Raw genomic sequence first — 288358 nt, forward strand, 5'->3', positions numbered from 1 at the left:
ATCCGCAATAGGGAAGCAGCTTGGTGTGAAAAACCAACAGAGGGAGCAATTATTAGGAAATGGAAGACAAACAGGACTACTGATAATCTCCCCCCATCTGGGACTCCATGCAAGATCTCACCCCGTGGGATCAAAATGATCCCAAACAAAAGCAAACAAGACAGTGATTTTCTGGATATTGTTTTTTTTCTCACTTTGTGTCTCATACTTCAGGAGAGACAATACTCATGATAAAAATTACACACCTCCCTCATATTATTAAGTGGGAGAACTTGCGCATTTGGTGACTGACTGCCGGTAAATACTTTTTTGCCCGGATCTATTTTCCTGGTTGCTCCTTTTTTTGTAAGATGTGATAATGTATTCTGATGATAATGACTTATTACTGACCTGTTACATGAAGTGTGATCCATAATTATATTTAATGAATTGATGTAAGGGTGTTTTTTGGGAACGATCAATAAGCAATTAATTTTGTTAATTTATAAATAATCTGATCTTGATCTGATAAGACCCAGATTATGGCAACTAAAATTATAAAAAGAAATCACTCAGTAGGGGTGGGATTATATAAACGAGCATTTTAATCTCTTTCAAGCAACAAAACAAACTACTTGACTGTGATTGATATTAACTACACTTAACGAATGAAATGCGATTCATTCATTGTTTGTGGACTGAATGCAATATTGCAAAGGTTTATGATTAATTACAGTCAAGAAGATCATCATCTTCTAACATCTTTGTTCATTTTTATTTATTTTTAAACAACATAGTACTTTATATTTGAAATGGTTGGGGTTTTTGTCCATTTTTATTTCAGTATTCTATTATGTTTAATGCTTGAAATAAATCTAATATATCAGGTCAAAATGGCACAAAGAATAGTTTCGGCAGAATGATATTGCTTAATATAAGACGCTTAAACTTCATATTTTATTTGATGTAAAAAACTTTGACAATGTACTGATATGTTGATGTCAGTAAATTGTTGACTGAACGCTGCTGATCAGTACCGACAACCAAAGCAGAAATTTGTACCTTTATTTTGTTTCACTGAAGTTTTAATATCAAGTCTTTCCTGTATTTAGGGTCACTAATGAACTTTTGATTAATAAAAACTGATGAACTGATGCTTTCCAAGTGAACATTGAGTTTGTTGTCATTTTCTGATACTTTAAAACAGAGAGAGCCCGTTAAAGAATGTATTAGGGTTGCAAAGTCAAAGTTGACTTTATGGCAAAAATATTTATACTGACAATTCTTTTTGTTTTTGCATCTCCAGAAAAAAAGAAAAAAAGCAACTCAGCAAATGCAGCTTATTGTAGTGGAGTGTTGAGCATTTTTTTTAATATACATCTATTTAGGTAAATGTAAATGTAAAAAGGGATCCCTGCCGGCCTCTGCTTATGATTCACCATTATTTTTACCCTAAAAACCTCAAATAAATGTTTGTAATGACCCTAACTGAACTAATTATTTTGATTCTGAATTAAAAGTGGATTTAGAAAGAAAAAAGAGAATGCTTAGGCTCTGTCTCTGGGATAAAGGGAGGTAGTGGTGTAAGGAAGGAAAGGAGGAGCGTTGTGAGGACAGGAGAAGTGAAAGTGAAATAAATCTCTGGAGTATTTAAAAGAGGAAGTTTGGCGGACAGGACTGCCGAGGACAACGGGCAGCTGTGAAAAGCTGGTAAGCTGAAAAACATTTCCAATTTTGTATTTTTTAGAGAGTGTAAACTTCCAAAGGTTTAGGAATTGTGTTAAGATGTCCCTCACCTGTACTGCTATAAAGTCCTTTTGACAGCTGCTTTATTTGCTTTCGCTTTGTCTCCATTCAGCTGATTCTGCACCAGTTATCAGCACTCTTTGGTGTCTTCACTCAGACCAACTTTTTAAACTTCCTCCTTTCGATTCTTCACGTTGTTCCCTTGAACAGTTTTTGTCTGAAAAAAAGGATTTGAAGTCTCTCCTTTCAGGGTCTTCGCTGCTGCCTTTCTTCTTCTTTTTATCTGTCTATCAGCTCTTCCTTGTGGAGAGCTTGCTTTCTTTTTCTCAAGTAAGATAACAACAACTGGTTTTTCAAGATTGAGCACAAGTAGACTTTGCTGTGCTACTGTTGATAAACTGCATCATAAACCGGCATTGTTTTTTCAAGAAGTAATGGGCAAAATATGACAAACTTTTTTTTTCAAACCAGCAACCAAGAAATTGGTCTGAGACGGGTTCTGCACGTCCAGGTTTGTTCTGCAGACGGTGTTGAGCCTTAAACAGATGCGTGTCACCGCATTTCGTCATACTGACTGTAAAGAATTTTTGTTCATTTAATTTCACTCCAGCATCTACAACCTTTTTGTTTCTCTGCTCAAATATCATTTTAAATTGCCAGGTCTTCATTTTAAACGAGAAAGTGTTCTCAATTGATCCTCCTGGTGAAATAAAAGTTAAATGAAAGAAATAATAAATTCAGAAGGTTTCCTGTGACAGTCCGTAAAAGTTTGCTGTACTTTTCATTTCAAATAAAAGTTTAAATCATGTTCAAAGGTTAAAGTGATGGTAACACACCTTTTCTTTTTTTTTACCATTTGATAAAAACTATGGTAAATCTGCTTTCGTTTATTGGAGATTTTCTTCTTTTAGCAACTTGAAATGAATTTTTTTTCTTTTTTTGTTGTCTTCTAAAAGAAAAAAGTTGTATCTCACCAAGTTACAGCTGAGACATGTAACCACCAGCCTACTTATCTGCCAACATCTACATGAAACCTCACAGATTGTAACCCTTGTACTGTCACTTTAACGTTGGGAGTTGGGTCATCTAGACCCACTAGACAGTGCTCTGAACCTTTTATCTTCAACGATTTGTGATCTTCACTGGTGTCCATGGATTACATGAAATCTTCTCCACCTTTATCCACCTTTGTCAAGGTAGGGAGAACACGTCAATGTAAGTGCTATCATCTAAGATAGCACAAGGGTTCCACATACCAAGCCTGGCTTGGAACTCACACTCGCTGAAGTAAACAGGGAAATAAAATTGTATTTGCATTGAAAAGTATTCAAATAAGCAACAATGGTGAAAAGCAGTTTTGATCCCAGCCACAACATCATTTTAATGCATCACCAAACTGACAGTTCTCTGTGGAAACACCAGTTACTTCTCTCTGTTAGAACAGTTTTTTTTTCATTTTTTTTCCCATTAAATCCAAAATTATTCAACCTGGAAAGAAACAAGCGAAGAGTTTTCCTTAATACAAATGTTTTTTATCGTTCTGCTAAATAAATTCTTAGTTTTTGAACAGATTCTTCACAAAAAAAAACCAGGTTAGTTGACTGAAGCTTTTTAATGTTAGGACAGAAAAAAAAGGAAATTCCCTTTATTTTGCTTCTAATTTCTACTCAATGTGTTCATTTTTAAATTACCAATATGGGTTGGAAGGTAAAATAAATAAATAAAATAATTTGTGACGTTGTCTCTTCTGCAGGTCGGACCAAATCCCTCGCCAAACCTGTTTTTTTTTGTGGGTGGGATTGTAACGGAACCCATAATGCAGCTGTAATAATATGTCCCAGCTGGTTATGGGGTCCGTTTCCATCCCACAATGCACAGCACATCATACCCTCGCAAGGTCCCTGATAAGGACTTGAACCTTCATCCACGACAATCAACAAAGGCAGCCCGTCCTCCTTCATTCCACAGAGCAAGAACTGCAAGTTTTCCTCCAAGACAACATTCAGCCAAGGAGTTGCTTCTGTTGAAGAGGTTGAATTCATCACAGCAAAACACTTGTAACAGTATAAAGGAATGTAAAACCATTTACAGTACAATTACACATCCTCTCTGACGGAGCTGTGCAGTGAAACCATGTTTAGCTTCAGCACTGATTCATGAAAGCTGCATCTGCTCACCGCTGGTCCCTCCACTGCAGCTTGGCCTTCATTCATTTGAGAAGGAAGAGGAAAACCAACAGCCCTGAGGTGAAATCAATCAATTCTTGGTGTTTTTCCTCAATGACACGTTTTCTCCCGGATTGCTGGCAAATGAAAGCGCAACCGGGAATTCCGTGTCAGCCAAGAATAACGCCAGCAACAACGCTCGGAGAGCCCAGAGCCTTTCAGAGGCGCACAAATAATTGGACGTTTTGGTTCAATTCCTTACCTTACCTGTAACCGGACATTTACCGTGGACTTTACAGACTTCCACAAAATACTCTTCTTTGACTACAGGTTTGCATTTAACATGACAGTTTGGGAACTTGAATGTTTTTTAAGACCGAGATCACACTTAAACTTAAACCAAATTTAAATTAAAGTCATCAAAAAAATAGCAAATGACAGTGACAAAGATCTGTTTGTAACAAAATCTGTCTTCATTCACATTGCAAATGTTTAAACAGAACCCCAAAGCACTGAAAAGCAATTTTCAAATGTAGTTGTTTGTGTTTAAGAGAAGCTACTTCTCGATAAAGTTGAATTCAATAAAGTTTAAGAGAAGAAATATTGGTTCCCATCTGATGCTTCATATGTTCTTGTAGCTTTCGGTGTTCGCCTGGTTTTACAAACACGTTTTTATGCTGATAAAAAAATGTAAAATAAAAAACAAAAAGGAAGTTATTGTGGTTGTTTGGTGAATTCATCTTCAAGCACTTTCATACTTTAATGCTAAAAACATTACATGTCATTTGCTTTTATCTATAAAAAACACAGACTGGAAGGATGTGGGTGGGCACTGTGGCGATGTTCCGTTGGCCGGGCTGGCTCCTGGTATGAAAGGATTCCCAGATACTGTTTCCTCACAGCAGAGCCAAGCCATACTTGTTTGTTTGTTTGTTTATTTATTTATTTATTTATTTTACAGTTACATAGTCATAATTCATTGTACGTGGGAGCCATTGGTCATGTGGTTTAATGGAGGGGAGTGGGAAGGGTGAAGGGTGGGTTGGGGTTTTTATTGTAATGTTGTGTGTTTACTGTTTTTAGTGTTAAAGCGCTTCGAGCTGCACAAAGTGCATGAGAAGCGCTATTTTATAAATAAAGTTTGATTTGATTTGATTTGATGTAAACCTGTAGTTCTGCACCAAAAAGATCAATTTCCTCCTGACTACCACCAATAACATTTTTTATCCATAGAGGACATTTTTAAAGCTCCCAACAGCTCATTAGTAATCCTTTTGGTATGTACAGAGAAAATTTGTGGCCTTTCAATGATATCAAATGTTGAAGGGTTTGGCTCTAAGAATTGTAGATTTTGGTGAATTTCAACAAATTTGGACTGGACACTTTTTTTTCTTTGGTAGTTGGAAGGATCTGGAAGGAAGCTTGACAAACTTGGAATATGTCCATAAAAATATGTTAAAAATTGTTGACATCACCAAAAACCTTTAATTAGGGCTGCACGATATGAGGAAAACTCGCGATATGCGATATTAAAGATTAATATTGCGATAACGGTATAATTTGCGGTATATAAACAAATAACAAAATAAACAAAAACATCATTCCCATTTAATTGCAACAGTTTAAAAATTATACTCCAAATGACCCTTGTTGACATAGGAGACAAACATCTAACATAATAGGCCTCCATCCGATTGGTCAACAAGGTGAAGGCGTCCATCTGATTGGTCAAATGCATAAAGGGATTTATTTGATTCGTTAAATGCTTCAAGCTGCCACAAGGTTGTATTAACACATTTAAGGTTTACGATTTATTGCGATTTTCACTGTCTTTTGCGATATGCATATTGCAGAGCTGGATATTGCGATAATGATAAATTTGCGGTATATTGTGCAGGCCTACCTTTAATGTACAAACTTTGCTTTAGAACTGTTTTTGACTGTTTTCTGGTAAATGTTCTCTTTGTTGGGGGTTACATGTTGTTCCTAATAGATCCCTGGCAATGGGAAGCTTATGGTTTACAGTTGTTTTCAATAAATGGTCTGTATGCTGACCGATTTCTTTATATGAAAGTTTTAAAGTGATCCTTGTTCCTATGAGATCCTTTGCTGCATAAACTGCTGAAAAACAAAACAAAAGAGATGTGCTAACTGAGAAACACATTTATTTTAATAATTAATAAATAACGTTTTCAAAGAATATATACAGAGTTTTTGAGACTTTTTAAAAACACCTGATCTGAATGGGTTTATTAGTGCAGTGATTTTTAATAAAACTTAGCACCAACTACCAAAGCAACAAAAAAGTACAAACAGCAATTGACTTCCAATCAGCAAGTGATAAATACAAAATGCTTAGAATTTTTGCTATGGTAAGAAGTATTTCCAGATGTATCCACTGGTAGGGGACTAAATATTCCTTTTCCTCATCCGAACTGGCTGGATAGCTCCAATATTGCATTTTTGTTGCCCTGCTAATGTCAAGTTGGGGGTGTGAGGGGCTGTAAGGTAGCAGTAGAGTAGGTAGAAAACAACACAGGTTTCTTTTTTTGGGTTTTGGCTAAAAACTGTGTAATTAAAGACCACTGGGAACAGTTTTAAAAAGGATCAAGAGATGATCGGAGTGGGACTTTAGGATTGATTTAACACTTAGTTGATTGTCCAAAATGAACACCAGCAAAGACTTTGTCTCAGAGTTGGCTCATGAGAATAAAAAGATCACTATTCCAGATATTTTCTAGAAACCCTTTTAGTTTTTTCGTCTGCACTCGTGCTTGTCAGCTACACTATCAGTTTACAGCTGCTATGCCATGAACTAAAGATGAAACCAACACTGTGAGCAGAAAATCTGAACATGGCCGGTTTTTTCAACCTGAATCTGGACTATAGCTACAACTCAGCAGACTTGATTGAGGTTAAAGGCAAGTTTCAGTCATATGTTTTTAAAAAAATTTCAGTAAAACCAATGTGGGCTTAGGCACCGGCCAACGGCGTGCTGACTCAAACGTGTTCCCACATGCCCAAATGACTGACTGCTGCAGCCACAGACACAACACACGCATGAGATCCAGTCAGTGGCTTGAGGAGGGCGAGGGGAACCTGGAGAGTATTCTGTCCACAAGTTCAAGATTTCGCTCGTGGTTTTCTCGACTGATCCTCTCATTCATGACGACCAGCTGACTCATTAGAGTGTTCTGCATTTCTCTCTCGTGGCTCATTAACCTCTGCAGACGGGCGTCTTCCTGCGCCTGCATGGCGGCATCCATCTCTCGCAGCTGAGCGACGGTGGCCGTCACCAGGGAGGAGACTTGATCCATCACGGTTGCTCGTCTTTTCCGGGATGGAACGGTGTACGCTGCAAACAAGACGCAGAGAAGGATAGGACTGGGGTCAGCAGCCAAAGCACAGCTTTTATTTACCTTCACAACTTCATACTTCAATTTCATTTACTATATGACACGATGATGGTTCACATTTCCATTCCAGAACCAGTTCTGTTTAGTTTCATCTTTCTTATGATTGAAACAGAAGAAAAAGGAATTTTAAGAAGTACAAAATAATAAAAACAATCAACAAGAAACCAATTGTTATGCCTGGAAAGGTATAGACGGAATTTCTCTAAACTTATATTCATTCAAAGTTTCACAGTCTCATTTATTGACTTTCTGATACGCTGATTAAATGACAATTACAGTTTCAAATTTCCTTTCCAGAACCACTTCTGTTTAGTTTCATCTTATAAATGCCAAAATATGAAAAAAGGACTTTCAACAATAAAAAGACTTGTTTTTACAACAAAGACAAATAAGAAACCCAATGGTTATGCCTGCAAGTATGAACTGAGTTTCTATAAATCTATTCTTTTATTCAACTTTTATTTATCCAGGAAAGACAGATAAAGAACAACATTCCTTTTTTCAACTGTTTTAGCAAAAGGCAAGACTTTTTGAGAAAGGGAAAGAAAACAGACAGGAAACAGAAAAAAAAATCACAAGAAAGTCTACAATCATAAAAATCCTTAAACTGTTTTACAGCAGCATTTTTCTGAAAGAAAATGATTAAAATGTATTTTAAAAACTGCTTTTGAAAGAAGTGTCCAAACTTCCACCAGTGTGACTCAGAGATAAATACCTGATACTGAACAGCAGGTGAAGTTTTCCAGATTCCTTCCAAGATAATCGAGTGTAAATTAAATATGTGTAATAGAATAAAATGCAGATCCATTCAAGTTTAAGCTTCCTAAAGTTCAGCCCACTGTTGTTTTTCCACATCAAAATAATCCAAAGGGAACGTCATTACAGCATTCTGTATGGTCACAGGTCTTTGCTAATGTTTCCACACATTGGACTGGAATGATGGTTGATCGTTGTTTGCTGCACACATGTGTGTTGTTTGCGGTGATACACTTTGTCGATTTATACTCAAATAATGGATTTTTTTTGGTAGTTTCCACTATGGATTTATTTCATTTTGAAACGATTTTATAATGAAATGGGTCAATTTTGGTTAAAAATTGGCCTCAAAATAGATCGATCTGGTTGGATTGTAGGAATATAAATATAAATATAAATACACAGCACCTTATTTATTTTGCAAAATTATATTTTATGAGTTATTAAACGGATAAGAATTGTTTATTATTTTTCTTTGGTACAAGTGAAGGACTTTTTCCTTTCTTTCTACTCATTCTTTCCTTTCTGGGGTTCAGTTAGACACATTTTTGTGCCACAGTGCAGCAGGAAAAGTGTCCTGCAGAGCTCACAGACCTGTGTTGATGCTCTGCAGCTGCTCCGCCGGGCTGAACTCCTCCTCTTCATCATATGCCTCCACCGCCTCCAGGTGCCTTTCGGTCTCCTGCTCGTCCACGTCGTCCCACAGGCTGATCTGGACCTCTCCGCTCTCGTCTTTGGATGTTGCAGAGGGCGGTGCAGGTGCAGGTGGAGCTGCGGGCGGCGACGGGGACGGGGTCGCGTCCGCCGTGGCGGGCGGGGGCGACGGGCTCACCATGGGGGAGTTGTCGAAGGCCCGGTGGCACAGGTCGTAGAAGAGCCAGTGCACTCGGTGGCTGCCGGTGCGGCTCCTTTGGTCGTGGTATTTCAGGTACTGCTTCCGCAGAGCCTTTAGCTTGCTGATGACTTGCATGTGGGACCGGTGCACCCCCCGATCCGCCAGCAGTTTGGTCATCCTGCTGTAGACCACCGAGTCCTTCACGGTCCCCGTGATCTGGCTGCGGATCGCATCCGAACCCCGAAGGATCAGAAGTTCCTTGATCTCGTTCTCCTGCCAGTTGTGCATCTTATTTTGGGACAGCATGTGTGGCGAAGGTTGGTAACTTATAACAAACAGCTCCCTTGTATAGTTGCGCGGCTCTTTTTTACGTCATATTTTTGCGCCCGAAAAAATAATTCCCAACAACTGAGAAAAAGATAATAATAATAGTGGAACATGTGGTTGGTGTACTTTGTTTATTGTCACAAATAATGCAATTTTCCTTTAATGTTCACATTTTAAATGCAGATCATTAGAATTCCGAATTGAAAAATAAAAGAAACAAATACATTGTTTACAGAAAACAAAACCAGTCATGCATTCATCTGAATATCCTCTTATATTTTCGACAAATTGAGAAAAAATGTTGTAGTCAATCTGCTTTTAAACTATTATCTTCTCTAAAACCTTTTACGGATATTTCTTTAGACCATTACCTGCTCCAAGAATGTAATTTAATACAGCTATTATTTGTTGGTGAACTAGCTGTCATATCTTCACTAGATAATTTTTGTATTTTTGGCACAAAAAACGTGTTGCATAATACCCAAAAAGTTCAGCATCATTAAAACAAATTTTTAATATCATTACAGAAAAGTTTAATTAGTCTATGTCAATCTGTGATTCTATTTACTTTGTTTTATTTGTATAATGCGTGTTTTCCTTTTATGATTGTTCCAGATTTGTGGTGTAAATTTCGCAAGATGCTTTAAACTGAACTCCGTTTCCATGCTCCATGGTCCTTACAGCATTCCTTTTTGAGTTTTGACAGCAACATTGATGATTATCTTGTTTTAGAACATTATTTTGTAAAAACCAAGTTGCACAATTCAAGTAGCCTATGTGTGATTTAAAACTGTTTTATATTTTATTGACCGCTCAAATGTGTTAAAGTAATGCAATAACTGTAGATGGACTATACACACCAACCAAGTTTGGGAGAGGATATTACTGTTTCTATTATTATTATTATTATTATTAATATGTTAATTGCTGCTTCCCAGTGTAAAAAAAAAGTAAACAAATAAATGTAAATTAACTTTAGAAGGCAGGAAGAAAATCCCTCTTGGGTTCTCCTGGGTTAATATAAAGCTTTTTTGTGTATTTGTATGATTTAAATCTATCAATAGTTAAATATTCTGCCAAATGAGTTCTATTGCTAGAGGAGACATCACGTGGTTCTTCATGGGAGGAGAGCCGCACCATCATCAGTCACTGCTGCAGTGCATGCATGTTAACACATTTTTTGCTAAATGCCAGTTCATTGTGCGGGTTTCAACTGCCAAAATTGAAGAAATTAGTCCACGAAGGAGAAAGTCATAACATTTGACAGGTAAATACAATATTTTTTTTCTTTTAAAGCTGCAGGGGCTTCATTAATAGTACACATGTTTTTTTTAATAGTACACATGTTGACATGCATGATGCTGCAGGGCTATTATCAACATGCTGCATGATGTACATATAATTTACTGTCAACATAAATGTAAACTTTATTGTGTTAAACCTATATACGGTATACTAGGACTAGGCTATTATAGTAATATAGATTTATACATTTCTGACTCAGTGACTGAACTTTTCTTGCAGGTTTCCAATGGATTCAGACTTAAGGAAAAAGTGGGTCTTAGCAATAAAAAGAGCTAACCCAGATGGAACACTGTGGTACCATTTTGTGGAAACAGATTTTGATAAGACTGGCCAGACTGTTCGCTTAAAACCTGACACCATACCATCTATGTTACACCAAATTTATCACTCACATCAATCAGTAGGGTAAATCTATATTTTTTTTTAAAGGGTAAATCTGTTGTTAACTTTTGGACTTATTGTTGACCTATTATTGATTTATTATTATTATTATTAGTTATTATTATTATTATTGATTTATTATTATGTATTATTATTGATTTATTGTTAGGCTTTTCTAAATAATTTAAATTACATGTCAAAGAGGTCTAAAATTTCTACATTTTTAAAAATGATTTTTAAAAATTCTTTGTTATAATTTTTTTTATTTGTAAGAAGTCCAGCAACTAGCATTTTTCATTAAAGTTTGAGCTTTTAAGGCTGCCTGTTTCTCTTATTTAACAACAACAAATGATGTACGTATGTAAGTTATATACATATATATTTAGATATATTTTTTATATTTATATATGTATAAATATATAGAAATATAAATATATATATATAAAGTATATAAAAGCTACTTACTTACCAAAGGCTATAGAAAGCATTTTTTTTCAAACTTTATTGAATGTAAAAAATCAATACAAAACAATGTTGAACAGTGAACAACAACGAAGGAACAAGCCAGGGGGTTTATACATTTTATGCATATATATTGAAACTAATACACAGATCTAATGTTTTGATGGCGTTCTTATTATCAGAGTTTCTTATTGTCTTAATGTATTGTTTGAACTCATTAATAAAGATTGAAAAATGAGGGGTATGCTATAGAATTTTTTTTTTATTTATTTATAGAACACAATACAAAACAATACCAGAACATTTACATAAAAATTACAAAATATGGCGAATACAAAAGAGAATACTATAATTGGAAAGGGTATGCTATAGAAAGCATTGTCATGTGGGCACCGATGACCTCACCAAGATGGCGTCGCGCTCCGCCACCATTGGCCAGGCATCTCAAGCGGGCGTGTCTCCTCTAGCGGTGTGACTCATTCCGCCAGCCACTAAACGGCGCTGCCCAGGTCCACCACCAAAATGTCTCTCGGAAGAAACACTGGTTACCTTTTATTGGTTCCTCTTACGACAAATAGCTACCGCCGCCTCATTTAACAACCAATGTTGGACATCGACCGCCGGACAACCGCTCAGCTGCCAAAACCTCACGACAAATTTCAGTCTGCTGTCCGTGGTGGGTTCCGTCTGTCTGCGTTACATAAAGAAAAATGAGGAGAGTGTGGTTGTGCTGACAGCCTGCTCACAAGTGTGATGGAGGAAATCGAGGAGCTCTCGCCTCTTCGTGTCGCTTCCACCGTGCAGGCGCTCAGCTCCGCGCTGCGGGGGAACCGAGAAAATGCTCCCGCTGCAAACCGGAGCAAGGGAGACAGAGTGTTCCCGGATCCGGAGAAGCTCTGGTTCAAGGAGAGCAGCGCCAAAAACCTGCGGAACCGGGACTTCTTGTCGCCCGCCACTGTGCTCAACACGCTGTACGCGGACGGACAGGTCGGTACTTGGACGTCTTTAGTTTCACGACACACCTTTTACGCATAAATGATGTAAACGCACATACACATACAGATTCACCATAGCGTTATTGAAGCTGTACCTAGAATAGATTCGAAATCAACATAATCAAACCATACCAGGCCATAGAGTGGCTTCACTGACACTGGTTTTGTTTTTGACAAATTAAGGTAATTTTGTTTTTTCGTTGAGTGAAGCTCAAAGCGGCTCAGAGCATCCTTGCGTTTCATTCAGCTGCAGTAGTTCCCGTGTTTAAAATGAAGTCCTCCGAGCTGGAAGCTGGTTCTGACGCATCCATGAGTCCTCCTGCCGTGACCGGACGCTGCTCCATCATGACCCCGCAGACACTGACAGCCCCTGGCTGTTCTTATTGACCCGTGTGGCACAGAATATGTGGGTCAGTTGGTTCCGCATGAGGGCTCTGATTTAAAACCAGCCTTCATGGAGAGGGGACTTTGATGTTTTTTGGTCTTCAAATACCCCTGACCCGAAGGATTTACTTTCCTGCTTCAAGACCCGGTTCTGCAGAGATTTGAAAATGAGTTTAGTGGTTTGCAATAATAATAATTATTTTTTTGATCATACATGTTGTTTGTTGAGACATTTTTTGTCCGCTCCTGATTCATATCAATTAGAATAATTAAATATATATCTCAGAAATGCAATATTTTTTCTTAATTTTCTTTATTTATATACTTTATTATCAGAAAATGTCACAAAAACATGTTAAAAACTGTTTTCATCTGAGTGGGTCTTCAACGAAGATGTAAGAAGATGGTGACATTTTCTTGATCATGTATTTAGTCATATTCATAAGTAGATGTTTTTGCCATTATGCATACAGTACAGATTATCAAAGTCCAGTGGAGTTTGATTTGCTGCTTAAAAGAGAGTAGGAAGAAGCAAACTTATAATATCCCACCCCTGTTGTGTTAGTTCTTTTTATGTGTAATTATAGATATTGATACATGTCTATCAGAAGTATTGATTTATCTATTTGTTTATTTGGTTATTTGTTTGTTTAGCTTATTTGGTGGTCAGTGATTTGTATAGTTACTCGTTTTGTATTGTGACTTTTTTTTTGTCTTTGACATTTCTCCTGTGAGATGACTAAAGTTCAGTTCAATATTTTTTAACATATTTTATAGATATGTATATGTTTTTCTCTCCATATATATTATATTCACAAATGGGACTGACTAAAAGTTAAAAATCCAACTTATATTTGAATTAAAAAATACATTTTGATTTAGGCTACAAAAATATTTACAGAGGATTTTTTTTCTTCTTTTTGTTAGTAACACTGTCATGGTTGAATCCATTCAGGTTCCTCCTGCAGTGATGTCCAGAGTCCTGTCTCTCCGTGGAAGTGGGGTGCTCCCTGTTGCTGGTGCTGAGGTGATGGGCGAAGGCTTGAGGCTGCGGGTGGACCGGGCTGCTGCCTTTAAGGCCGTCCTTGCAGGTCAAACGGCGGATTATCTGAAGCCTTCAAGTCAAAAGGAAGGCTGCGTTTTGATCAACTGTCCTGCACTTCACCCCAAAATCTACACACCCACTCCTGAAACGCTGACTCTGGGCCAGTTGAGAACTGTTCTACTGGCTGACCATATGGGGGCGCTGTTGAGAAGCCAGGGGTAAGTCTGCTGGGTTGTTTCTGTCTTAGCAAATGGTGGAGAAGAAGAAAGAAATGCCCAGAATTGACATGTAAGCAGATGTATTGTTAAATGTCTGATAGAGGTTGCACTTTCTGCCTTAGATTTTCAGTGTTTTATTGCCCCAAGCTTCCCAAAGACGGCAACATCGTCGCCTTCCTTCGAGCGCTCGGAATTGATTGGCCAACAGCTGCGGCAGATTTGACCTATGAGGAGCAGGAGGAGCAGATCCTCAAAGCTCTGGAGAGCTCAATATATCGAGAAGAGGGAGCAGATCGAGGCAGAAAGACCTGCAGAGGAGGAGGAGGAGACGGAGGGAAGAAAGTAGAGGAGGAAGAGGAAAATGAGGGAGCGCTTCGAATCAACTTGAAACGTGTTTTCCAAGAGGAGGGGCTGCTGGGATATGACCCCAGCCTTGGTACCTGTACAGGTGAGGGCATGCACAACTCCGTTTATTCTGTTTTCCTGTCATGAGGTGAAAACAAATATCATGTTTATTAATATAAATCTGCTTCACTATGGGAGTTTAGATCCACCTTTATGCATAAACAGTCAAATTGCAGACTTTCGAATGATTGTAGTTTAATACAGTGTGTAAATATTAAGGATGGGCGATATATCGGTGCCCGTATTGCACATTTTTGAGTTTATTGGTCTGATTTAAAAAAATCTGCAGATATTCTTCTGAATGTTTTCAGCAACACTTAATTTTTGAATAGGAAGCTTGTGTTTACAGTCATAGACAGTAAATGACTGCTGTCAGGTAAATGTTATTTTTGATGGGGTTACATGTTTTTCCTATTAGATCCCTGGCAATGGGGAAGTTATGGTTTACAGTTATGTCCAATATTCAACAAATGTTCTAAAAGCTTTCAGATATATTTACATGAAGGTTTTAAAGTGATTCTTGTTCCTCTGAGATCCTTTGCTGTATGTCATAAAGATCAAGTACAGTGTCATTTTCCACTAAAAGAAAGGTCATGCATTTGTAATAAAGAAACAAAAAGGAAATCTAAACTTTCTATTACTGTAGACACTTTAGTGTCGGTAAGTGCAAATATCGGCTATCGGCCACAGCTGCAGGGGAAATGTCGGTTATCAATATCGGCCGGAAAAAATGATATCAAACCATCCCTGCTCTCCATATGCTACTTTCCTCAGCTACTGCTATAGAAACAAGCAGACTTTCTATTCCTCCTCCTCCTCACAGCCTGTTGTTTCCATTTGCCTCTGCAGATTATCGGTTCTCTGCTTGGATTTTCTTTGTTTCTCACCCCCCATTCTTACTCAGAGTGTGTTCTCATTTGTGTTGGTGATTGATTACTTAAAGACAGCTTAACATAAAGATCTTTGGCACAGTTTTCCAAATAAAGTTCTCCTGGACTCTGTTTTGATCACTAACAAAACAAACTTTCCAACAAGAGGAAAAAACTAAAATGGGGCATCATAATTCTGAACTGTTAAGCACATCCAACATCATTTACCTGAGATGTCTGTGGGCTGGGCTGAGAATTTCTCTGTTTTAAGTGAGTCACATCTTTGCCTAATGTTAGTAGCAGCAACACTGTTGCGCTTTTGAGGTCTTGTTTTTAGTTGTTTTTGCAGATACATTTTTAGAAAATGGTCTGGCTGCTAAAATGCTTTCAAGAAAACCTCTTATATTAAAGTTATGCTAACTTTGATAAACTGAATTCTAATGTCCTAAATGAGTCGGTAAATAATGATTTTTCCATTGTGTTCAGTTCAGAGAGACAGCATTTCCCAACTGGCACAACTGGATTTATGCACAGCTGACTGCACTGTAAGAAACACACCATCAATGACACACAACAGCGAATTCCATCACAGTAAATGCTGACCACAGTCCTCTGCATCCTTCATAGGACGTCACTGTCACCGTGTTGCATGTGACTTCCTGCCAGGACGAGTTCCGCCAGCAGCAGATGGCGATGTTGTGGAGAGCGAGTGGAGCGCCGCATGCACAGGTGAGCCCCTCACTCGCTCAGGTGCACAATGATTGGTCGGAGCGCGTTCCTGTTTTTAGCTGTTGTGCTCTCTGTGGCTGCAGAAACATGTTGTGTGTGGGCCTGTGAAGACTCCTGGTTCTCACCTCACTGCTGCACAGTACCTGCAGTAAGACACGTGGCTTTCTTTATTCATGTCTGTCTTTGTTCTTCTGTTTGGCTTTTTCATCTTGTTGTTTTTTTTACTTGAGCCTCATTTTCTGCAGCTCTTCAAACATTCATAAGATTCACAAGTTCTTTCTTACGTCTCTCAGCCCTAAAAGCAACAACACTCACTACAATCTGATGTGTATTGGTGGACCCATGTGGCTTTGCTTTGCCTGTGTGTGTTACTGCTGCACATTTTTCCCATCTATGATGAAGATTCATGGTGTCCTGTGTGTAGAAGTTGCCATTTACTTTTTGTTTTTGTGCAGTGGGACTGGTTGATGTGCTTCTTTTTAAAAAACAAAACAAAAAACAACACATTTTCTGATCTTTTTTTTTTAATTTGATTCAAAAACATGTTTGTTTGATCACATGTGACCACAATGAAGACAAAAATCGTTACTTTCTGGCATTAAACTGTCTCATTTTATAATCAATAAAAAAACAACTTTATGACGGATTATCGAGCCACCGCGATGGGAAAAAAAATGAATATATGTGAAGAAAGTTGTAAAAGTGTGAGGGAAATAAGTCAACATTTCGCAAGAATAAGGTTGTAGAATCATGAGTAAAAAAGTCAATATTTTATGATGATAAAGTTATAATTTATAAGTTGAGAATTTATAAGATTAAAGTCTTAAATCTATGAGGCAAAATTACAACTTTTTTTTCTTATATTGTTATGACTGTTTTCTTTTAAAATGTTGACTGTTTTCTCCTAATTTTCTGATGTTAGCTAATAAATTTTCAACTTTTTCTTTACACTTTATGACTTTATTCTCATATTTAAATGCATTGTTTTGCTTTCATGGTGGCCCTAACACTCCGTCGTATTCCTTAGTGAGGGGAAAAACTTTTTTTTTTTAAATAAAAATCTTTATTTTAAATTGATTTTTCTGTGGCTTTATCACATTTTGAAACCTTAAAGCAACACCTAACATTACACAGAAGCCACACAAATGTTTTAAACAAACATAGACTTGTTATCTCCTCTAATCATTTAGTTTATTTTGGTCTTGTCTTACTTTAATATGGCTGCTTTCTCCCACAATGCACTAGTGTTCTCTGTAGCATTCCCAAGCCCCGCTTGAGGCTTGGTGTTTTTCTGTCCTCCAGGCTGAGAAGCGGTCAGATGAAGGAGGCGTCAGAGATGAAGTACGGAGATCAAGTCGAGGGTGTGTCTGCATGCAGACGGGATTGGAGTCCTGTTTATGTTCCGTTCTGTTTTGTTACTTATGAGATCCACCTGAACAATACCAACATGCAGCCGATGGCAGTGAAATGATTCTTGTTTGTAGGTCAGACGTGGGATGACATCATCAAAGTGATGACTTCTGCCACGGTCAGGTTTGAGCTGCTGTCGACAGTCCACACCAGTCCAGTGAGTGCTGCGCAGCTAGACGGCTGCAGGCTTTCCTGCCACATCCATACTGAACGGCTTCATGGAGGAGGTCCTGAGCTGACGCGATCTAACCTGAGATGTGTTTGTTTAGGTGACGCTGGACGTCCAGAAGGAAGGGGGAGTGTCCACAAAGGGACCCCGAGGAGGAGTGTTTGTTATGTATAACTGTGCCAGACTGCACACTCTGTTTGACAGCTATGAGAGAGGAGTTGAGAAAGGTCAGACTTTAGCTTTAACATCTCAAATCTACTCATTTATGAACCATCAAAGGGGATTCAGGTGATAAATGCAAAAATGATACTTGCTCTGTGCGTGTTTGCACATCTCCCTGTGTATTAGAGCTTGTTTTGTCAAGTTCTTTACATTGCAGATGCATTTATGGCCTTATAATTTATAATTATTTATGTATTTATACTTCCAAGACAGAGTGTGGATTTGAATCTGCTCTGATTAAAATGTTCTTCCAGCAGATCAGTGGTGATGGTTGTTTTTAACCAGCAGTCTGCATATCATTTTCATTATTAATGTGGATTTTTGAATGGTGGTCTTCAGGTTTGTACCCAGAAATCCCTGAAGGTTCCCAGCTGGACTTTTCTGCTCTCAAAGAAGAGGTGCCACTTCCTTTTTTTTCCTAACCCCCCCCCCCAAATACTTTTATTTAGTTCTGAAAGTTCTTGTTTATCACTATATAGATGTAACAGATACAAAATTGAATCTATATTGAACTGAAATGTGACTTTAATCATGTTGTCATTTATGTTGTGACGTTCAGGGGGAGTGGCTCCTCCTCTTCAATTACCTCATTCCCTTCTCTGAGCTGTTGGACCAATCAGGACAAGCCATTGGTTATGAGGGGGGAGGAGCTAGAGCTAACATCAAGACTGAACAGGTATGCTTGAGAAAAGGTGATAACAGTGTCCTTAAAGTCAAAGTCAGCTGTAGAAGATTTAAAGTCTGGAAAATGATGAATGTTTTTGTTTTTCAGATCTGTAAGTTTCTTGTGTCTCTCAGTAAAGACTTCAGCTCGTATTACAACAGAGTCCATGTATTGGGGGTGAGGTTATATTCATATATTTACGTGTTCACCTATACGAAAGAAATTTTCCTGGGAAATAGAGTTTTTAGGGGATTTGGAAGTCCATTTTTAAACATGCCAATTCACGCAAACTAAAATAATTCTTTGGTTTTCTCCTGTTCGATCAGGGGTCTGTATGTAACCTGAGGCACATGTGACTCTTTGTCCCCTCAACAGTGGCTTAGTTTACAGGCTGTATCACGCCATGAGGTTCCTGACTTTGCTAGTCGTAATTCTCCAACAATCCATCAATCCCTCGTAGTTTACATAAATCATACCGAAGCACTTTGACAGGTTTTTGAGCATCGTGTACCACAGAAAATCAATTTGAGGTCAGTAAGCACAAGCAGAATTCATAGTGATTATAAAGCAGATTTTCAATTTCTGAACCAATTCAAGGATTTAAAATTAGGCTAATAGTTTGAAAAATATGGCAAGAATCAATTTCTTTTGTTGCTTTAATCTAATGTGTCTTATGATTTTTTTATTGGTTAAATGATTAAATATATGTTTAAACCCCTTGTGAGTTTGACAGCATGTTGATAAAAATACTATATAAACGAAGTGATTGATTCATTGACTTAATTAACTATGAATTCACTTTAGCTCATTAGATTTATGGATTTCTGGCAGGGATGCACCACAAATTCATAAACAATTTTTGTATCACTGCTGACATTAGAAGAAGAATCAGAAGAGAGTTTAAATTAATTCCAAAACAGGGAAATTGTTTTGTTCCAGTAGCTTAAAAAACAGCAGACACTTTTGCTGCATTGAGATGATCCTATGTGACACAGGATGCATTTTATTTTGAAAGGAAATCATGTGAACTTCTGTCAAAAGTTATAAACTGTTTCATATTTTGACTAATGACTATTTCCTCATCATGAGTGAAATAAGACTTTGTGGCTCTTGTTGGGCTTGTCGGTGAGAAATCAAAATGGCTTTTTAAGTATTGAAGGCTGCACACTCCAGTGTTACAGGCTAGAAATGTATATGTTTTTTTTGTTTTTATATTTTTATTTTCATAGATAATCATTCCTAAGATTTAAACTAGAATTGTCCTCTTGGCTGAAGCTCCCCTGATGTATTTTTCTCCTCCTCAGGAGCCGCTGCCTCACCTCTTCAACCAGATGTTCTGTCGCCTCTATCTGCTTCGAGCTTTGAGGGAGCTCTACCACAGCGCTCTGGAGACTCTTAACCTGCCCCCCATCAGGCAGCTATAGTCTCCTGTGAATCCTCTTGTATTTAAATTGAACCTAATGTCTCCTCTGATGCACACTGCTTCTGTCTAGCGTGTCTTCTTCAAAAAAAGCTAGTTCTCAGCTCAGTTATTTCAAAGATGTCAGTGTTGCAATTAAGTATTAATCTTGTGTCTCTTTAATTCACAGACCAACTGAGAAGCAAACGAGGCTTCAAAAAGCAGACTTTTCAAATGTTTCCCAGTGTTCTTGGAGCAGCAAGATCTGGATGTAGCATGAGTTCAGCAGTTTCATTTTAAGAAAGCTGACTGGTTTTAGTGTTTTATTTTTTTTATTTAATCTGACTCCCCTTATCAGATGATTTTGATGATGGGGAGTCAGGCTGCTGCAGTCTTATTCCATCACATTCGACTAAGCCCCAGTGATGCGAAGGTCAGGGTTCGCGCTTCCTGAACTACAGAAATAAAGTGGTTTTGGTTTGAGTTTAGTGCCAAAAAACAGCATAAATATTTGCTTGTAGGACTCGTGTAACTTTTCATAGGCTTACATTTTAAATGTTGATAATTGGATAATCTGGAAAATGAGTTTGGCTTTTATTTTTTTATTTTTTTTTACCTTTTATGATCGTAAACTTATAGCTGAGATCTACAAGTCAGTTCCTAAATAAAGTTTGAACCTTTGGAACTTTCTCTAATTCTAGTGATCTGTTTTTGTGGGAGTTGCCTGTTAGAAAGAGGACAAGTTATCATGATGGTTGTATTAAAACTACAGTTACAACAAAATGAATTTAATGAAAGTAAACAACACATCGCCAAATATAAATCTTTGTGTAAAACCAAGAATTTATTGTAATCGCTGCAGAATGTGCTGTTCACGCCATCAAAAGCAGTTAGAATGTCCTCTTTTGTGTTTTTGTATAATTAAATCTAATTTAATGTGCACAGAATTTTATTATTAAATGCATACAATTAAGAAATAAAACTGTGAAGGACATATTTATGTTAATTGTACAAAAAAACTGGCGTTTTTTTTTTGCTATTTTGTTTAAGGGTAATATTTGAAGGGGTGTATTTGCATGAAGCTGGGATGTGTACAGATTTTTCTTGATAATAAATATGTAAAAAAAAAAAAAAAAAAAAGATGATCTGACCCTCTTCAGCACTCTTCCTAAAAATAAAGTGTGTCATTTAAATGGTAATGAAAGATGGAAATATTTCTTGTCAGTTAAAAGCTTAAAGCTGTGAAGAATAAATGTATCCTTCATCACAAGATTATACAGAGACTTTTATTATCCTAGGTAACAAATTGCACTTGTTGTACTAAAGCAATTATTTAACAGAGCAGAGGGTTTTTGGATAAATATTCTGTTGTACCACATGATAAATATATGAATATATGCCAAAATGGGAAAAATAGCAGCCTTATTTGATTTTTTTTTCAGTATTTTTTTTTATATATTCCATTTTAAAATGTGCCATCGCTTAACCTCTACTGTTTTGTCAGTTGTGATGATTGCTACAGTTTTCGTCGCATGCAGAATGCAGATGTGTTTAAGCGTCTTTAGGTTTTTCTACTTTCCTTTCAAATGAGTTCAGAGGGAATTCAGTTTTTACAAAAGGTTATTTTTTTTTCACAGAAAAATGTACATTAAATCAAAGGATGTGCACCAAAAGAGATATTAAGACCTTCCTTCTTTTATTGAATGCAAACAGTGTGTGTGTGTGTTTGTGTGTAGCATGCATATTAAACTGTACTATGTCCACATAGTTGTCTTATGTGCAGACATCAAAATCTGACCCTTCAGCCATCATAGTTATCCCTAAAAATGTTTGTGAAAACCCTTTTTTTGAACAACTTCAGAAGAATCTACAGTTTTATTTAACATTTTTTATAATGAAAATGGCTCCTGTTGATTAATTTAAATGACACATGTAATATATTTCTGTCTATTTTTGTTTCGGGTGTTAAAAATTGTTCAATTAAGCATGATGTCACATTCTATCCACGTTTAGCTTCAGTGACACACCCACTCAGGGTTCCTCCTAATGAAAGCTGACATTTCGGTGTTTTTGTCCGTCTGTACTCGCGCTCATCTGTCTGACAGTCTTTCTGCGTTGTTTACTGTAACATTAAAGGGAACAAGCAAAGGCGGAGGCTCTGAATGTTTTCTTTTTTTTCCTCCGTGAGACTGTTGAAGTCAAGCATTATGCTTTTCAGTTTGGATACTTTCCACGTAAACTTTCTTTCCTTTTCTTGATTGTCTCCGTTTCATTCATCTTCCATTCCTGCTTTGTCCTCTGCAAGGTCACAGAAAGATGCTGGAGCCCGTTTAGCCTAATTTCAGAGGAAAAGGCCCGTTACACCCTGGAGAGGTCGCTGGTCCACCGTGAGGCCACACAAAGACAAACTCACCCCTAAGAGACTATTTAGATTCACCAAACAATGTAAAACAAACTGCTTCCTCAAAATCGTTTTGTGCCATTTTACAGTTCATGGCTCCCGGAATGTCCAAAAATTGTACAATCAATCAAATAGAAATAAAAACCTTTTCTGGCCTTTTTGACATTTGGCTTTGTTGTATAAAAGAGGGATGCAAAGTATTAGGTTTTTGTCAGCATCACATATCAGAAGTCTTGGGCTTCAAAAACCCATTCCCATGAAAACAGTGTTTCTTGGGGTTTTCTCTTTTTCTGATGAGGATAAATAGGATATATACAGTACAGACCAAAACTTTAGACACACCTTCCCATTCATTTGATTGAGAAAGTGTGTCCAAACATTTGGTCTGTACTGTATATAAAAAAAATTAGCAAAAAATAGCTTTTCGGACTATTTCTTTATTCAAATCTTTGTGAATCAGGAGCAGATGAAAAAATGCTCCCCTCCATTCTGATGCATCTATTTTGTATCATTATCTCGATACAGCAGTTTTGTCTGACATATTTTGATTTGTATCCCATAAAAAAGACAACACCTGCACTTGAATTTGAAGTGGATGCAGAACAACCACACGATGGCAATGTTGAGACAGTTTTGTTTTCGACATGCAGGTACGATAGCGTTTGAGCCAAACCGCACATCACTTCTTTAAGTTGTAATTTACACTTTGGGGTCTATTAAGTAAGGAATATGAAGCAAATTTAAAGTAAAAAAAATTATAGTAATACAGTTTTTGTTTTTTTAAACTCATACGTATTTATATATAGCTCATCTTTTTGAAAGAGAAGATATTTTAAAGAAAAAAATGTCATCTTATTTTGAAAGTATTTATTTGGGTGTGAGTGCTAGACCCAGCTCTATCAAATAAAAGCAACTCTGATGTTGCTTTTGAGTCCAGGCTGCTTCATTAACATGTTACTCTGTCAGCAAATCAAACTATGACACACCTTGGAGTTTGGTTTTCCAGTCTTTTCAGCTGAATCTCTGCTTGATTTCATTTTTATTCATCCTCTGTTTTACTTTTAAAATGGTTACTATCATATTGAAAAAACTTTTTTGTTTTAAAAATGTTAAAAAGGATATGAGGGACAATTAGGCTGAAATTATTATCTTAACAACGCATAGAGTAATGTATGCCGTTAAGTCATTGTTAATGATGCATCTAGTTGCATTTACCCAACAGTAACAGCAGAATGTGAATTTATTTATTTGTTTTTCTTTATTGTTCACTTAGTGAAACCCAGAAGATCTAAAATGAACCATTTTAATGTAAAAAACTGAAGTAAATTTCAAAATTCTGATCTTCTCAAGCAAAGACAACAGCTGCAGAAAGGCACACAAAAGATGTATGTTCTTGTGTATCTCTACCTACAATCGAAACTTTTTTACATAGTTTGTCAATATTTAAAACAAGACACTTTGTTTTAGGGCTGCACGGTGGCGCAGTGGTTAGCGCTCTTGCCTCACAGCAAGAAGGCCCCTGGTTCAAGTCCCGGCTGGGGGACGTGAAAAATACATCAATTGGGGACCTTTCTGTGTGGAGTTTGCATGTTCTCCCCGTGCATGTGTGGGTTCTCTCCGGGGTCTCCGGCTTCCTCCCACTGTCCAAAAACATGCTTCATAGGTGAATTGGCAACTCTAAATTGTCCATAGTTGTGAGTGTGAAAGTGCATGGGTGTGTGATTGTGGACGTTCTACCCTGCGACAGACTGGCGACCTGTCCAGGGCATCCCCTGCCTACACCCAAGTAGCCGAGATAGGCTCCGGCAACCCCGTGACCCCGAAAGGGACAAAGCGGTACAGAAAATGGATGAATGGACACTTTGTTTGTGTGATTGTTTATTTTTATCTGGGCTTTTTCTCTTGATTTGAGCATGCTTTAAAAAAAAAAAGAAACTCAACCTAAATCATAATCAGTTTTTTGGAGTGTTTTCTGGACAGGTCTTTGTCCTTTTCATCTCCTTCAGGACCAATCAGAAAGTCCCTCCTTGTCTATCAATCACCCTCCTTTGGTAATCGCGAGAAGAAAGACCAAAAAGGATGGGAGGCACAGAATAAAAAAGGCTTGGGGGTGGACATGGAAACTGAGTGTAAACACAGATACATGATGCTTGATAGAGCAGAGCATGTAGAGTAGTTGCTGGATCCAGTGGCTTGAAAAGAGATGAATGAATGAGGTCATGGACGCCCCTGAGAATAAAGAGGCAGAGGAAATAAAGGAGTGGGGGGCTGGAGGAGAGAAAGAGAGAGAAAGAAGATAACCGAAGGTAGGATGAAGGAAATGAATGAGGTGGAAACGGACTGAGGAGAGTTGCCGGGGATTAAATAGTGTTGAGAAATTGGAAATGCGGAGAGATCAAGCTGAAAAGAGGAAGATAAAACAAAAGGTTGAGAAATTATTTTAAAAAAAACTGGTAGAAAAGAAAAAGGAAAACATTTGAAGCTTTTCCAGAAAGAAACAAAGTTACGTGTCACAATAAGAGAAGAAAATAATGTTTTCATTGATAAAATGACATTTGGGTTTTAGTTTACAAAGGGTACCAAGGGTCTTAAGGTTAACTGGCTAGAACATTTCTGAATTGTTCCTCTTTGAGTCTTTCTGCAGAGGTGAGTTGGTTTTGAAACATTAATATCTTTCTACCATAAATTTCTGCCAAAAAAGAGCAATCTGTCTTCTCCATGTGTGGAGAGACTCAGTCAGGCGTGACATTCATTTTTAACATGCGTCTTAAAGACGAAGAGCAGCTCAAACCTTTTCTGCTTGGAAGCCCAGGCTCTATGTAAAGTTCCTTTTAATCTCTGACAAAACACGGAGTTCCTTCTTGACTCAGCAGGAACGCTCAAGGAACAACGATAACTAGGGAAAGCTGGTAGATGCTGAACTTTTTCTGGCCTGCAGTCTCAACACATAAATACTGAAATTTAATATCGTTTACAATATCAAGTTTTGGTTCTCTGTAGTTTCCAGTTCTCCTCTTTAGTCTTTTTTTGTGTGTATTTTATATCTTAAAGATTAACGTTTAAGGCAAGTGTAAGGAGAGTCAAACATATTTCGGCTTTATTGAGATAAGGTCACACAATTTCCTTTAATTGAACACCAGCTCCAATATCACTGTTTTATAGATTAATTGCAATCCCAACACAAAAAGGATTTAGGCTTTTTGTCCAGAGGCTGTTTTATGAAGTAAATAAAAACTATTACATCAGTGAGATTAAAATAGCTGACGGGTGGATATGTTAGACCACAAAAAGTCCTTTCTTTTCAGTCAATTACTTTGATTATTGCATTTTATCTTCTTAAGCAGTTGACATGAGTTTTTAGATTTACATCTACACTTCAACCAATTCTTTTTGATAAATAAAACTTAACCCCCTGATGTCTGAATTTATTTCCAGCTAAAACAAAAATCCTTTGTTTTTTTTGCTTTAAAGTAGATGCTAAATTAAGGTAGGTTTGGAGCAGAAGCAGTTTGATGCAGATTCACATCAATGGGCATCAAGGGGTTAAAAAAGAATCACTAGTTTTTGATCAAAATGATTTAACCTAACAGTACAGTATTTTCTTTTATATACCATGTAGAATAAACATGGACCCTAACATTTTTATGAAAGACGTGTCATCAGAGAACACAGAGCAGCACTCAAACTAATTCAGGATGAGTGAAAGTGGAGGGATTTCAGGGTGGAATATTTCCAACACCTGGCGCCCTCTAGCTCGCTGGAAACAATTGTAAATGTGCTTATCAAGCGCCGGAGTAAGTGACGGGTGGGAGGTTGGTGCTCATGCGGTCATGACCATAATAGTGAGAGGGGGTTTGGGAGCAGTCATGTGATCTGTGTTGATGGTTAATAGATTAAAGTGAATGAATGGAAGCTGAAGATTGTGTTTTTCTGATGGAAAGCCACGGCTCACGGTGGTCACTCGGTCTCAGCAGCGTCAATCATATCAGTGTGCCTTCTTTGAAAATATTCTACTGTTGTATGAGGTTAATATTTCTGCATAATTATGACCGATCTCTGTGTGTACCATTGAATGTATGTAAGAACTGGACCGAGTGACGTTCCAAATAGGAAATATCTGCTGGCTCCAAGAAGCTAAAATCCTACAAAGATTATTTCTCTATAGGGAAGTATTACTCATTCATTCTATTTGTCAGAATAACCATTCTTTCTCTGCTACCTTTTTGATAATCTTAAGATTTTGTTCATGATATTCTTTCTTTATTGCACGTTAATCCTGTTAAAAATTTACCAATCAGATGAAAGTCTCAACCTTCGACAGATATCATGTTGCCCGCTTTCAAGTGGTGAAGGTGTGGCCTTCCAACAAGCTCACTCCTGATTGTATATAGTGGTTGCCATAGACACAATGACTTAGAACCGACTGAAACCAATCCCTACTAACTGACATCATCTGACGGCGTCCGTGCTGCGAACATTTAGATTGAATCATTTGGTTGGAGTCAGAAGTGAGCATTTCCTATGGTCACTCAGTCCAGTTTTCATATTTATATTCCAAAGTTCTTATTGCACTTAATGGTTAGGTTGTCATGAATTAATGCACATTTAAAAGTTTCATGTTTCGGTCACGTCACAGTTACTGACCTATTTTCTAAACTTGTTTAATCCTTTTTGGGGTCACAGGGTTGTTGGAGCCTATCCCAGACGCACTCATGTACATGGATGTGATGTTCTTTGATCACATGAACTCCAGAGCTGCTGGTTCAAACCCAGCCTCTAGGACCCAATCTCACTGCTCACTTCCTCCCACCCTCTCTCCCCCCGGCACTCCCTCTTCCCTTAAAGCCTCAGTGGCTTTGCTGTCTTTTATTTTTTTAGGCTGTGTCCCTGTTTGAGTGTGCGAATGTACTGAAAACAGACGGCCACACACGCTCTTACACACCCCATGGGTATCTGCTAAGAGTGAATGCCGACGCAGAGCCAAACAGATGCAAACACACTGATGCCACAAGGTCAGTGCCGAGGTTTATAAATCCATTTCAATCCGTAATCCATCATCCGAGGTTAAATTAAGATTTTCTTTGTTACAAATAAAGCTTAATTTAACCTTTTTATGGTATCAAAGAAAAGCAAAACAATTATCTTCTTTTAGAGATATGGAAATAAAGATGGAGCGGAGAAGCTTTAGCAGATGTTGTGATAAGGCATTAGACTAATCTACTGAACACTGTGGTCAGGACCCTGCATGTTTGGAACAGAAACGGTATTTTAGTGCTACCTGTTTTTATAAACGAGTGTGGTCATGTTCACAACTTTAATTAAATACTTCCATTACTCGTGACTAAACTAAAAATGAGTTTGGTCTGTTATGTTCATCACATTAAACTGTGAGAGACAGATGTAAAAAAGACACCAAAATGACATATGATTTTGAAAGATTTATTTTGCATAATAATTCAGAAATGAGGTATTTATCTTCTACAAACAAACAAAAAATTCCATCTCTCACTGACCTGTAGAGCGTTAGGCGGGCGGGGGTGTTTCATGGCGGCTACGATAAAAATATATGAAGGTTCTGGAGATATCTAGACCACAATTCAATAGAGAACCGTTTGGGGGGGAGTTGAAAATGCCCCAAAACATCACAGCTTTTGAGAAGATCTGCATGGAAGAATGGACCAAAATAACAGCTACAGTGTCAGGAAGTCTTTGATCTCTGTCACTGACAACCAGAATTACATTACAAAGTATTGAAGTGAACTACTGTTATTGACCAAATACTTGTTGTATTGTACAATTACATAAAGAAAATTTTCTAAAAAATCAAACAATGTTATTTCCCTCCAAATTAGTTGTTTCTGTCTCTCAGAGTTGAAATGCACAATGAACATTTCAGACATTGTTTTACATGAAAAAACTTGCAGAATATGTGAATGAAAATGGCTTTTTTGTCAAAGGTGAAGCAGATTGAAAGTTTTTGTTTTGTTTATTTTATTACTTCAGTGAAATTTTTAATATTTTTATAATTAATTTGTAGTTTGTTCTTTCTTCTTTTTCCCCAAAGTTAAAACTTATAGTTTAATAATCTGTTTGATGGAGCCAAAAAAATATGACAGCTTTTCCACTGTTTTTATTGTTTGTGTCACTTGCTGTCCTCTCATTTTTGCAGTTACCAACTGTAATTTTGTTTGTTGTTTTCTAGTATTTTAGTCCTTGTGTTTGTCTGTTTATTCTCTGCCTCCAACCTCAGCAGATGATGCTCTTGACTCAGAGTGGTCCTGCTTATGGTGTCCTCCTGTTCTTCCTCATGGGGGCATTTTCCTTTCCACTGTTGTCTAATTTCTTGCTCAATACAGGGGATTGCACCAAAAGGGCTTTGATCTAATCTTTTGGTCAATTAAAAAGGTCTTAATTGGGAACAGTATTTGTGTTGTGTACATTTTGACATGTGGACATTTTGGAGCTAACAGGTGTGTTTATAACATTTGAGTGTGTATGGACAGGCCCCGCCCCTTCGACATTTGTATTACATCTGAACCTTACCGTAAGGATAAACATCCAGAAACTTGTTGCTTTATGCTGCTTCACGCCCCCCCCCCCCCCCCTTTCTATAATCACCCTTCTATCCCCCTCTCTCTAACATCCCTCTCTCTTCTTCCCTCCTTTCCTTTTCCGTCCGGTCCAACACAAAAGGTTTTGAGTAAAATTAATAAAGTTTGGCCTCGATTACAAAAGGGGTTTATTCAGACATACCTCTGGTTTGTCAGAATATTTATAACCCCTGTTGTTAACATTATACAGAAATCTAACTCAATGTCAGACCCGTCCTTGGTCTGACATTGATTGGATGGACATACTCCTAATTGTTTCCTAAAACTGTCTATTTATCCCCTACTTTGTGTCAGTCTCTTTTTGCAGTTTGATATCTTCAGTAAAACTGCGTGCGTAAGCCTGCTTTAAGCACGTACACCATTGAACACGAAGGCAAACACGAATCTGGAATACTAATGTGCAAATGCATTTTCCCATTACTTCTTTAACATCACATACACAACAGCTTACATTCTAATGTCCCAAAGTGCATATCCAGCAGTGGGCAGAACCAGCAGGGAGTCAAAGGATGTCTGTAAGTGAGTATGAACCCCTGCTGAGCTGACAGCTCTCCACAGTTTCAGTTTATGTGTGTGAGTGCGACAGAATGAGTCGTCTTGGGGACATATTTCTTGTCAGGGTAACACGTCTTCACTGACTTCACACATCCAAACTTCTGTTTCTATAACTTTCTGTTTGAGACATCGTTTCAGATATTTTTCAGTCAACAAGATTCAATCCATCATTTTATTCCTGTTTTGTCCCATTGCAGGGTCACGAAGTTGCTGGAGACTATGCCAGGTGTTTTAAGACAAAGGCAGGACACACCTTGGTTAGTTTGCCAGTCCAACACAAGACACCACATAAACAGACACTCAACCCTAAGAGCAGTGTGGAGTCACCAAACAACCCATAATCCTGCTTCAACCAACAGTAGCTGGGTTGGCTCAAGCAAGCTGTGACCCCCCGAGGGGATTCAGCAGGTTTAGAAGATAGATGGATGCAAAAACAAATATAATCAATATAAATAAAGTTTAGCCTAAATTACAAAAGGGGTTTATTCAAATATACATTTCGCGTATCAGAAGATTCATAACCCCATGTTGGAACAGATTCAGATAGATTCAGAGTTGATCCGCCTTCCCAAATGACCCATGAAGCATGTCTTTAGAGTTAAGAAAAAGAGTCAGACTGCCCCAAAAAGAGAGAACATGCAGTCTTCATGCAGAAAGAGCCCAGCTGGAACTCAAACCAGGGCTTTCTTACTGTGAGGTGGCAGTGATGAACACCCAGTATAGCACTGAAAACAAGTTAGGCTGCTTATCTGCTCTTTATTACTTTCACTCACAAGGTTTACTAAAGCCAGAAAAACTGTCATCTTGCTGTCAACCTGAAAATCACCAACAACAAAAAAAAAAGAAAGAAAAATAGAAACACAAAAACTAGCCCTTGTAAGACTTTATTAATGCTAATCTCAAGAAATTCCTCCTTCAATAAACGTCAAACGCAGAAAGAACAAACACTTCCACAGAAAAGATGTAGATAAAATATTACTTAATGAATCAAAGTTAGATTAAATGAAAAAATTGCAGCTTAATTTAACCTAATAAAGAGTGAAAATAAACGAAAATAAATGATGATAAATTCTGGATCAAAGAGCTCAATTTATGCCCAAATTTAGAAAAGCCTCAATTATCCCTTTGAAAGGGTTTGTTGTGATAATCTCTGTATTTCTTTCCAAACTCCAGTTGAAGCCTTTATGGTAAGTGGCTGTCATGGGGCTGAAATGTAAATGCACTGCAGTTCCTCACAGTATGCTTGAAGAAAAATGTCTTTTGTTTTGTTCAAAACTCTGCTTTGCTCTCCTAATGATTGTCTCAAGGCCTTTTTTTTTGTACTGTTTTAGCGATTATGCAAAAAGCTCACATTTAGCGGCTCTTCTGTTTCTAAGGACACTGCTATTAAAATAAATTATGCTGTCAACAGAATTAAAAGAAAAAAAACTAATAAAAAAATTTCCTTTAGACGCTGCATTTCAGAGCATAACATGTTGTCCACTGTACAAATAATTTTACTATTTGCCGTTTCTTGGGTTTCTGAGCAGGCTGGCTGTGACTCCGCCTACTCACCTGTGGATCCTGCTGCAATTTGCTAATTAGCCACACTGCATATTAGGACTGCTCAGAGTTTATACACCTTTTTTCATGCCTTGTTCTCTGCAGCTATTTAGCATATGTGTCTTAATATGTGTTTTGCCTATACAGTTGTAGGACTTTGTCACATCTTTGATTGTGGTTTTACTTTGCACCTGGGTTCTCACCTGCTTGCCAGCCTGTACTTTTACACCGGCCATGTGCCGTCCGTTCTTAAAAGCGCTTTTAGCCCATGGTGTTCACACTGAACATCAAGGAGGGGCGTCTTCTTCTCATTCCTTTGCTACAGTTTACAGGACGATGACTGCGGTCCCTACAGTTAGAAGAGACTTGGTGCGAAATGTCAAAGCGACGTCAACCTCGTAAATGTTTCTCCAGGCTTTTTCTTTCAGTGTTCTATTCAGATACATGAAAGACTTGGTGTCTTTCAAATACAAATGCCCGTCTTTTTCTTATAATTCTGTAGCAAGTTGTTTGCTGTTTTCCTATTTTCCTGGTACTGAATACTTAAAGAACAGGTAATGTTAACTAGCTTGTTTAGTTTAGGAGCTACACATCATTGCATGAATCGTCACAGGTGGGCCCAATTAGAATCGTCACAGGTGTGCTCATTTAAGGAGGTTAGAGAAAAGAGAAAGTACTGTAAGAAATGTTTGAATGTGCTTTTGTTTTGCACAAAATATTAAACCAGGACCTGTCTCCAGTTACCAAGAAAGCTGCTGGCCCATCTACAGGCCCAGCCACCTCAGCTCCATCTTTAATAAGCTTCTCCAAATGTGTGCAGCCCCTCACCAATTTCCCTCAGTCTGAAAAACAAGCTCTAACAAGGTAGGAGCTGTAGCCCTGAGACACAGAAAATGTTGCATCACTGGTTGCAGTAGATATTTGGTGATTGGAATTTCCACCAATTTGCTAATTCAATAGTTTGATTCCATTGAACTAAACTTGAAAAACAACACTTAACTTTTTGTTGCTTTTGAAGGTTTCAGTCACAATTGTTGGTTGTTCTTTTATCAAACAAAGGCTACCAGCAATTTGTTCACAGGTGAACAGAACACAAAGCTTAAATTTATTTATTTATTTTTTGCAGCATCTCTTTCTATATAAAAGCAATAATTAATTGTAAATCATCATCAGACTTCTAGGTTTGAAACACGTCCAGCTAGATGTGTGATTTTACTGTTGGTCTCCAACCTGATTTGGTTGATGAAATGAATAAGACACCCTTCAAAGTAAAAAAAACAACAAATTAGACGACTATAAAACCAAAACAAAATAAAATGCATAAAGACAGAGTCTGGACAGGGTGTTTTAAGTTTAGTTTTAAGACTGTGTCACACAGCCACTATGTATTTTTGGCATGTTGCATGGATAATAATTAGTCATATGAATATATGTGGAAAAAGTGAGAAAGGTTGTTGACTTTACGTGAAATTCTCACACATGTATCACGAATTAACCGCAATAAAACCATGAGAGAAATAGAAATAAAACACACAAAGAACATGTGAATCAACGTAGAACATGAACGGTGCGTGATTATCGTACTGCTTACATGCAATTCGTAAGTTATTCAGGCGTCAATTACGTAATTTTAGCGTGATATATGTGCTGTATACACAATATTAAAATTATACATAGCTGAAACATGCGTGAAAAGTCTGGTAGACATCTGTGGAATGGCTGCGGAAAGCCACAAATTTGGCAATCTGGCAAAAAATCACACACGATTGCGTAGGATTTACGCAATAATTGCATATAAACTATGTAAAATATGCATAAACTGTGTAATTCTCCACCGACTAATAGTTTTGAACAACTTAAAACACGGCATTCACAGAGTCGATAAGAAGATGTAGGGGTCATACTCGTTTCTCAAAACAGATTCTGTATTTTTTTCTTTATCTTTTCTTTTTATCTGTTGGTTTTGGTGCCTGTGAGTAACCAAAGACTAAATTGTACAGTTTAACCTTGTTCTGAGATGATCAGAGTTCAGCAAATAGGCCTGCACTCTCTCTGGGACATGAAGGTAACTACGAAAGCTAAAGGATTTATTGAACACCTTGTCCTTTAGTGAAGTCAATTCCTGTTAATTCTCTCAGAAAGGAAGATTAACCTCATTTGCTTAGTCTATCCGCTGTAATTCTGATTTAAAACAATCATTGTTTTATAATTACTTTTTCAATTAAAATCTTAACAGTTTTAAATGTACTTATCTAACAAACATGAAGTATAAATATTTTCAAATTCCTTAACCCTGCAAGCTTGTTTGTTTTTGTGCATGCTTAGCTGTCTTTTTGTTTTTGTATTAAGTTAATTGGTAGACAAACTGTTTTCAAATATTTCTCAGAAAGGTGATGTCACTTTCCACTCTTCCTGTAATTGCACTGTACAAGTAACACCACATATAATATATATAATATTTTTTATCAGTATTATCTTTAAAGCTTTAATATATTTATTTTTCTTCGATCACCACCTAATCCTCTTTGTTTAACAAAGCAAATCAGAATAAATTGTAAGCAGTGACCTCCTTTCACTTAACGTTACGGTTATCTGCTGCAAGAACTCTGGAGCCACTGATCTAGTAAGACACAGCTCTCCCTGATGGATTCAGTATTGATTCAGTTTGGTGTGATCTCCATCTGGCTAAAGACTCACTTTCATGGTGTCAAATAACCACATTAGGTTTAAGGAATCAGAGTCAGAGCTACTGGATAGCGTTTGACACACAAAGCCAATCTGGAAGTTCCAAACATTAAATAGGAAGTAGCGAGGAGGAGTCAACTAAGATCATGGATTTAGTATGGATTTTGACAAGTAATTTAGAAGTGGAGGGAGGTTTCAGAAGTCTTTGATAAGTCTGAGACTTGCTGAGTCTTATGCTGAGGAGAAATGTGAAGCCCTGTGAATAGGAGCAACAACCTAATGCTCTGCTGTCAAGTTTGTAATGCTACGTTCACACTGGATATGTGACAATGTCTTCAACGCATAAAGCATGTATAGCATATGTATGGCATATGACGTTCACATTGGACTATCGCTACCCAACATTAGCTCATGTCCCCCCACCACAGTTAGAAGAGGCTTGGTCCAATACGTTAAAGCGGTGCAAATCTAGTCATTCTTGTTCCAGGCTTTATCTTTCAAAGCTCCATTCCAATATATGAAAAACTTGGTGTCACAAAATTGCAGCTGGACTTAATTATTATTTTCTCCTCCATGATTAATTTCCCAACAGTTGGCACTTCCGTGAAAGAAAAGGGACGCCACACCTACGCCAGTACCAAATCCAAATCCCTGACTGGTCAAAGTTCAACCGGGTTTAACTTTTAACGCGCCTTCAGGCAAGTTTTGTAAGTAGATCACAAAAATGTTCATAAAATTGTGCCCAGCAACCGTTGACCCTCAATCAAATGATAAAATGACCAATCAATGCGTCAATAAAAGCATGTGGTGCTCAATGGCCACAACCTCGAACGTTTTTCAGATTTAATTGTCAGGTGGCTGGGTAGCTCGGTTGGTAAGGTAGAAAGCTGCCACGCAGGGATCCAGGGTTTGATTCCAGAGAGGAACAAACAATGGTACTAGGGCTATTACCCTATCAAATGGTGAGCAATTCACATCACCCAGTGGGGGTCCAATCTACTGCCTCCCGAGCACTGTTCAGCTGCAGCTCACCGCTCCCCAAATGGGAGTCAGATTTCCCATTGTGGGATGAATAAAGTGAAATAAAAAATAAAAATAAAAGATTCTCTCTTACAGTGGAAAACTTTCAATAGAAAGTTTGACTCAGACCGACTCGGACCAATCCCTCCTACATGGCTCCTACAGGGCTACGTAGGAAAATTGCGCCGGAGTTGGCTTCCTTTCGCTGGAGCCAGATATAAGGGGTTTTCTATGGGTGACTTCACACGCGCTCAGTCCAGTTCTCTCATATACTGTGAATGCTAGTGATGGATGAGTGTGAGAGTTTTTAACAAGGAAGCTCAAAAAGGGCATATTTGCGGGTTTACATAGACTTTTCAGGATAAGTAGTTGCTTGAATGCACGTTGCTGAGGATAGTGTGAAAGTAGCTTCACATGAAGAAAGGCAACATTTTGGAAAAACGCTCTTTTTAATGCACATATTCAAATGTAGCAGCTTTCTTATTCAATGTTATGCAAATCTTGGTTATATTAAGAGTTTTCTCCCTTTAAAGGTATTTGTTGTGTTTTCTGTGCAGACTAATTAACTGGATTGCTGTCATGAGCAACATATTCCAGTATAAAGTTGCTCCTACTTTGAACAGCATTTATGTAACAGGCGAACTCGGACCAACGCAGTTTGCTGGATGTCACACCGGTTCACCCCGAGAACTGATGTCTCAGTGACTCACAGAAAAACCAAAGCCAGTTTGATGGAAAATGACACGGATTCCAACATTTCACCTTCTGTCCACGATTATTATTAGCCTTTCTATTGTGAATTTGGCAACATAAATACTGTCTGAATGCAGATAACGGTCAGCTTTCACTCCTTCACAGCAGTGTGTAAGAGCCACAGCAAGTCAGTGGCCTGTGGAGAAACATAAATCTCAGTCTCCACATGAGATATATACACCACTAGCACAATTCCCACCTTCCTCTAAAGAGAAGAAAAAATTATTGCAACATTTATAAAAACAAATCCGTTCAGTTTTATTAAATTTAAGTCACAGTTGCAGAAAAGCATGTTGGAAAATACGGCAAGCTGGATGTGACAGAAAGACTCCCCTGGAAACAGTTGTTGCTTTTACAAAACTTCAAATAAGGAAAACGTTTATGTGTTTTATCTCACAAACAGGACAGGAAAATTCAAATATGGAAAACCAATTTAAAATTTAATAAAAAAATATTACATGATGGGCAAGTGAGTTTCTCCGGAAAATATCAGTAATTTGATTCAGACTAAACACAGAAACCAGGATTTTTGAGTGAAATTACTCATAGTGTCGTTTCTTTTATATCATTGTCATGCATGTCAGTGTTAATCTGGTGATTCCACGAATCCTTGGATTTAAATTGAGTTCCTATAAATTTACCACTACTGTGGTTTATGGTGTGTGTAATTCACCATAACTGAATGTTTTTTACACAATCTTCTTTTTTCCCTGCCCAACCCTAAAGTCAAAATATTATTAAACTAACTGATGAATGAATCTTGATTGTCATTTTAACTGGAGCAACAAAGAAAAAGTAAAATCATAATTGGTTATATTTGAACAGATATATGACAAAATTATTTTGAATAATTTGTTAAGAGCTTTATGGGACCATTTTAGAATGGAAACGCTCAAAATACTGGACCGGACCGGACTGGAGCAAACCGTATCGCTCAGTGGAAACAGGGCTTAGTGAGAGCTCTCTGGTCTCTGTGTGACTGGAGCAGGAGCTTGGTATGCATATTGGCAGTAAGTTGGATGTATTTCTGGTGCATGTTGGACTATCATCAATTCTGTTCATAATCTTTACGGCAGGGCTGCTCAATCATGGTCCTCAAGATCTACAGTCCTGTGTTTTTTTAGCTTTCCCTGCACTGCCTGCTGCTGATTATCTGGACCCGGTGTGTTTATACAATCTGAATGTGGAGACATCTGATTAAACTAATCATCACCTAACAGGGCTTGGAGATCTGGAAAACAGTTAGGGTGGTAGATCTTGAGGACCAGGAATGGCAGCCCTGCTTGACACGCAGAAATTTCTGGGCACAGCCAAGGGCCAGAGAAGGTCTGGTTTAGGGACCATAAGATTTCCTCTGTATTGTAAAGTAGTTGGGTTCAGGACCAGCACCACCAAGACGGAGGCCGTGGTTCTTGACTGGAAAAAGGTCGTTTTTCTCCTCTGGGTGGATGGAAAACTCCTGCTCCAGGTGGAGGACTTTCAGTATCTTGGGGTCTTATTCACAACTTAGGAAAGATCTTCTGTTCTGGGGTCATTCAGTCTGTTTTGGGGAAAAGGGAGCTAGGGTTAGGGTTAGGGGTTAAAAAGTGAAACTCTCAATTTGCCATTTGATCTTAGTTCTAATACTTACCTATGGTCATAAGCTCTGGATTGTGGTTGAAAAACAGGATATAAGCAGCCGAAATGAGTTTTTCTCTGCAGGTGGCTGGGCGCTCCCTGAGAGATAGGGAGAGGAGCTTGGTCACCTGGAGAGAGCTTGGAGTAGAGTCCCTGCTTTTCTACATCAAGAAGAGCCAGCTGAAGTGCCCCAGGCATGGTCCAGATGCCTCCTGGACTCTTCACTGGGGAGGTGATCCAGGCATGTCCCACTGGGCGGAAACTCCAAGGAGGGACTACATCTCTCAGTTGGTTTGGGAACGCCTCGGGATTCCCCCTAGAGGAGCTGGAGGAAGTGGCAGGGAGAGGAAAGTTTGGGGATCTTTTCTTATATGTGTTAGAAAACGTTTTAGCTTTTCTCCAAGAGGCTTTCTCAAATGGTGTTTAGAGCTGCTTTACATGTTCGTATAAAAGGCATTTAAGTAACTACCCTTCATTCTCTAGGCTTGGCAGTATACTTTTGGGTCTTTTAAATTAGTTTTGTCCTCAGCTCTGGAACAAAAACTGCTTCTTGTAAACCTTGTTTAAACCCTCTTTTTTTCTGGCTGACAGACAAACTTCAATATTCAGGAGTTACCACTTTATTTCAGAATGGAGAAAATCTATATAAAGAAAAGGTGAAATACCTTCTATCATAAGAAACAAACTAAGTCCAGTTGACTGTTTTTTTTCATCTACTACTGTTAACAATGCTCACCATAAGTTCTAACTTTTATTTATTTTGAATCAGCTATTAGTGTTTCACCAATGTGGTCAAATATTTAGATAATCCTGTGTGTGTAATCTAAATATTTTCTAGAAACACATTATGTTATCTTTGATTTTTGCTAATCTCTAGCCTGTTACCCAGTTTCAGATTTCCTGTTGAATAAAATTGAACTGAACTGAACTGAACTGAACTGAACTGAGCTGAACTTAAAACTGAACTGGACTGGCCACTCAAAGGAAAAACGATTCCCAACACAACGAGTAACAACACAAATGACTGATCACTAAGTAAGTCAAACAAGCATAAATAGATAAATAAATGGTTTTTTTTTAAAAACTTTTGATGGCCATTTTACCTCTGCTCCTCAGTCTGCCCTGGACTCTGGAACTCAGCTACCTGCTCTGACCTTCGGCCCTGAGAAACCCACAACCTGCTCTGGACCGACAAGGTTTGTCTTACATTAAATTGTATGGTTGTTCTCATCATCACGTCATCTCCTTCCCTCTGAACATGACAGCAGATTTCAGAACTCTTCTAAATCTCTCACTTTAGAACACATCTCAATATTTTACATTCCTCTTGAACATGTTCTTCCCTTTACAACTTTAGGTTTCTCTTGATTTAAAGATTTATCTGGGACTGGTGTTTTTAGGCAGATCAGGGGTTGTTTGTTTGATCCACAATAAAGCTATGATGTGCTGCTTTGACCTGTGCTAAAGACGCTGACTCATAGTAATGAAATAAATGTTGGTGTGAACCAAACAGGTTGGTGTAAATAAGCACAGCAGCTCGCGCCATGCATGTCAAACACCATCAAAACAATAGATACAACTATTACTCTTGAGGACAGACAGCTATAAGTAAAATGGAAGTAAATAAATAAATCATTATGAATTTTCAAAGTTCCACATTTTTTCTGTTGAGGTGTTGTTTTTCTCTGGATATTTCTCTTTTTATGAGTGGATTATTTTTCTTGTTGGGAACCATTAATTAAAAGCATCTTCTGACAAAAACTTTGTACTCAATATTGACTTAATGATATCTATTTTTTTATTGTAGGATTTGGCACAAAATTGTATTTGGACATCTTCAATCCCCAAGGTATCCTAACTATTCAATTGTATATTAATATTAAAATAAATATATTATTTAGTTTCCAATTGTTATTTCTTCCTAATATGGCATTCTGTGTGAGGGGCATTTTATTATAGTTAATTACCCCTCTGTATGTTTCCAAATTGCAGCTTGGCATGCTCCAGATATAATCTCTTCTCTTATGTATGTTGTGGTGCTTTGCTGCTTCTACAGGGAGCGATTCAGCGTGTTTGTGAAGACAGGCGTTGCGCTGTTTGGGAAGTTTTTCCTCTGAAAATGTAAAACAGGCAGAGAATGAATAACAAGCCCAGATATTTATATCAGCGCTGCATAATTTGAGTTCCGTAAATGTCATTTCTCTCGCCCTTCTCATTTTTCACATGGATGTCTAACTATTGTCTCCCTCTTTTCTTTCTTGAAACTTTCTCTTTTTTGCCACTCTTTCCTTCATGTATTTTTTTTCTTTGTTTTTATGTCTGTGTTGTTTCCTGTCCGCACGGCTGCATGAGAATGCCACTTTTACCCCCTGCATACTCTTCTGTTATTTTCTCCCTTTTTATTCTGTAATTTAGGTCATGCACGGAGTATAAAACTGCACACAGCTGGCCTAAAAACCCCTGTCTCCTGTCCCCTCCCCTCAGTTTCTCTTTCCCTCTCACAAACACACACGTGCATGATGAATAGCATTATTTCTCTGGCGCTCACTGGTGCACGCGCTTATCTAGTTTGTCTTATGAATCTGCGCTGGATTTCACACTATGAAAATATAAAATGTTATTTCTGTTTTTCCATCATTCAGCTTTAAAAAAATCTGCTTATTTAACATATTCTAATAAAAAAAAAAAAAAAATTTTAATGCTTTTTTTTTTCTGATTCCATCTGGAAATATTCGATTTTGGACATCAGCACATCAAGACTTTTGTTGATATTCTTACAAAAAACCTCATATGAGGGAAAATTTGCTTGCCTCTGACTGTGTTTATCCTTTTTTTATGGGGCCAGAATGGCAAAAGTCAGCAACAGAAAAACCAAATTGCCCATTCGAGTTCTATAATCAGTCATTTTAATCTAATAATGTGGCCGGTGCAGAGAACACACCGTCACACACAGATGCATGCACACTCTGCAGGCCTTTGGGTTAAGACAGAGACACAAAAGCTTAATCACATAATCCTCCATCAAATAATAAAATACACCATTTTGGGTTGGAGCAAGAGCAGCACTGATACCAAAGAGAAAAACAGAGAAAGAAAAGTTTAAGAGAAAGTTTGCCAGGAAACCAGAAAGGATGACGGGGAGAGGGGAAGGAGCTGAAAAAGACATAGCAAAAACTGAAGGGATGGAGGTGTGGTATGGAGTAATACAGACTTCTCCAGGCTGGAGAAGCTGATCAGGCGGGCTGGTTCTGTGGTTGGCACAAGGCTGGACCCTCTGGCCACTGTGGCAGAGAGAAGCACACTCAAAAAACTAACGTGTATCCTGGACAATGCCACCCACCCTCTGCACACGATCATCAGTAGCCAGAGAAGCACCTTCAGCAAGAGGCTGCTCCTCCCAAGGTGCAGGTGACTAACAGACTGAGGAACTCCTTTGTCCCCCGTGCCATCAAACTCTTTAACCACCACTTAGGAGGGGTGAGGGGGACAGAAAAGGAAAGGGAAAGGGCCTGAATGACTTTTTTTTTTCTGTATATGCTGCTTTGCAGATATTTAAACTGTTTCAAACTATATGTATGTCAAGCAGTGCTGTATGCGATGGAGATGTCAATTTCCATGCGGGAACCTCCCAAATGGATAAATAAAGTTGTCTATCTACCTTAGTCAACAGCATCTGCTAAAATACACCATGCAATATTAATAAATTACACTTTTCATACAATAAGACCTCATTTAAAAGGAAAATGGTCAAACAAAACCCAAAAATCTAAATATCAAAAATATCAAAGAGCAAACTTCGAATCTTTCAATCTGAGAACAAAAAGACAGACCTTAAAACCATGTGATGATTGATGTATGAATGCAGCCTGTGGAAATAACTATTTCAGACATTTTTTTCACCTGTTTTTAAAAATAACTAAAACAAATGCAAAGATGTTTTTTCTTACCAAAACAAGCAGTTTTGAGTTTTGTTTATCAGAGTAATAACTCAACTCAAGTCAGGCATTTTACATGTTAATTAAATTGTCAACCTCTGAAGAATCTGAAGTACAAGCCACATTTCCATTTCTATTTACCGGTATACAAGAGCTTGAATGCAGGTATCAGCTGCAGCCTTTTGGGCTTTTAAATAGCAAAATCAAAACTGAGATAAAAACTTGATGTACATGCTTGAGTTTTTTATTATCTCATATATTGCCATACATAATTTTATATTGACATTTGCAATGTATAGTAGCTAAAGCTGTTGAAATATTCCCAAAGCACCGCTGCTCCACATGCTTATTTTCAGTTTGGCACAGTTTGGATATTGGATTAAAAAACATTTTAACTGAACGATTAAGCTGTGATATAACTTTATATATAAAAGGATTGTGGACTAATAGAAAGTGCTTTTTTTGTTCCAGTCTCAAGTGGAGTCATCCAGACAGTTCTGGACTGAACATTACTACCAAACAGATTTAATTTTGATACACAAGTTCACAATTTTGTTCAACACAATTCCCTTTCACAACAAATTATTTTTGTCATCTACGCATCTAAAAACAAAAACACATTATTTTCACATATTCAGTTCTTCAGATCAAACAAATGTGGGTTATTGATGACACAAATAATGAATTATTGTCATTAAAAACTAAAAAAAAGCTTTTGAAACATAAAAAACAGGAAATTGCCTTCAAAGAGAAAATCAATCACAGAGTTAAGAATTTAAATTGTATTTTCTTTTTGAAGATTGATTGGATTTTGAGTAAATGATGTTGTATACTCTACATTTTTGTCTTGTCAGTTCCATTTCCACTTTCACTCATTAAACTGTCTGCAGAAGTATGTGCGTATGATGAATAGTTTTTCTTTACTTAATGGATGCAATCCTTCACCCTTCCTCTCACCGATGACAGCTGGCTCCTTAAATAAAGCAGATATAAAACATATGGATTTAAAAATAATGAGTAATAACTAACTGATAAATAACTGCTTTAGAAGGTTATAAAATAGTCAACAAATGGAGTCTTTTGAGCAGAACCCTGTGTATGATGACAAAATCTTTTTGTGTTTCGTAGGTTAGAGAAAAGTCTAACTCTTATGCCTAAGAAATAAAAATGTGACTCTCACAATAACGTTGTTTTTTGTGTCTTATTAAATGTTTACTGTTTGGCCAGTTTTGACCATCCAAGAAATTAAATAAAAACAGTTGTGTTGAATTTTGCATATTTTCGTTTTTACAAGCTTCGTGGGAAGATTAGGATTTGAAACCTTTAAAATAACAGTAAAAATTAAAAAAAGAACTGGGCAAACACCAAGTAGAAAGAAATAGACGTTTGTAAATTATTTTTCAGCCAAAGTATCTTTTGTGATTTACTCGGGACTAATTCCTGCAAATGTTATCTTTAGGTCAAGAACACTTGGGACTGAAATGACAGAGCATTAAAGTCCCACTCCGATCATCTTTTTAAAAAGTGGTCCCAGTGGTCTTTCATTTGTGACTCATTCAGTTTTTAGCCAAAATCGAATATTTCATATTTTCTGCAGGGCGGCAATAGTTCATTAGAAATTCACCTCTGAGTTCTGGGTAGTTCCATTGGCGCAGAGCAACCCCACCCCTATATTCTCCCTATTGCTGAGAGCTCTCTGTTCACACACTCTCCAACTAACATTATCTAAAATTAGCAGTGCAACAAGAATAGCATGCAACATTGGAGTTATCAAGTTCTGGCCGTAAACCAGTTTGAGCTGAAATCAGCCGTAAACCAGATACCAGCTCAGACATGGAAAACAAAGACATACATGGATCTATTTGTCTGCAAGTGGATGCATCAGAATGGAGCAGAGCAGGGAGCTTGTGGTCCGCCCAGGGTGTTTTCTACATCACAAATATGACCTTTTTCAAGCTGCATTTTGTCTTCTGCTCAAATGCAATTTTAAGCTCACATTTCTTCATATGTGGTCATCATCACCAAAGCCTGATTTTCATGGAGTGGGTGTTTAAGAATAATTCTAACTCTTGCGTTAGAAAACCAATCTAAAGCATTGGAAACATTTCTTTCTGCAGGAATTGCACTGACACATTGTGATCGTTATCTCCAAGAAGATAAATGGTCAGAACTGTGTTTAAGGGCTGATTTTAAATTAGTTTTTAAGCGATCAAATTTAAACTGAAAGTGAACTCCACTCAGGACAGAGAGTTTAATAATGAAGAGGCTCTCAGTGGTTAAATCTGCAGTTATGGATCACAGGAATGGAAGCGGCTCTGCAGGAGGTTCTTTTAAGTCCTCACTGTGTTTTCTTTTTATTCCTTTTTATCAATCGAGGCGCGTCCCCGCAGAAAGGCGAGGCTCATTATGCGTGCGCGCGCAATCACGGCATGCGCCGGGCAGCTGCCGCCATATGCCGCCCTTGGTGTGTTTGAACGTGGGGGCTTTTCCAGCAAGTGGGTTTCTGTCATTGAACTGCCGGCCTGTTTGAATGCACACACACACACACACACACCTCCATCACCCCCACCCTCTATTAAATATGCATCCCTGCTAAATCACTTCCATCGTGGACAGATGAGCAGAATGCTAGTGACCACCTGCTGGGCTGTTAAGGATCTCTCTGGTTTGGGGGGGTTTGCTGGAAGAGGGGGGTGTCAGCCTGTTGCCTGCCCCATCACAAATACAACCCCCCTCCATTTCCCCCTGTGGGATAGATCAACAAAAAAGACTGAGGGCAGGAGGCAATTAGAGAGGAGTATTTTGCGAAAGCAGAAACCCAATGAGGAGGCAAACGCCCTTGTTTGTACAGAATTTACAGGCCACTGCTGTTTCTTTTTGATTTTACATCTCTGTGTGTCAGACCAAAAACGAAATCTCAAAAAAAAAAAAGAGAGAGGGATTGGGTGAGTGCATGTGAAGCTGTAGTCCACCCGGACCTGGTGAACCCCTGTGAAACCTCCTCCATAATACACATGCACGGTGCACACCCAGCCTCTCTGGCTGTTCCCATGGAAACCCACACCGACAGAAAGCACGCCGGCCTCTGCCGGCAGGCTCGCAGTGGTGTGGAGACTTCCTGCAAGGAGTCAGCACGTTATTGATCCATTAGCACATGGGTGCCAAACACACACACAAACACACACACAAACACACACCATGAGCACAAAAACAGATCCAATGAACTCACTCTCAGCCCTTCCTCTACAGAACTGACCCAACAGCAGACACTTTGTGGCTTGGAATATATTGTATTAGTTGTCTTTTCTGAGAAATGGTGCATTTTCTGCCTACAGATGTATCACTTTGTCTTCAAGCTTTAAAATAGGATTAAGAGGTCTGCTAAACAAATCTGGGATTTCGGAGGTTTCATCAAGTCCAGCTGGTGCAGATCTATAAAAATGACCTTTAAAACTTTTTTTGGTTTCTGAAATACCTTACAATACCTTACAATAGTTCCACAATAAACCTGAAACTCTACACAAATTAAATTTTTAATTGTAAATTTGTTCTTTTTATTGCAAAAGTAAATACCAATTGAGAATAAACTGTTTTTATATTCTATAAAATAGATTAAAAGTACACTGACAAAATGAAATTATATCAATCCAAAAACAAAGCAAAGACAAGTTAAGACAATGTGAAAAATTTGTCAAAAAAGAAATAAACATTAACCTTAAAATGTTCCGAGGATTTGCTCATAGGAGTATTATAATTTTGTGTCATAATTCTTGTTATGTTTTTTTAAACCAAAAATTTTCAAGCTATTAACTTTAGCATCAATTCTTCAGTGATTGGCAAATTCACCAGCAGAGACCACTAAGGGTTAAAGGAAAAGGATTGTTTTTTTGTTTTCTTACTTGTGATTACAAACTTGGATAGATATTTATTACTAGTTTCTAAATGTGGTAACTGGTTATAACATTTGTTTCAATGCAGACTAATCTACATATTTATTAAAAGTAAATTCTCATGTTAGTGCTACCCTTATGAAATACTATGAAACACCACAGCTAATGTAGTGAGTACAAAGAACCCCCAGGACATGTAAAAATCCAATATAATGAATTCCATGTAACCAGCATGACCTCCAGGTCGTTGTGTAAATGTTAAAATACAACCCAAGCAAAAACATTTGGGGAAAACTCTGTGTCAGCTGAAAAAAAATTTGAGCTGCATCTGTCGTTTGTAATCATTTCTGGTAGCAGAATGTTTCACATCTGGTTATTTTAAGCTTGTCCTATTAGCCAGATCAAGCTGCATTATTTTCCTGTTCAGAGACAAACATTTATAAGGTTTTGTCTGCTCTAAATTAGCTTTAAATGGGCTACAGAACAAAGACCAGCAGAATAGATGAGCAGTTAGATCCAGCAGTTTCTGACCCACATCTACAGGAGGAATAGCACTTTCTCACCTAAATTACACTTTTTTTTTTTTTTTTTACTTCTGCTGCATCCTATCATAGCATCACCTGACTAAAGTAAGAAATGACACTTCTTTCTTGAGAGAAAAATGACTAAAAAAGGCATCTTTTTACATACATTTAGTCTGTTTTCTCTTTTTTTCCAATAGATGCAGATTTTCCTGATGTTTTATATGGGTGGGTGTAAATTAGTTTTCCCGATAACTGAAGCACTGTTGTATGTTTACTTGATAGTATAGCTATTTACAATGAAACTAATCTGAATTACCTTCATAAGGACTGATAAATAATATATATGTTTTTGCATAGATATCGGATCTTCTAGAAGAAATGGAAGTCAATAAAATTCAATTTTAAGTTTAACTTCCCTTTCTTATGAAAAATAGATTTTAACATTCAATCTTCAACTAAGTGGCATTACTTAAGCACAAGGATAGACATTACCACTAAGAAAATCGACATCCATGTGCATTAAAAAGGCTACTTTTTCCATTAATATGTAAACAGGAAGCTTTCCTCTCATAAAAAAACCCACACACCAGTACTTTACTGCTTTCTTACAGGCAGGCGGCATTTTTTGGGATAGTATTTTGAAAAAGGCAAGTCAAAATGCTTTACAGAGGGGTCACCGCATAAATTTATGGGAAAAGAGATATTCTGAACTGTGTAGTGGAATTCCCACAATTCTCTTCAGTTTTCTCTTGGAGGGAAGTGACAGAAACCAGCAGGCGTCCAATTCAATATAATGAATAACTATTTCCTAAAGCTTATTCATATTTAATGTAGCTAATTGGATTTAAATTTCTGGAAAATTAAACAGCTTAAGAGCTGCAAAACATGCTTTTTGTCTAAAATGGTCAAATCAATGATTTGTTAAATCTGTGTTTTACCTTCCATAAGTTTTCATGCAGCTTTGGTTTAGGGTGATATTCAAAAGACGAACATTTCATGGAAAGCTGTCGCACATGTTTTCATCCAACCCCATAAAATAAAATGCATTGATTTCATTCTTTTTATCTGCCACAGCAGTTTAACTTGCTACCCTTCTCTGCCTCTTTCCATGATTCTGCATGTCTCCCCCCCCCCCCCCCCTCTGATGTCAGAGCTCCACAGGGTCCTGTTGTAACTGTCCATCACTCGTATTCGTTCAGTGTTTATAGTCCATCCAGCCTCTCTGATCTATTATAAATAGCACTAAGTGGCACAGCACTCCCTCCTCGCTGCCTCTTAACACATCCATCTATTAGACTCCCTGCTCAGCCCAATTAATCTGACTCGTTGCTCTGAAGTATTATAAAAGCAAAATAACCAATGTGTAGGTGTCCTGCCTCTTCAGTCTGCATTTACAAATGCAATAAATAAATGTAAATAATTCCAAGGTTTGGAGGATGTCCTGATTTCGGAAAGGGGGATTGCTAAATTTTATCTTAAATGCTAATTGTTTTGACTTTTTCATTTATTATTTAGGGTTTTGCAAGGACACGGTGCTAATTCAAGGTCTTCCGTTCTTTGATGCCATCTTCAGTTAGTCTGTGTCAATCAACGCACAGAGGTGTAAAGGAATTTTAAGTTATTATTTTATTTTGAAGATATATATAGAGAAAAATTACGAATATTTCTTGTGAATTTATTAATATGTACTTATTTAAAAACTTGAAATAACATTTACTTTATCTTAGATGACAGTCTAGATCAGTTCCTATTAAAAAGGGTCTTTATCCTCTTTACATTCATATGTTCTGACAAAGTTCCTGCTCATTTGTAATTAAGTGAGCTTGTGCTAGGAGCTGATAATTTTCCTCACCATGCCTAATTTTCTGCCTGCTGGATTGCTGTCTGGATTTCCTGCACTGGGATAGAACGGAGGCTTTTAATACCCCAAGGGCCTTGAAGGACAAACAAGGATTATAATTTTTTTCTTTCATATTCTGTAATTTGTAGTGAACATTTTAGTACAATTTGTAATATTTAGACCCCTTTTTTTTTAACCTTTGATTTTTTTTTAATTTAACTTAAAGTACTGACTGTTTTAGTCATTATTCATGAGTTCACATTCCTCCATTTTTCAGATTTCACCATGAAAAAAAGTAGAACTAAATCTAAAGTAAAAAAACACTAAATTTTCTAAAACTATTGCACAAACAGGAAGAACACCATCATTTTACCAATGAAAACCATTATTGTTCATTTCTGACTGTGTCTAAAATAGCAGGAATTAAATGTGGTAAATTTGATTCGACGATACATTTTTTAAAATTCAGTTTGCATAGGAGGGCTACAATGGGGTCAGAAAACCTCTTTTGATCTGCAGACTCAAGCTTTTGTATCAACAATTATCTACCTGATAGAAGGCGTTAAAGGCAGGTTGGACATTTCTGACGGCAAAAACAGAGGAACCTTCTGCGATTCACCTGGAAAAACCCTCCTCCCACTCAAACATGTGACTCTGAGGGGGTAAACTGAGCGACAACCATCTCCCTATTTTCTCACGCTGCCTAGTCTCAGCTTGTCTAGACATCCTCTTCCTCCCCTCGCACGATCCAAATCCTGTTAGCTGTCCCAGCCTGTGCCACAATAACCTACATAGCATCGTAATCGCACTCACTGACTGAAGCATGGGAAGATGTGGGGGGGCAAAAGAGAGGGAAAAATGACAGCAAATCCTTGTGACAGAAAGGATGGAGGGGAAGTTCAGACACTCAGAGTGGGGAGGGAGAGCATTTTCCTTTTTGTGCTTCCAATCCATTCTTGGAAAAGAAGGATGTGCGTTTTGGAGTGCCATTTGCTGTGGCAGAGCTCCAAGCTGCTATCAGCCAAAAAGTTGAGAAAAATGGCAGAGCTCCAAACTGACTGGAATCCGCACATAAAAATTCTGCAGCATTTTTCACCGGAGATGTTTGTTTAACTTACACAGCAGTGGTTACAGCTCCATTAAGCTGGCAGAGAGAGGGGATTGTTTTTATGTTTATCTTTGATGTTTAGGCACCTACAAGAGGCAGCAATTATAATTCGGTTGCAATGCTATCGTCACTTCGACATTAACTTTCACAGTTGAAACAGTTTATTTTCATTTGATTTACTTAGACTCTCACTCCGATCATCTTTTGATCTGTTTTCAAAGCATTCACAATGTTTTTTAGTCATGAAAATGCCGAGTTTAGCCAAAACAAAAAATATATATATTAGTAATATTCTGGGATACAGTTTTTGGCGGTAGTTCATTAAAAGGATGCCTCCGAGTTTTGTGGGTGGGACCACTGGCGTGAGCAACCCCGCCCCCCTTCCCCTCTCTGTTGCTAAGAACTCTGAACAGGGAGTTTGTGGCCCGCCCAGCGTATCTTCTACGTCACAAATACCATATTTTTCAAACAACCTTTTTTTGTCAACACTTTGAATAAAGAAATACTCAGAAATGCTATTTTTATCTTAATTTTCTTCCGTGTTCTCCATCATCTGAAAAATGCCTTAAGAACCTGTTAAAAACACCAAAGACACCATTTTCACCATGAGTGGGTCTATAATAGAAGCATGCTTAAACATAATTTTGCAAATATGGGGATTTTTGACACTGTCCTGCAAAAATTTCTCCTTTTTATGGAATACACAATGTTGTAAAAGATTGCTTTCAAATGTTACATAAATTGTTTACTTGGTTCTAGTTTTCTGTACTCAGTTAGTTGCTTTTTTCTGCTTTTTTTCTGCTTTTTTCTATGAATCATCATACCTGTGTCCCCTTTAGTTATTTACCCACTTAGCATGTCTATGCTTTTTCTAGCTCCTGAAGACTTTGTGGACATTATCTGCTGTCAATGGTAAGTTCAATCAGTTTCACATTTTGTCTACATTAAAATAGAGGTATTTTTTTTCACTTCAGTAGTTATTGAACCTTTTTACTGCATGCATTTGAGTCCTGACTTTAAAAAGTTGCAGTGAAGGAAAAGAGAAATAAATTAAATGTAGCCCCCAAAGTCCATTATTTTGCATTTTAACACTTTAAAACAACTCCACAAATGTTCCCGCCTATCACTAAAAAAGGTTATCATGCAGACATCAGTCAGCTGAAAATACAAAGCAAGACTCTTAACGGACAGATGGACAGCCAACCGCGGGATGGGCCTCCCTGAAAGCCCACATGTGCAGATGCTGAGCCACACAGTGCACATAGGCGTGGGCGTGCACTTGGCTGCTTGTCTGGGCGCTGAAGCAAGGCACCCCCGACTGACGCGCCTAGTGCATCTCCTCCCATCAGCCGCAGGGAGAAATTAGATTTAATTTGAGCCGTGTCTGGAAAAAAAAGAGAAGAAAAAAAACTACACCACCCAGACAGTTGTATTGCCTAAATCAGCAGTGAATGGCAAGAAAAGGAAATGATTTTTGGAGGAAATTCGAATTCTACAAATTTGCATAATGTAATTTCTTTTCCAGTCAACATCATGATATGGATCTGTCTATTTAGCCATCCCCAAATTAGAGTTAAATTGAGATGATTGTCAGATTGTGCAAAAGTGCCTGCTACTGGAATTAATCACAGTAATCCTTTAATACGGTTTTGAGAGACAAGAGATAAACAAACGTGAATCTCTGGGCTGGACTTTGAGTGTGAGTACGTGACTCAGGGAAACATCAATGATGAAAGATTACGTCACTTTTTCTTGAACTAACCTCAGACATGTCATTAGAGTGGACCAAAGGCAGCCCCACATGGAAATGAGAAAGCCTGTCAAACGAAACATTTGCAACAGAAATACTTTGTTCATGTAAATGGTGTTTTTGGTGTTTTTAACATGTTGTCATGGCATTTTTCTGGGACACATATTAAAATGTTAATCTTAAAATTGAATTTTTGAGGATTTCTTGATTCAAATTGTTGTGAATGAGGAGCAGATAAAGAAAGTGCCGTTTGAAAAATCTTGTAGGAGTGACATAGAAGCCCCAGCTCTGTGCTCCGCTCCATTCTGATGCATAAAAACTCAAGTGTTAATGCAACACTTAAAGAGTTGATTTTAACTCTGAGCAGGATTACATATTGTCCTTATCTACGCAGTGTTAAAGTGACACTAAACATAGTGTTGAAATTTCAGAGTTAACAAAACTCTTTTGGTAGTTAATAATTGACACTATCTGTACAAATTTAACACTAAAAAGTGTTGAATAATCCCCACAAAGTCGTTTTTACTCTGCACATTTTAACTCCAAGCATTAACATCAATACTTGGAAAATGGGAGTGGGGCCTCACACTTGCTGTTGTTATAATAAGTCTGGAAGAGTCTGATCAGTATGACTACCAAGATATGACACTACATGGGGACTGTCTGCTGTGTGCAGACAAATAGATAAATTGACGTCTTTGTTGTCCTTGTCCAAGCAGGCATACAGCTCAAAACTGTATAAGGCGAACGCTCCAGGGTTGCCTACAATTTTTTTTGTTGGTAATGTTAGGTTGAGGGTGTGAGGGGCTGTAAACTATAGCAGGAAACTGCATCAACTCCTCGGCAACAGTCCAACGCACAATTCAGAGACAAATTTCTAATGAACTTCTGCCGCTCTGCAGAAATGATGTCCTGAAAACAACACATTTTTATTTTGCCTAAACATGGCATAATCAGAATTAAAAGACCACTGGGAACGCTTCGAAAATAGATCAGAAGATGTATGCACTTTTCAAAGCTTGGACAGTCGTTTTATTTCATCATGCTTTTGATTGAAGATTTTCATGAATGTTACTTAAGAGATTTGGATGAGATCTTGGGCTATTTCTCTCCCAGTTGTAGGTTTGCCTGCAGTCCATCTCTACGGATCCCACCATTATGACATACAAGGGAAAGGGGGAGGGGTATAGAGAGCAGAAAGCGTGATGGTGCGTGTGTGCGCATGGATGCGTGGATGGAAGGATGGAGAGTAGCCGACCACAGGGCTGCGCTGTTGCTGATAGAACGGTGCAGGCATCGCACACACTGAGGGACAGCGTGTGTGAGCCAGCCAGGCAGGCAGTCAGTGTTGAGTGTGTGAGCCATGTTGGATGTAAGTGAACGGGAGGAGAGATGCTGCCGCCACGCCGCTCCTAGCGCTCACGCCTCGAGCTCCACGGAACACAGAGGGTAGATGCCAACTCTCCGGACCGAGAGAGACAAGGGGGAGCCTGGGGGAAGGTGTCAGGCGGCGCTGGCGCTCCTGGAACTGGCCACCGAGCTGGAACGAGGGACGGAGAGAAGTACCGGAGAGAAGGAAACTCAAGGGTGAAAGCCACTCTGACAGGGAAGAGGAGAAAGTAGGGAAAACCCAGAGAAAGGAAAAGACTAAATGGCTGCACCGCCAACGGGCTTCACCCCGCTCCTGCTCTCCTTTCTGGCTCTCCACCTGCTTCTCCTCGGTCCTTTGTTAGCCTTCACCTCGAGGAGGGTGAGTTTAGGAGGGGCTTCCAACAGATGGACCCGGGGCCTCTGTCATCGAGAAGCCTGCAAAGTGGACCAGCAGCGACAGCCGCATCGGTGCGAGGATGCAGGGGAGTTGCCGAGGGGAGGCGGGAATCTCAGCGCATGCAGGTGGACCGTGGAGTGGATACAGCCCGAGGGATGCTCTGGACTGAAGCGCAGGTGGGGGCTAAGAGGTGGATATCAGTGGGACGGGTCGAGATGGGCGCGGAGAAAAAGGCTGAAACGAGTCGGGACGTTTTGTGGGCGCGCAGACGGTGCTCCGTCACCGGCTCCTTCCCTTCCCCATGCTGGTCTCAGGAGCGGCAGGGCGAACTCGGATGGCGTCAGCGCAGAGGAGGGAGTTCGCAGAGGGGAGGTGGAGAGGAAGGGCGTTGTTTCGCCCCCTTCTTCACCTGCTTTCACCTTTGTGCTGATGAAAAACGGAAAAAAAAGGGCAGTACAAAGGACTAAGACGTGCGCGCAATGCTGCCCGGCGCTGAGGCCACACCTCGCCAAACGTGGAGCTGCCGGAGCCTTTGTGCACATTTCGGACATCTGCACCGGACCCGGAAGTAGACGCTTGAAGAGGGAAAGGGTTCGAAAGAGGGCTTCTGGGGTCAGGGGGCTGTCGGTCAGCTCTTTAGCATCTTGGCATGTCCGTCGTGTAAACCGCAAGACCCAAACCCTCGTGCTGACCAAGAAGCTCACACCTGGCTGCTTCCCATCCTCTACATCTTGGCGCAACCCCCCTCTGTCTGGATATCATTTACCTCACATTGATACTTCAAGCAACATCTTTAAATGTGACCACGTCTTAACTAATATTTCAGACTGTATTTGGGAAACAAAGCAGAGAAACGTTTGCATTTGTCCAACTCTTGAATCCTCTCAGACCGCTCTCACTGATCTTTTGGAGCAACAAGCTGCTGCAGCTGTTCGGGGCTGTGTTGGCGTGGAAAGGAAGCCTGGTAATTGTTCTCATTTTGGAAGGCACAGTCTTATCGATCCCAACAGCAACAGAGAGGGGGTTGATGACAGCTGGATGACTGGGTGCATTATGAGCAGGAAGAAGAAGGGGAGAAAGGGAGGTGGGGCAGATGTTTGGGCCAAAACTACACATAAATGTAGCTCACACGTGTTAATTAGGAACGGTTTTGAGGCGTCACTAGGTTGTTGGTTATCCTCATTCCCTTATGCAAATGCAAAGTCTAACCATGCCAGGAAAATGGGTGAGGGGAGGGATACCGGGAGAGAGGTAAAGGGTGGCGGGGGAGGAGGAGGGGCGGCGTTCCTCGGCAACAAACACATTCATTTATCTAATTGGGCAGATAATGGGTTGGCTTTTTCAATTCTAGGGCTCTCACACATCCCTTTTAACGAGCTTCTTTCTGGGGAATCTGCACCAGCAACCGCAAGGCAGAGAGGTACGACCAGGGGGCTTTCTGGTGGCTGCTTTAGCAAAAAGGAATTAAGAGACGGATGCTGTGCGGTTTCCATGACCCCACAGAGGGGCGTGGTTAAGATGAATCCTCTCATCCAATTTAATCTCAGCAGCATCACACAGACGCCCGCCAGACATTCATTATTTAACAAAAGCGTCAGTCCCAAATCAGAATCTGTCCTCGGTACGCGCGCTCAATCCGATTATCGCGCAGGGAGGGGAAAACCAGCGCTGACTTCATCTGCTGAAAAAGTAAAAGCAACTCCAGAGGCAGAGTCTGACTCAGACTTTTTCTTGCCAGCGAAGTTTCCTGTTACATCTCCCAGTGCTGCGTCAGGCTCCTTTGACTCTGCAGCAGCAATCACGCCACAGTCCTGCAGCATCACGTCCCGCCACCCCTCGTTTTTCGCAGAAAAGAATCAGAGCACATGGCAGCGTGTGTTTGTGAGACCATTGATTTCAGGACCACGGACAGTTCCGCTAGTGTTTCTGTGGAGCAGATTTAACAGCAATAACAACAACAATAAGGAGGGGGGCAGTGAAAGCAAAGGATGTGGCCCCAGATCTCATAAGGGAACGTCATCCTGGCATGGTCAGACTCAACAGGAAGAGGAGAGTGCTGTCCCAGCAGGGTGCACTGACAGCATCTCCAACATTTCAGCCACCGGGGCAGGAGAAGGCGCACTTGTGCATTTAAAATTCATTAATCAAGTGCCATTAGAGCCTGAAGGTGTCAGACATTTAGACAGGCAGCAGATGGGGGTCGGAGAAGAAAGGGAGAGGAGTGTGGAGAGGGAGGGAGAGGGCTTGGAGATGTCCACTGCTGTTTGGGGAGGAAAATTGCAGGTGGGGGAAGGCGAAAGAGAGGCGCTGCTGCTAGAAGGGAGGGAACCACGAGCAGAGGAGGAGGAGGAAGTGCAGAATGAGAGGGTAGAGGGAGTAACAAAAGCAGGAGAGGGGAGAGATGTCCAGGGACAGAAAGGTCAGGGTAAGGATAGCGGCCCCATCCCACAGTTAGATGATATGCAAAGAAGTGGAGAGAGTCAACTAAATGAAAGCTATCAGGGAGATGAGCAGGGTGAAAGTGGGGTGCAGGGGGAGGAAAATCACACTTCAAGAGGAGAGAGGAGTCTGGAACGACTTATAGTAGTAGAAGGTGATACCTCACGGGGGGAAAAAGAGAGGAGGATTTTAATGCCATGGTCTCGATCCAGGCGTGCAGCCAACAGGCACCCCCATTTCTCACTGTACAACTACCAAGTACAGGTGGCTGAGAACCAGCCATCGAGCACCTCTGTCATCATCATGTCGGCAACAGACCCAGATCCAGGAGATCCAGGCAGGATGAGCTACTCGATGGCCCCATTAATGAACAGTCGGTCATCTGACTACTTCCAAATCCATCCCAACACAGGCCTTATCACCACCACTCAAATGCTTGACAGAGAGCACATGGACCTGCACCACTTTCGGGTCACGGCAACCGATCACGGCTCCCCTCGTCTCTCTGGCACTACAATGGTGACCATTACAGTTTCTGACCGGAATGATCACTCTCCCATTTTTGAACAGTCAGAGTACAGAGAGACAATTAGGGAGAACGTAGAAGAAGGCTATCCCATCCTGCAGCTCAGAGCAAAAGATTCAGATTCTCCATCTAATGCTAATATTCGCTACCGGTTTGTTGGTGACACAGCAGTGATGGCACGGGTTGCTTTTGAGATTGACCCACGCTCTGGTCTCATTACAACCCGTGGATCTGTGGACCGTGAGTCAAATGAGCACTATACGCTTCACGTGGAAGCCAGTGATCAGGGGAAGGATCCAGGGCCACGCTCTGCCACCGTCAAAGTCTTTATTACGGTGCTAGATGAGAATGACAATGTACCACAGTTCAGTGAAAAGCGCTACGTGGTGGCAGTCAAAGAGGATGTGCGACCACATTCTGAGATCCTCCGTGTGAGTGCGACAGACCGAGACAAGGACAGTAATGCTGCTGTTCATTATAACATCATTAGTGGAAACAGTCGTGGACAGTTTTCTATTGATAGCGTCACTGGTGAGATCCAGGTGGTAGCACCACTGGACTATGAGTCTGAACGGGAGTACACACTCCGTGTTCGTGCACAAGACAACGGAAGACCACCATTGTCCAACAATACTGGCATTGTGAGTGTACAAGTGACAGATGTCAATGATAACCCGCCTATCTTTGTCTCCACACCATTTCAGGCATCAGTGCTTGAGAGTGCCCCAGTTGGCAGTTCCATCCTCCACATTCAGGCCATTGACACAGACTCAGGTGATAATGCCAGACTAGAGTACAGGTTAACTGGAACTGGCTCTGACACACCGTTTATCATCAATTCTGCAACAGGCTGGGTCACTGTCAGCTCCATTCTTGACAGAGAATCTGTGGAGCACTATTTCTTTGGTGTGGAAGCAAGGGATTATGGGATGCCTCCTCTCTCTGCCACAGCCAGTGTTACTATTACCGTGATGGATGTTAATGACAACCGCCCAGAGTTTCTCCAGAAAGAGTACTATGGTCGCTTGAATGAGGATGCAGCGGTTGGCACAAGTGTAGTGACGGTCACAGCTGTGGATCGAGATGTTAACAGTGCGGTGACCTATCAAATAACTGGAGGGAACACCAGAAACCGCTTTGCTATTAGTACAGCAGGAGGAGCAGGACTTCTCTCATTGGCTCTCCCACTGGACTACAAACAGGAGCGACGCTACGTTCTCACAGTCACTGCCTCGGACAGGACGCTCCATGACACCTGTCAGGTGCATATCAATATCACAGATGCCAATACACATCGACCTGTGTTCCAGAGCGCCCACTACTCTGTTAGTGTGAATGAGGACCAGCCTCCTGGAAGCACTGTCGTTGTGATCAGTGCCACAGATGATGATGTTGGTGAAAATGCTCGAATCACTTACTTTCTTGAGGACAACATCCCTCAGTTCCGTATTGATCCAGCGACAGGTGCAATAACGCTTCAGGCAGAGCTCGACTATGAGGATCAGATGACCTACACTCTGGCAATAACAGCTAAAGACAATGGGATACCACAGAAGTCAGACACAACATATGTTGAGGTAAACGTCAATGACGTAAATGACAATTCTCCTCAGTTCCTTAGCCCCAGATATCAGGGAACCGTAAGCGAAGACGCCCCTCCCTTTACCAGCGTTCTGCAGATCTCAGCCACCGACCGTGATGCTCACGCTAACGGGCGTGTTCAGTACACGTTCCAAAACGGCGAGGACGGGGATGGTGATTTTACCATTGAACCAACGTCTGGCATTGTCAGAACAGTTCGCCGCTTGGATCGGGAAAGTGTGCCGTTTTATGAGCTTACAGCTTATGCTGTGGATCGTGGCGTTCCCCCTCAACGAACCCCTGTACACATCCAAGTGACAGTCCTTGATGTCAATGACAACGCCCCTGTCTTTCCTGCTGATGACTTTGAAGTATTAGTGAAGGAAAACAGTGCTGTGGGCTCTGTGGTTTCTCAGATCACAGCCACAGACCCTGACGAGGGTGCCAACGCCCAAATAATGTACCAGATTGTGGAGGGCAACATACCCGAGATCTTTCAGATGGACATCTTTTCAGGAGAACTCACTTCACTCATTGATCTCGACTATGAGGCCCGAAATGAGTATGTCATTGTCGTTCAGGCTACATCAGCACCCCTGGTGAGCAGGGCTACCGTAAGAATCCGTTTGGTGGACCAGAACGACAATCGACCAACCCTACAAGACTTTCACATCATTTTTAACAACTTTGTATCCAATCGGTCAAATAGTTTCCCCAGTGGGGTGATTGGCAGGGTACCTGCCCACGACCCTGATGTCTCAGACAGGCTGTACTACACCATCGACAGAGGAAATGAGCTTCACCTGCTGCTCTTGAATCACACCAGTGGAGAGATCCGACTGAGCCGAAAACTGGATAACAACAGGCCACTGGTTGCTCCCATGCTGATCACTGTCACGGGTAAGATGTCATAGGAAGGAAAAATGGAAAGCATGCAAGGGAGGATGTGTGCATGTGTGAAGTCAGTTTAGGTTCCCCTGCAGCTTCATTCAGTGTAAAAGCACTGTGAAGATAAGGGCTCCAGCAGAACAGGGTTATGTGCGAGGGAGAAAGAGGAGGATGGATGGCGGTTGACTGAACCCTGTGCTTTGCATGCTTCTTTTCACTGCCTCCTTTTCCCAGCTTTGATATTTTTGGTGAAGATTTTTTGATTTCTCATTTTTTCCTCAAGCTTTCTAAAGTGCAAAAGAACTGTGATGGTTTAAGGACCAAGTCTGACGAAAAGTTGTGTGTTTTTGTGGCCTTTTTCTGATTATGGAGAGAATATATTAAGAAATTTAGGCTAAAATGTGCATTTTTGAGTATTTCTTTATTCAAAACTTGTGAACAGATGGGTTATGGGAATGAGAGGGGTGTCCTAGTGAACGACAGACATTTTTTTATTTTGGCTACAAATGGTATCATCACAAATAAAAGACCACTAGGAACACTTTGAAAATAGTTAAAGATGATCAGAATGGGTCTTTAACAAGTTGAAACGAGAAAAAAAGGGTCTGAGAAAAAGGGGAGAAGTTATTCATGTAATTTAAGGTTAATAAATAACAAAGCATGTCAGAAGAATTAAACAAAATGATGAAAATGTGATTTAAAATAAACATTTAAAAGAAAAGAATGATTATTAATGCTCTTTGGTGAAACTTTGAAATTGATTAGCCATCTTGTTCTGGAAATGAGAAAATATTTACTTAAGTGAAGCAGTTAAAGTGAACAACCATATTTATTTTGAGAAACACAAACACAGTTTTCAGTGTGAAGCTTTGTGGTTTAATGGTGATCAATATAAAAAGCCCGCAAATACAGTTTGATTGACTGGAGCTTGAATAGGTGCAGTTTCCATGGCGATTTCAGACAGCTGAGGAAAATCAATTCAAGTGAAAACACCAATAAGGAGGCATTCTACCTGACAGAACCTTTTGTCATTATTTGTCAAGTACACTGTAATTACTATATACTGCATGTTATTTAAGATGCGTTTAGTGATGAAGAACGAGCAAGTTTGAGCTAAAGACTGGGATCAGCGTGAGCTGCTTATTAATAAGTCAATATTGACACGGAATTAACCTGCTCTAACTCTTTGTTCACATAGCACAAGTACAGTCTTTTTTTTTTCTCTCTTAACTGGGAATTTGAGTAAAAGAATAGCTTCTTATCGTCATCTTTGCTATCAAAAATCAAAGCTTTCATACTCAATCAGAACCAGACAGAGATGAGAGCAGAGTTGTTGTTTTGAAGACTTCAGTCTGTGTTTGGATTCTGTCAGAAAGCTTCATTGGAAGAGGCAGCCTGGGGATTTCTGTGGCCTACTACTCTAAATGTTTAAAACAAAGCCCTTTTTTGTTAAGGAGGGGGGGGGGGGGGGGGGGTTACATTGTATTGATTTGAATGAGCACTTTTTAAAAAGCACAACGTGATTGAGTGACATGCTGAAAAAAGAAGAACGTGAGTGATCAATTACGTGTGACCCAGTAAATTTAAAAAGAGATAGACGTTTGAATAATGAAACAATGAAAAAGATATGGTTGAGTCAGAACGTGAAGATGTGAGTGAGAATAATGTACAGATAAGAAGGCATTTGGTTATCAAGCTCCTGAATGAGTAACAGATAAATGCATTTCCCCAGAGCTCATGTCCACCAGTGTAAAAATGTAGCCACTAAGGCAAAGTGAATGAGTGGATTTATGAGCCCTTCACCACCGCCATGTGTGCTTCTGTGTGAATGGTGTGTAAGCACAATAAAGGACCTTCACTTACGCTTACATGTGGGGAGCATTGTTCTCCTTTTGCCTCTCCCTGTGTGCGCTCAGCTCATCTGAACCAGACGCGTGGGTTTGTTTCTAATTTTCTCTCAAATTTTCTCCCACTAAGACACTATTTCAGCCTCTCTCCTTGTTTTCTTTCCGCTTTGCTTCGGGGTTCCAGAATTATGAGGTTGTAATGAAACAACTGTCAGGCAGTCAGACCCAGAGCAAAGCTGTCATTTGCATTGTGTGATGTTTGTTATCTGCCAATTTCTGTCCCTCCTCTGTTCAACGCTTTAAAATCTCCTTTTACTCTAGTCTTCACACCATCTATGAATTATTCATTTCTCATTTAAAGATTTATTTTTACAGTTTGCTTTTCCCCTCCCATCTTTTTTGCTTGTATTTGCTTTTGGCCCTTCTGTCGTGTCTTTTTTTTTTAGTTCCGACAGTTAATTGGTATAAAAACAGTAAAAAGCAAGATTGATCTCCTCATTGTATTGAAGGTGAATTTTAATGTGTGCATCATCTTTTTCCTGTTATGTTAGCCTTTATAATTTCATTTGTACACATTTGCTGCTATTTAACTAAATACTCTCTGTCCTCCTCTAAAAGTTTTTCCTTTTGCTTTTAGGAGCTAAACAAGCCCAAACCATGATTATTTCGCCCCTGCGGTAAAGAGAATGAATCTTTATAAAATTCAACTTTAGTTGTGTTTAAGTGTTTTTATTTTTTAAATATTTACAGTTTGGTTTTAAATAAATTCTTTATTTAATTGTTCATTACATTCAAAATGTTATGAATCAAACAAAAATAACAACTAGAAACTTTTGTATTTTTAAAATTAGCTTTTATTTTAAAACTCTTTAGTAATGTAAAAAAACCCAGACAATTTAAAAATAAATACTTAATGGATAAAAATTGTTACCCAAATGGTAAAAAATGAATATAAAGATTATTTATGCACATGGCTTCCTTTATACATCAAGTTAAAAGGTTTTTAAACATTTGCCTGCTACATTTTCATTCTAATTTTAATCAACTTGTTTTTTGTTTTTTGTCCAGAATGTTTCCTTTCATGTCACAATTTCTCTTTATTCAGTAATCAGTTAAATTTTCTCCCAACTCCTTAGTTTCATCTCAGCCTCTCCTTATAATCCTCACAGGCAGTCATGCTCACAGACGGTATCCTCACTGCTCCTTCTCCTCTTCCTTTTTTTTAAATCACTCTTTGCTTTATTTTTCTCTCTCCTTTGTATCAGAATGAACTGAAATATAATGTATTTTTGTGTCTATAGGAGTAAGTTTTTCTCATTTGCATGAATGTCTGAGCAATCAAGCTAGCCTCCTTTTTGGGGAACATCTTCAACTGTTTGAGGGCTTTAGACTTGACTGCTGTGTACACGTGTGTGTGTGTGTGTGTGAGTGAATACATTGTGTGTATTCTCAGGTGGTCTAAAGTATAGTACTTGCGAGTGTATTTATATTTTCTGGATGAATTATATCTGTGTATACCAGAGAGTGCTGGGAATGCACTCTGGTTTCTGTCTTTGTTTCTTCCGCCCTATCACATGCGTCTTCTCTTGCTGTCCTCTCTTAATCTCTTGTGTGTCTTGTTCTCTCCGTGACAGTTTGTGTCCAACTATTGATCCAGAGGAGGATTTAACACAGCATTCGTATGTGACTCTAAAGCAGTTTGAAGACACACACACACATGCAGGAATGAAGTTGGCTTTTGGGTCAGCTGGTTGGGAGCATTAATGACACTGTTTGGCACCACCAGCAGCTTTAGCTCAAGGTGCCCTTAAGAAAAGTAACCCCCAAATGCTCCAGTAGTCAGCAGCAGGCTCAGTGGTTGAACTGGCACATTCCCAGTTGTGAATGTGTCCTGCAAAATCAAAGTAGAGCAGAAATGTGCAGCAACAGGAAATGTGACCAAATTAAAAATGGCACAATTGAAGTTTAAATCCCAGCAGCGTTAATGTTAGGAGGGAGATTTGTAACCCCCTTATTAGACAGTAAACAGCTGGAAATAACAAATATGCATTAAGTTGCTGTTACTTTTGCAGGGTTGTTATTTGTCTTTGTCTGTACCCGCTTGTTCTTGTCTGGTGCACTCAGTCTATTTCGAGACTGAAAAACTGTAGAAATGGCTGTATTTTAAAGAAGGAAAGTGGCTGATGAAAGTACTGAGACTAAACTCTCTACAAAACTTCAGTCATGTAAATTTCTTGGAGACAAACTCACTGAAGTCACTGCCCATGTGTCACATGGCCTGAACGGCATGTAACTGCTGGTGCTCGGCCAGCACCTTACATGGCAGTCTTGGTGTCAACAGTGTGCGGATTTGAGCTTTAATGGGTGAATGGGACTTGATTATTGTGCTATGTAGCCTACTCGATTTGCCATTTATGGCATAAAATACAGAAGCACAACATGGAATATTTGCAAAAATACAAAAAATGAAAACAATATGCAACTTTTAAACTTTTTTTTAAGTATAAGATATACTGTCACACAATATAGAGGGCACTGGAGGCACGCTGTAAATGAATGGTCTATTTTTAAAATGAAGTCATATACACTATAAGGCGCACCGAAGTGTAAGCCACACTGAGCAAGACGAAACAGTCAGAGTTAAAATTTTATTAACTGCGTTAATAATAACACCCAAAGTTGTTTGTAAAACGCTCCACATTTGAAGTGTTAGCCCAGTTAGTCGCTTTAGCGCATTCACAATAACTGTAACTTCCAATATGTTAAACAAACTGTGTACCACTTCAGCAAGCATAAAAAAAAAATAGTCCAACTCTGCTACACATTAGTCACATTAGCATCATCACAATTACACCCAAGCAAACAGGTTGATAGCGGGGCATGTAAAGTGCTCTGGATTATAGGCTGGACTGTCATTAAAAAAGAAAAAAATCAAGTCTTTCAAATGCACTTTCCAGTGGGAAAAATAAGTTCCCCCTGTCTTATCATTATTTTTTGTTGTCAACTAAATGGAACAAACAAGACATTTGTTGCATTCTGTGATTTCAATATCCCTTCATATCCCAACGTGGTTTGGTTTAGTGCTGACAGGCTGGCATTGATCATAGTTGTAAAGACAAAGTAAATTATTAAGACTTCAGTCAAAAAGTAGTACTGAACGCTACCAAAAATGACCTTAACATGTAATTATGAGCCAATATCATTTCTGACAATATCGTGCATCTCTAGAATACATGATGTTACAGATAAAAATGATACACATACAGCCCACTGCTGCATCCAGAGAACTTGAGTAAAACAAAAAAGTGTACAGTTAAACTGGTCTCCAAGTCAATATTCACAAAATTTTATGAAACCTGGTTAATACAGCTTTGTACGATTCCCCTCTAGTGGATAATAATTTAAAAAGGCTGTTTTAGTCACATTAATTACCTTAAAAAGACATACCATGACCATGTTTGCAGTAGTGTTTCAGTGTCATTCTTGATTAGGTCAGTATACCCTACTCAAATATGTTTTGTTTCTTTATAATTTCTTTTTTATGGCTACAGTCATAACCCCACAAAGTTTTCCCCATAACGACATAAGCTAAGATAGTCTTTTTGAGTTGTGTACAGAGTATTTATTCACAGAGCTCAGACTGTGTTGCACATGTAAGGTAAAGAGCCTTGCCACAGGTCACTGCACCAAGACTTCACTCGTGTGCATATAGGTCATTGCACAGACGTTAACCACTTTTTTCTGGGTGGGCAGGCTGATTTTTCATGTGCAATATGGGTCAGATTAGAGAGGTCAGATCCCAAGTGAATGTACTTTATTTTTCAGATTATGTTCATCTGAGATAATAGTATGATGTTAACCAATAATACAAGGAAGAAAGTATGTTGGGGCCAAGGGTAAAACCTTCGGATGTGGCTTTTTCAGCTAAGTGGTGTGTGTTTTCCAATAAAACATATGTTAATAACTCTGATCCCACTGTATTTCTCCATCAACAATGCAATGTATTTTCTTTTCTTTTTATGGGCACGAGGAAATGCTCTGCATGGGTGATGTGTCTGGTCTTGTAAAGAGCTTTCAGTGGTTGTTTGGAGCAAAGCAGGACTTTTATGAATGCTTACCATTTGCATTAAGTGATTTTATCCCTCTTGTTGATGCCATTATTATTTTTTTTGTATGTCCAATGCTTTTCAGTCAGATTGTAACATTCTGCAGTAAAAGCATCAGATAAGTTGGAAAAATAGAATTTACCAAAACAAAAAAACTGAAGAGGAAGGCAATAGGATCAGAGAGTATCTTTTGTCCATTTCATATTTTTTCTTAACTTAAAATTAAATGCAACATTCTCATTTACTCTTTCAGGGAAAAAATGTTTTTTCCTTTCTCAAATATGTCTACAGTGATGCACTTTTAGCCTCAACAGCGTCATGGAGACTTGACTTTGTTTGCACTGGGTGGGCACGTACACATGTCTACATTGGTATGTATAGACATGTTAGGATATTGAATTTTTTCAACCTCCCCAAATCCTGCAAACTGTGCAGGGATACCCACTAGTGTAGTTTGTGTGATATATGTGTTGTTCTTGTGTGCAGCCTGAATGTTAGAAATGAGGAAACTAGACAATCAGAGCGTAGATTGTGAGGTCATCCTACGGACATCCTACGGACGCTTGCTTATCACTTGCCCAGCCGTTGCCTACAGTCAGTAAGAAGTCCATACAGCTTAGTGTGACTAGTGTGTGGCATCAACTGTACACCATAAGTGCAACTAAAATCAGCCATACCAATACTCTTCAAAACGCTTAGCATTATGCATTGACAATGGTTCGTTCCATTTTCATGACATCCCTTGAACCTCAACCTTGAACCTGTGCTCCTCTTAAGATTTAGGCTCTCTATGACCCTCCTTAGGCCCAGAAAACCCCAAAATCGGCAGCAACCGTACGAGTCAACCCCCGTAGTGCTGCATGCAGGCTTTAGAAAACTTAAAAATATTTTTTAAAGTATATTGTAAAATGATATAATGGCCCATAATGCTACAGCAGGTGTGTTTTCTTGCACTTTTATAAGATGGCACACCCTGCAAAGATATATTTAAACCATTACACATATTGACTTGTAATTTCCAAAACTTCCTGTACCAAAGAGAAAATCCTCTGATTGTTCATAAAATGGGCTCTCAACAAATCCATTGTATGCAAGTTGTACTTTAAGCTGACTCCGCAACAACGATGACCATCATTTACAATGGTTCAAGGATATAGCATAGTATATAAAACCTTTTAAAAGCCCATTAAAACCCATTAGATGAGCTCCTAAAAGTTCATTCTTATGGGTCAAAGTGGTTCCGGCCAAGTTTTGGTTTTAAGAGTTTGACACAGTTTCCTCTCCAAAGCACAGAAAGCCAGATGGCAGCATTAATGCTCTGCTTGCTAATTAGTATTATGTAATTCACCATAACTCCGCGAACAAACCTTGACCTCAAACAGGTTTCTACATTGACCAGCATTTGTCCTATTTTTCATTTTAGAGTATTTCTGCAGAGAACTGGCTGTTAGCTGTAAATTTCTGCTGGTATTTTTGGTTTTTAATAATCAATAAAAAAACTAATTTGATGTACACATTAAATATGAGAAATAAAACCTTATAATATAATTTGATGGTGCAGTATTATGTGGAATGACTGGAGGTCGTATCTCCAACAGCTCTCCACTCTTACATGGATGTTTGCAGAGCATCCTTGGCCAAGAATGAACCAGATGACAGGCTTTTCGGCATCTATCGTCTAACATTTCATATAAATGCATGTGTTTTTGCCCTTGAAGGAAACACCAAAATCACAGCAGACTGTAACTCAGACAAACAAGCTGATCAGGTGTCTTATTTCTGCAGCTCGCAGCCTTTGGCTGCTCTGCATCGAGGAAGTCTTTCTCTCCGGGGAGCTGCCCCGCACAAACAAAGTCTACTTGATGTTGTTCATTCCAATAACTTTGTCTACCAACTAGTAGAGTAACTGCTGGAAAGTTGTTATAAATATAGCCACGATATTTATGAGGGGGCAGCTCTGGAGGAATTAGTATTCTGGCAGCAACAGTTTGGAGTTGAGGACATTACAGATTCACAGGAATCCAAGAGCTTTGCGGCTAAGCTTTGGCACAGAACTCGGATCTTCACTGATTTTTGTCCCATACATGCTCTAAATGCAAAGCAGCATGAAAATGATGTCCATCTACAACCCTGGAAAATATACCTTCTCCTAAGGTTCCCCTCGACATCGAGGGGAACCTTAGGATGTTAGCTCAGAGTAAGTCCAGGTTCCGTCGAGTCGTGATTCACGCAGGCGGTAATGATGCCCGACGGAGACAGTCAGAGGTGGTTAAGTTAAACGTAGCTTCGGTGTGTCAACTGGCTAAGACGATGTCCGACACTGTAATTTTCTCTGGTCCCCTGCCGAACTTAGTCAATGATGAAATGTACAGCCGCTTTTCATCATTTAACCGCTGGCTTTCTAGATGGTGCCCAGAAAACGGCGTTGTTTTTGTGGATAACTGGAGCGCGTTTTGGGGGAAGCCCGGTCTCATGCGGAGAGACGGCGTCCATCCCACTCGGGACGGTGCCGCTCTTCTTTCTAGAAACATTTCTGCTAGCCTTAGTCTGTTAACCTGACAATCCAGAGACGAGACCCGGGCGCAGAGCAGCAGTGGAAAACGCTCCTCTGAGCCTCCCTTAGGGTTAGTGCTGGTGCAAAACCCATGCAGGGAAAGTCAAGCAGGTCCTAGCTATAGCTTATGTGCTGAAAGACAAATGAAAGGAGCGCGTCTTAGAAACCTTAAAGTGACAGACAGCAGTACTCACAAGCAGAATTATGATGTCATTAAATATGGTTTATTAAACATTCGATCCATTTCCTCCAAGTCCCTCTTAGTCAATTAGTTAATTACTGATAACAACCTTCGTCTTTTAGCCTTAACAGAAACTTGGCTCCATCAGGATGACTATGTTAGATTGAATGAAGCAACCCCCCCCCACTTATGCTAACTATCAGAAATCCAGGATTTCAGGGAAAGGAGGTGGTTTGGCAGTAATATCACAGTCTAGCTTACTTCTCAGCCCTAAAGTTAAAAATGCTTATAATTCATTTGAAAACATCATATTGTCTATAAATGACCCGAACAGGAAAACTCCAAAACCTGTTTTACTCATAATTATTTATCGCCCCCCCGGCCCATATTCAGAATTTTTAACTGAGTTTTCCGACATCCTATCGACTATTGTCTTAGATTCTGATCAAATTATAATATTAGGGGATTTTAATATTCATGTTGATGACCCCAGTGACTGCCTAGGAAAGGCTTTTGCAGCTTTATTAGATGATGTTGGTTTCACCCAAAGTGTGAAAGAACCCACTCACTGTCATAAGCACACCCTGGATCTTGTTCTAACCCATGGTATAGAGATCAGCCAGCTGAGTGTCCTTCCTCTTAACCCCATCATTTCTGATCACTTTATGATTACCTTCCAGCTTACACTGGAACATCCTTCTGCCCCAATGAATAAGAAACAGCCTAGAAGAACCTTAACTGACCGTTCTGTGTCTGAGTTTAAACACACAGTTCAGCCAGTACTTAGTGATATTCTGAGAAAATACTCTGAGACCAGCTCCCATAGTATCAGTCCTAGTATAAATGACCACTTTGTTAATGATGCCTTACAAGCCCTCAGGAGTACACTCGATGTTGTTGCCCCCTTGAAACCTAAGTTCGTCAGACAAAACCGAGTAGCACCGTGGTTTAACGCTGAAACTCGTTCTCTTAAACAAGAAACCCGTAAGTTGGAAAGAGAATGGCGCCGCTCCGGTTCAGAGCAGTCTCTGGATACCTGGAAACATAGCCTATTAAATTATAAAAAAGCTCTGCGTAGAGCTAGAAGCAGTACTATTCAACCTTAATATCAGAGAATGGAAACAATCCAAGATTTCTTTTTAGCACTATAGCTAAATTAACTCGCAGTCAGAGCTCAGTAGAACCACATGTTCCTGTTTCTCTCAGCTCTGATGATTTTCTTACATTTTTCGATAGTAAAATCTCAAATATTAGACATAAGTTAAATCAAGTTATTCCTACTATCAGCCCAGAACAGGCTGAAGCGGTAGAAATGGATGCATCCATAGAAACCTCTATAACATTGGACTGCTTCACTGCTGTGGATCAAGCGGAAATAACATCAATTATTACGTCCTCCAAATCCTCAACGTGTCTGTTAGACCCAATTCCCACTAGACTTTTTAAAGAAACTTTTCCCCTAATTAATGATCCCATATTAACAATGATAAATGCCTCTCTGGAAACGGGTTACGTGCCACAGTCTTTTAAATATGCAGTTGTTAAACTTCTTCTGAAAAAGCCCAGTTTGGATCCTAGCATCTTGGCCAACTATAGACCGATATCAAACCTGCCCTTTATTTCTAAAATCCTAGAAAGAGTTGTAGTTAAGCAGCTTTACTGCCACCTACAGGACAACAGCCACTTTGAAGACTTTCAGTCGGGGTTTAGACCTCACCACAGTACGGAAACTGCACTAGTTAGAGTCTATAATGACTTGTTATTGGCCTCAGAAAAGGGACTACTTTCTATTCTGGTCCTGTTGGACCTCAGTGCAGCCTTTGACACTATCGACCACAGTATTTTACTCCATAGATTAGAGCAGGACATAGGGATCAGAGGATCTGCTCTCCAGTGGTTTAAATCCTATCTGTCCGATAGGTATCAGTTCGTTAATGTAAATGGCCATTCCTCTCAGTGCACTCGAGTCAACTATGGAGTCCCACAGGGCTCAGTCTTGGGACCGATCCTGTTTACGCTTTATATGCTACCCCTAGGAAACATAATCAGGAAACACAGCATTAATTTTCATTGTTATGCCGATGATACGCAGTTGTATTTATCCATGAAGCCTGACCAGAATGACCAGATAGAAAAACTGAACGCCTGCATCAGAGACATCAAGACCTGGATGACAATTAATTACCTCCTCTTGAACCCAGAAAAAACTGAGGTCATTATACTTGGTCCTAAAAACCTCAGAGATGCTCTGTCTGCTCAGATAGTCTCCCTGGATGGCATAAGTATAGCCCCCAATTCCACAGTTAGAAACCTTGGGGTTTTATTTGACCAGGATTTATCATTTAAGGCTCACATATCTCAGGCGTGTAGAACTGCCTTTTTTCACCTGCGGAATATTGCTAAGATCAGAAATATACTTTCTAAGAGTGATGCTGAAAAACTCATCCATGCATTTGTTACATCTAGACTGGATTACTGTAACTCTTTGTTAGCAGCGTGTCCTAAGAGTTCCTTAAGAAGTCTCCAGCTTGTTCAGAACGCAGCAGCTAGATTGTTAGCTGGAACCAGCAGAAGAGATCACATCACTCCTGTGTTAGTTTCGCTCCATTGGCTCCCAGTTGATTCTAGAATCAAGTTCAAGATCCTCCTGTTAACCTATAAAGCCTTACATGGAATGGCCCCGTCCTATATTAAGGACCTCATAGTCCCTTACCATCCAATGAGAACACTTCGCTCGCAAAATGCAGGACTGCTTGTGGTTCCTAGAATCAGTAAAAGTACGGTTGGAGGTAGAGCGTTTAGCCACCACGCCCCTGTTTTATGGAATAAACTCCCAGTTCATGTAAGAGAGGCCGACTCAGTTTCTACATTCAAAGTTAGACTGAAAACATTCCTATTTGGACAGGCTTATTGTCAGACTAGTTAGTATTCAGAGATTATTTAACTTAATGTTAATTTGTTTAAATTAAACTTAATAATAACTATTTCTTTTAAAAGGCTGCTAGAAGTTGAAGCTGGGGTAACTATGGTGCACTGGGGTTCTGTCCTCTTTTCTCTTCTACTTCTACCCTTCCTCTCCTCTATTCTTGACCATAATTTATCATTTAGTTCTCCATGCCTCTGTTTGGTACAGTGCGATTCATGTATTGTCCCTCTTTTCCTCTCCCCTCCTGGGGAGTGGGAGTGCTTCCAGACTCCAGTTGTTTCATCCGTGCTCCTGTTCCTGACCGTTTACCTCGCCTTTGCTCCTGCTCCTACACCTGGCTGTGGATCCTGCCTCTGGCTCATCTCTGGCTCGTCTCTGCTCTGTACCTGACCGAGTACCTCGTCTCTGCTCCTGCTCCTACACCTGGCTGTGGTTCCTGCCTCTGGCTCGTCTCTGCTCTGTACCTGACCGAGTACCTCGTCTCTGCTCCTGCTCCTACACCTGGCTGTGGTTCCTGTCTCCGGCTCGACTCGCGCCTTTGACTGTCCCCACAACCACGGCTGGATGAAGCTCGTCTGCTGGACTTTTATATATGTAGTTGTAGATTTAGATAAGTTAATTCTTCTCTAAGAGTTCTGGTAAATCGCCTGTCCGTCCTGGGGGAGGATCCCTCCTTCATGTGGGCACCCCTGAGGTTTCTTCGTTTTTTCCGGAATCCGGGTTTTTTTGGGAGTTTTTCCTTACCGCGAAGGGGGGTCTAAGGGCAGGGATGCCAGTATAGCTTAGTCAGTTTGTTAGTTCATTTTAGTATTTTTCTATTGAACTCTTTGTATTCGTGATCCTTTTGATTTCATGTTTTACTTCGAAGCCCATCGAGACGACTGTTGTTGTGATTTTGGGCTATACAAATAAAATTGAATTGAATTGAATTGAATACCTTGTAATTCCAGTGACAGAATGTTTAAAGACTCACTCTAAACATCTTTTGAGCTCAGATTCCTGCTCGGATGAGGAAAATGAAAACGTACATGGATCTAGGCGTCCACAAGTGGGATGCATCTGAATGAAGCAGAGCAGGGGGCTTGTGACACGTCCAGCGTATTTTCTACATCACAGATAAGCTCTTTTTCCAATGGGATTTTTTCGTCTGCTCCTGATTCACACTGACTTAAATAAAGAAATGCAGTTTTGAGCAAAATCTTTTTATATACTGTATGTCCTTCGTCAAAAAAATGCTAAAGAACATGTTAAAAACTCGAAAAACATGATTTTTATGTTGTATCTTTAAAGACTCACTCCAACATACTATTTTCTTTCTTGAAAATTGTTTTTTTTGTGTTTTTAACATGTTCTTTTAGGATTTTTCTCATAATGAAAAAAGAAAAGAATTTAAGATTAAAACAGCATTTCTGAGTATTTCTTTATTCAAATCATGATGAATCATGAATAGATAAAATCCTGCCTATACAAAATCTCTGTTGTGATGCAGCCACAGAAATGGGCAAACCAACGTCTCGTTTCTCTGCGCCATTCTGATGCATCCACTTGCAGACAAATAGATTCACGTTTGTTTTCCTCGTCTTAGCTGGCATCTGGCTCAAAACTGTACGGCTGGATAGCTCCAATATTGCGAACCTTTTTTGTAGCACTGGTAATTTCAGTTTGGGGTTGTGAGCGGCTGTTTGCCAGCGGGAGAGTGTAAAAAAAAAAAACAATCATGGGATATCAGTGAGAGTTACTTCCTTGCCAACAGTCCTGCCCACAACTCAAAGGCAAACTTCTAATTAACTTCTGCTTCTCTACAGAAAATGGATTTAAAAGTGACACAGGTTTTTTTTTTTTTTTTAAATTTGGTTAAAAATGACAAAATTAGAATTAAAAGACCACTGGGAACAATTTTCTAATAGATAAAAATATTGTTAGAATAGGTCTTTTTTTCCCCTAGAGCTGCACTTTTAGGGGTTAGAAAATACTCTACGTAAATTGCTTTTAGGTAGTAGGAAAAGTTATGTCCTTTGTTACAACATGTTGATATCCAATTGGTGTCTGTGTCTTGGCTTACTTGTGTTGACATGAACTCATTATCGTCGAGTTTCCCTCAGCATTCTGAAACCCACCCATCGCTGTGCATCATTACCCCAGGACACATTAGGAACACAATTGAAGTTCTTACATCTTCTAATCAGTCACACAGCAAAGATCAGTGCTTTTAATTACAAATTTAAATCCTAGTTATCATTAGGAACACACGACTTTTGTCTAAGGTTAGCTGAGGACCGCTAAGACTGCTCTTCAGAGAAAAATGTGTGCAGGAAAAAATCAGGAGAACTCCTCATAAGATTGGAAAGCCAGCTCTATGTTTAGCAGCATTTCATCAATAAATCATTATTGCATTAGCCTCAGAACATTAACATGATTACTGTAAACAAACAAGATCACAGTAGGAAGATGAGCCGGCCAGTATTCCAGACGTTGCTGCTTTCAGCTGCAATGTGTTTCTCCTTTTTTAATTCTCTCAAAGACTTAAAATTCAAGCAGTTGTGTCTGTGTCTCATAGGAAATATTTAACGCCTTTTTTTGTAATTGTAAACTAAAAACATGTTTTACTGTCGGGACATACTTTAGAGAATCTTCAACACATCTGTTTAGGTTTTTTGTCTTTCTAACAAAATAGGGTAAAACAGATTTAATGAGGATACATTTAAGCTGTCGATGAAGGTTCTCATTCATCCAGGTGACGTCTTGTAGGTGAATCATGGCATCTGGGTTTAACCCCTTCATGCTGTATGTCACTAATTTCCGCCGTTTAAACCAGAACTCCACTATTTTTTTAGCACGACTTGGAACAGATAAAACCCTGAGGATTATTGTTTCATAAATTTGGAAATAAAGTTAAGAAAGAAGACACTAAGTCCAGATGCCATGACTCACCTTCAAGACATTAAGAGACATCGAGTCTCTTATGTCTGTTAAAACGTAAATTTGTATTTAATGAAGTCACTAAAAATGCTAAAAGTAAAATAAAATATAAAATCACAAATTATCAGGATTCAGGTTTTCCTTAAAATCTACAAAAAAATGAAAACAAGCATTATTTAGCATAAAAAAAGAGTTTGTTACATATTCTATACCGAAAACTAAATAACTGACTTTAACTTGAACAGGATAGAGAACAGCGTTGAAAGCAAAGACGAAAGCTGCAGCCGTGGACAGCTGTGGACCAATTTCACATCTGCTACTCGGAGAGGTCACGGCGGGTTGATTTAAAAGTACAATAAACACGTGTGTGTTGGTGAGTGTGTAATTGTAATGTGGACTGAAAGTGTGTCTGAGCTTTCTGTGTTCAGTGAATTTAAGTGAAGCTGCTTTAATGCAAAAGATTAGTCCCTCTGTTATAAAAGGGTGGGTTAAACCATAATGTATTTGGAGCAATTGTGTGCGCGTGTGTGTTTGTGTTGATTTTTTTTTCCAGTGTTCTACTTAACAGAGTATAATCAGTGGCCGAACCTCAGGGGGCTGCAAGGCTTTAACAGACAAACAGAGCGCAAAACTCAGCTGTCAAGCCAGCGCCTGGGTCTGTGTGATCTGTTCTGTTGCATACATGTCATAATTAACCCTTTAGTGGCCAGTCTCCATCTTCCCCTACCCCCTTTAGTCACTTGTTTAATTGAAAACCACTTTTACTGGTCAACCTCCTCACGCCATCTGCTTGGTCGTTCTGTTGAAAATCAAGTTTTTGGGTGTTTTTAACATGTTCTTGTGGCATTTTTTCATGATGGAGGACACATACGAAGAGCATTAAGCTTAAATTGCATTTCTGAGCATTTCCTTATTTTAAATTGTTGTGAATCAGGAGCAGATGACAAAAGGCCTTTTGAAAATGCTTGTTTTTGGATTGTTTAGTGAAAAACCAATATTGTAACATCATTATATTTGCTAAGCGGTTTATAGGCTTTGTTTTGTTTTAGACTTTTTTTTTTACAATTAAACTTAAAATTAATAAGACAATAAAATAAAGCAAAAAAAGGAGAAAGCTTGTAGGTTTGATGCAGATCCTAACTACGGCAAGCCACAAGTTCCCTGCTCTGCTCCATTCTGATGCATCCTCTTGTAGACAAACAGATTCCTGTACGTCTACGCACCGGTAATGTTAGATTGGGATTGTGAGGGGCTATAGGCTTACGGGAGAGAGTGTAAACATTGGAAAGATGGGAAATAGGGGCAGAATTATTCTGTGCCAACGTTCTCACCCACAACTCAGAGGTGAATTTCTAATTAACTCCTGCCGCTCTGCAGACCCTATAAAAACGGTTCAGGATTTTGGCTAAAAACGACACAATCACAATGAAAAGATCATTGAGAACGCTTTTAAAATAGATCAAAAGGTGATCGGAGTGGGACTATAAGAATGAAGAGTTTAAACACCTGCTTCTCTGCCCTTTTAACAAATTATGCCCATGTATTAAGAAATATCTGCATTCATCTGGCACTTTTTTAACATTTTGGAGGGCAGTTGGGAACTACGAATAGAATTTTCCAAAGTTTGATCTGCTCTCATGTTTTTAACCGGACGTCTTGAGGACACAGAGGAGAGACAGGAAAAGGCCAAACAAAGAGACGTGACAAGCTGGTGTGAAATGGGATTTAAAACCATGCAATAGTGAGTGCATAGGCTGTGAAGTAATAGCGTGAGAGCCCCGAGAGAGTGTTTGGTATGTTTCAGAGCAGTGCCGCAGTGCCTTTGTAGGCAGCAAATCCGATTTAACTCTTCTTGGTTTTGCATGCTGGTTGTAATATATATCGCCCCTTTTGGTTTATTTCTTTTTAATCCTGACTCTTGAAAGATTCGGGGTTGCAAACGGCTTTAGTCATAGCCTAAAGGTCGGCAGTGTTAATGTCATGTGTGAATCACTGATACATGTAGGGATTTGAACTTCCAACCTTGTTTTGTTTTCCAGTATTGACTGAAAGAAAGACTGACAGCCGTACATGCTGAACATTTCATGTTTTTCTTGTAGACATTTTAGCATGAAAGGGAGCTTTTCCTCTGGCTGTGTAAAAACAGGAAAACTGTTTTTGTTGATTACAGATCAGTAAATTTAATTTACACATTTATTCAGATGGATGCAAACTTAATGAACAAGCAGTGATCTGCATTAGCATCACAGAAAATGATTTTTTTCCCCCCTATTTTATATGCAGTGCAGTGTTTAGCTAAGGGCTCTTCAACCTTTAACGCTATGTATGGATGGATGGAGGGAGGGAAGGATGGATGGATGGATGGATGAATGAATGGATGGATGGATAGATATTTTAAAAAGCATTAAAAAGGCCACTTTTTATACTAAAATTAATGAATAAGGTTCTTCCGCAGGATGTGTCATAAACTTCATTTAGCTTTCTTTAATTTTTTCTGATGTTAAAAATAATAATAATGAAATTTCTTAAATAACAAGTAGTCAGAGAAGCATCGACCCAGCAGTTCACCTTTGCTGCAAAGAGGAAAATGCCAGGGTTCCTGTCCCTGACTCATCGCTCTGCCTTGTATTGCAGGTTTTAGAAATGTTTCTGAGGCTTTTTTCACCCCCCGCTGTGAGTTTCAATTGTATGCTACTTTGCAGACTATTTCCATCCGGATTTCCAGGCAGCAAGCTCAGGATGCTCTGACATTCAAGAAGCTTTGAGTGTGCTATTAGTCAGGGAACCTGGCACAGGGAGATAGTAGCGAACTCCCTCAACCCTTTGAAGCGCTGGGACTGCATACCCACAAAGCGTCTTAGAGTTGGTGATCGGAGGCCAGCCTCTCTGTCACGGTGCGTTGATGCTCACGCACGCGGTACCTCGCTGATGACTCTAGACCAATGTTGGATATTCTTAGAAGCGCAATATACACCACCCCCAAGCTCTGCTCCTTTTTGCACGTACAGATGTTGGCAAGCATCCCATGGGAGTTGTTAATAGCTGCTAAAGTGTCTACAAGTTTTTTGGAAAATGCTTTGTTTTCTTCTGGTGGAACAAATGCATTTCTTTTAGTGGAGTTTTGAGTGTGGAGGTCATTAATGTTTTATTGTCTCCATACAGATGAAGCAGAGTGGTATAGAGATGTGCTGATGCATAAGTTATGACTTGTGGACTCCCTCTGAAGATTACTTTTGCTTACCTTTTATTGCAAAAATAATTCCCAATCCCATGTTGTCCTTGTAATAACTCTGAAATTCATGACAATATAAATATGACACACTCATACAGAGAGGGTGCTGTGGGATTCTTTCAGTGCTTTATTACCCGCCACATTACGACTTTGAATTTTCTGCATAACTTTCAATAAATATGGAGCATACATGCCTTTAAAGAAAAATGTTAGGAATGAACAAACATTTCCAAAGTGTGAGCTAGTTTGGTTTGCCTTAGTCACATTCAGCCTAAGGGGTTTTTGGGTTATAGAGAGAAGTGGCTGAAACTCATCCGTACAGGTTTAACCATTTTTCACCTGCAGACAACCTGTATCTACCCGTGAGGGCAGTTGTGACTAAGGCATTAAATTGAGGGGGACCTGGCCACAGATAAGATGGCAGCCATATTAGCTGGAAGCAGAAGCAGCTGGTCTCCAGTACAAAATAAAGGTTTAGTGTGCAAGATGAGCTTAAAATGGGGCAAAATGCGGCAATCGTTTACTCTTCTCAAAACTGATATTAACAAAAGTGTTCAGGTTTGTAAAACTGTTTACCCTTTTACAACAGAGCTTTAGCTCCAGTGTTTACATTCCTTCAACTATTGTAACTTTTTCAACCCTTAACACGATCAACGAGAATCAGCTCATTCTGCCATGGAGAAAAGTGGCTTACCGCAGGTGTGTAACGCTTTATATTAGTAATGTGTTGCATATCGGTGAAAAGCCGCAAAAGGAGTTCCAGTGTGTGTCAAAAAGCATAGCAGGTTTTGACTGAGACATCTATAGTGCTTAAGGTTTGAAGCTTAGAACAAGATAGAAACCTAAGTTAGATTAGTCTTTTTTTCGACAAAAAACAGAGTAATTTGACCGAACTGGGGGAGAAGGCGATCTTTGGGTTCCAGTTAAGGACTCCGGTATGGGCGCCATTATGTTGTCTGTATAATTTATATACCGGTTTGTTTGTGTATATATAAATTATACAGACAACATGATGGCGCCCTTTATATATATATATATATATATATATATATATATATATATATATATATATATATATATATATATATCATGTATCAAAAAATCAAAAAATTTGGGCTAAATAAAAAATTTATGTAGAAACAAAATATCATTTTCCTTGCATGAAACATTTTGAGTTGACATAATCTGTATGATTTAAAATCTAACCCCGAACAATCCAAACCTTTAAAAAAGTTACAGTATATTCACTGCAGTCTATTTTAAAACAATGCTATAGTTTTTTTTTCCCAGTACTAGTGTTCAGTTTAACATGTTTGCACTGTTGATGGAGGCCTATGTTTGTGACCTAAACCTCAGTGTGGTTTTGGAAAATCATTTCTCTGTTTTCTTAGCAGATTCTTTCCGCGTTCCAATATGAATGGAAAAAAAAACCACTGTGTATTTCCATTCCATCTGACCTATATACCAGAAAATGTGTTTTTTTGTTGAAAATATTTGCCTGCTCATATAATTTGGCTATGAATTGAACAGACAACCGTCTGTGGCAAAATGTTACATGTGTGTTCAAAAAGAAATAAAAAATCCTGGATTAAACTCCACTAATTGTCATCAAAAATAAGAAGTATCCAAAAAATTTTTTTGTCCAAAGTGTAATGCCTGGATTGATGATGTTACTCCAGACCCATTCCCAGCTTGTGAGTGGAACATGCTGAAGTTGCATCTCACACTTGTTTTAGATGCCCACTGGACTGCGGCTGCTTCTAAATTGGTTGTAGAATCCCAGGTAAATGCCTGGAGGCCACATTTAGCTGAGCCAGATCCATTTGTGTATCTGGTGTCGTTCTCTGCTTTGTGCCTTTGTGCGTCTGTGTGCTTTCACATATCCTTCTCTCATTTCAATGACAGTTGGAGATTGGTGTCAATTAGCGCTGCGCCTTTTTGAACGGTGATCCAGTTTACCGATAATAAATCTTTTTAGTCTGAGAGATTTAGAAGATTTCTGAGGCCTGTCCTTCATTTCCCCCTCATAACCTCTCTTCACCCTCTGGCTGTTCACTTATCCCAAAGGCCCTTCTACATCTCTGTGTGTTTTTCTGTGTGTTTGTGTTCATGTTTGGGGTGTGTGTTGGAAGTCAGCGGGGAGTGAGGCTCCTCATAATCCGGTAATCAAACCAGCTGCCACCAGACCCAACCCCCAACTTCCTTTCTCTTCCTCTTTATTTTCTCCTTCATTCTCCTTGTTTCCTCATACATTAATTAATTTGTGTTGTTCACTGATTATTGTGCACTTCTCATTTTCTTGTACTCTAATGGCATCATCCTTTTCCTGTGTTTTGTTGTTGTCTTTTTTGCTTTCTCTCAACAGCAAAGGACCAAAAAAAATGTAATTCTTTTTTTTTTCTTTTTTTAGATTTTCTCCATTTTAGTTCACAAACATCATTGTTCTCCTCATTGGATGACAATTAAAGAAAGCTAACATCAGCGATCTTTGCTTGTTTAGACTAAAACAGTGACATTTTTTCTTTCTTTCACCCCAGGTTGCAGAAACTGATTCCGTTTCCCCTCCGTTCCTCATCATAGTCTCCCTTTTCTTTTTCCCGATTTTTAAAAAATTCCCTTTTCGCTCTCCTTTGCTCTCCATCACCTCTGTGCCCCCCCACTTCGATCTTTTCTGTTTCACTGTCTGCGTTTCCTTCACCCCTCACCCCACATCTACTGCTGTCATGTTGCTTTCCTCCTTTTCTCCTTTTCCTGTCATTTCTTTTTTCTGCAAGACTGTCAATTTATTCCATTTTGCTTCTTCATTCACTTTGAATTACTTAAAATCTTCCACTGACACGATTTTGTCCAACCTTTCACATCAGATTTAACTGTCTCTTAACCAAACAAAACCGGTTTAGGATGATGTTGTGAAAAATATATCAATATTTGACTAAAACTTTTTCATTTCTTTATCACATGGTTATATTCAGGGTATTATGAGAAGTTGTGAGGATAAAAGAGCAGTTTTTGGACTTAACTTGATTGTATGTGTGCAGTTTAAATATTTACATCTATTGGATGTAAATGGGATGATTAAAAAAAAAAGGACAAGAAGGTGTCTCACCTTCTATTCAACCACTTTTATCATTTGGCCTGGGGTAATACGGCATTGATCGGAAATAAACTGAAGTGCTTAAAGTAATACAATTGAAAGTGGTGAGTATGGATTTTAATATTTAGATCAATAAAAAACTGACAGAAAAATTGACATGGTGAGTTCTGGTACGGTGTTGGTTGATGTGCTCCCAGAACAGCCGTAGTGTTCTCTAAATGGATTGATCAGCTTTTTACAGTATTGATAGCAAGAGCTTTGATTGAGTAATTAATAAACCTAAAGCAGTAAACAACAAAATAAAATACTTAAATAAACACGAGAAGTTTAATTCAATTTAGTTTTATTTAAATAGCTCAAGATTACAACACAGTTGTCTCACGAGCTTCACTAATAGTACAAAAAATTAAATCATTTATAAAATACAATAGCTGATTGCTAAACTAAACTAAAGTAAACTAAACTAAACTAAACTAAACTAAACTAAAGTAAACTAAACTAAACTGGGCATCCCTGCCTTTAGATCCTCCTTCTCGGTAAGGAAACAAATGATAAAATGCTCGGAAAATAAGTGGTTAGAAAAGAAATGGTATTAATTCTGACCCCCCCCCATCTTACTATGCTTTATGAATACACTTTTACATATTAAAAGTATAATAATTATTCACCTAAGCACGCAATAATGAAAGAAAAAAAGGCATCAAGGTATCAAAACAAAGTCACAAAGTCAGGACTGTCTGCACTTTTTCCCATCAGGCTTCTCATTTTCTAATTTTCCAACATTTTTTTATTTTATTTTTTAATTGTATAACATTTTTACTCATTTTATGGTTTCCTCCATGTTTTCCCATAATCACGCACCACAGACAAAAATGCACACAAATTTTTGTGTTGTTCTTACACAAGGTTGTTTATCATTTTTCTATTTTGGTAAATAATCCCTTTCTTTTTTTCTTCAAACTGTTTTGTTGTATGTTCTGTGGAACTATACCAACAGTATACTTTTAATTTCTGAATTGTCTATTGCTGCATTGAATTTTTAAAATTTTCATTAATAGGTTGTGAGATAAATTCATATTAGGATAACGGAACCTGCTAAATGTTCTCTGAGACAAAATGCAGCTTTGAAGATGTTGTTTGGGACATAAAGCTAGTTTAGGTGTCCTGGTATAGAAATCACTCTGGCTTGGCTTAAATCTCTAATTTTCTCCTTTTTGGCTGTCTTTCTTTTTTTTTTTTTTTTACCCTTCTTTCTGTTTTATTATCTTTTCATCCATTATTTTCTGCCCCACTAACTATTAAATTCACCTATTGGACGACTCAATAAAGGTGTTTAATCATTTAACACATTTTTCTTTGTTCTCCTTCCTAACTTTGCAGACGGTGTCCACAGCATCTCAGCTCAGTGTGTTCTCCGTGTCCTCATCATCACCGAGGACATGCTTGGAAACAGTGTCACAGTCCGTTTGCAGAACATGACCCAGGAGCACTTCCTGTCACCACTGCTGGGTAACTTCCTGGAGGGCGTGTCTGCTGTGCTCTCTGTGCCAGTGGAGAACGTTTTCATCTTCAACATCCAGCCAGATCTGGACGCAGCACCTGGAAGGATCCTGAACGTCAGCTTCTCTGCTGCTTTGCCGGGTGGATTTTTCTACGCCTCTGAGGATTTGGAGGAGAAGCTGTACCTAAACAGGCCCAGGCTGACTTCATTGACACAGATGGAGGTTCGTTCGTGTGCACAAACTATCACGCAGCCACACATACAGACAGGAACCATCATTTGGAGTCTTGTCTGGTAGCAAATTCTTTCAAAAAATGAAGAAAAGCAACTGCTGACAAGCTTTTGGATCAATCTTAATCTAATCTTTTAGAAAATATTATTGATTGTTTTGCCTCACTGCAGATATTGATAAAGGAAGGGTAAAAGAGAGAGGCGTTTAATGTAAATATTTGATGATTCAATCCTGCACATATGATGAGAAGAATTTAAGACTGTTAAATAAGGCTCTTAAGGCTTTGACTTTCCATTTTTGTTTAATTAAAACATTGTAACTGTGGTAGCACCATGAGCTCTGAGGATACCAGGGAGTGGTGTGGTACAGATGCTGATAGCCCGGCAGCCTCATGGCCTCATGCAACGCTGCACAAATATGACCACCTTATGTCAACATGCATGAAGTGATGCGTACCTGCATGCAGCATGCACATTAGTTACATGCACATTCATACAGTTCAGAGCATTTGAACACACACAGATGTGTCAAAGCGTGAACTGCACCATGAGGGAGGAAAGCTGAATGCACGGCCATCACTTTAGAATAAATATCAAACGTGTGCTGTGTAAAAAAACAAATGGAGAAAACTTAACTTGGAAAAGTTTAATCGTCAAGAAAAATAAAACAAACAAACAAACCAAAATGAACGAGTACTAATGTAAGTTACACACACCACAAACAATCAATTCACCATAGCCTGTATTATTTCCTAATATGCATCCTTTTTCTCTGAAGTGCATTTATCCAAAATCGGTTAGAGGACGCCTATCATATTTTTTTCTCTGAACAAAATGTAACAATATTTTCAGAATTTAAATATGATTTTGCCACAACTTAATTTTTTTACTCATTTATGCTGGAAAAGTGAAAATCACTGGTCCTAAAGCTTTAGTCACATTCACCTGTACGGGTGGGGGGGGGGTTGACCCTTATGGGTGCTACAGATTTTTGAGTTGTCTGGACCAGTGGAGGATTGTAGAGAGGAGCGGCCGCATCTCAAGATGAGTGCAAATTCCCTTTAAGTTCATGTACCTCATACCTGAAGGGACATCATCAAAATGGAACCTTCTATTGTTAAGCGTGTGGAAAGTTTATGTTAAAGTATTTGAAAGGATAATAGAAGTTATTTACACTTATGAGGTACAAGTGATGCAGTCGTGAGGTGCCCTTTTGCCTAGTGTAGTCATTTGTTTGGTGTGAGTACTAACCCCTTACTGCTGCACACAGGTCAGTGTACATCTGTAGGATGCCCACTACTCTCTGACTGTCCAATTTCCTCTCTTCTGATAGCCAGACTGCACGCAGTAAGCATGTACTTTTAACGTTAACAGCAGTAATGTGACCCTTGCACAGTCTGCAGGATTTGGGGGGATTAAGAAATGAAACATGTGCACGATGTACCTGCTTTTCACCTACTTCGCCTGTACTTACCCCTACTTGTTGTTCAAGAGTTTGCTACGACCTGTTGCCTGCAACATGACGGTACCAAAAAAAGTATGCCATGCCCCGTACAGGCTTGACCATTTCTCACCTTATTTAGCTGTAAGGCCAGTTGAGACTAAGGCTTAAAGACTGCTTTTTGAGAATGTGCAGCTTGGAGTTTATAGCAATTTTTCATGAAAAAAAAACAACCCCCTTGTTTTGAAACTCCATTCCTGCTCTTTAAATAACCTGTTTGTTTCTTCAAATAGGCTACAGATCTGAAAAAAGATGCGTTTCCCCTTAAAAAATATGAAAACAAAAAGTTTTAAAGACAAAACAAAAGGGACAAAAACTGTAAAAATAATTGCTTTTCTTCATTTGTAATATCATAATTTATCCAAAGGCTTTTTTGTGATTAGGACTTACAAATGAGCTCTTAAAGAGTTACTAGGTTAAAATGAGGTAAACTTTTGACATGAGGTTAAGCCAGAGAAAATAATAGAACAGTTAAAAAAATACCTAACCAGCTGCAACAAACACTATTTGTCGATGTCCAAAAAGTCATTACGATTATTAGAAATGTTATGATTAATGCAAATGCTACCAGAATCTTTCAAGAAAAATAAACCATCCTGTCATAATGGAACTGATAGGCCTCTTTTTAAAGGTTTAAGGGGAAACAAATCAGCATACAGTACATGTATATTATTATGCATGCTAAACAGTTATGGGTTGTGTGACAGGATCCATTTTCCATCTGGAAAGTCCTCTACAAAGACTCTCTTCATCTCATCCCTCCAGGTTCTTCCATTCGATGACAACGTGTGTCTGCGGGAGCCCTGCCAGAACTACATGAAGTGCATTTCCGTGCTGCGCTTTAACAGCTCTGCACCCTTCATCTCCTCGCCTTCCATCTTATTCCGGCCCATCCACCCCATCGCAGGCCTGCGTTGCCGGTGCCCTGTGGGCTTCACGGGCGATTACTGCGAGACAGAAATCAACCTGTGCTACTCCAACCCCTGCCTGAATGGAGGGGTGTGCGCCCGCCGGGAGGGGGGCTACACCTGCATCTGCCGTGAAGACTACTCTGGTGAGTCACTGGATGATCATTGATCATTTTAATTTAGATTATAAACTTTGTATTCATTAAATGTTTGAGAAGTAACAGGCTTAAGAGCTTCAGTAGGATTTTGCTATATTTCTCTTATTTCCATGCTAAAACGTTTGGCTACTATGTGTTCATTTGCAAGACTAAAACCATAGTCATATATTATCATACAAGAAATCCCTAGATATTTATGTTTTACACACAAATCCTATTTTAAATATTGGTGTGAGGCATCCAGTGATGATGTTTTTTGAGAGTCATTTGAAGGAAAATATGCTGTCAAGTTTGCACGTTTGTGCTTAAATATAGCAATTATGGTACATCCACACCGGCTGTCGGGACTTCTTTGTTCCACTGACTCCTACTTTGATCACTCCTTGTTCTTTTGTCATATGGAGCAGAGCAGCATGAGAACACACACTGTGCCTCTGGGGAGGACTTCCTCCTCTTCACTCTCTTCCAAACACAAGTCATCATTTTCCACCTTTTATTCCTGCCTTTCCCGACTCACTATCCTTTTGTCCAACTGTCCCTTCCCAGGCTCGTTTTAGACACATGGACCCTTTTCTTCTGTCACTCTACGCCTGTGTTGCCTGAGCTATTGACGAGAGAAAACCTTGTAGAGAATATGAACGTCTGCGTGTACGAAAAAGGCGAGGGAGGTTTAACGTTGCCTTTATTTTTGAATCAAAAGAGACATGTCAGGGTGAAGCAACACTTTCCATTCATTAGAGAGACAGAGTGTTTTCCAAACTTTCACTGAGGCAGATGCAAAGAGAAACGGAGGGAAGTGTGAGGCTGAGAAGTGGAGGTAGTCAAGAACACTGTGAAACTGAAAGTAGAGTGAGGAGAGAATAAGGGGTGAATATGAATAAAATCGATTCATTTAAAATCTAAAAAGAAGAAAAAAGTAGGTGCAATTGATAATTTTTCCATTTTAATGTCAGAGAAATAAATTCAGACAACATGACATTCTGGCTGTGATTTAGAGGTAAAGCGGTCAACCTCGGATTGGAGGATCGCAGGTTTGGTTCCCGCCTCGCCCACCCATGTGTCGAGGTATCCTTGGGTAAGACACTGAACATCGCTCCGAGTGGTTATAGGTTAGCGTCATAAGACAGTGGAACTGCCATCAGTGTGTCAAAGTGTGTGTGTGCATGGGTAAAAAGCATTGGGCCTTGAAGCATTTTTAGAAAAGTGACATATAAATGTATTGTCTTTTCTAATTTTCCCATTTTATCAAAGTCCACACAAGTAAACCAGGGTTTCTTTCCCAGGGGGGGTGATCCAGTGTGAGTCCTTGGGCAAGACCCTCTGCACTACTGCCTAACTATGTAGTCACAAGGGGTTTTTGTCCACCTGTACCGGTCCCCAGCCCAGATAAAAATACAGAGTCGTGTCGGGAATCTCAAGTGGCTTTTATAAGTGTATTATGTATTTACATAAGGAAGCTTCTGCTATAAATTTGCAAATCAAATTTCAATCAATTATTTTTCTGATATCAAAACCCAGTAAACACTTAATCTTATTTATTTCAGGAAAGACGAGACCGGTTTTAGCATCTTGAATATACATTAGAAAAATAAATACCCTAAATAGCATAAATCCTGAAGGATGCTGTTGTATATGTACATGAATGTATATGCATGTTTTTAAACGGAGAGAAACGAACACAAGCCGGGGAGTGGAGACAAAGCAGAGACGACTGTGGACGTGGCAGCCAGACCAGCATAAGAGCCTCTCCTGAAGCACCGCTAAGGCGGATCTTTTTTCATGTCCTTCGATTAGCAAAACCCTGCATCTGTGCAGAAGGAGGAGCAAAGGGGCAGGGAGCCAGAAAACACACCAACACAGCAACATGTGTTGCTTTTAGTATAATACCATTGCAATACAGCAATTCTGTGATCAAATAGGATGACAGTCTTTGACAGACATGATTGGTGTGGAGGCCAGAAATCCCGATTTTGGATGTGACTGGAGGCATTATGGGATTTTTATTGAGTTGACCTTGGTTACTCATTTTTCTGACAACTTTTTCTTCTTCTGGTCAAACTTTCGTCAATCGCTTTTAATGTTAAAGGTGGAAAATATGTTGAGATTATATTTCTGTGATTCGAAGTCAGTGTATTTAAACGTTAAAAAAGCTGGAAAAATCATTAATTCCACCACTTTCAACCATGTAGTGTAGGCCAGCCTCTTCGGTTCATGTATAATTTTGAAATTAAAAACTCAGAAATAAAGCAGGACAAAAGAAAATCAAGGAAATAACTATATTGTGAATGCAAGAGGGGGAAACTATTTAAAAAAATCAGGGGAAAGATCAAAGGATGAAAGTTATATAGAATAAAAGGAAAGACAGAATAAATGAAAATGGAAAGAAGAAAGTCCTTTTAGTGAGGATGGCAGGGAAGAAAGCAGCCGGGGGAAATGGAGCGAGGGAATGAGGGATGAGAGGCAAAGGAGAGTGAGGAAAATCTGATGTGCTGGGAGTAGCTGTGCTTTTCCTGCGTAGGCGTCAGGTGTTGTAGTGTCTCGTCGATGGCTCCAGGCGAAAAGGAGGGGAAAAACAGGATGGCGATAAATAGATTCCACATCACAAATCTCCAGACTACTCTTGACCAGGTTTGGTTTAACCCTCACTCTTTGTTTGTGCTTTGCTCTCAAACTTCATGGATCGCTCCCACCGGTTGGGCCTAAGCCTGAGGGTTTTGTTAAGACTGGCATCTTTGTTGTCTCACTGTCTTTGGGTCAAAAGCAGAGTGTCTGACAAATCCAGTCAGCTGTGATCTGTGAACAACTCAGAGACACGCACTGACACAAAGCAAAAAATGAAAACGAAGCTTAAACTTTTTTTATTTAAAATTAATATGCTTCCATAGAATTGTTTTGGGTTGTGTTGTAATCTGCCTCTTGGCCAGGACTCCCTTAAAAAGGACATCTGTGGATCTCAATGGGACTTTCCAGGTAAAGTACTGGTTAAAAACAGAATTAAGATCCCTTACTTTCGTTGCAAGTTTACAGTTGTACTTTTTTGCTGCAAAAAAGCCAGAACATGAAAATAATATTTTTGATCCGCATACATCAGAAAACACCAAGAGGAGAAAGAACAGCAGTTATTGAGGTTGAAAGAACATGTTAAAAAGTAGCAGAGCAAAAATGGTTATTCACACAAATATAATAACTGAGTAATGTTTATTTGGCTTCTTGGAACCAGTGGGTACTTCTTGTTTGGAACACCAAGGGGGAGGAGTCATACAGTCCAGTTCTCACATACAGTCAATGGTCAGAACACACAACAGCTAAAACCCATGCTGTAACAAAAAGGGACTTCCAGAGCTCACAGAGATTTTAAACTACTAGTTACACCCCACCAATCGACAAGTCAAGAATGTGTGTCATCAAAATGATTTTAAAAAACAACAGAACATGGAAGATTTATGATAGAGTGCAAAGCAAAAATTACCTCATGTAAACAGTTTTTTTCAGAAAAATGTTTGCATGAGCAACCATGCATGCTTACAGGTAGACAAAGTATCATCAAAAATATGCACTTGCCACACTCTATTGTAAAAAAAAAAAAAAAAAAAAAAAATCTATAAAGAGAGGAAATCACCTCAGGACCAAAAGTTAAGATTGGCATAATGTGTGTGGAAATTTTCCAATAAAGATTTTCTGAATGCATTAAAGTAACAAAGAAAGACTGAGGTTTAAGAAGTGGAATGAAGATTGCCTCTCATGAGGTTGAAAAAAGGCAATCTACGAGAAGACTGTTGCAGAGATGGAACCCAGACTGACATCCTGAGAGTCTGTAAAGCGAACTAACAGTTTGAGTAAAGGGTCGAATCGTGGGAGGATGAGAGCTGCCATTTGTGCTGAAGATAAAACCGGGGGTGGGGGGTGGAGATAATGGTATAGGACGGATTCAGAGAGTGACATTAATTTTAGAGGTCATTAACTGAGTGAATGATTGTGTATGTCTTGCCTTGGATATAGGGTCATAGAAAATTAAGCTGTTTGCCAGAGCCATGAGAATGCTCAGTTCTTGGAACGAGTTGTGGAAGTAAGCACAGATTGTGCAGGAGGAAACAGAGACATCTAAATGCATAATGGACATCATTTGAAAATGTGCATTTTCAATGGGAAAAAATGCTCGGCAGGGGACACAATTTGCTGAGCTAAGTGGGTAAATAAATTACAATTTGAAGGGAAGGAAAAGCAGACACTAAATTAGTTTTGGGAAGATAAATTTTGTTGCTTGGGGGAAGGAAAGAGCAGGAAGGAGGAAATAAAATGAGCAGATTTGGAAACCTTAGGGACTTTTCTAGTGACATAAATGTCAATATTCAAAATATGATCATTTTGAATGAATAAAAACTCCTTGGGAAAAAAATGGAAACCCTTAAAGTTGAAAATAGTCCTGATTCATTTGGTTGTTTTTTAATTGCTAAAGGAAAGAAAATAATTCAATAATCTATAGAATAGCAGCCTGGATCCATGTATAACAATTATATGACAATTTTAATCCATATTCATTATTAAAACCATAAAAAGCAGCACTGATTAAGATGAACACTTTTTTTTACAATACAAACAGCTTCCAAGGCATATTGTCCTGAGTCCAACTACAACGCGCCACAAGCATTTGGTTGAAAGTTGAATAAATTCAAAATTGAGTTTTAAAGACCCACTACAATCATCTTTTGATCTCTGGTAACCTTTGTGCTATCCTAGGCACTTTAACGTTGGGAGTTGGGTCATCTAGACCCACTAGAAAGTGTGCTGAACCTTTTTTCTTCAATGATTTGTGATCTTCACTGGTGTCCATGGATTAGATGAAATCTTTCCACCTTTATCCACCTTTGTCATGGTAGGGAGAACACGTCAAAGTAAGGGTGGGGTCATGTAAGATAGCACAAGGGTTAAAGGTCCTATACTGTGCAAAAACTATTTTTGATAAATAATTTTTTCAGGAAACAATGATGTCATTTTTTCCAACATTTTCTGACACTGGCCTTTTTTTCACCAATACCAGAACGCTGAGTTGTCTTTGTGTGAAAATATTCACTTCACAGAACACGATGTCTCTTCGCCACAGCAATGACTTTCTCTGCATATGTAATGACGCAACCTGAAATACAGAGTGACATCAGTTTATGTCACCTCAGTCAATCAAATGACCCACAGGCTGCCAGACAGCTGATCAAATCACCCACAAAACAGCAGTTTTCAAATGAGCGCATGTTTTATTTTAAACAGGGAAATTTTAAGTATCTTATTTTCTTTTATTTTTTTAATAGTCTTTACTAAGTGATGTCAGTTTGCTATGTCAGTGGATTTTTCCTGACAGCATTAGACAATTTAAGGACAGTTTAAATTGAATAAATGTACATTTGATGAAAAATATGTCTATAAAAACATCAGACTTTACCAAATGAGAAGCTGTCTGAGTCATTGCACATCATTCATCTGAGCCCTTAAAGGCACCAACTCTTGTGTTGGGTAAAAAACATGAGCAAGAGCGAGACTCACAAAGCATTACAGGAGGAAGGAGAACGGGGTTGCCTCCAGGGATGGACCATGTGTTTGGTGGAGGGGGAGGCGGGGGTGACAGGGTGGGGCTAACCAAGAAGCCGCGGGTGGATGAGGAATGCTGGCTTTGATGAATAAAACATCCACGTGAATGAAGCGTTGGTGTGAATGCATTTAGACAGGCATGGAGGAAGGAAAGAAAAGAAAAGGAAGGAAGGATGAGAATAGAATAGAAAGGAAGATAAGAAATAGAAACTTTACTTAAGATAAAGAGGAAAATGCAAAAAGGAAGTTTGGATAGAAAAGGAGGATGAAGATGCAGGATGGGAAGAAGAGAAGCCATGCAAAAGTAGAAATCTAAGTTCAAACAACAGACAAGCAGACAATCGGAGTGACTGTGGTAAATATTCAAAAATGTACTTTTAAATTTTCCAATCAATTCTTTTCTTGGCCTTTTATTTAGATTTTATATTTACAAATTCAACTGGGAGTGCAAAATGAACATGTCAGAGCTTATTCTGTGTTACAGATTGTTTTTCTTTTTAAAAGCCCAAGTGTTGCAGATTTAGTAGAAGGTGGACAAATAAATACAATTCCATTTGAACTGTCAGAATGAATATCATTGTCAAATTTACGTCTAATGCTCCTAATAGCCACAGTGGGGAGAAATAAACCATTCGATTGTCTCCTAATAGTTGATACTGAAAATGTACCTGTGAGGGTTTTTAATCCACTCTGATATGTATGTGATGCATTTTTGTCTGATCCTTTGTTTGACTGTGGGTACGTGGGTGTTTGCTCCCCACTTGTGGTATGCTCATTAAAAGGGTCTGTGAGAGAGGAAATATAAGTGCTTTCTTATGGAACGCCCACCGTGTAACTGCTTCACCTCGACGTGAAGGTTAAAGCTCTGCTCCGATCATGCTTTTGGTGTTTTTAATGTGTTCTTGTGGGATTTGTCTGTGGATGGAGGACACATATAAAGAATATCAAGCTCAAAATGTCATTTTTGAGTTTTTCTTTATACAAAATGTTGTGAATCAGGAACAGTTGGATATGTGAGGGGCTGTAGGATAGCAAAGAGAGCATGTAAACAGAGAGCTCTCACCAACAGGGAGGGGTAGGGGGGGTGGTGTTGCTCCTTACCAACGGTCCCATCCACAACTCAGAAGCTGATTTCTAGTGAACTGCTGTTGCTCTACAGAAACTAAATCCTAGGGGTGAAAAAACAACATTTTTTTGGAAAGATATTTTTAATTATAATCAAAAGACCCCTGGGAACACTTTTAAAATGGATCAGAAGATAGATCCAAATGCCAAATGCTTTGGTGCTCTGCCTTTGCTGGTCACAGTTTTTTATTGTGAGCCGCTTCACAAGTTGAAAAGAAGATCACTGATCACTTTCTGATATGTCAGCATGAAAATGATCACAATTGTTGCTTCATCTATTTGTTATTTGTCTGGATCCCTGTGTATGCTGAATGCACATGAGTATGTTTACTCTTTTGGCAATTTTAGAGGTCTGTTTTAAGGGTCTCAACACGCGCATAATTCATGAGTTTTATTTCTATTTATTTATTTTAATATTAATGAGATGGTCTGTCTGTCTGGGTGAATGGCTGCAGCTGATAAAGGTGAGGCTATGTGTCAGTGCGTGTCTGTGTCTGTGGGTATGTGGTTTTTCTCTTTAATTTGTTCCCTGTTGTGTGTGCTTTAATGAGAGTACATGTTCAGTGTAGGAAGCATGTGAGGACGGAGGAAGGCTAATCGAGGACACAGATGTGATCATTTAAATGGCTCGGGGGCTTTTTTAAGCCGAGCTGGAAGTGTGAGAGTGTGCTTTGGGGTGATTCGGCGGTGTGAACAAGTGTGTTTGTCAGCCAAATGTGCAAGATGCCTGGTGGCAAAGGAGTGAGAGCCAATGAGGAGAAATAGTGTCATGAAAAATGGGATGGAGAATTAATGAACAGTGCTGAGATGAGAGTGTAGTGAATGGGGAAGTTATTATTTGGAAAAGAAGCTGAGTGCATGGGATGGATTGTTTGCAATACTTTTCATGAAAATTAAGAAAATAAAAGGCAATTTAGATTAATTTGAATATCTCTGGTACAAAGAAAAACATACATTTATTAGCAATAATATACGTCTTCGTATGTCATATGATGAGATTGTGTGTCTTGAGATTAGAATTCTAATATTTTTTTTGTTTTATTTTTTTTATATTCCCTAAACATTTTCCTTACATATGCACACTCCATCCTGCCCCTGCAGTAGCTGCTTCCCTTGAAAACATTGGTCCACTTTGCAAAAACTTCACTGGAAAATCTGAGAACAAAAGCAACAGAAATGTTCATCCAGCTTCCAAACTATTCATTTTAAATTCTAAGTAATTTAAAACTAATAAAAACAGTTTTTTGTTCCATTTTGGGTAGTAACAATTAAGAGCAAAAAATAAAAATAAAATAAAAACATAAATAAATAAAAAAAGAAAAAGAAAATAATAAATAAATAGCGGCCAAATTTGACCTGAAGTGTTCTCCAGGGTTAAGATTTTTTTGTATGCATCCGATCTGACATGCAAGATCGTACATCACAACCTCTCATTCCATTGTCTGGTTCCTCCCCATGAGTTCTACGTCTTCATTTGAACTTTTCAGAAGTCTTGGAGCTTGGTAGTGTTAACTATGTGCTTGGGGTGCGGTTCTTTCTTCCTCTCTGTTTGCCCTTGTGGTTCTGTTTGAGCGTCTGCATAGGGTGTCTTTTGTGTGTCCTTTAATATTTGTGTGATCAGGAAAAACCTGATTTATTGACTCACAGCTGCAGCACACTGAGTCAGTGTCATGCTAAAGACGTGATGACTCTGCCAGTGGGTTTCTTGGCATCTATTAGTCCATGCACACAGGGTTATATGATGATGGCAGACAGCCTCAAGGAGGGGGGCGGCAACGATCCATGTTCTTTGTGTTTGTTAAGAGGAAGACGGGAAAACATTATTTGATTACTTTTAAGAAAAATAAATATCTGTGTTGCATTCATTAGCAAAAAAAGAAAATAATCATTTGTGTTTTATTGGTGTCTTATGGTGAATGCTTGTCTCAGTTTGGGCTTGTTGAGGCCGTCAGCACATTTCCAAAGTGGGTCCTTGAGGAGCCATTTGTCTCTAGGCTGGTTTTAAACCCCGTCTGCTGTGGCTAGGGAGAAGTCATTGGTGTGGGTGTTCTTTGTTGCAGCTGCTTCGTGTCAGACACTGTGTTTGTCCAAATGTGCTCAAGGAAAGGCAGAAAGGGAACGTGAATGTGCATCCCTCCACGCTGTGGGTGTTTCAGTCTTGAGAGACTCAAGTGTTTGCTTGACTGGCAGCCAAATTTGTGTTTGTTCTCTTCCTGCAGATTTCTCTTTTGTTGTGTGTTTTTGTTTGTCCAGTCAGTGCTGAATCAACAGGATCCAAGAAAACAGGACGATACTTTTATCCCAGCTATATTTTTGCAAGTACACACCTTTAAATTCTACACTGCACGAAGAGGTAGCCTAAAAATAGGAAAAGAACACACATTTTAAGAAGGAAAGCACTAGTTGGTAGTAGAATTATCTGTCCATGCAGCAATTTTTTTTCACTCTACAAGAAATTGTTTATTAAATATCAAAAATAAACAAGGAATTCTACACAAGCGTTAAAAAGGGGAAAATTAAGCTAAAAACCGCAAAATTAGCTATTTTTAGCTAGAATGAATTCAAATAGGATGCTAAACAGCCCAATATGTTGTTTTTTTGCTAGATTCTTTTCCGCTAGGATTTGTATGTTTTGAGTTTAAATGTTCCCAATTTTAGTTCTTTTTATTTAGTGTGATAAAAACTAGTGTTATAAATATAAATGACTAATTTTAGAACAAAATGTGAACAAAAAGAGAATACAATCCTAGAATAAGTTGGCCCATGTTCCGCATAAAATTTAACACAAGCACTTCTTCTTAGAACATAAATCTAAATTTCTGTTTCCAAAATAACAACAATAAATGCCATTCTAACTTGTCAACATTTACTGAACTTCAAACAAAATCCTTGAAATAAACCAAAAATTACAGAGCAGTTTGAGGTTTGTTTCGTCTTAAATCAAGTTTTCCTGTGGTCGAGAATTTAGATCCAGCTCTTAATGAGACAAAACATTCTTGAAAAGCTTGGAAAGGTGTGGAGCAAAGAGACATTAAAACTTAACTGAAAACCTTGTCGATTTGAATGTCTAAAAAATGTTTTAATTAATCTTTGCAAGGATGAAATAGTTTACAGAGTAGAAAGTCCTTCCAGGTGAGAAATCGCAGACGTAGTTTTACATTTTTTGTTAATTTGCATTCATTTGATGAAAATTAGTCAACATTTCAGTTCAACAAGTGCTTAAGAGCACCTCTCCAGAAATCAGCAGCATGCTGCTTCACACGTCCAACATCATTTACATTTCTGATGTGCAGTGAATGCAGTCCTCTATAGGGGAAAGAAACACCTGTTTAACCTTTAACATTTAAAGAGGTTATTTTATACACTGCTATGATAAGAAGCCGTCTCTAAAATCAACTCCAGGCTTGTAAATGTCACATATCCATTCCTGACCAGATTAGTGGTCCTCAGAAACTGTAGACCGCTGATGGCATTTTTGAATGTATAAACGTCCATCTTATGTAAATGACAAGACAGTTTTTGAAAAACTGAGACCAGGGCTGGGCAACTCCTCTGACTGATTGAAGATCATGACACAGCTCAATTTACCATTTCCTCTGATTACATGTACTTTTCATTTTATGTTTGTTCATTTCCTATCCAAAATTTTTTAACTATGAAATTACATTTTTACATATACATTGATGGTTAACGTCTACTTTAAAGTTGGGCTTTAAAGCAGAAGTGCTGCCCTGAACTTGTAATCAGGTTACTGGTATAGAATCAGACTCTGTTGCATTCCGGTTACATCAGTAACCTCTGCCACATCAAGTGCAACTTACTTCACTGTGGTGAACCTTGAAATAGGGAAACACAACAAAACATATTTAAAACCGGCAAATAAATGCTCCTCCTTAAAGGTTAAGGAAATGACGTTTAGTAAATTTATTTAAATGAAATAGTTTCTTTTGTTTCAGATGTATGTTCTTTATTACATAATTAGAGTTTAGTTGAGGAGTTCTACAAAAGAAAGGCAACTAAAATCAGCATTTTCTACTTGAGCTGTTGATCTTCTGCTGTTAGGGTGGATTCTGGGAGGATGTTGTCATTTTTTTGTCCTATCAGCACTAGAGATGTCCCCAAGAGAACAATTCTCAGTGAGGAGAAACATAAACTCCATCTTTTTTTCTTTTGAAATGACTTTGTAGGTCATTGTTTGCATAAAGACAAACCAATAGAGACACGTATTTGTCAGTTTAAAAATTTATTAAAATAGGGATTCAGCCTGGAAGTTTGACTCGGAATGTCTCGCTAACTTCACTGATCTGTTTTTGTACGCCTCCTTCTCAAACAGGTCTGGCTGCAATTTACGGCAACAAAATGGGACCTATTGAAGAGAAATTCTCAAAGAGAAGTCTGTTTACAAATTTATCTGTAATGATAATCTTGAAATATATAGCAATGACTATAATAATGACACTATAAAGATGATAATAATAATAATGCTCTTTGTTAACCCCTGCCTGCCTGACCCTGATTTAGCTTTGTGGACGTTTAGTTGAGCTAATAAACCTGCTGCAGTTGGAACCAGATGTCTGCCTGTTTCGTGACAGTTATAGTGGTTGTTGCTCATTCTGCTTCTCGTCCAGAGGTGTTGCGACCTCCCCCCCCCCCCAATGTAAAGCATTTGTTCAAGCATTCGACTTTCCTCAATGATTCACTCTCAGCTGATAAAAGCTGTGCTAATGAAATTCAGTTGGGTGTTTCAAGGGATTCACATTGGACAAGGTAATCTGAGCCTGGCTCTGAGCTTACCTAAAGGTTGGTGGTTGGATAAAAGCTTTTGATGAGCAACAGCACTCTGATGGTTGGATTACAGCCGACTTTTAAACTGTTCATGCAAGTCATGAGGCCGTGATGAGGATTATGAAAGTCAAATGATATTAAAGACAACCGATACGAAGAGCTTGTTGGAGCTTGATGCTGGAGGTGAACTCTGTTTAAAGAAGATGTATCGTGCACATTTTTAAGAGGTCTGACACAGTTTCCTGGGGTATCGACAAAAGGACTGACTCATTTTTACAGGAGTCCTTTAGGACGGCGTTCAAGAGCACCTTTTTCAGTCAAATCCTCACATGTCTGTGTGGAGCAAATGCTTTAATAGGGAGAATTGTATTTCTATACTCCTCAGCAACCCCTCAGTCACAGAGATACTGCATTTGTAGAACAATTTAATAGAGTCCCTAGGATTTTAAAGAAAAACAATAAAATATCTGATTTAATTGAAGATGCAATTAGCATTTAAAACATCCATTTTGAAAGTCTATTGTTTTAAATAATATTTGTATTCTTAGCATCATTGTGTTTTAACAGATTTATTCAAAGCAGTTAAGGTCAAATCTGCTAATATGAATTATTTAAAAAACTTCATTTCAGTTTAATTCAGATACTCCACAACTGAGGTTGTCTCAAAGCACTTCATAAATATATAAAAAAAACATCACATGTTATTAATTGAATTGTATTATAATCCAATTTAGTTCAGATAATCCCCAAAATGACAGATTATATGAATGGTATGACAATAGTGAGCAGCAGATTATATCGAAGGGTTTCTGTGTAATCCCTATACTGAGCGAGGACAAAGTGACTGTGGAGAGGAAGATTTACCTTTAATTTGAAGATTATGAAGAGACCACCAGCAAACCCAGACTTTGTAAAGAGGATGTGACAGAGAACAGAAAAAGACAGACATACAAAACTAACAAACAGGCAGGTTAGTAGCAATAAGAGTAAAGGAACAAAGACTAAACCTGTTAGTATCATAACACTTGGTGTAGGACAAAATTAATGTCAATTTTTGCAGCAGTTAAAGACAGACAAATCCCAAAACCCTCTGAATGTTTGTTATAGACTAGAAGAAAGAAGTTAGTCATTGCAGCAGTGTAACAAGACACTTATTAAACCATTGGAATATCTGTTATAAGTCATAAGTGGGTATGTAAGTAACTGCAACAAAATGTAACAACGACTGACAAGCAGAAAAACACAGGAACATGTGTTCAAAGACAAGAGACATTAAAGTTAGTGACTGAAACAATGATGTACACATAGACCTGGGGTCTGCAACCTGAGGAGCCACATGAGACCCTTTCATCCTTTCATTGTGGCTCTAATTGATAATTATTAAAGTTCTATTCTTCTTAATTATTAGAGCTATGAGATCAAAGAACATTCGTATCTTATGTTGCACAACAGGGTTGAGTTGCTGTTCAGAGGTGACATTCTTAAAGCATAGAATTGCATTTGCTTGATTAGATTTGTAAATTTGTTTAACATAGATATTGTCATGTTTATGTTTAATACTAAAAGGAGAAAAAGGATGATGGAGCACAAAAGTCACAAGGATCTTATTTGACACATGATGTTTTTTATTTTTAAAGGAACTTGTATGTGATTCTGTCAAAAGTAAAAGAAGTTAAAATGGTTAAATATGAAAAATATAACACTGTAAAAATTCAACTATTGAAAATGCTGAAGAGCTACTTAAGCTTAGTGACCACAAAAATATACATATAGTGTATTTTTCTAAATAGTGAAATGGGACTTTGCTTTGTAGCTCTTGCTGGGTTTTAATCAGTTAGAAACTGAACTAAATGTCGCAGTCAGTATTAAAGGTTACAGACCTCTGATGTAAACAGAGTAAGACAGAGAATACATACAGAAAAATAGGCATGGAAAATTCCCAATACATTGATCCCTCGCTATAACGTGGTTTACCTTTCACGGTTTCACTACTTCACGGATTTGCATCGTGCATTGTGTTCTGCATTCTGATTGGCTAAAAAGTCACTCCGCTTCTTCTCTACCTGTGCGTCAATAACATTGCAGTTTAATATGTACACGTATGTAAAACAGCTTGCCAAATTGCAAATTCTCTTGCAATTTCGAGTTTCTCTTAAACCCATAGAAAAAAGAGGGACAACAACTGCCTATCACTATGTTCTTCTCCCGAACAAACACACCTGTACCGCGGGCTTCAAAAGAAGAAAACACTGCAGAGCAGAGTCAGAATGCAGTGGCTCAGTCTGTAGAGCAGTGAAATACACCTGAGTCACTATTTGTCCCACTGTACTTTGTATTTTTTTCATAATCATTTTAAATTTTCTCCCGTTTAATCCAATTACTCGGGTCGCGATGGGCGGGGCCAATCTCCGCAATTTGAAGCCTTCTGTTCACATTGATGATTAAAATTATTATTAGAAGGTACAGTACAGAAGTTATTTGTTGAAAAAAACGTTTCTAAAGTGCTTTTATTTGTGAAACAAATGCTTGAGCCTGTAAAATGGTTTCATTCTTTCTTTTCAATGTAAAATAGAGTATTTAATTGTATAATAATTGTAAAAAAAATAGAGTTTTCTACTTCACGGATTTTGCCTATCACGGGAAAAACAGCATAAATTAGGTAAAAATGAAACACAAAAATTCACTCCAAAAATCCAAAACTATATCTCTACATGAATAACCTAGGAATTGAGTTGAAGAAATAACCCAAGTGTGTTCAGATTGCAAATCTGTTTTATTTGAATAGATACACGGAAAATGAAATACTGCCTGTGGATCACACAGATTGTTTTCTGCTTCAGGTGACCGCTGTGAGTTTGACCGGCATCATGGGAAGTGCAATTCAGATGTGTGTCGGAATGGAGGGACATGCCAGGAGCTCTCTGGAGGAGGTTTCCGCTGCGAGTGTCCCGCAGGAGGCTACGAGCATCCATACTGTACCGTCACCGCCCGTTCCTTCCTTCCCAAGTCATTCGTCATGTTCAGAGGCCTCAGGCAGCGCTTCCACCTCTCCATCTCTTTAACGTGAGTATATGAAGAGGTCACCCTTCCTCTGGCAAGTTTTTTTTTCCCTTTTAAAGCTACAGGAAATGGTTCAATCTACTCTTTTCCCACTTGTCTGTTTTTTTCCACCATCTTTCAGTCTCACTCAGAAAGAATGAAGTTCATAACCACTCCTTGATTCTGAGCTCCTTCTCCTCTTTGCTTTAATCTATTTATTTCATCTCTGTCTGAAATCGATCCTGTTACTCATATTTCTTTGCTTTGCTACTTCCATCTACCTCTAAAGGGATGTGCAGTGTCTCCACACTCTCCTCTTTTATCTGTCAATTTATTGGTTTCAGTAACATCTCCACGGTCATCTCTCTTTCAACTTTTTCTTTTTTTATCTCGCATCTGATTTCCCCTACCCTCTTACACATTTCGGTAAAGGCTGGGAGATGAATTCCTGCTGTTTATGGCAGAAAGTCAGGACATTTTATTTAACTGAAGGGGAGATCCTTTGCAAATCAAGCTTAATTTAGCCACAATTTCTTATAGGTCTTGTTTTATAGGAATACGTTTTTTATTCTTTCTCGTACTGCAGAAAACTGTTTTATTAGTGTTAGAGCTTTGTTGAGAGATTTTCTCTTGACATTCTTTGTCTTCCCTTTGTTTGCCTGCTGCTGCTGTTTCACATCTTCATACTCTAAGAGGTTGTCTAAAGGATATCTGAAGTGGTCCTCAGAGTGACCGGCAGAGTTCACGGTTGCCATGGATGACATCATTAAATGAAGGTTGCTAAGGTGGAGCTGCTTCAGACAATGCAGCTGTCATGTAGTTGCAATTCAAGATGAAACATGAGAGTGTCTGCTTTCCAGTTTGGGAGCAGGAAATCCAAATCCTCTAGATGTTGGTAAATTATACAAAAAAAAAAAAAAGAAGAGGAGTGCTATGAAAACCAATGTTTGTAAATGATTTTATTGCTTGAAATCTTGATTTGTTGCTGAGCTGGAGGACTTCCAGGATGAAGAATTAAACTAGAAACATAGCACACCCATATGGGACTTGACTGCTTTTAGGACTAAGTTGGTTTAAATTAATTTCTGTGTGCAGATTTCAGATTCAAATAATAAATTTTCAAATGAGTAAACATAAGTACGCCCACATGTGAAGTGCAGTCCTTGCATTTATCTATTCCCTCTGCTTCTTTATCCCTGATTTGCTGACTCCACTCATCATCTCTGCTCATGCTAACAAAGCTCATGTTGTTGAGCTTTTTGGGATTTCTTTTCCCTGTTTTTTTGTGCAGAAAAATTGCATGGCTATTAACTCTGAGGGGTATAGACTAGACAGCAGCGTAACCACACAATAAATTGATTGAAACTTGTTTATTTGACAAATTAAAACAATGCTCCACTTTACATTTGCTTTCACAATTACACTAAATTAAAAACATGACCTGCAGCTACACAGTAAACAGTTTGCGAAATACAAACCTGAAATAATCTATTGGGCTTTAAGTTAATGCAAAAAGGATAACTACTTCTTTCTTAGGACTCAAAAACTCCTGGCAGACATATATTATCAGGTTGCTTGAATGCTGTCTGGATTTATAGTTATATAATTGACTTCTTCATGAGATTGGATTTCCTCCATTTCACCTTTCTAATAGGAGAAAAGCCAATTTTCCCTGAAAAGTGTCAAGGACTCAGTGGGCAATTTTAGGAGGGATAATGTTTGTGTCTAAGTAAGGATAGAGCATGGAAATGGTGTGTTATACTCAGTCCAATAAGTACTACATGTTGTTTAAAGACCCACTCCAATGAAAATTATGTTTTTTTGTGTTTTTTACATGTTCTTGTGGCATTTTTCTGATGATGGCGGACATATATAATCAAATTAGGAATGAAATTGCATTTCTAAGTAGTTCTTTTTCCAAATTGTTGTGAGCAGACAAACAGGTACCATTTGCAATAGAGTTTATTTGTGTTGTAGAAAATCCACTTGTAGGCGACTAGAGTCATGTGCGTCTTTGTTTTCCTTGTCCCAACTAGTATCTGACTCGAAACTCTGGACAGTTCAAATATTGCACGCCATTTTTGTTGCACCAGTAATGTTAGTTTGGGGTTGTGAGCGGCTGTAAGCTAGCGGGAGAGAGTGTAAACAGAGATTAATCAGTAATGGGAGGGAAAAAGAGGGGCGGGGTTTCTCTGCACCAACGGTCCTGCCCACAACTCATAGGTGAAAGACAGAGGTTCTTGTGATTTTGGCTAAACACGGCATAATCACAATCAAAAGACCACTGGGAACACTTTTGCATTCCATCAAAATATGATCAGAGTGGGAATTTAACCTGTGAAGAATGGACTCTTGCTTAGATATTAATTTCCTTTATTTGTTTTCTGTGAAATATAAAAAATGTATGATTCAAAGCAGATAAACAACTTCAGTAAACAACAAAATGTAGAAATCTAGCCCTTAAAACATCAGTTTTACAAAATTCAAATATATCAACTGCAAGTATGGACAAAAATTCACACTATTTCAGGCAAAATTGAGAAATAAAGAATAAAGATTTATCAGAAAAAATTGTATTCTAACTGCTTTTCTGCGCTTATGTTGTCTAGTTTTGCCACTTTGGAGAGCAGTGGTCTTCTCTTCTATAACGGGCGCTTCAACGAGAAACACGACTTTATCGCCTTGGAGATCCAAGACGGACAAGTGGTCCTCAAATACTCCACAGGTATCACAACACTACCAGTATGTGTGTTTAAGTACTGTTGGTATTCATGTCCCTCAAGGAAAGGAGATGGGAATGCAAATAGGGACCATATGTGTTTGGATGTCTTTCGTCTGAGCCATGCACCTGGACAGCTTGTGAAACATTTCACACATTTGTCCTCTGAGACAGTGAAGTCCCATCTCTATCGCTCCGTCTGTGCCCTCAGGAAGTTAAAGCTGTCAGTCTTCCCAATAATATAGTAGAATTTCTTTTGGACAGATGTTCATGTAAAAAGGAAAATAAACTTCTATTTCAGAATCTTCTTTATGAGGAAAAAGTGTTTCCATTGTTGCTCGTGTGTTAATGCCACCTTCCTGCTTCTGCCTGCAGGTGAATCCTCCACTCAGGTGAGTCCCTTCCTGCCAGGCGGCGTCAGCGATGGAAACTGGCACACAGTTCACATCCATTACTACAACAAGGTGTGTTTGCTTGACATCCTGTCACCTCTGTTCTCCCTGCACAGATTTGATTTCATAACTCACATTTGATTTCAGATGTCTGTCTGATTCAGTGTGTCTTGACTAATGTGAAAGTAAATCTTCCGTGATGCTTTGCCTCTCAGTTGTTCCATATTGTTCTTCTGAAGCGTCGGCAGAAAAGTTTCTCGCGCAGATAAAGCACTTTGAATTAGAATGATGTCTTTTAGTGTGGGTGTTCGCTTGCCACTATTTTATTCATGCAGATTTGGTGCATTTCTCCTTTAATTTTCTTCATGTTTCATTTTCCTCAGCCAGCTACACGCTATGTGAGTATGAGTGTGTGTCTGGGTGCACATGTGCTTGCTTTCTGCATTTTTGTCCTCTATTCTTCCCTTTCCGCGCTTTTCTTCACCACAAAACAAGAGAAGAGCGAGTGTGGCATCTGCTTTTACACCACTTTTCTTACCTAGTTGCAATTTCTTTTTTGCTTTTACCTTTTTTTTTTCTTGTCAGACTAATGGAAAATTTTCCATCTCCCTCCCTGACAAATTGTAGAGTCCCAGTTTAGACACTGATCTGGTGCGTCCAGTCTGTATCTGATGTGTTGTAGTGTAGAGAATAATTGCTGTTGTATCTCTTGCATGTTGACTTGTCTCATGTGTTGTTTCCTCTTGTCTGCTTCTTTGGACATAAATTCAATCTGGTGTGTTTGTGTGTGTTCAGCCCAAACGCAGCATGATTGGAGAAGCCCAGGGTCCATCAGATGAAAAGATAGCTGTGGTGAGCATCGACGACTGTGATACGGCCCTGTCGCTTCGCTTCGGCACACAACTGGGAAATTATAGCTGTGCAGCACAGGGGAAGCAGACCAGCAATAAGAAGTGAGTGCTGCTTGTTTTTGTCTCAAACACATTCATCATTTGCATTTAAACAGCAAGTAGAAAGCATGATTTAAAGCAGCAAACATAACAAGGTTTTGGTCACAATGTAGTGTGAACAGAGTGACCTATAAATAGGAGGCAGACGTCCAAAAGGTTCAGGAACAAACATAAACTGTTTGCTAAACTGTATTTTTCTGTTGCCATGTTGCCTTTCGGCCCAGGTCCCCCTTTGGAAAAGACATCTTATCTCAATGGGATTTTCTGGTTAAATAAAGGTTACATGAAAATAAGTAAAAACATATTTTTTTATTTGATATTTTTGATGGCGCATTTCAAAACTCCAGTGGAACCTTTATTTCTAAACGTTGTTTGTGTCCATATTCCTTCACCACTCAGTGCACTAAATAGTGTGTTCATCATTTGTATTGTGCGGTCCCAATCGACAATTCCAAAATCAAGTGCCCTAGAAATCTCCCAAAAAAATCTCTACAAAAAACCAGTGTGCATTGATGCTCCCTAGATTGGCGAATATAAAACATCAATGTTTTCATCTTCAGAGCACAGTGGACTTATAGTCCTTATGCAATGTTCCTGTTGATTAGTTATTCACTTTGTGAAATCTGTGATGTTATATTTGCCGTAAAAAAAAATAGTGAGCTAGGTGTCTAAATTGTTTTTAAAATCCAAGGCACTAAATAGTTTTTTTTAGTAATTAGGGAGCAGAGAGAGAATTCGGACGTAGCCATTGTTCCTAGCTCTGATCAAACCGGGGAGGTCACATGACCGTTTCATTTGGCGTTCCATTTCCCAACCAGCTGTTCCGAATCGTCTCAGTTGTTCTCATGCTCTGCAGAATTATAACTAACTGAAAGGCAACAATGTGGCAAAATTATTGATTAGAAAATTTCTTCCATAATTTTACAAAGTGAAAACCATTTCTAGCAGGGATTAATTTTTCTCCTTTCTTTCTTTGTATATATATTTTTAAAGACAATAAGCCTTTTTGTTTTGTCTAATTAATGGCTGACTATCCCAATTTATTGGCAGAGCATTTTAAAAGTTTCTACTAGCAAAGTTTACAATAGTCCCCTGCTATTACGCGGTTCACCTTTCGCTGATTCGCGGATTTTTCTTTTTGCATTTTTGCACGCTTTTCTGAATGTTGTTTTTTATTTAATTTTTTTTGCAACAAATTGTATCCTGATTGGCTGTTGACCATTCATAATCAATGTCGTCTGTGCCAAAGCTCCTGTACAACACTGAACGCGTTCAGTTTACAACAATGATTTTGGGTTAGATTCTATAATAATGGATTTATTTTACCACAAAGGTTTGAACTTTGAAAGTTTAAACAATAGAAAAAGTCTCTGGGGTTTTGCTGCCTTCAAACATCTGTTTGGGAACATTTTGAGCTTGTTGAGGTGACATTTTGCAATAATACGTGTGGTAATAATAAAACATCAATGTGACGACAGTCAACTGAGAAAAATAAAATCATGATCTTTCACCAAACCATCTACTTATGGTTTGTACATCGAACTGTATTCAAATTCATGCATATTTTATTATTATATTTTTCATTTTTTTTATATTTTCTATTTTTATATTACATTTTTTTATGATATTTTTATTTGTTCCTTAAAAACAGATTTTTTAATTATTTTAGCATGTGTTAATACTAGATTGCAATTATTTGTGATATGTACAAAACAATGTTTATTTTTGTCATTGCTAGCAAAAACCCACACCGGGTTTCACAACTCTTCACACTGAGTGCCGCCCTCCCATGGGCTCAAAATTAATTCGCTGCACCCACCCAGGAAGAAAGCTATTTTGACCAAACAATAACAGACACAACAAGCAAACAAAAATACAGGTTTCTTGAGAGTTACACATTTTGACCACTTAAAAAAAAAATCATTACAAAAAAAAAGGTAAACAAAAAAATACAAACACCCCTTCCCCCTCTACTTCCTGATGCCCAACCCTCATAAACAGGAAGTGAAGGCCTTGGTCACCATTTTGTCATCTGGGCACCGGGAGGTGAGCATTGCTATCTGATCTGTACCGGAAACCTGATGATCGGCACCCCGCTTGCGCCATTACGCCACTTCCTCTTGTCGCCAACATTGTTACAGTTAAGCAACTTGAATTAGACCAGATAGCATTTCCCAACAGTTTTTTCTCCTTCGCAATTGTCTGAGCCATTTAAACAACCAATAACTTTGTGTTCACGCAAGTTTCTGTTACATCAACAACGGAGATCTTCTCTTGGCTGAAATACAGCGCCATAAAATAAAGAATATCGCTGTATAATTGGGAATTGGTGTCATGTTTATGATGTGTGATATCAGGAAAACCACAGGGTTTGGATTCATTCTCTCTGATCATTTTTATTTTTTTTTGCAGGATATGTTGGCAATGAAAAAAAAAGAAAAACTAATTGTGTTTTAATCTAAGGAGATGCCCCCAGGCTAATGCAGCCACATTGGCACCCAAATGAACTGTTAAAAATGTGTCTGTGTTAAATGAGTTAATAATGTGTCTGTTAGGTGGCGGTATCCTCGTACTCTGGGGAGTAAACTGCCACTATACAAAACAGAAAAAGAAGAAAACATTTGCACAACAGGTCAGGTAGAACCAGCTTTATGACTTTGCATACGTGCAGATATGCGCATCAATAACGGAGTCCGAATTTACACATGCATAAGGATCGTACAGTCCCAATTCACAACTTTCCTCATTTCTTTTATTTTTATTTATTTATTATTTTTTTTATTGAGCAACAGGAGTACAGAACATGTAAAAAAACAAGGTTACATGTCAGGCACTATTCAAACAATGCTCTTTTTTTTTTTTTGTAAACAAGACAAACACATAGCTGAACCCCACTCCCACCCCACCCCACAGAACATGAGAGACGTCAGAAAAAGAAAAATAACAATAATAATAATAATATATATACATAAATATGAAAAATATGATAATAGAAAATAACAATATATTTAAAAAGTGATTACGTCAAGTAATATCAGCAGGTATGCACCACTAAGGCTCGGTGTGACAACACAAGCAAACAGGAAAGTTGTCGGAAGCTGCTACTTGGGGACAGTTTTGAGCTAATTAAAGTAGGATAGTATCGGCCCCCACACAGATAGAAATTTGTCTCTGGACCCCCCTAGTGTGTATTTAATCTTTTCTAGCTCCATAAATTGTAGCAAGTCACTAAACCATAGAGACACTTTGGGTGGTTTATTCAACTTCCAGTGTAGTAAAATCCTTCTACGTGCAAGTAGTGTTGTAAAAGCAATGATATGTTTATTTTGTTTACTTAGAGTGGATTGTTTTCTACCTGTGATGCCGAATATTGCCATGGCTGCGTTGGATTGAAGAATAATTTTGAGAGCTTGTGACAACGTTTTGAAAATGACAGACCAGTAGGACGTCAGAGATGGACACAGCCAGAACATATGTGTTAAGTCAGCAGGGGTATGGTGACATCTATCACAGCTGGCTTCTACATTGGGATAGGTCTTTGCTAGTTTTGCTTTGGAATAGTGGATGCGATGTACAACTTTAAATTGTATCAAGTTTAATTTTGCACAGGAGGAGCTGCCATTTACTTTCAGTAAAGCATCATTCCATATGTTGTCCTCCAAAGCCAGTTCCTCCCCCAACTCATTCACCCAATCGGTCCTGAGTTTTACAAGATTTGTGTTTTTTAAGGAAGTTATCTGATCGTATATTCTTAAGATAAATCTTCTAAGATGTACTGGGGTTTCTAGAAGTGCTTCTATACCTGAGCGTAACGGCAAATATGGAAAGTCTGGGGTATGACGGTGAAGGAAGTGGCGAATTTGGAAGTAACAGAATAGGCTAGACCGGGGGAGATTAAACTTATGTGAAAGATCATCAAAACGGGCAAAAACAGAGTTTATGTACATGTCTTTGAACAAATGAATACCTTGCTTTTTCCAGAGAATGAAACCAGAGTCCAGTCTAGCATGGGGAAACAAGTGAGTCATATTTATGGGACTCAAATGCGGGAGATCCCCACAGTCAAAGTTCCGTCTGAACTGAAACCATATTTCAAGAGTATTTATGACGACTGGGTTATCGGTGTATTTAAGGGCAGAGAGAACTTTCCTCATTTCTATTGTTTTTGTCAACATTAAAATAAACATTTTCATGATTGTTAACACAGTGCATTAAAATGCGTTTCCTGAAATAGACGTATTTGGCACATGCAGGGTATAGGTTACGGATCGGGTTGCGACAGAGAAACATTGGAAATCAATGAACACATTCAAATGTCTTTTTTTTTGTTACTCCCATGAAACTGTCAGCCTATAACTGTGAGAGTAATGGGAACAGTTTGACAAAACTACTTTGTCACTGTTTTAAACAAACCTTATTTGAAAGATACAAATAAACTTAATTGGTTACAGTTTTATTTTTTAAAGTTGACATTAACAGTCCAAAACGAGGGCATATACATTCCCAAACCTGTGGTCAGTGTTTTTTTTTTCACAATTAACAAACAATTAGCTGCTGATATGAGACTTTATAATGATGCTAAGAAGTCACTAGCCAATTTAGAACCCAAACCTTATTTCTCAGTGGAGAATCTTAATTACAGCTTCACCGTTCATCCCTGAGGCCTTCCTTTTCAATCCATGGAGGTAAATTTACTCAACAGATTTTTTTAACCTTTGATGCACCTGAGGACAGGCTCAGTACAGTCATTACTTTGGGCCGTGTTTGGTGTTTGCTCAGGATATACTGGAGGGGTTGTAAAGATAACTTTCATTACATATAATCTGCGACTGATCGCAGAGCTTAATGCATATTCAAAGGCAATTTTCACTAAGTAGAAAACAAATAAAGCTCATCACTGTGCAGCAGCACTTTGGCCAGCTGGCAGCGCCGTATCTGGGTCACTAGATTACAGCTTTAAGAGTTAATTTATGCAAATGTTTAATGTACTCTAAAAATCATTTTTGTTCTTCTCCCCTAACCACAATTTTTATTTTATTTTATCAATGCTGGAAGAGATGTTTCCCAGCAGTTCTGAGTCACTCTGAGTTGTTTTCCATCCTGCGTTGCCTGGATGACATATGCAGTCGCTGGTGCACATCACTGCAGTTGTTCAGGCCTTCAATAGTATGCATGTTCCCCTAATTACCCACTGAAGCCTTCCAAATCTGACAATTGTCAAATCTGACAATGTTTAAAAAAAAACACATGGGATGTTCTATAACCTGAAAAAACATGAGTCTCAAAACAAAATTTTAAAGGCCTCCATCTAAAAAGGACATTTCTGTTGTAGAGAGTGACTAAGGGTTTTTGAAAAAACTCAACTGTTTCATCTTGGGATCCGTCTTTCTTGTTTCTTGAACTTCATTACTCATTGACTCAGTCGACTTCTTGTTCCTGTTTGTTTTCTTTTTATCAATTTCTGCTCATCTGTCACACAGACATCCTCAGGTGCAATTGTCCCTGTTATGTTCACAGCTTGGTGATCCATTCTCCAATTTCATCAACCTGTTCTTAACAAACCATCAATATGAAGATGCTCAAAAAAAAAGTTGTATTTTAATTATAATGATGCAATTTTTAGCCAAAACGTGTTGAATATAGTTTCTGCAGAGCTTTAGTAGTTCATTAGAAATAAAGTAAATAGGAGTATAGGCATGGAGCAACCCTGCCCTCCCTTCCCCTCCCCATTGCGGAGAGCTCTCTGTTAACACACTCTCCTGCTAGCTTACAGCCCCTCACAACCACCAGCCTAGCATTAACTGTGTAACAAAAATGGCGAGCAATATTGGAGCTATTCGACTGTACAGTTCTGGGCCAGATGCCAGCTCAGAGTAGGAAAATGAAGATGTACATGGATATGTTTGTCTGCAAGTGGATGCATCAGGGCAGCAGGGACCTCGTGGCCTTCCCAGCATTTTTTTCTATGTAACAAATAAGCTCTTTTTGAACAGATCTTTTTTTGTCTGCTCCTGATTTTCCAACAATTAGAATTTAAAAAATGATCAAAAATGCGATTTTAACTTACTTTCCTTATACATGTCCTCCATTATCAGAACATGTTAAAACCACCAAAAACACAATTTTCATTGGAGTGGGTATTTAAAGCTCCTTTTATTTATTATTTACAGCTCTGCTTAATCTTGACATTCTTCTTTAATTGCACCTTTTGTTGTTTCATCTGGATCTTTTTTCAGTCAGACTCCTTGTGCTGCCTTCACCTTTACACTCTTCTTTCCCACATAATTTGCTTCCAATGAAATTCTGCCTTTTTTTCTGGAGTTTTGTCCTCTGGGATGTTTTGACTTTGATCATTTTCTTGTGTTTTTAATGCCTTATGATATTTGTAGGTGTCCCCCAACATTTGCAGTATTTTCCGTCTCGTTTTAGCTTTTGCCTTTCCTTCATTTTCCTCTCTTCAGATAATTGTTTCAGTAGAATTAATTTAGTCATTTGCTTTTTTAATCTGTCACATTTCTTTCTCATCTTTCCCTCCCGAGGATTATCTGATTCTTTCTGTTATTTGATTCTTTTGAACATTTACCTTGCTGACACAGTTTTGTTAGACCGTGTGCATGTTCTTTTCATGTCATACATTTTCCTTACTTTCATTTTTGATGCCTCCCGTCCATTCCTTGGAGGGATAATCCAGTATTTCATCCCTAAATCTCTCTAATCCCATGAGTTTCTTGAGTTTTCTTCCAATTTATCTTTTTTTTTTTTTGCAGGTCTCTGGATCTGACAGGTCCATTATTCCTGGGTGGAGTTCCCAACGTGCCTGACAACTTCCCATTTGGCACCAGGGAGTTTATTGGCTGCATGAAAGAGCTGCACATTGACAACAAGCCACTGGATCTTGCTGGATTTATTGCTAACAATGGGACGCTCCCTGGTCAGCATTGCTCATTCTACTTATTCTCCTGGCTGATGTTGCATTTTTAACCTATAGTAACGGAGAAATTGGTAATTTTGGTTTAGTAACAGCATATCTCTTTTGATTGTCATTAGATGTATTTAAATATATTTAGTTTATAAGATCTGTGGAGTTACAGCTGTAAAACAAAGAAAAACAGAGTGTTTAAGAAAGTAATTTAAAAATCAACTGTTTTGATCAAACCCCAAAATGTTTGCATCAAACATTATTTTCTGGAATTCTTGTAACTTTTAAGCTTTATTTTCAATAAAGTTCATAACCTTAAAAAAAGGACTCATCAAAGGTAATATCAACAGCATTCTCATGAACAAAAAAACAATAGACTCATGTGAAAGCTCATTTTCATTAAAACAAAAGAGAATGTGACACCTTTATGAGATTTTTGCAAGTCCCTGCCCTGCATTAATGCTTAAGTTGATAAAAGAAAATACATGTTTAAACATGTCAGAAAGTATAAAAATTTTATAAATAATTTTTGTCTATAAATAAGTAAATATGTTACATTTTTGAGAGATTCCACTTTTCAGATGCAAAAAAACCCTTAATGAAATCTTAACATTTGCGTCGTTTACATGTACATTCCTGCTTGAACTCCAAACTGTTTAAATAAAGATTATGTCTCGAGCGTGCATGCCTTTCAACTCCTCAAGCTACATTTATAAAGATGCAAATTATACAAGTATCTTTTGAAACTTGAACAGTCTCCTGCTGCTTTCAGGCTGCAGCGCCAAACACCCCTTCTGCAAGTCGAACCCGTGTCAGAATGGGGGCACCTGCAGTGTGAGCTGGGAGACCTTCTCCTGTGACTGTCCCGTGGGACATGGCGGAAAGGACTGCAGCCAGGGTGAGAGGCTGATTTTAACACTTAATATTCAGGTCAAATTAGTCTGTATTTGTTCAGTCATGTGCATTAACCCTGTAAAGCCCATTAAAACAAAGAATTGACAGATCTTTTTTTTAATCCTTTTGATGAAATCTGCAAAGAAATTGCAATATCATATTTTTGAGATATCAAATATGGCACGTTAGGTGATTTGGTCAGTTTTGCTCACGACAATGTTAGTTTAAGATGCAATAATACTGACATGATCAGGAAAAATCCCTTCATTTACCCACTGTCTCTAATTTGGTTCACACATTTTTAACATGGTGTAATTGTATTATAAAGAAAAGATCCTCAAAATATTTTACATTATTTCAGTACTGCAAGTAGTCATTTTAAAAAATAAATAATAATAACATTTTATTTTCGCCATAAAGTTCTGAAAATGAGCAAAAACTTTTCCGCCTAGGTTTTTATTTTTATAATTATTCTATCAGTAAATGAATAAATAGATACATAGGGGTTTCAGAAATGTGTCTACTGAATCCTGATACGAATAGTTATTTAGGGTTAATCTCTTTGCACAAATGAAAATAAATTATAAATTCTCTTTACATTTTTTGAAAGCACAGCAGAGCCAATCAACTATATTTATTTATTTATTTACATTCTGTAATGTAATGGCCTTTGGGATTAAATCAATATTATTCCATAAAGTTCTTGGAAAAAAAATTATTTTAATTTTTAATGTAACAATTGAGGACTCTGAGGTCCTGCAGCAAACAAAGTTGATATCGGTTTGATATTAGGACATTACGTCAGATGTTTTCTCCATCTTTTATTGCTACTCCCTTGTCAACATTCAACTTTAATCAATGTGGGTTTCTTATTAGGATGACTAAATCTCATAAATTAAAAAGATTATGAGTGTTATGGGGTTTTTCATTTTAGTAAACCGGGTAAGGAAGAATCATATAATGTGAAATTTGGCATATTTTGTCGAATTTGTATTTTGGCAAATGCTTCTATCTTCTGCTGTCCTCACCTTGACTTTCTCACTCCTGCTCTTTTAAATCTTGTCTTTTAACAAATATCAAAGGTTTGTGAAAATTTGAAAAAATGCACATGTCTGTTTTTATTATATGTATTTGGTATATTAATATGAAAAATTTGAAATTTTTGTGATTTTTGTGTGAATTTGCCTATTAATGGGCTTCAGTTGGTGAAAATATATAAATACATAGATGAATAAATACTGAAATCCTCCATAAACCACAAAGGGCAGCTGCAAGTTTTAAAATACATGATTCATTCAACAGCTCCGGTTTACAGGATGCTGTTACAGTACAGATCCTGATTATTCTGCTTCCCAGACCTTACTGCCCCCCAGCTTCTCTTCACTTCCTCGTTCTGTACTTTAAAGAGAGCAGTGGAATAGATTTAAAAAAATATTCTGAGCAAGAAGTCAGAGACAATGCCGCAGAAGTAAGGGCAAGGCTCAAGATGATGATGTTTGTGGCTTAACCTGAAAAGCCGTTTCAAAGTGGTTTTATTGAGACAAATAAAACAAGTAAGAAAGTGTAAAGTGTCATCTAAACTAATTAAACTGTGTGGAAGAAAATCTGCCTTTATTTCTTCCTGTAAACAATCAAGGTGGGTCATGTCTGGGCTTTTCTATCTACTGGCATTTCCAGATTGTGAGCACAGATGTCCAACTCTGAGGCGAAATATTGAAGCAAAATATCGTTGTGGACAAAAAAGATAAATGTTCTGTAGTTCCGGGACTTAATTTGTTCTTGTAAATCTGACAGTGTTAAAAAAAATGGCCCAGTGGTCATGATGAAATACAGGTTTACAGGATTGATGAATGTCAGGCTGGAAAAGATTTATGGCTTTTTCTTGCCGCTTTTGTTGGGAAACTATTTGATTCTCTTTTTTTCTCTGTTTGTTTTTGTGACTTTGTTTCAAGTCAACCAATATTTAAACCACTTACTGTAAGTCTTACTTGCAATGTCCGTTAATTATATAATTACATTTCTGTGCTGAACGCTAAAATTAGACACATTTTTTAGGTAATTAATTTTGCTAAATGTAAATTACTGTGGCCCTGTCATGGACTCGCAACCTGTCTGGGATGTTCTCGGCCTTTAACCAACAGTGGCTAGGATAGGCTCCAGCAGCCCTGTCTGATTTTCGTCATTCATCTTCTTCCGTTGTTCCCTTTTGGGGTCACGGGGCTGCCGGAGCCTAACCCGGCCACTTATGGGCAAGGGACACCCTGAACAGGTCGCCAGTCTGTTGCAGGGTCTATCTGATTTTGGAGAGCAAAAATTAAAGAATTTCTCTAGTGTCTTGTGCTTGCATCCACCTTAACGTGAGATTCCTGTTAAACGGTTTTTAATTCAGGAAAATCTATTAGAATGCAACAATTCACAAAACGAAGCTTAAGTTATAATGTTGCTTGTGTAAAACTTTTTTAACATTTTTGTACACGTATTTGATCGTTAGCAATGCAACACCCTCATCGCTTCCTGGGGAACAGCGCCCTCTGGTGGGACCTGAAAAATGACGTCACCATCTCCACCCCTTGGTATCTTGGCCTGGTGTTCAGAACCAGAGCCCGCGATGGGACGCTGCTGCAGGCGCAGGCTGGCCAGTACACCAGTTTGCTGTTCCAGGTAGACACAACACCCCAATTTTTGTTTGAAATGGAAGAATTAGGTCTTATTGCAGAAATAAAACATTTCTTATTTTATAATTATAATTTAAATATACATTTTTTTACATTTTTACTTTACTGTAGATGATGATGATGCTTCGGAACATTAAACCAATTTCTTTAAACCAGACTTTTTTGTAACTAAAATTGTTTGTACTTTGAAGTTTTTGACTTTCTCAAAGACACGTCTTGAGTGCAGATCAATGAAACTGCATTGATTAAAAAGATAAATGGAAACCACTTCCTCTTTGCTACCATTTACAGTTTAATTGTGTGCTTGAAATCAGTGTTGCCTATCTTAAGCTCAGTCTTATCCAAGACGCACATAAAATGATCCTCCTGTATTAGCAACAGATAGAAAAAGTGGAAATATTGGAAAATCTATTAATGCTTTGTTTTTATGCAAAAACATCATTAATTTAACTTAATCTTGTCTTAAATGTGGGATTTCATATGCATACAAGGCTATGCAAAATGCTACATACTCTTTCCTTTTGTCTTTATTTATCATGTTTTTTTTTCTGTTGATTGTGTTTTTTTTATTTTTTTTTTACCTCATAGGTTATTAACAGTCAGCTGGTGTTCTCCGTCACCCGTGGTTCAACTCGACCAGTGCGCTTGCGTTTGGATCAGGTACAAGTGGCAGATGGTCGGTGGCACGACCTCCAGCTGGAGCTGCGAGACGTCCGCAGCGGCCGGGAGACGCGCTACGTCGCCACACTGAAGCTTGACTTTGGTCGATATCAGGTGATAAACTTCGTACGGACCTTTTGGACAGACTCCATGTTCTAGCAGATAGGAAACACAATAATGAAGCATTTCTTCCTACATTTTTAAATTCACCGTGGGGTTGGTTTCTAAATTACAAGGAAATATTTTTGTATCAAGTCCATCATCTTAGATATTGAAGAAAATTTACTCCAAATAATTTACTTTTAATAAAGAATCTTAATTTTAATTCCATTTTTTTACCACGGGACTAGCACAATTTTTGCTTTTGTGCCATCGAATTATTGTGAAACTGAAGACACAAATATGTAATTGAATAATGTTAAGTCTGACATGAAACTCCTGACCCTTAAGGGGGATCCATTTCAACAAATACACACAAGAAATTAATGTTTGTAACAAAAACAGGATTTTTTTCATTGCTGCACAGAACGAGATCCTCCAAGATGTGGGACACTAATCCTAGTTTCCCTAATCTCTTGTGGATTACTTTGTCAGATTGTGCTGGATGATGTTTATTTGATGTGTCTGTACATGAGTTTTGTTTGAGCTGCACATATGCAACAGCAACATGAGCTCAAAAAGTGCACACACTGTGGTTTTTTGCTATGCTCGAAGTCAAACAAACACTTTTGTTTTCATGTTATTTTAATTTCCTAAATGATCTGCCAGCACGCTCTGTCTCTTGTCTTTAGGTTGCTATTCACCAGGCATCTCTGCAAAGTAACAGACTGAATAAATGGTGCAGAAAGACATAAAATTATTAAACATCGCAGGAGAAATTAAGCAGTAAACGCCAGTGGAAGGCTTTGGCATGTGTGCAGCTGCTGTCAGAGCTATCTGAACTCTCTGTTTGAGCATCCCTCGCGGTGCTGCTGTAATGATGATGAATGGTGTTTGTTGATTTTGTTTTCATTACTCCAGAAAGCTGTTTCATGTCAGGACTGTCCTATTATTTTGTCAGCATAATCACCAAATCACCAACCTTCTCTTTAGTAATTGCATATCATTGTGGCCTTTTTTTTCAATTAGGTCATCTGTCAGTTACCGCCATCCCGTTTCCTTTTTTTGATGAAAGGCAAAAGGGTCGTATCAACCACCCTGTACTGATGCAGGCTTAACAAAAAAAGAACTAAATGCAGAAAGCACGTCAAATACAAATATTTTTTATTTAATTATATTTTTTGTCCTGCTCAGTCTATTTTGATTTGTTAAAGTTTTGTATTTGGGTGTCTGTTGTTTGTCGTCTCTCGACCCGTTGCTTTTGCATGTAATGTGGTTATTCCTCACTCTTGTATATCTGTTTGTTAGGAAAGTGTGATTGTGGGAAATGAGATTCCTGGCCTTAAGGTGAAGCACCTGCATGTGGGAGGAGTGCTGGGATCTGGAGAAGTCCAGAATGGAATAAGAGGCTGCATACAGGTAAGACCAGATAAGGTTCAGATGAGATAGATAGATAGATAGATAGATAGATAGATAGATAGATAGATAGATAGATAGATAGATAGATAGATAGATAGATAGATAGATAGATAGATAGATAGATAGATAGATAGATAGATAGATAGATAGATAGATAGATAGATAGATAGATAGATAGATAGATAGATAGATAGATAGTCGACATGTCAACAACAGCAACAAGATATGTCTCTGTTCATAGGGTGTCCGTTTGGGTGTACGACCAGATGCGCCTGCTTTGCCCCGCCCATCCAGAGCTGTCAAGGTGGAGACTGGGTGTAATGTAGGAAACCCTTGTCTCTCTTCTCCCTGCCCAGCTCACAGCCGTTGCACTGACTTGTGGGAAAAGCACGCCTGCCTTTGTGAACCTGGTGAGTGAGCAGACTCTTGAGTATGTTGTCTTGTAGATAAAGTTTCCAGACCTTTTATAAATGATGATATCTTTTCAAGGGCAGATATCGTTTCGGTGGAGTAGTGGTTAGCGCTCTCGCCTCACGGCGAAAAGGCCCTGGTTTGAGTTTGCATGTTCTTGTGCATGTGTGGGTTTTCCTCTGACACTTTGGCTTCCTCCTACAGTCCAAAAACATTCTTCAGAGGTTGATTTCTGACTCTAAGTTGCCTCTAGGTACAAATGTGAGAGTGGGGGGGGCCCTGCGACAGGTTAGCAACCTGTCCTTGATGTACTCCGCCTTCGCCCAGGTGTAGCTGGGACAGGGTCCCTCCCAAAGGGATTCAGGCGGATTGAGAAAATAGATGGATGGAATATCGTTTTGATGTCATTGAAATGTTTGGTTGGAGCTCTGTAAAAAAACTGAAGGAATGGCTCAACTTTGGGATCTTTTGAGTTAGTTGTAACATTTATAGAAAACTTTTTTTATGCACACTTTGAGCTTTCTTAACCATTTAACTCGATTCTTTGAGATGACGTGTGGTGCATAATAATGGTAGGTGCAGCAGGGCAATAATATCTCTGATTATAATCAATAACTACTTTATCTTTGCTACTTGATAAAAGATCTGCACTTGGACTGATAAAGTATTGATTACACAAAATAGATGTTAAGAACCTGATTATGGTAACGGTGAGGAAATAAAATAGTTTGATAAAACATAACAGGGTGGGATTATGTAAATTCACTTCTTTCCATTTACTTGCACTAAATCAATAATTTCAAATAGTCAACCTGTATTTCACAATCCTTATAATCAATGGATTCAATGTGTTGTGTGTGTGTGTGTGCAAGATTAACCCCTTGACGGCTGAATTTAATTTTAAGATAAGAAAATACAAATTTCCCTTATGCTTATGTTTTCAAGTAGACACTAAATTAAGGCCGTTTTGGAGCAGAAGGTTGATGCATATTTGTATCAATAGGAGTCAAGAACAATATTCATATTTTCAACTGTGTCCTGGCAAAAGGAGGCCAAAAAGTTTCTGAAAGGGAAAGAACAAGGGTTGTAGGAAACAGACGGACATCAGCGATAATAAAAGAAACCTTAAAATCCTAAAAAAATCCTTAAACTCTATTCAACTGCATTAGTACAAATTTAAGTGCAAATTGATTGTTTAATCATAAGTAGAGATAATGTCAAGAAGTTAGCATCCCTTTCTATTATTATCTTTATTTTCCAATTAATTTATGACTTAATATCTTTAAAAATAAAAAGGATATATTTTTAATTTTTGTGTTTTTCTTTTGCTTTTATTGCTTGAAATAAACCAATAAACCAATTTATCTTTAGACTGCAAAGCAGGAGGTTTCAGTGGACACCTGAGATCCTCATGTTAGTTAGACTACAGAGATTATAAGAACCGTTTTCAAATCTAATCTCTCTTTATTAAAAACATGTAAAGTAAACGTTCCAAGCATCCTGTCCAGGAATATTCATTCACTTCAAGGTTATGCAACAGAAATGAGCCGACAAATTATTCTAGTAAATTAAGTCCTTTTAGACTGTGAACACTTTTTAACAGCAGATGAAAAAAATAAAAGTTTGTCGAAGCGAACAGCAGCATAAAAAAAAGTGCAAGGAAATAATTGTGTGACCATACGTGTCAATGAGGTTCTAACTGAGTTAAGCTGATATTTGAGCCAACATAATGAGTCCTAGTCCATTTAAGACTAAAAGAAAGAGACTGACTGCAGGCTAATCTCTAGTTACCTTTCCTTTAAAAGGTGAACATAATTAGGTAGAATTCATCTGGAGGCGAAAAGCAAGATTTTTGATGAAGAAAAAGTAAAACTTGAAGAGAGAAACTAACTGAAAAATCAAAGATGCAGAGGAGGAACAAAGTGATTAAAATGTTAATTATTAATGAACTATATGAGACGAAGGGTAAAGTAAACAAAGTTTGGAGGCAATAGGACAGCTGTAAAAACGAGTGAGGAAGAAAGTCAAATCAAACACCCAGAAAACACTAGTTAGACGCCTGGGAATATGTGCACACAGACAGAGGCAGAGAAGGGGGATAAAATTAACATGACAGCTAAAAAGGAGAGGAAAAAAAGAGCACGTCTGATAATTTTGAGCCTTGTTAGCATCTAGTCAAGCTACATTTGCAGTTCAGTTTAGTGGGTTTTGATTGAAGATGTAGGTCCCCCTAATGAGCAGCTGTTAGAAAGAAAAGTACGAGGAAAGGAACTCACAGGAAAGAGAAAAGTTAGAATGCAAACAGATGTTCTTTACATCACTTATGCTGACCTACAGACCAGAACTGGGATATTTAAGCCCTGCTTTCTGAGTGATTAGCCCCAAAATTTCTGCACAGAGCAACAGAGGTGCACTTGTTTTTCCTGCTGTTTTTGCTCATTGCGAAGATTTGTTTTGACCATTATTTTATTTGTTTAATTCAGGTTTTTGAATTGTGGCTTAACATTTTTAAGGCCATGGCCACAACTGCCCCTACAGGTGGGTAGGGGCTGTCTGTGGGCAAAAAATGACAAAGCTATACGGGGTACGCAGGTGGCCCAAACAAAATATTAAGGTCGTAGACTACTCGATGAACCCTTGGAGCAAAAATGTTCATTTACATTTTTTATAGGCTTGCTGTGAGTGAGATAGCAAAGGCAACTTGCAAAGGCGCAAGGGTGAATTTGAAATTATAAAAAAGCTATTTTTAAAATAAGTTTTTAGCTGCTACTTCACGATGCACTTACCACATGCACGACAATTGTATGTTCCATCTTTATGACATGCCTTGAGGTGAGTCTCTTAAGATGTGGTTCCTCTTCTCTACAAGAACCCAAAAGTCTGCAGCATGAGTGTGGGTGCATGCGACTCAGGCTTTAAATTCAGCTTTCTAAGTTGAGCACAAATTCTGCACGAAGCAGGCAAACACAGATTCACTTTTTTCTGTTTACAGTTACTTTTTACTTATTACTGAGATTTGCTTTGACAATTATTTTATTGGTATAAGTGAAGTTACTGTTAAAACTTGTCATTTAATACACTTAAAATTGGGGCTTGACATTTCTGGCCCAACATAGTAAAAAACAAAGGTAAGTAGGTAAGTAGGAAAGTAGGTAGGTAAGAAGTAGGAAACACTTCGTGTTTCCTACTTCCAAATAATTATGTACTATAAAACTTAGAGCTTCAAAATACAAAAATGTATAATACACACAAAGTCACAGGTTTGTTATGTAATACATGGTAACTCAAAATCTGCTTCACACTTACATGGTGCCAAAAAAAGGTTGACTCACACATGCATCTGTGACTGAAAGCCCAACTTAATGCATAAAAAATGAAGAAAATAAAAAGGAAAAGCTGTCTTCACAGCATCAACTGTGTATAACAGGAGAAAGTAATAGAAAAGTTCCCAAGGTGGAAAAAAAAAGTTGCTTTAAATGAAGTTTCACTTCAAAGCGAAGGTGAAAGTAGTGGAGAACGAAAGGCTGGATGTGTTGCAAGAAGGATACAGAGTTATTAATGTGAGAGAGCCTCGGGCCTGAACGCGTGGGGAGGAAGTGGAGAGGCAGCGCCATCCCCGCAGCATCCTCCCCTAACCCGGGAGCTAACGCTAACACCTTAACTCATTAAACCGGAGAGCGCACTTGTGATGGAAACTCTCAGACAGTTAGATGCGCACACACATGTGCACGCTTATTTGCAATCTTAATATGCATAGTTATTTACAGTAAACATGCACACAGAGTGTAGTTTTGATGATTGTTGCATTTCATTAACATAGGAGCACTTAAAATAAAAATACATTTTATGCAATTAATGTTGCTTAGAGACAAATCAAACTTTAATAAAACAGAAGGGGAGTAGGGAGGGGAGAGGGTAGGTGTCACTTAAATAATTCCCTTTCATTTGTGTGTTTTCATGCTTTGGCCTGGAGCTGATACCAGCTTAATGGGTCTCATTCAACTGACAGCTCCTCTGATTTATGCAATAAACCCTCCCACGTTAAAAAAAACACATTTTCTACCTAACAATTACACCCAAACCAGGTTCTGCATGACAAAGCGTCAGCATTTATGCTTTCTCTACATATTTTAACTCAATGTGTGCAGTGATGCAACTGCACGCTTCGGCTGTGGGTGACAGCCGATGCTGGTTGCTTCGGGCAAAATAAGCTAGTGTAAAAAAAATAAAATAAAGATTTTAGAATGATAAATAACAGCCATAGTTATGTCAACTTAAATTTTTTTAGATACTTAAAGACTCGTACATTTAACATTCAGAGAGTTAAAGCTTTTGTGAAGGATTTTATATTGGAATAAACTCATTTATAAGCTCTTTTGGTAAAATGTTAGTGATCGAAAAAGAAAATATTAGTATTAAAATCAAGCTAGTAATATGCCTATGAAGTAGAATTAAAAATAGAGGAATCAAGAAAGAAGAAAGTGCTTTTTAAAAAAAAAAACAATTGTTGCTATTACTGACAAGTCAAGCATGTGACTAAAAAAGTTCCTGTTAAAGCTTCTGTTAAAAGAAGTTCCTTCTTTTAAAAGAAGCTCACATGCGGCGTAACGTTAAGGAAATGTAACATATAAAAGAATGTGTGGAAGATGTGTGTTGTCTTCCAGAGGCGAGTCTAAGTTGGTGACAGTATCGGAGACAATATTTCACAATTTTTTTAAGAATATGAATTAGAAACAACTTTGTCTAAATATAAATTCACCGCTCGCATTAATAAAATGGTAAAATGCATGTAATTTAATGATCAGAGCACTAAGCACTGTAACTCTTTATCATATAGTTGCTTTTACCCAATCAGATTCATGGTGCTTGTCTTTTGGTAAATTAAGAAACGTTTTTTGAACACTCAATTTTGTCTCATTTTCACAACAAATGAGGAAGAAAAAAAAAGAAAAATGTGTCTTAACCAATAAGGCTCTACAAGTATGATGGAAAAAATAAAGTGTTTTATGATACACACATAATGATACACTCCAAAAAAGAAAAATATTTCCAATTCTTTCCATAAACATTAAAGTGTGATAAATGAGCGTGGAACGAGAGTGCTTGACTGTGGCTAAGATGCTTTGTTTCATTCTTTCTGACTGTCTGCACTGCATCTCCATTTTCACACACGTGGAATTAAAAACACATTTCACTGCTCATCCCGACAGTGACAGTCTTTGTTCAGAGTACTGTACATGTCACTCTGATCCAACAGGTTGCTGAATTAGTATCTTTTGCTGTGAAGTACAGCCAAACCTTTACTTGCTTTGCCCTAAGTATTTTGACAGAAACTCAGTGCAATGTGCACTGAGCATGTGCAGAGCCTTACTCGTTCTTATCTGAGCCCACCCCGCCTCAAAGCGCCGAAATCTGTGTTCAACTACAACTACTTAGTTTAGTTTAGCAATCAGTCATTGTATTTTATTACTGATTTTATGTTTTGTACAATCAGTGAAGCCCGTTGAGACAAATGTGTTGTAATATTGGGCTATATAAATAAAACTGAATTAAATTGAATGAATGTACATTTGGATTTAGAGAGTAACAAAAAGAAGCAGGACGGTCAAAAGAAGTCGTCCTTAAGTGCAAGGTGTCTCCACGATGACGCTACCTCGCACAAGCAAACGACACGCCCACTGCCCACTGTGTCAATCAATAAACAAAAGTAATAAATCAACCAAAGCCTAAAGTCCCACTCCGATCATCTTTTGATTTGTTTCCAAGCGTTTCCAGTGGTCTTTTATTTAGGACAATGTCATTTTTAGGCAAAATCAAATCCCTGTGTCGTTTTCTAGGACATAGTTTCTGCAGAGCGGCAGGAGTTCATTAGAAATTTGCCTGAGTTGAGGGTGGGACTGTTTGTGTGGAGCCCACCCTCATTTCCCTTCATTCCTTTGTTTAAACTCTCTCCCACTAACTTACAGCACCTCACACCCCAATTTAACATTACCGGTGCAAATAATATGAGAGCCATCCAACTGAACAGATTTCATCTAGATTCCAGCTCAGTCAAGGAAAACAGAACATAGGTGTATCTGTTTGTCTGCAACTGGATGCATCAGCCTGGTGCAGAGCAGGGAACTTGTGGCTTGCTGTTGTAGGTCCTACATCACATATACAAACTTCTTCCACTCACGTTTTTTTTGTCTGCTCCCAATTCACCATGATTTGAATACAGAAATACTCAGATATGCAATTTTAAGCTAATTTTCTCTTTTATATGTCCTCCATCATAACAAAAATGCCACAAGAACAAGAACAATTTATTTAATAAGCCTATGCAAGGCAATTTTAAGCAAATCACTTCAAAATAGTAACATGTTACCAATATATAGCAAACTGGCTTTAAACTGAAAATTCCACTGAGAGTACTTTGTACATTTTTTTTAATTTTAGATCAGCTTTCACTATCAGCTTGAAAATCTTCCTATGTGGATCATATTTATTATGTTAATATCATCTTAATGGATGTTAGTGTCTTTTTCATGTGCGGGTTTTTTAAAGTCATTTTGGCACATTAGCTTTCTTCAGTAGGAAAATGCACTCTGAGGAAAAACAAATGAGAGCATGGTTCACTGAACACATGACTCATCTCACTATTCAAACTGATCTGGAAAAATCAAGTGGAAGCAGTGTCACAGCAAAAAACACACATGGAAAATTGAGTCACACTTCATTGGCCGTAACTTGTCAAACAAAGTCCTGGACCTTGACTGAAGGAGGCAGAAAACATACAGCCTCAGTGGATGTGCCAGCCTTTGTTCTTACACGACCAACCTTCCCCTCCTGTCTTTCTGCTGCTTGTGACAAGGCCATTTTGATGTCACTGAGTACTTCAAAAAGCAGCCAAGGCCATGGTTGCCTCATTCAGCCCGTTGCCATGGTGAAAGTCTAAAGATGTATATGGCCGACAGAGAATAATGGATATTACTGATTGTTTTTGCTTTGAAACAGATGAACACAAAGTGGGTAGTCATGTGACGATTAAAAGAAGGTGACGTTTGTTTTTAATTAAGTTAATTATCTTAATTACATTAAGGTTTAATGGCATAAAAGAGTTGACAACATTGTTCACTGAAAAATGAAGACAACTCAAAAAGCACCTCTGTAGTTAATAGAGGATGTCTGCCGTCACTGTGTACAAACACAGATGCAGGTTTGTTGTTTACTGAGCAGATTCCACACAAATAAAGATATAAATACTTGAAATGAAAGATTCTATTCGATTGTATTTATCTAGCCCAATATTTACAACAATAGTCCTCTCAGTGGGCTTCATACCGGTAATTGTGTTATAAACATGAATCATCAAGAACCTTAAGTCATAGAATTCAATAGGTAATGGTTAATCTAAACTAAACAGGCTTAACTAAACTAAACAGGTTAAACTAAACTAACCAGCCTGTGACTTCTTTGTATCAACATATTTTGAGAATGCAAACAAAATTACTGTTTTAGTATTTTTTTTTAACAATCAAAAATTCTACTTTTTGAGTATTCTCATAGTCAAACTTGTAAATACAGTTTTTCCAGGTTTGAAATCATGGCCACCAATGGGGTAACTTTTTTTGTGGTTTCACGCGCATTTATGGCCTGAAAGAAGCCTGATGGCAAGCTATTCACATGACTGAAAGTTATTTACTGGGTGTATGTGGCTACAACTGCAATCAAGGCTGAAAGCATGAGAGCATTGTGTGTGATTTCTGAAGACAAACATGTGAAAGCTGACCTCGTCTCTGCTCCAAACGAAGGAATGCAATCCGCCGCCGCTGCCGCGCACACGCACATCAGCCCCTCTTCAATAGAGCTGTCCTTCACTTCTTCGCTTTTAATTCAAAACAGGAGCCGGAGCTGAAAGCCGAGATCTTTATTGATCAATGTCACGTCCTTCATAACATTTTTATTTAGTTGTTTTTCCCAGAAATGGTTTTAAGTTTTTATTTGACAGTTGATATGCTTTGAATACGACCCTTTTGTATGTTTATGATTCTAACATTTGGCTCAGTTGAAGCCACACCAAGCTGCACTGCTTCTGTAATACTAATTAACAGATGCTAAACTGAGATTACCGTGGTAATTAACATCGCTGATGAATATCTCCCGTTTATATTGCCATGGTGAACATGTTAAGATGGGAAATTTACAATTTGTTTAGAGCATAGCGCCTGTGGCGCTCAGGTCATGGATTGTTATATACAGTATAATGTGTGTTAAACTGTGCATGTAGACGTGAAAGACCCGTTCCAATTCATTTTTCGAGCTCTTTGAAGCGTTCCAAGTGGTCTCTTAATTATGAATGTGCTGTTTCTAGTCAAAATCAAAATACCTGTTGTTTCTGCAGAGCCGTAGTAGTTCATTAGAAATTCACCTCTGAATTTGAGCAAAATAAGCCTTCCTAGACTTCCCATAATCCCCTTGTTTACATTCTCTCCAGCTATCTTGCAGACCCTCACAAATCAACCCAATATTGCCGGTGCATTATTCATTTGTACAGTTTTGAACCAGTTGCCAGCTCAGACAAGAAAAATGAAGATGTACATAAATCAGTATAGTTTCTATATAAAAAACGTATTTTTTCTTAAAACTTTATTTTTTTTGCCTGTTCCTGTTTCATAACAATTTCAATAAAAAAATACCCAGAAATTCCATTTTTGAGATGAATTTTCTTTATATACGTCCTCCATCATCAGCATGATAAAAAGGCCAAAAACAATGGAGAGAGCTTTTAAAGGGTCTGTGAATTATGAACATTTTGTATCTCCATTAAATTAAGCGAAACATAAAATTGTAAAAAGGAAAACTATATAATTTAAACGAATCTTCATCTTTTTTTCTTTCTGGCATGAATTCACAAATGTATTGATGTTCTTTCTTACAGTATTTACATTCAAAGAGAAAAAGGGTTCTTAATGCATAATGGCAAAAAGGTTTTGACAATATAAATGCACTTTTGCATTTAAATCACACATTTTAAACAGAAAAATATATATATATTTTTTTTTAAACCAGAATTTGCTCTTGTATGCTAAAGATGCCTTTGTAGTTGTCACTAGCCTTCATAGTGGTTTGATGTGTTGGCTTGTTTTACCAATGCGCCTCTATGTTTGCTTCAAGTGCAGACTAGTCTTGAACAAATTATAATTAGCATCCCATTTTTGTCACCAGAAACTGATGCTTACATTTTTTTATCTATTCTTTTTCCATTAAAATGTTATTAACAATCAAATTCCCAGAACAGGTTCCAATTAACAGAAACCCTAAACTAAAAAAAGCTGAACTTGTTTTCTGAAGTAATGCAGCTTAAGTTTTAAATGGGAAAATGGGGAAATGCTGAATTAATAAATCCTACTTTTATTTTTTATCAGGGTTAATAAGAATCTTTGAGATTGTATTTGTTCAATTCTTATTTTAAAGACTTTCCAAACTTTTTTCTCTTTTTTTAGAGACGTTCTTTCAGTGTTTAAAGTAAACCTTCTGTGTCATTTTATTAAAGAGGAGGTCCCTTCTCTTATAACCTCAAATAATATAGAATAAAAACCCTACAGTTCTGAAGCTCATAAAGATTTCCAACTTCAGGCCTTGCTTTTATTTGATGTAAAATAAATAGGAATTCATTTGAAGCTATTTTTCTCCAGGAGTTATTCTATGCTGTGTCATGTTTCGAGAACATATTTTTTTGGCCTGGAGTGAGTTTTAAGATTTAAGTTTTGATGTTTAGAATCTTTCCCAATGGAATTCCATACCGGTTTTTCAGAAACCACGGAGAGCTTAAAAAAATACCCAAGGCGCAGAGGAAAAACACAGTTCAGAGCTTTTGAGGTGGCTGTTCACAGATTCAAGCTAGCAGGCAATCCGTCTGACATGTCAGACTGTTGTGTGGACCTCATGGATGGGAAATATAGTGAAATAATATTTTTGTTTAAGTGACATGTCATGGATTTTAATCTTATTTCGACATGCAAAATCTTCTGATTAAAAATGTTCACACCTCATATAAAACTATGATTCAGTATAATATAGTTTTAACTCAAAACACATTCAATGTTTTTTAAATTCTGCTTGATATGAGCATAATTGTTTAAAAATACTATAGCTTTAAAGCTACACTGTATCTTTAAGGTTCTTTGCAAATCTTCACAGAATCAAGATGATTTTAGGAGTTGTAGGACAAAAATGGAATTTGTTTGACCAAATATATAGACCCTGTTCAAATATGTCCCTCTCAGTTTAAGAATAAATGTTTCTTTTGATGGAATGCTCTTTGCTGTGAAAACAGTTTAGCATCAGTTTCCTTTTGCCTGGCAAAAAGGTTTGAGTGCTTTATTCCATTGAAGGTCTGTGTTTTGCACAGGTTACTACGGGAGAAGCTGCACGGATGCCTGTCACTTGAATCCCTGTGAAAATGAGGCTCAGTGCCACAGGAAGCCGAGCTCTTCCCACGGCTACACCTGTGACTGTGGGGACAACCATTATGGACAGTACTGCCAACACAGGTGTGCATGCAGACACTCACTCAGTTAGTCTATTGACTAAAACCTCCAACAGGGCAAATGCTAATCCCAGTCTAACAAGCCTGAACATCCATTTCAAAACGGTGAACTTGAATGTACATCCATCCTTTTTGCTCCTCTTGTGACTCCCGCTGATTATCGAGCTGTTTCAGGGGATGATTCACCCAAGCTGTTTCTTCTGATTGATTATATTACACGCTGGTTGTTTGTCTTTAGAGTTCAGAAGGGATGCACGTGTTTTTATTTATGCACATGTACAAAAGGGGACAGCGGCAAAAAAAAAAGAATAAAAAATACACCAAAAATTTAAGCTTTAAAATGATCGACTTCAGATAAAACTTTCCACAATTCTTTTACCACGAAGATCAGTTGAGAACAAATTCTTATTTACAATGATGATTTAGCAAGAGGGCAGAGCAAAAAGTAAAGTTGCCCTGAAACAGATTTGCTCAAAAACAGGAGGTTAACTGCAACATTACAGAATAAAATAAAATGTAAAAAAATCTAAGAGTACCTTTAGTCTGTGAGGCTCTTTTGCTCCATTTAGAAAAAAGACGAACACTAAGGAGATGTGTCATTCCTGCTGACTTTTGAGTACTTTTTTCTCAATAAATATGAAGTTGTTAACTAATTACCCCTAAAAATTATTTCCTATGGTACACCCTGTGCTATATCAGTTGACGTCCTCAAAATTAATCATGTTTCTGATTATATGTCTTTCTGCTCATGAAGGATTGATCACCAGTGTCCCAGGGGATGGTGGGGGTCTCCGACCTGTGGACCGTGTCACTGTGACATAAGTAAAGGCTTTGACCCAGACTGTAACAAGACCAGTGGACACTGCCACTGCAAGGTAATCCAGCAACACGCAAAATCTGCATTCAAAATGTCAAATGTTGCGGGGCTGGGCTTTTAAAGTTAACAAATTCAGTTTGAGACAGGGTTATTGATGTAAGTTATTACATCAGTGTGAGGATTATCCTATTGGCTGTTGTCAGGTTGCTTTGCCAGTCAGTCATAAGCATCTCAGCTGTTTTCCTTTTTGTTAATTACTCTCAGTGTATTTAAGTGTCAGGTTTTCTGCTCTGTCTCCCTTTTGTTGCTCTCTTAGTTCATGGAGGTTTTGTCATGTTTAAGTTATTCAATGGTTAAATTTCTGCCACCAAGCCCTGGTCTCCTGCATTTTCATTCTGACACCACCAGTTCTTGACATCAAACTGTTGCTTTGGTAACAATTTTAGTGTCATCCAATAGTCTAACCATCTTATCCACATGCGTGAAATTCATCCTATCATCCATACATTCCTGTCTTTACTTATATTGACATACATGTTTGTGAAAGCAACATCTTAAGATTGGTTTTATCCAATCATTAGATTTCTTTTTTTTATGTTTAATCTTTAATATTAAAACTAATTTAAAAAATGCTTTTACTGAACTAAATGATTTTTTTAACCTTTCTTTGCCAGGTGTAGCTCTCAATGAAATGTTTAACTAGTATAACATAGATATTTTTTTGCAGGTATAAATGAGATTTCGCATTACTTGCTACTGCTGGAAGTCTTGATTATAAAAAGTAAAATTTTGTTTTTCAGAAATTCCTGCATGTCCGCCTCATGAAAATTCAAATTAAAAAAGAATCTGTGCATGCAGGAAGAGTCTTAGGTTGGCATTTGTCTGTTTTATATTTCTTGTAAATGTACTGGTTCCTCCTGAGACTCATGAATAATCACAACTCCCCTCAAGCACATTTAAACCAGCATTTGGTTAACTTAGAAACACGAGCAAGTCTTTAGCCTTATTATATTAGATGCTGAGATTTTTTTGATTGCATCTTACTGCACTAACTGATTCAATCTTTTTTTTTTTTTGTAGTCCTCTTGTTTTCATCGGCATTTATTCAATTCTTGCAACTGAGCCATTTGTCTAAATCAGATGTTTGGAATAGCCAAACATGCAGGTTAGAGGGCTCCAGGACTAAAGAAAAAAAACAGTTGAAGACAGGGGTTGATGAACCGCCTCTGTAAACCAGGACGAGAAATTTTCTGAAGAGCTCTATGAGACTTTGAATAAAAAAAAAAATACACAATTTACCAACTAATCTAATTAAAATATATGCAATACCAAACATTGAAATTAATTTGAAAAGCTTATTTAATGATAACGAAAAAAGCTTTCACACTCAAAACCTGCCTGAGCCCATCCCAGCTACGAATGGGCGAAGGTGGGGTACACCCTGGACATGTCGCCAGTTTGTCATATGGTATCAGATTTTTTTGAATGTGAATTAAATTCAAAATATTTTAAGGAATATGGTATATTATTGTTAAAAGACTTGTACAGTAATGAGCATAACAATAACATTCAATACAATTATACAAAATAGTCAATATTAGGTTGTAAAAGAAAAAGTTGCACTAAAACACTTCATGTCTCTTTTCTTGTTTTTGGATCTCCTGTTTTTGAGGTCACCTGTATTTATGTTTCCTTGTTCAGGAGTTTCATTACCGTACCCGGGGCTCTGACACCTGCCTGCCATGTGACTGCTACCCAGTGGGCTCCTTCTCGCGGTCATGTGACCCAGACACAGGCCAGTGTCAGTGCAGGCCCGGCGTGATCGGTCGCCAGTGCAACAAATGTGATAACCCCTTTGCGGAGGTGACAAACTCAGGCTGCGAAGGTGAGATGTCAAGAGAAACCCTTTTCGGCTTTTTCTCGTTTGTTTTTCTCCCGAGTCTCTTTGAATCTTTGTGGGGTTTTTCCTGCGGAAACTGCATGTGAAGATCAAGAGAAATGTCAGAAATCATGTTGTTTGTTAGTTTATATTTACCATGAAAACTTTGGATAAAAGAGGTAACTTGTTTGTGTGCTTAAAATTTTCCATCTGTTACACAGCTGGAGTCTTTGTATGTTGATCTGCACTGCTCCTCAAAGTTTTATACTTAAATTAAAAAACAAAAACCTATCCTGTTTGTTTATCCTTATGGGATTCAAAATAATAAAAAATATATGTGTTTTTTTCTGCTTTGTCAAATTTCAACCTTTGAAAGTATGAGTTTTTGATGGAAAGGTTCATTTTGTGGTGACATTGATGTTGATTTTCTTTGCAGTCATTTATGATGGTTGTCCAAAGACCATCACACAGGGGATCTGGTGGCCTCGGACTAAGTTCAACCTTCCCGCTGCCGTGCCCTGCCCCAAAGGCTCTGTTGGTATGTTCACACACTCCAGCGTTCCCTGTTGACTCGTGCAAGCGTGGGCGAATTTTCTCAAACGTTTAATTTTTTTACAGGTGCAGCTATCAGACACTGTGATGTGGAGCGAGGATGGCTGGAGCCAGACCTTTACAACTGCACCTCACCCCCTTTTGTGGAGCTTAACATTGCTGTGCGTTGCTCAGCTGTAGAAAACTGAAGGCTTTTAGTTTTTTTATTATATTTTGTCCTCTCAGACTCATTTAGGAGATTTATAATAGAAAAAAGGTTGCAACTGATTGTTTTGCAGCGTAAATACCACTTAAGAATATTTCATTGAAGTAAGCTTTTGTCCAGAACGCAAAATAAAGAGAAAATAACAGTCATACAAGCTTTTTTAAATGTATGATAGGCAAACTCAGACGTTTGGACTGATCAGTTTCTGTTTTTCTTGACCAGCTTGACTCTTTGGAGCGCAATGAGACGGAGCTGAACACCATCACAGAGAAGAAACTCGCTCACCAGCTCCGCGATGTCACTGAGGCCACTGCCCGGCTCTACGGCAACGACCTGCAGATTGCTGAGCGGCTGCTGTCCCGCCTCCTAACATTTGAGACCCAACAGAGCGGCTTTGGTCTCACGGCCACACAGGACGCACATTTTAACGAGGTAAAAAAAACATTTCAATTACCGGTTCTTTACCACTGAATAAATGAACGTCCCGTTGCCTAGACTTTATGTTTTACCAAAAAATGTAAGTAGAAATGGGAAACGTTAAGTCAGTTTTGAAGAAAGGTTTTTCTCTCACAGAAAAGAATATATAAATGAACATCATTATATGATGTAAAATAAGGAAAAGGTAGTTCAGAGAGAAGCCTAGAAAAAACAAAAGTTGACTTTTTAATGCATGAGATACATTTAACTTGACAATACTTACTTACCTGAATGAAAGTTTAAGGTCCAGATGTTTAAATATTTGTTATTTAATATATGGCTGCGGATTCTAAATGGCGACAGACTTTGCAAATCAGGTGTCATCTGTCTGAAACGGGTAGGGGTGTTGCTATGGTGATTGGTGACAGTGAGATGCTTAAAGATACTGGGATATTGCAACATGTCAACAAAGCACATTTCACTGACAGAAGCTCATTTTACACGGCACTGTGCTGTCAGCTGAAGACGTACAAGCTGACAAGAGTTAATCCTAGGAGGTGGATATTTTGTAAAAAACGTATTACCGTGGGTCTTCTTTTCATTTCGCTTTATATTGTATCTGTTTAAATATATGAAATTTAGGGGAGGAATAAATTGGATGATAAATGTACATCCTAGATGAGTTTTCAGAATTTTTTTTTAGGTATTTACATGCAGATTCGAGTCCCCCATTATTAGCAAAGCTTGAATTTCTTTTAAAATCTTTTAAAGATTTTTATGTTGTCTAAAAACACACAATAAAACTATTCACCATTGTTCTTGAAGGCTCTTAGGGGTTTGTACTGGAATACTACTTCTGCTTTTGGACAAATACAGAGCTGAGCAAGTCATGCACTGTTCATTCTTTATTTTTTCTTTAAATTAATCTTTGTGAATGTCAAGTGTTTGAAAGAGAAAGTGCTTTATTACTTTACTGTATCATTAAAGACCCATTCCAGTGGTCTTTTAGTTATAATTATGCCATTTTTAGCCCAAAAAAAAAAACAGTTGTTTTAAAGGACATGGTTTCTGCATGAGCAGTGGGGGTTTATTAAAAACGTGTCTTGTTGTGGGCGGGACTGTTGGCATGGAGCAACCCTGCTCTCCCCTTCCCATCCTTCATAACAAAGAGCTCTCTGCAGCAAAAATGGCAAATAATATTGGAGCTATCCAGCCGTTCAGCTTTGAGCTAGATGACAGCTTAAACGGGAAACGTATCTGTGGAGGCATCAGAATGGAGCTGAGCAGGGAGCTTGTGACCTGCCCCCTCTTGTCTGCTTTTGATTTGCAACGATCCTCCATTAACTGAAAAATGCCACAAGAAGATTTTAAAAACTCAGAAAACACAATTTTTTTTTATCAGAGTGAGTTTTTAAGGAAAATGATTTTGACTAGCTGTTCAAAAAAATTGGTGAAGAATTTAATGATGAGTTAATGGTGAAGGGGAAGCGTGAAGGTTTTCAGAATAAAGGAACCACTTGTTGAATCCATAAGTCAATCAAGTGATATATGCACTAAACATTTCATAATAAAACAAAACAAAACATAAACATTGTTATTACAAATTTGTCATACCAGTAAAACAAAAGGTTTAATTTTATTGTATTTTACTTAGAATAATGGTCCATGAAAAATTGTTTGTGGCTCAGCTTGATGTGTTGATATTTTCCTAAAAAAAAAAAAAGCATCTAACACAATTGTTACTATAGCAACCCGGTAGTGGGATGAATTATGCGGTAACACCAGGCAAAATAAAAGCCTGCTCCTGACTGACGTTTCATTTCAGCTGCCAGTAACTATGAATCGGTCCAATCAGGGTTTATGGTCATGAAGCTGCTGCCACACTGGCTCAGCTATGTTTTCTTGTCATCTTGCTTGTTACAAAATAAAACTGCAAACACATCTGACTTGTAGTCTCTACTGTTGTAATACCTTTGTCTCCTTTTCAATGCTAATAAGTTGAAATCTGTGCTGCAGACCGGTCTTGTTTGCCCTCATGGATGGAACAATAAAAAAGTACTCGATACCTGACATTAAGCCAGACAAATAAGCATTAAAGATGCCCGTTACTATAGTAACCCAACAGTGTTAATGGAGGCCTGTGGCTGCCCCAAGATGAATGAAAGAGGGGAGAAAGCACTTTTTTTTTTTTTAATCTTACAAGGAATGTGGTGGTGAATGAAAGAACATGAGAACGTTTCATGTTCAGGCTGTGATCACATCCACCCAGAGACTGCTGCCACAGACGGGCCTTATAGCTCATGAAGACACTTTAAAACGGTGTTTGAGTCAAAGAGAGCTTAACACATGTCCATGCAACAGCTAACAGGTTGGCAGATTCTTTCTTTTTTTTTTTATCCCCACATATTTTAAAACAAATTCAGCTAAAAATATATTTTTTACTGATTAATAACAAAGGGACAAGAAAGTTGTTCACTGTTGTCTCCTTTTGTGCGATTGCCTCAATTTCGTGAGGCTTTGCGTTCTGTACCAATTTAAAAAGACTTCCTTCCAGAGTCACAAAACTAAATTGACAGGCAGAATACCAAGTGGTAAAACTGGCTTTAATTGGGATCAAGAACTGTCTGGTTTGAAGTTCGACTTTGAGGTTTTTTTTTTCTTTCTTTGTCGAAGCAGCTGAACAAAAAGCCTCACCTTTACACACTTGTAAGCAGTTAAAAAAGGAGTCTGACTGTTGATGCTTGCTTTTTGGGTCAGTATTTTTACATGTGTATTCTAATGATTTTTCTTTTTTAATCAACAACCCAATAAAGCCCAATAGGATCAATCAATCTTGTAGCATTTTTGTGAGTTTGATGATTTTTTTAGTATAAAATGAGCTGGTATGCAATTCTTCAAACTTTACAATAATAAAAACAACATAATTTGTTTGATATAAATAGTTAATGCAAACACACAGCCAACAGTTGTGTTCTACTTGAAGAATCCATTGTAGTTTTCTGCTTAAAAAAACTCTTAAGCCACTCTGGATGGGGACCTGCATCACCTCTTAGCTGTGGACGTACATGGATCTAATTGTCTATGCGGATGTCTCAGTATCTAGTCGAGCAGGGAGCTTGTGGTTTGCAGATTGTAGCTACGATGTCACAGCTACAAGCTTTTTCCAACAGCATTTTTTAAGCTCTTTTTTTTTTCTATGTCCTGCATCCTCAGAAAAATGCTATAAGAGCATGTTAAAAACACCCAAAACACAATTTTTTGTAGACCCACTGCAATAAAAAGTCGGTTTCTAACATGATTTTGGGGTATTTTTTTGTTGACTTACATTACAGACCAAAAGTTTGGACACACCTTCTCAATCAAATGAATGGGAAGGTGTGTCCAAACTCTTGGTCTGTACTTTATATAAATTAAATTAAGCTTAAAATAACATTTCTGGGTATTTCTTAATATAAAGCATTGGGTCAGGGGCAGATCAAAAATTGCTATTGGAAAAGCTTGTATTTGTGATGTCGTAAGTACGCTGGGCGGATCACAGACGTCTTTGTTGTGCTCCATTCTGATGCATCCATTTGTAGATGACTAGTGCCAGGTACGTCTTTGTTTTCCTTGTCTGAGCTGACATCTGGCTCAAAACTGTACAGCTGAATAGCTCCAATATCGCTCTCCACTTTTTGTTTCACCAGTAATGTCAGATTGGGGTTGTCAGGGGCTGTAAGCTAGTGGGAAAGCGTGTAAACAACGGTGGCCCAAAAGGGTCACAACACATTAACTTACCACACAACACATTAACTTACAACACAACACAATAACTTACCACACAAAACATTAACTCACAACACAATAACTTACCCCACAACACAACACACGTCGTGGTACTTCAAATGCAAATAATAAAATTAACTCTTTAACATCTCACTTTTCTTGTGCTTCCAGAATGTCCTGAGAGCCTGCAGTATGCTATTGGGCCCCGGTACCTCTGGACTTTGGCGAGCTCTGGCTCAGACTCAGAACCACCTCCTGGGTGGTGGACCAGCAGAGCTAACAGAGCTTCTGGAACAGTACACCCAGAATCTGGCCCGGAATATGAAGCTTACCTACCTCAACCCTGTGGCCTTAGTTTCACCCAACATTGGTGAGTCATCTCTCACAGGCAGACGCAGACTCCCGTCAGCCAAAGGAAAATCTATTAGTCAGAACCAGCGCCATAATCTGTGGATGAGATTTGCTCTGCTTCCTACATAATACAGTTAGTCTCTGCTGTGAAATCAGCTAAAACGACTAATTGTAAAGCATCAGCCATAATGCAAATGAGAATGTTACAGCCACAGAGTTGGCAGTAGCACAAAACCACAAATTTCACACTCCCACACAAAGAAAACTGCAAATGCTGTCAACACATGGTAGGAAATCATCAAAATGTACAGATTTTCAGCACACACACCACCAGATATCAATGCAGTAAAGACCACTGACAAATATAGACGTCTGATGAGCTGGACTGTGGCAGTTTTGGACACGTACAAGTTACTAACAAACCTACACACCTAACCATGAGCCATCTAGAACTTTGGCAGGGTTATAAAATACAAATCTGGTCACATGTGGTGAGAAAAGGTATTGAAGCAGCAACTGTAGCAGCTCAGGAAGTTAAACATTGAATTGAACATGTAGTTAAAACTAGTTTCTGCTAGCATCAGAGTTACTTGTCCATGATTCTTTCCTCCTCATGTCTTTAAAGCATCTACTGTCCCATGTGATCCAACAGGAAAGTATCCCAACTGATACTCTTAATTATATTATTGGGCAATCTCCTATTGAAAAACTTTTTAAAGTTTTGTGCAATCTAAAAGAAAGAAAAAAGAAGATAGTAGAAAAATGAAACACAAATACACAATGTTTGACATTCAGGTAGGCAAATATAGGTGTTGAAAAGATCCAGATCAATTATATTTAAACAAGTTCGGGGACAGATTTAGATTGAAATACCTATTTAGGCTCCGTAGTCCTGTGCTGTAATTTATTTTCAAATACCTTTTTTTTGCCAATAAACCATTAGACTCACACATATTAAGAGATCAGTTAAACTGAAGGATCTGCGCCTGATCTCTGATCTGAGTCTGTTCCTCTTCCGTTAGTCGGGTCAAGTGTTTGCTCCTTATCAGACACTTCACAACGACGCTCGTTTCTCATGCTGCAGGCTTATTCCTGTTGTTTCCCTTTTGCTCTTATTGATTTTTTTGTATTGGCTCTTTATGTGAAATCACAAGAACAGAACAGTCAATGGGAGTTTTTGTTTTACCTCGTGAAGTACCTCCACAGCGTTTGCAGCTGTAGCTTCAACATGACTGAATAAATAGAAAAGAAAGGTTTCATATATTGGAGGACTGAGCAGTGGCCTGTGAAGCAGCTTGAAATTATCTTCATTTTTTGAACACAGTGCAAAAAAAGTCATCCAAAATAAAAAATAAAAAAAACCTCTGTTCAGTATTTATTAGAAATATTTTCTGTCTTTGATTGTGCTTTTCTCCTTTGTTGTAACTTAACACAAGGATTTTGAGGTCTGTCTGTCTTTGAGTAAGGTCATACTTAACAATTCAGATTTTAAAGCAAATTTTTCCATCATATTCTATTGCTAGACGAGTACCTCGGAAAAATAAAGGAAACAAGGATGCTTAACAATGAAAAAAAAAAACTATCAAATTAAATTTAAAAAAATGCAATTTCTAAGTTGTATCTATAATTGTTTCATGCATTTTTTTTTATATTTTTAGATATTGTTTCATATTTTATTTATGGTTATATCTTTTTATATTCTAATTTATTCTTTTTTACTTTAAGATGTAATTTAATTTAATCAAAAGTTCTATAATGATTAGTTGGAATAACTAGTTAAAAACGGGTTTTTAAAAATCAAATAAAATTGCTTTTGAATTATAAATTGGCCTAATATGTTGACATGTATTAAAATCTTTTAAAAAGAAAGCTTATGTGAATTGTGAATTGGTGAATTTAAATCAAATTAAATAAGTAGTTCATCCCTGCTCCAGCAGAAACATCTCTGTGCTGCTCTGACAGCATCAATAAAGCAAATGGAGAGTCATTTTCACAGCAGGAATCAAAAGTCATTAAAAGTCTGTCTTATGTTTAGCTCCATTAACCAGACACAAAGGAATAATTTCTTTTTTTGGAACACTTTTTCAGTCTTGCAGCATCAAACTTCTTCACTGTTTTGTGTTTTTCGTGTTCATTCCTGCATGTTCCTGAATCAGTCATGAACCTGGACCGTGTGGAGAACCAGACCCATGTGAGGCGGCGTTTCCCACGTTACCACACCACCCTGTTTCGCGGTCAAACCTTGTGGGATCCTTACACTCACATCCTGCTTCCCCCGGCTGTCCTTGTGCCACAACGGCAACAGCAACACAACTGGAAGGACAAAGAGCGAACAGAGAAGGAGGGTAAACGAACTGACATGCAGAAAAAAAGGAAACAGTGATGAAAAAACAAGACTGACTCAGGCTCTTTGTTCTCAGCCTCAGTGCCTCAGAGTGCCCCCTTGGCCCCTGGCAGCGGCAAAGCCAATCAGACGAGAGAATACACTGCAGCTAGACGCAGTGTTTCATTGCCTGAGCAGCCAATCACTATTGTCATCTTGCTGATCTATCGAAGTCTGGGAGCCGCCCTGCCTCCCAAATATCACGCAGACCGCAGAGGCATAAGGTGGGATTCTCTCCTAGAACAATGAAGACCCTAATGGTCATTTTTCTGTGACCTGTGCATGCTCAGTGGTTTGAAGCAGGGAAAGAATCAATCAGGAGAATTTTATTTAGTGGTGAACAATTTCCATGAAGGAGCTTAACTAAAGGACAAATACATCATTGCTGGATATTTGCTTAAAAAATCCTCATTTTATTTAAAGTTGAAATATAATAAATGATTTGTAAAAGCTGTAATGGCAAACCGCTTTTGTTTGTTTGCTTGTTTTAGAAAAATACTTTTTATTTGTATAAAAATGTAAAATAAAAAAATGTGGATGTTCTGAAACAAATAAATATCCTAAGTATTTTTGGTACATCAAAGAAATGGCGCAACAGAATTAGAAAGAGGTAGAAGAGGTGCTTAAAGACTCAATTTGAGCTTTGTCCTTCAGTCCCATTCTGATCATATTAGATATATTTTCAAAGTATTCCCAGTTGTCTTTTAATTATGATTATGTCCTTTTTGGCCAAAATCGAAAAACCTGTGTCATTTACTAGGACATAGTTTCTTCAGAGCAGCAGGAGTTCTGAGTCATCATGTCTACAGCAATGGCGACAGTAGTTGCCACAGATGCGATGACTCAGAGCGACTTGCATAAATCACTGTCGACTGGTTTCAAAATGGCAGCGGCCGTATCAGGAAGCAATGGTACTTTCTTTTTGAGAATACGAAAAGGGAGTGGTTGAGCCGTCTATTGTTTTTAATGTCAATGAGAGCTGCCCCGCCCTCCCTTCCCATCACCCATAACTGAGCTATCTGCTTACACGCTCTCCCAGTCGGTTACGGCCCCTCAAACCCCAAACCTAACATGACCGGTGCAACATAAAAATGTAATACTGGAGCTATCACATCACAAAAATGCTCTTTTTCAAACTGCAAGTTATTTTTTTTCTTTTTTCTGCTCCTGATTCACAGCAATTTGACTAAATAAATACTCAAAAATGCAATTTTAAGCTTAGCTTTCTTTATGTGTATATATGTCCTCCATTATCAGTAATGCCACCAAAGAACACCAAAAAAAATGTTTTCATCAGACTGGGTCTTTAACTGGTGGCAGTTCTTTTTATAGTCTTGTTCTTTTACTCTTTCTTACATTTTCTACTGGGCTTCCTCCAAGTAACATACTTCTCTAGATTTAAGTCAACAGAGAAAACATGTATTTTTAGATTTTGACAAGATGAGTACCTCTCATCTCCTCTCATCTTACAGTACTTTTCTTTCGAGGAAGTCTAGTTTGCTCTAATTAGATGCTAAAATGTGATTATTTATTTGTTTACTTGTTGCCTCAGGCTTCCCAGACACCCAGTAATGAACTCCCCGGTGGTCACCGTCTCTGTTTACAACAACCAGACGTTTGTGGGTGGTCACCTGGACCAACCGATCCTCCTGGAGTTTAAGCTTCTGGAGACTTCAAATCGCAGCAAACCTCTGTGTGTGCAGTGGAACCACAGCAGTCCGTGAGTCCAAATCCACATGTAGTTATTACATTTTCAACTGTCACACTAACACCCACCACACTTGCGGCTGAGTTTCGGGTTTATCTTTATTGAGGATAAGGTGCTTGTTAAAATAAAAAAAATTTTTAATGGAACTACTAAATTAAAAATCCCATTTCTCAAGAATTCAAAACCACTTTGATGAAACAGATTTGTGCATTAAGGTCTCCAGTAAACTGTCAGTACTTTACTTCTCATTCGGATGCAGCTTTTTTTTTTCCCCACACATTTTTTTTTCTGCAAACCTGTCAGAGCAGGAAAAGCACAGATGTAATAGACGGCAGAAATGATTGCTCATTTCTACAGTGTCCAGAGCAGAATGACGAGACTCACACAACTGGGTCGTTTAAATATCCTCTATCGAAAGTTATGCAACTGACACGTAGAGCTTTGAGATGATTTGTGGGTTTCAAGCATACATAATCCAAAACACACATGAAAGATGCCGCTGGTCTGTCCTTGCTGACTTTTCTTTGTGTTGGATGAAAAGACGTCTTTTCAGATGTGCTCTTTCTTTGCTGTCCCTGCAGGCAGGACACAGGTGGCTGCTGGACAGTCAGGGACTGCATGGTGGTGTACAGAAACACTTCCCATGTCCGCTGTCAGTGCCAGAGACTGGGCACCTTCGGGGTACTGATGGACAGCTCACAGAGAGAGGCGAGTAGTCATCCATCAGCTCTGCATTAACAACACCACTTTTTAAAACTCTTTATCCGTGTTATAAATTGGGCTGCATTTGTTAGTTCACTCACAGAATTGTCCACACTTAATTCCACGGTAAAAAACTCAAACATTTACATTTTGATTTTAATCAAATTCTGCTTTTAATTGGAGTTAAACTGAAATATTAACCAAAATAAAGATAGAAGACAAGCTTGGCTAAAAGAAGCAACTCTAGGGAGGGGGACCGGGCTGCAGACAAGGTGGCGCCCAGACATCATTAGTCGGAAGCGAAAATAAGATTTCAAAATTTTAGCACCTTTCAATAAAACCTTTTAATGTGAATAAATGCTTTAGTGTGTAAGATGTACTAGAGATGTGGCAAAACAGTTAAAACCATTTCTTCTTTTCAAAAAGGATCTAAACAGGTGTTTAGATTTGTTTTGCCACTTTTCCATTTCTTTTACTCTAAGTTCTCCTATTTTTCAAATTTTATATTATTTTTTTTTTTGTGTTTTTCTTTCAAATGAGCAGCAGCTGGAGGGTGACCTGGAAATGTTGGCCTTGGTCACCTACTCTTCTCTGATCATTTCCATGCTGGCCCTTCTTCTCACGGTCTTGGTGCTCTCCTGCCTGCGGGGCCTCAAGTCCAACACGAGGAGCATCCATTCCAACACAGCAGCAGCCATGCTTCTGTCAGAACTGGTCTTTCTACTGGGAGTCAACCAGACGGAGCAACAGGTACACAATGTCTTTTTCTTTTAAAACCACTATGCATTTGCATAATGCATTTCCTAAAATTCTGAATCTGTAATGCACAGTAGATGACTTAAAACCAGCCACAAGGTCTATGGGGATTCAGCCATGTTTTGCAGATCTGGAGATGTTCTTGAACATCATCCTCCTTTGCTGCAGCATCTTTTTCACCTGAGTAGATCTAAAGATCTGGGAATGTTGCTGAAAGGCTTCCACAAATGTGTGCTCACCCTGCATGAAATGCAATTAATTAAGCTAAATCCCTGCTGAATGGTTCTAGCAGTACAACTGGTCACTTCTAGAAGAACAATATGTTCTCTAATTCCTGAACATTATGCTTGGGAGAGCATGTTATTGCTCATAGTGGCTGTGGGTGTAAGTTTTTCTGTGGTAGTGTGTATTATTGTGTCTCTGTGTGTTAGATGGAGTGTTGGCATGCTTGTGTTGGTGTGTGGGAGGGTGAGATTCTTCTTCTGTCTGTCTGCCATGGCTCTTGCTGTTTTGTGTGTTGGCTGTTGCTTGCGATTTACAAAGAGTTTCTTTCGACCTTTAAATATCAGAGTTGCAAATGTGCGTTTTTCTCAATGCAAAATGCTTGACTTAAGGCCTGAGAAGCCGCCACATATCAAGTCTGTTTGATTTGCTGGAAAATTAATCAGAAGGTTTTTTTTTGATAAATCTACAAAGAATTTGTTAGTCTAACATCAACCTGCAAGCAGAAGACCAGCAAACAACTGTTACATCTTGTGAAAAAGATTTGCTGTACCACAAACATCTCCTGCAGGCCTTCTGCAAACACATCCGCTTGGAGAATAAGAGTTAGTTGAGAGAAACTGAAGGAAAGAAAAAAGATGTAAAAGGCCATATTTTCAAAGTGTGGAGCTCAGTGCATCATGGGATGTCTCCCAGCATTCTAAGCCTGGAGGAATTTTACTAAAGTGACAGATCAGGATCACCTGAGGGCAGAAAGCAGCCATACTCCTCAGGAACACCTTTAGTCACAGTAAAAGTAGTGTGTTAACACAGGTGTGTCGTCAAAGTAAACTCTACAAATGTGCTAATTTTTATTTTTCTCAAATCAAGAAATGACAGAATAATAAAGTGGTTTCTTTACAGTCCTGGTAATGTATACAGATTCTTCAGACAAGGCTTTGTCAGTCAGATCTCGATCTCACAAACTTTCCTGAAGTTGTTTTTCAAATTTGACATGAAGCATCATGGAAAGAGCTCAGATATGTGACAGTCCTGGATGTTGTTGTTGTTTAGTTCAACTTTCTTTTGGAGTGGATGTGTTCCCTCAAGTTTACAATCTTTTGCGGTGTATTATTAATGAGAGAGTGCATTTACCAAAACAAAAAGCATCTTTCCTGCTTATTTTTGGTTTGGTTTTGCACCTAAATTGAAAACATATGTTGAGTGGTTGTCGTTATACCTGCAAGAACAGAAAAAGGTTATTATATCATTGTAGAAGGAGATTCCATGAATATTGTATCACTGGAAAACAATCAATTTGCTCTAAAGTACATGAACAGTATATACATCCTTTTTGTACTACTTTCTTAACCAACAAAGGTTTGAAGCGCTTCATATGTTGGATTCTTTTAGCTGCAGAAACTGAGGAGATAAGTTAGATTCATGTCTTCTTCAGCTGTAAATAGTGGCTTTGCTGCTCTGTGCTGTTTCTTAACACATATGTATTTTTAAGCATTTTATAGACTCTCGTCTCCATAATCACATTTATGAAGCATCCCTGCAAGTTAGGCTGAGCTCATTTACCAACTTATTTATATTCAAGCCTGCTCTTTTTTTCTCCTGGAGAAACACAGTAATGTTTCACCATAAGGTCTGTTCATTAGCAGTTAAATCATCAGCGGCATTCATTTCATTTCTAACACCTGCTGTGCTGTGAGTAAAACCTACTGGTCTTTTGCCAGAATTTTGTTTCTCAACCAATACCAGAGACTAGTTCTGTTGTTTACCGTCGTTTCCTACAGTTTTGTCTTTTGTTTCACGCTTTTCTTCTTTGGCAGTTCCCCTTCCCATGCTCCATTCATCCTGAAGTTTTTATTTTGCTTCAATGATGTTCACAATCTTTCTTGAAGCCCATTTGTGGGTTTTATTGTCGATAAGAAAAAGAAAATCTAGATGAGAAGTTCATGAAGAAAGTGAGAGTTGGTTTTTCTGCTTATGCTCGTCAGTAATGTTTAAACAGTACAATCATGTAAATGGTTATTTTGTCCATTGCAGCTTTCCGATTTATTATTTTGGGGATTTCAGGAAAAAAAATCTCTTGACTGATTACTTCTTTTTTTTACATTTATTTATGTTTGTGCTTTATGAGTCCCAAGTTAGTGTTTTGCAGGTCAATGGGGTGAGGTTAAGAACTCGGAGTCTGGAAAAAAAAGATGATTTAACCCATTTTAATTTGTTCTAATTGGTTCATATGCACTTGTCATAAGTTTACCTATTTGCATAGTCTATCTCTTAATGTGCAGCAATCATTATTGGTTTTTCAGGAATCATGACAAAACCATCCCATAATATGTCCCTTTTATATGAAAACCTTCAGATTTAAATCCTGTTTGCCGGTTCAGTTTTTCAACTTAATAGATTAATTTGAAGTTTTAGCCTTTTTCTCAGCTCTTCTGTATTTGTACTTCATAGCTAAAAAAGTTTAAGAAATATTGCTTGTATAAATAATGTTTCTTCTGGATGACATGTTTGTTCATATACTGCAGGCTTAATGTGGCCCCACTATTATGACCAAATAGGAACCGTGAAGTTAGAAACACCCAACAGGCATATCATGCAAATGCAGTTTGATAAGAAGCTCAGGGTGGACTTGCAGTCTTCATCATTCTGGCCTGATCTCAGCCTGTGTTGTAACAGCTCAAAGCAAAGTGACAGGATCATGTCTCAGAGCAGTAAGTCCCATTAGACACAGACATGAGTGCTGTCAGTCACTGAATCCCCATGACCCTTTCTGTTTCAGTTCCTGTGCACGGTGGTCGCCATCCTGCTGCATTACTTCTTCATGTCCACATTTGCTTGGATGTTTGTGGATGGCCTCCATGTCTATCGGATGCAGACTGAACAGCGCAACATTAACTATGGAGCCATGAGGTTCTACTACGCCATTGGCTGGGGAGTGCCAGCTATAATCACAGGTAACTTTCACCTGAAAGTAACGCATTCAACTCCTGTAAGTCCACAGACAGACTCAGCAAATAAATGCAGTCTGGCTGTGTAGATACGGTTTCCTATTGACACTTAATTAAAACTAGGTTTCAGTGACATTTTAATATACAGATAATGAAGCAAAGATGGAGCATTAAAATGAGTCGTTCTCAAACAAACACGCCAGTATTTATGCAGACCCATAAACATGTTGTCAGGTCTGTTGCATTTTCTGTCACACTCTGACTGCTGTCTCCTTTTCCCCTTAAGAATAGATCTGTCGCGCGCACACACACACATTAGATCATGTCTCTTCCACTTCACTCGCACTCCTGTGTGGATTTATCTGTCAGTCTTCATTTAGGTTTTTCCTATCTTTTACTTATGCAGTTCAATTTAAAAATTCCTAATGCCCAGAAATGTCAACCATGACAGTGTTGCTTAAACAAGGTTTAACAAGAAGTAAAAGCAGCAGCCATCACAAATATCTGCCAGGAGCCACATGCAGCCTTCCCGCCATCCATAAGTGGTAAAATGGATCTGTATGTTTGTGTTGTGTTATAATTTAAGATTTAAACATTTTTGCTTCATGGTATGTTGTCTTGTTTTATTTGTTGGGGGTTTAAAGAGCCTGTCTAGACATGTGCACAGCAGGAACGTGTCTGCCATGGATTTACTAACTATACTGAATCCCGTCCCTCTGATTGGACATCAGAGAGTGGATCTTGATTTCTTGGATCTCCATCTTCTGTGCTGCAGGCCTGGCAGTGGGTTTGGACCCGGAGGGTTATGGGAACCCAGACTTCTGTTGGATCTCCATCTATGACAAACTGATTTGGAGCTTTGCTGGTCCTATAGCCATCGTCCTACTGGTGAGCGTCTGCTAGTCTGGCTGACACACTGTTGTTGATATTATAAATAGAAAGCAGTTATAGTGAAAGGTTGTTGAGATAATTGAAGAGTTTCTGTCAAACGCAATACATTCTCATTCTTACTGAGATCTGAAAATGTAAGAAAATAATGTGATGCAACAAAAATTTATTATGCTGCATTGGATTGACAGAAACCCCAAAGTGATCTCCTCTTTAAATACAAATGTGTGCAAACTTGATCTATGCTTCGCCAGCTGTGAATTTTTCACTTGGCTGGACTAAACACACAGCGGAATCCTCTCATCAGCCAGAAGTGGCAGCTCTTCCATTGACATTTTGAAAAAACACACCACTCCGATGGAACGTCTTCTTAATTGCTGCCCTCATTGTGGTACCACCACTGACTTTGCTGCCTCACTCCAATAACAACCTATTTAACTTAATCCTAAACATTTTTAATCTGCTTGTTCTTTTAAAATCCCACTCCAATGTTTTGATGGTTTTAACATGTTCATGTTGATTAAAATTGTTGTGAATCTGGAGAAGACGAACAAATGTTTGTTTGTTGCTAGTGACAAACAGTAAAGACCAAAAGGTTGGACACACCTTCTCATTCCAAGAGTTTTCTTTAGTTTTATGACTATGAACATGTGTTAATTCACACTTTTGATGCCTTCAGTGTGAATATACAAATGTCATACTCGTGGAAATAAAGAAAACTTTTGGTCTGTACTGTAGGTGCTACAAGCTCCCTGATCCGCTTCGTTCTGATGCATCCACTTGTAGACAAATTCGATCCATGTACGTCTCTGTTTTCCTCTTCTGAGCTGGCATCTGGCTCAAAACTGTACAGCCGGATTGCTCCAATAATGTTAGGTTGTGGGGTGGGAGGGGCTGTAAGCCAGCAGAAGAGAGTGTAAACAAAAAGATGATAAGTAATGAAGGCAGGCTCACTCTGTGTCAAGAGTTCTGCCCACAACTCCGAGGTGAATCTCTAATAAACTACTGCAGCTCTGAAGAAACTAGGTCTTAGAAAACAACACAGATCTTTTTTTAATTTTGGCTAAAAACTGCATAATCATAAATAAAAGACCACTAGGAATGCTTTGAAAAATGGATCAAAGCATGATTGGAGTGGGACTTTAAGTGTTGTATGCTTTTAAAAGCTGCAGAGTTGAAAGTCTGACTTAAGCTAACATTGTTTATTATGTAGAAGTGTCTTTATAAACCAACTGTTTCAAAAACAGAAGAAATGTTAATTATCGATTTCCTATAATCCAGATGAATGGAGGGATTTTTATCACAGTGGCCAAGATGTCCTGTAATCCATCCCAGAAAGAGACAAAGAAACTCCCTGTCATGTAAGTACCTGCCTCCACTGCTTTATTTTTGGCTGAAATTCTCTTCTTTGGTCATCAAATATGTCTTCAACAGGTAGAGATAAAGAGGTGAAACTTACAAAGTTTTACCACAAAACTAAAACTTAACCTAGGAACAGAAACTTTGAAAACTGCACAAAGCTCTGGGTTTTTCCAGAATGGGTAAATAAGCAAGTCAAACACTTGACTGTTATTGACACATGTCCAAAAGAGAGATGAAGATTTGATGGTGGGTTGTCAATGAAAAAGGAGGTTTTAGGATCCGTTCCTCTGTATCTGTTTGCAACTATTCACCCAGAGAATGATCTTTCAAAACTGATGGAACTGAAATGTTAGGACTTCATTTTGCCATACTCGGCTTTCAGACACCGGCTTTCTCCATCAAAGTAAATTTAGCTGGAGCTTCAGATCAAAGCTGCCAGAGCTGCAGGTATCCTCACCTAAAATATGAAACTGTAGCTCACAGTGCTCTCTGCTGGGTATTTGATGCATCATCCTGGATGATCAAGAAAGACACTGTTTCTGACCTGAAGACACAAGAACATAAGACATGTCTGCTCTAGCACTCTAATGGTGCACCTTGTAATTTAAAACTTGGTTCTAGTGTGCAAAAACAGACATCCATCTCAATGCTTCTTGATTGAGAACAGCCTGGCTCTCACAGGTTGCCAAATTGGTGAAAAGAATTGGTGAAAGCTGGAAAGCTGACACCGATTTTGTGCATGTATGTGGATATCACCTTATGAGCCTGATGCAGCACTGATCCTGTTTGTGTCTGTGAAAGCAATGAAAAAAGGATAAGGGAAAAAAAACTGACAAACAAAACTGTGAGAAACAAAAAAACTTTTCAGCTTTTTTCCACTCATCTTAGTGTCAGAATGTCACCTTTGATGTAATATTTGTCTTTCCAGCAGATCTGGTATAATTGTTACAGCTTAAAATAATAACTTATTGAAATCAGTACTTGTATCCCCCACTTTCTCACCTCTTTTCCTTTTACTCTCTTCCACCCCCCCCCCCTCACATTCTTCCCCTCTCCCCCCTCTCCCTCCCCACACACACTAAATGTAACAAATAAATAAAAAACAATAGAACAAAAAGGGGTTTATACAAATCTACACCCTGGTTTCTCGAAGCTATATAACCTCTTTTTGTGATAGTAAAACCTGTCCAACACAAAAAGCCTTCAGCTCTAATCTGTTTGCTCAGCTGTTGGACAGAACAAGTTAAAAAAAGAAAGAAAGAAAAAACTTTTCTGCTGATAAATTGGGGTTCGTCATGTTGGATCTCATGCTCGTGCGATTTCTGTTTCTTTGTCTTTCCAGTGCGGCAATCCGAAATGCCTTTTTGCTGATGCTGGTGGCGACCTCCACCTGGCTGTGCGGCCTCATGGCTGTCAACAACAGCATCCTGGCTTTCTACTATATTTTTAATGTCCTCTGTTTAGTTCAGGTAGGTTTTTTTTTTGGACTGCTGATTGTAGACAAACTGACAAATTGTCACATCCCACATTTGTGACCTTCATCATTTTCCTGTTCTTCCCTCTCAGGGCCTGTCTGTGATGTTGGTTTTCACTGTGTTCAACTCAGAAGTTAAGGAGGCTTGGAGAGTAGCCTGTCTGGGTAAGAAAAGCCCAGTAGAAGATTCACCAAGACCACAGCAGAACACTGTAAGTCACACACACACGCACGCACACACACTTGATGAAAATTGTGTTTTTGGTGTGTTTAACATGTTCCTGTGGCATTTTTATGATGATGGAAGACATTTATGAAGAAAAACTAAGCTCAAAATTGCATTTCTGAATATTTTTTATTCAAATTGTTGTGAATCGGGAGCAGACAAAAAAATGCTGTTTGAAAAAGATCATATTTGTTACAGAGAGAATACACGGGCAGCCTACAAGCTCCCTGCCCAACTCCATTCTGACGCATTCACTTGCAGACAAATTTGATCCGTGTACGTCTTTGTTTTCCTCGTCCAAGCTGACATCTGGCTCAAAACCGTATGGCTGGATAGCTCCAATATTGCTTGAAATTTTTGTTGTACTGGTAATGTTAGGTTGTGGGGTGTGAGGGGCTGTAAGCTAGCAGGAGAATGCGTAAACAAAGAGCAATCAGCAGCGGGGGGTGGGGTTGCTCCACACCCACAGTCCCGCCCACAACACAGAGGAGAATTTTTAGTGAACCACTGTCGCTCTGCAAAAACTGTACTACAAAACTGGTTTGTTTTTTTTGGCTAAACGGCTATATTAATAAAAAACACTGGGAACACTTTTACAATAGTTCACAAGATGATCAGAGAGGGACTTTAATGGTTTCTCTTTGTCAAAAGATGCTTTGTCAAATATTCTGATAACTTACACATAAGCAAAGTAAAAACATTTTAACATTTGTTAAAATAATAAGCAATAGTAATAATTTAAAGCCTGACATTAACCCATGGATCATCTCTGTATGATTCCAAATCCTATTACTGTTCTATATCATTGGATTCTCTGTGAGGTAGGGTGTGTTTATGTGTGTTTATTATGGGATTGAGAGAAAGCTCTTCCTGGCCTGCATTTCCCCTTCCCTCATTCCATCCATCCGTCTTTTCTGCCCTCCTTTACTCCTTCCCTTCTGCCCTCCAGGTTTGTTGCTGACCCACATGAAACAATAATACCAGCCAGGAGAATGCTGCATGCTCTTTATCCACTGCTGTAAAAGTACTGCACTGTGATTGTTTAGCTATTGTGTGTGTGTTTGTGTGTGTGTGTGTGTAGTCCTACTTTGCATCTCTGCGTTACCCTTTCGGATGTCCTTTGTGTTTGTTACTTCAGCTCACTGCACAATTTCTGCAGCCACTCTGTCTGTGAAACACTTTATCATGAGAGAACATCATATATGTGTGTGTCTGTGTGTGTGTGTGCACGTGTGCGCAGGTTTTGGGTTCAGGATAAAGTTCATGTTCTGTGTGCTCATATGTTGTGTGGAAGAGTGTGTGTATGGGCCCTTTGTGTTTCCATGCATGGATGAGTGTGTGACTGCATTTTAACTCCTCGTCTCTGTCACTGAGTCATGTAGAGAAAAGCCTAAAACTATGAATAGACTTGCTTATTTTTGTCTTTGATGGGCTCGGTGCATAAATAAGTACTCATTAGCATGCTCTTCCTTGTCAGACCCAGAGATTATTACATGATATTTATGGCCACTTGGCTGCTTTGTTTCCATCCAGTGACTATGATAGCTCACATGAGTGAAAAATGCTATGTAAATCATGCAAAAATTATCTTTTCTTCAGCAAAAGCATTCAAACTTTATGTCATGTGTTTTTTCAATGTTAGAAGCAAAATTCCGATTTTTGTGACATACAAATAAAGCTTTTTCTTAATTGTCTGTCTGTGTGTGCTCAGGCGCAGAATCCCTATCACAATGCATCTTTGTTGGAGCAGAGCGGACTGCACCGCATCACCTTGGGGACCTCCACCATCTCTTCTGTCAGCTCTGCAAGGTTTCTATTCAAACTTCCACAAGTAGACCTTACCACATCTATGTCATATTAGTAATTTATTTAGATGAAAAGTTCATGAAGAGCGTGTTTGCTCATGCTCATCTTGAATTTTTTGACAGCACCAATAAAGAAATAGTCAATTAAGTGTCGTCCTACTTTTAGATTTTGAATTTTGTGGTTTCAAGGAAGAAATTCCTTGCCTGATACCTAACAGAACGCAATTTGTGTGCTTTGTGGGTCAGTGGGGTGAAGATGAAGAAGATTGGATGGAACATTGTATTTTTACTGTATGTGGAGCATCACTAATATCCTCTGAATGTGGCTGCGGCTGTCTCCGGGGCTCACTGATTACAGTGTGTGTTCTTACAGTACATGTGCATGCGGGGATACGTTCATCCTTTTATCTGCATTTGAGTTTATGTGTGTGCTTGTGCACGTGTATATTTGGGTAGATGTCCTTACTCTCTTCCTCCTCCTTTTTAGAGAAAATCTTCTGGCTCGGCAGACTCTGGAGCAGAACATCGTCCAAACAGGAGCGACAGACCTGGATGTAGCCATGTTCCACAGAGATGGAGGTAGATACACACAAGGATACACACAAAATTTGACAATATACCCCTTTTATAGTTGGATCCCTCAAAAGGAGTAGCATTTCAGCGTGCCCATCCTTTCCTTCCTCTTCCTCACCTGTTTATTTCCCTCTTTACCTTCAGGTGTGGACTCAGACTCAGACTCAGACCTCTCCATGGAGGAAGAGCGAAGTCTCTCAATTCCGTCCTCTGAAAGTGATGACAATGTGCGTCTCAGAGGTCGCATCCAGCGGCGATTCAAACGCTCCAATCATGGCGAACGTCTTCTCACTGAACCAGCAAACAATGACACCAAAGGTAGACAAGGATTCCCTCAGAATAATGATTCAAATGCCTCTAAAAATTTAACAAGCAACCCTTATGAAATAAAAGATTTTAGAAAATGTTTAATAAGCAAAGACAGGCAAAAGTTTGTAATACTTTAAATTCACAAATTTTAGTGTCGAAATAGTGAAAAAATTATGAGTGACTGTCTTTCAAAATTATGTGGTGCATTTTGCAGCCAATATCATTACATCCACATGTTATTAAAAAAAAACAAGCATTGATACAACAAACATTTGTTAAAATGGAATAAAAAGGAAAACATTTTAAATATAATTAGTAATAAAAACTTTTTAAAAAACTACTGTAGTGTAATTATTAAATCACCTGCTTAAAAATTTGAGTGAGAACTTAATTCCCCTTAGTAAAACAGCTTAATTTATCCATATGTCCAGATACTCATTAACTTTTGCATAATGTATGAGTTTTCTCACCTCAAAATGGTTGTAAAAAATTCAACAATTTGAGTGTTTGTCATTTTCTTTACTAAGGAAAAATGCTGGAAATATTCATAATCTTGAATCAATGTAAGGAATCAGTTCTCATTTTAGCTGTTTGGATCAAATAAACCAGAACGCAGATGTCAGTTCAGCGGGAGGCCGGGATGGTGGAGTCGCATCAATATGTGGTTACAGTCGAAGCACAAAGGTGTCCAGAGAGTTGAGCATCTGCTGAAAGGTTACAGCCAACCCTGCTGGCTATGACAAAGTATTAACCCTTCACGGGCCTGACTGAAACGTTTTGTTCTGGACAGTAGGATAAACTCACCTTTTTCAATCACAGTCATAATGAGAGAAAAACACTCAGGAATATCAGTGTTTTTTTAGTTATTTGTGCTTTACCGGTAATACTTGTCCAGTGACCCTAAGTTCCTATAGGTACCTAAAAAATAAAATTGATTAAAAATGAGGTAGGATGTAAAAACAGAAATTAATCATCGGTTGCTGTTAAAAAAATAAACGTTCAAGACAAGAACTAATCTAAATTGATTCACGAGAATATTTTTTCTTTTTTATTTGCTTCTGGATAAGCATACAATTCTGCATTGTCACGTTTAGTTTTTAATATAAAGAACCATTTTTTCTGACATTTTCTAATTTTCCTTGGCTCATGTTTCCAAACCCAAATTATCTGCCTGTGAACAATGGTTTTTTTCTTTCCTAAATATTTGTACACAGTTTTTAATTTCTAATCTGTAATGATATTTTAGAACTAGTTTCAACTGTTTATAGCATTAAGTTTTAAAACCGACTAAACAACTGACATATCAGGACGTCACAAGATTTTTTCTTTCTTTAACACCCTTCCAGAGATTCTGTTGTGAAGAAGTTGAAAGTGTTTTGCTGTATGTGTGTGTCCCAGATCTAGACGGTAATGACCTTTTGTCATACTGGCCCGCCCTGGAGGAGACAGACACGCACACATTGCAGAAGTGGGGCTCGGAGCGCCCTCTGGGAGCAGACTATAGTAAAGATGCAGCCAACAACAACCAGCTGGACGCAGCGCTCACCAGTGGCGACGAGAACGGCTACAGCCAGCCTCATCGCCATCGTAAGGGTGAGGGAGATGCAAAACACCAACCCTTTTTTTCACTGTACCTTTTTTCTACTTGTTTGTAATTTTTAATTATCTTGTTTCGTTTGAAGTGGAGTGACAATTAGCCTAATCAGTGGGTTCTAAATATCATAAATCTGTGATTGTTTTACCATGCTCTACATAAAATGTGGGAATCCAGGCATCCTATCTGAGTGTCATTAGGATGAAAAAACATTTTGCCAAAAAACGATGGCTTGAAATGTCATCCACATGAGATGGATATTGACATGTTGTGGTGCAGAGGGTAAAGTGGTCAACCTCTGAACAAAAGATCATAGATCCCGGTCCCATGTTCTTGGGCAAGAATGTTTGCTGGTTGGTGCCATGTACAGTATGGCCATCCGTGAATGAATGTGAGTGTGCATGGGACTGTGGTTGTAAAGCCCCTTGGGCTGTAATCAAAGTAGAAAAGCACTATATAGGTATTGGAGCAGTTGAGCTCTGATCAGTAGATCACAGGTATGGTTGCCCGTCCATGTGTCGAAGGGTCCTTGGGCAAGACTCTGAACCCCATTGCTCCTAGTGGTTATGGGTTGCTACCAATGGCAGGTTGGTTGGAAAACATATAGCACACCGGCCCTCGAGGCCTGGATTTGGGGACCCCTGCTTTAATACATTTATAACTTCCTTTTCCCACCGGCTTTTGTGTCCTACTTTCTGTTTTGTTTCTAAACAACTTAATTGTTGTGGGTGTTTTGGGTCTTGAGCTAGCATTTTCACAGAAGCATATTAGGCATTTGAAGAAAGAAAAAAAAGGGTTGAAAGCGCCTCAGAGTAAGAATTTTATGAAAAATAGCCTTCAAGTTAAATAGGGGTGAAAACTCATACTGCACCACTACTGCACATTTTTGTATGTTTGCTGCTTTACTTGAGTGACTTATTTTAATATGTGGCTCATGAGTTCTATGTTCCACACCCCGAGCCAACTCTGTTATGATTCAGAACATGTTAACAATGACTTAAGGCACATTGAAAATGTGAAGAGTTCAGCTCTTGTCTGCTTCTCTTTGTGATTTTACTCCTTCTGCTTCTCTTCTATTTCTTTCTTTCTCAGTCCTCGGCCCCGCTGACCTTTTAGTGCCCTATCCCGTCTAATCTTTTTCCTTCTCACTGAATCTCCATCTCTTTTCAATGCCTTATGTTCTTGCTTTTGTTTCTCAGGTATCCTGAAGAATCGTCTTGGATGTCCTCCAGCACTGCAAGGTTTTTCCACTACGGGCCGAGTTCCTAGTGAGCTCAACTGGTACCGAACATCTACTCTTGGCCATAGAGGTGTTCCAGCAGCCTCATACGGTCGGATGTATTCCGCCACCGCATGCGGCACTGCAGGTTCTGGCTCCTTGTCCCAGCCAGCTTCCAGATACTCTTCCAGGGAGCACCTGGACTCGCTTGCCAGGAGGCAGTTGTCCAGAGATCCTCTAGGGAGACAGACAGTTGGGGGATCAAGGGACCGCCTAGATTCCCGAGGTTCCAGGGACAACCTGGATCTTTTACCCAGGAGGAGAGAGTTGGGGCTTGGACAAGGAGCAGGACTTGGGGGCCTGGATCACCAGAGAGTGTCATTGTCCAGGGAAAACTTGTCAGGATCGAGGGAAAGACTGAACAACCACCATGCCAGTAGCTTCCACGCCTCAAGAGAGGACTTGAGTGGGAATGGAGGGGCTGTTGGGGCTGGAATGGAAGGATACCTTAGCGGGTCAAGGTCACAGCTAAATTCACAAACCCGCCGTCAGGCCTCCTCCCGGGAGCACCTAGGAGGGGCCCTGATGAGCAGTAGGTCGAGGGACCAGCTGGAGACCAATGGCGTAGGAGCTCAGGCTCAGCCCTGTCGAGAGTGGCTACGCACCTTGCCACCCCGGCAGCCCTCACACCCAGACCAGCCTCCCTCTGCCTCTCCTCCTCCCCCCATCTCAGAGGAGCCGCAGCAGGAGCAGCTACCTCCTCATGTCCGAGGACGACTGGACTCTGCCCCCTCATGTAGGTACCCCAGTCAGACTGTTAGCCAGGCTGCAGGTTTGAATCCCAACCCCCTGGTTCGACAACCATCCAACGAGCACCTGGATATTCTGTCCTCTATCCTGGCCTCCTTCAGCTCCCCTGCCCTCACCCCTCCCCCTGCTTCCTCCAACCCTGGTCGTAACGGCTCCGTCCTTGGACCCTCCCCATCCCCACCCCAGTCTAACACTTCCCATAGCATATCTGAGGTCTCCCCAGACTCAGAGTAAGTTTTTGTGTGGATGCACTCGTTCCCAGCATGTCAAATCAAGCATACTAGCTTTGTTTAGTTGTGTACTCTCTGTGTTATGTTTTCTCTTTCGCTTGAAGTCCCACTTCAATAATCTTTTTAATAGAGAAATACTCAGACATGTAATTTTAAGCTAAATTTACTTTAAGAATGTCCTCCATTATTAGAAAAATGCTTCAAAAACGCGTTAAAAACACCAAAATCATTATTTTTATTGGAGTGGGTCCTTAAATTACTTTTTTTTGCTCTATTTTTTGTATTTATCATCTTTTTACAGAATTACAGTTTCAATCAATCAGCAGTTAACAGATTTCCCTTTTCTTACCTCAGAGCCAACAGGAGCGAGGGGCAGTCTTGATGACAGCTTCAACACCCCCCGCCCCCATTCATTCCAACAATACTTGGTGCACAAGGGTCAAGTCGGGAAAATGTGGAACATCTAAAGACTTTCATTAAGCCGAAAGAGAGGGGGAAAAAAAGATAAAAACTGATGAAGAGGCTGTTTTTGTGCCGCCTCTTCTGTACTTGGACTTTTTACTTTTTTTTTGTTTGTTTTTTGTTTTTTTTAGCTCAAAAAGCTTAAGACGGATATGGTTGGCTTTTTAAACAAACCATCTCAGTTTTCAAGCACACGTTAGCCTCAACAAAACCTGTTGAAAAGGGGAAAATAATGGGTCTGTAAATAACATTTTTATACATTTTGTATCTTTTTCATTGGAGATGAAGAAGAAATCTCTTGTATTGTTTCTTTTAAAGGTGGTTTTGTCTGTGTGAGGTAATGAATGAGGTTGATGTGAGTGTGCACTCTTACGATTTGTCAAAAGGGGGCAAAAGGATTTCTCCTTGACAGAAAAAAAAAACTTAAATGTCCCTTTTTTAACATTTTCCTTAACCTTTTCCTGTCATCCATCAACGTTATGTATAGCATCACAAATCTGACAATATCTGATGAGATTATCAAAACCTGAAAGTGTGTAATCAGGAAGTGACTGTATATAGAAGAAGGAATTTTTTAAATAAGAGATCTGATGGAACAAGAAGATTGTGCAAGGAAAGAGTTCTAACAGAACATTAGAAGACTGAAAGGGGATGGTTCAACTGTTAAAGCCCAGCCATATGTATCAAAAAGTGTCAGCTCTGCTGGGACATTGTGCTGTTTTGTGATCCGATGTATATGAATGTGACCTCGTCATCTATCTGTGTATCCTTGTGCCTGGTGCTGTCTGAGCTCCATCACATCTTCAGTATCTGGAGACCTGATGGTTGAAGGGATTTCTCTGTCTGCCTCTCTACATGAGGCTGTAACAACTGTGTAACAACTGCTTTAAAACCCCACCACCACCAATTTCCACTTTGATGCACCACAACGCTACCTGCCTCAAGGGTTGCAACAGGAGCAGCAGAATCTCTCCGGCAGCATCTGGGAAACTCTTTTATGAAAGCTTCGTGCTAATCTAAGCCAAAGGGACCTCAAATTTGTTTGTAACATTGGTGTTCATCACTTGATAGATTCTGTAAATGTTATTCACCTTTTTTATTTTAGCCACGGTCTAACTATGCTATGGATTTGCGTCTAAATTTATTATTTTTTTGTTAATGAGGCCTTAGATTTACATTATCACACAGCCCATAATCTATTGGATTTTATCTGGCTGCACACCCACTGTGGAAACAAGTAGGTTATTATTGAGCATGAGGGGATTTGCAAATGCAGAAATATATCTGTGGATGCATGAGCAAGCCTGAAGCACATCCCCAGTTCTTCCTATCTGAAGTGTCTCTGAAGCTCGTTAATTGTTGCTCCAAAAAAATCTAATCTGAGCTTTTATATATTTATTATTCCATTTGGAGCAACATGCAATTGAAGGATTCTTGAAATCTGCTAGTACATCTGCAGGTGTGCAACACTCCACTTAGTAAAGGAGAGAATGTGTCAGCAGTGTCAGCTCTAAAAGCCTCTAATTGAGTTTCAGGTGCAGATTTTTCCATTGGGTCTTTTATCGCTGGGAGGAGTTTAGACTTTTAGAAAAAGCAAGCAACCAAACAGGTATTTACCGGCAGTATTCAACTGCAGATGAAGAGAAAGAAACAAAAGAAAGAAAATATGTTGTGTTAGCAGGAGCAAAAGATCTCGACGTACAACAGATTAACAAGGAAAAACAGAGGAAAAATATTAAAGTCGGTGTTCAACACAGAGAAATGGCTGTGTATAAAACACTGCAGGAAGAATAAAGGGGAGACTTCACAAAAAGATAGTGAGCGGAGAAAATAAAATGTTCCAAAACAAATGCATATTTTGTCTGACTTGCAGCTGACATGCAAACCTTTCCTTAACAGTTCTTCCTGCAGAGGAAATGCCACCTGCCCTGCACACCCACAAAAGCCCACATTTTTTCCTCCTTTATTATTGTTGCAGATTTTAACTTTTAGACATATTTATTTATTGATCATTTAAGTGTATGAATTATTTATTATTGCCATTTTCTATCAAATATTTTCAATTGTTTTTTAAGTTTTATTTACTTTGTTTTGGCGAAGAAGGCAGCAAATTTACAAATGAACAAGTAATGGTTTCTTTTCAAATGGGGAACTGACAGCTTCATGAAATACATTTAATTGGATTCTTTATCTACCTATAAAGGGAAAATCTTAAAAGGTCTGTCAAAACTAAATTACATTTCAGTCCATTAAGAATGCATTTGTCCTCTCTAAAAAGATTTTTGAAACATATCTTGATGAAAAGTTGAAAATGGGGTCTAAGTAATGAGGATCTTTGGATGAAAAAAAAAGACCCATGTCCAACCAAGTGAAATGAAGAAGCTTTGAGACTGATGGGAGATTGACTTTATTATCTTGTGCTCATTATGAAATGCATTTTAACCCACTCCAAGGGTGAGAATGGTTGTTTGTGTGTTACCATGGAAACATATGTTGGACATGAAAAAAACAAGCTTATTTCTACTATGCTGTTGGTGTGTTTTTCTTATGTACTTATTCAGTTTGAGAGGGTTAACCGTCCTCTTGCATTAGTTTTCTGTCACCATGCCTTTTGGTAACGGATCAGTTTTGACCTTAAATCAGCTATAAAATACAGAAAAACCCTCATTTATCATCCAAATATTTTTTAATCTCTTGATTATCTTGTTTGGCCTCCTTATCCATGAAATTATTAGTTTCAAATTTTTTTTTTTTTTTTTTTTAGCAATAAACCAGAATTTCGGAAAAATTGTCAAATTTTCCAAAAAAAAACTCTGATAAATAAAAGATTGCTGTTACATTTCTACTGCTAAGGGACAATACAACACACCTCTTAATTAATGTTACTTATTTAATATTGTTACCAGTTGTAACATTTGTAGTGTTGGGGGGGAATTTTGACTCTTATATACGATGGCCACCGTAAATATATCTTCAAAAACAGGACAAAGATCTGTTGTCTCTTAGTCACAAAAGATAAATATTAACACTAATGAAAAGCAGAATGAGTTAAAAAAAAAAGATGCACATTTTAAAGGGTATTTTGTTGAGATAAAGATAATTGACAAAGTCAAAAACCTTTATCTCAACAGAAACACGTTTGTGCTTTTAAAACAAAAAAGCAAACAGAAAAATGGGTCAGTGCCAACCCTAACGGAGGAAGGTTAAAGTGGTTTTCTGTTTCATTTTCATGAGGAAAGACATGTTTAGAAGTGAAGCGGCAAGCGGAGGAAACTACTAGACACAACGTGTTTTCGATTTATCCTCAAACTTGATTTGACTCTAATTATTCTGTCACGTTCAGAGGCTTGTTCAGCTGCGACCTGAGTCAGCCACAGGCAGCTGCACTCAGATGACACAACAAAGCAATTTGTGGAGGACCGATGTGTTAGTTGCAACACCTGAGCTTTTTTTTTTATTTTTATTTTTTCTCTATAGATTAAACATTAACCCTTGTGCTATCCTAGGCACTTTAACCCTTGTGGTCTAGATGACCCAACTCCCAATCTTAAAGTGCCTATAGCACAACGGTTAACATTAGGAGTTGGGTCATCTAAACCCACTAGACAGTGCGCTGAACCTATTTTCTTCAGTGATTTGTGAACCTCACTGGTGTCCATGAATTACATGAAATCTTTCCACCTTTATCCACCTTTGTCATGGTAGGAATAACACATCAATGTAATCCTCTGATGATCTGCAATCAACTGCATTTTTTTAAAGTATTTTTGTGGGCATTCTTACTCATTTGACTTTAAAAAAAGGCTTGATTTTGATAAACTTTACTCAATCCCATTTAACAAAGAGCTGACAATTTTCTATTGAAATTTATCTTTAAAAAAAAGCAATTTATGAGAAATTAACCCTTGTGCTATCCTAGGCACTTTAACCTTGGGAGTTGGGTCATCTAGACCCACTAGACAGTGCTCTGAACCCTTTTTCTTCAATGATTTGTGATCTTCACTGGTGTACATGGATTACATGAAATCTTTCCACTTTTATCCACCTTTGTCATGGTAGGGAGAACACGTCAATGGAAGGGTGGGGTCATCTAAGATAGCACAAGGGTTAACCAGCATCATTCACCACATGCTGACATGAGGTGAAGTTAAAATTTGTTTAACTGCCGTTTGTGTGTTTTTAGCCAACTTTTAGTCTAGAATGTGCTCATAAGCTTTACCAAGGGAACATTTTTAAGACATTTCCTTTAACAAAATAATTTCAGCTTAGAAAAAACTGTTTGCATCCAAAAAAAATGTATGTTTAAAGAACGTCAACGAATTTGTTAGTGTTAAAAGGAAGTCGTGTTAGTGTAAAAACAAGCACGATGAACACCAATTTAAAAAGTAAAAACAAGGCAAACACATACAAATATTAAAAAAAATATGAAACACTCAGGGATTTCCACACTAACTTCAAAACGTACTTTTAAAATGTCATCAAAAATTTTTTTGCATTGATTAAAATTTGTTTTATTAGGTCAAATAAATAAACATTAAATGACAATGTTGTCGAGATTTTCTCTACAAAATATGTCATTTGAACACAGTAATCCTAGATTATGTTTTTCTCCAGACACTGGTTTCCTCCCTCAGTGCAAAAACAAGCTTCATAGGTTAACCCTTGTGCCATATTCTATGGGGTCAAGAAGACCATTGACGTGTTCTCCCTACCATGACAAAGGTGGATAAAGGTGAAAAGGATTTCATGTAATCCATGGACACCAGTGAAGATCACAAATCATTGAAGAAAAAAGGATTAGAGCACTGTCTTGTGGGGTCTAGATCAGTGTTTTTCAACCAGTGTGCCGCGGCACACTAGTGTGCCGTGGGAAATTGCCCTCATTAACTGATCTAAAAACATTTCCCATCTCCAGGATGTCAGCTCTGTGTTCATCCAAACAGGCCCTGATAAAACACTGAGAGGTTAGGAATATGAAAGATCGTAAAATAATTTTTTCTTGTGTCTTGTGTTCATTTGATTCTATTAAACACATTTTGATAAGAATGATGGTACTGTGATTTAACTGTCTCCGCCACTCATTATTGTAGCCTTAATCACATGTCATCAGTCTGACTAATCAGAAGTGGTTAAAATCTTCACTTCCTTGTTCTGATCTGCTCATAAGTCTCTCAGTTCTAACAAAAATACCAGCTAAAGCTCGTCTTTAGCGGTGTAGCTTTCCACAGAATCCGGTGTCAGACCGTGGAACAAGTGAACACATCAATGAAGCTTGAAGACGCTTCTGCGTTCGGCAAATTTTTGCACTACAGGTTCCATGATGCATTGGGTAAAGTGACAGCGTCTCGGCGCACAATGAGTCTCTCCTCTTAACGTCTTGAAACAACAACGAACACACATCAAACAGTTTTAAATATTTTAACTCAACTTTTATTAAATCTTTTAGAAAAAAAAGCTGCAGCTTCCAGCTTTTTCTGCCACAATTATCACAAAAATGCACGTAAGATTGCAGAGGGGCTGTAGATCAATACAGACTATGAGTTCCTTCTTTTTTTTTTTTTGGATACTGGTGTGCCGCAGGATTTTTGTCAGGGTTAAAGTGTGCCGTGGCTCAAGAAAGTTTGAAAAACACTGGTCTAGATGACCTCACTGCCAATGTTAAAGTGCCTAGGATAGCACAAGGGTTAAGTGATAATTCTAAATTGTCCCTTGGTGTGAATGTGAATGTGTGTTTGGTTTTGCAGCTCTGCAACAGCCGACTGACCTGCCCATGATGTACCCTATCTTTGCTCAACAGCAGCTGGGATAGGCTCCAGCAACCTGTGACCCTGAAAGGGATCAAGCGATTTTGGAAGAGGGTAGAATGGGTGAAATTTAAGTTTATAATACTCTCGTGCTGTTCTTTTGTTTTACAAATCACACCATTTTTAATATTAGTTTAATTTTAAGCTCATTTATGTCAGAATAATTTGAATTTTGAAAAACATCACGTCTTTGGACATGAAAGAATTCTTCCATACTGCTTTTAATTTCCTGCTGTTCTCATATCAACATAACTTCAGCTTCATGCACAATTATTAAGGAAACACTGTTTAGAAACGATCATATATGGGCTGAAGTTATCCATTTACAGAGAAAACAATAACTTACAGCTGCCACCGCCTCCCTTTCCTCCTTCCTGTGAGTTCCTTGTAACAGTGAGCTTTATTGAACCCCAGTACACTTTGAAATACTGTCATGCTGCATTTGCCTAATGAATAACAAATGAAGCCAAAAGGACTTGACTGAAAACAACTGCCACTACGCTACTGTGGCATATTCATGTCTGAAGGACAAACACGCACTTTATTAGGAAAGAGTTTGTGGAAGTAAAACAACATTTTTCTCCACTGTTGCTTGACAGCCAATAAGTCAATGCATATGTGCAAAGCTTTCAAATTAAATGATTCAATTATTTAAAGGTGTTACAATAGTTTTGTGTATTTTACCAAGGAGGAATAGGAATGGCATGTTTCCCATTTCTAATTACTACGTTTCAAATCTAAAAATGCATTTTAATTTAGGAGGTGTGAAGTTGGGTCAATTTCAAAGAAGAGAAATTTAGAAAACTTATTTCAGAGAGGTTTCACATTTTGACTCTAAGTGGCACTGTTTATGAAGCTCAGATATAAATATACAAGCCTTTTCTGGTATTGTATTTTGACATCTACAGCCTATTTAAATTTTGTTTGTCCGACATTGTTGGATTTTTTTAAGTTTCAGCTATGCTTTCGATGTCATTTTCGAGCTTGTTAGTATGAAAAAATGTGTCAAAAAAAGGGGCTTGGCCACCACAACCCAGCCCTTTTGAATCTGCAGTTTTTGATGCTGCCATTGTCTGTACAAGAGAACTGGAGTGAGTGAGTGTGATCTCAGTCATAAAAAAATGGCTTCCAGCTCCAATTAACCCTTGTGTGGTGTTCATATTGTTGTTACTCAGCCAGTGTTCGTGGGTCTGGTGGACCCGTTGCATGTTGTGGTTTTTAATGCCTCACAATCAAACACTTTGATGTTAAAATACTCGACATATGTTTACCTCATCCAATTACAAGCAGTATATTTGGTTAATATTTGCCCTTTACCTTTTTTAGATCACATTCATAACTCATTATTTAAAACGTGATAAAGAAAATCAATTAAAATCAAGATATGAGTGGAAACAAATTTTCAAGTGAAGCAAGGGTTTTCAAAACTACTGACTTTTATTTATTTGAACACAGAAACTGAACCCATTCAGGTGCACAACACAAGCTGAACACATAGAGTAAACCTATTAGTCAAGACAACACATCAGCCCCATTGAACACATGGCCTTTTAGCCACTAGCCTATACAACACATGGTCCTGGCTGCTGACGGCCTGGTCCTGTGGCTGGGTGCTGATGGCTTTGTTTTGGAACTGGCTGATGCTCAATCTCATCATCTTCTTCAGAGTCTGAATTTCAGAAATGTGATCCTCTAATTCTGAAACCTCCTCTTCTGAATCCTCTCCCTCTACATCATCAAAAACTGCTCTCTCTTCTAAAATCAATTCCAGGGCCCTCTGCGCAGAAAGTCTTTTGGCCATTTTGATCAGTTGTGATAAGAAACCACACTGGCAAAGCTACATTTAACGTGTCCCGCCTCCAATTTGTCGCAGATAAAGAGTGAGAAATTAAAGATTCCCGCAAGAAAGTCAAATGGTCAAATGTGCGGGAGAACGAGAGCAAACAGAGTTGATGCGTGAATTATTCTAACAATGTTGCAACCTTGTGCGGGAACCGCAGGTGCAGAAACATAACTCACATTTACAGTGAATCTTTCTCTCTCTGCCACTCTCTCTCTCTCTCTTTCTCACTGGTCACTCACTCACACACACACACACACACACACACACACACACACACACACACATACACACACACACAGCAGGTGGAGGACAGAGTGTAGGTACATAAAACATCAATTTCCACACTTCTATTAGCCCCGGGTCCAGTGGACCCGAACATCTTATATGTAATAGAAATGTGTTGAGAGGGTATACGGTGTGAGGTCATTAAAAATGTATTCTGATCTATGTTCTTCACAGAAAATGAGCCAAGGCCAGTGAGTCTGAGTTTGAAAAATTAATTAATTGTATCATTAATTGTATCATTTTTGATAAAAAATGAAAACGGGTCCCACAGACCCGAACACCATATAAGTGTATAAGTGTGACTTGGTGAAAGTTGATTCGCTGTTGCGCTGCCACAAGCAGGCATGCTGAAAGGTGAACCACTTTCTTGACCTTGTATTACACAACTTTGAGCACCCCCCCTACATGAACATGGAGATATTGACAGTTTTTTTTTCACTTTTTGTGATTTTTCAGTTTAAATTTAGTCTGAAACACGAAGAAGAATAATCCATATACAGTGGTGGACAAAATTGTTGGTACCCCGCAGTTAAAGAAAGAAAGTCCACAATGCTCACTGAAATGACTTGAAACGTTCAAAAGTAACAATAAATTTAAATTTAAATAATCAAAATCAGCCATTACTTTTGAGTTGTTGATTAACAGAAATATTTTTAAAAAAAACTATTGAAATAGGGCTGGACAAAAATGATGGTACCTCCATAAAAGACTGAGAACTAATTGTCTAGGGGGTCATGATGAACTCAGGTATGTCTTTTAATTGACATATCACAGCTGTTTTTTAAACCCATAATCAGTCAGTCTGCATATTTAAAGGGAGTCAAATAGTCACGTTGCTGTTTGGTGAAAAGGTGTGTACCACACTGAACATGGATAACAGAAAGCGAAGAAGAGAATAAGGCATAGGCAAACATTGTAAAGGTAAAGGCTATAAAACCATCTCTAAGCAGCTTGAAGTTCCTGTGACGACAGTGGCACATTATTATTCAGAAGTTTAAGACCCACGGGACAGTAATCAACCTCCCTGGACGTGGCAGGAAGAGGAAAATTGATGACAAATTGAGGAGACGGATAGTTGGAACTGTATCCAAAGAGCCCAGAACAACCTCCAAAGACATTAAAGGTGAACTCCTAGATCAAGGTACATCAGTGTCAGATCACACCATTCGTGGTTGTTTGAGCCAGAGAAGAGTTCATGGGAGACGACCAAGGAGGACACCACTGTCGAAAGGAAATCATAAAAAAGCTAGACTGGAATTTGCAAAAATGCATGTTGACAAGCCACAAAGCTTCTGGGACAATGTCCTTTGGACAAATGAGACAAAACTGGAGCTTTTTGGTAAAGCACATCAGCTCTATGTTGGTAGACTCAAAAATGAAGCATACAACGAAAAGAACACTGTCCCTACTGTGAAACATGGAGGAGGCTCAATTCTGTTTTGGGGCTGCTTTGCTGCATCTGGCACAGGGTGTCTTGAAGCTGTGAAAGGTCAAATGAAATCTCAAGATTATCAAGGCATTCTGGATAGAAATGTGCTGCCTAGTGTCAGAAAGCTTGGTCTCAGTCACAGGTCATGGGTCTTCCAACAGGACAGCGATCCAAAACACACAGCCAGAAACCCCCAAGAATGGCTGAGAGAAAAGCGTTGGACTATTCTGAAGTGGCCGTCTAGGAGCCCAGATCTGAATCCCATGGAACATCTGTGGAAGGAGCTGAAACATGCCATTTGGAGAAGACACCCGTCAAACCTGAGACACCTGGAGCAGTTTGCTCATGAAGAGTGGGCCAAAATACCCATCGACAGGTGCAGAAGGCTCATTGACAAATACAGAAACCGTTTAATTACAGTGATTGCCTCAAGATGTTGTGCAACAAAATGTTAAGTTATGGTACCATCAATTTCGTCCAGCCCTATTTCATTAGTTTTTTTTTTTAAATAATTCTGTTAATCCAAAACTCAAAAGTAACGGCTGATTTTGATTATTTAATATTCATTAAATGTTAATTTAAATACTTTTGAACGTTTCAAGTCATTTCAGAGAGCATTGTGGACTTTCTTTCTTTAACTGAGGGGTACCATCAATTCTGTCCACTACTGTATGTACAAAAACAATATAGCATGTTGGGTTTGGAGCATAATGAATAAAGACAAACACTAGGAATGTTCAACCAGTTAGATCTGATGCTTTCTCTTCTTCATCCCCACTGCTGGAGGAAGACGGGGGTACATCCTCTCCGAGCATTCTCAGCCTGGCCTTGTAGTATGCCTTCTTCATCCTGAAAGCCTTCTCCTTCTGACGGGCTGCTCTGCTTTTGTCCCTCAGCAGCTCCTGTTCCCACGCCAGCACCTTCATCCTGTTCTCCCACTCCAGCATCTTCATCTGATGCTGCTGCTCCAAGGCCTCAGTCCTCTGTTGGTACTCCAGTCTTGAAAGGTTCAAGGCCTCATGCTGAGCAAGGCGGCAGCCTGGGTCTTCCATCTCACTTTCTGATGGATGGAGACGCTGGCCCATGAGCCTGGAGCTTCCTAAGCAGTAAAAATACGAGAATCTTCCGATGGTCTTTTTCTAGAACACTAACTTTGCAGCAACTTGCAAAGCTTGATAGTTGGTACCTGGTGCAGTGAAGTAGGCAGCAGGAAATGCAACGTCCTGCTGCTCTGGATTATGGGAAGTGGGGCTATGACGCGGATCTGACCAGCTTCCCGTTATTCTCTCCAAAGCTCCACGCTGAAGACAGATGGCCACAGGCGCCTTGCTGTCCTCCAGCTAGGAAAGAGGCAAAACTTTTCGTGTATTCAGCAGAAACACTGGTTCATAAATCATTTCCATCAAGGTTTAACTGAGGCTAGAATAATTCTAATATCTAATAATAAGCAGTATTCACCCAATTCATGCTGCCAATCATTTGTACACCATCATTTACTGAAGAGCCTGTGTGCAAGAAAGAAGGACGAAAGCATCATATCCAGTTCAGAGAAAATATGCGTTTATACAAAAACTAAAAAGTGTGGGAATAAATCAGCAAAATGACTAAATGTTTAAGTAAAACACCAAATCTCACCATTGGTCTTATTTTTCCAAACTAAGCACTTTATTTGTCAAGGAACTTAATTCCATTTTAACAAAAAAGAGAAAGGTTTGGGAAATAAATGTATTTATTTTAATCAATATTATAATTTCTACTATTTCTACTTTGTGAGTGACCAAGGCAGAAAAGATCTTGTGTGTTTTGTGATCCGTAATATTGGCAAAAGTCCTAAATTTAAAGGTTCAGGGACTCTGGAATTCTTTTACCAACTATCTACTTCTGCAAAGTCTAGTTTACAAACAGCCTCCTTATCAAACTTCACCACTGCTGTAAAACTGTCTTATTAGAAACTGGTCTTCTTAGTTGGATACTGTTTTCCTTTAACACAGAATGGAGCTAATCTCTCTGCTCTCTTTTAGGGTGTATTCAGACTGGACACATTTCATGGGGTATTATAGCCTATCGTCTTCTGCAGTGATACAAATGTAGCTCTTAGAATAAAATAAACAAGTGATTGGTGGTGGTCTTGATTCATTTCCAATCTGTTTGTTCTTAGATTCCTTAGTCTGAATACAAATGTTCCCAGAGTGGAGCAACAGATGAGGCAAATATAAAGCAACGATTGTTGTGTTATCAAACAGACAAAAGAGTCCAACTGTTTATTTATTACGTTTGTTTTAACACCGCTGAAAAAACGCTTCTTACATCCTTTTCTGTGTCTTGTTGCGCGGCGCTTAACAGCGTACCTTCTTACCCACGTCTCCTCAGCACTGCAGCTGCTAGCATCGTCTGAGTTAAAGGTCACACGGCGCGTCTCCTTGCCAGTAACCGCCTTACAGCACACCTCTGCCGTACCAAAGTAACAAGTAAAAAGTGTTGTTCTCGATGTTCAAAACTGATAATTGAAATATAAAGTTTTAATAAGCTAAGCTTTGGTCCGTGACAGAATGGTCCACTTGGTGCCAGTCTGAAAACAGACCAAACGCAAGGTTAGGGACTCGATCCGGAACAAATTACGTAGACTCGATCCGACAAAGGACTTTTTCAGTGTGAATACACCCTTAGTCACAGAGCAGGTTAAAATAAAAAACACGATATTCTGAAAGAGAATAAAATATAAAGAAAATTATCTTGTAAAAAGAAAAAAAAATGACTTTTGTGTACAGAATCCACTCATTGTCTATTCTGGTTCAGTGCTGCTAGATGTTATGCAAACTACTTTTTGCCTTTTTCACCTTTATTGTTACTCTATTTTAAAGATAATAACAATTACTTACAAACAACAATTGCCCATCCAATACTTGTATTCATAAATTCGGTTTCCCTGCTGCTTTCCACTGTTTTATTCTGCTTTTCTTGGGTTCATCTCTTGTAGCTACTGTGATTTCATCCCTGAGAACCCGCATCACTTCAAAGTCAGCAGGTTTTCTCATTACTCACATGTGTTTGTTGACAATTGCTCCATTTTTGCAGCCATTTTGGATTCTCTATGATATCAAACACTGATTTGACAGAGAAGGAGAGCTTTCTCTATTTTTGTCTCTATAGTAATATTAGTAGACAGCACCTCCATCTGGTACTTATATGTACTACATCACACTCAGTCTGGGATGCATTTATTCATAGGGGACTGTAGATTGCAAAAGAAATGCCAAAGCCACGTTTTGCAGCAAAATAAACAGCATTAAAATGCATATTTACATAAAAAAGCACTGTCTATATGGTTTGGCTATATGGTTTCAAAATGGTCAAATAAATCAATGAATTTGCAAGAAACTTTAAAAAAAAAGCCCTAAATAAAACAAACAAAAATCCTTTAAAAAGAAAATTATCTAAAACTAAAATATGGAATACAAATATGATATCTGATTTGTTTAGAATAATTATTTCTAGGTTAATTTTGGAAATATAGATTATACTTTAAGTTTTGAATAAATTACGTTTCTAAAAATTATTTTAAGACAGCAGTCAGGTTTTGATTTAGGAGTTAGCTATTACCGATATGAGGATGAAAAAATTAATTATATTAGGAAATACACGCTCTAATCATTTTTTAAATATTATTAATATTATTTTATTTTTTTACAATTACATGTTTCTATTTGTTACTCCAAAACTTAAAATAATACAGATACTTAGTAATACAAGAAAATATATAAAAACAAAACAAAAATTGAAGGTTATCACACCTAAATATTCTATTGATTGCAGACTGAAATGTTGTCGTCAAATATTAATTAATAGTGACGCACTTTGCTGTGTGATATGATAGGGATACATACGGAACTATAAATGATAACAAACCTTGCAGGAGTTTGCGGACGGCGGCTTTATGGCCAGCTCCCCCCGCGTGGCTGGTGAGAGCAGCCTCGCCCATGGTTTGAAGTTTGATTGATTTACAGCAGGCCCTGCAGCGGGCGAAATGAATGTCATCTGCATCCCTAACCAGCCACCCCTTAAAGGCGTCCTTTGTCAGCCACGAATCTTGGAATTTACATTTTCCAGGCATTTTAAGCGGTTAAATGAGCTTGATCGCTGTCTACAAGCAAAAACACTTTACCTGGTTTGTGATGCATTTGTGGGCAATTTGACAATGTGTGTGGGGGGACAGACACTTGTTTTTCTTTTTTCAAAAATGGATATTCAGATTATTAGGGTTTTGACAAAACTTGAACACACGTTTTCTTACCAGCAAATTAGACTGTAGATTGTTTTTGTTTGTTTTTCTTTTTCAAAATAATACATGCAGTAGATGTAATAAATATGAAAAAAAATAAAATGTATATAAAATCGTTGGGCGCACAGTACATCTATTAAATTAGAATAATTTCCAAATGCATGTTTTATTTTAGGTAGTATCAAAAATAACGGGCATGTTGTAATAATTGTTCTCGAACACATTCAAGAATTTATTACGTGATAAATTGAATGCAACACAGCCACAAGAACGATGGTCACGTGGCTACGTTTTACCAATGAACACAAGCCTGCTTTTCAGCAGCCAGTCAGCTTTCAGTTGGTGCGTTACTCAAGCGTGATTGGTCAGAACAGACAACATGAGCCTGAACGCATGACAACGAAACTACTCTTTGGTTTTATCAAGTAGTTTTCAGTGTATATTTTATGAGAAGCTTCTCAACATATTTGGATATTAAAAGTATGAAGTAATATTGAATTACTATTGTCCTACGAGCAGAAAATCGGATTTTTGTTGCCGTTGCAACACTAAATAGCTCGAGAAGAGCTCACTATGTTAGCTTGTTTGCTAGCCTCACCGTGAACGCTCATTGGAGTTTTAATTTTCCTTTAGTTTATAAATCTATTTATTCCTCAAATATATTTTCTGTTTAAAATGGTTTACATGAAATAAAAAGATGGAAACTTTGGCTCTCGTAGCTCCAATCACAAGCCTGGAGTTCTTTCAAGACAAGTTTCTTTTAACAGGTAAGCAGCAATGAACAAAGTTTATCACTTCGTTCTTTTTATACTTAATGCTGATATAATAAATGCGATGTGAAAAGAACTTATTCACCCCAAAGTTCATTCTGCTTTGTCATTTTTATTTTTATTTTCTAGATGTCAAAGATGTGGTGCTGAATTGTTTTTTTTTGTTTTTTTTTCAATTATTTTGTCAATAAATAATAATACTCAGTGTCCAGAAAGGTACATTGAGGTGGATCTGTGCATCCACTCCCCCAGCAGCAGCAGCAGCAGCAGCTACACTGCCATCATAACAAACTCCTCCAAACTCTGAAGGACCCAGCCTGTCGTGTGATACCCCGTCACCTCTCTGGCGGCGTTTTGTTGTTGCCAAGTGACAAATGGCAAATGGTAAATGATGCACCTGCAGAGTAGACCGCCCCAGACCCAGAAAATGGTGACAAGCAGTCCACAAATGAGCATCAGGCATGTATTGAGAGAATAACAAAAGCAAAAAACAAAAACAAGTAGCCTAACACAGAGCTGTGATGACAGACAGCCTGCCGTGGCGCCAGTTGTAAAAAAAAAAAAAAAAAACGACTTTTTTTTAATGTCCTTTAAAACATTATGAACGACTTTGAATGACTTTGCACTTTCCTTTATAACAGGTGAGGGTCCAGTCCTGTCAGCATACAGTCTTCACCAAAGTCTGAAAGCCTTCACCTCACTGAATGTCCTCCAGCACCAGCGGATCCATGGGATACGCCCCAGAAATCAGTCTTTGCTTTCAGCTCACAGCTCTGCTTCGGAACAAGGTATTAAAGCAGAGAAAGTGCAAATATTGTGTTTCTTCATTTAGACTTCTGGAATTTATTCATTCACAAACAACTTTCTGACTAGGCCTGCACAATAAATCCCAAATCTATCGTTATCGCGATATCAAGCTGTGCAATGTGCATATCGCAAAAGGCGGCAAAAACTGCAATAAATAGTTACCATAAATGATCTAAAACAATTTTATGGCAGCTTGAAGTATTTAACAAAATCAAACAAATCCATTTATTTATTTGACCAATCAGATGGACCCCTCGATATTGTTGACTGATCGGATGGAGCCCTTTTATGTTTTAATGTTTGCCTCCTATGTGATCATTTTAAGGATAATTTTTAAAAAAAACTGCAACAACAATTTCACTTTGGTTGTTTTGCTATTTGTTCTTGTACCTCAAGTTAAATCATCATCGCAATATTGATCACCAATATCGCTTTCCGTAATTTTCCGCATATCGTGCTGCCCTGATTCATAGCTTTCATTTTTGGAGATTTAGATGTATTTATATGTACAAGTAACCCATCTATCTCTGCTTTGTTAATTCGCAGGACTAGCCTCCACACCAGAGCCCTCATTCCATGACTTTGCAGTATTTGGAGGCAAAGCTTTGAGGGTGGTACGGCTTCACGTGGACATTCAGAATGTGGAGAATATGCACTTTGAGATCCTGGGTCCCCATTTAGAGTTACAGGACTGGGTTCTGGATGCCCGCTGGCTTTCTGGGAACAATCCATCGCTGCTCTGTGTGGCTGTAGCTCACAACGGTGCTCTCCTAGTGGACGTCGCTGCAGGACATGCACTGGTTCAGCGCTTCTGTCTGGAAGGTTGTTTGTTGTATTCTGCCCTTCTTTTGGTCCACGAGTCCTGGGCTGACTCCGTTTTAGTTGGAGGAACTGTTTTCAACCAGCTGATCATCTGGAAAACAGAGAAAAAGGATGAACATTGGGATTCAGGAGACAAAGCTCCGGTTGAGCGGCGTCTGTTGGGCCACACTGGTGTCATCTTCAGTGTCGCTTACCTTCAGGAGGAGGGGTTTCTAGCTTCTGCCTCAGATGACCGCAGCGTTCGCCTGTGGGGGGTCGGGGCTCTAGGTGGCCCTGGAGGGAAGTGTGGAGACGTGAACCCAACCTGTTTAAGAGTCCTGTATGGTCACCAGGCCCGGGTGTTTTTGGTGCGCCTCTCACCAGGGAGAGTGTTCAGTGCCGGGGAGGACGGGGCCTGTTTGGTGTGGGACTGGAAAGAAGGCGGTAAGGTGATGCGCACACTGAAGGGACACCGGGCAGGGGGTGTTCGGGCATTGGCAGTCAGTCAGGAGATGATGGATAACAGGAGATGGGTAGCTACAGGAGGGGCAGATGGAGGGGTGAGGTTGTGGAAAGTGGAGAGCGGTCAGGAGGAGAGCGCGGAAGCAACAACAGAGCTGACGGACCTAAAGTTCCCGCAGCTTGGACTTCCCAAGATAGTTTGCAGGGTAGGTGGGGGTGAGAATCCCAGCTGGAGCCAGTTTGTGGTTTGCACTGATAGAGGATCAGTTTGTCTTTATATTGATGGAACATGGGAAACTATATGGCAAGGAACCGCTGAGTTTCAATCCTACTGTGTGATGGAAACTGTTACCGTCTGCATGACTCAAGACTCAACTGCTGCGGTTAGTTTATGCGCTGTGGGAAACATCAGCGGGTCTTTGGAGGTCTTTCCTACTTCTCATCCTCGGTCTGGTGTTCGTCTTCACGGCGGATCAGGGAAGATCCAAAGTCTTCATTTTCAGAAGGAAAAGGACCGGGTGTACTTGCTTGCCTCAGGCGCAGACGGACTGGTTTACCGGTGGTGTGTAGAGATAAAAACAAGCGAAAGCTGCTCCGTCGTTCTAAGCGCATGGCGTCTTCCACCATTCCTCCTTCCTCAATGTGCCAAACGCTGGCTCACAGCTGCTGTTCGCTTCCACGCCACTTTGGAGAAGGTTCTCTGGGTGTGCGGAGACAGAAGAGGATCTTTACTTTTGTATCAAGAAACTACGCGATTCAATGGAGGTTTCCCGACTGAACGGGAATCAAGCGTTGGTGGGCAGAGCAGAGAGGAGGAGGAAAGCAAAGAGATGCTCGATCCACCTCTGCAGCCAGTCAGCAGTCGGTTTGGGGTGCATGGAAAGCACGGTGTCACTTCAGTTTGTGAGTACCAAGGATTGTTCTACAGCACCGGCAAAGATGGCTGTGTGAGGATTTTCCGAGTGCATCAAGCATCTGAGGAAAAACCTGAAGAGAGTCGAGAAAAAGCTGCAGAAAAGGAAGAAAGGCTCGTGCTGGACGTGCTCCGAGTCCAGCGGGCCTGCAAGGGTATGGAGTGGCTGGAGAGAGTTTTAATTCTTGAATCTGCAGATTGTTTAGAGGAGGAAGAACAGAATGAAGAGGAGAATCCAAAGGAGGCGAGTTTGACAGAAGATAAGTCTGTTTTTGAAGAGGTGTTGCATGAAAAACAAAATGTAGGGAAAGAAGCCAGATTTGTTATCGCAGGCTTCCACGCTGCTCACTTTGTGGTTTGGGATCCTTTGCGGCGGGAGAGGCTGTTCACGGTGCCTTGCGGTGGGGGCCATCGCTCTTGGGCGCTGTGGCTGTCACACACGGGTATGTGGCCCGGATATGGAGCTCTGGTCTTCATCAAACAGGGGGCAGTCCTCACCTCACAGCCCCCTGGAAAGCTGCTGGGGGCAAAAGCGGGGCGGACAGGACCGAGGGATTTAAGGGAAGGGGTCCATGGGAAAGGAATTTGGTGTGTGTGCAGGGTGGGGAGGATAGTGGGGGTTGGACATGTCACGCAAACAAAGTGTGCAACAAATAACACCGGAAATGAGGGAGGAGACCATGAAAGAAAAGAAAGCTTTTGGGAAATCATTGTGACGGGAGGAGAGGACACTAGCTTAGCTGTCCTGGCGTTGCATCCTCCGTCCGGCGCCGTCAGAGTCCTCTCGGTCATCACAGACCACATCTCTGGCGTCCGCGCAGTGACAGCAGTCAGACGTCCGCACTGCGAGAGCGAAAGCCAGCCCCTCTCCACGCTGCTGGTGTCGGCCGGCGGTCGCGCTCAAATACAGAGTTACCGGCTGTCGATTGGCTGGAACAGGCAGACGCTGACTCCTTCCTGCCAGGTGATCCAGGTGGGAGGACACAGGCTGGATGAACAGTGGGAAAGAAGGAGAAATCGGTGGAAGACGGTGAAAATGGACCCAGAAACAAGGCAAGTGTTCATCAAATGTATGTTTATGTAAAAAGGCCTGAGGCTGATGTTGACTTTAAGATTCTGCATCATCTCCCTGCTTTAAAGAAACTCATTTTTAAGGCTAATTAGAGGAACAATTTTCTTCACTGGAATGAAACTAAGATCATTTAAACTGACGCGTAACATGTCATTAAGAAGAGAGCGGCAGCTGTATGAACAGTTCTTTGCTTTAAAATCCTGTTTTTGGTGCGTTTAGCATGTTGTTGTGGCATTTTGTTGAGGATGGAGGACCTATATGAAGAAAAATATTTATTAAAATCATTATGAATCAGGAGCAGATTAATAAACTGCCATTTGAAAAATAACTTTTTTGTGATGTAAAAAATACGCTGGGAGAGCCTCAAGCTCTCTGCTCCATTCTGATGCATCCAGATGACTAGATTCATGTTTGTCGTCGTTTCCCTCGTCTGAGCCGGCATCTGGCTCCAAGATTGCTCGTCATTTTTGTTGCACTGCTAATGTTGGGTTGAGGGGGGTAAGCTAATGGGAGAGTGCGTAAACAGATTTTTTTTTTATGTTTTGTTTTTTTGAATTTTGTTTAGATTTGTAAAAAGTTGTTGTTTTTTTTATTATTATTTTCTGTTTTGCTTTTTAATCTTTAATATGTTTTTGCGTTGAGTCATTTGCACGTCAGGGCCACCGTAATCAGGGATTCAACTGAATGAATCCTTTAGTATGAAACAATTCCATCAGTGTCACTGTTTTACTTGAAGATTTTGTTTTCTTTCTCCTTTTAGTCCTTAGTTGTGTTTTTTTTTTTTGATCAGGTCTTCCAGCTCGTGTTTGTCGTTTCAGGTACGTTTCCATAGCAGTGGTGGAGGAAAGCTGCGACCGCGTCCTCCTGGCTCTGGCCTGCAGCGACGGAGCCGTCAGGTTGGTTTCCTTTTGTTTTCTTTTTAGTAGTCAAATGTATTTGTCCTTTCTTAAGGTGTCTGTGTTTTTCCATCAGGAGAAATTGATGAGAATGTTTAGATTTACATAAAGTTGAGTTTGGAGGCACAGAATAGTGCAGGACTGGAAACGTATATTGCAATTTAAAAAGTTAAAATATATTTGAGATTTACTCTTGTGTGCTTTTGCAGATTGTTTTCAGTAACTGAGTCAAAGAATCATATTGAGCTGCTGTGGGAGACGTGTCATCACCAGCGCTGTGTGCTCAGTGTCGCCACCTGCAGCCTGGAAGCTGTCAAAAATGACAGGTGAGTGGAAGCTTTTACAATTTTATACAACCTTGTATTTTGTTTTTGTTTTTTATAATTAATTCTATGACTCAATGGGTAATTATTATAGAAAAAGCTACTGTTTCCATTTACATAGCAAAGTTAGTTATTAAGTGGTAGTGAGTTGTGAAAATTATTGATTCATTATTAAATGACTCCAATACCTAGGAAGGTTTTTTTTTTCTTCCACAGAATGAATGAAATGTAAAGTGAAGAGATTAAAATTAGTGCTGGTTCTTTTAGTCCTCTGTGGGATTCTTGTGTTTGGGCTTCAGGTGTGAACACAAAATATCATGGCAATAAAACTCTTTTAGCTGTTATGAATCAAAAAAGACAATGAAGAATTCACGATGAAGTTGTTGATGTTGTTGATGATGATGTTTATTCAACCGTTTGTGAGTTTTGTCTCTGTTTTGTATTTTATTTTTTTATGAGTTGTAAAGTTTTGAGTTTGAAAATAGTTTGAAAATACAAATAAAAAAAAACTATTTTGGGAATAAAATACTGAAACAAATCGTCAAACCAGATGTTTTCCCTTGTTTAGTGGATTAAAATGTTTGAATAAAATATTGATTAGATATAAGTTAACAGTTTTTTTATTAGAAACATTTGACAAAGGATGAACCTTTTTTGTTTGCTTTTTTCCTACTGGTAGCTGAAAATAACAGTTTTTCATCATCAACAATTCTAATGAATAAAGTGTTTATAAATCTTTTGTAACAATATCTGGTTTTACATCGTTCAAAACTTGAGCTTTTTTATTTTTTCAATGACTTAAGAAGAAAACATTGCATTAATTCTAATGGTAAATTGTTGAATGTATTGTTTATATCAAAGTACTGATGTTTGAAGTCTGTATGACAGTTGATAACAAATGCGTACAGAGTTTCTCTTTGTCACGCCAATCTTCTCTCACAGGTACAAACTGCTGTTCAGTGCCGCCACAGATGGGAAAATTGCTGTTTGGCATTTAACTGGAGTTCTATCAACTGATATTTCAAGTGGTGCTACAAATCCACCAGCTCCCTGCCTCGATATTCCCGCCCACCAGAGTGGCGTCAACTCATTGGTTGTTTGGGTGGAGAAACTGGGAAAAGAAGGAGGCAGTTGCCAGGTAACTGTTGCTAGTGGAGGGGATGATGGACAGCTGACAGTGTCCACAATTAGGGTGCAGTTCCCAGGAAATGGGAAGGCTGGGGGCAGCAGAGTGTTTTCTGAGATTTCTCATTGCCAAAGCTCAGTAGAAGAACTCCAAATAGACCACAACCAGCTTCAGCTTCATCTCCTGACTCAACGCCGGATCCCACTGGCTCACGCCGCTCCTCTGACCTCCCTGAAGCTTTTGAGGACAGGCCTGCTGGTTTCCACTTCCTCAGATCAGAGGGTTTGCCTTTGGAAGGTCAGCGATGTCGGTATCAGCCACAGTGGGGCGCTGTGCTCCCACGTTGCAGATGCTGCAGCCATGGCAGTGTGGGAGGGGGAGAAAGAAGATGCAATTAGTGCGACGGGATCCGAGTCTGAGCTTGTAAATGCACTTAGTAGAAAAGAAGAGGGCCAGATGCAGCCGGAGACAAAGACGGAGAGAACTGAGGGTGGGTGGATTAGCGACGGTGAGGAAGCAGCTGGCGAACAGGAACTTGGACAACCTGCTGTAGCAGTGAAGGAGACAATCAACCCAGTTTGCAAGAATGCTGTTGACAAGGAAGAGCCCTCGACACATCACTCAAGATTAAAAACTCTGACTGACAGCTCAGGTGAAACGGTTAATGGAACAAACACTAAACGGTGCTTGAAGGTTTCCCCTGAGAGCCAAACAGGGATCATCAAAGAGGGATGGGTGCTGGTCTGCGGGCAAGGACTTCAGCTCCTGCAGGTGAGAAGTTTAGCGATGGATGGATGGAGAGAGAACCGGGATAAGAGTAACCGCAGCATCAAAGTGACTCTTCAAAAACAGCCAACATAATTGGACTATATGTTTTTTATAAAAATTAATTTGAATAAAGTGTCTCAATCTGTAAACTTTCATGACTTTGCTCTTCTTTGCCTTTGGAAGGCCGCCACAGCGAATCCCCCACTTCTTTTCCTCTGCATCCTCCTCACTCACACCAACCTCCCTCGTGTCCTCCTCATCTACATCCATGAACCTCCTCTGGTAACCTCAGCATCCCTTTACCTTCATCATCACGGTCCATCTCAATCTGCTTCCCTGCATTTATCTCCATAACATCTACCGTAAGCTGTTACTCTCATGCATTTTTTTGGATCCTTTCCATCCTCTTCACTCTCAAAGAGATCCTCACCATCTTCAGCTCTGCCTCTAAAACCACAGCATGGCTGCTCACACCACAGTCTTCTACACCTTTCCTTTCATTCTTGCTGACATTCCTTTATCACAGCTGAAACCTTCCTTTACCCAACCTTCTCACACATGCAACTTGTTCTGGACTATAAAAACTTAAAGTCCTCCACCTTCTTCAGCTCTGATCCCTGTAACCTCACTGTTCCACTTGATTCCTTCTCATGTACACAAAAAAGCGCTCGTGTTCTGTTTCTGAAAAATAAAAAGCACGCTCACTAACACACAAACATCACACAAGGAAGAGGGACTTCTAATTTTCTGTCCCCCGCCCCATCTCTGGCGGAGGGAATCAGGGCCCTCTGTCACGGGGGCCCTGTCCCTGGGGTGCTGGCTACCTGGGCCCGGCGGTCCTCTCTCCACACGGGGAGAGGGATCCCTGAGCTCTCTGGCAAGACCAGGAGCTGGGGATCATATCACATCTGAGCCAGGGGTCGTCCATATCCCTGTCCCTGTGGGTTCTGGTCCTGGCCGGGTGGGTGTGGTTGCCCGGCAGGCGGTCTTTCTCCATCTGCTGGACTGTACGGGCGTTGGGGGGTCCCGGCTACCGCTCCTGCTGCGGCGGTGGCCTTGGTGGGGGGCGACTGGGTTCTCTCCCTCTTTTTTACATTCCATCATCCACCCCAGAAGAACACAAACACTCACTCGAGCACAGGTGCTATCTCACCTTTGCACAAACAGTTTGTGTGACTGAATGAAATGTTTCACATGTTTTGGATGACTTAGCGTGTATGAATGATAGTGGTAGTATGTCCATGTAGACTTGTTTGTGTGTGAACACCTTTGGAGCCAACAGGTGTGTTTGTAAGGTTTGAGCGAGTGTGCGTTTCATGCATCTTAACCTGTCAGTTATGATTATAAAGCTCCAGCAACTTGTTGCTTTCTGACGCATCATGATCTTACCCTCGCTACTATAATCACCCCTCTACACCCCCCCCCCCCCCCCCGTTATCCGTCATCCCTCTCTCTTCTTTCCTTCTTTCCTCCTTTTCTTTTCATTTCATATCCAGAAGTCCGTCCGGTCCAACAAAAAATATTTACAAAAATAATTAACATGAATGTTTAGTTTAGCTGAAATTACAAAAGGGGTTTATTTGAATATACACCTGGTGTATCATAAGATTCACAACCCTTGTTGTAAAAGTAAAATATGTCCAACACAAAAGGCTTTCAGCTCTCATCTGTTTGCTTAGCTGTTGACAGGACAAGTTAAAAAAAAAAAACTTTCTTACCTATTAGAAATTTGAGTGGCTACAATGTAATTTTATATAAAATCTGCTGATCATTGTTATTTATAGATATATCTTTAAGCATCAAAGTTGACTGTTTATGCTTTTAAGTGTGCCTGTGCCCATGAAGGGGCTGACTGAGAGGGTTCATTAATAGTTGAATACTTCAGTATCATCTCATATTACTATTTGTCACCATCGGCCACTCGCATGAAAGAAGAGAAGGAGAAAGAGTCTCAGAAGGATGAATGTGAAAACAAAGTGGAAAAGAGCTCCTCAGATCCTTAAATAGGAAACTAAAGACTGGAAATAAGGAGGTGGGGATGTCAAGTGTAAGTAATTGAGCTTAAAGGAAAAAAGGGTAAATGTAGTGAGGAAGGACACCGTCAGAGGAAGCAGCTGCTGCACAGGTACAATGATTAAATTGAAACATTTGTTTTTCTAAAAGTTGTGATTGAAAAAAATGCACTTTTTCTTTTTTTTTATCTTTTATATTCTCAAAATGTTTGATTTTGAGGAATTAACTATAGAGGGAGTAGGTCTTAGGTCAGTTTCACAACAAAACCCATATGTCAATTGTTCTGTGTTAGCTCATTTTAAATCATGCTTGACTAAAAGAAAGAAATGGAAAGATTCTGCTCTTGAAATCCAACTGAATTTGGTTTTAAGTTATTATTTTTATTATTTATAGCAAAATATCAAAACGTACTATAACATTAAAGACAAAATAAAGTGTTTATCTCTTAAAAAGAGAAATAATGTACACACATTAGTGTTAATGTGTCCCATCCCAAGGTTACAAGAATATTTAGCTTTCAAAAAAGAAAAATAACTGAGGGGAATCACAAATATCTTAGAAAAAGGCAACAAAAAAAACCAGAAGTACTAATGAGCTTTTGACCTGCTACATGAGAACAGTTATAGTCCAGCTAACCTAGATCAAGTGATATCTGTGCTCCAGCCCTCAGACTGAAGGATGCCTGGTGAGCGGCTGCCCTTCATCACTTCATCTCAAAGCAAAAAAAAAGGTAATCTGCCTTCTGGATATGAAATGTCAGCCTTACCCCTTTACGCCTATTGATACAAATATGCATCAAACCACATCTGGTTCAAACTTGCCTTCAGTTAACATCTAAGCAAAGCAAAAACTTTAGCGATTTTTTTCTTCTTAGCTGGAAATAAATGTAGGCATCAAGGGGTTAATACTTTTTTAAATTAAGGTAATTAAAACAGTAAACATAAAAAATATTTAACATAATATGGACACTTTGAGTTTCTGTAAATCAAGATTTTAGCTTTTTTGAACCAAAAGATATTTTACCTGTTTAGAAGACATTGACAGGTTTGAACTAGATTTAAAAAAAAAAAAAAAATTGAATATATTTCATTTTAATACATGTTTTAAAAGAAGGTTGTTCATTATATACATCATTGTAAACATTGTTATCTCCATCTTTTTTGGGGGGTTTAAACATTTTACTTATCCCAATAAATACTCAAGGGTATTTAAAAATCATTTAAATCTGTAAAGATATTTGGTGGTTTTCTTATTTTTGGATTTTTTGGGCACTTCTGAATTTGAGTTAAGTATAGTGTAGTTGTTTTTATTGTTTCAAAACATATGGATTTTATAATTAATCTATCTTAGATAAGGTTATGGCTAGTTGTATTTTCCTGACTACCAGATGATAAAAAAAATTGTCCAATCAGTTTTTTTATTTTATGAGACAAGAACTATAATTCCCAGAGCTCCACCCCTTCATATTTGTTATCACAGAAAAGCCCCAAATGTCCTCAATAGACACCAAAAGGAGTTAAATCTGCACTGGTGTGGAGATATTTAAGTTTAGAAATGTCCTCTACAGAGGACAAATTTGCATGGCTGACAGTCAGAAGGATGATGGTTCATTATTATTTTGTAAAATCTGTTTGATGGCAGTCTACGAATTTATTAGTTTTATTTACCTTTCCTCTTAAAAATAATACAGCAAAGACGGCCTTTTCATCTCAGACCCCCCAGCGCCCCCATCCAGCCAACCGCAGAAGACTAAACCGGCAGCAGTTGCCCTCCTCCTCTTCTTCTCACCCTCACCCAGCTCCATCTTCCATCCTCGTCTCGGACGCCACGATGACGCCGTGGGGAGGCCTGGCTCTTTCTGAGTCCTCTTTTACTTTGATTCCACCAGTCCTTCCTCCAAAACCTCCTCCACCACATCCACCCTCTCTTGCTCCCCAGCCAACGTCACCAACTGCTCATCGTAGGAAACCAGAGCAGGATGAAGAAAGCTCAAGCTTTTACTCTGAAACTCCATCCCCACCGCTGGAGCTTCCTCTGAGCAGCTCAGGTACTACACTCAAAAACCAAATGAGAAAGCAGAACATTAGAGAGACAAAAAATGCTACTTTTGTACAATTTTTTAATTGAAATAATAGTAAATTGATTTAGTAAAATTTAGTAAATTTAGTAAAAATCCAACAAATATCAGGGCCTTTTGACATTTGCGTCCTAGACTTTTTCTTTCTGTCTTCAGTCACTTACTGCAAAAAGAGTTAGTCTAAAACTAGAAAAAGAGCACTAAAGAAGAAAATGAGTGGAAAGTGTTAAATTATCTGTCCATGCAGCAAATCATTTTTACTTAAAAAGAAATAATAAGATTTCAAAATTAATGATTTCAAACCATTAAAAATTAACCAAAAAAAAGCTAACTGGTAGACAGAATTACTTCAAATACATTGTTATATAGACAAATAGGTATCTTTTGCCAGTATAAGCAACTTGGTTGTATTTTTTAGTTTTTATGTAACTAACTATAGTTCATTTTGATCACAGTGATAAAAGCACATGTAATTAGTGGAAATGACTCATTTTGGGAGAAAATGTGAACAAAACGACAGTACGATCTTAGTACAAGGTAGCCCATTTTTATAAATCTTCACAAAATTTTAAACTAGCACTTAGTCTTAGAACATAAATCTACAATGTGATAAAAAAAAATAATGACAATGAATGTCTAACTAATTAACATTTATTGAACTTTAAAATAGCAAAATTAAAAGTGAACCAAAAATGACAGCTTTTTACTTTATTTTTTTTAGTTTTTATATTGTTAAGTGTATGGGGCAAAAATATTTAGCTCCTTCTTCTTCTTTCTCTTTCGGCTTTTCCCATCAGGGGTCGCCACAGCGAATCATCCTTTTCCACCTCACTCTATCGAGATAAAACCCTCGACTTTGCTGATTTTTAGAAAATCTTGGTGTAAAGCAATAACCAGTTAAAACAACTTAAAACCTGGTTAAATATCCTAAATGTCTATAATCAGAGTCTGTAGTCCCTGATAAAGTGTCCTCACACTATGTAAAACCCTTGCCCTAAACTAAAAAGGGTTTAAAACATTTTAAAGAAAAGAAATGATCAAAGTAGTGTAGTGATGTTGCCCATGCTAGGAGTGCATTTTGGTTGTCAGGGTTATTTCTGTTTGTGTTGTTAAACCCTGAGTGATTTGGTTATTTCCAGGGAAGACCTTTGCAATATTATTCTGTTCTGTTAATAATGCTGGAAAGGCCTATTAAATGGTTCTGCTGAGGACTTTGGACTTTGAGCCTCCTGAACCTGCAGCTACACAGGGTCGTGCAGTGTGTGAGACACGCTAGTCAGAATAATTGAGTTTTGCTCCATCCTGACCTACGCGACAGAGCAGCCGCTACAATATTTTGAAAAAAAAACACTACAGCCTAAGGCAAAAAAAAAGTTTGGACATTTCCCGTTGAATCCCATTCCGTAAACAATCAAAACATATTACATTTGTTTTATGATGATAATGGTAATCTACAAATAGTCTCCACAGAGTTTCATAATCCTTAAAATCACTATCAGAGTTGTCTCTGTGAGGAATGTGAACTTTGGTTCGGTTTTTGTCAGTTATGGTTTTTTGGTAGTGTTGTGTTTTGACTTGTCCCTCAGTCACACTAGTTTCAGGTTTGTCATGATTCCCAGCTGTCTTCATTTCAGTTAATACCCTCAGTCTATTTAAGGTCATCTTCTCTGTCTGTATGTCTAGGTTTCAGTCACCCAGTCTGGTCTCCTGCAGTTTTGGGTCCTACACCACCTGACAGTCTCTATAGTGATCTTTAAAGTATTTCAGAAAAAAAAAGAGAAATGTGAAATAACGGTACGGCGTAGTTTTAGGGCCACCAAAAAAAGAAAAGAAAAAAAAACAAGTCTGGCAGCAGAGTTCAGGCAGAGTAAAACATTACAGTTTTCCGGTTTCTGCAACTTCATCGTGACTCTTCTGGAGGTGTGGACGTGTGAACAAACACTGAGGTGCTTTAGGTGGTCAGACTGGATGACCATTAAAATCTCTTCAGACAAAATGCTCTGATAAACAATTCTCCAGGTTAAACAGTGATGTAGCTTCTTTAGATGAGGTACTCAGCAGGACATGCATACTCTATCAGATTTGTGACCATGAATGGAAACAATATAACCCATGCCTTGAAGATGAGCTTTGACCCAACCGTGGACTCTACCTGATTATCCCGCCAACTATTCCAGACTGTTTACTCAGTTCTGCCAGCGTTGTCGTTTAGCAAAGCCTTTCAGTTCTGCGGTTTTGTCAAGAGTCTGACTACGCTGCAACAAAGGAATCATAAGAAAGTTAGAGACCATTGTTTCAATAAAAATAGTTGTATATGTTGAAAAAAACATTAGTTTAGGAAAACACGTCTTAATGACTAGAATTCTTTTCTTAAAATAAAAATACCTGGGAAAACCATTTTTCTTAATGCATTGGCCGAGTTTCTTTTCTTTTTTTTTCGTATGTTGCAGTGTAAAATCGGTCTTGGAGGCTATTTGTGTTTTATTTTAAATATTGTCCAGGTGGATTAAAACTGCTGTTTCACCTGTTTTTCCAAAACGAGAGACAAAATATTGTTGTCAAACAATACGGAATCTAAACTGCAAAAAAAGATCTCTTAAACATAAGTCCAAAATTCCTACCCTTATTGGCAGATTTTCTTTGCTTAAGCAAAAATATAAACAAATAAATCTGACGACGTGGTTAGAAAAAATGGCTCATACCAAGAATTCTTTTTTTTGTGAAAAAACTGTAGTCATAAGACATGTTTTCTCAAGTTAAAATTATTTTGGTATTGAAAAACCTGAGAGATGAGATGAGATTGTTTTTTTGCAAGACAGAAGATAGAACTTTTTTTTTCTTGAAACAATGGTCCTTTTAGTTTCTTAAGATTCAGTTTTTGCAGTGCAGGTTGTTTGTTTGTTAGAAAGGGTTCAACAACAGTAGTTTTGAAGGATTTTGGAATAATAGCTGATTAAGTCAAGCTGTTTAAAGTTTGCACTACCCAGTTGGCTAACCTTACACTGCAAAAATTGGCGTCTCAGAAGTAAGTTAAAAATATTTCTCCACTGGCAGTTTTCCTCAAATGGGCACAAAAAAAACTGCCAACGGGGTAAGAAAAATGGTCTAACCAAGTATTCTTATTTTAAGGAAAGATTTCTAGTCACTAAAAGCGCTTTGTGCGCCTAGAAAAGCGCAGATAAATATAATCCAGCATTATTGTTATTATTATTAAAAGTTGTTTTCTCAAACTAAGATTATAAACTTTCTGGAGCAGATTATTTTTCTTGCAAGACAGAAAGTAAGACGTTTTATCTTGAAACAAGGGTCGTTTTAAATTCTAAATCAATGAGTGGCATAATCTGGACATTTTAACCAGATTGTTGCTGCATTCTGGTTGTATGACATGACACCTGGACTGTAGCTCAAATGTGTTGAAGTTGTCAGTGGAAAAAGTCTTAAAAGGAGATGATTCTAACGCCCCTGTCCTCATTTTCTACTGCGGTTTTATTTTCCCGTATAGGACAGGCGGACCACAGAGGGCTTCAGACGAGGAGGCGGGTCCTGCCGCAGCGTTGGGCTCCCCGCCCGACCCGTCTCCCTCCACTGCGTCCCATCACCAACCTTAGCTTTTCTAGAAGCTTCACCTTCTCCTTCTTTGAGCTGCCACTGCACCAGTCCCCTCGCTACCGAGCCGAACACGTCAAAAACCTCTTTCTGCTTCTGAAGAAGATGCACTACTAAAACATTTATGGTTCAAGAAACACGTAATGTTTAAAAACCTTTTTGTCTTTTTTTGCTGGTAAAGTAATAGTGGTGCACAAAGTGAAGAAGGTGTCCTTTGGCATGACAGAGTGAGAGTGTCTATGAGTTTTTTTCCAATATTGTAACTTCTCCTAAAACGTATAATTATGTGTTTTCACTACAAACACTGGCAGCCTAAAGAAAGGAGTAATAGTACAGTTTTATTACGGTATATTTACAAAAAACTAGTGTAATGATATGACTAATTTTAGAACAAAATGTGAACAAAATCAGAAGATAACCTTAGTACTAGATTGGCCATCTTAATAAATTTCCATGTCATGGTCTTATAAACAACTGTGTTCAATGTTAAAAACTGTCCGGTCCAACACATAAATTTTCAAATATGATTAAAATGAATAAAGATTGGCCTAGATTACAAAAGGGGTTTATTCAGACATACCTCTGGTTTGTCAGAACATTCATAACCCCTGTTGTTAAAGTAAAATATGTCTCACTCAAGAGGCCTTCAGTTCTCATCTGTTTGCCCAGCTGTTGGACAGGACAAGTGGAAAAAAAATTGTCTGAGAGGTTTATTTGAGGATCTTAATGTTATTCTGTTTATGAAATGCATTAAGATGTCATATTAGCATTTTCTAAATCAAACAATTTGAGCTTTTTTATACTTAAATCAAGTTTTTTTTATTGTCAAGAGTACGGAGCAAAAATATGTTGACCCATTTTAATAATAATTTCCTTATTTTTAGATTCTAGCTCTTTATAAGACAAAAATAATTCTTGACTGTGCTAATTTTGAGAAATGAGAACTTACGATTTAAAACCTGGTAATATCTAAAAACGAGGTTTTGAATATTTGCAAAAATTAAAATGTTTGCAGTGTTTGATGTGTTTCTGGACTGCTCTGTCTGTAGAAATACAATTGATTTGATTGAGATAAACCCCTTGTTTGTCTTATCTTTGCATTATTAAAGCTAGGCTGGGATCAGAGAGGAATTCGTAGGTGTTGTATTGGCTGGTGAGGGAGAATGGGGTCATAAACTGGAGGAAATGGGCAGAGTTCAAGGCTGTTTTCCACCCTCCATGCCCCATACATGAATGTTTGTGTGGCTGCTTGTTCGCCATATGTTCACCTGCCACACCTGCCATTTTTAAGGGCTATCTTGATTTCTGATCTACCTGTTTTCTTTTTTGGTGTGTGACTCAATGTGCACATAAATAAAAGTCAGGGAGAGGCGTACAACAAGCATCCGGTGCACGACTAAAAGAAAAACTAAACTTTAATGCGCTGCAGCTATCTTTGCAGGGGTGGAGCTACATGGGGGGCCCACACTTGCCCCCCCCTCCAATTTTTAAGTGTATAATAGTATGATAATTGACAAAGATTAAGAAATCATCAATACAAGCTTCTTTAAACATTGCAAAAAGAACAAAAGCAACATTTTTAAATAAAATAAAAAAACAACAATAATAAAACTGTTAGAAATACATATTTTTAATCCTTTCATTCGTAATGACCTTCTTACCCCTTCCCACCACCCCCATATAAAAAGCTCTAGCTCCGCCCCTTTACCTTTGACAGATTTCTAATGGACAACAGTCTTGTTCATGGGTAGCTTTTTTCCTTTCTTTAGTATTTTAATAGGAGCGAGGCTACAGGTTCTAAGATGAAAAGTCACCTGCTAAAGCTGTTTCCTGTCCTGTCACCCCCCCCCCCCTCCATCTGACAAAACACACTTGTAGATCTGATAATAGAGGCTATATAATTATATAATTCACTTCCTCCTGGAATCACCAGCACAGATAAGTCACTCACAGAGATAGCAAGAGTCTAACTTTCTGCCACTTACTTAATAGTATTTTGTTGGATTATTTTAGAATTGAAATAAAAAAAAGTTATCTAGTTTGAATACGTGATGGGAATATATGTCCATTGAATAAAAAACAATCTCCAAACTTTAGCCATTTAGGTAAATAATTCGGTTGGCCAAAAAAATGAATGAAAAGCCAAAAAACAAAATTGGAATTAATTAGTTATATAGTTACTTAATTGATCTTTTTGTTTACAGTGGATGTGTTAACGCCAGCGTGTACTATTACTTGAAGTGCAGGTCAAAGATTGGGCCTCATGGCGACAAGCAACAGTTATATTAAGAATATTTCTGTGACTCAATAATGTAATATTTAGTTTATTGTTAAAGGAAAATAAAAAAAGTACATCAAGTATTTGCTTCTGTCTTGCACAAAAAAGAATGACAGTTCCCCTAAAAGAACACATTTAATTCATCGCCAAGTCATGTATTTTTGATTCTGATAACTTTGCTTAGGATATGAAAAAAAGGAACATAAATTTTTTTTTTTTAAATCCCAGTGTGACTTAACTTTAATTTTTGTTCTTTGTTTAGAACGACTGCTGGCTGAAGATATTATGATCCAAATGTAACTCAGACACACAGCTTTTGATTTAACAATGGGGATTGTCTTTCCTCAATTCTGCTCTGATTGGTCAATCAATTAAAACTTAAAAGAACTGCAGCTTTTGGCGCTGCCAGCATGAAGAGACGTCACTCCGGAAGCTGTTTTGGCACTTTTTGCAGCCTCTTGTTTTATGCTAACCTTTTTTTTTTCAACTGTATTCAGAATCCAGTCATGAATTTAACAACTTTGACTCATAGCATTTGATTCTGGTGAGTAACACATGAAGCAGCAGAACACTAGACAGAAAAAGACAAATTATTTTTCAGGGTAATTTCCATAACATTTATTTTTACAAATTTAACATCTTTTCTGTCAGCAAAATCATTGCATATGAATCTGAATGTCTACATAAAAAATGCAGACCAAAATGATAGTTTCTGTGTTTGGTGCTATCTTTCTTATGACATGCTTTCTTCCTGAATGATGACTGGAAATGGCGAGGTTTATTAGTCTGCAAATTTGCTTTTCTTATTTCTTTGCATTTTTTATTTTCACAGCTCAGTGCCTTTAAAGACGTCGGAAAATGAGCAATTCACAAAAATTCCTAAAATTTGTTTTGCTCAGGATATCCTCTGAATATCCTGATCCAACGCTCCAGCTGCACATATATAAGCATGAAATTCTGCTTTAGTGTGTGCATCTACATGTCTGTGTTGGTGTCTGTCAGGTACTTTTGCCGTCTCGGCCATCACAACGAACTCTGTGACAGCTCATGGGGAGTTGCCTAGCAACAAATACCGTTGGAGCGGACAAAGTGTACGTGCCTGAGCAAGTCACCTTCCTTTGTGGTCTCATACAGGTACGAGATCAAACGGAATCAAATTTGCTTTTCAACCATTTGAACTCAATCTTGTTCCTCTGCTTCCATTTTAGAATTGAACCAGCAAACAATTGTCCAAGTCCTTGATAATTTGATCACACAGCTTCCTGTCTTTTTGAAGTTTCTTCCAATTTTTTGAAATTGTGCAATCAATTATTCAAATAATTTTTATTTGTAGACATATAAAACTCTTGAAGAATCATTTTCTGTTCATTTAGGATATCTGGCTGCCTTTTTATGACTAAAAGACAGTTGGAATCTCACTAAACATGAATTTGTTCAGCTGGAAAATTACCTTTTTTCCACGTCTGTGTGCATGGGTTGCTGTTGTTCGTGCTGCAGGGCAGCGTTGTGTGTCATTGGCTGTTTGTGTAATTAGAGACGACAGCACAGCAGCAACTCTGCCTGTAATCATGCTGCAGCTTCCACTCATGACTGGGAATCCTTCACAGACGTGCTGGACTGCTAGCATCTGTTGTTCCAGGGTATTGTCCCTTTCCAACATGCTCAGATCCCAAAGTCTGTCAGGGGTTCGACATAGGATTGCACATTTAAACTGCTCTCTGCAGTCGAGAATCGCCCTTATGTTGGAAAAATCCATGATTTATCATTCTCTATCAACTCAGACAACACATATTGGATAAAGTAGGGGTTCTTGTAGTGCATGTAGAAAGTTTTGTCCCTTTAAAATTTTGCAAAGGGGGCATTGAATCTGTTTTTCCATTAGATTTATTTGAAAACTGAGAGAAAATTTGACCAGTGGACATCATTGTACAATCCCAAATCCACATAGTTCCAGATTTGGCACAAGAAATTAGGCAAGAACAAGTTGCTCAACAGACCTTTTCCTTAAAAAAACTCCTCTTGTCCTTACAATTACTTTCCATTGACTGTAAGATGTGATTTTACAAACTATTCGTGAACAGGAGTTTTTTAAAACTGCATTATACATTAGCTCAGTCAAATCTCCACTTAAAGACCCGAATAAAAATGTTTTTTTGGTTTTCTTAACACATTCTTGTGGCATTTTTCTGATGATGGAGGACATTCATTGATAACTTTAAGCTCAAAATGTATTTTCTTTGTATTTCTTTAGTCATATCTTTGTGAATCCTAAGCAGAAGAAAAAATGTCCGTTAAGCTTCACCCTGTGATTGTTTTTTTGTTTTCATTTGTCTCCTGTTGGGTCACTCCTCTGGTTCTCCCTCATTTTTTCAGGATGCTGTCATGTCACTTTCCCGGTCCTGTATTTTTCTGTTCTGTCATGTTTTAGATAGCAAATAGTTTTCCTTCATTTGGGGTACTCCTAACCTTCCACCTCCTAAAGAAAGTTGGTACAAAAAAATCAAAATAATACATAGGAAAATATAAAATAAACAAAAAATTAAAAAGCAAGCACACACATCTGTTTACACTTCTGATTATAAAGACTTCCAGATAGTTGCTGATCAATATAATCCAGAAAGATAACTTTAAAAGGATCAGTTTAGATGCACCTTAACCAAAGCTTGATGGACATTTTTTTTCACCTAAACTGAAAATAAATCAAGCAGTTCTGTGTTTTTGAACCATTTTGTGGTTTATGAAAACTTGCAAGTCCAAACAAAGAAAGGTCTCATATAGAACAACACAAACAGAACACAGACACGCACAATAGACTCATGTCCGTACGATGATCCCAGATGGGCAGATGCCACAGTGATGAGCTAACTAATGAGTCATAGTTATATAATGCTCTGTTTTTATCTCCTAAATCCCCACATGAAGCTGATTAATCATTATCTTAAATGCTGATGACAAAATAAAAATCTTGTTTTGTACAACATGAAAAGCAGATGTAGAGAAATTACAGGCTTGAAGCCTTTCAAAGTAATTTAATGTGTTGCCAGATCCAAGATCAGACACTGTTTTTATTAGAATTCTTTAAGTTCATAATGAAGGTGAGAGTTTATTGTGTAATGGTGGGAATTTTAATTCATATCAGTAAACTGGCTGCAGTACCTTTAGCAAAAAGTAGTACACAAAAAGTTTGTTTTATTAAGTATACAAGGGTAGAAGTATAGCAAATATACTGTACGTGTAGTGTAGAAAGTATACTAACTGAATGCTTCTTCATACTAAACTGGAAGATTTAGGTTTATAATTTAAACCTAAACCTAATTTAATTTAAAATTAAATTATAATTTAAAAAGTCAACTCCAAGTATACCCCCTTGCTTTTAGTATAGACTAAGTATACTTGTAGTACACTTAAATAGACTACTTTTTACTAAGCAAACACATCAGTTGTATAATAAAGAATTAGAGGATTTTTTTTTTTTTTCAAGTGAAACAGATAATTTTGTCTTCATTGTTTTTTTTCACCCATGGAGCATCTTCTGCATCATACCAGTGGGTCAGTAGAACTGGGTTATTCTGTTTGGATTAGTCATTCCATGGAGAGTTTTTGCCATTTTCCTTGAGTTTCAGCAAAAAAAAAAAAAAAAAAAACACCTTGAAATCTGGCTTCCTATCTCTTCCTCACTCAGTTCTCTTTCTCTGTCCCGATGATCAAAAGACAGTTTATCTCAGCTTTGTCAGTAGCTTTGGTTGGTTCCAGTTTCCTCCCTGATGTTGGACTCAGACTTGAAAATCAGGATGACTGCAGTCCAGCACCACCATCCAGCAAATCAATGGAGTCAAAACACAGACTCAACCTTTTGCTCCAAACAAAGACCTAACCAATGAGTATCATCATGAAGCTACATTAAAATATAGATATATATTATATTTCTAACATCACATTTAGTCTTAGATGGCAGCTGTGGTACCGTACGTCCTCTGATGACTCTGAGATCGTATTGAACAGCCACTAGACGTAAAGTTAATGTCTCCGTTTTCTGAACACAATTCGGAAAAAAACAGACATTTAGCTAAATTACACTAAATTCAATGAGATTACTTTGTTTGTTGTTTTTAATCTCTCAGGATGTTTGAAAAGCTTGAGTTTTTTTTTTACTTTAATCAATTAAACCACCATGATACTGATTGAGCAGTTTCCTATCAAAAGGCAATTCATTTAGGCTTTCTAAAATTGTGTTTCTGTTCATGTGAACATTTTCCATATTTTTTCTGCCGTTGAAGGCAGAGCAGGCTGTTGTTGTGCTGGAGAGCCTGCAGGGGGGAATACTGGCTCAGTTCAGAGATGTGTCTGGAAGTCTGACAGATTAGACCTGGTCCACTTCCCTTCTGCACACAAACAGGATTATGTCAGGCGTCCGTTTCAGACTGTCATTCTGACTTTGGTCTTTCCCTGGTGTCCCAGTGGATGTGGGTGTCACTGATTTCCACTCCTCTGGGGCTGGCTGGGACTGTCATCTTTTCTGCACGCGCTTGCATGCAACATGCAAAATTTAGGACGAATATTCCTCAAAATAGTTTTATTTCCCATGTGGTGTTGAAATCTGTCATTTATATCAAACTTGAAATTTAGATAAAAGCCATCAGTTTTCAAAGCTTCATCAATTCCTACATTTAGTCTAGAATAGAATACTTCCATCCTCAAACAGATGTTGACATTGACAGAACATTAGATATGCTTTGCATATCTTTTAATTAATCAGATAATCTGCTTTTAGCAAAAACCATCTGTGACAGAAACTGATTAAAATGAAGACTTGTACACAAAATACTACATACAATATTTCAGGATTACTCACAGAGGCCTTTAAGCTGTAAAGACAAAACATTTTGGATTACTTTTTGTTACACTTTGTTACTGATTGAATTTGAAAGGTCTTTCAAAGATAATGTAATAGCAACATCACTTCAAAGATTCACTTGTAAAAAACACATTTTTAGTGTTTTTAACATGTTCTTGTGGCATTTTTCTGATGATGGATGACATATAGAAGTTAGAAGCAGGGGGGAAGTATGGTGCACTGGGGTTCTGTCCTCTATTCTCATCTACTTCTCCTCCCCTTCTCTCCTCTATTCTTGATCATTTATTTATCATTTAGTTCTCCATGCCTCTATTTGATTCATGCGTTGTCCCTCTTTCCCAATCCCCTCTGGGAGAACGGGGCTGATTCCAGATTCTCATCTGTGGTCCTGTCCTTGGCCGTGAACCTCGCCTCTGGCTCGTCTCGCCTTCCCAGCCTTCCCCCAGTACCCTCTGGACGAAGCCAATCTGCTACACGATTCAAACAGGTAGTTGTAGAGTTAGATATGCTAATTCTTTTCTAAGAGTTCTGGTACATCGCCTGTCCGTCTTGGGAGAGGATCCCTTCTTCATGTGGACATCCCTGAGGTTAATTCATTTTAAATCCCTGGAATCCCTTTTTTTTAGGAGTTTTTCCTTACCGCAAAGGAGGGTCCAAGGGCAGGGATGCCCAGTTGAGTTCAGTCTGTTTAGTTTTGTTTAGCAATTAGCTATTATATTTTATAACTGATTTTATGTTTTGTACAATTAGTGAAGCCCATTGAGCCAGTTGTTGCAATTTTGGGCTATATAAAGAAAACTGAATTCAATAGAAAATATCCAGAAAATGTGGCTCAAAAATTGCATTTTTGAATATTTCTTTATCCCAAAATGCTTTACGGTCAAAGTCCTATTCACCCATTCACACACACACATTCACACACTGGACGGGCACCCAGGGGCTGTGATGCAACTCAGAGGTGAATTTCTAATGAACTACTGGCACTGCAGAAACTATGTACTGGAAAACAACACAGGTTTTTTTTTTTTATTCTAAAAACGGCATCTTAATTAAAAGTTCACCTAGTCCACTAGGAATGTTTTTAAAATAGCTCAAACGATGATCAAAGTGGGTCTTTAAGGGCTCATCTGTTGGCTATATTTTCCTGATATTTTTGTTCATTGCTTCCCTTCCATGTTGACTTGTATTTTTCTGGGGGGGAAAAAAAAGTTTACCAGCTCCTCGAATGTGATTCTGGGTCGTGTCCCTGGAAACGTTTTTTCAAAGACACTACCTTAAGGTCAACTCATTCTCTCATCTATTTTTTCAACTGCCAAGTCTAAAAATTTGACATAATAAAAAAGGAACATCCAAATTTCTGTAGACAGAATGTGATTAAAGTTTTATTTTCTTTTTGTGGAAGAGTTTCACCAGACTTTAATCTACTGGTTTCTCTTGAGGTTTCGTCCAAAATGAACCTTTTGACATATGTTGTGGTTAATTAAATCAACACTGGATGTTGTTTTACTGAAGGTTAATACTTAAAAGTTCAAACTTTTAAATTTATGAAACCAAAGTGGTTTGTGTCATGCAAAATAAAAGGAAACAACTGTTTGTTTTGACTTCAATTGCTTAATTAGTCCTTAAAAGAGCAGTAATTACCACAGTAAATGAGTGTGGTCAAACATAAAGCAGTGATTTAAAATCTTTGTTTTGTGCAGAAATGAAAATCCACCAGATGAATGTGGAGACATTTGAGGAGGGAGGATTCTGGCCTGTTCTGTCAATCACTTGCAGAGCTTCACAGCTGGAGATTCTCAGTGTGAGATGCCCTGTCATTACTAAAGATACTCTGGCATCACATTCTTCTCAAAAAAATAAATAAAAAGATATGCACTGCAGTTCTGCAAAAAATATTTTTCTATTGACGTTTTAAGACCTGTTACCAGAATGTAACATAAATTGAGAAAAATATTCTAAGACAAAAAGAAACATTTTTATTTATGTTTCTAAACATTTGAAAATATAAGGAAGAGGACTAGTCAGAATTTTTTATGCCTTTTCTTTCTTTCTGTAAGGCCCTAATCTTCTTCCATACTGCTGAAACTTTTTCAACATTGGATTTTTTATTTTTTTAGACAACCTCACTGCATTGTGGACTTCTACGATGACGTTTTAGGACCGGTTCACAAACAATTTTTTTTCAATCACGACTTTAAGGTTGTACATTTACAAGGAAAAAGTCATAACTGTTAAATTACAAAAATAAAGTTATGAATTTGCGATTTTAAATTAAGTACATTTACAAGAAAAAGTGTGATAAATTTATGAGAAAAAAGTCATAAATTACGAAAAAAAACACCAAAGTTTCTGTTTATCTGAATCAGGCTTGAAGATAAAAGATGTGGAGGTTTTTGTGATGCTTTAATTCCAATTAAATAATTATTCTTCTCTTGTCATTCACAAACCCAGAAGTCCTTTTGTCACCTTACTGTCATGCGCAGAAGAAACACCAGAGAGGAAGGAAAACAGTGCTGCATACGCCCCCTCCTCCAGGTGAAACGTCTCGTTATAACATAAAACAACAAAGATGTATGAAAACAGTCTGTTATATTAGCATAAGAATGTTAAAAAGGACAAACAGTGCGCCACCTCAGACGGAAGCCTCACACTTAGAGATCTTGTCTTTGGTGGAGGAAGAAAGGATTGAAGTGGACAGCTGCAGGGATACCGATGGCTTCATCAACGGCTGCAGATCCTGCAAACCACCAATCAATAGATAAAACATCAATAAATCGTAAATCAAAGAAACATTTGTAATGTTATTGATAAAGATTTAGCTTTCCTGTTCAACTAAGTCTGCTCTGCGTGGCATTCACTTGTTTCACTCTGTGCCCACTTCGACTTTAATCTAATAAATTTATGAGATTTAAATTTGTAAATTTACAATTTAGATCTCGTAATTTTACTTTTTTTCTTTTAAGGGGGGGGATCCTAAAACTCGGTCATACAGCAGCTGCAATTTGAATTTTTATATTTTTTATGGTATTTATTGCTGTCGGATAAAATTATACACAACTGAGATACAAGAAATGCTTCAGTAAGCCAAGAAAACCAAACTAAACTAGAAACTAATCCTCCCAAAGATCTCAGAAGACGTTTCTGCAGGAAGTGAAAGCAGAAAAAATTCACAGCGTAAGTCTGCCTGACAAATAAAAGTTTTTTATCTTGTTTTACAGACAGACATAAATCATGAACAGATTCCTAATAAGGAGCACATTGTTGAAATGCAAAGAGCTGACACTGCTGAGACTTTGATGATTGTAAGAAACCTCATCACTTCACTCCTGATTATCCAAACTGATTCTAGTCCAACTAACAAGCCTCATTAGTGAGAAACACAGTAAGTAATGAAGTCTCCACAGCCTGTCTTGTGTCAGCAGGAAACCCTCCATCATTTAAGCAGCATCGGCATGAAAATAAGAGTTCCCGACTATTGAAACACTTTGATTTCACTGCATTTTAGAAAAAAAACAATATTCTGTCTGTTATTGTTTCAGTAGCTGCATCTTTTTCCTTTTAAAGGCTAAGAACATCCTTATATCTTTTCTAAATTGGCATCACTAAACCAACAAACGGTCTTTCTGTCAGTAAACAAACTAAAAATAAGTCTCCCATCTGTCCCACATCAAAAGCCCAAACTATCACCAAAGACAGTCTGTCTGGGCTCAGAGGATCAGTGAGATCCTGTCAACCTTTCTGTTTCCACCAGTTTGCTCCCTCCTCATTCTGTTCCGCGGGCGTCGGCTGCACAGCTTCTCTCCCAACAGTTTGTGCAGAGCATCCTCCTTTAATGATGGCCCAAACAGTTGGTTTCTCTGTAGGTTGATTCCTCTCTGAACTGGCTCAGGCCTCATTCTTTTGTGTTTTTTTTTTTAATGAGCTCACACCACACAGATTATTTAACTGAAAGATCCTTTTTTTGTGTGTCTATGAATCGAGATTTGCTTTATCCAAATGCCAATCTTCATCAGTCTGGCATTCACATATTTCATATATTATTGCTCTGTTTTTGTCTTAAGAGCTAGACTTTCAGGAGTTCAGGAGTCAAAAGAATGCATTATCAAAACAATGTAACAAAAAATACTGGTTTACCAAAAACAGCCTTCAACTGTTAATGAAGTAAATGGAAAATAGTTGAACAAAAGTGCGTAGCTGAGCAAAATGTTCTTTATCATCAGAAGAATACCACAAAAACATGTTCAAAACCTGATTTCTCAATAGAGTGGGTCTTAAATAAATCAAAATGTAGAAAACTCGAACATCTAAGAGCGCTTTAGTGTTTTTTTTGGCTTAGATCCTTAGAGCTGAAACAATTGTTAAAAATTTCCCCGTTATTTTTTCAGTTTTAATTTGCCCATGAAGAATTTCTCTTTGCAAAGTCACACTCAGATTTTCAGCTCAGCATTCACGGACAAGATTTGCAAACAGAGAAAAAATAGTCCTCAAGATAGAAAATGTGTAGCTTTATTTTGATACATTTGTCTACGCTTGAACTTATGGTTTGCTCCATTTGTTGTTGTTTTTTAAGCCTTGATGATTCAAAGAAGAGCACATTCATTCCTCACCTTTTGCTTAAATCTACACCTGAATGAAAAATACACTTGTATGATGTACAGAATGTGCTCTTTTGTGTTTAGGTATTAATTAGGGGGTCAAAAACTTCTGCCGGGTGTCATGGGGGTTTCTGGCATGGAGCTCAGGTCAGTTTTATGTTTCACCTTTACCAGACTTCCACAGTCGGACCCATCTTCTGTTTCTTTCTCTCATCCACTGAGCATGGGTCCCCGCTGTTTATTCAGCTCATGTTTCTGCAGGTCCGTTTCCAATCACACCTTCCAGTACTCTGGCTCTGTTTGACATCTCCATCACTTTCTGCTCTTGGTGCCAAAACAAATATCTTTCCACTTAAAGCTTTATTATTTTTGCACTTAAGCAGCACAGAAGTGCTTTTATTTTCCATCTTCGTTCACAGAGAAAAGTCAAACCCATTTCTCCAGGCTCTGTGCCAGACAGTCGTCCCTGATCCAGTCAGTCCACCATGCTGTCCGGCGCCCCATCAACACTCTGTCTCCATCTGTGGAGGTAAACACTCTGGAACCCTTTAAGTTAACACACACACAAAAGAAGACCCCTTTCAGAACTGGTTTTGAGTTAACTAATGCTGTCTGCTCAACTCGTTAATCAGTTTCTTGTGAGAGTTTAATGAATAATCAGTGGTCAGGTTCACTTGAAGAGTACGTGGACTAATGGTTCATAATGAGTCAGCATTTAAGAAGAAACCATCTGAATGAGATATAAAAAAAGATTTCCTAATGGAAAAGACAAAGGAATTATAAAGAACATCCGACCTGATGATTGATTAAAAATCTATTGGTTTGAGTCAAAAAAAGAAATTCTGACAAACCATTCCAAAATCAATATGTCAATCTGGTACACAAGTTAACTAGTTAATGTTTACATGCAACACTCTGATTGACTAATCTTGCTTGAAATTTTAGAAGGAAGACCTAAACCTTGCAAACGGTTACCATTAAGGGGTAAGCTCTGAAACTGGTTCTCCAGTCATCTGAATCCGGCCTTTTGACAGTTCCTAAAGTTCAAACCAAACGTGGAAAATGTGCATTCAGCCTCTATGCTTCACAGATCTGGAACAGACCTCAAATCTGCTTAAATTCAGGTTAAAGACCCACCTGTTCTCAGCAGCATTTCATTCACTTTTTACTTATAAATTTACATCCGCACTGTTGCCTTAAGCTTTTTTTAATTCAGTTCTTTTTAACTTTCTTTCAATTTTATTGTAATGATCATTCCCTTAATATTTAATTTTAAGTGTTTCTTTTAATGTTTTATTTATAGCACTTTGAATAGTCTTTGTACACAAAATGTGCTTTGCAAATAAACTTTCCTACCTTGCACTTATCAGCCAACTTTAGATAATCCATATAACTGTATAGAATAGAATAGCATAGAATAGAATAGAAACCCTTTATTGCCATTATACGTGGTATAATGAGATACAGATTCCGATTTGCGGCACTGTAAACTTGTTTTTTCTGTTTTTCTCTAGAAATTATTGTGTTGTTAAACTGACTTTAACATTTAAAATTGATTTCATTACAAAAAAATGTATAAGCCAAGACTATGCTAATATAGAATGCAAAAGATGGCAAAATATTCCATCAAATCTTTACATGAAAACACTGTACAAAGAGCAAAAACAAATAGTTGCACAGTTAATTTTCTTAAATTAATCCAAAATAACAGAATTGTGTGTAATTTACCACAAAGTGGACCTCAGAACCTACTTCTGTTTTTTTTTGTCTTACACTGATACCACCATGGGTTCTTATGGATTACATGGAAATTTAAGGATTATATTGAAAAATCTAAAATGTCATGATAAGTAAGCAATAAAGCAGTAAAACTACAGTTTTCCATGCATTTGATGTTTGCAAACAGAGAGTTACTTTGGATTTAAACTGATAGGGGAAGCTTTAACTCTCAAATTCAGAAGATAGATCAGGGCAGAGAAAGAATACCTGGTTCTGGGAGCGGCTTTTTTTATTTTTTTGTTTTTGATCTTTGAAATTTGAAGCTATATTGGCTGATCTCTGTGGGCATTGAAAATTGTACTATATTTGACGTTTCATTTTATGTGGCTCTTTTGATCTGTTCAAAGAAAATGGATGGTAGTAAACGTTAAAGTTAAAACAAGAATTCCAAATCTGAATTTCTCAAAAGGATCCATGCTTTTAATACACATCTTTATTTCTTTTTTAAAACGATACTGATCAATAGAGAAGCATGAATTTTATATTGAAATATATACACTGAGAGTATGGCAGGTCTTTTGTTTATATGAATGCATGCTCTGTTTTTAAGTGTATAAATCACAGTAAGGGTAAATCTTAGAGGGATTATTTGCTGCAACCTGCACACCAGCGGTAAGAAGGGTTTTACTCTGCGCTGCTTGATAGTCTGGTTGTTAATTATTTTTCCACACAGCAAAAGGGGCCCCTAAAAACCCGATTCAAGGCTTGTTTGATCTGTAAAGTGTCCCAAAGGAGCGATGGTTTCTGTTTTTGTTCTAAAGTAGATGCAATAGCAACCGCCCTGGCTGCACCAGAATAGAAGACGTATGGAGTTTCATTCTTTTCGGTCCTTGTTGTTCAGTTTTTTAAGAAGCTACACAACCCGGATCTCCACTCAGGGAAAAGGAGTCATCTCTGTTGTCATTATCGCATCACACATCCGTCCTGTTCTGAGCTGCACTGCAAGTGTTTCTGATAAACTGACAGTGACAGTGTTGATTTTCTGTAGGTGACGGGGACAAGAGTGTGAAGAAAACATATCCTTTTCTTCTCTTTCTTACCGCTACTGTATGTTTTGTTCTTGTCAAACGGCTCATTTTTCTTTATGCAGGAGAGAAAACAGAGAGACGGCACACAGACTGAAGGTATCTGACAACTGAGAGGAGAAGTTGCTTACACTTGCAAAAACAACAGACTAATACTTCTTAGTATTCATGAGCAGAGACTCCAGTGGTACCCAACCTCCATCTGTACATAATTTTTGCTCTGCGGCTTGTTTTCAGGCTTATTCAAACTTTAATGAATGCTGTGTAACATTTAGATTTCCAAAGCTTTGGCTCACTTTGACAAGTATCTGTGCTATGGATTTCCAAAAATAAATGTGATTAAAATCAAATCAAACTTTATTTGTAAAGCACTTTTCATACAACATTTACACAAAGAGCTTTACATGCTTAAAACAATCAAAGTTATAAAACACAAATAATGCCTTAAACTCTTCTAAACCCTGAGGTAAATAGATCAGAGATAGGAAATTTACAAATATGGAAAAAATAATGTTGTCCTTTATAGGATGTAATTCTTAATTTGCTGGCAGGGAAAGATTGGTGGTGAGAATTAAAATAACAATTTCATACATGAGGTTTATTTTTTTAGTTAATATTAATGGACATATTAAAAAAAATCCCACTGCAGCCCTTGTTGTGCCTGAGCAGTACAACAGCCCACTTACAAATTTTACCAGGTAGGTGCATGGAAAAATAAAATTGCTTAGCAGAAAATCAAATGGAAAGAAAGGTCATCTAATAGGAAGTAAGACACCACAAAACTTGTAGCATTTAGCACGTTCAGTTCAAAATCACATAAAGCATGTTAAGTATCCTAAAATGTCTAAAAAAACCTTCAATGTTGATCATCAAGCAGAGGCTCCTACTGCGACCAAATGCCTATTTTTATTCAAGTTTTATGAATATTTTCTAATCAAGAGTCTTAATAAACTCATTTTTCTTTTTTCATAAAAAAATTAAAAATAAATCAATTTTTCATGCTTTATGTTTTGCAATTACTCAAAAGTTAAATCACTTATGCATCAACAGTCTAGTGCACATGTCTCAAACTCAAGGCCCGGGGGCCAAATGTGGCCCTCCATGTCATTTTATGTGGCCCTTGAGAGCATAAAAGATTTTGATTTCTTAAAATAAAAAATGGTGTGTGTATTTATATATATCTAGGGGGAATCGGACTTGAAATATCGGATTGGGCAACTATACATTAGGACTTAAACACTTTCCATATAACCTAACCTGACAGAATCAAATGTAAAGGATTTATGCTAGAGCAACAAGCAAACATCTGTTTTCAATGCAACTCCAATTGTCCCTTTAAAATGTCATAATAAATAAATAATGAGTTATTTAACATTAAGGAGTAGTTACATTTATTTTTTTTTACATTTAGTTACATGTATAAGTTATATCCGGCCCTTTGAGGACAGCCACTATGCTGATGTGGCCCTTGGTGAAAATGAGTTTGACACCCCTGGTCTAGTGTAACCTTTAAAGGAAATAATGGATCTGCTCCCATTTAAAAGACTGTTTCCTACATGAATCATGCAGCCTCATCAAACCTTACAAAAAGCTTAGATCCACACCAATACATTTTAGGATTCATAGTTTAGCCGCCATGATCATGTTTATTTAATAATTCTCCTTTGTCACGTGATAAGCCATTGGGCACACCAGCTATTCTAGCTGGGGTTGTTTTGGTTTGGTTCAGAGAGGATGCATTTTTTTCTTGACTGCTTTTCACATTTGTTTTTTATAAAGTCTTCAATTGTTTACATCTTATGTGTCATCCGTGTCAACGAAGAAGTGCATTAAACCAAGACACAGCCAGTGGATTTTTTTGTCATATTTTTTTTGAATGTGTTGCAAGCAAGGGCCTGCCGCAGCCTCTCTAGCGGCTCATAAGCCTGCAGCGGTTAAACATAGTTTCTGAGTCATTCAGATTGAGATCAGTAAGACCTTATTGCCTCTCATTGTATTTTTGTATTTTTATTTCTCACAAAATCATCAATTTTTATGCAAACATGCCTTTGATCTAAAACAGACAGGATGAATGTCCACTGATTAAAATCATATGGGTTAATGGATTTTTAAACTGACAGAGAAGATGTGCGTGCCGTGCAGAGTGCATGTCCATGAAAAAATTCCAGGCAAGAGGAGCTGAGGTTTGTCAACTTTTATGAGAAACTTTTGTGGATGAGGATCATTAACTTTTACCGGATTATGTCTTTTACTCATTAAAGCCTTCCCCAAATCCAGGTCACTGGGACAACCTTTATGTTTGCTCTTTGCTTTCACAGGATGTGCAGCTGCTAACAAACACATGAAATGCTTAGCAGCTGACATGGGACAGAAAATTTGCAAACGTTTAAAAATGGAAAAGGCCACGGACAACTGACAAGATGTAAAGTAAAGGAAAAAATGCACTATCCATCTGGATAATGACATAAAAGATCTAACTGAACAGCAAAGATGCAAACGGGGGAGAAAAAATTTTTTGCTTGGGCTAGTACACATCAAACTAAGCTTGAACCTATTCTGCGTCTACAAAAACGAGCTCTGAAAATAATATTTATTATAGGACATCGACATTCATCGCAACCTTTTATTTTTTTTAGGCCAGTGTACTGAGATTATATCAAGTTAACCAACTTCAAACTGGTCAGTTTGTTTTCAATTCATTTGGAAAACTTCTTCCTCAAGATTTCACCAGCATGTTCAATTTTAATAATGAATTTCATGAATATCCAACTTGGGGTGGCTGTCTCATCAGAGCACCTTTCTCTCGCATAACTCAGTCACAGTTTAGTGTCTTATACAGAGGATGTAAAATTTGGAACAGTCTTCCTTCTGCTTTCAAAGAACTTTAACAAACTCGGTTTAAAAAAGCTGTCTTCTTAACAATGGTACTTTTCCATATGGCATGTATTTTTTAGCTTTATATAAGTATGTAAGTGCATGAATTGAATATGTATTGATTTTATATGTATTGTTTTAACTGAACGGTATAGTTTTTTAGCTAATAGACTCATTATGGGGGTTGCCACATGTTAAGCCCCTTGTGGGTTTTTGACAACCATCCATCACATCCGCATTGTTATACATTCTGTTTTTATTTACTTCTTTTTTTTTATAAGTGATAAATGAAATTTAAAAAAAAAATAGATGATCCATTACAAAAGGAGACACAATACAATCTAACATTTTGCATTTATTTAACTCTGCTATCTCAAATAGACAACTTTGGACCATAGATGAATGAGCAACAAAAAACAATCTGTCTCTAAGTAAATACAAGGTATTCTCCTTTAGTTAATCAGTTTTTACCACTTTTAGTGATTATTTTGTGATGCCATGAGCAATTTTCATAATGACAAAGCGAAAATGACTAATCTAATCATGCACAGAAATAAAAGTCACAGATAAGACACATTTCAAGCTTTGTCCAGAGCAAAAAAATGTTTTCTGTAATTCTTTAAACTCCTAATTATTATTATTTTTTTTCAATAATGGGGGAAATGACAGACTTTGTGAAAGAAAATGTGCAAAAGTGTGAAAACATCTGAACGGCTTCACTTGTTCTGCACGTACAGGGAACTTTGCCCTTTCTGTCTTCAGCAATCACCTGTGTCATATCTGGAGAGCTCTCCAAGGAATGAAGCCACATCCTTGAGGAACTAACAGAAGCAGCAGGGAGCTTGCCATCTAACGAGTGTCAAAGGGAACCAAGCAGATAATTGCTCTGTCGAGACTTCTAAAGTAAAGCTTACCTTTTTTCACTTTGCTGCAACTAAACGCCACAGGAAGTGTTGCTTGTAACTGCTGGGATCTGATAGAAGTTTTCACTTGATGCTCTGGCACCCTCACATTCAGGATTTGTCCATCGCCAAGATCACTTCTTGACTGAAGGAGCTGTTTTCTACATTTTTTGGTAGAAGGTTTTCATCTCAATCTAGTTGGGCTTTGAGGTTGGGTTTGAGACTTGAACCGGAAGAAACAACAATATGCGATTATAAACTTGTAGTTATTTCTTCAGTTGGATCGTACCTGACTTCAGAAGATTGACACCTTTTGCACAAAAACAAGGTAATTATTATGTTTGAATAATAGCAAAACTACTCCGTTCAATTGTTTTTTTAGATTGAAATTATTCTGAAAATAATGTTATCTATCAAGAAGACTCTTGTGTAAAATGTGATCTAGTTGCATCCTTCGTGGCACTAAAGCATTCCTTTGGTATGGACCGTCTCTTTGCTGGCAGCTTGGTTGAGCCATGGAGGACAGGAGAAGGATGGACTACAGGGTCCAAAGGCAGATCCTGGATGAAGGAGAGGTGGACGAGTTGGCACATAAAGACGACTCCCATTTTCCTTTTTCTGAGAGGGTGAAAAAGTCAGTGAGGTAAAACATCAGAATTTCTGAATATTTCATGTGTCCCTCTGCATTAACTAGAAAGAAATGTCAATTTTTGCATCAAAAACCTGCAAATTTTTATAAGGGACAACTACAATTGTATGAAGAAGCTGAATATATTTTCAGGACATAAAATCAAATTGGATGATTTCTTAATATTTTCAAATAAAAGAGTCTATTAAGGAAAAATGTCAGGAAAATATTGTGTTGTCGATGGGAGTAACCATCGCTGAGCTGGAAGACCAACAGCACAGCTGTGTACAAGAAAGCCTGCAGCAGACTCCATTTCCTGAGATGAAATTTTCTACCAGTCTGTTGTGGCCAGCACTCTGTTCTTCTCAGTGGTTGCTGGGGGGCAAAGAGACTGAACAAACTGATTAGAAAGGTGGGCTCTGTAATCGGATGCAAAATGGAAACCTTTGAAGTTGTGATGGAGAGGAGGACTTTGAATAGGCTCGTATCCATCATGGATAATCTTGAGCATCCTCTCCATCCTGTACTTGATGCTCAGCGGAGCACCTTTTCCAAGAGGCTAAGGCAACTTCGCTGTCACACCAACCGCTACACCAGATCATTCCTACCTCACTCCTCATCGTCCTTTTGCCATAGATAAACTTGTTTGATGTTTGTTTTCTAAAAGCTGTTATCTGACTGATTGCTTCCCTGATTGTCACTCTTGTTTGTTTGTTTGTTATTGATCCCTGTACTGGGATCAATGAATTATCTTTATCTTATCAGAAAATAGATTTACTGATTCACCTCTTGAAACAAGAAGCCTTATGATAGTCTTAAGGTAGGGTCAACTTAGATCACGTTGCAAACTGTTCTATTATTAGATACCTCAGTATTGTAAATGTTTCTATCACATGTCGGATCTAGATCCAAACCAGCCAAGCTTGGTTGTCTGATATGATAAAGTTGTTGTCCACCTGGTATCTTGCACATCTGTGAAAGCTTTAGTGCGTACAGTGACAAATACTGAATTTATGACTATTTATTCCAAAGAGAACTCTTTGTTTCTTAACATCGGGGCAAAGTTTCATTTTGCTCATGCAATAAAAGCTACAAAAGGAACAAGGATCCCTGAACTGAACTGAACTCAACTGAACTCAACTGAACTCCAACCTTCTGAGAATGCAATGGTTTTTAAGAAAATGCCATTGAAAAGGCCACGTAATGCCTCACATGTTGGAGTAGTAAAATGCAAACCTAAAACAATTCTAGAAAATCAAAATTCATCTGCCAGTTTGATGACGGAATCAAAGCACGGGTTTCCAAATAGTGTTGCACAGATGTGGAGTTTGCCCGTTCTCCCTGTGCATGTGTGGGTTTTCCCCAGCCACCCCGGCTTCCTCCCACAGTCCAAAAACATGCTTCATAGGTTAATTGGTCTTTCTAAATTGCTCCTAGGTGTTAGGTGTGGTTCTGCAACAGACAAGTGACCGGTTCAGCCTTCACCCAATTGTAGCTGGGTTGGCTCTAGCAGCCCTGTGACCCTGAAAAGGATTCAGCAAGTTCTGAGGATGGATGGATGGATGGATGGATGGATGGATGGATGGATGGATGGATGGATGGATGGATGGATGGATGGATTTCCAAACAGCTCAAACTTATAAAGAAGTTATTCTAAACTTTCCCTTTTTTTTCCCTCTTTTCTTTCCTTTCTATCTGGAACCGCCTCCCACATTCAGGTGTTCTGGTCCCAGGCTAAAGAAGGCCCTTTTCAGTACGATACCCATCTTATCATGGCTGCCTCGTTACCCCTTTAAAGAATACGCAGTGGGGGACTTGATCTCAGGAATCAGTGTGGGAATCATGCAACTGCCCCAAGGTAAGAACCACAGAAACAGGAGGAGAGATTCAAGGACTAAAATGTAAAGAACTTAACAAAAACAATCTAATTTGCTTGTACTCTTTGTATAAAACAGGGGTGTGATCCGTCTTGTTGTATTTTTCAAAATTTGAAAAGAAATCGGGTTTGAGTGACAATCTCTTCTCACAATTAGCTTTTTATTCCCTACATGGCGTCACAAGGAAAGGATCCATTCATGCAGCGCTACTTATGTGACCCTGCCCACTTTTATAAATACTGCCACTTTTCTACATAAACCTTCATGAACGAGCGATTTAAATTTTTCTCACAAAAAGCGGACTATTTGCTACGTGGTGCGGCGCGTCCGCGTCACACCACCTCTGCAGTCAAGACTCGGCGATATAAAGTGATATATATATATATATATATGCTGATCTTTGCGATGTGTTGAATAAAGCATCAGTTCAGAGAAAAAGTTACTCTTACCGCTTGTTTTTGTCCAAATGATGAAGCAAAAGGTTGTTTTAAAGAAGCCGGCGCAGTGATACAAAACGTTTAAGCTAAATGACCGGAACTTCTTTTTTCACCGTGCGGTTATCCTGTGGTGTATCACTTTTTAATGCACACCCAGCAGCCAATCAGAATCGAGTATTCACCCGGACCATGGTATAACAGTGAGATGACATGCGGGGCGACATGAACACGTGTCTGAGCGAACACATTTACGACTGCAGCTGGTTTCTTGGTTGCGTTTTTGGTCGGCTGACATTTATGAAGTTATAGGTTCAGTTTGTTGAATAATAACCAATCAAAGTCAGAATAAACCCAGACTTTCTTTCTGTTCTGCTAAATGTCAATGCAAAAAAGTTTTAAAATAAATACAACAGCTGATCACTGCTTCATTTAATGGGGGTTTAAAAAACGAAGAACGATGCTGTGCAATTGTGGAAAATGTATATTACTATACTTAGCATACCAAGGAAAAAGATTGAAACATTTAATTTTACATTTTTTCAAGCACCATCACTCAGTCCCTGTCTCACAATGTAACAAAAGATGAAAAAGACAAAGTATGCTTATTTTTTCATGTTAATGGTGTGAAGTTCTTATAAATATTGATGGTATTTTGTTCTGATGTATCCAATCCTATAGCTGTAGGTATGAAATACCATAAATGCAGTACATTTGGTTTCAAACAAACAAAGTTTCAATACTATTTCAACTTTGTCCTATTTTCCTTTTGCAGTATTGTTATGAAAACACTTTTTTGAGTTAATGCCAAAAAAGTTATTTGACCTGTTATTTGTAAATAAATAAAATGCAATATATTTTGGAAATGTTTTTGTATTTCTTGAATCGCTAAATCGCTGCTGCTGTCTTTCTCACCTGTGCAGGTATGGCCTATGCTCTGCTGGCTTCTGTTCCCCCAATCTTTGGTCTGTACTCTTCCTTCTACCCGGTCCTGATCTACTTCATCTTTGGCACGTCCAAGCACATCTCTCTCGGTAAGGGTTTCATCTTCAAGTCTTTTTAAAAAGCTATGCACTGATCTGCCTTTAATGACCTTTTTTCTCTAGATCAGTCATCACCAATGAGTTCAAAAGCTTCTGTGTCTTCCATTGTATATACTGTATATCTATATATTTTGTAGGCCTAAACTGACTTGTTTAAGTACGCAGTTTTCTGGTTTTTTATTCAAAGTTACCAAGACACCAGTAATATGTGTTTTTCTCATACACATGCAAAGCAGATTTATTGTCTAATTTTCACAAGTTCATTCAAAGTTCTCAAATTAAATTCTTTAGATAAAGGCTTGAGGAAAATGACTAAAAGTCTACACAGATCTGCAAAGATGAACACTGAGTAACATAATTAGGAAAAAGAAAATTTTGAATTAAGAACATGGGGACTGTGTGACTTTTGTTTAAAACCTACACCAATCATCTTTGAGCGGAACACTCCAAACGGCGAGCTTGTGGCTCTGTCACACCTACAATTTTTAACAAACAGCATTTTTTTCTCTGCTCCTCGTTCACAACGATTTGAATGAAGAATACTCAGAAATGCGATTTTTAAGCTTAATTTTCTTAATGGTTTCTCCATCATCAGAAAAATGCCACAAAAACGTTTTAAAACCTTTTTTTTTTTAAAACACGATCTTTAAGCTATTTTGTTAAAACATTTGTTTTGCCATCAAGGCCTTTCCCTGCAGGGAGTCACAGACAATTATCCACCTCCTAACAAGTCTTTAATATCCTCAAAGCATTGAGAATGCAATTTACTATTTATTTATGAATCAAATGATTTTTACAAGGATAAATAATTGAAAGTCAAATGCAAGTGTGAAATCTGTTTCCTCCACAGGAACGTATGCAGTCATGAGTGTGATGATAGGAGGGGTCACAGAGCGGCTGGCCCCCGACTCGGACTTCATGACGTGGGACAATGTGACCAATGCCACTCTTATAGACACAGTAGCTCGGGATGCAGAGAGGGTCCGGGTGGCTGCGGCGGTCACTTTCATGTCTGGAATCTTTCAGGTAAATATCTATCGAAGTAGATTGTTCTGAAACGGAGCCAAGCAGATTCATGGGTAGTCTTGATCAGCAGCAGAAAAAAAGCGCTAGTTTGAATTTAGATGTTGAAATTACTCTAAATTAGGGGGCAAAAATGTGAACATTTTGAAATTCATGGTTGTGAGTGCCACCTTCTAAGGAGCTTTATTTTTAAAAAATATGAGATTAAAATGAATTTTACGTTGAATGCAGCAGTCCTAAACTAATCAATCAGCTAAAGCTTTCAATAAAAATGAAAAGTTAAACATTTTGTCATCCTTCTTTATGCACTGCCCTGAACATTTTAGCTTTATTTGATTAGGGTAGTATTTTTCTTTAGATTTGTTCATTTTCACACAAAAAAAACTCAAAGTTTGTGAAATTTACACAGCAAAAACAGCCCTGTTTGAAAAAAGTCCAAAATTCTCACACTTTGAAATATGTTCTCTAAATAAGCAAAAGAAAAAATGTCATTTAAAAAAAAAAATTCTAGCTTCTAAAACACGTTTTCTTAAACCAATTTTATTTTTGCTAATGAAAAAAGTTTCTTGATAATAGTGTTTGTCTTGCAAGACAGAAAGTAGATGTTTTTACTTTCTTAGGATTCTGTTTTTGCAGGGTATATACTTTTGTCTGACTGTCTGATGTTTTATCAACCCGCAAGATTCTGCTGGGCGTGGTGCAGTTTGGTTTCGTGGTAACGTACCTGTCTGAGCCGCTGGTCAGGGGTTACACCACAGCAGCTGCCATCCATGTCATCGTGTCTCAGCTCAAATACAGCTTTGGCATCAGCCCTGACAGATACAGCGGACCTCTATCCCTGATATACGTAAGAAAGATTACCTTCTTCACTCACGTGTGGAAACTGCAAGACGTAGATGCAGACTTATTGCTTTTTTCTAGTGACTCTTCTGTCACAAAGAGTTCATCAGTTGTATAAACCATAAACCCATTTTCCATCAGCAGATGATTTTATTTAAAGTTCCAACCAAGAGTTAGAGTTTGATTCCAACACCACTCAAAAATTTTCAGCACCAAGTATTAGAATTTAAGAAATGTTGATGGTTCTTGAGATTGATCATTGAGTTTTTTTGACTCTTTTTTTCTCATGTTCCACACGTGATGGCATTCAACCATCTTCTGTTTTTTTTTTAGACTGTGATAGAAATCTGCTATCTCCTTCCAAAGACAAATATCGGCACTCTTGTGGTCACTTTAGTGGCAATTCTTGGCCTCTTCCTTGCCAAGGAGCTAAACGCTTACTTGAGTAAAAAAATACCAGTTCCCATACCCACAGAACTGATAGCTGTAAGTATACAATAAAAGATCATAAATACACTGATGATATTTCCTGGAGGGAATAAAACATCTCCTTTCATCTTCTTGTCCAGATCATCATTGCTACCATAGTCTCCTGGCAAGTTGATTTATCAGGGAAGTATGGAATAGATGTGGTTGGAGAGATTCCCTCCGGGTGAGACAAAGACACATACGATGCTTTAAAACCCCAAAATAAATAAATCCATTCATGATCATAATTGTACTCTTCTTTGTCCCGCATATGTTAGGCTCCAGCCTCCTGTTTTCCCAGATGTAAAATTATTTGCCCCCGTGATCGGGGACGCCTTCGCTCTGTCTGTTGTCGGTTACGGCATTGCCATCTCTCTGGGGCGCATATTTGCCCTAAAATATGGCTACAAGGTGGACAGCAACCAGGTGAATAGGAAACAAACAGTTAAAAAAACATACCACTTTACTGTCATGTGAAATAACTGTGCCTTTTCATGGTTTAGGAACTGGTGGCTCTAGGATTAAGTAACTCCATTGGAGGAATTTTCCAGTGTTTTGCAATCAGTTGTTCAATGTCTCGCAGCCTGGTTCAGGAGAGTTCAGGCGGAAAGACTCAGGTTGGTGTGATTTATAAGTGGATAAAGTTTGTGAAAAACTGACAACCTATGATGCAACACTTTGCAGAACCACAGAAAAAAACAGATTTTTCCCCAGCCTTTGTGAAGACATTTCCATCCAATCTTTCTGATATTGCTTTAATTTATATATGACAGCCATTAAGGGCTGCTCTACCGAGTTTTTTGTCTCATTACTCAAATAAGCAGTATAATTAAAAAGGCGCATGAGTGTTTAAGTTTTGCTTTTCTTACATCAACAAAATCCCACTTCGATCATCTTTAGATCTATTTTCAAAACGTTAACCTTTTTTTTTTTAATTATATTTAGGCTATTTTTAGCCAAAATTTAAAAAGCCTGTGTCCTGTTTTTAGGACATTGTTTCTGTAGAGCAGCAGGAGTTCATTAGAAATTTGCCTCTGAGTTGTGGGCAGGACTGCTGGCACGGAGCTAGTCTTTCCGTCACCCATCTGTTTACACTCTCTCGTAGGCTCATAGCCCCTCACATACCCCAAGCTAACATTACTGGTGCAATAAAAATGTTGAGCAATTTCAGACCTATCCAGCTGTTCAGTTCTGCGCCAGATTCCAGCTCAGACGAGGAAAACAAAAACTTACATGGATGTATTTGTGGAGCAGGGAGATTGAGGCCCACCCAGCGTATTTTTTTACATAGCAAATACAATCTTTTTCAGACTGCATTTTTTTGTCTGCTCCTGATTCACAACGATTTGAATAGAAAAAATACTGAAAAAGGCTATTTTAAGCTTAATTTTCTTTATATATGTCCTCAATCGTTAGAAAAGTGCCACGAAAACATGTTTAAAACACTAAAAACAGAATTTTCATCAAATAGGGCATTTAAGATTTATTCATAAAATGTACAATCATTGATGCCTTCAATACCAACAATCACAAAAAGCTCATTATAGAGAAGATGCTGCCTGAATTCCTCTAACAAGCATGTCTGACTTTGTGTTAATCATTGTTTTCTCTTTAATCACGCTGCAGCTTTCTTCTTGCAGTCATTTTCACTTCTCTGTCTTCGTTTTGCAGGTTGCTGGGGCTCTGTCGGCTGTGGTTATCCTTTTCATCACGCTGTGGATTGGTACTCTCTTTGAAGATCTGCCCAAGGTAATGAGTGTGTGTGTGTGCTGATCCCTTGTGTGTCTACATGTAGAACTATAAAGGAGTGTCAAAGGCTGAGGAGGAAAGTGTGACATTTTTTGAGGCAACCTCAAAGCTGAATCCATGGAGAAAGCACATCACAGATAAAGTTTTGTTGCTGTTGTTCTTCATCTTCTGGCTAAAGTTACGTTGGAACAAGCACAGACAATCTAGATTAACTCATCAGAGAAACGTTTAACAGAGTTACCAGGTTCAAACAATTAGAGCTGGATTTAATCTCACAATCCACAAGAAACAGTTGGTTAAGTTCAAATGCTAATGTTAAAAAGGCTCTTTAGAAATCACAAAACCTAATAAAAATATTATAAAAAATGTAAGAACTAAAGAATCAAGAAAAATGTATTTAAAATGCATACATTAGTGTTTGGTTTCAAACATGTTGACAAACTCTAGCATCGCCGTTAGCATCTCTGAGGATTTCCCAACACTCCTGATAAATAACTGTCTTCTTGCTTCATTTTTTAGGCGGTGTTAGCCGCCATCATCCATGTCAATCTTCAAGGCATGTTGAAGCAATTCATGGACATATTTGCTCTTTGGAAGAGCAGCAAAATCGACATGGTAAGTAAGATAAAACTACTTTTCCAGAGTGGGCTGTGGCTGGGACAATCAAATAAATTCAATGTTTATTTAATGAAGAACTTTTTACTCTGGATTAGGCAGCATAAAATACATAAAAGCAACTGACAAACAATAAAACATTTCATTTGTTCATTAATTTAACCGAAAACAACGAAAAACCGCAACAATACAACACGAAAACCTTTTTATTTATTTATTTTCAAAATACTTTAGTAGTTCTAGAGCATCCTGGTAACAAACGCATTCACATACACCCTCTCAGGTTCACCACCACGACCCTCAATACCTCAATTTAAACTGAAATATGGAACTAGAAGACGAAGCTCTAGTAACTTCCCCAGTAACTTCTGGCACAGCTTTTCTATTGAGAGGAAACTCTGTTATGAGGATCCATTTATTCCACGGCGGGTTGACCACAGGGGGGGATCGGCACAGCGCTTGCCCAGACACTCCACACCTATTGGGCCACAGTGTGGGACCCCAGCAACCGTCCCAGATTTAACCGGAAAGCCCCAATAATAAGGAAGCACTGGAGTTAAAAAAAAATAGATATAGACAATACCTTTAAAATATAAAAGTAATATTTGACATAAAATAAACAACTATTTAGAAACACCTGCCCAGTGGAAAACCAAATAAAGTGTAATAATGTAGTAAAACCCTTTAAAAGAGGTATTAAAAAGGTGGATCTTTAGCCTCTACTTAAGAACTTAAATCTGAAAAAACATTTGATTATTCCCGACGTTAACCTGTGTTGAAGTAAAAAAAAATAGCAGTTCTTATACCCACAGAACTGTAGGTTCTGTTTATGAAGAACATCCGGCTCCGTCAGCTGCTGTATGTTTGACTTGATTCAATAAATGGACTCTAAGCGTATCTTTGGAGCTGCCTTGCAAATTGTTCAGTGTCTGATGTGATTCCAGGTGACACCAACATATTGTGCAGTTGCTCATAAATCACTGACTTGTTCAGAAAGAACCGGTTGTTTTTGAGCATGAGTATCGCAGGATTAAGGCCCGTTCACACCGGGACGAATTTCGTTTAACGCCTCGTGACTAAACAAAGGGCACCAATGTGAGTGTGCACACCGACGCGAAAAAACGCCACGCGTCAAAGCGTCAAAAAAACAAACGCCTCGGGTTCGTTTTTTTTCTTCGACGCGTCGCGTCGAAATCTATTCGACCAATGAGAATTCTGCTTTTGCTCACGTGTCTGGAGCTTCTGAAGTAACAGTAAAACACAACTTGGAGGCGCTCAAACACAAAACTGCCTTGCTGAGCACACATACCAGCGAAGAAGATAGACGCCAAGTAGCGTCTACACTGCCGCGAAGAAATAATGACGGACATTCTAAAATATCCCCGAACCAAGCACCAGTTGGAGCTACTGGTGCTTGAAATATTCATGTTTTCTTTTTATTATTCTGACTAGCGCGTAAATACTTGCTCTCTTCTTCTGAGTGAAAAGCGACTTTAAGAAGCCTAAAGTTGCGCAGCGCCACCTTGTGTACAGGAGTATTTCTGTTTACATTAAGCGCCATCTAATGTCAGGGAATGAAATTGCATGTTTGCTCGGATCATCGTCAGCGAAAATCGCCTGGGTGTGAACACAAAAGACGTTGCGAAAAACGCTGGCGAATAACGCCTGGCGAATATTCGTCCCGGTGTGTACGGGCCTTTACACTCCACCAAGACAGGGTTTTCCAAAATTAAGCAAAGAGGTGGAGGGAAAACAAGCTTAAAAGAAGTGGGGAATAAACTGACTACAGCATGAAGATCTGAGAAACAGCTTTCATCTGTTGACACAAAACATATGTTCTTGTTTATGCACTATTTGGAGGTTCAGTAAAACATTCACCATATGTTCTAACAGGGAATAACAACATTTTAACTGTTTTCATTTTGTTGATAAATTAGAAACATAAAATGTAAATTGTTTTTGCAAAAAGTCTCTGGTTAAATCATGAACTTCATGCGTCTCCAACTAGCTTTGTTTCTAAAATAGCTTCAATCCGGAAGCTGAAAGGCGGGAAAATTGAACAACAATCAGTGGCTCCACTCCTCTAATTGTACAGTACAACTCAACCATTAGCATCTGTGCAAAATCACCAACAAACACAAATGATGATGACCTTTTAAGTAGGTATAAACTCTGATGATTCTGTCACCAGATGATCTGGATCGCCACTTTTATCCTCACCCTGCTGCTCAACCCGGATCTGGGCCTCGCCGCTTCCATCGCTTTCTCCATGCTCACTGTCATCTTCAGAACACAGCTGTAAGAAAACATGCTCGCCACATTCTGATGTACTCTGAGATTGTGTCTATGGATTTATCATGGTACCAGCATCTCTAAGGCTAGGAGGTCCCATCCAGCACCTCTTTAACCTGAGTTTGCGCTTTGGTATAATCCCAACTCCTAAGGACTGTAGACCAATTGCACTGACCTCTTACATAATGAAGAATTTTGAAAGGTTAGTGCTGCAGTTGCTGAAGCCACAGGTGCTGCATGCCCAGTATCCTTTGCAGTTTGCGTATAGGGAGATGGTGGGAGTGGAGGATGCTGTCCTGTATCTCTTCCACCGCCCCTTGTCTTACCTTGATGAAGGAGGGTGTGTTGTGAGAATGCTGTTTTTCCGATTTTTCCAGCGCATTTGACACAATCCAACCCCTTATACTGCAGGAAAAACTCAGAAGTATGTCAGTTGAGCCACACTTAACTTCCTGGATTATGGAGCACCTTAATGACAGACCCCTTCAGGGTTATTGAAGTCTGTCTGTCTGTCTGTCTGTCTGTGTGTCTGTCTATCTCTATCTCTCTCTCTCTCTCTCTATTTCTCTCTCTATCTCTATCGCTCTCTCTCTCTCTCTCTCTCTCTCTATCTATTTCTCTCTCTCTGTCTGTCATCAAAGCAAAAAAAAAAAGTTCAAACAAATGTGGCAACAATTGTTTTCTCTGATTTGCATTTTAGACCAAAGTATTCCATATTAGGCCGGGTGGAAGACACGGACATCTACAAGCCTTTGGATGGTTACAGTAAGGTATTGAGCAAAAACACTGAAAACAAGAGAGAAAGTGAAAAAAATTAAAGTATTTCAAGCAAAAGGCAACAAATTCCGTAGATGTACACATACTGTCAGCATTCTGAATAACATTTTTTAGTAAGCATTTCTCTAAACATCACCCTAAAAATACTGTAATTTGTGCATGAAAAACTGAGAACTGGTTATTAAAAAGCTGCACCAAAGTACTTAATCTATGAAGATAGGAATTTACAAATCCCATAAATTGCATAACGGCATTTGTAAACATCATTACAGCTAAACTGCCTATGTGACTCCTCTTTTGTTGTAGTCTGAGGATGTTTATGAGGGTTCCTCCAATCAGTTGCTGATAATGAATACCTTAAGAAACAGCTTTAAACCTCCCACTGATAATCTTTCTTCCACCATTGGAGTTTATGTATTTATTGTAGTATCTGTAGTGGAAGTTTTTGGACTTTTGGACAGTGGTGAGACTTTTTTTTTTTTAAGATATCAGTATTATCCTACAAGATCAAAGCCATGCAGTTAATAGTTAACGGCATCTGTTTGACAGCTTGCACCGTCACATGTGAGTCCACGTGTCAGAAGCTGTTGGTGCCCCGGTGGCAACAAAAACACGTGGAGGTCATTCATGTACTTTAAGAATTACAAAAGAAAAAAATCAAAATGAAAATTAGGAGAAAATTTGCCAATGAAAACCTTAAGCTTAAATTGTTTTTAAAATATATTAAAATATAAACTATATGACCAAAAGTAATGGCTCACCTGCCTTGACGCGCATGTGAACTGAAGTGCCATCTCTTTCCTAACCCATAGAGTTCAATATGATGTTGGTCCACCTTTTGCAGCTATTACAGCTTCAACTCTTCTGAGAAGGCTGTCTGCTAGGCCAAGTGATTAGGACAGCTGTTTCTGATCATTTAGATGGGTGAGCAAATACCTTTGGTAATATAGTGTGTTTGTTGTAAAATTCACTCCACCCGCAAATGTCAACTATTGAGCTGAGCTGAAATGTGAAATATAACTTAGCTTTGTTCTTGTATCTTGGAGTGACTTAATCAAGAAATATTGTGCAGATATTAAGAATGCAACAGTTCACTTTCCTCATGATTTCGTTCGAACCTCAACTTTTGTGTTTTGGTTTGATACTGTATACGATTTGTGTGTTACAAAACAATTCTGAAAAAGGAAAATCAGCAAAATTCTTCCTTTAAAACATTTCAGTCAGCTTACCGGTATACTAAGCCTGATGTAATGTAATAAAACAATAAATCCTTAAATTTAGCACAACAAGTGTTGACACTTTCAGTGTCAACATACTGGTTTGTAGTTAGGATGTGACGATTATCTTTCCCCACAATTCCGTTCAATAGTGTAAGATATTGTTCAGTTTAAACCGAGAATTGCGTCATTCCTAACAGACACACTTCAGTGGTTTTACCTGGTTTTAGGTTTCCAAACTTAGAATCTTTTTGCTTGAATCCTAAAGATTGGGTACTCATTGTTCATTTTTTACTTGTAAATAAACCTTTCAGGTGAAGGAGCTGCCAGGAATTTTAATCTTTCGCTCCTCTGCAACCCTCTACTTTGCCAATGCTGAGATGTACCAAGAGGCACTGGGTAAAAAGGTAAGCGCGCACACACAAACACATGTTTTTTAACTTATAGTTACAATATCAAAATAGGTTCTTCTAAAACACCTAGGGGAGCTGATGGTCCGCCCAGTGTGTTTTCTACGCCATAAATACTTTTTTTTTTAAACAATTTTTCTTCTGCTCCTGATTCACAGCAATTTAAATTAAGAAATACTCAGAGATGCAATTTTAAGACTAATTTCCTTTGTATATGTTGTCTATCATGAGAAAAATGCCAAAAGAATATGTTAAAAACACCATTTTTATCAGAGTCAGTCTTTCAGCGCTGTAGAGTGGAGTGATGATTTATACTCTGGCCAGATCATTTTTGTGAATTTGAGTGTTCCACTTGGCCTCAGTGAGCCTTCATTGATTCATTTTGCTTTCTCCTGCAGCTTAAAAAACAGCAGTCAGAATGTGCTGTAAAAGTTTTCCTTTTGCGTCGCCTGGTGAAAGCAAATTATCCAGAGTGTTTCCCACTTCACTCAGACTGACGGCCCTCCAGCGGTAAAAAATAGAAGCTTCTCTTTAACCTGATCTTGAAACCTGAGCTCAATCTACAAATAGTGAGTCCCAGAAAAGACAAATGAATGCATTTTAGGAAAAGTCACAATCACATAATTACACAACAGTGAGCACAAAGGCACAGATTCAAACACCAGGAAAAGACTAACTCCAACAATTCATCTTGCCAAAGTTTCCGTGCGATTAACTCCATTCTTACAGACATCTTTTTTGACACACTAATGACTATCGAGACCTTCCCCCCCATTCAAATGTCCTAGCCATGACAGACATTGTTTAAAATGTCATCCTCTCCCTTCGCCTCCTCGTCTCTTTCCCTCCTCCCTTTCTGTCACGTCTCTCTGGTGTAAACAGAAGAAAAAAGGTGGACAAAAGATGACAAAAGACAGGAGTGAAGAGAGGGTGGCAGAGACCGCATCAAGCAAGGAGATGAGGGAACTTCTGATTCATTAAAATGTCAGCATGTCAAAGTCCCACACTCTTTTAGGCTTTTCTTTTTTTTTTTTTCACAAGCCGTCACTGATCAGCCCTGAAGCATCGGGGTTTTCATTTTACAATGTGCTGAGAAGTTAATGTTAGATCGGTGCTGGGTTGTTTTTCTTGTTTGTTAAAAAGCGTTCTTATTTTTCCCATCAGCCACTGCAATCAGATCACAAACAGTGAGCCACTCTGGATTATTGTAGCCTGCTCAAACGTGCAGCAAGACGGTAAAATAATAAAAAAAAAAACATTACAACAAGTGAAACCGTCAATAAAACGAATGCTGCCAAAATTTCTTGTGGAGCTCAAAATTGTTTTTCAAAATCCATTGACAACACCAGAATACATGTCAAGGATATCCAAATGAAGTTTTGAAATTACTATGGGATGGCCACAGGACCAAGGCTTAACAGCCATCTTGTGGCAATGTGTGAAATCAGGCGATTTTTACATTTTCTCACAATATGAGGGAAAAAACTTTTCTTGAGTGATCTTCACATAATTTCACACATACACCGCAAGCTTAAGTCTACATCTGCTAAGTTTCATTGACCTTTGACCTCAGGAAGAGGCCACCATCTTAAATTTAAAAAAAGCATCTTAAGTACCAGCTGTAAATTTCTCCTTCTCCCAAGGCAGGGATGTCAGACTCCAGGCCTGGAGGGCCGACCTTCTGTTGGTTTTCAGAAATCCTGCTGATTACCTGGATCAGGTGTGTTGAGCCAACAAAGTGGCTTCCATGGCAAGTTGGTTGGAAAACATGTAGGACACTGGCCCTCCAGGCCTGGAGTCTGACACCTCTGTAGGGATTTCAATCTATTCTCATTTCTTGAGCATCATTGAAGCTACTTGGGAAAAAATCTTAGGTTTGGAAGTTTTAGATTTTGAAACAGCGTTAACGTGGCAGGCTTGAAAAAGTGGCGTACCCCTGTTCCTCTTGCATTATTTACTGAAAGGAATAGTGTTCCCCTGCTTATTCACGTTTCACTTTTCGTGGTTTCACGTATTCCCATTCGCAGTTTTGAAATCTGAAGCTGGGAAGCGGAAGCAGAATTGATCCAGTGAGTCTTTAAGAAGCTTTACAAGGAACCTGGAAGATCAACAGTGCAGGGAACATGCACCAGAGATCCTCTGATCTAGTAGGACTGTAGGGAAAAGCAGAATTAAAGGATGGATGGATGGAGTCAGCATGGAGTTTTAGGATTTGTGATACTGGCTGAAAGCAAGGATTATTCAGAAGAGGTGCAGCAAGGGAACTTCAAAAGGCACTTCTGTGTATCTGGAACATAAAAAAAGGCTTCCAACATTAAGATGATGTCCATTTTCACTCCTGCTACAGTGCTTTTTTTTGCACTGCACTGATGTTCCTCTTAAAGAATTTGCCACACCTATTGGATTTCAATTGGAATCAGCTTCTTGTGACACCTGCCATTATTTTATGACAAAGGAAAGAGTGTGAAGCAAGGCAAGGCAAGTTTATTTGTATAGCACAATTCGTACACAAAGTAATTCAAGGTGCTTCACAAAACAGAACAAAAGTCAGGAGTTCATTCGAAATCGGATATTGCTTCTGGGTTTATTTCGGATCTTCAGACTTTATCCAGGAAGGAACAATCAGATTTTGTTCAGATAGTGTCAAGAATAAATCAAGGTAGGTTAAAAAAAAAACATAAAACTAAGATTGATTGCATCTTAAATTCATGGTCTGAAATCTTATCCAGCCACAGCAGATTCCTGTGGTAAATGTAAATGGAGTCATGCATAACAGTGTCTCTATTTTGAGTCTGTTGTCATGGCTTGCAACACTGATTCCTGATAAACTGGTGACAAATCCAGTAAGACATGCAAACCGGTTTCACCTTTATTAGTTTAGCCCATTGTTTTGCTATTTTCCTCATTGAGAAAGAGTTTTATGTGTGGCTGCCGTTTGTTGTCCCATTCAGTCCGGCATTGACATTACAAAGATCCTGTCGGCCAAAAAGAAACTGGAGGCCAAACGAATTCGGCACGAGAAGAAAGTTGCAAAGAAAGCCAAGAAAGAACAAAAAATCAATGGAGTTAACATGGTGAGGTGATGACACAACACAGCAAGTTCAGATGCTCTTATGAAAACAATCTTCATCACGTCAACAAAAATCTTAAAAGATCCTAATAAAAAAGAATCTTAGCTTGCTGGACATCTATAAATAAAATTTGTGTCTTATAGGAGCAGCATGACAATGAAGAACCAGAGGACATCGCTGTCATTCATGTGGATCCAGAGCCCAACCCCTCACTGCCACAAGCCATCATCCTCGACCTCAGCCCTGTCAACTTCCTGGATACAGTGGGGGTCAAAACAATACGAAATGTAAGACGGTCACAAAAAAAAAGTCAAGTCTTTAGATTTTTTTAAAAAAATACATCCTGCAAAAATATTACAAATAACCAATTAAGGCCACTATAAGCAATTTTCAAGTATGGCAAAAGCAGTTACACTGCTTAGTTTCCAAATTTTGAGAAACAAAACACTGAAGATCACACAAAAAAACACAGGTCTAAGGGTTTCTTCTTAAACAAGGCCCTTTTTTAGTCACAACTGCCCTTACGGGTGGGTGCGGGCTGTCTCCAGGTCGTACCAAACACCTCAACAACACCTAAGGGGCTAAATAGGGATGAAGCAGGTGAGACGCAAGTGTGTCGCATGGATTTTTCATTTTTTCAGCCCCCCCAAAATCCTGTGGACTATGCAAGAAGCCTGTTAGTCCTGTTCGAGTCTTACATGTCTGTTAATTTTGTGCAGCCTGATTGTTATAAATTAGTAAGTCAGAGTGTAGTTTGTGTGGTCATCTCACGGGCATCCTACTGGCACTTATATTTCACATGCACACCTGGTGCATGCAGCATTAGTCAGTAAGGAGTCAAATCCAACCAGACAACATCACCTGTATATCATGAGTGCATGCATCTTACAAATACTCCATGATACACATACCACATGAACATGAATGGTATGTTCTGTCTTCATGACGTCCCTTGAGGTGGCCTCAAAGGAACTCCTCCACACCTAAGCCCCCTTTAAGGTGTGGTCGCTCTCCACGGGCCTGGAAAACCAAAAAACCTGTAGCACCTGTACGGGTGCATGTGAGTAAAGGGCGTTCAGCAATTAGTGAAAGCTTCAAGATTAAACTTAGACAGACTTCTCCAATGCAACGAAAGAAGAAAACATGATATTGATGCTTGTTTACAAAAAGAAAGGTAATCATAAAAAAGGCAAATGTTGAAAAGGAAAATGTGATTTCAAGATTACTATGGTTCTGTACTTTTTTGTGCTGTAATCTGAGGATTCAGGGTTTAAACTTGGCTGTTGTCCAATCCCATTTTCTCTGTAGTAAGGATAATATAACAAAAATCACTCAAAACCCCCTCATTTCCTTAAAAGATCTTATCTCGATGACAGCCTGTTTTTTTCCTAAATGAAGGTGATATAAATCTCGTCATTTCCACCTAAACTCAAGGGTTGGAAACTGTTCAAAGAACAACAAGCTGGCCCTCAATCAAATTGCTTCTTTAAAGAAAAACAAATCCTTCTCCAGATGTTTTTTTTCTCCTTCACCTCTCGATGCTTTTACTTATCCTTCAACCCTTAAAGCATCCATTTAATGACTCCTAAGACAATTTAAAGTCTAACTTTGGCTCTGCTTTCGCTTGTCTGTTTCAGATTCGGAGGGATTACGGGGAAATTGGCATTGAGGTGGTTCTCGCCGCCTGCCAACGTAAGTCTGTCCTCCAGGCAAAAGACAATGGCGTCACGATCAATGGAGAAAAAACTGTTTGAAATGAATATTTATCATCCCCTCATTAAATGACTTGAAGCACACAAACACAGACAACAAATGTCCTTTTGAATATACACTCCAACCCAGGCTAATGAGGTAACACTGAGTGACGTAGATATTTGGAAATGTTGGGACATTTTCAGGTTGCAGACAGATGCAAATCTGGAATCTGAGTCGTCCTATGAATAGCAAATGTTTAATCACCGATTAAAACTGCTGGGGCACTTGGGCATTCAAATGAATAATGCACAGTTGCTATGTGTTTATTTATTTATGCATTGCAGCTCACAAAAAAAATGAATCTGACTTTCTGTTTGGGGAAAAATTAATTACAAGCTCTGGAAATTGAAGTCATATTAATTCCGTTGATAGATGAGTTCAACCGCTTTAATTAGTTTTGATTGCCGAACTAAGTTGAGACGTAGGTTTATTGTGAGTTCTTGGGCTCACCAGAGGGATGCCATGCATACATATACAACCATAAATCTTAATCATAGCAGTCGTGTTTCATTTGTTCTATATTCCCTTATGACATTCTTGTTGTTTTTTATTCTTCCCTGTTTCCTTCTTCCTGTTTAGCTGGTGTGGTTGACAACCTGGAAGCTGGGGGCTTTTTCAATGAAAAAGTGACAAAGTCCTGTCTCTTTTCCACCATCCATGATGCTGTGCTTTACTGTAAATCTGCTAGGTCAAGGAATCAAAGAGAGAACGATAAAGAGGTATGAGCTTTGGCATTTACAGAATGTGACACATAGAACAAGCATAGAAAAGAAAATGAAACTCTAAGAAAGGAATTTCCTCATATGGACTTGTAATGTGACAAAAAAATTAAAACAAAAAGAAGCACCATCTTTATCCTTGGAACAGTTGATGGTCTGCATGGATTAGGATAAATTGAAGGGGAAGTCAGGTGTTTTCTATGATTAAAGATTGATTGCGCCCATAGACCTGTCTGAACTTAACAAGATATGCTTGTTGAAAAGGGTTCCATCAGCTTCCTTCCTTGTCAAAATAAAAGTCTATAGCGTAAAAAGAATGTGATGTTCCACTTCAATGGACAGATCGTTCTTAAATCATAACATGCGCTGAGTTGGGTTCGGGTCAACCTGCAGAACGGGGAGGAGTCTCTTCTTTAGAAAACTCATGACTGTTTGAAGACAAAAATCCTAACTTTATTCTGTTTTCAAATCAAACTTTATTTATTAAGCACTTTTCAAACAACAGTAATGCAAAGTGCTTTATAGGCCTAAACAATTAAAAAGGAAACTGTAACACATACAAAATGCCCTCAACCATCTCAATGCCCTGCATCCAACAAACTAAAACATAAAATGACACAAAGAAAGTATAAATAGAAATAGCACCAGGCGCAACACAATAACTGAGGGCTGGGCGGTTAAGATGCTTGTTTTTGTCAACACATAATTAAACAGACAGTCTGGAATGGGCATTTAAGCAATTATAGAGTTAAAATACTCATCCCAGCACAGATCTCCACCATCAGTCTGAGCATGCATTTTGTAACTATTTTCATGCAAATGTGAACGTCCACACTGGAAAAAACTTCATCCACAAAATTAGGTAAAAATTACAGAATATGGTTCGTTTTTGTTGTTATGAGTGAAAATATTTGCCAGCAGAACCAGTAGAATCTGTCTGTCTGTTGGTAAGGTTTCTTAAAAAACATTGGAGTGTCTTGCCCCTTTAAGACAAAATGTTTGCAGCTCACACATGAGCTGCAGACATTAAAGTGATGCAAAAGTGAATGGTTTGAACAAGACAAGACTAATTATAAGGACAGAGAGGATAAAATATCTACACACGTGCAGACCATTCTGTATTTCACAAAAGAACGAAAAAAAAGTTCATTTTTCTGTTCCTGCTTTTGCATAAAAGTACAGAAATACTCATTTCTGGTGTTATATTTTTAAGAAGTGTTGGCTAAAACAACTCAAATCTTCTGTTTTTAGTATAACAATAATATAATACAATAATAATATAAAAATAGTGAGTGGAATTCCAGGTTAAATGCTACTCTGTGGCATAAAAACAGAAGTACTATCTGAGAACATGAAGTCCTTAAAGCTGCCTTTCACTACAATCCAGCAAAACCATATCAGAATTACGACTCCTGTAATCAGTGCAATGAGGTTCTGTCATCGATGGGAATCGAAGATTTAAACCAGAAAATGTCAAAAAGCTTTTTTTTTTTCTCTTCTTCAATTCCTTCTGACATTGAAACCCCTGACAAGTGTTTCTCTTCTTCTCAGCCTCTTTGCCTCTGTTCTGAAATGTTGTGTTCTTAATATTTAAAGGAGCTACCAGCAACACATTTCTGAAAACCGAGAAGAAAGGAAGAGGATGTCATGAGAAAGTGGCACACAGACTGCCTGGTGAAGGATTTCTCTTCGGTCTTAAAATATCTGGGACTCACATCCGTCCCAAAAGCACCTGCAACACTGCGGAGCAAAGATTGAGAAAATTAAAAAAAACAACAACACACCATTCATATGCGTGTTCATCCATGAGTACAGGGTAAAATGTCAGCCTCCAACTTGAATACCATGGTTAGCTTGATGTGTCAGTGTTGTTTTCAGGATGTGTGTCAATACAAACTGTGTTTTGTCTTTTATATTTGCTATGTGCAGACTGTAGTATTGTGTTTAACTTTAACCTTGTGCCTGATGAAAACGATTGCTCCACATAATGAGTCCGCAGAGAATCAGGCCTGGAGTGTGACTCCAGAATGTCACTTTTGGTTTTTAATTTGTGTTATTTTGGTTCATTTGCTCCAATTGAATACTTGGTTCACTTAAGCTTTTATAATAGTGGGAAATGCTGAAAAATGATGTTGACAAATGCATTTTTTTGTGAGATTGCACCAACTACATCTGTTGCATGAAATTTCTTTTATTTTGTCTTAATTTGTGTCTTCAAGACTAATGTGAACCAAAACAATTACCAATACTGGAAGCATCATGTTGCCTTGTTTTAACCCATAATCCACATTAATACTCTGTAAACCACAATCCCCGATAATCGAGATTAGGACATAGTTTATGATTAATCAGCTTCATTGAATGTGAGTCTGCAAGTTTCCAAAAAAATAAAGGAATGTGGTAAAATTCCAAGGTAAAAAAAGATGTTTATAACTTCAGAGACTCAACAGCTTTATTTCATCATTTCCGTCAGGCTTATTTTGCAATGTTAGAGCTTTTAGCAAGTCATGTCGGTCTTCAATGTTTACTTTTATATGAACACAAAAAAGCTAACCTCCAGACAGCTCAAGAAGAGCCCAGATGAATGTTGGCATTTTTGAAAGGTACTTGTTAAGCAAAACAAGAGTTCAAAGACAAAACATCTGCAACAATTATGCAAAAGTCCATGTAAATGTCCTTGGCTGTGACATCAGCATGAAGCAGAGAATGGCCCTCCAGTTTGTGAGTGTAGTGAAAATAAATAAAGGTTGCAAAAATTTTGGTTTTGATCAGAGGAGGAAGAGAAAGATTCAATTGTTTTACATGGATATGGAAATGAATTATTTGACTGAAAATGTGTGCTTCTGACACACGAGTGATGTGTAAGGTTGATTCATGTATTTTCATGAATGTGATGCAGAAACCAAAGACAGACCTCAAAACTTTAGAGCAACCATACCTACAAATTCTCATTCTCATGTTCCTACTACTGCATGTTCACATCAAAGATTTTTTTTAAAGTCAAATAGCCCAAATTTAAATTTTCAGTTTATTGTATGACATTTCATGGTCTGATTCTTTCAGTTGAGTTCAGTTCAGTACAATGAGGCAAGTGAAAGAAGAACAAAAAAGGAAATTTGACACAGCGAGCCACTAAAGAAAATGTGCTGTAAGTTAAGATGTTGTTTGGTTGTGTAAACAATACCAGCCAAGTGACAAAAGTGGGTTCCCCCACCCAGTTCTCACCTTTTTCCATTAGAGTTTACAGTTAGGCTCAAATTGCTTTGATAAAGGACATTTTAAATGAACTCAGTGGACCTGGTCCACACAAATAATGTGAAATCCATACTGATTAGTCTGAATGAGGACTAAACCGATTTACGCAAAAGAGCAAAGCGGGGGAGGGGGTGGAAATGGTGTGTGTTGTGTGTCAGAGTGTGTGTGCACTTTTTAGGTTCGTCGCCAGTTTCGAAAGGGACTAACTGACAAAACAGCGACACAAACTGACATCAGCGCCTGAAACGTCAACTCCAGGCGCGCAAACTTCAGGTTAGTCCATCTCCATACGCTGACAGCAGTCTTATGATAGTTCTGTGGACACTTCTTAGCGCGCGTGTGGGACAGTACGCGCAGTTCTGTCTGCGTTGGAAAATTCACTGTTAAATGTTGATCTGTGGATATTTGGGGTGTTTAATTTTTTTTCTTGGGACAACAGTAGACATTAATCGTTCTTGTAGCGCATCTACTAATTGCGTCCGACCTGCGCCTCCTAATGACTCTTTCAAATTGCATTTCATAGACTAGACAGGAGCGCTGCGCTGCGCTCCAGGCGCGTCCTCGTGTCCGTGTTTTTTGCTGCAGCTCGACATGCTTTTCCCAGATCGGAGCTGTGACGATTGTTTTCATTTTGGTGCACATGAAAGCTGTTTTCCATTCAGTCATTAAGGCGCGCTGCTGTGGTCCGACGCGGACATGAGGCAGGTTTCTCCGCGCGGAGCTGGAAACAATGGAAGATGCCTTAAGTGACAGTAAGGATGCCTTCATATCTGAACATTTTCGTGCGCTCTCAGCCCAAATTCCTGTCGTTTGAACATTTTTATCGACCAAACGTTGCATGGGAGGAAGAAATGTGAGGCTTTTGTGTTCAACAATGCGACCTAACAAGTGACCATTGGTTATTAGGGTCGGTAATCTGTATTCATGTTGAAAGATAACAAGCCATGAAGATGATTTTCCTTTTCAAATATTTGTCTGAGGTGTGTCAGCTGGAGTCCAATTTCTGCCTCTGTTGCTGGTGATCCTGGCACTAGTACGTTTGTATTCATGTGGCATGAATGCCACATGCATTCTGTGCTAAGAATAGTGAGTTGTGAGATTGTAGTTGGACTTTGTGTGTGAGGCAGGTGTCAGCTTAGTCTTTTTTGTCTATTTAACTTGGTTATAAAGACTCATTTTTGTTAATTACCTTGTTAAAACAGATAAAGTTGTGTTTTTGTATTTTTTTACACCATATTTGGATAATTCTTGCCTGGACTAGGACTTTTGGCTGCTCTTTGTGGGGCCCCTATTGGTTAAGGACTAGTACGTCAATGGAGATTATAGGTAAGTGCTCACCTGGTTAAGGTGGTTAAGTTCAGTGTCAAGGTTAGGCTCCACAAAATCAATGAAAGTCAATAGGACATTCATTGTGTGTAGCTGCTGTGCGTTTGTGTGTGTAATATCAGCAGCACAGAAAAGAGCATATGGTCGTGACGTCACACCGGCAGTGGACGTCTCTGACACCAGCTCCTTTGGTGAGCGCGTGCGCACAGCTCCGAACTGACCCACATTGAGCTGAGCATCACCATAGAAAACAAGAAGTAACCATGAACGCCGGGACCGCGGCCGCCTGCCTGCTCGCCGCCGCCGTCAGCTGCTATTTGTACGGCAGCGACATGCTGACATCGCTTCTCCGCGTCTCCGTTGCAGAGGAGCCCTCCATGCCCGAGCCGGGAGCTGGTGCGCGGCGGAGCCCGCAGGGAGTTCCCTACTCCGAGCTGCCGCACATCGTCAACGCCGACGGACTGCACCTGTTCTGCCGCTACTGGGAGCCCGCCGCTCCGCCCAGGTGAGCGGAGGAACAGCCGCCGTCACATCAGAGGTCTGCTGTGTGTCTGAGGGAGGATTTCAATGAAAACTGTTTTTAAATCTGTCTAAAAATGACAGTTAAGGCCACTTGCGTCACTTCTCAATGTCACGTGGGTGTGTCTGGTTATGGAGTCACGTGATTTCAACACGTGGTGCGCTGCAAATTCATTTCCCTAAAAGTACTTTTATAATAAATTCCGCTTTAAAACATAAATAGTTAAATCAAGCTTTGTCTTTGAACACATTCAAAAAAAAATTTGAAAAATCAATTCTGTGTTCGTCACCACATGACTTTATTGTTGATTTATCATTCATTCATCTATTTTAAACATTTTCAAGCTTTTCATGGACATGCTAGATTATTTTTTATCCTTAAAGTTACAAAGGCTTAAAAAAACCATGAAAACAATGTTATTCAGAAAAAAATAAGACATTTATGCTATTGTTTTAAGAAAATAAGTTACAGAAACTAGGTGTAAATGTCAAGGTTAATCATTTTCTCACCGACATCTCCTGGTTTCAGTCTTTTGTCAGTTCCTAGAGTCAAAACCCAAAATGGAGAGGCTGCATTCAGCTTCTAAGCTCCACACATCTGGAACAGAAAACCTTAAATCAGCGAAGACACTGTTTAAATCCAGGTTAAAGACCCACTTTGATGAAAATTGTTTTGGGTGTTTTTAACATGATCTTGTAGCATTCTTCTTATGATGGAAGACATTTATTAAGAAAAAATTGCATGTCTTAGTATTTCTTTATTCAAATCGTGAATCAGGAGCAGATGAAAAAAAAGCTGTTGGAAAAAGCCGGTAGCAGTGATGCCACAGTCACGGGTCACAAGCTCCCTGCTCCACTCCACACTGTTGCATCTGCAACTGATTCACTTCTGTGTTGTTTTTAAGAAAATAAAGGACTTTGTGACACAGGAGCACTGTTGGAGACCACCTCCATTTATTGTGAAACTGGTAACTGACAATTTTCCCAAGACAAACAGATATCACAGTGTTAGCTGCTTGTCCTATAGCATGAGGGTAACAGGAGAGAGATCAGCTAATCCTTACATTAAAATAAAATGTCAACATCTTGAGAATTTTATTATTTTTCCGTAACAGAACTCAAATAATAAAAGGAAGTTGGGCATAACAGAGATGAAACAACAATTTATATTGTTAGTGTTACAAGAGACCACCTCTCCCACTTGACCATGAAACAAGAAGGGAAGAGGGAAAGCCCAACACTAAACAGAGGGGAAAGAAACTTAAGAACAAACAACATTTTGTTTAATTACAACAAAAAGAAACATGTGATCTCGTTACACATCCACTTGCAGACAAATAGATACATGTGGGTTTTTATTGTCCTAGTCTGATTTGGCATCTGGCTCAAAACTGTACATCTGGATAGTTCCAATATTGCTCGCCATTTTTGTTGCACCGGTAATGTTAAATTGGGGTAAGCAGAAAGGCTGATGGGAAATGAAGGCAGACACACTCCCTGCCAATAACTCAGAGACAAATTTCTAATGAACTACTGCCGCTCTGCAGAAACTGTTGTAGAAAATGACACAGGTTTTAGATTTGGCCTTTAAATAATAATAAAAAGACCACTGAGAACACTTTTAAAATACATCAAAAGATGATAGGAGCGGGACTTTAAATTCAATTATTTTCATCTTTTTTTTAAATTTTCATTGTATTGATCCCTCATTCAATATTTCTGTTAAATCTTTCTTTTAATGTTTCATGTAAAGCACTTTTAAAATAACCTTGCCTTAAATTACAACTAACAGCTGAATTATTAGCTACATGTGAATCTCCAAGAACAAAAACAAGTGTTTACAATCTAAACTCCTGCTCTTGTAGGGAGGCAGATGTCCTGTTTGGAAAGTTGTAAAAAGTGACAAAAGTTGTGCTCTAGACAGTATCATGGCTTTTCAGCAAAATAAGATGAAATTCTTACTTATCTGTTGTATAAATGACTCCAAACTGCAGCCTCACTTACCGAAAGGCCGATTTTTTTTTATTTTTTATTTCTTCCTACTGGGTTACGGTAATGCTGACATTCTTCAAAGCCTCCTTCTGGAGGCCCCCGTGGAATGCGTGCTTTTAAAGTCCAGCCTCCACCCCTCAGCACATGTGGCCAAAGCAGCGGATAAAACACAACACAGATGTCCAACTTCCTTCACTGGGCACCATCGGATGCAGGGAGAAAAACACAGAACAATAAGCAGGGATCAAGATATTACTGATCAGCCTCAGCATATCCACACACGCAGACACAGCAAAGCAGCATCTGACATAGAGCCTCTGGTCATTTCTCAATAGACTGAGGGTGTATTCCCACTGGATAAATCCTTTGTGCTGCGCTTTTCAATTCTTATGGAGACAGTTAATTTATTAAAACTTCATATTTCGATTAACAGTTTTGAACATTAATAACAAACTTTTTACTTGTTACTTTGTTATGGCGGAGGCATGCTTGTGCCGTGTGAGCTTTAACTCAGAAGATGCTAGCAACTGCAGTGCTGAGGAGATGTCGGGTATGAAGGTACGCTGCTAAGTGTTTATGACTTATAGATTGTCAGGAAAATGGTGAGAAGCAATGTGTGTCATGTTAAAAGTTGTTTTTAATGAGCCTGCATCCATCCGACCACATTTCAATTGTGGCGTTCGGTTAAGGACACTACAGGGTAGCTTTTAGGGTGACGTCACAGCAGCGTGCCGCATAACGACACAACGAAAAGCACCTAAGAAGTGTTTTCAGGGGTCTTAAAATAAACAATCTAACAAGTAAACAATTTGATTCTTTTTTCTTTTTGATAACACAACAGTCGTTGCTTTATATTTGTCCACAGCTCATCTGTTGCTTCATTCCTACTCTGTTTACTTGGCTACTGTGGCCATTGTGGTCTAGTTGTTCCGCTCCGAGGACGGATTGTATTCAGACTAAGGAATCACAGAACAAATCGAAGCTCAGTCCGATTGGAAATGAACCAAGACAAAGAGCGGTTCCTGGTCCCGGACCAGGGTCTGTTGGGTGTATTCAGACTGAAAATTTGTTCCGGGTTATCGGGGGAAACTGACTCTGGTTCACGTAAAGCTGACCAAATGTTTCCAGTCTGAATACACCCAGAGGCTTGTTAGTTTACAGCAGCATGTGTTTATGTTTAATCTTGCCAGCAGTTCTGGATTAACTAGGTGTTTGTTCATTGGCCTGTTTGTATGTCTGCTCACACACATTTGTGTAAGAGTGCGGCAGACACTGAGAGCTTCTTGTGTAAACACAGTAGGCACAATAGCTCACCACAATTCAGCGGTGGATCAATAAAATCCCACTCAGACACTTCTTTTATAGATTTATAACATCTGTGGGTGAATTTTTGCCTCTGTGATTTACCAGCTTATTTTTGTCCACCTGGAAAACTAAACCATAAAATTGAATCAGAAGATACTTATGTAAGATGATTCACATTGGGCACTTTAGAATTGCTAGCAGGCGTAGTAGAGGACAACCAGAGTTTCCATTGTGTGTCACCATGAGTAGAAGGCTCAGCACACACTTTTCATGTGCCCATGACAATGCTGTGCATTGAAGCTGCCAAGAATAGATAAAGTGCCTCTTTTTTTGGTGCATAATGGACATTTTAGCCGATTGCTACAACTCACTGGCCTCACAAATTGCATCACACAAAAGTGGAAACTGCACAGAGGAACCTTTTAAACCCCTAGGATGCCTTAATACTTTTCTGAGCCCCAGACTCATAAAATTCTTTTCATTGGGCCAAAACCTCCTTTAGGCTGCTGAAGTAGGTTTACACTCTGTTTTATAAGCTGTAAAAATGAGCTGTTTGGTTGGAGGCTCACATACAGTGTAGTTGAACCAAATCAACTTGTGCAAAGTCATAACTTTTGGTGAATTGTTTTAGTTATAACTGTTACAGCATGTTTAATACTTAGTACAATAGATTGGAGATGTTTTTTCCCTTTTTCAGCCTAAATATTTCTCTTCACTCTCTGAGTTTTTCCACATTACTGTCTTTTTTTTAGCTTACAAAGTAAATACTCTTGTGAGAGCCAAATTTGGGAACCTACTGTGAAGTCCACCAGTCCCTCATAAAGTAGAAGGAGTGTAACGATTCATTTTAACAATGATTCATATCATAATTTGTGGTTGAAAATATTGATTCATTTTGAACAATATGATTCATTGACCTAAAATCCATCCAGGACTTCTTTAACCAAAACTTCAACCAGTGTGACTTAGAGAATAATCCCTGGGTACTGAACAGTACAGTTGAAGTTTTCCAGATTTCTTGTATTTCTTGCAAGTTAACCAAGTTTAAAATAATATGTGTACAAACAAACAAGAACTAATGGCAAAGTCAGTCATATTTTATCATGTTCAGCCCACTGTTGTCTTTTCCACATCAAATGGAACATTCTTCGAACATTCTACCACATTGTACGGTCACACGTCTTTGCAGAATTCAAAGCGTTTCCACACATTGGACTGTAACGATGGACTGATCGTTTTTTGCCGCCATCACATGTGTGTTGTCCGCTGTGATGAACTTAGTCGTTTTCATGTTACAGTAAAATAAACCTGGTGAGGTCGTAGGAAATAAACCGATTCATGGATAAATCATTACATTCCTATAAAATAGGTATAACTAAATTTATAAATTAACTTTGGCAGTGTTATTATTTGAAATTTTACCCTAATAATAGGCCATGAAACTGTTTTCAAAACAGCAACTGCAGACAACAATAATATCAGATGATGGAAAAAAAGTCAACGCTTTATTTGGACAGCAGACAAGACGCTGAGGCAACAGTTACAGGATTATGTGAGCTGCACAGCCATTAAAATAGTCTGTCTTAATCTACAAACACAGTTTGCACTGATAGTATGTTTCAGAAACTCATTGTAGTCTAACTTTAGGATTATCTATCTAAAAACTGTATCTAAAAAGCGCTTTCTTTAGCTCCATGTGCATCAGAAGTATGCGTAAAGATGACAGAACCTTAGCAAACTGCATGTTTTGCACAGTTTAGGACAAATGACATCAAGAAGTGCATGTCCTTACCAGCAAGCTTCATCTGTTTTGCTCAGTTATTACATTTAACTTTGGCTAATTAATGAATATTTGTTTAACTAAAGCTGTCATTTTTTTTCTTTAAACATATATTTATACTTTTAAAAAACAAAAAAAGGCAGTAATGTTCTTGGCAGCTCCACACGGCTCTTTTAACTAATGTCTGTTGAGACGGAGAACAAATATTGTTGCAGAGGATGTAAACATTTGCCATCTTTGTACGCGGTTTGCTTACAGTAAATTCCTCAGACATTAACATCAGAGCAGTGGAGGATGCTGCTGTTAGTGCTGCAGCCACTGCGTACGAGTTGACCGTATTTACTTAGAGGGTTTTGGTTTCGCAAAAAAAAAAACCCGGAAAATTAGTCAGTTAAGACTGAATCTCACAACAGGGGAAGAGTAAGATTCCTGCAAAGTAAGTGGAGCATCATGTTTGTATAAACCAAATACAGGATTTACTGCAAGAGGGACTCATGAAGTATGACAAGAAAAGACTAATTTTCAGTTTTCAGTTTCCTTTCTGAAGGAAAGGATAAAGTACCTCAACATACGAAGTTTTAAGGGATGCTAATGATCAACTAATTAAAGTTTGACCTTTCTTAGCGAGTAAAAAACACAAATATTTCATCTTTTATTTTTCTTTGACATTTTTAGTTTGTTTTTACACTTTGTGTAAATGTGTCAAAATGTTAAATCCGTATTGTATTCCTGCTCTGAATGAGGGTGCAGATCCGGTCAGAAGTAGGGCTGCGCTTTATAAGGAAAAACTCACAATTTGCAATATCAGTGATTAATATTGCAATGACAATATAACTCGCGATGCATGAACAAACAGCAAAAAAACTAAATATATAATTTAAATTTCAATGCAAAATTTAATTTAAATAAGAGTCAAAATACCTTAAATTATACTACAAATGACAGTCATCTACATAGGAGGCGAACATCTTATATAAAAGGGCTCCATCCAATTGGTCAACAACATGAAGGGGTCCATCCGATTGGTCAAGTGTATAAATGGATTTATTAGATTCGTTGAATACTTTGAGCTGCCATAAGTTTGTTTTAGCACATTTAAGGTAATATTTTATTGCAATTTTCTCCATCTTTTGCGATATGCGATAACGATACATGCATAGTCAGAAGGTTTTTTTTTCATATGAAGCAGGAAGTAAGTAAAAGGTCAAGAGATGGAGTGCAGGGACTTGTACAATGATTGACAGAGCGTCTAGCTGGCAGACCTGTATCCACTTTGTGCAAATGGGCCGTGCAACTATCAGCATTTCCATTCATCTATTCTGTGGTGTTTCTGCACAGTCAGGCTGTTTTATTTACCCATTGCCCATTTTTGTGGACGCGCCACAAAAACAAGAGGGCTTCAGCAAAATGGTTCTCTTCCTGTTCAGGCTCCAGAGTAAATCTGGGCCGAGCAGCTGAGTGCATGAAATATAGACATTTCCAAAACACGGAGGGAGTGGCTAATTCCTCTTCTAGCTGCCAGTGTTTCAGTTTTCGAAGGACACACTTAAGAGGAACAGCTATTTTCCTGTTGGTAACTAAAAATTGTTTATGCATAAAACATTAGCAGCTGCAGCATTCATATCCAAACCTATTGAGAAATGTAATTGCTGTCTTTACACAGAAATTTGATTGGTTTCTGTTAATTTAAAAACTGTACTTAAAAAAAGCAGGAGTTTATTTTTAACTATAAGTGAGAAATGAACACATACACAGAGATCTAAATGAATTGTTTTTGTAAAAAGTCTTATGCTTTGAAGCTTTAAATCTGCTTGATATGTGCATCTCATCTCTCGTCGTCTGCACAAGTGATGCTGCCGATCATTTCCAAGAGGACCACTAATTATTATAGTTTATGTGGTTTGCTAGACTGATTCAATGAGTCTGAATCCTTTCATCTTGCTAAAGAGTATTATAAAGCATAAAGCATGTTTTAAATTTACCTTTTTGGAAACATTCCTGCTGTGCCTGCCTACAGTCCATCTGCCTTGGTTCATCTCCCCAACACAGTAGTTTCCTCTTTTATATATAGTTCTGGTTTGTTTTCTCTGCAAAGCACATTTTGGCACACACTCCATGCTGACTTTCTCAGTTTTTTTTCCATCTTTTTCCATGCTGTTTTGTCACATTCACTTTCTGCCTGTCAGATTTTGTCATTCTCCACCTGTCGTCTTGTCTTTTCCTATCATCCTTTTTTTGTTTTTGCTTAAGTGCATCAAATCTTTCTATCGTCTGGGAAATCAGACTCAAACTAAGTCTGGAGATGTTCTCTGTCACCAGTTTATTAAATAGCCATGCTCTTTCTAAGAATAAGTGCAGTAGACTGATGCAGCAGGTGTGGTGTAAGTTAAAAGACCCATACCAATACACCAAAGCAAAGCAGGGAAAGGTCCAAATTGATTTTAGGTCAATGAAAGCAATAGCCATGGTAACTCGCAACCCTAGAATGGTGCATTTTCAAAGTGAGCATTTAAAAATGATATATTGTAGACATTTTGCTGTTTTAAAGAGGTATTTGATTTATTTTAATGTTTGTGTTCCGCCATAAAACAAACAAAGTAACTCAAACACAATCATCAGTTAAAATAATAGCAAAAATATGAGAAACAAATTACAAATTTGGCTGTCCACTAAAACTACTAATGAGGAATACTTGAAATTTCATTTTTTAATAAATGAAATGTAAATTTAAACTAGTATTATCACAAAAGCAGCAATAAGATTACAATCTTAACATTTTCTAACTATACATTTTAACTTTACACACTACATGCAACAACATACCTCCCTTTGGAAAATCATACCTTTCTTTTTTCTTGGTCCTGTTTAAAATAAAATGTCGTTTACATCTGATTTAAAAAGCACACATTTTTGTAAAGATGTTTTACTCCAACAGAAATTAATATTTGCAGGAACTGACAAAACTCTGATAGAGTTTGGTGGGTTTTTAGACCCTGACATCTTCATTTAGTAGAAGTATTTATGTGTCCTGAGTGTAAAAGTAGTTCTCTGTATCTGACATTTCCCTAAAACATATATAAAGAAAATTAAGATTAAAATAGTATCTCTGAGTATTTCTTTATTCCGGCCTTTATGAATCAGGAGCAGACGAAAAAATGCAGTTGGAAAAAGCTTGTAGCTGTGACGTAGAAGTTAATGCAGCAAGCCACAAGCTCCCCGCTCCGTTCCATTCTGATGCATCCACTTGTAGCACGTCTCTGTTTTCCCTGTCCGAGTTGGCAACTGGCTCAAATCTGTACAACTGGATGGCGTGGATATTGCTCGCAGTTTTTGTTGAATCTGTAATATTAGGCTGCGGTTGTAAGGAAGGGACTGTAAGCTCAGGGGAGAGCGTGTAAACAGATTGATGAGCCTCCGTGTCAAAAGTCCGCAACTCAGAGGTAAATTTCTAATGTAGTCCTGCTGCTCTGCAGAAACTATGTCCTAGAACGGCATTATCATATTTAAAGACCCCTGGTAACGCTTTTAAAATTGATCAAAAGATGTTCGGAGTGGGACTTTAATCGTGTTTGTCATTTAAAAGTATCCCTCTGTTTACCAATGGTTCATCTTTTGTAGGACAGCACAACCTCCCAGCTTTTAGTGGAAGTCCTGCAAAGACTCATAACAATGTCTGAAAGCATCAGCTCACTGCTTGTCAGTCATGTTGAACCAGTCACGTCAGCACCACAATTGAGCGTTTCATTTTCTTGCAGAAGCTCACCATCATTGCATAAACAGGATTAGAGCCCCTGTGTCTGTTTGGGGTCTGTAGTTATTTGGAGTATGTCTGTGTGTAGCTGGTGGGAGGCAACAACTCTCTTGGGCTCTTTGGTTGTTTTAATAAGCCTGGTTATAATCCATGTTGTTCTGGCTGTGAATACTGTGAGAGACAAACAGCTGTCCAGTTCCCATGAGAGAGAAAAAAAAGAGTAAGGAGAAATAATGCATGTTAAGAAGTGAAAGTCCAGGGTAATGAGTGCAACTCCTAACGGGAGTTAATCTTGCTGGCGAAGAAGGGAACAAAATGTGTGTTGGAATGTGAAATGCTTATTTGCATCTATTTAGGGCATCACCTCCTAGTTCCACTACAGGCAACATGAAGCACAGTTTTAAGCTGCTAAACAGGGAATTGTTCTTGTTGTGGAAAATTTTTCACAGCCTACAATAAAAACAACAGGACTGAACACTTTGATGCTATCCTTACAGTCATGCTTTAAAGATCCACTCCCATCATCTTTTGAGCTGTTTTCAAAATGTTCCCAGTGGTATTTTGATTATGATTATAGTGTTTTTAGCCAAAATAAAAAAATCTATTCTGTTTTCTAAGACATAGTTTCTGCAGAGCTGCAGTACTTCATTAGAAATTCACCCCTGAGACTTCGGGAGCTTGTGGCCCACCCAGCGTATTTTCTACATCACAAAAGAGCTCTTTTTCAAACGGCATTTTGTTTATCTGCTCCTGATTCACAACGATTTGAACAAAGAAATACTCAGAAATGCAATTTTATGCTTAATTTTATTTCAATATGTCCTCCGTCATTAGAAAAATGCCCAAAGAACATGTTAAAAACACCAAAAACATTAGATCTTTTTTCCTTTCCAGCTGAAAAAGTTATGCTAGTGACTACTTTTTTTTACTGTACTATTGTCTCATGCCATTAAAGCAATACGTGTCCCCTAAAAGATTTCTATCCAACTTTACCAGGTTACTTTGAACAAAGCAGAAAAAGAGCTCTGGCATTTCAGAGTAGAGCCAAAATGCTCACTTGCTTGAGCGTCGTCGTTTAGCTGCGAGGCCTGAAGCCGATAAATGATCCACATCTTTCGTTTTCTATTACATTTTTCACATGCAGTTGTCCTTACAGAAGCTAATCTATGTGTGAATTGCTATCATTCTTCACAAATGATTCAGTCCCCCACAGACACCCTCAGTTTGAGTGCAGATACAGTATTATCCGTTCTAAAAAGAAGGGAAGACGCCGTGAATAAAACTTGCTAAGGAAGCCTTACTCTTCCTCACCCTTCTCAGCTCCACTACTCCTTTTTCTCACTCTTTCCCCATCTTTTTTTCCCTTCTTGTTTCACTTCATTCCATTCTTCCTCTACTCCTGAGTGCATTTGGCTTAATTGCTGCTGCAGCTGCCTATTGAAACTCTAGCAAGCTTCTCAGCGCTACTACTGCTTCTTGGAGACAAAACACTCAGGCATTTCAGTTCCTCTGCTTAATATGCGCTGAGAGAAGAAGAAGCAACTTGTCTTTCAGTTGGCAGAGACTTGGCTATTAATTAGCAAAAGATATGAAGTTTATCTCCTATTTCCCAGAGCTCGAAATGTAATCTGAGCCTCTCAAGGAAATTTAACAAGGGAATATAACTATAGATTTTCTTGTCAGCGTCACCTAAGTCTATTTTGAACAAATGTACGCTTCAATGGTTTCAGCCGCGCTCTAAGCCTTTTCAGTATTAGGATTATTAGAGACTAATTTTCAGAAATCCTGCTTTTTCTAGAGTGAACATGTATGTCCAATTGCTTACATGTAAACGTGACTTTGACCAGCAAATCTTGAATTAGATGTCATGAAATTATGCTTATAGTTTAAAAATCAATTATTCCAAGCAAAAGAAAAAGACAAAATGTAAATAATTAATTTTAAATTAATGGGAATTGTTTTCTTAAAGAAGTTTAACTGGTAAAGTCAACCAAAGGCAAGTAACAGCAATCACCAGCAGTAAACTGAAAAAAGAAATGCATTTTGCACCTTATAAACAAGTGACAAACACCAGACTGACATGATCAAAATATGCAAATTGAATTGGCTGCAGGGTTGGAACGTTAAAAGACAGCAGTCATGTCAGAATCCTAATTTTATAGCAACTCCAGTTGGAAAAATGTAACACCAGAAGCAGAATTCAAATGGATGACAACTTCAAAGAGAAATGGACATCCTCTGGATATAAAAGATTTGAAGTTCTGAGCATAAAAACACCACACATCCCAGATTTCTGAGAGACCCTGAGCCTGTCGGGACAATGATAGCTTGTGACAGTTAGGTTTCCAGCTGGAACAGCCCGAGAAGAGCTACTGTATCTGGACCCGGCCTGCATGCAGCTGCGTCGCTCCCACAGGGCTTTGAACCAGCAGGACTTGATTTTTGAAAGTCAGTGGTATGCGTCGTTTTCGGTTGGCCCTCTACAGCTTCACATCATGCGTCAAGAATTTCCAATGGTTCATTCCTTCACTGGGTTTCTTTTTGTTTTGCTAGATTCCCCGTGTCTGTCCTGTTCCGGGCAGACAGGGATCTGCAGAAGACAGATGGATGATAGCTTTGATCACATAGTCGTCATCGCACTCAACCTGCTCTTCCTCAGCTATTCTTCTGTCATTGCTCATCTAGATTTCTGTCACCAACTCACAAATGCACAGTCAGACGAATCTGTCAGGCGCAGAATTACAAAAAAAAGTGTTGTCAGTGAAATGTCAAATGTCTCTGCTTTGAACAGATTTGACTGTCGGTAAACTAAGTGAGAGCTTGTTTTTAAGAGAAATCTGAGATTTTTGTTGTTTGGGGAGAGAGAATGTTTTTTTCACAAATGTTATATTACCGTACATTATTTCTCTTGTTTTCCACAGGGCTTTGGTGTTTGTTGTTCATGGGGCTGGTGAGCACAGTGGGCCATATGACGAGATTGCACAGAGACTGAAGGAACTGTCCCTGCTGGTATTTGCGCATGACCACGGTGAGTGATGTTCGCATATCACAAGACTGTAATCACATGCATACATTTCCACCCACACTCATATTAGGCCTCACAAGGTTTTTGCATGAGCTCACAGAAATTCCTGCAGTTCTTCTAAAATGTTCAGTAAACTAATCATACAAGGAAACATAATTACAGAAGAAATCCCGCTGGTTTTTGCTGCAAACAGCTTTCAAGAGAACAGCTTGGCATCCAAAAGAGATGGGCCAGACTGAAAGAAGACATTGTTTGCCAGACTATGATACCTTTCTAATTAATGTATTCAGTTAAATGGGGGTATATAATATATGTAAAATCAATTTCACTTTCTTTTTTGTCTGCATTGCAAAAAGAGGTAGCCTAAAAACATTGGGTTTTTCTACTGTCAAGAGAATGGAGCAAAAATGATTTGGAATCATCTTAATAATATTATTCTTGTTTTTAAAATCCTAACGAGACAAAAGATTTCGACTGTGTTGATTTTAAGAAGGGTTTGGAAAGGTTTATAGCAAAGATAAGTACAAAAAAAACGGTAAAATATCTTGAATGTCTAAAAACAAGGTTTAAAACCTTTGCAAGGATCAAATAGTTAGCAGTGATTGTTTTTTTACAGTGTGTTTAATGATGGTCTTTACATGAAAATGTGCATTCCAAAGAGTTAATTAATTAATATTCTAATTGTAGTGTTTACATGCCTTGCAGCAAGGCGAGTTTGGATAGTTCTTAGAATAGTGTAAAGAAAAAAGTGGCAGATGATGAAATGGAACACAATCCCATCTGGAGAAATGACCACCGTATCGTTTGTGCTCCATCCTGGCATGTTTGTAATTATATTCAGCACCTGACAACAATCCCTGAAATGGCAAATGCAGACACAAAGCTTGTTTTGGCTGACATTTACATCAAGATCACCCAAGAGAGTCTAGATGAATAGAAATGAGAATGTGCCTGTTACACCAGAAAGTCGAAGTGTTTTTGAGGTGGAGATGCTTAAAACTAAATTATTTTTGCTTATCCCACATTTTGTCTCAAATACAACCTCATTCTGGCTGAACCATTCATAAAAGTAGGTTTACATTTGAGCTTACTCTGCATTTAATAAAAATGTTGGGCTGCAACCTGGGGAATGGGAGAAAATGAAAGTCTGTTGTCTATACAGAATGGGTTTATATTATTAAACGCTGTGTCCATGGCAACAGACTTTTCCGCAAATTGGGATTTTGTTTTTAAAACATGGATTCCCAGCCTGAATTTTGCAAAGGTTAATCAGAATATCTGGTCCAACTTTATGATCAACAAAGACGAAAAATCAAATTCCTCCAGCATCAAGGTGTTGGAGCTCAGCCAGCCTGTCAGTAGCAGGTTAGGCGGTGATCTTTAAAAAAGAATGCTTCAGATTTTTATAGGGGACATTATAAATACATATTTATACATTTACTAAAAACCTCATCTGTGCCTTGTACCTGAGATGTTGGGGTTTCAGTTCAGGGCTAATTCTCCTAGTAGACCTTTAATTTTGTGGTCAAAAGAAACATTACTTTTCTGAAAAGATATATAAAAATGTTTGAACTCGGGCTGCTGCACGATATGAAGAAAACTTGCAGCATGTGATGTTAGTGATCAGTTTTGGAACGACAATATGACTAGCGATACATGAACAAACAACAAAAACATTATTTCCAATTTTCTGCTGCAGTTTTATTAAAGTAAAAGTCAACATAACTAGAATTATACTCCAAAAGACCCACGTCTATAGGAGGCAGGCCACCAATATAAAGGCCTCCATTTGATTGGTCAACTACGTTACTGGTTAAATGCATCAAGGGTTCTATTTGATTTATGAAATACCTCAAGTTGCTATGAGATTGTTTTAGGATGTGTGTCAAGATTAAAAGACGCACTGTTTTTGGTGTTTTGAACATGTTTATGTTACATTTTTCTCATGTTGAAGGACATTTATAAAGAAAATCAATCTTAAAATTGTATTTCTGAGTATTTCTTTAACATGTTGTGAATCAGGAGCAGAAGAAAAAATGACGTTTGTAGGCGTGACGTAAACAATACAGTTAGCAGGTGTCAAGCTGCCTGCTCCGCTCCATTCTGATGCATCTGCTTGCAGACAAATAGATCCATGCACGTCTTGTCTTTGTTTTCCTCGTCTGAGCTGAAACCTGGCTCGACAGCTCCAAAATTGCTCACAATTTTTGTTGCACCGCCATTGTTTCGTTTGGGGTGTAAGGGAATGTAAGCTAGCAGGAGAGCACGGATGAAATGTGGGCGGGCTTTCTTCACGCTAGCAGTCCCGCCCACAACTCAAAGGTCAATTTCTGATAAATTACTGCTGCTCTTCACAAACAACTACCTAGTAAACAACACAGGTTTTTAATTTTTTATTTTACCTAAAAACCGCTTAATCATAATGAAAAGACCACTGGGAACGCTTTACAGTAGATCAAAAGATGATCAAAGTGGGACTTTAAGATAACTGTTTTCCGCAGTCTTTTGTGATACACAATTTACAGGCGGATATCATGATGAGGGTAACTTTTCAATGTACTGTGCAGTCAAAGTTAGTTGAATCAAATCGTTTTTTTAAATAATCCTTATTTAATTCAATGACAAAAAACAATACATACAACTTAATGCCGTTTTCTGTGGATGAGAACTTCAGAAGAGCACAGCTCCTAGTTCCGCTCTCAGACGGTCCTTTTATTTATCCCACCGTGGTGTTCTTTGTTACCACCAAAATGTGTGAAGTTACATGACTGCAGCAGGAACTGAGGAGAAAGAATGAAACTGAGAGAACACAGTAACAAGGTCTCATCTGTGCAATCGAGCAAATATTTACTGCAGCGCAGATCTTATTGAAGAGCGAAGAGAGGCAATATAAAATAGTGAATGAGTCCAGCTATTCACACAGGAGCAGTTAGCTTATTTATTTCTAGTAAGATGTCACGCTGTTAAATGTAAAATCTTTAAGTGGAACAGGTCTCTGTAGACCCGAGCTTTATCTTCGAACTCTTTCACACCCGCACACAAACACACTTAACATCCTAACACACACAGCCTTTGGCAGATCTCTTTATGGAGTTCAGCAACTAAAATATTTTCTACCTTTTCTTGGGTGTATTTCTTTCTAATTAAAGAGCTTTAAAGTGTTTATAATCTGCTCTGCCATGACAGTAAGTAAAGTTTCAGCTTTACTTCTACCTGCATTTAAGACCAGTTTATTTTTATTATTTATTGATTAGTCTGCCCAACTGTGGCCTTATTGACTCACTGAAATGTTAGCCTTGGAACTATGTGTAATGCTGTGCTTAAAAGGCACAACAGTTTTAGTTTTTTTTGCTTTATTTAATAAAGATTTTCCATTAATATTTCTGTATTTGTCACGTTTCTGTTATTTTTCTAACAAGCGAACAGTGTTGGGGTTTGTAGGAGATATATAATGGCGTTAAATGTTTGGATAAGGACTCTGATGTATGCTTTGAAAAAGTCAAATGAGCGTTTACTGCTCTACATAAGGAGGAGTGAAACTTTTTACTGAAACCACTTTCACAAAGGAAATGAGCAGCATGTAAAACCACCTTCTTCCTGCAGAATGAACATAAAAATGTTCTCAGCTATGCTTTGCACATGTTGCACAAAATGAATGATGCCAAATTTGACAGAAATGATTAGATTTGACTTTAAAATAAAAAAGGGGATATGTTGCATCTTCATCTGAGCTTTGGTGAGCTGTCTGTTTATGCATTTATAAATGAGTAATGATAAATGCATTAAAATTCGAATTTGAAAATGACTAACTGCATCCATCATAACATGTTTTTTCTGTCTAGACTGATAAAGAAAATACCCCTTTTAAGTATCAACAGACTTGTTGTATTTTTATATTTCGTCAAAATATCTAAATATATATATATATATATATATATATATATATATATATATATATATATATATATATATATATATATATATATATATATATATATATATAAGAAAATCAGCTTTTGAAGTGCCTTCTCCTTTAATTAAATCCTTTTTCTAGTACATGAAAAAATTGATTACGATGGAAATTACTGATCAACTCCCCCAGAAATATATATTGGAAATCATAAGCCAAGTGTATTTTCATGCAAGTTTATTGCATCAGATGTCTCAGAAGATAAGTGTGTACCCATGAAAGACTCACAGTGTTTTAATCAGGTTTAAGGATCTGGATTTCGTGAAGAATGAAGCTGCAGAACTGAAACGGTGCTTTGACATTAACTGCAACTGAGAGTAGATATTGATTTTTCTTTCCACTGGTTGTCAGTCTTACCACTTCAGGTTCAAGGGGATGAAAAAATAAAATAACGGGCGCAAATTCCCTGCAGAAAACACATTTACTAAGGTTGATAACCAAAAGGTGTGAGTTATACACATTGTAAATGTAAATTAGGAGCTGGTGCTACTGGTCTAGTGGTTGTCATGGCAGCCTATTTGAGCAATGCAAAAAACATGAGAAGACATACATGCATGTGCATAAAAACAGATACGTATACATAAGCTCTCCTCTGACATGGGGGCTAGTATGGGCTTTCCTGTAAGTACAGAAAAGCCTCATTTGTTCAAGTGAAAAAGCACATCAGAAAAAGATCATTACGCATACTTTAAAAATAATTATTGTTATATCCATCCATGAATTTTCCATGAAGCTTTTTCCAGCACGAATCCCAGTCATTCTGAAGGCTGGGTCCCTTTAATATTGCTGCATACATTTGTGAGTGTTAATAAGCGTTGTTTGGAAATGTTCCTAATTACAGGGCGCTCCTGGTGTGTTCAGTTTGCTGGTTTCCTGTTGGTGTTCTCCTGGGTTCTGTTAATTGTCACAGCTGTTTTTCATTAATCCTTATTGTCCTCCTAATGAACAACCACATTTGGTATTGGCTGCTGTTTTGAAGATGATCTATTCTCTTTTTTATTATTATTATTTTTATCATGACCTTTCCCTTGTATGTCAGCTTTCATTAATCCACTGCATACTTCTTTGTGTTCTTCACAGTTGGTCATGGTCAGAGTGAAGGGGAAAGGATGAACATCAAAGATTTTCAGATTTACGTCAGAGACTCCTTGCAGCACATCGACCTTATGAAGTCCCGCCACCCTGACCTTCCCGTCTTTATTGTTGGCCACTCCATGGTAGGACATTCTCTGTCTCATCAATGTAAAAAAGTCTTTAGTGCTTGCCATTTAGTTTAAAAGTATTTTTGGTAAAACAAGAATCTTTTGTTTGTTTTGTTATTTAAACGGACCTTCTTGGCTTTTCTAAAAATAGGAAAAGAAAATTAATCCTAAGAAGAAAAAATCACGGCAAAAGTAGTAAAATTTTCTGCTTGTGCAGAAAGTAGTTTTTACCTAACAAAAAATCCTATAATAACATGTTAAAATCTAATAACAAGGAGTTCCACACAAGCATTCAAAAAGGGAAAAATAAGCTACAAAAGCCACCTGTTAAATATAATTACTTCAAATTAATTGTTAAACAGCCCAATAATAAGTTTTTCCTTGCCACTTCTAAGCAAATGGTTTGTATTTTTGGAGTTTTTAATGTACCTAATTGTAGTTCTTTTTGATTACAGTGACAAAAAACTGGTGTAGTACGTGGAGAAGAGTCATTTTAGAATAAAAAGTGAACACAAAACAATCTTAGTGCAAGTTGGCCCATCTAAATAAATCCTCATAAAATCTAAAACTAACACTTATTTTTAAACATGAATTAAAATGTTTGTTTCCAAAAGGGCTGATGTTATTGACATGAATTACGTGCAATCGAGCACTAAAATGGATGGAACTGATGCACATTTCTGCATCTATCACACGAATTACAAGGCGAAATATTGCTGTTGGTCACATGTATAAACCTAACCTAACCTAACTAACCTAACCTAACCCTCACCCTTCCTTTGGCTCCGTGCGGCCAAGAATAGTAATTAGTAAAATGACATGCAAATAGTCACTTTCTTACAAAATAATGAATGTCAGTCTGACTTGTCTACATGTGTTAAACTTTAAAATCACATCCTTAAAATTAAACAAAAATTTTAGAACGATGTGGTTTTTTTATGTCTTAAATAAAGTTTTTCTATTAAAGAGAGTATGGAGCAAAAGGATTTTGACTTATTGTAATAGTAATTTCTTTATGTCTGGATCCTAGCTCTTAATAATAGAAAAAAATTCCTAACTGCTGATTTTAGAAAAGCGTGGAAAGGTGTAGAGCAAAGGTAAGTTAAAACAACTTAAAACCTGTTAAAAATATCTAGAACATCTTTAAATAAAGTTGTAAATCTTTGCAAGTATTAAATAGTTTACAGTGGTTTTTACCAGTAACTAAGTTTCTAGTGCCCACTTGTTTCTTTTGGACTAACATGTTGTTTGCTTTGGCTCTGACAAAGCTCCACGTACATTTTGGGCACAAGGAGCAAATGCCACATCATCTGCAGGGTAAACGGTTCAGGAAAGGTTTACTTTTCTCAGTAAACTGCTCACCTTTCACCCGTTGACACATACTTCCCGAAGTTTAAAGATAAATGTTGAATTCAGCTGATCTGCACATCAGTTGTGCTCAGTTTCCAGTTTTATTTATTTCTCAGGGACGGTGCACATTAAAAACGTGACATGCAATGAGCCAGAATTAGTCCAGCAGCTATTTTTCATCTGTTGTCCCTGGACAGATGTTGAAAATGTCTACCTAAAAAGCTAAAAACAGCAATTAAAAACAAAATATAAAATAACAATAGAAAGGATGTACAATACAAATCAATTATTAGACAATCAATTAAAATACCCAGTCAGCTGTAAATAATGTTTTCCGACCCTGTCCTGTAACAGTTAGCATCAGTTCCTAGTTAATATCCCAAACTATTCTTCTTTTAAAATGGTAAACAACTCTCCAGAAATGCTAACTACTGTGACTGTTGCCTTGCTTAATCAACAGTTTAGCTTTTATTGGTACTTCCATATTATCTTAAGCAGATAGTTAAGGATGTTTCAGATGTTTTTAATTAAAAAAAAGTAATTCTCTCAAAGTTTTAACAGTAAATGTAGTTAACGCATTCTCAACCAAAGATATGAGACTTTTTAGATCACTGCAAAATTAAACAATTAGCTGTCTCGGTAATTAGCCTGGAATCTGGGTATTTGCTATTAAAGGTATGTATCTCTTGTTACCCCTGACCCATCATTATCAAACAGTTCACAGCTGATGGTGACCTTCCGGGTGGAGACTCGGATCACTGAGACCCACGGACTCTCACAGGGAATGTTCTCAGAGAAGCTGGATGCCCACAACCAATAAAAGTGAAGACACAAATGATGAGATAAATAAGATAAAGCATTTGACTTTTTTTAATTCATCTATATGTCAGTGAATTGAATCAACTTTCTTTTATTTGGGTTTTGGATACATTGAAATGCAGACGATGAATGGCAAAGTGAGGGATTGCGCCTAAATCCTTAGAGGAGAAATATTGCATTATCAAACTGATTCAAACATCTCAGCTGATTTTGTGCTCTGGGAAATTGTACTTCTTACAGCTAACAAAATAAGCATCGGGATGAGTTACATGAAGAAGCTGACAAATGTTTGATTATTCTTTTATTTAGGTTTAGTTGGAACTTTGCTGCAGTTCGTAGCTCTATGGTGGCCAGAATGATAAATGCATTGTTTCACTGATTAAAACTTGCCTGAAGCAGAGAACAGAGAACATCAGGCCACGTGTGGCGCTACTGTTTTTTGAAGCCAGGAGACTGGTTATCTTTCTGCACAGCTGTGATTCTAGTGGGCATGAGGTAGTCGAAGCAAAAACATTTCCTGCTGCTGATTTAACGGGCTTTGCAGAGAAATGGAAATGAGGTTTATAAAAATTAGCAAGGTATTTGTTCTCTGGGAAGTGAAGGGAGTCTGATAAGGAAACTCCAACCTCATCCTAAAGGATCCTGAAAAGAGCTGGTCCAGAATAACTGTCACCTTTTATAATTTAAGATTTAAAAAAATCATATGGTACTTTAATTTGTCAAACCTTTTTATGTGTGTAATTATATGCAAGGATCTCAGATGGAGACAAAAAAAACATACAACACTGAAAATGATGTCTGTTCATTTTAATGGTAAATGTCAAAATCCCTTATTTACAGTACACAATAGTCTCTAGTGTCCGTCCGTCCATCCATCCATCCATCCATCCATCCATCCATCCATCCATCCATCCATCCATCCATCCATCCATCCATCTTCTTAACCAGATGAATCCCTTTTTGGGGTCTGGGGCTGCTGGAGCCAACCCAGCTACTGTTGGGTGGAAGCACCTTTTGGCTGGGCTACACCCTGGACAAGTCACATCTGTTGCAGAGCCACACAATGTCACACACTCGTACCAAGGGACAATTTAGAATCTCCAATTAACCTATAACACATGTTTTTGGACTTTGGGAAGAAGTCGGAGTCCCCAGACAGGATTTAGACTCATGTGCTTTAATTGAATCATTCTATCTAATAATTTGTATTACTTTTTATAATATTAGTATTTGGAACTGCAACATGGTCTGCTCCCTACTCTGAGGTTGTGCCATAATGAAGTGTTGCCTCAAAGTGTGTTTACAAACCTCATTTCCCCACTTCCATGTGTTGTAGTTTTACATCCTGTTTCCATTAAGGTTTCTTTGCTCTTCCTCTTGTGTGGATTTCTGTTTAAAGGAACCATTGCATGCTCTGCTTCGAGATAAGACTTTGTTGTCAGTTCTTGGGTCCTGTTATGGTTATATTATGAGATTTATTATTGCTTACATGTCTGTGTCAGTCTGTACACCATAGTGTGTCACATTGACCTATAGCAAAGGGGCGCCAGGGGAACAGAAGCCATAATCTCAAGGAAGCACAGCTGATGACTGCAAGGTTGTTTAGCTTGTTTTATCTTTGCTGCTATGACAACGTTTGTAAAGGATTTGATCCCTTACATTTTCTTTTTTACAAACTGTCTCCGCTCCTTAAAACTCAATTTTTAAATCCTCAGATAGTTTTTATTTATTAAATAAATACATTTTTGCCATTTTTCAGTTTAAGCTTGGTAACAGGAAGTGTTTTTTGGAGGTTCAAGTTGTCTATTTTGTGTAAATAAAGCTATCTTGAAAAGATCAGCCCAGTGGTCTTCCAGCCTGCTGTTTCCTCAACATGTACCGCCCTGTTTGTTTTCCGGCTGTTTCAGCCCGACTCCCTGATGCACAGAGCAGATGATCCCAGGATTTTGATGAACTGATCCCAAGATTAAGCATGGAAAAGGGCGAAAATTGGTTAAAAATCAAGCAACGTGTTTTGTTTTTTCTATGCTTAAATTTATATTTTGTTGCATAATTTTCCTTAAAATAGGCCATTCATATATATATATATATATATATATATATATATATATATATATCTTTAAGGGAACTGATAAAACAATTCCCTTTTCTAAACATGCTAACCTCTCCATAGTAGTCCAGTCCAGCTTCTGGGGTATGAATATTAAAGCTGTGTAATGCTTCTGATATCTCCATGTCAGCTCCTTGAGCAATTTTCAAGTCCAAACGCTTTCTGAGTTTAGCTGGACAATGCTGCCATTCATCCTTTCAAAAGCTCAGAGACAGAGAGCATAAGGAGGCCTCTAATCAACCACTGAAAAGGCTTCACTGTCTCTCGCTCTGCCAGTGCATAAAAATAAATATAATAAGCAATAAAAAATGTTAACCTCTGAGTCACTGTGCAGTTGGATGTTTTGTTTTGAAGAAGGATAGGGACAAAAATGACAAGAAACAGATTCAACTGGGAAATACTTTTTTTTCCTGAAAAATGGTGTGTTTGTATTCAAGAAGCACGGTTAGAACGTGCAGCTTGTCCTCAATGCTTTTTGGTGGGAAATGTTCTGTCTTCTTGTAAGGCCTCTTCTCATGCAATGGCCTCAAGCTGATGAATATTCACATAACTGACAAAGAGCGTTCACATAAACAAACTTGAGGCCAATTAGTTTTCCAAAAAAGAGAAGGAGTGTTGGGGACAGATTTATCCTCTCGCATTCTCTGCTTTCGTGGCTCTTTTCACACACAAGGGAAGAGGCCCTCCTATAAACAAACCGATTCTCACAGCCACAGTTCTGATAAAACCCTATCAGAGGGAATCCTACTAAGGCCATGAGATGACCTTGTGCCGATACGGAGAGCTGCTTAACTTCCTTTGCCTCGGCATCAGAACACTAAACTGTCTAGAATAATAACAAAAACAGGGTGAAAACTCCCACCCAGCCAAACAAAAGACAGATTGTTTCATGTTTTTCCTGACCTTTGAGTAGTTTTCCACTGATCCTAACTGATCATTACCTTTCACCCACTTCTATAACAGGAGACACAAGCCCTCTTTCCATGAAGGCTAAATGAATTAGCTTCATCTTCCCTTGGTACTTCATTTTCATTGCTTTATTTTAACATTAATCTTTATTGCGAACTCAGAAATCTTTGGGCTCTCACTGTTTTTATTACTAAACTGTTACATCAGAGCAACACTCGAATGACTTCTTCCTGATAGATAAAACTATTAGCTACTTTTTACGATACAAGTAAAATGCTGCGGTTCGAAAAATTCTGCTTTGAGGCTGTTTTTAAAGCACACAAAAGCAGATGCAGCTGAAATGTGGAGATATGACAAGAAAAACTTATTTTCAACGTGAAGCATCAGCTTGAAATTGCAGTTTTAAGTTAATAATCTGTTTTTTTTTTTCCTTTTGTTAGGGTGGAGCTATCTCAATCCTGACAGCATGTGAGAGACCGAGTGAAATAAGTGGAGTGGTTCTGATAGGTCCAATGGTCCAGATGAACCCAGAGTCGGCCACACCATTCAAGGTAGGACCCTCACGTCTGCAGGCCTGCTGTGGGTCAAAAGACTGATGACACTCTGTGTTTTAAGGCCTTAGGCACAACTGCCCTTACCGGGGGTAAGGGGCTGTCTGCAGATGAAATATTGGTGAGAAAAATTGGTGAAATTGGTGAGACGCAGGCGTGTCATACGTTTATTTTATTATTTAAACCCCCCCCCCACCACCAAATTCTGCATACCTGCGCAAAGACCTCATTAGGAGAGATGCAGCCATTCATCTGTACGACCCCCCCCCATACAAGTGCACGCAAATGTGGCTTAAGATCAAGTACAAAAGTTTCCTGAGACTTGTACTTGAGCACTTGAGCAGAGCTAACTTTTCCTTTCTGTGTCACTGATGCAGCTGCTGCAAAAACAAACACGGCATAGTTTGGCCTCATTTTTTACTGGCCTTACAGAAATTTGATTTTTTTTTTATTTGCAATTGAAAAAACAGTTAAACCACATGAATAAAATTGTATTTTGTGCATCAATTCTCTTTAAAAAAAGACTTTTTTCCTAAAGTGATACTGATAAATGTAGTTTACTTCTCTGTTTGCAGGTTTTTGTGGCAAAGCTCCTGAACCACATGATGCCGAGCCTGACTCTGGGCTCCATCGAGTCCAGATGGGTCTCACGGGACAAAACACAGGTGGGAGCCAGCTGCACATATTTGTATGTGTGTGTGTGTGTACGTGTTTGAACCTGTTCCTGTGTTGTGTTGTTACATGTGATTAAATACACATCAAACACGGATGTTGTACTAAATGGAATTTGCAAGGTCTCATGGGATAAATATGTGTAGCCTTTTTTGGACAATTCCAGGATGAAGTCCACCCTGTAAAAAAACATCATGTGTGTAACAACATAATTGTTTAACCTGCTGTTCTCACCACAGGAGAGCAGAAAAAAACATAAACTCAAGTCCACAAGCAGCATGGATTCAGGTCTGGGTGTACCCGACCAGAGCCACATCCTGCTTCTGCTTTGTACAGTTAGAGGGGAAGTTTTGGTCTCCCATTTCCTGCAAAATTTCTCTGAAAATTCGTGAATTTATGCTGCAAAATACAGTATAAGACCTCTGCATACTTGTAAGGTTAGCAGTGAATTTACTACAAAACTGTGAATGTTTGAGCCTTTACATTAAAGATGGACTCAAAGTACGTCCACATTAACAGACTATTTCCGTGACTGACTTCTTCTTATGTATAAACATAACCCGTGTCTGACAAAAGAACCAAGAAGTCAGTTAGTAACTACAGACAATATATGAACTTTATCGTATTAAGACTATTTCCATGTTTTGTTTTGACTTAGTTACATTATGACACAATGTTTTGGTTGCTAAATGTCATTTCTCTTTAGACCCTATACTTTGATGCAAAAAACACATTAAAAACACAAAATTATGCACTTTTTTCCCACAGGAGTCACAGTACTGGAAAAAACAAACTCCATGGTGATCTACAAACAAACTATAAAAGGCTTACAAATAGAAAAATTCCTGACATGTCTGAAAGAAATTTAAGCTCTTTTATAAAACAATGTGATCAACTTGATGAAACAGTCAGGGAATCCCCTGCTCTTTGGTCAGTTTGGCAGTATGTTTTCAGTTTATTTAGATGAAGCGGGAAAGTTCTGTATAAATCAATTCAAAGCTGTTCCGTAGTGTGGAGTCATTTATTGTTAAACGTTGGATTAGAAAAAGGTAAAGAGGGGTTTAAAGTCCCACTTCAGTCATCTTTTGATCTTTTTTCCGAGCATTTCCAATGGAATCCTTAACAATTGTTCTGTTTTTAGCCAAAATTGAAAAATACCTGTGTGGTTGTCTGGGACGCAGTGCAGAGCGGCAGGAGTTCAGTTTAAATCTGCCTCTGGGTTGGGGACGGGACGTTTGGCCCAGTGTAATCCTTCCTCCACTTCCCATCATCCCTTTGTTTACACTCTCTCCTGCTAGCTTACAGCCCCTAGCAACTCAACCTAAAATCAGCAGTGCAACAAATATAATCAGCATTATTGGAACCTTTCCAGCCGTACAGTTTTGAGCCAGGTGCCAACTTGGACGAGGAAAACGAAGACGTACATGGATCTACTTGGATGCAATGGATGCATTTGCAGGGAGCTTGAGGCCCACTGATTGTAGCATCTATGTCACAGTTATAAGGTTTTTGAAACTGCATTTTTTTTTTTACTGTCTCTGATTCACACTGATTTGCAGAAAAAAATACTCAATTTTGAGCTTTGATTTCTTATTTTATGTCCTTTATCGTGAGAAAAATGCCACAAGAACATGTTAAAAACACCAAAACATTTATTGGAGTGATTCTTTAAACCGATCACTAACGGAAAAGAAAATGCATATTCATTCATATCTGCAGTAGAAACACTATGATTATTACATGGCTGTTTAAGAATAGATGACCTTGTGTGATAATTCCCTTCTTCACTGCCAAACTTCACAAGTCCTTCTATCATTACTAGCACTGCCATGGCAATAATGTCTTATATAAGATGTGCATCCCAAAGGGTGAAGCTGAATGCCGTGACAAATACATAACCCCTAAGGGTAAGGCGGAGAAAATGGTGTATAAAAAAAAGCAAAAACACAGCAGAGGCTCATTTATTTTTTCTATAACTGCCAAACCATGACAGCATTCTTCTTCATAACTAATGTAGCTTGATTTTCATTCCACCGATAAATCAGGCATTCCTCCCCTCCATCACTCACACACAAGTATGACTAAACTGAGCAATTAAAGCAACTGCAGGAATGCTTGGGAATTTGAAGATTGTGAAAGTGAGAAACTGATTAATAAAACACTAAAATTGCATTGTGCTTCATCTAATGGAATTACAGAGCAAAAAAGATGGCTAAATGGAAAACATTAAAATGGGCTTTTAAAACATCAAGTGAAAGGTTCTTGGCATTAAAAAGCAAGATAGCTTTAAAGGCCACACTTTTTAACACAGCTGCCATTGCTTAAAGCTGTAGCAACTGCATAAGAGTATTTCTAAAATAAACAGAACATGTGATCCACAAAATTGAACCAATTTGAGATCATTTGGTCATAATAACCCTTGTGCTATCTTAGATGACCCCACGCTTGCATTGACGTGTTCTCCCTACCATGACAAAGGTGGATAAAGGTGGAAAGATTTCATGTAATCCATGGACACCAGTGAAGATCACAAATCATTGAAGAAAAAAGGTTCAGAGCACTGTCTAGTGGGTCTAGATGACCCAACTCCCAATGTTAAGGTGCCTAGGATAGCACAAGGGTTAATTTCAGAGTTGCGTTTTTTTTTGTGAAGAAGAAAAAATGCGTGTATGCATCAGAGATGTGTGTTTACGCATCAGAAAAATAATAAATATGGACAATCTGTAAGTTCGCACTACTTAGTGGGAGGGTAAATCAAGCGATTTTATATCCAAATATTGAAATGTTTCTATTGCAATCCAGTCAAACTAATCTAACCGTCTTTTAGTGTCCTGGTTCTGCTGTGTCAGAAGTTTTTACTGTGTTTTTTTTCCATTGCATTTGGCCAACAAAGGGTATTTTGAAAATAGGGAGTAAAATGTGTTTGGTTGTTAAAGATCAATGCAATATATGAAGATGTAAGCCATGCTCCCCAGTTGTTTCTGAATAAAGATGGAAAAAATGTTATAAAGAGAAATGAGAAGTATTTAGCTGTGAAATTTATGGAAACAGGGTTGGGGAGACCCTTGGTACAATTTACTGTAATTACAGAGATTCCAGTAAATTCTTTTGATTGATGTGATGGCTCAAAACCAGACTGAAAGTGTTCACTCCTCAGTCAAATATGTCAATCTACAACATAAGTGGATTCTGTTTATTTGGAAAAAAAATCTCACATTTCAATTCAATGTTATTTATTTAGCCCAATATTGTAACAGTTCAATAGTCATCTCAATGGGCTTAATACTAGTAATTGTATAAGAACATGAAATCTGTCATAAAATATAATAGTTAATTGATTAAACGGTACACAAGCTATTATTCTGATTTTCCGATGCCTTGATTACATCTAATGATCTTCTATTCATTCATTGTCCTGTTCAAGGTCACAGGGGGCATATGTCAAAGACTTTCATGTGAAGCCAGGGAACACCCTAAACCGTTCACCCGTCCACCCTGAAGTGGCAGAAAGACACACTAAGAGACAATTTAGAGTAATCAATAAACCTGAAGCATGAATCTGGAATGTGGCAGGAAGCCTTGTGCCTGAAGAAAACCTATGCATGCACACAAAGAAAAGACCCAGGCGGAATTCAAACCAGTTGTGACCATACTAACCACCACATATTGTTGTTGGCATCATTATCAATATCATGAAGAAATGTTTTATTTTTGGCACTAATATGAACTGATCTGACTGTGAGTTGTGTGTCAAACCTAAAGCTTCTCCCCACATTTCACATATTACAGAAAATCATTTGAGCAGTTATTACCGGACATGAGAGCGAAAAAAACAAAACAGATGAGCTGTTTGGTCTCTTTGATGATGCAGAGGTAGAGCAGTCGACCTCTGACCTCAAGATTCCAGGTTCGGTTCCTGCCCATCTATATCGAAGTGTCCTTGAGCAAGACACTGAACCCCACGTTGCTAGCCTGGCATAAGCCTTGTTAAAGAGGACTGTTTTAAGTCTAACTTTGAATGTAGAAATTGTGCCGGCCTCTCTTACAGGAGCTGGGAGCTTGTTCCATAAAACAGGGGCTTGGTGGGCAAAGGCTTTACCTCCATCTGTACTTTTTAGAAATTCTAGCAACCACAAGCAGTCCTGCATTTTGTGAGCGAGGTGATTGCTTATTTTAGACATTTTTTAGACAAAATTAGACAATATCCGATCTTTCTAGAACTCCTGCACATGTTTCTTTACTAAATGATCCCAAAACTACAAAAAGTCTCAACAAAGAAGAATAAGAGCAGGTCATTGTCATGTGCTGATTGTTAATATTTACATAGATGCTGATTTAAAAAAATAATTCCTTTTTATTAGCGAATTTACCAAATGCAGCAATTGATGCTTCGTTCAAAAAATTACAGTAAATGTATTAAAGCCTCAGGGACGGGCCTTTGCTGGTATCCAGAGTCAGGACTAAAGACAGTGAAGCTGCTTTTCAGTTAGCTAAAATGTGCTCTTTCTTCAGATGTTAGAGAAGCTTTTACTCTGAAAACATCCCCATCCTTTTCTTTATGCCTCAATATGTGACAGGTGGAATTTACATATATCTGTGGAGTTATACATCTATGCTCTCCTGTTTTCCTGTTTTAAGCTTGTATGTCCTTTTGTATAAACTGTGCTAAACAGAAAAACTTGCCTTGCCTTACAAGGAATGCAAACAGTGCTGTGTATTGTTTTACTTTACAATTCCCCAAACCATCTGAAAAACAAACAGCACATTTGGTTTTGTGTGTGTGTCTTCTGTCAGGTGGAGGCGTACGACAACGACGAGCTGAACTACCATGGCAGACTGCGCGTGTCCTTTGGCATACAGTTGATGGGAGCCGCAGAGCGTATCGAGAGGGAGATCCCGTCCATCAGCTGGCCTTTCCTGATCCTCCACGGCGACGATGACAAGCTCTGCGACATCAGAGGCTCCAAAATGATGCACGAGAAAGCAGCAAGTTCAGACAAGAAATTGAAGGTGGGGTTTTTTGTGTATAAATGCAAATGTTTGTGATCCTGTAGGATTTTCTTGTTTTTCTTTAAATGGTTGCATTTTTTACAAGATTACTGAAGTGATCCCAAAAATTATGCAAATACTTGAACACTTTAACAACACTTTTCCTTCCTGTAAAAGCTAGTTAATGAATATTTTGCATAAAATCCCTTTTTTGGGAAAAAATGTCTGGGAAATGCCTGACAGAAACACTTTAATGTAAAAAAAAATTGTTTGCTGATAAACAACAATAAATACAGTGCTGTTGTCATATTGAAGTCAATAGATTTCTTCTGCAAATGTGGTTATTGTAACACATCATGTTTGCACACAAAAATAAGGGTAAGCAAAGTGAATAGGAGATGTAGGTATTATTGTCTGCTTTACGTTGAGATGATAACATTTAAGTGGCTGTAGCATTAATAGCTTGGGTGGAATGGAAGAACTGATAAAGGAAACGTTAAATGAGAGAGTGTGATTATGGTAGAGCTTTTGTTATTGGGTCAAATCAGGATCACCTTAAAGCGAAGGATTGTGTTTTCCAAAACCATAACGTTTTTTTTTTTCATTTACAACTTTATCTTTCATATTTTCAATATTTCCTTCACGTTTACAAGGTGTACTACCAAGTTTTAAATTGTTTTCAATTTTTCTTTTTTATATTTACGATAGGTTGTTTGAATCACTTTAAGATGATTTGACCCCCACAATATGTTGGCATACATTTGTGTGAGTTTAAACCAAAGATTCCTCAAAAATAAACCATGATACTAGGGCTGCACAATATGAGGAAAACCTGCGATACGCCATATTAGGGATTAATATCGTGATGACGATATAACTGGCAGGATATGAACAAATAACAAAACAACCAAAAACATCATTTGACTGCAACAGTTTAAAAATTGACCCACATCTACATAGGAGACGGACATCTAACGTAAAAGGGCTCAATCCGATTAGTCTATGATGTAAAAGGAGTCCATCCGATTGGTCAAATACATAAAGGTTTGTTTCATTAAATACTTCAAGCTGCCTCAAGATTCTTTTAGCACATTTAAGGTAACCATTTATTGCGATTATTGCCATCTTTTGCGATATGCATATTGCACAGCTTGATCTTGCGATAACGATAAATTTGCAATATATTGTGCAGGCCTACATGATACTGACAGTTCTGCCCTTTATCTGTTGTAATTGTTTTGTTATTGACACCCTCTATTTAAAAGCGACAGCAGGTCCTGAAAAAAAAAACACAATTTCCCTTAGGAAACAGGTTTTCAATGATGATGTTTCTTCAATTTTACAGAACCAATGCACAAATTCTCTATGACTGCGTATTTGTTTTAGAGGACAATGCACTTTTATGCAGCAACCCACTTCTACCTGACCTGGCAACACAAAGACCACATAGCAACAAAAACTCTAAATATAAAACCAAGGTATAGGCCTCTTTTATTGTTTACTAAATGCATTCATGTCTGACTCTTTCCTAAATGTTTTCCCAGATCTATGAAGGAGCCTACCATGCACTCCACCATGACCTTCCAGAGGTGGCTGAGTCTGTGCTGAAAGACGTGACCAGCTGGATCACAGAACGACTTCCCGACAAAACAGCAGCACAGCAGCGCAGCTCGTAGATTTGTGACTTGCATAATTCAGTCGGCGCTCCAAGGAACCTACCAGCCGTGTCACAGCAGGCGGGCTCATTTTCCTGTGGCCTATTAGGCATAACAATCCTACTCCATTCTCCTCTATTGGAGGCATGCTATTTTATATAAAAGGACATTTATTCTGTGTGGCAGTAAGACTGTCAGGCATCTATTCCACCAGTTAACCTTCTTCCGTCTCTGTACACGTATCGTCAGGTCAGGACTTAAAATAACTGAGGGTGTCAGATATAGTTGTTTAAGAAACGCAGCCGTAACCATCCAGCAAAAACTACGATCAGGATTGTGCCTCAGGTGTTCCACCCAGCAGGCTTATGTTTGTGTTTATCATCTCCATGGAAGATGAAGTTCAGGTGAAGTTTTACAAATCGCATGCTAGGTTTCAAAGTGCAATAATTAAGTTTTCATTCACTCTTTAAAAAAAAAAACATAAAAAAACAGGAAAGCTTTCTAAAGTGCCAACACAAGGAATTTCTCTGTTATTGATCTGTAAATGAGTAAGTTGATAACAGCAAACTCTTTTTGCTCATCTTCCACTTACATGCAGGTCAGAGGTCAGGGTCAGCTTGAGGACAGCACATCAGATCAGTGCATGCCTGAATGTCTGTCTGTTGTATCTTTTTCCTACAGTGCTCACCTGAGAATCCTAAATTGCTCAATTTGAATGTCTTGTTTGTATTTCTATGTTTGAAGGGGAAAAAAATCCTTCTTTAAGCACTCGGGTTATTTATAACAAAAACTCTTTATATACCCCCCCCCCCCCCTTGTGTTTCTTTTGTTTGGTTTGAGGACAGATGGTTGACCTAAGAACAGATGGTTGTCACAGAAATGACTGAAAATTACTGTCAGAGATACAATCTAATATAGTTTTTTTAATTATTTCTATATTAATAATCAATTCTTTTTAAGGTTGTATTTTATATGACGGGGAAGTGCACTCATTTCATAAAAATAAATCTTGAACAGTTGTTTTCCAAGATGAGGATGGAACAGGTGAAGCTGTTCTCATTCTCTGCAGGTGGGAATTGTTGTGAGAGGGCAAGGGTCAAATGCTGTCTCATTTCACTGACTTCTGACCTTCAGAAAGTGATGCTTCAACACACTGATGGGGGGGAAAAATCCTATTCAGGCATCATTAAGTCAGACAACAAACTATAGGGTCCAGCTGGAAAATGGGTCGGAAACTTCCCACTGTCTGCATGAGGACAAAAGACTGCATTGTCTGCATCAATGCCACGCGTCCCCATTTAAAAGCAAGACTATATTTTATCAAAATACAATGCTGCAGGTCAACAGTAGCTAAAAAAGCAGCAAAACTTCCCTTTTTATGTTTGTTTGTTTGTTTCCAAATCAGTGGTGAAGCCAACTGTAGCTTCATGCATGTTAGCAATAATATCATACTCGATTTTATTATTATTATTATTATTTATAGATTATTTATGTCAAGCAAAGCAGAAGTGTAACTTAAATTGCAATTGACTGTGTTTAGCAGCTGCAGCATGATGGAGCCACAGATTTATGAAGCTTGTAAAGGTTTCAGAAGTTGTTAACCCGCGTGTCAAATAGTCTCGGTAACCTGGAGCATGATAGATTGGGGTCTCCATGGTAACATGTGTGACCATGGTAGCAGTCCAGCTACATGTGTTTTTACATGTGTGAACCCCATGGTGATTCCAGCAGAGAATGTTAAAGTGAGATGAAGGCTTGCTACTTGCGGGTGTCCACCTTTCTGCCTCCATACTTTGTGTTTTGTTTCGTCTCCACCAGTTATTGACAGGTGGATTTTTTTTGGCTCTAATCTGTTAACAATGCTTTTGTACTGTCAATCACTATACAGGGCACTGTTGTGCAGCAAAGTGAACCAGCTGGTCCTTTCTGTAATTCATACTGTTCATCATAGCAGTGTACAATACAGTGTGTGGATAGCAGTAGATTTATTTAATACTTTAGGGCTGGCAAATCTCTGTCATTTGAGAAAAAAATGCCTCTCCTGATTCTTCTTAGCTTGTAATGAATTTTACAATTTATGATATTTCTGCTTGTGTAATTTGTCAGTTGTTTTCAAATATGTAATCACTGTAAATAGAAAAAGTCAGTAGCAATGAGCTCACCTTTCAGCAGTTTCAGATTTGACATTTTTGACGTAACCCGGAGCAGAACTGCAGGCGTTTTTCCACTAAACCCCTAATTAGAGCTGCAGCACACACAGACCAAACAGCGCTAGTCCTATTTAAACTCCTAATGACACCCCTGCTGCACAACATGAGCACAATGGTTTCAGCTCATACTGCAGTTTCAAAAAATGCCCTACCTGTCAGTTTGTGCGTGCGTATGTAACGGCGATCACTCGCTTTGGGCGTGGAGAGAAGTTGGTATTCAGTGAGAGGACCAGAGACGGTATCTGACAGTAACCATGGCAGCCGTCTCTTTCTTTCCTATCCCAGCTCAAGAAATGTATTAATTTCACAGGAAATGTGTGTTTATGCTTTCAGGCCTTGTTGTCCACTTACTGCTCTGAGGATTCCCTTTTATGTGAGCGTGCAGATATGAAAAAGAATAACTGGCAGCGAAGGATGGGAGCTGTGTGCAGTTATTACAGCACCGCCTGCTCTGCTGATAGTACAGAAAACACAATTTTCATCTAGAATTAGAGGAGTGTTTTTTTAGATATCTTAGTTTAAAAGAGAAAATGTATTTCAATTCCCTGAGACAGAATAACTTGCATCTTTCTGAGATTAAAAATGTGCATGCTCCCTGTGCAAAGATGCAGATACACTAAAGCTCGGCAGATCTGGCGACAGTCTGCAAGGTAAAGATACTTCTTTTTTATATTTATTTTATATTCAGAAAGGAAGTAAAAATAATGAGGGTAGTAATGGCCAATAGCTGTATGTAAATAGATTACAGCATCATTACAGACCAATTCGGTGGACCTGCTGGTCTGTCCACAGGGCAAGGTTTTTTTCATGTTTCTGTTTTTTTCTATGACTTGATGACTGTTTCTAAAGAAAGAAATGTTAAATAAGATAACAGACCACAGGCACACATCAGTCTCTCTAGTTTATGAGATTAAAGTTTCCTGGAGAGTGCAATGTTTTCATAAATCATATCTCTGGTCAGGGCTAAGATTTCAAAAATTCTGGATCTGTATACTCCAAATTGTGATAAAATAGAAATAGGTATATAAAAATATTATTTTCTCCCTCATGAAAACATATAAAGGTTTGCTCCGATTTATATGTAGATGTGTGCTCATTTTCCATTCAATAATGTTGCAGTTTGCAATAAAACTCCAAAAGGATTTAGCATATCTTGTATTCATCTAGTTAAAAGTATATTTTAGAAAAGTAATTTTAGATTTTAATGTGTAAATATCGATCACCTGAAGGAAAACCTTTTCTAATCACAACTTGATTTCCACATGATGTTGTTCAGCTGTTTAAGACATTGTTACACATTCACATGCATACATGACAACCAGCTCAATGTATTTATGTGTGTAGTCACTGTTTGGCCTCTACAAACTGTTAAACTTTCTAATAAGAATCTGTGTAGGGAACATCTTCAAGCAAGATATCAAATAAGACGTCTTGTTGCAGATATATTGAGTGACACATGACATTTTATTTATTTATAAACCTATATTTTTAGTTTAGTCTTCAATAAAAGAGATTATACGTAAATCTTAATTTGGGTCTGAAAAAAATACTTCTGAGGATTACATTTAACTAATTTAAATGTAATATGTTTATGAAAATATGTATTGAAGTCAAACTACATTGTTTTTTATCTTTGTTTTGTGCCTTATACTATGATGAATGTGTATTGTATAATTTTCACAAGAATTCATATTATTTGTGTGTTTTGAGAAACACAAGAGATACTATTAGTAAAGCAGATACCATAAATTGTATTTTCTCTTCTGGTTCTGTTCATTTCCTCTTCCAGCATCATCCAATTTACATCTGTTTGTCAAAATTGAAGGTGCAGCATTTATTTCTGTTTAAGAGGAGAGGCAATACATGTTGTATGTTTTTCTGTGCAGACTGAACTACAGCACATAAATATATTACCTCCCAGTTCTGTTGGTGACTTTTCTTTTGTGTAGGAGAAACAATGTTTGGCATTAGAGAGAAGACTTTGGACTGCTGTAAAAAAGAAAGCCTGTTTTGTGTCTTGATGCAAACAGGAAATTAGGCTAATTACATAGTACTGCAAAGTCATTTAGAAAAGAATGTGAAAAATAGAGAGATAAGCCGTAGTCATTTTTGCTAAAATCCTGACTTATATTTGCTAAAATGCTGCAATCGGAGTCAAAACAAAAATATAAATAAACATTATGTTGAGAAAAATTAGTCAGTTTCCATTGAGTCTTCAGCCACATGAAATGTGAATTTTTGAATCAGACCAATGAGGTACTTTGAATTTTATTTAATTAATAAACGTTTGTCTGAAAATGTTCTTTGTGGTACTAATAAATCCAGAAGGTAAGAACCATATGAACACTACTGAATATGAGAAGAAGCTTATATAAAAAAAGAAATGCTGAAAGTAATTTATTGGGAGTTGGGTCATCTAGACCCACTTGACAGTGCTCTGAACCTTTTTTCTTCAATGATTTGTGATCTTCAATGGTGTCCATGGATTACATGAAATCTTTCCACCTTTATCCACCTTTGTCATGGTAGGGAGAACACGTCAATGTAAGGGTGGGGTCATCTAAGATAGCACAAGGGTTAAGGGATGACACATGACTTTATTTTTACTCTTCTTGAACCAGTAAATTCCAAACCCCACCTTAAATATATTACACACACACATACATCATTTAGATGTAAATTTATTTTTTATGTATAGTCACAATCTTTTCACATAAAATATTTCTTTCGTATAAATATATTTTGAATACGGTAATGATAATCATTCCGCCATGCCTCTCTCGTCTGAATTGTTCCAAAGATACATAATTTCAAAATAAATTGTTAGACTAATTTGCTGCCTGGTTATTTTCTTATTAAAGCAAGTGACGTGTAAATATGATGTTCTGCTTTTTCAATTTCACATTATATTTAATAAAACCGTTAGATATCCCACAAAGATAATCTATATCATAATGATCGTCTTTAAGAAAAATGGTTTTTAAATTATAGTTAAATTATAATTATAGTTTTGCAATTCTAAGGAATTTAATCATTTACTGATTTTAAATGATTGTCTTGTATTATTGCTGGTTCCTTTTACTCCTTTTATATTTGTAGTAGGTTTAGGGGATGTCATCTGGACTTGGTTATTAAAGTTAGAAGACGTTTCGCCTCTTATCCAAGAGGCTTTGTCAATTCTGAATTAGCTGGTCTAAGAGCTGGTATATATATGCGTCCATGGGGGAGGAGTCAGACCTGAAACTGGAGGTATTGTCCACTTAGCCTGTGGTTCTTGTGGTCTGCCAATTTCCTAGCTGTCTTCTCCAATTCCCGTACCAGCTGGAGGGTATCCTTCCCAAAGTTAGAAGAAACATGTCTATGAAGACTCTCATTCATCCAGGTTGGTTCCATTGTAGTAGGTTTAGGGGATGTCATCTGGACTTGGTTATTAAAGTTAGAAGACGTTTCGCCTCTTATCCAAGAGGCTTTGTCAATTATGAATTAGCTGGTCTAAGAGCTGGTATATAAGTTTAATAACCAAGTCCAGATGACATCCCCTAAACCTACTACAATGGAACCAACCTGGATGAATGAGAGTCTTCATAGACATGTTCCTTTTATTTTTATTATTCAAAAGGTCTTGCCAGGCTACAGTTGAATATTAGATTTGTCTCTTAACCCTTGTGCTATCTTAGATGACCCCACCCTTACATTGACGTGTTCTCCCTACCATGACAAAGGTGGATAAAGGTGGAAAGATTTCATGTAATCCATGGACACCATTGAAGTTCACAAATCATTGAAGAAAAAAGGTTCAGCACACTGTCTAGTGGGTCTAGATGACCCAACTCCCAACGTTAAAGTGCCTAGGATAGCACAAGGGTTAATCTGTCTTCCATCGCTAAATAAACGTTAAATATATGAATAAATGTACAGATTGGCATGTTTTCTCCCATATTTGATCAAGTCTTTTTACATCTGTTATGACTCACTAGTTTGGGAAAAGTCATTGAATGGTCATATCAATGCACTGACATGTACAGAAAATGCAGGCGAGTGCTGCAAAGGTCAGTTTGACTTTGAGACCTATAGGGATGGCATCTTGAGATAAAAGGAAAAACTGATGCAGCAATAATAGCATGAAAGGTTCAATTTTTTCAAGTATAGGTTAGGTTAAGGTGGCAGCTCTGGACTTCTATCAACCAGTAGATGGCAGCATTGAACAACAAAAGGAAGCTGGTGATCGCCTTGTTTCTGTGAATGCACTGAACGTGTTCATAGAATGAATGTGCAGGCGTGTAAAACTTGAATGAAAAAAGAATTCATGTTTTTAATAGCAGTAAATATGTTATATAAATAAATCTTTCGAGTTTCAATAATAGTATTGCAAATAAAATATTGTTTTTAAAAAGTATATATATATATATATATATATATATATATATATTCATTGTGACATCTTACATGGACATGGAATTCCAAAAGAAGTGTCATTCAGTCACATATTCAAAAAGTAAACAAACACAATAATATAATCAATTTAAGGCAAATTTAACACATCACAAAAAAGATTGCAGTATCCCCACTATTTTATTGCACATTTCCGGTTTGTAGAGCACATTTGAATACATATGGAATGTTCACCCGAGGCAATAAGCAATAGAAAATCATTTATTTCATTGATTTTTTTTATTTTTTTTGGTTGTTATAGGGATAATGTGAGCAGTGAATTGTATAAACAGCTTAATTGTAGGCCTTCTTCAGTACTATAAAGGGCCATTGTTGATGAGTAAAAGTAAAAGCTAGGTTGATTCTTTTCTATCAAAGTCTAGGGTATTAGTCCTTGCTGAACACCAGAAAAACTAAGAAGAAACATTTAAACATATTTTTGTTGTGAATACATTATGATTTAAAAAGATAAATAGCCAAAATAAAGGACAAACATCTACACATAATCTATTTTTCAAACCTCTTGGATTTTTCTGTCTTTTTTTTCTTCCCTTTCTTGATGACCCACTTTCTTTTCTAACCTGTCCCTAATTAAAATGTGGGTTAACAGCTGTCTTTCAGAAATTTCTAGGCTTGGTTGGGAACACATTTGGAGTGTTTCCAGAAGGTTGCTATTTCTGCAAAAGATGAGTCCTGATTCTAATCATACAAAACCTAATTTTTCACCTTGAGATGAGTACACTCCACTTTGATAATGTTTCTACTAATCCAAGTGGAAATTCTTGAATTGCACTATTGTATTGAGTGCAATCCTTGTGGGGTTTTTTCTCCCCCTCAATATTAACTTAGACTAGGATAGCACAAGGGTTACTGTGAAGTTGATTTGTACTGCCAGCAGGCGGAGCAAGAACGTTTATGATAATAAAAAACAAAAACAAAAATCCAAACCAATCAGAAACTGGTTCAGTGAAATAAATATGACTGCTGTGACCATGGCAACAGATTTATCTCAGTGATAGGTCTGAATTGAAGAGATAGAAATGAAAAGATAGAACATGCCTTAAATTCCTTTTAGAACTTGTGATCATGACCTCAATCACCCCGAAACTTTCTATGGAATATTTCTGAGGAAAATAAAACTGTGGGTGGAAAGTGTTGACACATAAAAATCAGTGAATGGGGGTGACCAATTAATAAATAATAGATAATAAAGAGATGTATGTTATCCAACCGTATGGGATAGATAAAACAATGAAGAAAAATCATAATTTACTTAGATTGAAATGATTCTGGTTGCACACTGAGGTAGAATCTACCTGACAAGGCCGCCTTTGTGGGCGTGACACCCTCAAAAATAGTGTGGCTTTTGACGTACACGCTCGACGTCCCGGTGTTTAATTTTGATTGGTCACACTTTGTGTCAATCAATTCCAAGTGTTTGTTGCTCAGATGGTAGCTCCTCCCCCTTACGCTTTCAGAAGGCTGTGGTTTATTCGCGCGTTTAGAACTGTTGATTTTCTCGTCGGGAGGGAGGACATTTCCTTTGTCAACTTACAAGCTTTTGATTTTATTAGGCCTATATTTTCCCCACCCAAGGTCAAGATTTTTTCGTTGCTGTTAATTTTCAACGAAACTTTGCGCGTATCGGTGGTGCGGGGCAACAGTGTGTCTGCCGAGCGCACAGCAGGGTTTTAGTCACCTGGCTGCAGCAGCTGACTTGTGTCTTACGGAAAGCGGGGTTGCCAGGCAGTTGCCAAAGAAAACTAGCAGTTGCTAGTTAGCAAGTCAGTCAGCTAGCCAGCTCTTTCCTCTCTCTGCCACATTAAGTCCCACCCTCACGGAGCGCGCGGACGTTGGGCTGCAGCGGTGAAGTCCAGTCTATTTCTCCCCTTCTGAACCAGCCAGCATCCTTATACACCTGGTTGGTTGGCAAGGGAAGATCATCCCCATTTTTGTCGCTTAGCAAAGTTAGGTCAGACTAACCTTTTACCTCTGGCTTTAACGTTCGCAAATAGTCACCTGTAGAGAAAACGGTCGCTACCCTGGCAGAGAGACTGTGTAAAAAGAAGAAACGAAATAAGAAAGAACAAGGAAGACGCAGAGGAGGAGGTGACTGGCTAGTTTAGCCGGGGAGAGAGAATTCCATGTAAGTGACTCAGTTGGTGTCGTGTACTTTGTAAACGGCTTACATGTCTCCTACAACTTGCACTGCTTGCATAACCACGTTTATCCACTCAGCTTCTTTTCTGTGGCTTATCACCTGCAAATAGTGCGCCATACTTCTACGTAAGCTAACGGTTTGAGCTTCCTTTAAGGTGGTTCACTAGCTAGCATGGTGGCTAATGACAGCTTTAAAGTGAGAAAGCACATATAGCTGCCAGGCTGTGTGTGCTACGATCATACCATAACATATTAACTAACGCACAAATGCAACTTTGATGAAGTTTTATCAGTGCGCCGAAAAAGAAAACGTCGAAAAGTGCTGTATAAAAATTGCTGAAAAGGATTCGCTTATTAGCCTCTTTGCTAGCTAGCTGCATCCGGCTAACGACTCAAGTTGACAGCTCTGTTTCTGGCGGTTCTAAGCAGTAATGTTACAGACACCCAGGCCGTGTTACCAACTCTGTCAATTTTTTAGCAAACCCTTATCTATTTTGTGGAGCCGCGGGAACTCTACATTCCTCAGATCAGCCTTAGATAACGTGGCAACAAAGTGACATTTTCCCATAGCACTTGTTATAACACTTCTTTGCTTTATTAAAAAAAGTGTAGTTGAATTTAGGCAATCCCATTTAATTGTGTTTCAAGAAGTTATTTGTGTACAACCCACTTGAAGTAGAACTGCTGTACAGTTGCAGTTTTCAAACTGTGTAACTGTAGATATAAAAATCAAAATTTGTCCTTAAACTAGAAGTTGCCATCTGCATAACTTGCCATTACCAAACCACAAATTTAATTGTCTACCCATCATGTCTCCTCCTTCTTTCTGTCTTCTTTAGATAAACACTACCACCAAGCCACACACAACCATGAGTATTGAGATACCAGTAGGGTTGACGGAACTTCTGCAGGGCTACACGGTGGAGGTGCTGCGACAAAGGCCGTCAGACTTGGTGGAATTTGCAGTACAGTACTTCACCCGTTTGCGAGATTCCAGAGGTCAGGATGGGGCCGGCACCGGTGCCAAGCAAGGGAAAGGAGTAATGTTTGATGGGGAACCCATGCAGACAGAGTCTAATGGAGATGACGAGGAAGATGATGACTCTGACTTTGAGCGTAGGTGGACGTTTCGTTTTATCGATTGTCGACTATTGCCTTAACAGTATTGTGTACATGAAACAGGATCGTAAAAAAAAGGGTACTCTCACTAAACATCAACATTTTGACCGAACATGTATAGTGATGAAAAATAAAAACTACATCAGCTGCCAGTGATATACATATCCCTTAAACAAACTGAGTTACATAAAAGAAAATTGTAGATTATAATTAGTCTATGAGAGTGTCTTCCAATCTTTTCAATTTTGTGCTTTACATTTTTCTGTTTGAGGTAGGGAAATTTTAATGGGAGAAGAATGGAAAAATGTTAAAAAGTGTGCTGACAGTTTGGTAAGACAACCATTGTTGTCTTCATGGTCTTCCTAATTTTTCTTTTCTTTCTGTCTGTCTGTCAGAATCCCACATGGAAATTCAGTCCATCATTTAGAAATATTAAGTCTTTAGCCAGTATAATATATAGCATCATGTATTGCAATCCAAACGTAATCAAAAGTTCTATGAACTCTTTTGGAACTCTTATATGTCCACCTTCAAGAAGGAATGATCCGTATTGAATAAATGTCGGTGAACCTTGATCTAACCAAATAAAGTGACCCCAGATCACAACACTGTCCCCACAGGCTTTAACTTCTGCAATACTTTTATTTTCCTGACGTCCCTGGCACTCTAGTATAGGGCTAACCTGACTCATTAAACATCATGACCTTTTTCCATGCTCCAGAGTCCAACTAGGTGATCCCCTAGCAAATGAATGCCTTTTGTCTCTTTTTTTCTGTTATCAACAATGTGAATTCCTCTTCTTTTTGTGAGTTTGTCTAACTTTACTATTGGTCTTTTTTTTCTCATATAGACTATTTATTTACCCGCTTCAAACCAACAATTCCAGATATTTTGAAAGTTATGTTATTTGTAAATCTTTTTACATTCTTATTTAACCAACTACAAACTTTCACACCATTGGTTTGGGTTAAAATATCGGTTACTAGCTACAACAAATCATTTATAACTTGGAAAGGCTTTCAAACTGCATTGATCTTGAACGTACTTTCTAAAGCCAGTGTTTCAAGTTCTGGCCTAAAGTAATTTTTAGAAAACTAATATTGCGTTTCTTGCATATCATTCCCCTGATTTTGACAGACTAGCACAACCCGTAAGCTGCTCCATAGCTTAGCTCTCCTCTGTGCTCTCTGAAAGCAGTGTGGCCTAGATCCTCTTAATGTGTTTTGCTGTGAATGGAGTTTTTTTTTCTTGTAGTTATTCAATCATTAAATCTGTTTGTTTCTAGCAAATTCAGTAAAATATACAGTTTTTTTAAAAGGATTGAAAATCTATTCTCTGCCTTAAAATCCAATTGTCCAAACAAGTACGGTAGAACTAATGTTTTCACTTTTAATCAAGTCAAGGATGAAATGTATGAGCCAGATTGCATCTAGTTTGCCAATCGTTTGAACATTTGTTATATTATTTTATCTTTCATTGTGTTTAGTCTGTCCAGTCTTAATTCAATGTTTTTGTTTAAAGCAGTGTTGGACAAGTAAGTGCTGTGGTGGAAGGTGGCTTACATTTAAAGGCGGATTATACCGATTTTGTTCCAATGCTCACATAAGTGCTGCATTTCTGTGACCCAGGCTAAGGAGGGGTGTGTTGTGCCTGCAAAGACTTGCAAGCTTTATAAGTTGTGTGTGTGTGTATGTGTGTGTATGTGTGCGTGGGGGATGTGTGTATTTTGCACCAGTTCAAAAACAATTTAATTGCAACTTAAAACACCTCTTCTCTTTTACATCCCAATTATCAACCATTTAGAATTTTTGCACCTCATCAGGAGAACAATGCAAGGTTAAAGGCTTGTGCTGAGGAAGTAGCTTTGCTATAACTACTGGAAGTTAGACACATGACTTCTGTGACGTTAATTTATCCAACCAGGCTGGTTTACTTTCCCCTTAGGAAAGATTCACTTCTGTGAGAAACAACACAAGCCTGTGTTGAAAAGTCAGAAAGTCATGTGTTCATTTTTTTTCTTTTTTTGATAACTTTTATAACCTACTTTTAAAGATTAGAAGTCTTATTCAGATGACTAAAATTAGTGGTATGGATTTAGAAACAGCCAAGTTAAAATATACAAACAAAACCTTATTTCATTCAGCTTATTTTTCGAGTTTTAAGGATACATTGTGCATGCTAGGGATGCTATTCCCCATGCACGGTTCAGTTTAAACCTCAATTTTTGGGTCACACTTTTATTTTGATTTGAAAAATGATTTGTGCAGGCCTAAAAAGTTTTCAGAGTAGGTTACCGAGGAGAAAGTAGATGGCTTTGACTCAGGGGGGGTCTGGGGGTCTAATTTTGAAAATTTGTGCCTTTTATTTGCATTTTCCAGGCATCTGGGAAATCACTACAGCTGATTTGAAAGCAATAGAGAAGAGGATTTAGTTCTAAACTTCTACTCTATCACTGTTGACAACTATGATTTCGCAAACCATTTTCCTGCGACTGCTTTTTTACTACACAAATTTGTGGAGGAGCCCCTGAAGGAGCATTCTTTGTAAAGTAAACTTACTTGTAACACTGTCAATGAAGTGAACATACTGCTAATAAAGTTTTAGTCACAGTGGATTAAAATTTATTACTAAATCTAGAAAATACAGTTTAAAAAAACTAAATGTCCTATGAATTAATTTTGTTAAATGTATCCGTCACATCTTAAAGTCCGGTCTTTGAAAAAATTTGTGGTCACATACTGGTGACACTTGGAAACAGCTCATTAGCATAGCATCATTAGCATCAGTGTCTAACTGCACTGCTATCTCCAAATCAACACTTTATAAAACTTTCTGTTGTGTCTATAAGTCCAGCAGGTTTATCCAGTTAAAAATGGTCACGACCCCCACTGCTGCATCAGCCAAACGCTGCACGGAGGGAAATTAACAGGGGTGTGATTGTGTACCTCGTCATGCGCACAGTGTAAAGGAGGAGCATTCAAGAAAATAACCATAAGGAGAGCTTAGAAAAATGGCTGATTTGGTGCGAACTTTTACTAATATGGCAGGCAGCCTTCTTACTTTTAGTCGCCAAACAGAAAAAATGCTCGCTATTGGCGAGTAATAATTTCAGACCCTGCATACACGGATTACTTGCTATGAGGTACTAAACAAAACTTTTGTTTATCATCAAAAAGTAGCCAGTGACTACCTCAGTCAAAGGTGGCAAATTTTCGCCGAGTGCCGGCTACTTTCGAGGCCGTCGTTTGTGTATTACAATACAACAAAAAACTGAACTTACAGAAAACCCCTTTCTTTTTTTTTTTTTAATTGTTAATAAGTAAGTATGAATGAAGAAAAAGCTTTAGTTGGCTCAAACTAAGCCTGGTGTAATAAAGCAAAACGGTGAATATGAAATCATTCTTAAATTTAGCACAATTGTTTGACACTTTCAATGTAAACATACTGGTATGCAGTTGGGATGCACCGAATACACTTTTCCTACGTTTTGGTTTAATGGTTTGGTTTTTGATTGAGAACTCTGGCATCCTCAGTACATGCACTATATTGACCTCAGGTAAACACTGTACCTGAATACAACAGCAACGCAAGTCATTCAGTTTTGTGGTGTGCTCTCCATAGTAAATCTCTTTTGGACTTTTGATGAGACTCTTTTACTCTAAATATTTTGGTGAGGATTTTCTTTTGCAGTTGGAAGGGAAAGTATTTTGCTTCTTCTTTTAAATGTTGGTGATAGGCAGAAATGTTTCTATGTTTTTGCTGTATATCTAAGCAGGGGGGCTGGAATAATTTGGTTGTTGCCCTTTTTAATTAGATCATGCAGTTAAAGAGACTTTTTATTTAGCAGGCTGGGCATTGAATTGTTTTTGAAGAAGCAAGCTTGGATAAATCTGTGATTAGGGCATAAATTTATTAATGAGAATGTTGTACTATAAGCATAATATGCATCTACTATAAATTGTAAATTATAAAAAGTAATCCACACTCTATTTGAAAGGCAGTTTGCAGCTATGATTCATCAGTCTGCTCATAACCCTTACATTTCGCTGCAGGAATACACTGTGAGCGAGCTAACTAAACGCCCAATATGTAAATGAAGTAAGTTTTTATTTTTGCATTTCCTTGGTTTGTAGAGTATTCTCTTGAAAGAACATCATATTTCACATGTTTTATGCCTCTAACGTTAAATGTCCAACTCCTCTGCCGGATCCACACAAATCTAAGATGTCCTTGGATGTTTTTCTTCATAGAAATGTAAAAATGTTAAAAGCATATGAACTTGGCACAAAGGTAAAGACATACTGTATGTGTGTACTTCCTTCCACATTATTTCTGGGCATTAAACCTTTTCCTGTTTTGTAAAAAGAAAGGAAATACATCTTTACCAATTTCAAACATCGTCTTCTCCCCTTGGCTCTTGTAAAGTTTTTGTTGGACCAGGAGATTCAATTTAACAAACAAAACATAATAGCTATTTATCAAATTAATGATTTAACGATAGGAGCCTTGGTTTTGTGTGGAAGAACCAGACACATCCACAAAAGACTGGAACTGTATTCTCATACTGGGCACTAGTGTTGTACAGTCTGCTGTGAAAAGACACTTCAACCACTATTTTTCATAATTCAGCCGATCTGGTTGTGTTGGTCTTTCTGGCTAGAAGAGCACACTAACTTGATCACACAAACCTTCAGTGTGTGGAAGGTCAGGACTGCTGACAGTTCATTCCATTCTCCCCACAACCAAATTCTGGAGGTCATCTCTGATAAACGCTGCTCTGTGGGGGCAAGCGTTGTCATCCTTGATGACGTGTGATCCTGAGCTATGAGGGTATGGTATTGCAGAATCTGATCTTGATTTAGCTCTGCATTGAGATTGGGCGCAGAAGTCTGTTCCGGATTGTGATACTCACAACGAGCCATTGGGCATATCTTGAAAACATTGATCGCAATCTGTAGAAGGCAACCTCTGATACCTATGTGCTGACAAGATGATGAAGCTCTCTTCTCTGAGAGCTGTCGTCTGCTTACATCTCCATTAAATAAACTTGGCCCTCAGGTTAAAGATGGAACTGGAGTTCATTCTAAACAACACACCAACATGGGATAGCCCTATGGCATAGGCCCTTTCCACGTCAGGCAAACATGGCATGCACATTATTGGAGCAGACACCTACTGACTGTTGGAGCAGGGATCATGAACATCTCATCTAGGGAAGGTAGAAGCTCTCATGTGTCAAGCAACAGAAGTAAACTAACTTTAGCTTTAGCTGACACATGAATTAATTGTTCTTTTTGTTGTAAAGGCTTTTCTGGAGGTTTTCTAATCTTAAATTTGCTGTTTCTATATGATGCTCTTGCTTTGACAATTCATGACTGAATATTTCGGTTTTCTAAAAGCAAAGCAATTCCGATGATCATTCCCTGTTTATTTAAACCCTTCATCAACATTATTATACCTTTTCCTTCTTGCTTTATTATAGTCTTTAGTATTCTTATCTCATACTTGGGGTTGTGTAAAAAAAACTTGTATGTTAACATTTGTAAAGTTTTGTATTTAGGCTCAACACAATTTGGTTTTAATGATTCACAAGTTTAGCTTTTTGAAGCTAAGTGTATTATTTTGGACATGTTAGTGTTTGGCTTGTCTAACTTTTATCCACCTTAAACCCTTACAATTCTTTTCCCCTGTCGTTTTTCTGCACTTTCAAGCCCTTTTGAACCCCACAATTGTGTATTTTCTCTCTTTTTTCCTTTCCTACCTTTCTATTTTGTATTTCTTCGTCAGATTAAGGCGGTTATGCAATTTGTGTTTGGTAAATCAACATTTTATAAGATTGGGGTTAAACATACCAGCAGAAAGACTTCTTTCGACTTTTTAACCCAATCAACTCTGTTTTTATTCTTAAAAGTAGAACCCTTTTATCATGCATTTTCAAATTTTTCTATTTCTCTAATTTAATGTTGCTTTAGAAGAACTGTTTACTAGCTGTTTCTTGAGCTACGTTCAAACTGCAGGGCTTAATGCTCAATTCCGATTTTTTGAAAAAATCTGATTTTTTTTTTTTTGCAAGGCCGTTCACATTTCCAATTAAATCCGAATTTTGGTGATCTCCTGTGTGACCGTGAAATGACCCAGAAGTGATCCGCATGCGCAGAAGAGTACTCAACAGTGAACGACGTCACTGTTGTTTGCAGAAGTAGCTAACGTTAACAATGGATGTCAACAACAGTGTTGTCAACAGCGGAGCTCTTTTTGCATTATTAAATTTATTTTCACAAAGGAGCCGGCACGATTACAATCTTCTCATTTTAAGAAGGCATTGGAGCCAGGATCCTCTGTACCCACTGTTGTGGAATGGGGATGTGAATGTGCTGGGGCCGCGCGCGTGTGTGTAAGAGAGAGGAAAAAGCGCGTGAAGTGCCGCAGGGAGTGGGGGGGCAGCGGAAGTGTGTTGGGGGCGCGCATTCATGTTGCGTGTTACGAAGGAAGGAGAACGGTAATAAAAGGTTTCCCCTAGAATAAATAAAATTGACTCTGGAGAATCTGAGGGTCCGAACGGGGAAGTGAACCCCGAAGGAGGGTCCGCCTTCGGACCTGGAGAAGGTCTCCTCCGGAAAAAAAGTCATTGCGGGAAAGGTTCAACACCACGCTCGGCCATTTCGCTGGAAATTTTTTCAAAAACCGCCCGGTTGCAATAAGAGCCCTTGAGTTTGGCTTGAATAGAGCTGTCACCCCATATATGAATCCAATCGGTGACCTCGCTTCCCTTCCACTGACTGCTCTCAGCAGCATCGTCCGCCATGGTTTTTGTTTATGTTCTCGTTCATGGATACATGTGGCCTGGCCATTCAGACAGCGGTCGTATTTTAAAAGATCAGATACGTATCGGATTCAGGACTACATACCCAAGTGGCTGGGTCGCATTTGAAAAGATCGGATCTGTGTCGTTCAGACTGTCATGAAAAGATCAGACACAGGTCGCATAGGGGCAAAAAAATCGGAATTGGGTCGTTTCATCCTGCAGTGTGAACGTAGCCATAGTTAAGCTGAGTAACTGTGTGTTTAGCAGCAAAAAATGTTTTCTTTAACTAGACAAAATGCTATTTTAATAAGTTCTCCACAAATTAAGTATAAGTACCTGCTAGTGCCTGTGGCTGCAAGACTTAAAAAAACATTAATCAATATATATGGATGTGCAGAGTGTCTCATAATTGATTTAAAGCCTTAAATCTGATCATTGTTCTTGGTGTCCTTCTAAAAAGTGAATCTCATGATTAAAATAATAGTCTCTGACAATATATACTTTTTTTTCTTGCAACATTTTACGTCCACAAAAATAAATACTTATTCCTAAAATGGTACAAGTGTACTATAAGTAGCACAGGGCTCTGCAAGCTAGGGAATAATTTAATAAATCTGGAGGGGTTATCATTTAGTGATGTTTGTTTTGGGTTTTTTTTTGGGGGGGGGGGGTTCTTCCTAAGATTGTTGGACTGGGTTGATAAAATCTATAAATGATCTAATTGTCCCAAGCTCGATAGATCACTAATCGATCCATTAAAGTAGAGATCGATCTTTTATGCCTTTCATTTGCCTGTGACCTATAGACAAAGTCAGCAAGCTTGACAGTATGTGAACTGTATCAGGTTAATATGAACATTTTCAAAACATACCGCTATATATGATTATTAATAAATTTCTATACAAATATATCTAAATGTGTAAACTGTAAATTCAAAATAGAATCGAAGCGAATGGATTGAAAGAATCGAGAATTGAATCGATCAAGGCTTCGGTGAATCGAATCGATTCAGGAAATTATTTATCGGCGATACTCAGCCCTATTAGATTGTTGATCAGCTTCAAATACTCATCTGTCTTTAAGACAGTGTTCCATGGTTTGTCTAAATTCTTAAATGTTCAGTTGCTTTAAGTCATCTTTGCCTTTCTCAGCTGTTTTTTCTCTTTTTAAATGTATTTCACCATATCAGTCTAAACCTTTTACTCTGTCTCCTGATATTTTAACAATGTCAAAAAGGAAACAAAAAAGTTACTTGATCCTGAGGAAGCAGGATTTAAAAGCGGTTTATTATGCCACAGGTTGAATATCCATCGTAAATGTTTGACATGAAAACTATCAGAAGGCCAAAGAATTCTATGTATTTTCAATGTCATTAACAGATTGAAATGCAATGAAAAATGACTTGTTTATGTTAGGACACGACAATATATAAAGCCACTGTTTAGATAAGACTGATGAAGCTTTGGTGCCGAAAGCCGTGGTTAAACCTGGCTCTCATATATTTACTGATAGGTATCGGATGAACTTTGGTACTTCCTCGTTCACTTATCTTATGTGAGACTACAGAAAAATGAGGAAATGATGGTAGACGTCAGGCATTGGTGGGTTAGTGGGTATTGGATCTTTTCTTTAACCATTAGAGACATTTTCTGTTATATTTATATTTGGAGTATGTCCTTCTAAAATTCTTTAAAAAATTTTTTTTGCTTCACTGGTTAAACATTGCAATTTTAACACAGATTCAGACTGTAAATAATGTATTTTCGAGGGAAATTGTTGGAAAAATAGAGATAAAATCTTTTACTGATAAATCCTGTTGCTTAGATTGAGTTTGTCTTACGTGTTTCTCAGTCCTAAATGATAAAAGCCTTGCACACTATTACACACATTCCAAACACTAGATGGGTGATTCATATCAAATTGGTAGGACCACATTTGGAGAGAGGCCTAAAAATACTTGTAACATTTTAAATCTCTAAATGTGCCCCATGGGATCACCTGTTGAGCTGATATAATACTATATGAGCAATGCAGTTTTCACAAATGCAGTAAATTAAATGAATCTTTTGCGGAGAACCTACAAACAATTATTTCTGACAAATGATTACATTTATCACATATTTGTTGGTTGGTGTGGGTCTCAGTCTCAGTCACAGATGCAGAATGCGTTTGTGTCTGAGATTTTTCTCTCTCACTCTCATTCATTCCTAAAATAAGCTGCCACTCTTCTCGTTTCTTCCCAACTGCAAAACTGTTACAATTCTCGTCTCCCATGCACTCTGTGTTCAAGCCTTTGTGTTTGAGCCCAATCTCATTAGACTGGATGGATTAGAGAGAAGGGGTTATTAAGTTGGTTTAGATCAATCCTGTTGGCATGGTAAGACAGAGAATTAACTAGGAGAGCTACTGAGAAGGAATGAAAACATGAATGACAAGAAGAGTCAATGAAAGCAGAGCTAGAAATAATTGTTTTTATCTGCTGAATTATTTCACTCATCTGACAGAAAGGCCTAAACTAAACTAGAATTTTTCACTTTCTTTTAATAAAAATAACTTATGTAAACACATATGCATTGAACTTCATGTGAGTGCAGGATGTTCCATTAAATCGAGACTGGAAGTGTTTGTATCTTTTAAAATAAACTAATCGCAATATTCATTTATCAATGTTTCAACTGTGGTTAATGTTTTAATGCTTTTTTATTTACTTTAGTTACCCAAGCAAAAAGAGATAAGGAACATTGTTCCAGTTATGTCATTTTTTTTTTTTTAATTCAGTGATGCAGAATTTTGTTTGCGGTATGCGAGCTATGCGTACATGCAGAGGTGTAGAGTGCTAAAAAATTCAGATGTTTAGTGACATCAGCAGAGCTAAAACTGCAAAGAGAAACCGCACAGTTAAACCCAGTTTGTTGCTACTTCCTTTTAAGGGCTTAAGTTTCAGAGAGAGATCACTGTGGTTGAGATATTGGGAAAAAGGAGTCAGTCACATATGGGGCAAGAGGATGGAGGGGGCAAGAAATATTTTAAGTGGGAAGGAAATTTATATAGTTTAAAAAAATCTACAAAGGATGGTGACTTGTATCATGGGAAACATGCACTCAAACAGTTAATGCAGATCATGGGAACATTGTGAAACCTTGACACAGGAAGAGTTGATGCTTTTAAAATTTATTTGATTTGGCTGTTTCCATTTACTTAAACTTGGTAAGAAATATAAGGCAATAAGTCATTAAATAAAATCATGAACAATAGCTGCTAAAAAATAAAAAGTCTGTAAATAACAAAATAGGGGAGAGGAATAGTAAGAGTGTTTAAGCAGTGCATAGGCTTTTTAAAAAGTAATTATATTGGGAAATGTTATTGGATGGAGCAGAGGAATGCCATACAAGTAGAATTTAGTTGAAATAAGAGGCAGAAAAAATATATTTTTTATAAAAGAGAAAGCAGTCAGTTTGTAATTTAATTGTGACTGTCTGCATTCTTAATAGCCTTTGTTATTTATGTTAAACAACTGTCTTTTTATCACCTAGAATGTTTTAATAGCCTGTTTTATTGTCACACAATACATAACAGTTTAATAGGCATTGGTTTTCAGATGACTCTCATATGATGCATAAAGTAGTGTGAAATGATTGGTGTAGAACAAAGTGTGCGCATCAATTTTCTGTATTTAAAGAGAATTAGACTTCAAAAAATGCTCCCTTATGTTTTCCAGAATATGTTCAAAATGTTTAGCATCTTGACTGTGGACTCCAGGCCCCAATTTGCAAGAGACAATAATTGCCATGATTTTTCACACTCATAATTTGATTTGACGTACTGCAACTAGCAGACACACGTCAGCAGACCTGGTGCCTGCTTTGCACCGCATATTTTACCTAGAGTGACACAAAAGATGCCTCTAGGATAATTATGGACTGTCTGCTTGCTGTCTCATTCAGACAGTTCATATAATGGCTTGAAGCACTTTTTATAAACTAAAGAAACCTTACACACAAAAAGTGATTTACCCTTAAATATTTGTGCAAAATACTGAAAGACTCAGCAGCTATTACAGACTGGTTAGGATGGGTTTCGACATTTGACTGTACATGAGAACTGGACTGAGGGATCCCCTTCCTCTTTGTGTTCTAAACAGGAAGTACCCAAGAATCGGAATCCCGCACAATTTGTCCATTATTAATTCACTCCTCATTCATACTTGGTGATAGTAACCTAACCACTAACGTAGCCTCAGCTGCCCTGGGGCAGACTGACAGAGGCTTGGCTGCCAGTTTGCGCCTACGGCCCCTCTGACCATCACTGGGACATTCATACACATTCACACACCAGTAGAGCCACACTGGAGGCAGGGAGGGTGAAGTGTCTTACCCAAGGACACAACGACAGATGACTGGGGGGTGCATGGATCGAACTGCCGATCCTGTGGTCATAGGACGACCTGCTCTACCGCCTGAGCCACTGCACATATAAAATAATTTAAGCCTAAAACTCAATTTCTGTGTATTTCTTCATTCAAATCATGGTAAATCAGGTGTAGATTAAAAAATGCAGTTTACAAAAGCTTGCAGTTCTGACGCAGTAACTGAAATGGGCGGGCCAAAGTTTCCCTGGTCCACTCAATTCTGATGGATCCACTTGAAGTCAAATAGATCCATTAATGTCTTTTGAGCATGTTTTTTTTGAGCTGCCATTTGGCTCAAAACTGTACATCTGGATAGCTCTGGTATTGCTCGCCATTTTCATTGCTCCGCTAATGTTAGCATGGGTTTGTGAGGGGCTGTAAGCTAGCGGGAGAGTGTTAACTAAGGGATAATGGGATATCAGGAGAGGCCTACTACTACTCAGAGTTTCCTATGACCTCCTGCCACAAACTTTGGCCTTGAAAACAACAGTTTTTTTTATTTTGCCAAAGAACGGCTTAATCATAATTAAAAGACCAATGGGAATGCGTTCACAATAGATCAATACATGACTAGAGGGGGACTTTTCACATGTTCTTGCTAATCTTAAGTGTAAGTTATTAACTGGTCAATCAGATGCCTCAATAAAAGTATCTGTTCTTACGTCAGTCGTTCAAAACCTTTGATTGACACACTCTCCCAAACTTGCTTTCAAGTGGTGTGGACTTCTAACAAGCTCACTTCTGATTGGTGACAGTGGTTGTCATAGAAATTTTGACTCAGACCAGTTTTGACCAATCACTGCTTACTGTTAATTTCTGATTCTCAGATGTCGGCAACTGTATAGCTAAAAATGGCGAGTGAATTGACTAAATTTAATATGCCATTTGTTACAGGTGACGTCACACTCACTCGGTCCAGTTAAACAGTCAGGTTTTGATGGATTTTGATCAATATTTTGCCCTTAAAATTGTTTTTATTGCAGACATTTAATAAGATGCACAATCATTCCCACAATTATCTGTGCTAATTTGAGTAGATTTGTTGACAGAAAAATTAGAACATTTAACCACCACTATATTCTATTTGCCACATTGGTTTTTCCACTTCAGTGATTACCGTTGTGTCTCATTAAAAAAATAATTAAGAGGAAATTACTATTTCAATTTTGATTCAAAGTGTTTACAATAGCGAAGCAGCTGTCTGGCTTACTTTATTCAAACACACAGCAATTCAAGTGGTGTACTATCTTCCTCTGGTTTCTTTGAATTTCTGTAGGAGAACAGCCGTGGTTTAACAAACTCAGTTGTTTTTCTTGCAGTTTGATCTGTTTTTACGTTCTCTAGAACAACATGAGGAAAAAAGTGTTACAGGGTTACATGCAGGCCCAACTCTGATCCTCGAGATCTGCCACCCCATCTGTTTTTTTTTTGCCCTCCCCATCACTGTTTGCTGCTTATTACTTGGAGCAGGTGTGTGCAGTCAACCCTAATGTGGAGACACCTGACCTGAATCTAGCAAGAGTGCTGGGAAAGCTGGAAAATGGGTGGTAGATTTTGAGGACAGAGGATGGGCAACTCTGGCCTACATCATCTGAAACAGTCTTCATTTGAAATAAGATTGCATTGAAAGTTATATAGATTTCAGAGGAGTAGTAGTTCTAATAGAATTAACCTAAAAAAATAGCTAAAATACGAATCCAGGTTCTAAATTTAGTAAAAGCTGCCACTCTAACCTGTCAAATATCAGTTACAAATGTCAGCCAGCTCAGACAGCACTGATGTTGTGTGACTATGCAAATAGACTGAGATGTCGATGAAGACTCTCATTCATCCAGGTTGATTCCATCATAGTAGTAGGTTTGGGGGCTGTCATCTGGTCAATTCTGACAAAGCCTCTTGGATAAGAGGTGAAACGTCTTCTAACTTTAAAAACTAAGTCCAGATGACAGCCCCAAACCTACTACTATAATAGACTGAGATGTCGATGCAAAATAGAACTGTAATGTAGAGGTTCAGCCAGCTATGCATTCAAAACATTGACAATTTTTCTTTTCAGGGATGAATAAAACAAAGACAGCTGCTGGTGCGAAACTGGGTTTACTAAATATCTGTATGGACAATTTCGCAAAATCAGACAATAATAGATCACAGTGATACTTTTCTGCAGCTCTGTTTGTGCATTTCATTTGTACTACTTTACATGTTGACCAAAACTTCCTTTGGCGCAAACTACTCATGCTGGTTTTGCCAGTAAAAAAAAAAAAAAAAACAGGTTAATAAAAGAACTTCATTCAGTTAGACTGGGAGGAAGGAAAAATAATGAGTAGCAGATAACACAGTTCTAAGTATCTTTGTGTTCCTGCAACTTGCAACTTAGTCGAAGCTTCAGACAACACAAGTCAATAAATCTCCCACTTTTATTTGCCAAAGAAACCCTGAAAGCAGCAAAGTTGTGAAATCCAGTTAGTGACATTACTTGATAAAGTACCAAACGACTTTTCTACAGACTTAATTATATGTATGGTTGCGAAACCTGTTTGGTTCACAGTTTGTACATATGCTGTAATTTACATCAACCAAATACACTTTCCAAGTAAGCAAAATTAGAATTAAAACTGTTAAATTTTATCACATCTTTAGTTACGAAAGTTCCCATTATTTAAAAAAAAAGTTATTTTTCATATTTATTTGAGAAATATCTAGTCTTTAAGCCTTATCCCCCCCTTTTAAGTGGTCCCAATCTACATATTCACTCTACTATACCAAAAGGCATGATTGAATTAAAAACTTATAGGTTGAAGTTCGTCTATAATACTTCATTTACTGATTTTATAATGTTTTGTACAATTCAAGAATTCTTTTCAGTGGGATAACAACTTGTTGATGTGCATAAAAATAAAATTGAATTTTGAATTACAAAAAGAATTTTTAATTTCATACCTGTCCAAATTCCGTTTTTTTGCCAGTGCATTTTGCCATTTTTAGAAATAATCAGCATTCATTTTCCGCATCTAATCACAACAATATTAATTTGTTTAAATGGCCTATACCAAGCAAAATAATTAATTTGATCTTTTAAGTGTAATATAATGTTCATTCCTCACGAAAAGAAACCCATAAGTAGTAATTAAAATCGTTGACGCATTTCTGAGCATTTTTCGAAAAACCTGTGCTCTGAGCACCAGCCCCTCGCAATCCACTAAAATGAGCGGGTTCTCACGCAGCCGCAAGTTATATCGTCATCGCAGTATTGATCACTTATATCAAGTTTTCCTCATATCATGCAGCCATAATCCACATCCATCTTTGCAAAAGTTTGGATGTTGTTTGTTTTCGTGGGCGAGAGACGGACATGCTGCCGATGCCGACTCTTAAATGAAATGGGTAACGCCCACATGGAAGTGAAAGCCAGTTCCTCAGAGATCGATTCATCTTACGTCCGGGTTGGAAAAGAACCCAGGAAGATATGTCATATTTAATAACAAATTTGTTCTTTTGTGTGCCAAAGGTAATATTTTATCATTCATTCATTTTCTATTCCGCTTTTTCCTTTCGGGGTCACGGGGCTGCCGGACCCTTTACCGGCCTTTTGTGGGCGAAGGCAGGGGGCTCCCTAGACAGTTCACCAGTCTGTCGCAGGGTAGAATGTCCTCAATCACACACCCATATTTTATTATTTATCTAGATATCGTTTACTATAAAAGGATTAAGAATAGCATGGTATAGGCCCTTTAAACAAAACATTGAAAGTGTAAAAGGTTGAAACATAGATGTTGTTTTTCTTGTATCACCAGCCATTTACTAATCAATAATTTAATGAAATTGTCGTTTTTCATGTTGTGGTAAATGTGTGGCAGCCCTTCTGGTCTGGTATTTCCTTTCTCCCCCCTCTGGTTGTCCCTCTGTTTTCCCATCCTCCTCCCCTCAACCGCCCCCCTCTCTTCTCCTCCCATCTGTTAATACTGTTACAGCAATGGGTGGGTGTTTAAAGTAAGCAAGGGAGGCAAAGTGTGTGTGTGTGTGTGTGTGTACATATAGAGGGTCATGGACACTTGCTAAAACCTTGATAGAAAGGAAGGGGGTTGGATGAAGAGAAAATTGCAGATGGTAAATGGGACTTGTTGTAATGGGGAAAAGGCTGTGTTAGGTTGCCAAGGCTACTACAGACATACCTTATACTCCCACAACTCCAGTGTTACCCCACCCTGACCTCTTCAGCCACACTAGACTATTAGTAGAGCACTTTACACAAGACAGAAGCACATCCACAGGAAAACCACCAATATCTCTTATGCTTTACATTGGTGCATAGTTTTGGTCTTGAAACAAAGTTGGACTTTGTCTAACAGAGGACATCCGCATTTCAGTACTTTAAATTCTATGCTTTACATCAAATTGACATGGTTTTACCAGTTTAGTTAAAGAGGTTCAAGTTCCAGATAAACATTAAACCTATTTTTAGTATTAACCCTTTTTCACCAGAGCTTTAGCTTCAGTGTTTACATTCGTTTGACTACCGTAACTCTCCAACTGTGTACGCAATCAATGTAATTTTGATTCTGAAGCAGAGAAAAGGCGCTATTCTGCAACTGTTTATGGTAGTGATGTGTTGCATAGCAGTGCAAAGCCAATATAAAAAGCCGTTATTCTCCATGTCAGAACCACCTGATTCACATTTATTGTAAGAATGGTCAAGGAGTTATGGTATGTGAAAGAGCCTGTGGTATTTGGGTGTCGCCGATGACATCTCTAGTGTTAAAGGGTTAATTAAACCATTTTATTTTTGTAAATGTTAAAACCCCTGTACTGAAGTTGCTTACAACATAGTTCACAACACCATTGCTATTTCCATTGGATTTTTAATGTGGACGGAGGTCCTGGTTTCTAGTTATTGGTTTTACATTTCAGCTTTTTTATCTTTGAGATAGTGAAGTAGCAGTAAATTGGTTAGGTCAGGGAATTTTTTAAACTGTCTTTTGGCAGTTAAACTGAAGTTGTACATCAAAAACAGGGACGCAAGCAAGGTCAATACACGGATACACCCAGCTAATAATAAACGACCAATGATAAAATAACCAACCAAAATGTACAGTATTGCTATAATTAGCAGCTTCTTATGTTCCAAAGTTATTTTTGTAAAAAACAGCAATTCACAGCAAATATAGTCTCTTTCTGACGTATTGGAAACATGATGACTTTGACATTAGGCTGTATCTCTCTTGCTGGCATGTGGACTGTGGTAGCTGCTGTCCTGCCTTCACGCCTCTCCAAGGCCATAACAGCATAGATAGACCCTTGTGTTTAAGCAAGTCTTTGTCTTCTGAGCCCTACAGTAGATACAGGGCAGAAGATGTTGACCCTTTTGTATCTAAACTCTATTAATTATGTCTGGGCGATTGATTTCACCTGGAAAAGTTTTGGAAAATTGAAAAGGGAGAAGTTGAACCTCACGCTATCCATGATGGGAGTTTACGTTGGCATAAAGCAGTTTGAGTTATCGTCAGTTCAGCTTGCTAATGTTTCCCCTGCCAGAATTTGTTTCCCCTGCCATGCCATGACTTCTGGCATTGTTGATTTGTTTCGTAGCACTCATGTTTTGCCCAAAAATGTATAAAAAGAAGATGGGTGTTTACAGTATAATTTGCTTGTGGGAGTTTATTGTTTATTGTTTTGTTTGAAAAATGTCCCCATATATTTTAAGTAAAACAAATTATTTGCAGTAGAAGCAACTTTTTCTTAATTGGCCATTGTTAAATACTTCAATTACAAATTCATTCATTTTTCTATTTTCTATGCCGCTTTATCCCTTTCGGGGTCACGGGGCTGCCGGAGCCTATCCCGGCCACTTGTGGGCGAAGGCAGGGGGGACACCCTGAACAAGTCGCCAGTTTGTTGCAGGGTAGAATGTCCTCACTCACACACCCATTCACTCCTGCACTCACACCTATGGTCAATTTAGAGTTGCCAATTAACCTATGAAGCATGTTTTTGGATGGTGGGAGGAAGCCGGAGACCCCGGAGAGAACCCACGCATGCACGGGGAGAACATGCAAACTCCACACAGAAAGGTCCCCCATTGATGTTCTATTTTTCATGTCCCCCAGCCGGGACTTGAACCGGGGGCCTACTTGCTGTGAGGCAAGAGCGCTAACCACTGCGCCACCGTGCAGCCCAATTACAAATTCACTTTCATAAATTGCATTTCTTATTCTAAATTAGCCAAACAAAAGTAATTTCTTGTTTTTTACACAAAAAGCTGTCTTTGTTTTACATTGAATATGTGGTAAACAATGCAAATATGACAATAAACTCCCCAAAGCCACAGAATAAGGTGTATCATAAACATCCACCTTCTTTTTTATGCTTTTCGGGGCAAAATATGAGTGCTACAAAACAAATCAACCATGCCAGAGACAGGGGATTTAAATTCTGGCAAGGCACGCATCTTGGCACAACACATGGACAATGTGGCTTTTACAAATCAAGTGGCTCACTTTGGTTTCTGAAAGTCTCTGAAATGCATTTTGCACCAGAAACACGCAAAATGCAGACTTTGCTCGAAGTCCTACGACAGCATGAGGAAAGCTGGGCTGGTGGGCCATATGAAAGGAAAGAAACGGCTTTCAGAGAACTTTTTAAAACATGAATGATGGCATTACTATAGAAGCAAATTGCATTCAATAACAAACAAAAAAGTGATGTTTGTTCTAAAGTTTTCGTGTATTAAAAAAAAACTTGTCATGAAATCGCCTGTCTGTTTTCTTCTTCCTACTCACTTTATCCACTCACATTACAGAGAAAAACATTGGGGAAGTATTACATATTGGCCAGTATGAACTGTTTATTTAGTTTGTGAATCCTGACATTATTGGGCACAAAGCAGCAAAGTCTGTGGGTGACCTGCTGGATGCTCACGTTGTGGATGTGGTCAACTTTTCGACTTCGCTATAATTTTTTTTGAATTTTGCTATAATATTTTTAGTCTCAAACTTGCATTACTCAAACGTGCTGGTTCACTCTAAGAGAGAGCAATGACAATAGGGATTTCTGTGAAGCTTTTTTTAACAATAACGAGTTCTTGGGATGTTTTTAAGATTATTGATGGTGAGTTACTGAGAAACTGCTTTTGTTTTCTGGGGTGGTTTTGTTTACTTTATTGACAGTCCTTGCATTCCTCTGCAGCTTCACATCAAGGTAAACTCCGGCTGTAACTTGTTTCCTGCATCATCACAGACAAAAATAAACAGGTCAATAGAACTGCATCCAATGTTTTGCTCTGTAAAGTTACAGAATAAAGTAAGTAGGAAGAACAGACTGGCGATATGGTGATGAGCACATTTACGAAACGGATCATGTCTGTGACATGGACACTTTGTGGCTTTTCAGCTTTTAATTGCAGCTCATCTTATAGTTATCATGAGTAGGTGAGGTTAGTAAGCTTGTAGTTCTTTGCTTGTGTAGTTCACTAATTCTTGAGAGTCGGGACAAAACATGTCCTACAAAGAGTCTTTTTTTATAGATAAAAATCATTAATTTAAAATGGATTGAAATACTCACTTTGTTAGATCTAAAGTAATTGTTAATACTTGTGTTATATTGATATAGATATATTGGCTCAAATTTATGACTAGCGATTAGGGGCCCTTTGTTATTTCTCTTGTCCCCGACATTATGTTAGGTGGGCTGTTCCGTGTGTCGCCTACATGTAATCCCAGACCCGTTTAAAGTCAGACTGTATTTTCATGAAACAGACTTTAAGACGTGCCGGATGAATGCAACAAAAATAATTCATAGAACATTTGTAAAAAAAGTATATTTGTTTCAGAGCCAACGTTGAGCTGAACAAATCCACCCCCTCTTGAGAGCGCTGCATCTTTACTGTCAGTGGCAAGAATCTGAAACATTGTCTTGTTTTTAGGCTGTTTTTGTTATGATTCCATATAAAAGAATCAACTGGAGGCAGAATTAGGAAAAAATTTGCTTTTTCTGTCAATCTGCTTCCCTGTAGTTAATCTTTCCTTGTTTTCTCAGCAGGTTTGAATTTGACTTTACAGTTGGTTCAGACTACAGCTGACTTACTGAAGCCCCAGTTCTCATGGAGGTGCTTTTCAGCAAGGAAACAAACAAACTCCTTTGTGATTAAACATAAAACAATTCATAGATGGCGTGAAAACGCTAAAAGCAGAACAAAGATTGATTAGAAATCAATATAGGAGTTCCTTCGAAAAAAACAGTTTTTGTCTAAAGTTGATGTTGTGACTTCCTCTCTGTTTGCATTTAATGTAATATAATTTTTTAAAATGACATCTATAGTTTTTTTTTGGTAAAATAATGGAATCATTTGGTGAGTAAATTTCTTTTGAGCTACCAGTCAACTTGGTTGGTAAGTCAACAATTAGATTTTGGTAACTGGGGTTGTGACATCAAACCACATACGGCAAAATCCGTTTCAAGGTTGTTGCTACCAAAAATGCTCTGCCGACTGTGTTCTAGTATTTCTATTTATGAGATGCTCAAGCTAGCGGTAGCTCACAAAACATCTGCTCCATTGATCTACATTTCATCTAACATTTTTACAGCTTTTAGTTAGTTGAACTCGATGTTCAAGAAAATTTCCAAAGGGGATATTAAAAATAGTTTTTCATAATTTTTTTTTATAGAAAGTAAAAGCAGGGAGGAAAAAATTGATTAAAATCGAAAATCAAATTTGGAATAAAAATCTGAGATTTTATGTTTTTGGCCATACTCTACTGCTCTACTATTATTGTAAACTAAAATGTCTGCATGTACACCTTACCATCGCTGGCTATTCACCATTGAATGGGATTTAAATTCAAAACAAAAATATGAAACCAAGAACCAAAATGCTGAAATTTTTTATTTTTTTATTTATTTTATTTTTTAAATGGTTTATTTCAAGCAATCAAAGCAAGAATTATACACAAAGCAATACAATAGCATTCAAACATTCATGCAAAAACTTATCAAACTTAAGATAAAAATCAAGAACCATCTTAACGTGACATCTGGCTTTAAATCATTATGTTAAAAGGTCATTGCAGGACATTGAGATCATCACTTACTAAATCCTTACATAACATCCTGTTAATGATAAATGAATACAAAACATCAGAATCTGAATTTTATTGACTGGACGCACTATCCAAAAATCAGTAATTTAGAATCATATTCGTACATTTATACCCTTCTCAGGTAGTGTTTTGTGTTGTCATGTTGTAAAGTTTTGCTGTCGTTGCATTGCTGCATTAATGTAATAACACTGTTTAGAGATAATAATGCCGTTGTTCAGTTTAGTCACAATACTTGCACACTGTAACCAGGCGTCTTCAACCCTGTTCTTTGTGAGCTACTGCCCTGCTAGATTTGCAGCTAACCCAGCTGCAGTTGAGTGACCCAGTCTCTGATTGACTGAACACACCTGATCCAGGTGACCAGTAATTACTGAGGCAGGGGAAATGCAAAACAAGCTAGAAGCCCCTGGCTGCGGTGTGCAGAGGCATACCTCAACGTGAGCGGAGTTAAACGCGTTGAGGCACGCACACTTTATGTGATTTTTCGTAACAGTTATCGTTGGCATTAAAAATACTAAGTGTCTCAGCTTTGTGAAGCTGATCTGGTTTCTTTTGTCAGTAATGATCTGCTGTTTAGGAGAAGATTCTCTCAGTTGTCAGGTGCAGGTTGGTTGTGGAGCCGGTTCTAGATGGTGTTGTTTTCTTGCAGACTCTTAAATTCTCTTTTCACATTATCAGTTAAAGTGAAGTGGTTCCAGTGACTTCGTTTTCCATTGTCACTCATTTTTGTACGTTTTTGTGTCGTCTCTTTTAGTCTTATTGTTGCACCTAGCGCTTTATTCCATTCATGCGCTACGCTGCGATTTTATGGTCATAAACTGGTTCCCAGGAAAAAGACATCTCTTGTCATTCGCTTTAAAGATCCAACCGATTGGTCATCGCATCAGTCGTATCCACAATCACGCGTTTGGTTGGTACTAATCTTGTGTGGATTTGCCTGCAACCGTCTGCGATGAACTTCTGAGCGGCATTTATACTTTTAAACAATGCGATTGTCTCTAGGGTTTATTTATACCATGAACGTTCTGCTCATTCACTTGCTGTGTCTGTGAACGTGTTGAGGAAGAGGAGGGTGGTGTGTTCGTCCACTCATCAGAAGCGCGGAATACAGAGGCGGAAAAAAAGAAGCAAATTGTATTCTCTAGTCTAGTGCAAAATATGAGAAATATTTTTATAAGTTAAGAGCCATTTCATTCACTACCAACACATCACAGTTTAGTTCAGTCTGCCTTTCTTGTTCCTGTAGCCATAAATGAAAAACGGCTGTTTTTTCTAATAAAAAAAAAAGCAGGAGTTTATGTATCCTAAAATCAAAATAACTTATCTTTTCCTGAATTAAAGAAAAATGTACATGACCATCCTTAATTTAATCATCTCAGGAGACACTCCCGAATCTGATAGGTGGTAATATTGCATGTGGAATCTTATAAAATGCGAATAAAAATATTTCAAGACTTCAAGAAGAAAGTTGTTTAGTGGGAAGAATCACATAACACTGGGCGGAGCGCAACCTGTTTAACCCCGCCCACGTTGAGCCACGCCTCGGTTTGCTCACTGCAACCAGGCGTGGTTAAAGGCAGTAGCTCATGGGGAATAGAGTTGGGGACCACTGCGTCTGTAATGTGACAGCCTCTAAATATTGAGATATTATTCATTGGTCAAATTTGGCTGGTATTGCAAGCATCAATTTTTGTAAAATGAGTTCCCTATAGACAGTACCAGGTGAGAGTATAAATGCCATGACTCATATTTTTCCTTCTGGGCACCACTGCAAAACAATCACCCAAAATTGACATTACAATTTTGTATTATTTTACACAACTTTAAAACCAATACAAACTGCAAATTTTAGAACAGCATGCAAGAAATGGTTAGCATTAGCACGATTTGCAATGTTCCATTATAGACCTTTTTTGATTAAGGAAAAATAATATTTTGAAAGTAAGAAAATTTATATATATATATAATTTTTTAATTTATTTATTTATTATATAAATTAGGCCTGCACAATATACCGTAAATTTATCGTTATCGCGACATCAAGCTGTGCAAAACGCATACCGCAAAAGACGGCGATAATCGCAATAAACGGTTACCTTAAATGTGCTAAAACAAACTCATGGCAGCTTGAAATATTGAACAAATGAAATTAATCCCTTTATGCATTTAACCAATCGGAATGGCCCGTTTATGTTGTTGATCAATCAGATGAGCCCTTTTATGTTTGATGTTTGCTTCCTACGTCGACAAGGGGAATTTGGAATATAATTTTAAGCTGTTGCAGTGAAATGGAAACGATGTGTTTGGTTGTTTTGCTATTTGTTTATGTACCGCATATTATATCGTTATTGCAATATTAATCACCAATATCGCATATTGCGAGTTTTCCTCATATCGTGCAGCTCTAATATATATATATATATATATATATATATATGGAGATATGGCAAATAATTCGATTTCCAACCCCCCCCCCCCACACACACACACACACACACTTAAGGACAGCAAGAGGACAAACGGCAGACAACTTAAAGCAAATTTTGCTTTTATTTATCTAACTAGTGAACTAAATATATATACGTTGTAGAATGTGTATGTGTGTCGGGGCGCTGCGTGTGTAAGAGGACTGAGCGCGTGCCACGCGAGTGAGAGCCTTTGACTGCGATGGGCTTTAGGCAAATGTTGCAGCGTGGGATTCCTCCACGTCTGTGGCAGCAAACCCATACCAGTTCCAAACAACAGAGGATTTTATTCCTTTCTTGGGAACAAACTTCCCACTCTCACCGGTAGCCATGTTGTCGCTTGCTGTTTTGTGTGTGCTATGATGTTGTTGTTTGTCGCTTGCCATACCGCCGTGTGAAATTAACGCTACGGAAGCTCTGGGGAGCCAAAAATGCGCCATTGCACAAAAACTCGATTTAGTTATTTTTTAAATCACCCGTAACAAAAAATTCAAATTAATTCATTTAATCGATTTTTCGCCCAGGCCTAATATATATATGACTTTATTCACACTAGAATAAAGTGTACCACAGTTCATTTCAAAAAGGGAAGTTATCCACATCTTTGGGACTGGAACCTTCACACTTAAGGAAACTGTTTGAGAAGATTGACTGAAATGTCCTGTAGAGCAAACTTAGAACCAAAGGTGTATGTGGACCTTAAGAACTAGGCTATTGTAAACCATATAAATAAGAAATGTATGTAAGACGGCACATGCTCACAAATGAAGTTGAAACTTTTCTTTAATTCTGCATCTTAGTTTTATCCTGTATCTAAGCTGTTGTTGGTTGGTTTAATAAAAAAGTTCTCGTGTGAGTTTCACTTATATGTGAACTAATTAGTGGAGCCAGTCAGTGTTTTTGATCCTTTGGGCAATGGTGATCTCCAGAGAGAACAGGGTTGAACTCTTTCCCAGGTGCAGAAAAATGGCATGCATGTGTGAATTTCTCCCATATTCTTGTACTCACAGTCTAGATCTAATGGGCTCTGACACATTAGTAATAAGGTAAGACTGCACACTTTGTGAGTGTGTATGTGTGTCAACAGCAGCTGTGAAGCACTTATGCTCCTAGTAGCAGGCTAGTGTTGAAGGGCAGCTTCTCTGAATTCTAAACCTTAACTTTTGTGTGTAAATTTATCAGATTTTTCATGTTGCATTGTGAACTGTAAGATGAAAAAAACTTCCTGTCTGATCTTTTGTTCATAATAAAGTTCCCACTCTTCGCCCTAAAACGTGGCTTTTCATGGTAAAACCATACACTTTCTACGTTTCAACTTGAGAATCCCTCCATCAGAGTCCTAGTGGGAACCTTCCACTTATGTTTGAGTGCAGGAGCGTTTGGCTAGTGCTTGTAGTTTCCCATACACCTGCTTTGACCCAATAGTCAAATCGTTCAGTATCTATAAAGACATTTAAAGATAAACGTGAGTTTAGAAATGGGGCATAGAATAAACAATTGCTTTTTGATCTGATCACACCTTCTACCCCTTTGCAAATTACATATTCTTTCATTCTGCTTTCAAGTTTAGTCTCAAGAAAATATTGTCATGTATCGCATAGTATTTCATAATTTATTATTCTGAACCCGTTGTACATTCTAACCTTTAATAAACAAATGAT

General features: G+C 38.3%; 8 protein-coding genes and 2 non-coding genes across 24 annotated transcripts in view; 8 read left to right on the forward strand and 2 right to left on the reverse strand.

Moving 5' to 3' along the window:
• The first annotated feature begins 3522 nt into the window (after window positions 1–3522).
• On the forward strand, window positions 3523–3590 carry mir462 (microRNA 462). The gene has a single exon (NR_107103.1). It is a non-coding gene; the product is annotated as a microRNA 462 (primary transcript).
• A 395-nt stretch (window positions 3591–3985) lies between these two features.
• On the forward strand, window positions 3986–4083 carry mir731 (microRNA 731). Its single transcript, NR_107104.1, has one exon. It is a non-coding gene; the product is annotated as a microRNA 731 (primary transcript).
• A 1955-nt stretch (window positions 4084–6038) lies between these two features.
• On the reverse strand, window positions 6039–10423 carry LOC105354416. Its single transcript, XM_020704486.2, has 2 exons — window positions 8657–10423; window positions 6039–7245 (listed from the first exon to the last, which is right to left on the reverse strand). Exons 1-2 carry the CDS (start codon window positions 9201–9203, stop codon window positions 6962–6964), a joined length of 831 nt encoding a protein of 276 aa, XP_020560145.1. The 5' UTR covers window positions 9204–10423; the 3' UTR covers window positions 6039–6961.
• On the forward strand, window positions 9107–22437 carry dalrd3 (DALR anticodon binding domain containing 3). Of its 4 annotated transcripts, XM_023956432.1 has the most exons (14): window positions 11409–12359; window positions 13707–14014; window positions 14137–14462; window positions 15775–15833; window positions 15916–16017; window positions 16101–16165; window positions 17320–17378; window positions 17502–17584; window positions 17697–17823; window positions 18158–18216; window positions 18378–18494; window positions 18591–18659; window positions 19787–19912; window positions 20072–22437. In XM_023956432.1, the coding sequence occupies exons 1-13, from the start codon at window positions 12126–12128 to the stop codon at window positions 19904–19906; spliced, it is 1728 nt and encodes a 575-aa protein (XP_023812200.1). In that variant the 5' UTR covers window positions 11409–12125; the 3' UTR covers window positions 19907–19912; window positions 20072–22437. The 4 variants fall into 4 exon arrangements, with proteins under 4 accessions (XP_023812202.1, XP_023812200.1, XP_023812199.1 ...); XM_023956434.1 differs by lacking the exon at window positions 11409–12359 and adding an exon at window positions 9107–9214 and having other exon boundaries at window positions 19787–22033; XM_023956431.1 differs by having other exon boundaries at window positions 19787–22437.
• Window positions 22438–51232: 28795 nt separating this feature from the next.
• Window positions 51233–154853, forward strand: celsr3 (cadherin EGF LAG seven-pass G-type receptor 3). 3 transcript variants are annotated; one of them, XM_020704490.2, is made up of 37 exons: window positions 51233–57326; window positions 79554–79897; window positions 82172–82460; window positions 96803–97025; window positions 99611–99726; window positions 100096–100184; window positions 100496–100510; window positions 100908–101065; window positions 107830–107993; window positions 108754–108879; window positions 111367–111536; window positions 112139–112324; window positions 113618–113728; window positions 113970–114138; window positions 124533–124674; window positions 125425–125545; window positions 127189–127372; window positions 127803–127904; window positions 127985–128079; window positions 128346–128555; window positions 132477–132675; window positions 134813–135001; window positions 135077–135263; window positions 136592–136759; window positions 137329–137455; window positions 137993–138199; window positions 141207–141381; window positions 142151–142263; window positions 143545–143624; window positions 144968–145094; window positions 145192–145311; window positions 147037–147134; window positions 147618–147709; window positions 147848–148021; window positions 149411–149605; window positions 150806–151621; window positions 152220–154853. In XM_020704490.2, coding segments are annotated over exons 1-37 (11646 nt in total). In that variant the 5' UTR covers window positions 51233–51763; the 3' UTR covers window positions 152222–154853. The 3 variants fall into 3 exon arrangements, with proteins under 3 accessions (XP_020560149.1, XP_011475134.2, XP_020560148.2); XM_011476832.3 differs by having other exon boundaries at window positions 51235–57326; window positions 150806–151865; XM_020704489.2 differs by lacking the exon at window positions 100496–100510 and having other exon boundaries at window positions 51235–57326; window positions 150806–151865.
• A 7569-nt stretch (window positions 154854–162422) lies between these two features.
• Window positions 162423–165931, reverse strand: LOC110015301. Its single transcript, XM_020704378.2, has 4 exons — window positions 165595–165931; window positions 163147–163193; window positions 162875–163028; window positions 162423–162787 (listed from the first exon to the last, which is right to left on the reverse strand). Exons 1-4 carry the CDS (start codon window positions 165797–165799, stop codon window positions 162426–162428), a joined length of 768 nt encoding a protein of 255 aa, XP_020560037.1. The 5' UTR covers window positions 165800–165931; the 3' UTR covers window positions 162423–162425.
• Window positions 165932–166323: 392 nt separating this feature from the next.
• On the forward strand, window positions 166324–182195 carry wdr6 (WD repeat domain 6). 4 transcript variants are annotated; one of them, XR_908976.3, is made up of 9 exons: window positions 166324–166734; window positions 167379–167525; window positions 168091–170773; window positions 171611–171688; window positions 171898–172014; window positions 172954–173908; window positions 176582–176648; window positions 177609–177965; window positions 181498–182195. XR_908976.3 is itself a non-coding variant. In XM_020704491.2 (7 exons), exons 1-7 carry the CDS (start codon window positions 166665–166667, stop codon window positions 176591–176593), a joined length of 4062 nt encoding a protein of 1353 aa, XP_020560150.1. In that variant the 5' UTR covers window positions 166324–166664; the 3' UTR covers window positions 176594–176964. The 4 variants fall into 4 exon arrangements, 2 of the variants coding, with proteins under 2 accessions (XP_020560150.1, XP_023812204.1); XR_002873513.1 differs by lacking the exon at window positions 176582–176648; XM_020704491.2 differs by lacking the exons at window positions 177609–177965; window positions 181498–182195 and having other exon boundaries at window positions 176582–176964.
• A 17135-nt stretch (window positions 182196–199330) lies between these two features.
• On the forward strand, window positions 199331–221583 carry slc26a6 (solute carrier family 26 member 6). 3 transcript variants are annotated; one of them, XM_011476837.3, is made up of 21 exons: window positions 199338–200082; window positions 200188–200237; window positions 200413–200552; window positions 202256–202395; window positions 203772–203882; window positions 204742–204917; window positions 205597–205761; window positions 206088–206240; window positions 206324–206406; window positions 206501–206648; window positions 206726–206839; window positions 207894–207971; window positions 208491–208586; window positions 210778–210884; window positions 211579–211648; window positions 213187–213279; window positions 216234–216356; window positions 216497–216640; window positions 217991–218045; window positions 218688–218827; window positions 220424–221583. In XM_011476837.3, the coding sequence occupies exons 3-21, from the start codon at window positions 200425–200427 to the stop codon at window positions 220445–220447; spliced, it is 2148 nt and encodes a 715-aa protein (XP_011475139.2). In that variant the 5' UTR covers window positions 199338–200082; window positions 200188–200237; window positions 200413–200424; the 3' UTR covers window positions 220448–221583. The 3 variants fall into 3 exon arrangements, with proteins under 3 accessions (XP_020560151.2, XP_011475139.2, XP_011475137.2); XM_011476835.3 differs by having other exon boundaries at window positions 199339–200237; XM_020704492.2 differs by lacking the exon at window positions 216234–216356 and having other exon boundaries at window positions 199331–200237.
• A 644-nt stretch (window positions 221584–222227) lies between these two features.
• On the forward strand, window positions 222228–258141 carry mgll (monoglyceride lipase). Of its 5 annotated transcripts, XM_020704493.2 has the most exons (9): window positions 222263–222355; window positions 222745–222834; window positions 223775–223913; window positions 235677–235783; window positions 240831–240967; window positions 246581–246691; window positions 247267–247356; window positions 252158–252373; window positions 253897–258141. In XM_020704493.2, exons 2-9 carry the CDS (start codon window positions 222813–222815, stop codon window positions 254026–254028), a joined length of 954 nt encoding a protein of 317 aa, XP_020560152.2. In that variant the 5' UTR covers window positions 222263–222355; window positions 222745–222812; the 3' UTR covers window positions 254029–258141. The 5 variants fall into 5 exon arrangements, with proteins under 5 accessions (XP_011475142.2, XP_020560152.2, XP_011475140.2 ...); XM_011476840.3 differs by lacking the exon at window positions 222745–222834 and having other exon boundaries at window positions 222228–222355; XM_011476838.3 differs by lacking the exon at window positions 222263–222355 and having other exon boundaries at window positions 222417–222834.
• Window positions 258142–262117: 3976 nt separating this feature from the next.
• The window catches only part of LOC101159349 (cAMP-dependent protein kinase type II-alpha regulatory subunit), a 44988-nt gene continuing 18747 nt past the window's right edge, over window positions 262118–288358 (forward strand). The window contains exons 1-2 of the mRNA XM_004070323.4: window positions 262118–262794; window positions 263648–263924. Of these exons, the coding sequence (XP_004070371.1) occupies window positions 263678–263924 (247 nt within the window). The 5' untranslated portion in view covers window positions 262118–262794; window positions 263648–263677. The remainder of the gene's footprint in view (window positions 262795–263647; window positions 263925–288358) is intronic.

The sequence above is a fragment of the Oryzias latipes genome, chromosome 7 (assembly GCF_002234675.1).
Source record: "Oryzias latipes chromosome 7, ASM223467v1".
Classification (NCBI taxonomy): Eukaryota; Metazoa; Chordata; class Actinopteri; order Beloniformes; family Adrianichthyidae; genus Oryzias; species Oryzias latipes.

What these genes read in the sequence shown, in the direction of transcription:
- LOC105354416 (XM_020704486.2), bottom strand. Translation starts at nt 9,203, where the DNA reads ATGCTGTCCCAAAATAAGATGCACAACTGGCAGGAGAACGAGATCAAG. An exon ending in GCTGCAGAGCATCAACACAG is followed by an intron (nt 7,246 to 8,656) that starts GTCTGTGAGCTC and finishes TCTTGTTTGCAG; the next exon opens with CGTACACCGTTCCATCCCGG.
- dalrd3 (XM_023956431.1), top strand. Translation starts at nt 12,126, where the DNA reads ATGGAGGAAATCGAGGAGCTCTCGCCTCTTCGTGTCGCTTCCACCGTG. An exon ending in TATGCACAGCTGACTGCACT is followed by an intron (nt 15,834 to 15,915) that starts GTAAGAAACACA and finishes CATCCTTCATAG; the next exon opens with GACGTCACTGTCACCGTGTT. An exon ending in ACTGCTGCACAGTACCTGCA is followed by an intron (nt 16,166 to 17,319) that starts GTAAGACACGTG and finishes TCTGTCCTCCAG; the next exon opens with GCTGAGAAGCGGTCAGATGA.
- celsr3 (XM_011476832.3), top strand. Translation starts at nt 51,764, where the DNA reads ATGGCTGCACCGCCAACGGGCTTCACCCCGCTCCTGCTCTCCTTTCTG. An exon ending in CATGCTGATCACTGTCACGG is followed by an intron (nt 57,327 to 79,553) that starts GTAAGATGTCAT and finishes CTAACTTTGCAG; the next exon opens with ACGGTGTCCACAGCATCTCA. An exon ending in CTTCATTGACACAGATGGAG is followed by an intron (nt 79,898 to 82,171) that starts GTTCGTTCGTGT and finishes TCATCCCTCCAG; the next exon opens with GTTCTTCCATTCGATGACAA.
- LOC110015301 (XM_020704378.2), bottom strand. Translation starts at nt 165,799, where the DNA reads ATGCCTGGAAAATGTAAATTCCAAGATTCGTGGCTGACAAAGGACGCC. An exon ending in TGATTGGCAGCATGAATTGG is followed by an intron (nt 163,029 to 163,146) that starts GTGAATACTGCT and finishes CCTCTTTCCTAG; the next exon opens with CTGGAGGACAGCAAGGCGCC. An exon ending in TGCCTACTTCACTGCACCAG is followed by an intron (nt 162,788 to 162,874) that starts GTACCAACTATC and finishes TTTACTGCTTAG; the next exon opens with GAAGCTCCAGGCTCATGGGC.
- wdr6 (XM_023956436.1), top strand. Translation starts at nt 166,665, where the DNA reads ATGGAAACTTTGGCTCTCGTAGCTCCAATCACAAGCCTGGAGTTCTTT. An exon ending in CAGCTCTGCTTCGGAACAAG is followed by an intron (nt 167,526 to 168,090) that starts GTATTAAAGCAG and finishes GTTAATTCGCAG; the next exon opens with GACTAGCCTCCACACCAGAG. An exon ending in GAAGCTGTCAAAAATGACAG is followed by an intron (nt 172,015 to 172,953) that starts GTGAGTGGAAGC and finishes CTTCTCTCACAG; the next exon opens with GTACAAACTGCTGTTCAGTG.
- slc26a6 (XM_011476837.3), top strand. Translation starts at nt 200,425, where the DNA reads ATGGAGGACAGGAGAAGGATGGACTACAGGGTCCAAAGGCAGATCCTG. An exon ending in GTTGGAGAGATTCCCTCCGG is followed by an intron (nt 206,407 to 206,500) that starts GTGAGACAAAGA and finishes CGCATATGTTAG; the next exon opens with GCTCCAGCCTCCTGTTTTCC. An exon ending in GGGTCAAAACAATACGAAAT is followed by an intron (nt 216,641 to 217,990) that starts GTAAGACGGTCA and finishes TGTCTGTTTCAG; the next exon opens with ATTCGGAGGGATTACGGGGA.
- mgll (XM_004070613.4), top strand. Translation starts at nt 223,672, where the DNA reads ATGAACGCCGGGACCGCGGCCGCCTGCCTGCTCGCCGCCGCCGTCAGC. An exon ending in TCTCACGGGACAAAACACAG is followed by an intron (nt 247,357 to 252,157) that starts GTGGGAGCCAGC and finishes GTCTTCTGTCAG; the next exon opens with GTGGAGGCGTACGACAACGA. An exon ending in GTTCAGACAAGAAATTGAAG is followed by an intron (nt 252,374 to 253,896) that starts GTGGGGTTTTTT and finishes ATGTTTTCCCAG; the next exon opens with ATCTATGAAGGAGCCTACCA.